This window comes from Diceros bicornis, chromosome 10 (assembly GCF_020826845.1).
Source record: "Diceros bicornis minor isolate mBicDic1 chromosome 10, mDicBic1.mat.cur, whole genome shotgun sequence".
NCBI classification, from domain to species: Eukaryota; Metazoa; Chordata; class Mammalia; order Perissodactyla; family Rhinocerotidae; genus Diceros; species Diceros bicornis.
The window spans coordinates 15,593,124-15,881,481 of record NC_080749.1 but is presented as its reverse complement, the minus strand read 5'-3'; the positions used below and the strand labels follow the sequence as shown (position 1 = coordinate 15,881,481).

Here is a 288,358-nt window from a genome sequence, read left to right as displayed (position 1 = left end):
CTGATTGGGAGTGAAGGGAACCTGAAATATGAATTTAGGAACATCTGGGGTGATGTACTTAAAAATCTTGAGTTTACTTAGCCTTCAATAGTGACCCACTCCTCTCTATTGAAGGCCAGTGCTATCCCCATACTTGAAGGTGATCAGAGACCTCTCTTAATCTGCCTCCAACTACCTTGTGGCCACTACACCATTAAAACAACATAATGAAGCCAGTTAACTGCTGGGTCTTGAAAGAATGAAAAAGACTGTACACTGAATGACCTGCAGAACTAACCAATATGTACAAGCAAGAATTGGGAGTGTATTTATGAGAACAGATTCTGAGGCTTCTAGATCACGGAGCTTAAATATGAAGATGAATAAAGGTGAATTTGTTCATGTGGAATCCCACTTCCAGATTATAGGATTTTACACTCTGAAAAAGACCCTTGGAGATAGCACTAACAAGTGGAAACCAGCAGAACACAGTAAGTGAACTAGAAATACCCAAATCACTGTGACAGATAGAGGAAGAGAATTGGATATACTAGAGTGGATATATTATGCAAGGTTGGGATACCCAGATGACTGTACTCCTGGTGGACACTCTATTTACCAAAACAATAAAGATGGTGTTGGTGGGAGAGGCACCAGCATCCATCCCTGAGAAGCCCTGTGGGAGATGTCCTCTGAAGTCACTAGCTGATAGTAGAAGATGTATTTACAAAGCTAGGCTACAGGATAGCAATGAGAATGATAGGCTCCTGAAAGGATAGAGGCTAAAATAATGCTAAGCACAATTGTTTATTACTGTAAAAAGCAGGTCAGAGAGGAAGTCAGGGATCTGACATACAGTTATGGAGATGATTAATAGTACATAGGTTTCCCTTCAAAGCTAAAGACAAATGATTCCAACTTGTACCTTTCACTACTAAGAAAGCATGGCACATTGTAGATCTCTGGGTCTTGGAGACAGCATATTCTTCACCTGAGAATACTGTTGAACCCATATATTTGGTGACATATAAGCCTCCAGCTTTGAGTAGGGCCCAGAGCAAGTAAGAGCTTTGAAGCAAGTCCAGGTTGAGATGCAAGAGGTCCTGCCATTTCGGCAGTGGACTTCATGCTATTAGAGATATCTGTGTTGGTAAAAGACACCATGCAGAGTTTACAGCAAGGTCCAAAGAAGAATCACAATGTAGATCTCTATTGTTCTGGAGCAAGTCCATTCCATCTGAAGCAGAAAATTATACCCTTTTTAGAAACTGCTCTTGGCATGCTGATTGGCCCTGGTAGAGACAGATTGCATGATGATGGGGCACAAACTGACAGTAAAGACAGAACTACCATGAGCTGGCTTTTGTCAGACCCAACAAATCATAAACTGGGCAGGCCCAGCAGCAATAAGTTGTAAGGAATACAGCATTAGGATCCAGAGACAAAGAAGGAAAAAAATCTAAGATAGTGTATGGATGAACAAGTTCAGTACTTCATTCAAGCTGAAAATGGATGGCATTTGTACTATAGCCCTACTCAAGGATGCCCTGGAAAGGTGGTGGTCAGGGAAAATCCTCCAAAAGTGCAGAATTCGAAGTGGTCCATCTGGTCATCTACTTTTTCTGAAGAGAGTTAGGTCTTGATAGAGTTTATATGAATTCATGGACTGGTTACTCAAGGGGACTAGAAGGAGATATATTGGAAGGCTGGAGAAGAGCATCTGTAGAAGAGACATATGGATTAAACTATGGCAATTGGTAAAAGGTATAAAGATCTTTGTATCACATGTTAATGGAGAGAGCGTATATCAGAGCCAAGGCTCTAAACACCAAATAACAAAATGACTCAGCTAGTGCAGAGCAGACAGTTGGGGCATGAGTGTCAAAATGATACGATGCAAAGATGGGACACTGTCAACACTCTCAAACGATCACCATCATATTACCGTGTCTGCAGTCAGTAGAGTGCATGAATCGAGAAACTAAATGGAACTGACAAAGACCTAATTGGAGGATTTATTTCCTTTCTTGCAACTCTAGGTTCTACGGGTTTAAGTTTTGTTTCTAAGATGACAAAAGTCAATCTCACATATAGATAAATAAAAAAGATATGATTTGCCTATGTGAACATTTCGAAGAATACCCAGCCAAAATGTAGAATAAAATATGAGCATCTATTTAGCTACACTGAATATGCATTAGAGTAATGGATCATTACTTCAAGATGATCCTATCTGATCCTCTGTATTTATCAAAGAAAAGATTAAAGTAAAAGGAAGTCTGGAAATTTCATTAATGTCACATGATTAGCTAGGGATATAAAAGTGAGTATAACCTTATTATCTTAATTCTCTTTAAGTACATATTTTGACTTGGTTGAGGCATTGATTTTGAAAACTCTATGAAACTCTATGAAAACTCTATGAAAATAAAAGAAAGCAATATCCTATATTATTTTTTCCAAATAATTGCTTTTGCTAAGGAAGATAACGTGGATGTGTAAAAAAAACGAATTATCCAGTCTTAATTAAAGAAACTAATAAAAATGGTCATGGACATTATAGCAAGAAAATTTCCATAAATAGTTAATCAATTAAACAGTCAACTAAAAGATCCATCGTCTCTTTCTATTAGGGACTCAAAGTGAAAAATTGTAAAGAATAAATATAATCTCCTAAATAGTACTCTGAAATCAATTTAAATCAAGGAATAATAAAGAAATAGTTATTAAACTCTCCCAAGGGCATATAAACAGAAGAAATGGCAAAGTAAAGAAAATTAATTAAAACTTTTTCATAGAAGATTAAATTAACAAGCCCTTCTAAGTCACAGTAATTTATTACTATAATGTCTAGAGAATAGGGAGAAGGAGAAGAAAGAAAAAATCTCTTCAAGGTGTTAATGCGTATGTGTTGAACTTTTCCAATTCCATATTTATCAGAGTGGAAACAGCAAGGAGTAGAGAAGAAAGGATATAGGTCACAGACAGGCATTTTCCCGACTGTAAGATATCTTAAGCCAGGTTTAAATTTCCCCAGGGAACAAATGACGATATTTTTAATGACCTGAGGGATGACCTGTACTTCTGTGTGTGTTTTAGAGCGAAGCAGAGTTTGAGCAGTCTGCAGCATCTATGTGGCCAGCTCCTTGCCTCAGATGAGCTCATTCAAAGGTGGTGAGAGTATAAATATATCTTACAGACAAGGATACTGTATTGGATGATGATACTGTAAAAAAGTAATATGAAGTGAAATAAGATAAATGCTCTAAGAGAGGTAGCATATTTGTGGTAGTGCATCTCTAAGTTCTGTTCATCAGAACTCTTGTATCTTCAATTTGAGCCTCATGTAAGAATTTAGATAAAATCATGCATAATATCCATACAAAGCTATTAAAAGTTGAATTTAAAAATTTATAAATATAAATTTAAAAATTCTGCTCCTCACTCATAAGCTTTGTCCGTGTAGTGTCAAGTATCCAGATATTTGGAACTATATGATGATCAACTGACATTTTTCATTTTTCAACTAGAAATTCTGGCAGAATGTTGACCCAGCACTTCATCTGAAAAAACCCCTTTTTCTGAACTAGAATCTTATTTTAGAATGATTGGCATATCTTAAAATTACACATTTTTTGAATTGCCATTTTACTGGACTGTGAATTTGAAAGGAAAGAATAAAAGAAACTGTCATAAATCTACACACAAACCATATTAAAGGCTTAATATATAAGTACAAACTTTAACCCTTTTATAATTTCTTAACTTTGAAGGTACTTTCAAATGTCAATATAAAACATTATTATTATTATTATACACTATTTTCAAGGAATCTTATAGTTAACGAAATTTGTTGCACAGGATTTTAATTAGAGATTTAAAAAAAATTTTACCATTAGATTTAGTTCTGTTGTGAATTAGAGAGAAGCAAATGGGCTAATGTCGAGACACATTTTGCTGGAATGTAACGCCGTAGGGTAGGAATTTTGGTCTGTTTACTTCTCATCACAAATATTTCTTAATACCTAGGACTTTCATACAGTAGATGCTCAATAAGTATTGATCAAATGAATTGATTGGATAGGAGGAGTCTTGTAAATCATAACTAATAGAGGTTGTGATATTGCCTCTTCAAGAGATTCTATGACATAGACAATAAGATAGAAGAATGTATTTCACAATATTTCTAAAATTCTACTAATTTTAGAAGAATTTCTAAAAACCAGGTTGCCTGGTTTTCATTTTTGTTTTGTTTTTCACTCTGATGTTGAAAGGACAATGCAAAAGGATTAAAGGATAATTGTTATGTCCTTTGGAGTTGAATCAAGACATGTTGTCAAAGCTTCAAACTTCTTGCTACAGAGGGAGGAGTTTGAACATCTAGTCTTTTCAAAAACCTTAATATTTTCCTTGGATTCTATTAAAGACAGAGAACATGTGACAAATATATTTTTAAAAAGTGGAATAGAAATCTCTTTGCTGTATTGCATGATCAAGCATTCTGATTGTTCAACCACTGACTTGTCACATATCCTGGCGCACTTAGATAAAAATTCTGAAATGTAGAGAAGATTGGACTAATTGGATTGTCTGAGCATATACGTTTACCTTTTCCTCTCTTACAAAGTCTTTTATGATGACTGTGTGTGAGTGCATATATATTTTACCAGCACATGTGTGTGTGCATTTATGCATACATGCAAACAAACATAAGATTAATTTGCATATTCCATGGAAACAAGGATTTCCAAAACATACGAGTAAATAGAGAAGATATAAAGTTGTTAATATTAAGTTGACAAGAACAGAAAAACTATAGCCCAAAATATGCATAATAGAAAACTACTGAAAAAGAAAGTGACTAAGTTCTGAGTAGAGAAATACAAAGAAGGAGGAGGAGTATTGAGGGGTCAACTTTTGGGTAATTAAATAAGAAAGAAATGCTACCCAGCTGGTCAAGTGAGTCCAACTCCTTCTTATTCCAATCCCTAATTCCGAATGGCAATCTAAAAATCAAAAAGTGTACCCTTAATGAAGGGAACTACTTGTGTGGGATCAGCTTGAGCTCACACACAGAGCAATGAGAAAGAAGCATAGATCTTGAGGAAAATCTAAACAGGTTGAGTGCAGTGGGGAAGTAGAGGAGAAGCAATTTTGTTAGTGTAACAAATTTACTTACATCTTAGTGCCAGAGAAAATTACTCCTTATTTTGGCAGCTAGCTGGTGTCCTACTCTTTGCTGCCAGCTTCAAACCTATGGATCCTAAAGAGTGTAATTTTAAGAACTATTCCTGACTTTTTATACAGAGCCTTTGATGAAACTTTCCACTTAAACAAACCCATTTCAGTAATCTAAACCAATCACCAAGAATCACAAGCCACTTGAAGAAAATAAATGGCATGAAAGAAAAGGAACAAAGTAAAGAAAGAAGCCAAACTCTGAGGAGAAGATGAAAAAAAGAAAATGTAGAGAATAGAAGACATTCATAAAAATCAACATATTAATTAAGAGAAATTTGAAAGATTATTGTATCCATAAAACAATGATGGGGATTATGAAAATGAAGCAATCAGAAAGAAAGAATTATAGGTAAATGAAGAAATGTTGCCTAAATTAAATATAATCAATATAAAACTCAATAATGAGGTGGAATAAATAAAACTAAATGAAAAAATTTGATTAACAAGGGATGGAAACTACAAAGACAAAAAAATATTTTTAAACTTGCTAAAAAGTTGGAAGACATGGAAGATTAACCCAAGAGGGCAAATATCTTTTTAATAGAAGTACCAGAGGAGAAAAGAAAGACTTTGAAAGGGGAAGGATCAAATAAATAATAAAAGAGAATTTTTCTGAGCTGAGAAACGACATGAATCTTCAGATTGTAGGAATCCACAAGGCTGAAAGAAGGAATGAAGAAAGTTCCCCACACAGTCACATGCTGGTGAAAAACTTCAGAAACAACAACTGGTAATACACGCTCATCTTTCGCTGTGTGCCAGGCACTCCTCTTGAAGCTTTTTATGAATTTACTCATTTAAACCTAACAAATATGTGCAGAAAATACTGTTTTACTCTGGCTTGTTAATTGATGAGAAAGCTGTTGTAAGAGACCTTTAGTAAATTGCCTAAAGTCACTAGCTAGTAAATAGTAGGGCAGATTTTGAACTCAGGCCTTCTAGCTCCAGAGCTCGGCTTGAAAATAATAAAATGTTTTAAGAGCAGGAATATATCTGAAAACAAAGAAAGGAAAAGCGTGTCAACATCTCATTAGCAAATTGAATGGTGAAAGATAATGGTGCAATATTCTCAAAGTTTTGAAGGAAAATTATGTTAAGTCCAGCCAATCCACTATCTGAAATGTGGACTGGACGTGTCTACTATTAATTTTAAGACATAATGATAACAGTTTAGAACTTACAAAGAATCAGAAATTTAAAATAAGGAATTTAAAACCTACAGACCTTCTCTAAAAGGATATACTACCACAAAAGAAAATAATACAAGAATATGTAAAATTTAAAAAATAGCAATGGTCAAAGAAACCAGTAAAATATACTGTTAATACTGTATAAGTATACATAATGCATATATAATGTATATTATTTCTTATGCAATATACTTATATGAGAATGATGTATAAATAAACATTTATACATGGATAAGAAACAAAAAAAATATTATCATCTGCAACAAGAAATCCCAGCTAAATTCAATGTGGGAGATGTGGGAGGTGGAAGTAAATGATGGTATGCTAAGTTATTTTCAGAAGAAAGAATAGGGCTAAGAGTAAGGGGATGGGGCCCGGCCCCGTGGACAAGAGGTTAAAGTTCTGTATGCTCTGCTTCGGTGGTCCGGGTTTGTGGGTTCCGATCCCAGGCACGGACCTACTCCATTCACCAGCCATGCTATTGAGGTGTCCCATATACAAAAAAATAGAGGAGGATTGGCACAGATGTTAGCTCTGGGTTAATGTTCCTCAAGCAAAAAGGAAAAGAAAAAAGAGGAGGATTGGCAACAGATGTTAGCTCATGGAGAATCTTCCTCAGCAAAAAAAGAGTAAGAGGATGAAGGGATATATTGATTGGTCTTGATGGTTTATAAAAAAATATATGGGTGTTTGAGAAATTAACTATTAGAAACATAGTTGTAGGATATGAAGGAATTAAATTCTCTAAATAAAATTTGTCAGATTATAAAAGACTGAGTAAAAAAACTCAAACCACTCGCAATCTATCTACTTTTAAGAGACTCGCCTAAGATAAAATTTTTTAAAAATACAGGGAAAATAAAAGATACACCAGGCAAGTGTTAATGAAAAGAAAGCCACTGTTATAATAGTGATAAAGCAGAAAACAGAATTCAAGTCCACAGTGAAAACCCATATTAACAAAAGGTAAAGCTCATCAAGAAAATATAGATCATTAACCTTTAAATATGTAATATTAAAGCTCCCAAAAATATAAAGCAAAAACAGAAAGTGGGAAATTGACAATTCCAGAAACACATTGGTAGAGTTCAACACAGAATACTAAGAAATGAGCAGAGCAAAAGAACAAAATAATAAATAAGCCAGTATAGGATTTGAGTGACACAAGATACTGCTACTCAGTTTTCAACAAATGTTTATTGAGCATATACCTACTATTAATTTTAAGAAATAATAATAACAGTTTAGAACTTTCACACCGCATGGCTGTTACTCTTTGGAGTGTTCATGATTATAACAGTTTAAAAAAAAATCCCTGTCCTGAGGATTTTACATGCTTATGAGGGAAGACAGACAACTAAAAAAGTAATTAACTAAATAAAGCACATATTACAAGATAATAAGTATTTAAAGAAAAATAAAACAAGGACTGAGAAGAGTAAGCCTGGATGGGTGGGAAGATTGCAATTTTACCTGGGGTCATTAGTGAAGTCCTTACTAAGAATGAGACATATTGAGTAAATTCTCTAAAGAGGAGTAGGAGTGAAATCCAATGGCGGATTTTGAGTAGAACTGTGACATGATCTAGCTTACATTAAATAGCATTACTGGGTAATTTGTTGGGGAAAAAAAAGACAATAGAAGTAAGAGTGGAAGGAAGGAGACCCAGTGGGAGCCTATAGCAATAATTCAGGTAAGTCTTGATGGTGGCTTGGACTAGACTGCAGCATTAGAAATAGCTAAAAATGACCAAATACTGGATCTACTTTGAAAATAAAATAAAGAGGATATACTGAGAGATAGGGTGGTCAGTGTGCTTGATTTTCAATATCTATATCTTAGTTTATGTCCTTAATTCCTATATCTATATCTGCCCATCAATCTACAGTTTTGTGATTAATAAAGGAAAGAAATGTTGTTGTTGTTTATTTCATCATTTTCTTCTTCAGCAGAAATAAAACATTTCAAATTATTATTATCTTTTTATTTTATGGGTTTTTACAAGTAACCAGCTTTTAGTTGTATCAACAATTATTTTTTGTGTTTGAAAATTTAAACCAAATGTCTGCATTCCTGGTGAAATGTCAGTTAAACTTATTGGTTCAAGAGAAATAGAAAACAAAGAAAAAACACGTAGTAAAGTTAGATACAGTCAAATGTCCTTGTGTTAGGCAAAATAACGGCTTCCCAGGGATGTTTGTCTCCTGATCCCTTGAGTCTGTGAATATGCTATATTACAAGGCAAAGGTGAATGAAGGTATCAGATGAAAATAAGATCTCTAAGTCAGATGACTTTCAAACTAGCAAGATTATCCTGGATTATACAGGTGGGCCCAGAGTAATCACAAGAGTCTTTAAATGTGGAAGAGGAAGACAGAAAAGTCCATTTGTTGGTTTTGAAGATGGAAGAGGGCCATGAGCCAGGGAATTCAGGCAGCCTCAACAAGCTGGGAAATGCAAGGAATCAGATGCTCTCCTAGAGTCCAGAAAGAACATAACCCTTGATTGTAGCACTGTGATGTTTTAAGCCTTCAAGTTTATGGTTAATTGTTACAGCAGCAATAGGAAACCAATGCAACTCTAAACAAAAGCACCATGTCCCTAGGGTTAGGATGTAAAGCCTATCACACTCAAGGGACAACTAAATAACATGTTACATAACTTGTTCCAAAGTCCAGCAAAGGCTAGACAGCACCCTATATTATTATAAACGGACACTTTATAGAGGATAACAGAGGATTCTCTTAATAGAGGATCCACTTAATAGAGGATTGTAACATTAAAAATTGACAAAATTGACAGAATGAAAGACAAAGGGAAAAGAAGGAGAAGCAGAAACAGAGGGAAAGGGAAGAGAAAAGGGAAAAGGAGAAGTAAAGAAGAAAAAAATTGGCCAAGCTCCTAATAAACAAGATTGAAAAGTTAACATGTCCAACATGGTTTACAACAAAAGTGCAAAGATGTTTTGACATTCGTAACTTTGTTAAAGAAATTCATGGCATAAAGAAATTAAAGGATAAAATATTTTCAAATCAACATAAAAATATTAATAACTTAAACACACATTCCTGAGATTGGACAAAAAAAGAGTTAGACCCACAAGAAAATGTTTACATCAAGGAATATACAGAAATAAAAAAGGAAGCTACAACACTCCTTAATTGTAATGGTAATAAAGTAGAACATTTCCACAGAAATCTAGAACTGGAGAAGGTTGACTACTGTTGTTGCGAGTATAAACTATTTTACTGGAGATCCTTGTGAATGATATAAGACAAGATAAATAATTAGAATTTATAAATTTAGAATAAAGACAGAAAACTATTATTATTTGAAAATCATATGACAGTTTACTAGAAAATACCATGGAAGAAAATTCCATATTAAAGTTAGTATAGAGTGTGGTTATTGAACTAATTTATTTATAAATAAATACAAAAATATGTATTCCAAATAATATAATTGAAAATCAAACCAAGGATATGAAATAAAAATAGATGTAAGGAAGTAAATGATCAATAAGCATACAAAAATATTTCGATTTTTGATTTTCTAGTATTTAGATAATTTAATTAAAATGAGAGAGTTTCCACACATCAAATTGGCAAACATTAAAAAATTTAATAGACACGCTCATTTGCAATGGTATGGTATAATGCATACCAATCTTTGCTGGGAATTTATATCCTAAACATCTATTTATATGATAATGTGTAAATTGCAGTATACCCACATTATATCATGATTTAGTAATTTAAAAAATGTAATCAGATTTATAGTTGACATACAGACATTTTGAGGTAAAAAAAAACAAGTTTCAAAGTAATGTGTGTGTATGTAAATATACAGAAATGACTATATATAGATAGAAATATACGGAAAACTATAAATGACTGTAAGTGTATAGAAAACTGCCTTGAAGAATACACAAACATGTTAATAGTACCCCTCAATGAAGAAGGGAATTGAATAGAGAGAATAAAGTGGATTTAGATTTTTTTACTTTATATAAGTCTCTACTGTTTGCGTTTTCTGAAAAGTGATTGACTTCATATATATTTTTTACATAATAGGAAATTAATTTTTAAATAGAGTTAACACTGTACCGAGGTTCATGTTCCAATTAAGAAAACAGAGAGCATTCTAATCATATAATAAAGAGAATTTCATACAGAGATTTGGTTACACAGCTGATGGAATAGCTGGGAAGCCAATAGGAAACGATGAGGAAGGTCAGAGATTTGCAACTATAGAAGGCCACTACATCATTAGGATCCCTAGAAAAAAGAAAAGAGTGGTATTACTAGATCCCAGGGGATGGAGTCACTCTGCAAAAACTGAAATTACCGTAGGAGGTTTTGGTGTTGTAGAGAAGACACCACACTGCCATAGTACTACCTGAAGCATAAAGATTAAAGGATAAATGCCCAGCTTTGTCTTTTATTGTGCCCTCTCTGAAATCACCTGCTATTAGCTGAAACACAGGTGACAGCAGTTGAAGAAGTAACCTGAGAAACAGCTTCCAGAAGTCATCTTTCCTGACACCCATAGCAAAACGTGGAAAAGACAAGGAACAGGTGTGAGGGTAAGCCCTGGACAGAATCAGTTATGATACTCCTAATTACTTTTTATGTAAAATGTCTTTTATAATCTTGCGAACCAGTATTTATATTCAACATCTAGTTGATATTCAGTAAATATGCTGAATTTTTGGTTGGAAAAAATCTAGTACTTAGGATGTCAGAGAACATAGTCTTCCTTGAGAGCTCCACTATACATGCAACAGAGGACTATGGATGTCATATATGTGCCAACAGGTATGATTTTTGCTCTTCTGCTTTTCTAATATGGAGTGAGACTTGGAAATTTACTCTAAAAAAGCCAACTATTAAATATTTAATACCTACTCAGAAGCAGAGAATTCTAACTGTGTAAGAGCCAGTAATGATTTCAGTCAAGTAGACATTTTATATATTCTTGTTTGATTCACACTTCTGACATTCCTGATTTCCCTCATTCCAGGGTTAAATTATTATGTAAATGATTCTGTGAGGCAGCCTCACACAAAGGCCATCAAGCATTTCGAGAGGAAGTAGCAGGTTCTTGAACAGCCATGGAAAGGCTAACGGAATGTGGGGAATGCTCCCTTGTCTAGGCTCTTTTTCTGGATCCTGAAGAACTTGTAAGCACTATAGCTTCATTCAATCAAAATGAATAGAGAGAGAAGAAAGGAAAAAAGTCACTTTGAAGGTACAAATGTAATAATTTGCTCATTAATTCTCAAGAAGCTACAATCAGGAATACCCTTTTGAATATAGAACATTTTAGGCTACTAAGAGACTATTTATATCATGTCTTATGATGCGATCAGTAAAGCCTTTACATGAGATTGTCCAATTAAGGAATGCCTTAAGAATTTCTTATGATGACCGTAACCAGGAGCTATTGTCAGTCTTCACTAATCTCTGCTTCCACCAGCACCACGCAAAATTCAACCTGCAAGGGGCTGTAGGACTAATTTTCATAAATTATCATTTTCATAATGATGTTTCTTTATAGAAGGATTAGTATGAAAATCCTCAGCCTTATATTCAAGACCCATTGTGGTTTGAACCTAGCCACATCTTTATTTCCTGTTGCTAGCCAATAAAGTCACAGTATAAAAACCGTTGTTACTGGATACTTGAGACCACATTTGTATCCTTTTTCACCCTTTCAAAAATTATTATTAAATACTCCAAGTAGAAGATTCGGTGCTAGATTTAAATTAGTCAATTTACACCGTAAAATTCCTTCAAGACCCATCTCAATAGGCTTCTCCAGTAAAAAGCTTATGGATTCATCCTGACTTAGATGAATACCCTTAGTTTTATTCCTACATAACTTGGGCACCTAAGTATGTTCTGCACTATTCTAAGATGTTCTGGAACATGTTTCCTTGAAGTTGTACTCAAGCCACTTAATTTTATCTAGACAGCCATTACTGCCTCAAGTAAAGTGTGTTCCTTAAGAGTAAGGACTCTGTTCTCTTTGTCGCTCCCATTTTTTCAATAGATTATACTATGGTACTACAGTTATTGGCAAAGTATTTCCTAGTTTAACATATTTTCTTATTTCATGAATGTGCCTCTGGAAATGTCTATAAATCAACTTTTGTTTTTCCATTGTCAAAGGACAAGAGTAAGACAATTTAGTAGCAACTTTGATGTCCTTTATTCAAGGTAAGTCAATCTATGGATTGGGGGAATACAGTGCCTCATAAACAATGGAGCACTCTTCCTGAGGGATTTTGGGTAAGAGCGAGTTTTATAGAGTGTTAGAAGAGGCAAGGTGCAAATGTCATGATTGGCTAGGAGGTTAGAGATTTCCTTATAAGACTAGCAGGTCCTATTTTCTAGGGTAAATTAAGCTAGTTTAAGCTGAGTTGGAAGATTGTGATTGGTGTATGTTAGGTTTCCTTGACAGAGGTTTCCTGTAAGTGCAGGCTGATTTAGGTCTAGATTTGTAACTTGGGCCGCTGGGGCTGCCTCAATTTTGTGGGTCCAGATATGTGAATTAATTTTATCACCATTTCTTGGCTTATGTTATAATTGCATGCAGCTATACTCACCACCCAGCTTCAATTGATGATACCACCCACTCTAATTCTTTTCTCTCCCTTACCTATCCGTTTTTAGCCACAAAAGCTGTTAGTTAACTCAGCTTGTGATGTTCAACAATGCTGGACAGCACTATGTAAGCTGGCTGGCTACCTAAGAAATTCTGCAAAGACTGTGTCAGCAATGTAAAGAAATATTTATTTAGTTTTAAAATATAATTATTAACAAAAATTATCAATATTCCCAAACCACCCTTTACTCCAGTTCCCTAGTTCCACAGATAACCAAATAATCCAAATAACCATAAAATCTTTGTAACCTTGGATTTTATACACTGGATTTCGATAACATAGTAATCTCTCACACAAGGAAGAGGAAAACCTGTTTCTCTGTTTTTCTCTCTTTCTTTCTGCAACCATTGTTCTGCAGCTGATGCATACTTAGGAAACCTCCAAAGAGCTGAGTAGTATGACATCATTTAACTGGATGATGAGAAATTCCCTCTCTCTGGTGTGGAAGCAAGAACAAAACGACAGAAGAGTAAGCTAGCTCCTTTATGTGTTTGGAGTAAGATGAATTACACAGTTGCATAAGACAAGTGGTTAGTGACAAATAAAATGCCTTCTGTGTCAAGCACTTCCCATAGTTCATATCATAACAAATCGTAACAACCCTGTGAAGGATAATTTTGATAGTAATAGCCAGCATTTATCAAATTGGACAATAACTGAGCAATTACTCTGTGACTTTGCCTGGAGGGGGCTCTTTACGTACTATCTCATTCAACGCCCACAGAAAATGTGAGATTGGTAGGAGAATAAACTTTTTGTTTGTTTAAATGAGGCTTGGAGAACCAAGAAAGCTGCCTAAGTTATATAGCTAAAAAGTGACTTTTTATGGATTAGAATCCAAGTTCTTAAGACTCCAAATGTAGACTTTTTAACCAATTTTTGTGAAATAGGAGAAGTTGTTTTGACTCTTCCCTCTATGTCCATCAAATACCTCTCTGGACTTTCATAGTATTCAATAATACCATTGGTTCTTAAGACATCTACACCTCTCCTCTCTCTATGACCTCCCCAACAGTTGTTCTTTTAATCATAAAATATTTAGAAAGTCTAATTCACACTGTAATAGGAATGTTAAGAAATAGCTAATGTGTTACTTTTTAAAGATATATTAGTTTTTTTCCAAGTGACCTTATTTTTTGTTTATACTAGTAAAGGTCAAAGTAGAAAGTTAAAAATTACAAAAAAACCCCATACAACAGCCAAAAATTCTTCCTCATGCACAAGCACACCAATTATTATTAACAGCTTGATATATTTGCTCCCAGTTTTCTAGTCTTTTATATGATTGCACCTTCTCATTAATAGTCATATAATGACATGTAATCATACATTTAAAGAGAGAGAATAAGCTCATCCTCCCTCATTAAAATATGAGTAAAGTAAAATAAAAGTGCTGCCTCTGTACAGCCATAGCAAGGATCCTGTGATTTACTCACTTTCACTGTCCAGTTGCCTTTGTTTTCTTGCTTTACTTTCACTATCCCTGCTCTTCATTTCATTAAGAGCCTTAAGATAGTTTGAATAGTTACTGTCTCCAGATTTCTAGTTTCTCATTACTCTATGGGGCTTCTTAGCCCAGGACTTTCTTGGATCTGTTCTGGCCAAAGTCACCGACAATCTCAAACTACATCAATCCAATGTCCCTTCTCTATCTTTGGCCTTCCCTAGACCCCGCCAATACACTTGACTCTGTAGCACCTTTTGAAAAACGCTTTTCTCTTCCCTTTCTTGATATGACTCTCTCTTGATTGTCTCTCTTTCAATTCTACAGATCCTTTTGTTATATGTTACTTGCTTGATTTTAAATGTTGGAGTCGCCCAAGGCTAATTTTTTGAATTTTTATAACATTATTGCATCTAGTCTCATGATTTTAAATACCATCTGTATGCCTTTACTTATCTTGATTGCTAACATGCTAACATCTCTAGTGAGGTCAGTGCCTACCTGACATCTCTATGCAATTTTTCAAACTATATTCCTTTATTTCTATTTGTAAAACTTGTTTCATTTTCCCAAAATCTTCCTAATTCAGTTCTTTCCTGGCAACCTTCATCCAAATCGTTAAACAATCCTTTCACTATTACCTCTGAAATATGTTCTCAACAAGTGTCTCTCTTACCATCTCCATCTTAACTCCTACTATTCAAATCAACCCACTATCATCTCTCACCTAGGTTACTGCCACAGCTTTCTATCTGATCTTTGAATTGTTCCATTCCTGGACCCCTACATCATTCTCTGCACAGCAGCCAGATTGATCGTTTTAAAGCCTATATCAATTCACTTTACTCATGTGCCTAAAACCCTTAAATAGTCTGCTCGCTGTTGTCTCTGCTTGGGAATTAGCTGCTCCCAGGCTTTGCACTGTTTCCTGTCTTCAGGATCTCAGTTCAAATGTTTCCTCTTTAGAAGGATCTTCCTAACTGCTTCAGACATTTTGGCCTCCCTTAGTCACTCTCTTTAATATCACTCAATTTATCGTTTCTTTAGAAGTTCAAATGGCTATCTGAAATTATTTTGTTCATTCATCAGATTTTGTTTATCCTCACCCTAAAAATGTAATCTCACAACAGAGTCATTGCCTGTCAATACATCATCACCAGTGTGATGGTACAGAGTAAGCTTGTATAAACACTAATGAATGAATAGTTTAATATTGACTATTTGAATGAGTCCTATATTTTTCTTTCTCCTTTAGGTAAATATTTTTAGTGTCTACTTCCATGATTCCTTCATTATTTGCTTCTGTCTAATTACTAATCCTACATTGAGAGACTGTGTCAAACTGCTGAGAACAGTGAGTGAAAAATCACCTGTGTCCACATTAGTGATGTGACAAATTTACTCGTAACTCATAACACAAGCAATTCATCTACACAGCCTGGTATTATTCTTTTTTTTCTCATTTTACTTATGTTTTCCTCTTTTATACATCTGTAATTACTTTTATGTTCAATGTAAGATAAAGAACTGTGTTTATTTTTTTAAATATTAGTTCACGATTTTCACAAAATTATTTATTGAAGTAAACACTGGGGTTTGAAAAGACTAGTCTAGGCTGGATAGAGAGATTTGAGGGTTATCAGCATAGTGATATATTTTTAAAGCTGAGGGATTGGATAAGATTGCCAAGGAAAGTGTTCTGAGTATGAAAAGCATATACTCTTCAAAATCTTTTCTACTCAAATTTCTCCTTTATTTTTGGGAGTATTTCAAGAACTTTTCTGGGTTTTCTATATCATTCCATTGATTTGTATATTTTTTCTTATGTATACATTAGAGTATATGAGATTATAGATATGTGGTGTTTTAATTTCCAAACATATTTCTTACTATTTTCAATTATTTATCTATCTTTATAAAATCAAAAATAAAGTGGTTATAATATCTACTTTGGCCCACAAAATTTCTCAGTAGCTCCCATTACTACCTATATTCCAGTTCTTCATATGATCCTTACAGTGAAGGATCAATGAATTTAAACTATATTACTTCTTTTTTTTGTGTGACAATTTTTTTTTATTTTATTTTATTTTTGTTTATTGCAGTAACATTGGTTTATAACATTGTATAAATTTCAGGTGTACATCATTATACTTCTATTTCTGCATAGATTACATCATGCTCACCACCCAAATACTAATTACAACCCATCACAACACACATGCACTGAATCATCCCTTTCCCCCTCCTGCCTCCCCCCATCACCTCTGGTAACCACCAATCCAATCTCTGTCTCTACGTGTTTGTTTATTGTTGTTATTATCTACTACTTAATGAAGGAAATCATACAGTATTTGACCTTCTCCCTTTGACTTATTTCACTTTGCATAATACCCTCATTGTCCATCCATGTTGTCACAAATGCCTGGATTTCATCGTTTCTTATGGCTGAGTAGTATTCCATTGTGTATATATACCACATCTTCTTACTTCTTAAGAGATCTAACATCTGAGAAACGTGGAGAGAGTTCCATAGACATGATTGAATATTTTCTATTCCTGATGAAACCACTAAACTGTTAGCTTTTGTATGTACCATATAAGGAAGAATTTATACATTGACAGAGAGAAACTTCTGAAAGCACTTGCTTTAACATCAGTTGATTGGAGGTTTTGAAGATAATCTAAGTGAAATAGTCCACATAGACCCCGTATTAGTTTGCTAGGGCTGCTATAACAAAGTAACTCAGACTGGGTGGTTTAAACAACAGAAATGTATCTTCTTACAGTTCTGGAGGCTGGAAGTCCAAGATCAAGGTGTCAGCAGGCTTGATTTCTACTAAGGTTTCTCTCCTTGGCTGGCAGACAGCCACTTGCTTGTATGTCCTCACATGGCCTTTTCTCTCTATGTACACATCCCTGGTGTCTGTTTCTCTTCTTCTGAGGACACCAGTTGTATCAGATTAGGGCCTCTCTCAAATGATGTCATTTAACCTTAATTACCTCTTTAAAGTCCCCGTCTCCAAATACAATCACATTGGGGTTAGGGCTTCCACATATGAATTTCAAGGGGACACAATACAGTCCATAATCGATCCCACAGACTTTCTATGCTTTCTTTGCCCCTCTAGATTTTGAGGTTTTGGTGGGATTATGCCAGAATTATTTCTATTTTAACACAAGAAGTTGTTTGCTTTCTCTGGAGATTGAATAAATTCTTGGTGCCATTTTCTGTCCTTTTATGCACTAAATTTTATATCTTAAAGAAATTACTGGTAGTTTTTTCTAAATGGTAACAACTTTCCATATTTTCTAACATTTTGTGAGAAGAATTTTTTGCTTTAGAAGACTTTTCAACAATATTCAGGTAATACAACATATGCAAAAATCAATCATTTAATTCAATAAATCTTTGTAGTACATGAAACATTTTCATATATGTATTTTTATTTGTTCCTCCAAACCCACTTGTAAGTTAGGTTGGCTGGGGGTGGATATGACACTATCCAGAGCAGATTTGATGGGAAGTGGTGTTTTGGAGAAATGCTGAGGAATTATCCTGACAAAACACATCACTGTTATTCCCTTTTCCCTCCCTACTAGGAAAAAGAAATCAAAAGTAAGAGCTAACAATCTCTAATCTTTTTGGTGCCTAAAAGGATTAAAATCCAAGAAAGAAACTAAAATGAAAGAAGAATTTAAAGCAAGAATTTTAGGTGACGGGTTCTCCTCCTGACTGGTAGGGAGAAAATGGTAGAAAGCCCAGACATACATACAAAGGAGTGTACTGTATGTCTTTATTCAGAGCAGTAAAATAAGGTTGGAAAGAGGGAGAAGTGGTAACCTCCTCAGCTTTCACTGCTACAAAGGGAAAAACTGTACATGTTCTAAGCAAAAAAAAAGTAAGAAAATCCATTTCTAACCTGCAGTCCCAACCACCCCATAACCTCCCACTTTTTCATAAGCTTGGCTTTCAGTTAGGAATGATATATTGAGGCCTAAATTTTACCTCATTTCGTGTGAAAGAAAACGTAAAGACACTTTTGCTCTGTGATGATTCTTACACAACTCAGAAATACTTTCCTTTCTAGCCTCTCTTCAGAGAAACACTTCTTTAGTCAGATTCTCCATAAGAATATCTGCATTAGTGTATGCTCAGATGTATAATTTAAAAATAAAATATCAATATTCAGAGTATTTCCAAGGAAAAGAGTTTTCTTCATCGATTTTAGGTGTCTGGAGTCTGTGATCCCAAGTACAGAAGAGAGGGGCCGGCCCGGTGGCTTAGCGGTTAAGTGCACGCGCTCGGCTACTGGTGGCCCGGGTTCGGATCCCGGGCACGCACCGACGCACGGCTTCTCCGGCCATGCTGAGGCCACGTCCCACATACAGCAACTAGAAGGATGTGCAACTATGACATACAACTATCTACTGGGGCTTTGGGGAAAAAAAAGGAGGAGGATTGGCAATAGATGTTAGCTCAGAGCCAGTCTTCCTCAGCAAAAAGAGGAGGATTAGCATGGATGTTAGCTCAGGGCTGATCTTCCCCACAAAAAAAAAAAACAAAAACAAAAACCAAGTACAGAAAAGAAATGCCAAGAAGTCAGGAGAAGGGAGTAAGCTACATGTGCCAGGCGTGAAACAGTTGAAGAACAAAGCCTTCTCCAACACATGAAGCTCAGCCCTATGATCACACAGGCCCTCGGCAATGTGGGTATGTGTAATAATCATCATAAATTAAGCATAAAGGCAACATCTTTAAAATAGCACCTTTGCAATGCTGAGGCCAGAAGACATTTTTTTCTTCCCTTTCTTGTGAAGACGGACTGGTTCAGGAAAAAACAGATTCAAACATCTGATCCCACTGGAAGGGAAACATGCAAGAGAGCTATAGCTCTTTTTTCAATATAATATGTCTTAATCCATTAAATTTATATTAAATGGGGCACTATTCTAGGCACCAGAGGTACAGAAATGAGCAGATTTGTGGAATAGAATTTTGGACACAAATAGCAATAGAAATACACAGACATGAAAATAGAAACAGAAATAAACAACTCCATGCACATAAGGCACAATGTCTATAGTAAAAGGAATAAACTTGGATTAATTGCATAATTGTAGAAAGAGAATTTGACAATACTAGGACCTGAAGTAACTAACAAATCTGGAGCAGCTTGAAGTAACAATGTGGTTCAGTGATACAGAGTAAACATAGCTTAACTAGGCATTGGTTTCTAGCTTTAAAATATATTTCCCTCAGAATTTAGTCTTCTAACCATTGGCAGTGCTTTGGGGAAAGACCAGTGCCATTCATTTTGATTCCCATATTTTTATACTTTCGTTTTTCCCCTCCCTAAAAGAATTTAATATTGTCTCTACATCCCTGTTCTGAAATTTCACAACATGTAGGTCTTCTTTCATTTATTGTATTTGGCATATTTTCTATGGAAAATTAATGTTTTTCACATTTAAGATTTTTTATTTTATAATTTCTGTGAAAATAGGTTCACTTCTCTTTTCTTTGATCATTCTATTAGTCAGTTGTTGAACATCTTGGATGGATTACTTAGTTTCTTTATCTTTTATCTCTTGCTTTATATCATCTTGACATTTTTACCCCATGTCCTCGTAAATATACTCATTTCCAACTGTTCTGTGTAATTTTCTTTTTCTGCTACTGTATTTTAACTTTCAAAAGCTCTTTCTTATTTTATGAACGTCTTTTGAATGACATCCTGTTTCTATTTTATGGTTTTGATATCTTCTTTTATTTCTCTAAGGGTATTAATTCCAGTTTGAAAATACTCTTTCAATCTCTGCACTGTTTCCTCAATGTTGCTTTGTTTTCTGTTTCTAGCAATTTCTGTATAAGGGTTAAAATCCCAAAACAAGTGACAGTACCAATTGCTGGTGAGGATACAGAGCAGCAGGAACTCATTCAATGCTGGTGGGAATGCAAAATGGTACAGTCACTTTTGACGACAGTTTGGCAGTTTCTTACACAGCAAGACATAGCCTTACTATATAATCCAGCAATCTTGTTCCTAGGTTTTTTCCCAACTAATTTTAAGATTCAAATCTTATGCATGAATACTTATAGCAGTCTTCTTCATAATTATTAAAAACTGGAAGAAACCAAGATGTTCTTCAATAGATGAATAGATAAACAATGGCACATCCATACGATGGAATACTATTCAGAGGTAAAAAAAATAATGTGCTAACAAGGAAAGCAAAGACATTGATGAATCTTATTGCTAAGTGAAAGAAGCCAGTGTGAAAAGGCATGATTCCATTAAATGACATTCTGGAAAAGGCCAACCTACTGAGATGATAAACAAATCAGTGCCTGCCAGAAGATTAGAGTGGGGAAGGGCTTAAATAAGTGAAACACAAGAGATTTTTACAACCGTGAAACTAATTTTATATGGTACCGTGATGGTGAACACATGACACTCTACATTTGTAAAAATTATAGAACTTTACACAAGGAACAAACCTCAATGTATTTAAATTAAAAAAAAAGAAAACTCATTTAGAAATTTGAAGAATCTCAGGATGGAATGCAGAATGAGAAAAAAGAATTGAATTACACATGTATGGATTACACATGTATGAAACATCTCACTGAAGAGGAAAAGATACAGATCTCAATATCTTTGGAAATGAGTAGATCCTGTAAGATTAAAGGCAAAAGGAACTGAACATAAATTCTGTATGCTAGCTGATAAAGTTGTTTGCACAGGCATATGGGTTAACAATTCTGAAACCATTATATATATATATAAAGGAATGTAACATTTAATGGTGGATGGTGGAAGCCAGGTTTCTCACTGCTGAGTAGGAGGTTTCAGATAAGCAAGGGGTGAAGGCTAGAATGATCCAGGTTTGCCCTGTCCAGGATTTAAACATCCGTTTTTTCCCATCTTGGTGTCTGGGCCATTCCCAGATCCTGTATCATGGAGGAAAGAATCTCATGTTGCAGCACTACTTTTACATGAACTCTCAATTATCCCTTCTGATTTTAGCCTCACTCTGAACCTTGCTTTCACACATCAAGTGTTTCTAATTTATGAGAATTTGTGACTGAAATAACTTTCTTCTTGTGGTTTCTCTTTGTGTAGGTTTACATATCTGTTCAGAGAAATGCCAAGTCAGTTACTACTCATTCATTTGCTTTTTAGCTTCCAAGTTATTATTATATCCTTTTCCTGTTGTTTTTTATATCTGTTAGTTTTTCTTTACTTGTCTATGGCTTTTCTATTCATTTACTATCATTCAAGGAAGAAAAGAGATAAACTCAACTTTATCATTCATGTTATCATTCAACCCAAATGATTTAACTGTCAGTCCTTAGATTTGTTTTTAAATTTGCAATATGCATTGAGTTTAAGTTAACAGGAAGTTGTGTTTTACTTGGCATGGATTTAGTTTCTTTTGCCAAATAATTTAACTTTTTTCTTTCATAAAGTTATTCAACAAAATATTTTAATTCATTCAACAAATATTTATTTAAGAATTTTCTGTAGACCAAACATCATAGTGTAAATGCCTCCAAGGCTGTATTAAAATATTTGTCTTTTAAGTAAAGCAGAAAACTATTAAAGAATTTCAAGTACAGTTTCAATGTGATAAAGATTTTGCATGAAAAGTATATCATTTCAGCTGCTGTCTATACAATGAACTAGAAGAATATAATCACAGCAGAGAGACCAGATAAGGAGGTAATTTCTATTGTGGGATTAATTGAGGATAGTAGCTTGGACAAGAGTGTTGTTAAAAAAGTGAGATAAAGATGATGGACTTATTTGAGAAATATTTTGAAGCTAAAATTATGGGGCATAGATTGGATATAGGGAGTGGTGAAAATGAAGAAAACAAGTACAAATGCTGATGTTCTGACTTAAACAACTATAGAGGTATCTTTATTGAGAAGAAGACAACTGGTAAATGAATATATTTAAGGGAGCAAGAGTGAGATGGAGGTGCATTGCAAGGGCTACATTTTACATGAGTTACATCCAAGTCTTGACTTGTGGAACTATTTGCAATATTATTAAAGCAAAACACCAGAGCTAGTGGGATTCAGTTGATATTTGCTCTAAGTTTCCCTGGTTCTTAGACTAAAAATAAGACAAGATGTGCAACCTTCTCATATTGATTGGTTGAAAGACCACCTTTGGCCAAATGGAAGGTTAAAGAATCCTCAAAGAAAATTTAGAATCTTAATTTTTAGGGACACCAGTTAAACAACTGAAGTGCTGTTAATTAAGATAAGCTTGAACACGTTATCTGAATTATTGAAAAATAGAATTATGTAACTGAACATATTTCCAGAGAAGTTAGAAAATTGGAAATCAGAAACAATTTTGAAGAACACAGAAACTCTTTGGGTGCATGGTTCTGCTCATAGCCTAAATTATTAGTGAAAAAAATTACACTATAATAGGTGACTGACTGCACAAAGTTCAGTTTTTTATGAAATATTGTTAAGGGTATCAATTGATTAAAAGTACAAATAATTCTAGGCCAGCCCCAATGGCCTAGTGGTTAAGTTCAGCACTCTCCACTTTGGTAGCCCAGGTTTTGTTCCCCAGGTGTGGACCTACACTACTCTGTTAGTGGCCATGCTGTGCTGGCAGCCTACATACTAAAAAATAGAGAAAAATTGGAACAAATGTTAGCTCATGGTGAATCTTCCTCAGCAAAAAATAATAATAATAATAATTATTATTATTATTATTATAATGCAAATAAATTTATTAACAGATTTGTCATTAAGTATGCAAATCTAAAGTGTTCATGAACTCTTCATTCATAATGACATGATGGTTAAGGTTCTTCAACCCTACCATTCAAAGGTCTCCCATGCTGAATGGCAAGCTGGTAGAAAGTGAAGGAGTTTGACTAAATTCTCATACAGTATTTTCTTTACAATTACTCTTAGGGTTCTGAGGATTCATAAATATATACATGAGTACAAGTGTTCTAGTAAAAAAAAGGCTATGTTTTTTCTTCTCAGAGAAGTGCTGAGAACCAAGCACTTCTCATCAGTGCTTGGTTGACTGAGTTAAAACAAATAAAATATTCCACAGTGAACAGTTGAAAGGAATTAATGCTACCTCTAGGCCACACTTACCACTTTGTAATAAAGTAATCTTATAGGTTTAGTTTACTCTAAGTTGATTTATTGATTATCTGCTGAGATAGATGTGGCTGGAAGATGAATAAGATACATTGCCTACCTTCAAAGGGATTCTTACATCACCAAAATCTATTGCAATTATTGAGATTGCTTCTGAAATCTAGCGTAATGGAATTTAGATGGAGAAAGTAGGAAGGCAAAGAGAGTCATTTTGCATCAGCAGCTAACAGTTATTTAACTCCCACAGCTTTTACCAGTTAGTTCTATTTACTTTTCCCATATAGGGGAAATGCCAGGTTGTGGAAGTATATCAAACCTTACACAATAATCCTCCAACACACACACACACACACACTCACACACATTTACTCCCTAAGTCTCCTTGGCAACATAGTGGGAGAAACAATCGGTGCTTCATGTAAAGCTATGAGTGCTCATTCATGACAGCCACCAGGTGTATTTACTGCCTAGAATGGATTTTCAGTGGAAGTTCTGACTATGATTACAGCAATAAGCAAATATTGAGCATAGAAATTTTTCATGAAAATATTTTGCCAATTTTTGACACAGCGTTCTCCAAAAGGTTATATCACTTTTATTTTTAAATTGCAATTGAACAGTCTCAGGATGACACCAAAAACTGAGCTGCAATTCTTCATTGAGCAGCTAATAATTTCTCTGGTGACACTCAGCATAGGGCACTGTCACTGCTCACAAAATCAATGTAACAGACAATAAGCAAATATATCTGTAAACCAAAAAGAAGAAAGAAGTCCAAAGGAGCAAACTAAGGAGTGCCTTTCTATTTATAAAAATTTGTTTTCCATAACAAGCCTCAAATATGAAAACAAACCAGATGACTGCATCTTTTAAAAAATGTAAAAAATATTTTAATCCCTAATGTTTTATCCCTGATTTCGTGTTTGTATTTTATTTCCACTTTTGGTAAAAATGACAAAGTTAAAAGCAAAAGTGTATTGTGTGTATTCAGTGATAACATAGAAGAGTGGAAGTGTGTTACCATAATATCAGCTTCAATAATACAAGGTAGAGGCAGATCCATTTCATTGAACAGAATAGTTTTATTTCAGGTGATGAAATCAATTCAATCACTGTTATCTGGACTTAACTATCTCCTGTTACTGAAGCCAATACCGGAAGGGAGGCTAGGACACTGTAATGAGACACTTAGACATGATGGTCCCTATTAACATAATCACTACTCCTGCAGGAATAGGTCTTCTCTCTTGTTTGTTTACACTGTTAAAATGCCTCTAGTGGGATTTTGGGAGAATCGAGGGCTCTCCAATTAAGCAATGGGGTCTGGAGACAGAGCTGCTCTGAACTTGGTCCCCTGGCTTATCAGCCTGAATTTCCTTGTCTTTTAAACAACAGCCTCCTAGATGCTCGTCTCATCCTCAATTAATATGTGAACTCTACGTGTTCTTGAATATTTCCCTGCTAACCTATTGAAGTTAAAATGAGGGGAATCTAATTGACAAGAAGTCTCAGTAAACATCATTTCTTTGATGTTTACGGGCATACTGAAGCTCATAAAGTGGCAAGAATCACCATAAGAGAATAGTGGGACCACCTAAGACAAAGGTAATATTTGCATTGTACAATCAATAACAGCTCTGAATATTTTCCCTGAAAATGTTGACCACCTGTTTAATTTATTTTTCCCCATTATTTCATAATGGCTGCATAACAAGTGGGGAAGACTTGATCCTAAGAGAAACACATAGATGTTTAACCTATTTCTTTCATCTGAGTGTTGGATAGAACTATAAAATTTCAGGCTTGTAAGGAATATTAACACCAGTTCCCAATATAGAAATGAGGAAACAGGTTCCAGAGCTGTGAAGAGGAAAGAACGAGTCTAGAACTTAAGTAACTAGACAGCATACTACTTCCAACTGCACTCGACATTGCTGTTAAACCCCTGGTCAGCTATGTAAACTGAAACATCTTTTGTATTTTATGCGTAGTTCTTTTGAGACCTACGTACTAAAGACCACCAGAAACCCACTTGCAGTCAAAAAATAAATAAATAAATAAAGTTACATTTGTTTAGTTTGCTGCATATAGGAAGAGAAAATGAAACTTAGGGGAAGTACGAGGATATCTCAGTAAAGGATAATTGGGAGAGAACTTTACTAGGTTTTAGCATTGTTGAGTGGCTTTGAGAAGGCATTAGGGAAGTAAGCCTCTATTTTAGACTGGATGTCTTCCAGAAGTTGGGACAATATAGTAACTGGATTTTTTAATATTTTTAACTAGGAGGTGGAAGTTTTAAGCAGTATTAGAGTTGTCATCGGCAAATAAGAACAAATCTACTAGAAAAGCTATTAGTTAGAAGAAAGGGGATTTAGTCATTTTTGAGGGTTGCCTTATCTTAGTTAGAGGGAATAATACAGTCAGTTATTAACAGGGTGACTTTTACTTTTTCAGTTCTACATAGAAACTCATGAAAGTTTATACTCCACATTTTTAAAATACAGAAAGTAAAAGTGATCTTAGTCATTGGAACAATGATTTCCACATAGGTTGATTAGCATATTTGTAGAAATAATAGGTATAAATCATCTGGTTTACAATTTGTTATAAATAAAATATTTTGCAGTGGCCTTGAATTTTCTCAATTATGTAATGATTGTTAATTCAGTGAAAAACCTTCTGAACTTGATATACTAAATAAAAATACCAACCTTATTTCTTCATTCCCAGAAAAAAATATTGATCCAAATTTCTTATGTTTTTTGGCCATATGAGCCATGGAAACTTTCAGTCATGGACAAACATGGTGCCAAGAAGTCTGTTAAAACATTTTTTCTGGCTATTGAATTTCATATTCTTGCTTACATATAAACACCTTCCAATTAATTCACAGGAAAAAATACAATTTGCCAACTATCCTTCTTTATCAGGTAATCTTCATTGTAGCTCCCAGTCTTGTGGAGGAAAATAGACAAATTAATATGGTAAATATTTGTTAACGTAATCATAGGAAGGACAGAGAGGACGAGAAGAGACAAAACATATAATTCAGACAAAGGGAGCAGAAAGGCTCTAGTGATAAAGGGACACTTGAGCTGACTGTTGAGTGTAAAAGATGAGGACAAGTTAGAGAAGAGTAAGTGGAGGCAGTACATTCCCAGGAGGAGAAACACTATGTGAGAAGACAAAAAAGAAGAAGAATGATCAGATGTTTCATGAGAAAATCTCCCACCCAAATAATGGGCACAAGCCCTGGTAGAAAGTGAGCATGTATTTAAAAACTCATGGATTAATCATTTACATGTGGCAATCAGTTAAATCAACCCTGGAAACCAATGTGTTTAGAAATCCTTTGCATCCAGATTAGCCTTACTACTCAGGTCTATGAGATGACTGCAGTTTAAGAATATAACATCCACTCTGAGTGCAGGGAGGTCCTGGAGTTATTAGCATGCAGTTGCCATAGCATTTGACCTTCTCCAATCACAAGGCATAACTATAATATGTTGTGACACACATATATTTAGCAAAGATTTTCAAACCTGCATTGACATTTTAGGGACCAACCAAATATATGTTAAAAACTAAAATTTTCTTGTCCCTCAACTTTGAAATATTTTCTTAACTTTTTCCTTCATCACAGTGATAGAATGAAAGTTCTAAAAAAGTCATAATAAATCAATCAATAAGCATGTATCCAGAACTATCAGAAAGAGAACTATCAGAACCACATCAGAATTACAAGGAACTATCAGTAAGAGAAAGTAAAACAATCCCATTTTCAACTGCATCAAAAATAATAAAATACTTAGGAATAAATTTAACTAAGGAGGTGAAAGACCTGTACACTGAAAACTATAAGACATTAATGAAAGAAATTGAAGACACAAATACATGGTAAAATATTCTGTGCTCATGGATTAGAAAAATTAATATTGTTAAAATGCCCATACTACCCCAAAAAATCTACAGATTCAATGTAATCCCTATAAAAATTCCAGTGGCATTTTCCACAGAAATAGAACAAAGAATCTTAAAATTTGTTTGGAATCACAAAAGACCCTGAGTAGCCAAAGCAATCTTGAGAAAGAACAAAGCTGGAGGAATCACACTGTCTGAATTCAAACTATATTGCAAAGCTATAGTAATCAAAATAGTATGGCATTGGCATCAAAACAGACACGCAGATCAATGGAATAGAATAGAGAGCCCAGAAACAAGCCCATGTATATGTGTTCAATTAATTTATAAAAGAGGCAAAACTATACAATGAGGAAAGAACAGTCTCTTCAATAAATGATGTTGAGAAAACCCAACAGCCACATGCAAAAGACTGAAACTGGACCACTATCTTACGCTACACACAAAAATTAACTCAAAATGGATTCAAGACTTCAATGTAACACTTGAAACCATAAAACTAAAAGAAAACATAAGCAATAAGCTCCTTGACACTGGTTTTGGCGATGACCTTTTGGATCTGACACCAAAAGCAAAGGCAACAAGAGCAAAAATAAACGAGTGGGACTACATCAAACCCTCTGCAGAGCAAAGGAAAATATTAACAAAATGAAAAGACAATCTACTGAATGGGAGAAAATATTTGCAAGTCATATATCTGACAAGGGGTTAATATTTAAACTATATAAAGAACTCATTGGGCCGGCCCCATGGCTTAGAAGTTAAGTGCGCGCGTTCGCTACTGGCGGCCCGGGTTCGGATCCCGAGTGCGCACTGACGCACCACTTCTCCGGTCATGCTGAGGCCGCATCCCACATACAGCAACTAGAAGGATGTGCAACTATGACATACAACTATCTACTGGGGCTTTGGGGGAAAAAAAAAGGAGGAGGATTGGCAATAGATGTTAGCTCAGAGCCAGTCTTCCTCAGCAAAAAGAGGCGGATTAGCATGGATGTTAGCTCAGGGCTGATCTTCCTCACAAAAAATAAATAAATAAATAAATAAAGAACTCATACAACTCAATAGTGAAAAACAAACAATCCTATTGAAAAAAGGGCAGAAGATCTGAATGGACATTTTTCCAAAGAAGATATACAGATGACCAACAGACACATGAGAAGATGCTCAACACATCACTAACCAGCAAGGAAATGCAAGTCAAAATCACAATGAGGTATCACCCCACACCTGTTAGAATGGTTATTTTCAAAAAGACAAGAGAGAACAAGTGTTGGTGGGGATGTGGAGAAAAGGGAACCCTTGTTCACTGTTGGTTTGAATGTAAATTGGTGTACCAGTATGGAAAACAGTATGGAGGTTCCTCAAAAAGTTAAAAATAGTACTACCATATGATCCAACAATTCCCTTTCTGGGTATTCATCCAAAGAAAATACAAACTTGAAAAGATATATGCACCCACATGTTCACTGCAGCATTATTGACAATAGCCAAGATATGGAAACCACGTAGATGTCCATCAATGGATGAATGGATAAAGAAAATGTGGCACATATATATACATGTGTGTGTATACATATACGTATATACATAATGGAATACTGTTGCCCAAGACAGGAGCTTACGTGGGTGAAATGGATGAAGGAGGTCAAAAGATACAAACCTCTAGTTATAAAATAAATAAGCCATGAGGATCTAATGTACAGCATGGTGACTATAGTTAACAATACTGTATTGTATATTTGAAAGTTGCTAAGAGAGTAGATCTTAAAAGTTCTCATCACAAGAAAAAAAATTTGTAACCATGTGAGGTGACAGATGTCAACTAGACTTGTTGTGGTGATCATTTCACAATCTATACAAATATTGAATCATTATGCTCTACACCTGAAACTAATATAATGTTGTATGTCAGTTACACCTCTTTAAAAAAAAAAGACGCATGCATCCATGACTGTGCTAGTTGCTATGAAGGATTCAAGAGAAATAAAATGTATTCTGTCTAACTTTTACTTTGGAATTTATGGAGGCAAAGGTTACAGACCAACATGAGATAGGAAAAATTAAGTGTTAAAATTTATGATACAGAGAGTAAGAGCTGTCAGACTAAAGTAGAATAGAAGTCATTTTAAGTTAAAAATAATTAAGAATGTTTATAGAAGAGACAGTGTCTTAGTCCCTTCTTACTGTTATAACATAAGTATCATAGACTGGCTAGCTCATAAACAACAAATATTTTTTTTTTTTCACAGTTCTGGAGGCTTAAAATTTCAAGATCAAGGTGCTAGCAGATTTGGTGTCTGGTGGGGACCTGCTTCCTACACTGCCCTTTTTTGTTATAACTTCACATGGCAAAGGGCGAGGCAGCTTTCTCCAGCCTCTTTTATAAGGGCACTAATTCATTTCATGAAAGCTCCATCCTCATGACCCAATCACTTCAAAGTACCATCATATTGGGGATTAGATTTTCAACATATGAATTTTGGGGGGAACACAAACATGCAGACCATAGCAGAGTGGATTTCTTATAAGACCTTTGTTCTACGAGAAAAAAGTACTTATGATCTATTCAGATCAAGCAGAGAGAAATAATCCTGATTTAAACATATGAAGATCTTCAGAAAATATTCAGAAAAATCACATTGTATCGATGACACATCACTAACAGCAATTAAATTCATTTTGCTTTGAATGCTAAGTTGAAATATTGGAACAATTATTGGGAGAGGGATAACTCTGGTTTTCATTTACCTGGGAAGAATTATTTTGCCTCTGATAAGATTAGCATTCCTTAAGGACCCTGTGCTACAAAACAACAACAACAACAAACTCACATGCTATACAGAGTTCACTTTCTTCCAACAATTTACAAATGACACACTCATGCAGAGATGGTAGATACTCCATGGAGAATGATTAAATCACGTGTCATTGGTTCCATGAGAGGCTCTAGTCCTAGCTGCATTTCATCACTCTGTTGAGTGAAAGAAATCCAGATCTCTTTCAACCTTATAAAGGAAAATATGCATGAAATTAAGAGAACTGTAAGGAGAAAATGCTAGCAAGCTGGGCTGCCTCCCACACCCTGAACAGGTTATGTAGTGGAAGGGTGGCCCAGCCAAAAACTCCAGATGGAGATTTTTTTGTCAGTCTTTTGTTAGCCAAGTATTTATTAAATATCTACTTTTTGTCACATACTATTCTACGTACTGGGAACACAGCTGTGAATAAACAAGAGGCCCTGCCCTCAAAACACATACATTTTAATGGAAGAAGCAAACTATAAACAAATTCCGACATTAAAAAAATAAAAATTCAGATTAAAAACTGATAAGCATTGAGAAGACAGATACAGTAATGTTGTAAAAAGTGACCGGAGAGCTGTCTTAACAAGAATGAGTGGAAAAGTTCTCTCTGATAAAATTACATTTGTATTAAGACCTAAATGATGAGAAGGATTCAGCGGTGGTAGGATTTGGGGAAAGTATGTTCCAAGCAGAAGGGGAGCAATTGTTCTCTTTATTTGTTCATTCATAATTCTTTCAAACAAGCAAGCAAGCAAAACAACAACAGCAAAATACGTTTATCAAGCCCTTACTATGGCCGGACATTATTCCAGAATATAAGAAGGCAATTATAAAAAAAGCATCAAAGAAATTGTAATTGAATAGAGGGAAATATGCCCACAAGCAGGATGGAGAAAAGGAGGGGATAAGAAAACATCATTTTTTGTTTCCAAGTGTCAGATAATCAGAGTGTTACAAATTGCAACAAATGAGGTGCCAGGATCTATAGGTTAATGAATTGTAACAAAATTCAACCACTCCTTCCCGCGTCTACTTCCTCTATGGCCCCTGTTTGTCTTTGGAACCTGGGAGAAACTTTCTGCTTTTTAATTTTTTTTTAGTTTGCCTTTTACCAATTTTATTGACATATAGTCTCTGTGCATTAAAATGCACCCATTTTATGTATACATTTTGACAAGTTTTGACAAATTTTTACACCCATGTAATTGCCACTGCAATCAAGACGGTCAACAACAGTACCACCCCCTAAAAGCTTCCTTGTTACCCTTTGCCAGCCTCCAGGCAGCAAATTTTTCTTAAAATTTTTGACATATATTACAATTTTTGGTTGAAAATTATACTCTGTGGATAATAAATAATATCATTATGCTGGATTAAGTTGTATTCTTCTGAGGATTTTTTTATAGCAGTAATTTAACTTGCTTGCACTCAAACAACAAACTCATTCTTTCCTGCATTGATCAGCAGCTAATAACCCTGCTCAGTTCTTTCAGCTTCTAGCTACTGCTCCCCACCGCCTGCCTTCCACCTCTTGCCCTGCTGTGGTTCTCCCTTGAACCTGTGTAGTTTATAATTTTATTTATTTTTTATTTTTTTCCCCAAAACCCCAGTAGATAGTTGTATGTCATAGTTGCACATCCTTCTAGTTGCTGTATGTGGGACGCAGCCTCAGCATGGCCGGAGAAGCGGTGCGTTGGTGGGCGCCCGGGATCCTAACCCGGGCCGTCAGCAGCGGAGCATGTTCACTTAACCACTAAGCCACAGGGCCGGCCCTGAACCTGTGTAGTTTAGTAGTTAGTCAAAGATTTGGGCAGTTGATATTCACCCTTGGGAACTCATCTTCTTTGCAATTCCCTTGTTCTCAAGTCCCCCTCTCTAAATTTCCAGCTGTTCTGGCAGGTCCAAGCTCTGTGCTTTGACACCTCAAGCCAGTAACATTTGAGTTTTCTACCGCCTGAATTGTTTATCCGTAAGGAATCACATGGTGAAAAGTGAGAAACCTCACAAATCTTACCCAGTGCAGTAGTTTCTTTTAAGGGTAATCTCCTTGCTGGTTTCTGCCTGCTTTTTCACGAGGCCACCCTGAGCCCCTCCATGCATGTATAATTAGGAATCATCTGGGGATTGAGGCAGAGATTATGTCCAGATTTGGGATCTAGCCCCTTCTGTGGCTCTCTTGCTTCCAGAACGTAACGTGTAAATTTCCAGCTTCTCTGCCAGTCGTGACCTCTCTTCTCTACGACTCTAGCCAGTTAGACTGCAATTATTTTCAACTGGAGCTGTAAGGATTTGGGTAATGGTCTCAAGAAAATCAGCAACAAACTCATAATTGTTATCTGTTACAACTATAATATTTCAAGGGTAATCTCTCATCTGATGTCTACCTCCTTTGTGACTTTATCCAAGGCCTTGAAATTGTTTTTTCCTTTTTTTTTTCTTAACATTTTTTCCAAATTTTGTAACTATAATTTGCAGGAAGTTTCACTCAAGAAATTTACTGTGCTATTACCAGAATCTAGAACCAGGATACACTCTTAATAAAAGGTTAATAAAGCAAAATCAAAAGGTAGAAAATTAGACCATAAGTTTTTTGAGATGAGAGTTTCTGAGTAGTTTATGTCTATATCTGAAAAATCTTTTATAATACCAGGAGAATATACACTAACTAAACAGTGTGAAATCTACTGTTAGTATTAGAAAGCTACACAGGGCTTATCACCAGGTTCTTTTATGTACTAGTCCAAGGAGGGAGAATGGATGTCAACACTATTTGTCCAAGTCAGTTGATGCTCAGGTAAAGGAGAGAGAAATTGGCAGAGAGACAGTTGACTGAGCTCACGTCAACTGTCCTAAAAAACAATTAGGAATTATTTTTTGCTTTCTACAGATAAGCAAAGTGAGATTGGGCGAAGAGAGATAAGCAACTTTCTAGGAGTCACACCACTAATAATAACAGAGTCAAGACTTGAACCCAGGAATCTCTGATTTCAAAGATTCCATGTTTAGCTACAGTGGTAATTAGGCAAATATTTGCCAAATAAGTTAATACATTGTAGGGAAAGCCCTTAATAAAATGCATAAAGATGCTTATAAGACAGAAGGTTAAAATCTGTACTATGTAAAGAACTCTTCCAAATAATTATGAAAAAAATTTAAAAATTACAATAATAATTCAAGTAAAAACAACTTGCAGAAAAGAATATAGATTGCCAATTGGTGTGTAGAACGATTTCCCAAATTATTATTTGTCCAGATATATACTATTTATTTGAATATAGAATTATTCAAATATATGGAAAACCAAAAATAACAAATTTTTTTTTTCTATCAAATTGGCAAAGATTAATTATATAAATAAATACCCAGCATTGAAAAAAAGTGAAGTAGTGTTCTCTTTCATTGCTAGTGAAGATGTTTATTAGTGATTCTTTCTGAAAGACATTTTGGTAATAATTAGTCTTAAAATATGCATTTACTTTAATTCAGAAATTTCATTTAAAGTTGTTTCAGCTATTGACATTATATAGAACTAAACATTGAAGCAGTGTTTATACAAGAAAAACAAAAATAGAAACTGAAATTAATCTAGGTATACAACACTGAAGAGGAATAAATAAAATAAAATATGGCACATTCATCAGAGAAATGCTAAGCAACCCTGAAAACGATGCTGTAGGTTCTGATGAACATGGGAAAAATAGAGTATTGATTTTTAAAAATAAATTGGACTTGTTTTAAAACTTCAGTGCATAGTTTCAAGGACCTCAGCAGAAAAAAAATTTCAAATTTGTTTTGAATTCGTCTTGGTTGGATCAGATGTCTACACCAAAACCAATCAACTTTGGTTCATCAAATAACATAAACATGGTTCTGAAGACCCACTAGACTCTGATTATTGGAACGTTCCCAGAGTAAGAAAATTTATTGTGCATGTAGATACCAGGAGGTATCTATTACCTGTATGATCTCATTTTTGTAGTATGATATGTATGGGTATGTGTATGTGTGCATCTCACGGTGATGGAATAATGAAGGATGTTCATTTTCAAAAAAAAACTTCAGTTCACATTCTGATTTCTCAGTTTTAAAAAAGAGGCAAGAAAAAGTTGTTTATTTAGGCCCACCCCTAGGATGGGGAATTGAGGTCCAAATATTTGAAAAATTGAAAAACTTATTAAAACTGACAACTTCAAGCACTTTAAAAAAATTTTTCATACAGATAGATAGATAGACAGATAGATAGATGATAGATAGACAGATAGACAGAGAGAGATCCACTGTTGTTTCAGCTTCTCCAAGCCCCGCAAACTTCTAGTGATGGGAGTATCTAGGAACTAAATTCAAGTCATGTTTCCATGAGAGCTTTACCTATCAGAGTCAGGATGACCCAAGGAACTGGATTTGGGGGTTTCCATTAAAAAACGTGGGGCCTTGCCTCACAGATAGAGGCAAATTCCCTTATATTGAAAAGATGTTAAAATAGCGCACAAGCCAAAACAAACAAAAAAACCATCATATATGTCCACTATAGTCTCCAAATACCAGGAAACTCTAAAATCAAGATTCTGCCCCAGATAAAAGAGCTATTTTACCTTTTTGTTCTAGCAGGAAAAAATGTCTTGTTCACAGAGCAAGTCCAAGAATTGGAGATTATGTAGTCTCCACAATAAAGTATTTAAATCATTAGGATGTGACTTGGATAAAAGCAGATATCGACACTTAGATGCAAAGATACGGCTAGCATCCAACTACAAAAGCATGTAAAGGTGACTTGGAATTGGAGTTGAGATATGATTTTCAACTCTTCTTCTATCTTGACTAAATTGGTAAGTGGTAGTCTAGAGCACAGGAAATGGTAAATTGGTAAAGAGTGACACAGAGAAAAGAAGAATTCTGAAGCCCCTCTGGATTCATCTGGAAAGTTCTGAGATCAGTTAGTGATGCCTGCCAGGAGTATTTAGGAAGGAAGTGAGAAATACGCTGTGCATAAAGGTTGACCTGGCAGCAAAATAAAATGCAAGGTGGACAGATAGGAGATAGGAAATTTCAAAGAGTTATTTGGTGATAACTCAGTGTATCGCTTGCCTGTGTACTTCAATAAATACTTACTTTTACAATGGACTCTTACATTTCCTATTCTATTTTACTCTCCTCTGGTCTAGTTTATTCTATTCCATTTCATTTAAAAATGCTGTCCATGACCCACTAAGACAATTCCAGAACATACTGCTAGTTGTAACTTGCAGATAGGAAAAAACCTACCACCTATTTATAAGTCCAGTTGGAATGGTAAATTTAAAATGGAACTACTCCCCATTGATTCAGACTCTTGTTTTTAATTGCTTAAGTAAGACTCCATAACAGCAATGTACCATTTCCATAGGATAAGATTCTAGCAGAGTCTGTCAGTATAATATATTTATTCTTACAATATAATTAGTGAAAATAAAGGGCATTAATGGGAATTTCACCTATAAGCATCATAACTGAAATTCATCTAGTTGATGGATGAACAGATGAATCTGTTTTTTAAAAAGCAAAAATATTTAAAGCAAGGCAGGAGGCATAGCTTGTTAGGTGGGGAAAAGAATATCATAAGATATGGGTTTCAGGATGTGGATTCAAGGTAACTAAACCAAGAAGTGTTCATAAAAGAGACAGGGCAGAGATTTGGGACGTAGGCAAGCTTCAGTTTTAAGCATCTATCTGAGATGTGTTGGCTGTAAGACCTGCAATTTAATGTTAACACTATCTCTTTCACCGTTCAACTGTATATTTTTAATGGTTCTTAGATGTATATGGAGCACTCAATACAGTAAATTCTCTTCCCTTTTCACAGCCCTCAGGAATTTGACATCATCATTACCTACATAAAACAGACACTCAACAAAGAAGAAAAAAATTCATGTTATTTCAAGTCATCAGGTTCACTATTGCTGTACTCAGACTTAATGGGATTTTTTATTCATCTACATTGCATCCCTCTTGTGGTGTAGAGTTAAAGGTGATCATCCTAAAAGTGGCTTGAATAAAAATAATACTAATGTGTTTGCTCATTTATCTAGAAAGAAATCCTGTAAGTAGTTTATCTTTTCATAAAGGGTACTAGTCTTAAAATTGATGTTGCCATGGCAACTCTCCAGTAGGCATATGAGCCAATGTGAGGAAAAAAAAGTTCATTATTTGAAAAGAGAAAGAAAATACAATATAACTAAGACAACTAGCTCTTTTTGATGTCCTCTATCTCAGACATATAGCCAATAGGCTAAATGGATGGCTTTAGAGAAAAAAACCTACTTATTCAAGAGAACTTTGACCTTGGATATAAGATTAGAGAGCATCATTGACAGGGAATTGGGACATCTGAGTGTACAATGTTAACAAGTATCACCACATTTAACAATAGTTGAGATTAACAGATTGAATTTCACAAGATCACAATTTTACAGAGCACATTTGCAAACCTTTGAAGTTCCAACAAAAACAAGTTCAACCAAAGAACTTGCAAAAAGCAGTTTCCAGCTATTGTAGGTAAAGGACTCAGGAATTGCATTCAAGCCAAAATTTCAAGCTAGTAAAAGTAATCGTTAAAGAATATTTCATATATAGCTTCTTTTCTTCCTAATGTGGGTACTGGGGACAGTAGGCTTGCATAAGAATGGTATTATAAAAACTGGAAATATGGTAAAATATATTGGGTCAGTTATTTCTTACTACTTATGAAATGGATAGAAATGTTTGTAAGTTAAATGGCTTGACCAAACTAGGTAGCAGGGTTTTTTTTCCCCCGGCTAGACATAGATTCCTGTACTCTAACATCTGCAGTAGGATCTACATAGTAGTTGATCTGGCAGCAAAATAATATGCAAGCAGGAAAGGTATGAGATAGTAATTTCAAATTCTCCGGTGAAGTCTCAGTATGGCTCTTGTCAACAAGCATGATGTGATCTCTCCTTATTAGGTCCTATAATATGATGTTTGTGTCATTCTTATAAAATGTAGCAACTGCTATCTTGTATCAGTGACATTTTTTCATCTATATTTTTTATTCATTCACTTAACAATCCACCATATAATTCAATCAGTGTGTGCCAGGACAAAATGCATCTTCAAAAATGATTAGATAGTTGAATGTAGAATCAGGCATCAGAAAAAAGGTCTGGGTTAAATATATTGATCTAAAATATTTCCACTGAGATTGCAATATCCTTAAAGTAGTACTATACATAAAAGTAGTACTATATATTATTAATTTGCCGTTCCATATAGTGACTCCTATCATTTGCAGAAGTATCTTGTGTAGTTTCCAACAATTTGGGAATTTTTAACATGTATTTTTGTTATGAACTTTTAATTCCATCATGGTCAAAGAACACATTTTGTATAATTTTAATTATTTTAGATTTGCTGAGACTTACTTTATGGCCCAAAATATACTCTCTTCTACCAGATAATGGTGCACTATATTCCAAGTGCATTTAAAAAGTTAATCATTTTACAATGCATACATATATTAAATTATCACATTGTATGTTTTAAATAAATATAATATTATTTGTCAATGATACCTCAATTAAGCTGGAAAAGGTTAAAAAGGAATATATATTATGCTACTTTTAGGTAACATTTCTAAAAATTTGATTAGGTATCATATCATAATGAAATTAAACTAGAAATTAATAATAGAAAGATAACTAGAAAATCCCAAACCACAGAGACATTAAACAACACACTTTAAATAACATGTGTTATTTAAGAAGCAATCTCAATAAAAGTTTAAGGAATATTTTGAACTAAATGATAATAAAAATACAACTTATCAAAATTTGTAGGATGCAGCAAAAGTAGTGCATAGAGGGAAATTTATATCATTGAATGCATATATTATAAAAGAAGAAAGATCTGAAACTCAATAACCTAAGCTTCCACCTTAGGAAACTAGAAAAAAAGGAGCAAATTAAATCTAAAGTAAGCAGAAAAAAAGGAAATAATAAGGATTAGAGCAGAAATCAATGAAAGTGAAAGTAGGAAATCATTAGAAAAAAATTAACGAAACCAAAAGCTAGACCTTTGAAAGATTAATAAAATAGGTCAGCATCTAGCAAAGTTAACTAAGAAACAAAGAGAGAAGATACACATGTTACTAGTATCAGAAATGAAAGATGGGACTATCAGTGTCAAAAAGATAATCAAGGAATACTATGAACTCTATGCCCACAATATTGATAACCTAGATGAAGTGGACAATTCTTTGAAAGACACAAGCTGTCAAAACTCATACAACAAGAAATAGACAATCTGAATAGACCTACATTTAATAAAGAAATTGAATGAATAATTAATAATCTTTCAAAACAGAAAACACCAGACCCAGATGGGTTCACTGGTGAATTCTACCAAACATTTAAAAGAATAAATTATGCCAATTCTCTACAAGCTCTTTCAGAAGATAGAAGCAGAGGGAATACTTACTAACTCATTCTGAGGTCAGCATTACTCTAATATCAAAACCAGACAAAGATATTATAAGAAAAGAAAATTACAGATCACTATCCCTCATGAATATTAATGCAAAAATTCTCAACAAAATATTAGCAAATCAATTCCAACAATGTATAAAAAGAATGATACACCATGATCAACTGGGAATTATCCTAGGAATGCAAGGCTGGTTGAACAATCAAAAATCAATTAATATAATCCACCACATCAATAGGCTAATAAAGAAAAATCACGTGATCAGATCAATAAATACAGAAACAGCATTTGACAAAATCCAACACCTATTCACAATAAAACTCTCAGTAAACTAGGAGAGAAGAGAACTTCCTCAACTTGATAAAGAATATCTAATAAAACCCTAAAGATAACATCATAGTTAATGGTAAGAAACTTGAAGCTTTCCCACTAAGATCAGGTACATGGCAAGGCCATCACCTCTTTACGTCATACTGGAAGCCCTTGCTACTGCTATAAGTTAAGAAAGGGAAATAAAAGGTATACAGACTGGGAAGGTAGACATAAAAGTCTATTTTTTCACAGATGACGTCATCATTTATGTAGAAAATCCAAAATAATCAACAAAAAGCTCCTGGGACTAATAACTGATTATAGCAAGGTTGTAGAATATAAGGTAAATATATAAAAATCAATCATTTCCTAAATACCAGCAATGAACACATGGAGTTTGAAATTAAAAACACCATATCATTTATATTAGCGTCCAAAAAAATGAAATACTTAGGAATAAATATAACAAAATATGTACAGGATCTACATGTGGGAAACTACAAAACTCTGATGAATGAAATCAAAGAAAAGCTAAATAAATCAAGAGATATTTCACGTTCATGGATAGGAAGACTTAATATTGTCAAGATGTCTGTTCTTCTCAAATTGCTCTATAGATTCATTGGAATTCCAATCAAAGCCTCAGTAAGTTATTTTGTAGACATCAACAAACTGATTCTAATGTTTATATAGAGAGACAAAAGACCGGAAATAGCTGAGACAATATTGAAGAACAAAGTTGGAGGACTAACGCTACCTGCCTCCAAGACTTATTATAAAGCTATAATAATCAAGACAGTGTGGTATTGGCAAAAGAATAGACACATAGATCAATGGAGCAGAATAGAGAGCCCATAAATAGACCCATATAAATAAAGTCAACTAATCTTTGACAAAGGAACAAAGGCAATGCAAAGAAGCAAAGATAGTCTCGTCAACAAATGTGGCAGGAACAACTGGACATCTATATGCAAAATCAAACAAACAAAAAAAGTGAATGTAGACACAGACTTTATACCTTTCACAAAAATTAACTCAAAATGGATTATAGACACAAATGTAAAATGTAAAACTATAAAACTCCTAGAAGGTAACAGAGGAGAAAACTGAGGTGACCTTGGGTATGGTGATAACTTTTTAGATACAACACCAAATGCATGACTCATGAAAGAAATAATTGATAAGCTGGACTTCATTAAAATCGAAACCTTCTACTCTGAGGAAGAGAATGAGAAGACAACTCACAAACTAGGAGAATATAGTTGTAAAAGCCACATCCGATAATGGATTTTTATCCAAAATGTACAAAGAACTCTTAAAACTCAAGAATAAAAAAAAAAACCTGAATATAAAATGGGCCAAAGATCTTAACAGACACCTCACCAAAGAAGATATATAGACGGCAAATACACATATGAGAAGATGCTTTACAACATATGTCATCAAGGAAAAGCACATTAAAACAGCAATGAAATACCACTATACCACATATCTAACAGGATGACCAAAATCAAGAACACTGACAACACCAAATGCTAGCTAAGATGTGGAGCAACAGAAATTCTCACTCACTGCTGTGGGAAATGCAAAATGATACAGCCACTTTGAAAGACAGTTTGGCAGTTTCTTACAAAACTAAACATACTCTTACCACAAAATCCAGCAATTGTACTCCTTAGTATTTACCCATAGTAGTTGAAAACTTATGTCCACACAAAACCTGCACATGAATATTCATAGCAGTCATAATTGCCAAAACTTAGAAGCAACCAAGATTTCCTTCAGTAAGTGAATGGAAAAATAAACTGTGGTACCTTCATAGACAATGGAATATTATTCAGCACTAAAAAGAAAGGAGCTATTAAGCCATGAAACAGCATGGAGGAAACTTTAATGCATATTGCTAAACGAAAGAGGCCAATCTGAGAAGGCTATATATTGTATGATTATAACTATATGATGTTCTGGAAAATGCAAAACTATAGAGACAGTCAAAAGATCAGTGGTTGCCAGCAATTTGGAAGGAGGGTAGGATAAACAGGCAGAGCAGAGAGGATTTTTAGGGCAGTGAAAATACTCTGTATGATGTTATAATGATGGATACATGTCATTATACATTTGTCCAAACACATACATCAAGAATGAATGCTAGATAGTGATGTCAGCATCATGGCAGAGAGAATTGTTCCCTTTGTCTCTCCCCTCTAAGTTGCAACTAAGCAGACAATCATTAACCAACAGAGGATTCCCTACACAGCACAACAGGATTCCTTAAAGATCCACACAGCCATACATGTGAAGGTGGGTGGATTGAGTCCACAGGAAGCAGTGGAACCAAGTGAGTGGACTCCTCCCCTTCCCCAGCGGCAGTGATCTAGGTCACGGGTCCTCACACAGCTGCTGGCATGACTGTAAGAGGAGGCAAGGACAGCCTGGCCCGTGTGTGAATGATTTCAGAGTGATAGCCTGGCCTGTAGGAGCACCCACTGTGCCACAGTGGCCCCCCCAGTGGGAATGCTCCCCACCAAGTGGCAGCAGCTTGGCCTCCATGAAGGAGCCCCACCAAACAAGAGCAGCAGCTCAGCCAAACTGCCCATGTGTGCAGAGCCAGCATGTGTGTAAAAGAAAGTGTCCCTCCCCTCCTACCTAGGCAGAAGCTCAGAAGGTCCCCTGCAAAGTGCAGAGGCCCCACCCACGTGAGAGCAACCTGCCTGCCAAGCACAGAGGCCTTGACTGCATGTGCATTTGTGACCCACCAAGTGGTTGCGGCCAGCCCACACAGACACAGAGCAGCCCTACAGGCACAACTTCCAGCAGATGGGGCTGGATCAGAAAACACAACTCCTGCCCCCCCTGCAGTGGTGGCAGGTGGAATCTGTGACCTCATACTACCACAAATGCACCAGCAAAAGATCAATTCATCAAATATCATGAAGAACAATAGTAACACTTAAGAGCAGAAGGGAAATGAAAAGTCTCCAGAAACCAATCCTGAAGTCACAGAAATTTACAATGTAAATGACAAAGAATTAAAACAGTTGTCATAAAGAAACTCAATGAGTTATAAGAGAACTCAGAAAGATGGTTCAATAAGCCCAGGAATAAACTTAATGAGCGGAAGGAATACTTCACCAAAGAGATCGAAGGTCTAAAAGAAAACCAAACAGAAATGCCAGAGATGAAGAACATAATTAATGAGGTAAAAAATAATCTAGAATCCATAAAAAATAGAGCTGACACTATAGAGAACAGAATTAGTGAATTGGAGGATAGAAACAGAAATGCTTCAGGTGGAGTAGGAGAGAGAACTAAGATTTTTAAAAAATGAAGAAATTCTGTAAGAAATTTCTGACTCAATTAGGAAAAACAACATAAGGATTATAGGTATTCCAGAGGAAAAAGGGTGGGCAAAAGGAGCAGAGAGATTGTTCAAAGAAATAATAGCTGTGAACTTCTCAAACCTGGGGAAGAAAATGGACTTACAAGTACATGAAGCCAATAGAACTCCTAATTACATCAATGCAAAAAGACCTTCTCCAAGGCATATAATATTAAAACTGATGAAAATCAATGAAAAGAAAAAATATTAAGGGTAGCAAGGCAGAAGAAAATAATGTACAAAGGAACCCTGACCAGGATTTTAGCTAGATTTCTCAGCAGAAACCTTGCATGCTAGGCGAGAATGGAATGATTCAAAATACTGAGAGATGAAAACTTTCAGCCAAGTATGCCTTGTCCGGTGAAACTATCCTTCAGACACAACAAAGAAATAAAAGCTTTCCCAGATAAACAAAAACTGACAGAGTTCATCGCTACTATGTGTGACTCACAAGAAACACTGAAAGGAGTCCTCCCATCTGAAACTAAAAAGCAAAGGTTTACTAAATCTTGAGCAAGGAGATAAACAGACAGATAGTATCAAAAAATTGTGGCTCTATATCAGAATAGGTTAGTAAACACTTAATTATACATAAAAGAGAAAGAGAAGGAAAGCATCAAAAATAACTATAAACATTTCAATTTAGTCACAAACTCATAACACAAAAAAGAATAATTTTCAACAATAATAACTCAGATGGGGAAGAGGAGAGGAAAAGGAACCTGCTTCAGCTAATGGAGATAAGATGCTATCAGAAAATGAACTATCTCATCTCTGAGATCTTTTATACAAACATAATGGTAACCACTAAACAAAAAATCAGAACAGAGCCACAAACCATAAATAAAGAGAAAACTGAGAAAACAGTCACAGAAAACTACCAAAGTGAAATGGCAGTCAGAAATACAAGAGAAAATAAACAATGGATATATAGAATAACCAGAAAACAAGAGGTAAAATGGCAGTATTAGGCCTTCATACATCAATAATCACTCTAACTGTAAATAGATTGAGTTCTCCAATCAAAAGACATAGAGTGGGAGCCGGCCCAGTGGCACAGTGGTTAAGTTTGCATGCTCTACTTTGGCAGCCTGGGGTTCACATGTTTGGATCCCCAGCAAGTACCTACACATCGATCATCAAGCCAGGTTGTAGTGGCATCAGCATCCCACGTGAAAAAAGAGGAAGATTGGCAAGGATGTTAGCTCAGGGCTAATCTTCCTCACCAAAAAAAAAAAAAGACAGATTGGTTGGATGCATTAAAAAACAAGACCCAACAATATGCTGCATCCAGGAAACACATGTCAGCTCTAAAGACAACTATAGATTCAGACCGAAGGGATGGAAGACAATATTCCAAGCAATTGACAAACAAAAGAAAGAAAATGTTGCCATACTTATATCAGACAAAGGAGACTTCAAGATAAAAAAGGCAATGAGAGACAAAGAGGGGCACTATATGGTGATAAAAGTGACATTCCACCAAGAGGACATAACACTTATGAGTATATACGCACCTAACACAGGAGCACCAAAGTATATAAAGCAACTATTAACAGACATAAAGGGAGAAACTGACAGCCACACAATAATAGTAGGGGAACTCAACAGCCCACTTACATCAATGGATAGATTATCTAGACAGAAAGGGAACAAGGAAACAATGGCTTTAAATAAAATACTAGACCCGAAGGACTCTCTCTCTATGTATAGAACATTCCATCCAAAAACAGCAGAATACACTTTCTTCTCAAGTGCATATGGAGCATTCTCAAAGATAGACCATATATTGGGACACAAGGCAAGCCTCAATAAGTTTAAGAAGATTGAAACCATATCAAGCATCTTTTCAGACCACAATGCTATGAAACTGGAAATCAACTACAAGATAAAGGCTGGGAAAGTCAAAAATGTATGGAGACTAAACAATATGCTACTGAACAAGCACTGGATCAATGAAGAAATCAAAGGAGTATTCAAAAAATACCTAGAGACAAATTAAAATGAAAACACAACATGCCAACTCTTACGGGATGCAGCAAAAGTGGTACTAAGAGCGTAATTTATAGCAATATAAGCGTACCTCAACAAATGAGAAAAATTTTAAATAAGTAATCTTAACCTACACCTAACAGAACTAGAAAAAGATGAACAAACAAAACCTGAGGTCAGCAGAAGGAGGGAAATAATAAAAATTAGAGAAGAAATAAATGAAATAGAGACTAAAAAAACAGAAGAAAGAATCAATGAAACTAAGAACTGATTCTTTGAGAAGATAAACAAAATGACAAACCCTCAGCCAGACTCACTAAGAAAAGAAGAAATAAGGCTCAAATAAATAAAATTAAAAATGAAAGAGGAGAAACTACAATGGATACCACAGAAATACAAAGGATTATTATTTTTTTTTGTGAGGAAGATCAGCCCTGTGCTAACATCTGCCAATCCTCCTCTTTTTTTTGCTGAGGAAGACTGGCCCTGGGCTAACATCTGGGCCCATCTTCCTCCACTTTATATGGTATGCCGCCACTGTATGGCTTGCCAAGCAGTGCGTCAGTGAGCTCCCGGGATCTAAACTGGCGAACCCCAGGCTGCCGCAGTGGAGCATGTGCACTTAACCACTTGTGCCACCAGGCCAGCCCCAAGAAATACAAAAACTTATAAGGGAATGCTATGAAAAACTATATGCCAAAAAAATTGGATAACCTAGAAGAAACTGATAAATTTTTGGACTCATGCAACCTCCCAAAAGTGAATCAAGAAGAAATGGAGCATCTGAATAGACCAATCACTAGTGAAGAGATGGAAAGAGTGATCAAAAATGTCCCTAAAAACAAAAGTCCAGGACCAGATGGCTTCTCTGGGGAATCCTACCAAACATTTGAAGCAGATTTAATACCCATCTTTCTCAACCTATTCCAAAAAATTGATGAAGATAGAATGTTTCCTAATTCATTCTATGAGGCCAACATTACCCTGATACCAAAACCAGGCAAGGAAACACAAAGAAGGAAAATTACAGGCCAACATCACTGATGAATATAGATGCAAAAATCCTTAACAAAATATTGGCAAATCGAATACAGCAATACATGAAAAAGATCATACACCATAATCAAGTGGAATTTATACCAGGGATGCATGGATGGTTCAACATCTGCAAATCAAGCAATGTGATATACCACATTAACAAAATGAGGAATAAAAACAACACGATCATTTCAATAGATGTAGAGAAAGCATGTGACAAGATTCAACATACACTTATGATAAAAACTCTCAATAAAATGGATACAGAAGGAAAGCACCTCAACATAACAAAGGCGATATATGACAAACCTGCAGCCAACATTATACTTAATGGCGAAAAACTGAAAGCCATCCCTCTGAGAACAGAAACAAGACAAGGGTGCCCACTCTTGCCACTCAACATAGTACTTGAGGTTTTAGCCAGAGCAATTAGGCAAGAAAAAGAAATAAAAGATATCCAAATTGAAAAGATAGAAGTGAAACTCTTGCTGTTTACAGATGACATGATTCTGTATATAGGAAACTCTAAAGAATCCACCAGAAAACTATTATAAATAATCAACAACTACAGCAAAGTTGCAGGGTACAAAATCAACTTACAAAAATCAATTGCATTTCTATACACTAATAACGAACTAGAAGAAGATAAGTCAAGATTATAATCTCATTTACAATCACAACAAAAAGAATAAAATGCCTAGGAATAAATTTAACCAAGGACGTGAAAGACCAATACATTGAAAACTGTAAGACATTATTGGAAGAAATCAAAGAAGACATAAAGAAATGGAAAGATATTCTATGCTCATGGATTGGAGGAATAAACATAGTTAAAATGTCCATACTACCTAAAGCAATCTACAGATTCAATGCAATTCCAGTCAGCATCCCAATGACATTCTTCATGGAAATAGAACAAAGAATCCTAAAATTTACATGGAACAACAAAAGACCCTGAATAGCCAAAACAATCCTGAGAAAAAAGAACAAAGCTGGAGGCATCACAATCCCTGACTTCAAAATATATTACAGAGCTGTAGCAATCAAAACAGTATGGCGTTGGCACAAAAATAGACACACAGATCAATGGAACAGAACTGAAAGCCCAGAAATAAAACCATACATCTTTGGATAGTTAACCTTCAAAAAAGAAGCTGAGAACATACAATGGAGAAAACAAAGTCTCTTCAATAAATGGTGCTGGGAAAACTGGACAGACACATGCAAAAGAATGAAAGTAGACCATTAGCGTGTACCATACAAAAAAATTAACTCAAAATGGATTAAAGACTTGAATGTAAGACCCAAAACCATTAAACTCCTAGAAGAAAACATAGGCAGTACATTTTTTGACATCCGTTTTAGCAGCATCTTTTCAAACACCATGTCTACTTAGGCAAGGGAAACAATAGAAAAAATAAACAAATGCGACTACATAAGGCTAAAAAGCTTCTGCAAGACAGGGGAATGATGAACAAAACGAAAAGATGGCCCACCAACTGGGAGACAATATTTGCAAATCATATATCCAACAAGGATTTAATTTCCAAAATATATAAAGAACTCATACAACTCACAAACAAAAAACAAACAACCTGATCAATAAATGGGCAACAGGGGCCGGCCCAGTGGTGTAGTGGTTAAGTTCGCATGCTCCACTTTGGCAGCCCAGTGTTCGCAGGTTCAGATCCGGGGCGTGGACCTAAGCACCGCTTATCAAGCCATGCTGTGGTGGCATCCCATATAAAGTAGAGGAAGATGGGCATGGAAGTTAGCCCAGAGCCACTCTTTCTCAGCAAAAGGAGGAGGATTGGCATCAGATGTTAGCTCAAAGCTTATCTTCCTCACAAAAAACAACAACAAAAAAATGAGCAGAGGATACTAACAGATGTTTTTCTAAAGAAGATATACAGATGGCCAACAGGCACATGAAAAGATGGTCAACGTCATTAATTATTAGAGAAATGCAAGTCAAAACTACAATAAGATATCACCTTACACCTGTCAGAATGGCTACAATTAACAAGACAAAAAATAACAAATGTTGCAGAGGATGTGGAGAAAAGGTTAACCATCCTGCACTGCTGGTAGTAATGCAAACTGCTGCAGCCACCAAGGAAAATAGTATGGAGATTTCTCAAAAAATTAAAAATAGAAATACCATATGATCCAGCTATCCCACTACTGGCTATTTATCCAAAGAACATGAAATCAACAATACGATGAGATTTATGCACCTCTGTGTTCGTTGCAGCGTTATTCACAATAGCCAAGACTGGGAAGCAACCTAAGTGCCCATCAAGGGACGAATGGATAAAGAAGATGTGGTATATATACACAATGGAATACTACTCAGCCATAAGAAACGATGAAATCCAGCCATTTGTGACAACATGGATGGACATTGAGGGTATTATGCAAAGTGAAATAAGTCAGAGGGAGAAGGTCAAATACCGTATGATTTCCTTCATTAAGTAGTAGATAATAACAACAATAAACAAATATAGAGACAGAGATTGGATTGGTGGTTACCAGAGGGGAAGGGGAGAGGGAGGAGGGCAAAAGGGATAACTCGGCACGTGTGTGGTGATGGGTTGTAATTAGTATTTGGGTGGTGAACATGATGTAATGTATGCAGAAATAGAAGTATAATGATGTACACCTGAAATTTATACAATGTTATAAACCAATGTTACTGCAATAAACAAAAACTTTAAAAAATAAATAAAACAAAAAACAAACAAACAAAAACTACAATGAGATATCACCTCACACCCATCAGAATGGCTATAATTAACAAGACAGGAAACAACATGTGTTGGAGAGGATGTGGAGAGAAGGGAACTCGCATACACTGCTGGTGGGAGTGCAAACTGGTGCAGCCACTATGGAAAACAGTATGGAGATTCCTCAAAAAATCAAGGATAGAACTACCATATGATCCAGCTATCCCACTACTGGGTATTTATACAAAGAACTTGAAAACACCAATGCATAAAGATACATGCACCCCTGTGTTCATTGCAGCATTATTCACAATAGCCAAGACTTGGAAGCAACCTAAGTGCCCATCAAGGGACGAATGGATAAAGAAGATGTGTTATATATACACAATGGAATACTACTCAGCCATATGAAACGATGAAATCCAGCCATTTGTGACAAAATGGATGGACATTGAGGGTATAATGCAAAGTGAAAAAGTCAGAGGGAAAAGGTCAAATACCGTATGATTTCCTTCATTAAGTGGTAGATAACAACAACAATAAACAAATATATAGACAGAGATTGGATTGGTGGTTACCAGAGGGGAAGGGGGGTGGAAGGAGGGCGAAAGGGATAATTTGGCACATGTGTGTGGTGATGGGTTGTAATTAGTATTTGGGTGGTGAACATGATGTAATCGATGCAGAAATAGACATATAATGATGTACACCTGAAATTTATACAACGTTATAAACCAATGTTACTGCAATAAACAAAAAATTAAACAAACAAACAAAAAAGCTCAGTTATTATGTGCATTAACATTTAGGATCATTAGGTCTTGTTGATGAATTCACATTTTATCATTACGAAATGACCTTCTTTACTTCTATTATTATTACCTGATCTGAAAATCTACTTACTCTGATACTAATATAGTCCTCTAGATTTCTCTTATTCAGTGTTAGTATAACATATCTTTCACATATTTTTACCATTTATATAATTGTGTCTATATGCCAAGTGTGTTTTATGTTAAGCAGCATATGTAGAGTCTTGTTGTTTTACCCAAACTCTAGTTTATCAATTTACCAGTTAATCAACCTTTATAGTGCTGCTTATAGGGGAATACCAAGAATAAAACTACTAGTAATATTCACATGCAAGTCTGTTATAGATGTATGTGTTCACTTTTTCTTAGTAATTACTGGGGAATGGAGTTTCTGAGTCTTATAGGAGGAGTATTTCAAAATTTTAAGTAACTTTCAGTTTTCCAAAGTGCTTGTAATATTATACACTCCTTCCAGCAAGACATAAAAGTCTAGTTACTTTCAAGTCTTCTGATATTTGATGTTTTCATTATTTTTATTTTAAGCTACTCCTGTATATATGAAGCAATATCTCGATGTGGTTTTAACTTGCATTTCCCTATGTATGAGCACTTTTCTACGTGCTTACTGTACATTCCCTTTGTTATATATCATATATGTTTAATGTAAATTAAGAAAAGAAATAAAAATTTTCTTTTATCTTTATCCACATGTTTACTACTTTTTTTTTGGTGTAAACAGGAGAAATTTATTTTCTCATAGTTCTGAAGGCTGGAAAGTTTAAGACTAAGGTCTAACAGAGTTCAATTTCTTTTTTATTTATTTCTTTACTTATTTTTTATTGCGGTAACATTGGTTTATAACATTATATAAATTTCAGGTGTACATGATTATATTTCTGTTTCTGCATAGATTACATCATGTTCACCACCCAAAGACTAATTACAATCCATCACCACACACATGTGCCTAATCATCCCTTTCACCCTCCTCCCTCCCCATGTTTACAACTTCTGATGCTCTTTACTCCATCCTGTACATCCTGTTTTCAATCTTTGTTCCTCACCCTGAATATTTTTCTTTTACATTTCTTCTATAGTATTGATCTGCTACAACAAATGCTCTCTGTTTTCGTTAATATGCCTTCATTTTGCTTAAAGTTTCAAGGACATTTTCACTGGGATTAGAATTCCATGTTGAATTTCCTTTTTCTCATTTAGCAAATTTAAAATGATAATTGACTTATACCTTCCATTGTTTCTGAAGAAACCTAAGCCATCATTTCCATTATTGTTCCATCTTCTGTTCTTAATTTTTGAATTTCTGACTCTAGGTGTTTTTATCTTATACATATATTATATATATATAAATATTATTATTTTATTATATATAATATAACATCATTATTATTAATATATATTAAATATATTAATAATACATAATATAATATTATATATTATATTAAATGATTTTAATGATTTTCTTATGCTTTGAAATGGAGAATATTTATTAGTTGAAATATATTGAATAGCGTGTTCTATTCTCTTTTTATGGTGACTTTGTATCGTCTATTCCTTGGCATTTTGCGTACTGTGTTTCTTCAAGGTATCTTCTTCTATCAATCAATATAATGACGACAGCTTTTTTTAGATTAAAAAAAAAACTTGAGGGTCGGTCCCATGGCTTAGCGGTTAAGTGAGTGCACTCCGCTGCTGGCGGCCCGGGGTCGGATCCCGGGCGCGCACCGACGCACCACTTCTCCGGCCATGCTGAGGCTGCGTCCCACATACAGCAACTAGAAGAAGGTGCAGCTATGGCATACAACTATCTACTGGGGCTTTGGGGGAAAATAAATAAATAATTAAAAAAATTAAAACAAAAACAAAAACAAACAAAAAAAAAAACTTGAGAGAGAGGAAGAATTGATTAGTCTTTTTTCTCTTTTGTTTCTGCAGGATCTTCAACTTCCTCCTCTTGGTTCCTTCTTTATTTTCATTGCCATGTGCACCGGATTGTCCTGTGGAAGCCAGAGTCACTGGAAACAATGTTTCTCTGAAGGTGACACGGCTGATCATGCTTACTTTCAAGTCTCTTCATTTTAGCTGATGCTATGAACCACCAAGTCCCAGCAATGTGTGCAGTGTTTCGACACTCTATCTTTGACATTTTTTTTCTAGGGTGAAATTTTGATATACTTTGTCATATACCCCTCTCCTATTTTTCATAAGTACGTTTAATCCTGCTTTACACTTGTACCCACAATCTTGCAACAGTGACAAGATATCTATTGGAATTTACTGTTTGTTAACTTACAAATAATTTGAAGTTTGTAGTGTTCTCCTTTTCAAGTATAACTGAAGGCATTGGTCACGTATGGTATAATTTGCAAAATCTTGCCAATTTCTGGGTAGAGGGAGGGGGAAAACAGATATGTGGAGAGGATAACATCCATAAACTTTGAAATCAAAGCTGGGTTGTTAAAACACACACACTTATACACACAAATATTTACATCAAATTTCTTTAATATGTCACACTGTTGGGTTTGTAAGTGTCTCGAGAGTCCAATTCCAGGTTTAGAAATATTCTTCAGTCAATTTCCAGCAGAAGTAAATCAGTGTCTTTGTCATAAAATTTTTTTCTTTTGAATAAATATCTTATTCTACAACTTAATACACTGTTATTCACCAAGTTTGACTTTCAGCAAATATTAAGTTTAAAAATGTAAACTTAATGTTATTCATGAATATTATTTACCACCCATTATTCAGTATATTTTGATGTGATCATGTGATTAAAGTCCTTCAAATCAAGGGCATTATCAAATTTTGTGTGATAAGGATCACATATTTTAGTGCTTAGCTCTACTAACAATTCATGGCACAAATAGTAATGGAATGAATGAAAAAATGAATAAATACATATTCAAACAATGTAAAGCAAATGCTGAAGATTATTTCCAAATATGTTTGAACAATAGCAGAATTTTTTAAATAGTCTTACAAGTAATTAAGGTAGCACTCAAAGATAAAAATTCTGGTGCCTTTTGAAAAGTAAACAAAATTATATATATTTTTAGGTACAATTTTTATTTTTATCAAATTATCATTGTTATTATTTCATTGATTTGAAAAAAATTACATAAAAAGGATATACACCAATATACTGACTTCAATCCTTATGATAAAAGTAATTTAGGGGCCAGCCTGGTGGTGCAGTGGTTAAGTGCACGTTTCGCTTCGGCGGCCTGGAGTTCGCAGGTTCGGATCCCAGGTGTGCACCGATAGACTGCTTGTCAAGCCATGCTGTGGCGGTGTCCCGTATAAAGTAGAAGAGGATGGGCACAGATGTTAGCCCAGGGCCAATCTTCCTCAACAAAAAAGAGGAGGATTGGCATTTTGGATGTTAGCTCAGGGCTAATCTTCCTCACACACACAAAAAATAATAATAACTTAAACATGGAAAACTTTTGGATTTTAGAAAGAATATTAGTTAAAAGAATGACCAACACAGGATGAATACATAGCAATGAAGAGTATCTTATATCTAATAATGTGTAATTGCATTAACTGAAAACTATGCACACTCTCTAACCAAAGACCCCATGTTTCTTTATATTACTAGTATCAGCAGCAAAGAGAATATTTGAGCAGTCAGAGAACTTGATAAAATCAAATAGGTTTGCAATGGTTAGTCATAGATGAGCTTAAAATTGAAGAGTGAACTGAAAAACAATAAAAACAAGTTGGAAGATACAATCTACAGAGGAAGGGGGACAAAATTTTTTCAAGTATAATTTCCAAGAGATTATTTGAAGGGAATGAAATCGTCATAAACTGTAGTGTCTAAACACTATGTCAAAAAAAGAAAATGCCCACTATGTCAGTCTTAAGTATGCCTGCAAAGAGTTTGACAAACTGGGAATTGAGAAGTTGAGTTGATTCCCTTCCCCTGAATCTGGGATAGCTTCACTATAATAGGCAGCCCCTACAATGGTCCCAAATAATACCTGCCCTGTAGTATTTGTACCCTTTTGTAAACCCTTGACCTTGGTTGTGGACTAGACCTAGTGACTCACTTCTAATGAAAAGAATGCAGTCAAAGTGATGGATATTTCTTCTGAGATTAGGTTACAGAAATACTCTGACTTCTGTCTTGATTGCCCTGTCTGCTTTCTTTTGCATGTCACTCTGATGGAAGCCAGCTGTCATGTTGTAAGCTGCCTGATGGAGAGGTCCATGTGGCAAGGAACTGAGGGAGTCCTCCAGCCAATAGCTAGGGAGGACCTGAGGCCCTCAGGTCAACAGCTGGTGAGCTGAATCCTGACAACACCATGAGTGATCTTGGAAGTGGATCCTCCCCCAGAAGAGCCTTCAGGTGGTATTGTAGCACCAACTGACACCTTAAAGACAGCCTTGTGAGAGACTTTGAAGAATAGGAAACCAGATAAGCTGTTTTCAGGTTTGTGACCGTAAATTGTGGTATAATACACATTTGTTGTTTTAAAGTGCAAAGTTTGGGGGTAATAGAGATTTTGGTACCTGGAAGTAAGATGTTGCTGGAACAAATACCTAAAAAGAGAGACTGGCTTTGGAACTGACCAGGTGATGGAGGCTATAAGGATTTTGAGGATCATGTTAGAGAAAGTCTATATTGCATTGAAGAGATTTTTAGCAGACTTTGACGATGCAGCCAGTTAGGGCTCAAAAGGAAGTGCTGCTGTGGGGCCGTCCCAGTGGTGTAGTGATTAAGTTTGCATGCTCCACTCTGGTGGCCTGAGGTTCACAAGTTCGGATCCTGGGCACAGACTGATGCACTGCGTGTCAAGCCATGCTGTAGTGGCATCCCTTATAAGGTAGAGGAAGATGGGCACAGATGTTAGCCCAGGGCCAATCATCCTCAGCAAAAAGAGGAGGATTGGCAACAGGTGTTAGCTCAGGGCTAATCTTCCTCACCAAAAAAAAAAAAAAAGTGCAGAGCATATTATTGGAAACTGAAGGAAAGATCATCCTTGTAATTTTATGGGTGAAATGATAGCAACGTTCTCATCTGAAGTCATTGCAGAAAGCATAAAATGGGACTAATGAACTTAGCGATCTAGCTAAGGATAATTTGTAGCAAAGTGTTGAAGATGCTTCCCAGTTTTTTCTTTCTGCTTTTACTAAAATGAGATAAGAGAGACTTAAATTGAGGGAAGGATAGTTAAATAAAAAGGAGCCAGGAGTTCATGGTTTAGAAAATTTTCAATCTTTCTAGATGGCAAAGGATGCTAAAATTAAGAAATAACTTTTAAGCAAAGTTCAAATCCAGATCACAGCCAGAAAAATATGATCTAAAGATGAAGCAAAAGGCTTCACTGGAAAAACTTCTCAAACCTCAGAGATGTCAAAGGTGATAGCTCAGACTATGATTTAGTCACACAAATGCCCTCAAAAATGTTTAAGTATGGGGTGTACCTCACAAATCCTCTCAATCAAACAACATTAAGCTGTTTATAGGAAGCTGTTATGGGCTGAATTGTATCCTTTCCAAAATTCATAGCTTGAAGCTCTAACCCCCAGTATATAAGAATGTGACTGCATTTGGAAATAGGGCCATTAAAGAAATGGCTAAGTTGAAATGAGCCCATTTGAATGGGTCCTAATCTAACCTAACTGGTGTTCTTATAAGAAGAGGAGAGTAAGACACGAAGGAATGCATGTGTACAGAGAAAAGATCATGTGAAGACAGGAGAAGACAGCCATCTGCAAGCCAAGAACAGAGGCTTCAGGAGAAATCAAACTTGCTAAAACCTTGATCTTGGACTTCCAGCCTCCAAAACTGTGAGGTAATAAATTTCTGCTTTTAAGCCACCCAGTCTATGGTATTTTGTTATGGCAGCCTGAGAACGCTAATATAGAAGCTTAATGGACTTGTGCCTCAGCTGTCTCTACAGGAGCCAAAAGTACAGAAAGGTTTATGGCAAAAAAATTTGTGGTTTTCTACTTCCATCTAATGGAGTAAACCCCAATGGTATTCACAGAAAGTTTTTGAGTGTAGAATACCAGCAAAATGCTAACATCATGGTGGAATGGAACAGAGATGGAAGAAAATGATGATGCTTTTGGACCTTTAAAAATCTACAGGGAGAAAGCCGACTGAGAACACTACTTAGCTACGAACATATGCTACCAGTCATGAAAAATGAAGTATGAATCAAAGGCACAACAGAAAGCCCATGGGGGATGTTATTAAGAGCCATGGAGAGTTATTCTCAGGTCTTAAGACCTAATCAAGGAGCTGCCCACATTTCACTGGCTGGATTTCAGAATTTGTATCAGTGACTCCTGATATAAAAAATAAGTTTTGCTTCTTATTTCTCCCCTCTTAGAACAGGAATTTCTATAAGAGTTATGCTATACCTGTCCCACTACTGTATGTTGAGTGTTTGAGTGACAGAATTTGTTTCTAGTTTTATAAATCAGCTGAATGAGAGAAACTGTGCTTGAGGAGCTGAATTTATGGCACTATATCAGAGGAGCTTCATCACACCTGGAAATGAATTAGATGGTGAGATTCTGGTCTTTAAGCTGGTGATGTAATGTGATGTGACTTTGGGGGAATTTGAAGGACATAAATTTATATTGAACGTGGAAGGGATATGAATTATTGGGAGTCAGAGGGCAGATTGTAAAAGTCAGCCTCTAAAATGGCCCCAAACAATTCCCACCTCCTGGGATGTTATTCACACCCTTGTATAATCTCGTTCCCTTCGTTTTGGGCTGGCCTAATGATTTGCCTTTAACGAATACAATATGGCAAAAATGTTGGAATGTCCCTTCTAAGATTTGTTTATAAAAAAATTCTGTCTTTTCTCCTCCTTGCCCTCTCTCGCTTTCTATCATTCTCATTCTGATGGCAGCCAGCTGTCATGCTGTGTGTTGCCCAATGGATAGGCCATATGGCAAGCAATGGAGGGAGGTTTCTGGCCAACAGCCATGGAGGAACTGAGATCCTCAGGTCAACAGCAGTGAGGCACTGAATCCTGCTATCAATCACATGAGTGATCTTGGAAGCAAATCCTCCCTTGGTCAAAAATTCAGATGAGACAGCAGCTCTGGCTGATGCCTTGATTACAGCTGTGTGAGAAATCTTGAGGCAGAGTCACCCAGCTAAGCTGTATACAGATTCTTGCCCACAGAAACTGTGAGATAATAAATATATAGATTTTTTGTTTTAAGCCACTAAGTTTCGGATTAATCTGTTACATGGCAACAGAAGACTCATACAATTTGCGGCTTGTTTTTAGCAGATGGATTGCAGCAGCAGCTGTGGGACTATGACTCCCAAGGCTAGATTAAAAGAAGTCATGTAGTTTCTGCCTTCCTCACTGAAAAAATTGCTCTTAGAGTGCTGAGTCACTATGTTAGAATTCTGATTATTCTGAGGCCCTTATGCTGGGAGGAAACCCAAACCACAGGTAGGCAGGTGCTCAAAGATAAACTCAACCTTCAAGCCATCTTAGCCCAGGCACCAGATTTGTGGCTAAAGAAGCCTTCCCCAGACAATCAAGTCATCCCCATTTATTCAAGTTTTCCTAGCTGAAGCAATAGACATAGTGAGGCAGAGAAAAGCCATCTCTGCTCTGTTTGAATTCTTGGCAGGCTGAATTCATTAGTATAATAAAATTGTAGTTCCACTACATTTGGAAGCAACTTTTCACATTCTCTACTCTCTACTAAGCAGCTATGAGTCTGGCAAATGCCTTTTTCTCTCTATCTGTTAATAAAGACCGTCCAAAGCAGTTTGCTTTCCACTGGCAGGGGCCATAATGCATCTTAATCATCTTATCTCATGGCAAAATCAACTCTTTTGCCTTGATCACTTCCTCATAACACAGTATATCACCCTGATCTATTACACTGAGGATATCATGCTAAATGGAACTAGTAAACAAAAAGTGGTCACTACTAGATATTTTGTTCCAACACATATATGGCAGAGTGTGGGAAATAAATCCTATAAGAATTCAGAGATCTGCCTTTCCTATGATCTGGGGAATGTTGAGTTATCCCTTCCAAGGTGAAGGATGGGTTGTTGCATCTGACACTCCCACAACTCAGAAACACACAGTGTCTGGAGGGAAATATTATTTACTGAGTTGTGCTACTGTAAACTATGTACCAAATAACCCCAAAGACTTCTGGTTTTGAGTGGGAGTCTGCTTTGGTCTGAATGTGTGTGTCCCCTCATAATTCATATGTTGAAATCCTAATGCCCACTGTCATGGTGTTAGGAGATGGGATCTTTGGTATGTGCTTAGGTCATGAGAGTGGAGGCCTGAATGGGATTAGTGCTTTTATAAAAGAGACCCTGCAGATCTCCTTAGCCCCCTCTGCCATGTAAGGACACAGCACAAAATCAGCAGTCTATGACCCAGAAGAGGGCCTTCATCAGAACTTGACCATGCCGTCACCCTGATCTTGGACATCTAGCCTCCAGAATTCTGAGAAATAAATTTGCATTGTTTATAAGCCATCCAGTCTGTGGTATTTTTGTTATAGCAGCCCAAATGGACTAAGACTGGCTCAGAAAAGAAAAGGTTCTGGAACAGGTCCAGCATGCTTTGCAGGCTGCTCTGCTATTTGGCCCATGTGGCTGAGTAGATCCAATGGTGATTGAAGTATACACGGCAGATAAAAGACGCTATACGAAACTTTGATAGATGCTTATAGGTAAATCATAGCACAATCCTTTAGAGTTTTGAAATAAAGCTATCTCATCCTTGACATTTAACTATGTACTTAGTTTCTGGTTCGCTGTGGTCCCTAATAGAAGCTGAATTCTTGACCACTGGCCATCTTATTACCATCATTATCTAGGTGTTAACTAACAGACCAAGCTATAAATTTGTTTGGTCACAGGAGGATTTCATCGTCAGATGAAAGTAGTATATAAAATAGAGGGTTCAAACAAATCCTGAAGTAATGAGTGAGTTACATGACCAAGTGGCCCAGATGCCCATGACTCCTACTCCTACCACATTGCCTCCCCTATCTCAGCCCACATCTATGGCCACATGGGGAGTTTCTTGTGATTAGGTGATTAAGGAAGTAATCTGGCAACTTCCATTGCTGAGTACCTAACTTCCTGAAAGCCAAGACCAGAGCCGAGCCCCTAACACTATTTCTCAGCCAGCCACCTGTAGGCAGATTGGTGACACTGGACCACTTCTGTCATGGAAAGGGCAATACCGTTTCTTTACATCTCCAGACTTATCTTTTTCTTTCTTCTCTTCTCATTCCTGCATCATTAATTTCTCTAATCTCTCTCTCTCTCTCTCTCTCTTTCTCTCTGTCTCTGTCTCTATCTCTATCTTTATCTAGCTCTTCTTAGTCATTCTCATTAGGTCACAAACATGAGATAGAATATCACATTCTATATTTTTTCCTTCGGTGCCACATAGACCTCCAGTTTTAATCATGAACTCAATACTCTAGGAAAACTGTGCTTGTCAAGATTTGTGATAACTTTAATAATGTCAAATTTAATTGCTATCTTTTAGCTTTGACTCAGCAACATTGAAGAGAGTGACAAGATCCTTCATCTTGAAACACAGCCCTCCCTTGATTCTCTTGAGCTTCCTAATATAAGGACACTTTCTTTTTTGCAGTCTCTTGTAGGCTCTTCCTCCACTACTTGCTTTTTAAATGGACATCTATAAGGCTAGGTTTGAAACATGCTTTTTCCCCCCCAAAACAGTAGTAATAGTCGTTAAGGTTACAGGTTCTGGATTCAGACCGTAAGAATTTAAAAATATCCTCCCCCCATTTACTAACTGTGTAACTATGGGAAAAGTGCATAACCCTTAAAATCATGGTTTTTGCTTCTTTAAATGGGATATAACAACATTACCTATTTCCCAGAGTTGTTGCAAAGATTAAACAAAATAAGTCATATAAAGTATTTAGCACTTCTCCTGGAATCCAGCTAACAGTGAATAAATGTTAGCTATATTTAGCCATACATTGCTACAGACTCTTTATGGGTAATCTCATCTATTCTAGCAGCATTATAGAAAATCTACATGCTAATGACTTCCAACTTAAAGCTCTCTTTCCAGTTTCTCAAACTAGAAAATTGTGGAGTCATTCTTGGTTTCTCTTTCCCTCTTTTTATATATAACATCAATCAACATTTGGTGCCATTTTTATTTTTTTACTTTCAAAATATGTCTTAAGTCTATCTACTTTCAATTTCTAGGGGACTACTCAATTTCAAGTTATCATTATTTCTTGCCTTAACTGCTGAACTGGTCTCATTACTAGCATTTTTCTTTCATGTTTCTCACATTAGATCTTCTGTCCTCAGAGTAGTCAGGATAAGAAATTTAAAACAAATTGTATTATGATGCTCTACAACTTACAGTCTTCCAGTGATTTCCACTGTGGTTTATATAAAATTCACATGCTTTAAAATGACCATCAAAAGTGTATGTGATTTAGCAGCCCTGCCTACACTTCTAACCTCATCCCCAGTCACATTTTGCTCAATATGTCTTAGCCAAATGGTATTTTGGTTTCTTACAACTCTAAGTGGTTATTTCTGCCTGCCCTCTTCATTACTTTCTCCCCTGTCTACAATGTGTACTTTTCCTTTCTATGAATAATTCCTTCTCATTCTTCCCAAATGCACCCCTCTATATCTAGTGGTTTTACAGATGCCTTCAATCGCGTAGTAAGAATCCTCTTCACAATAAGGTTTAATATTGACAATTAAGAGCTCATTTCTTAAAGGAAAATGAGAAATAAATTCTCAAGTTAATAAATAACTTGCCCAGGTCAGGCCACATGGCTCTTTCTGTTCTTTCTATCATTGTAGGCCTCCGCTTCATCAAGCGTTCATTCCTAACAGAAGAATCATTATTCTTAGCCATCATACATGGGCTGGAAAACCCAGTCTGGGCTCTGGACCCCTTCACAAATGACTCTTTCTTCTAAAATTCCATAGGAAATGAACATCAAATCTTCTTTGCCAGTTTCTGATCCAGGAGTCCAGTGTGTGTGTTTGTTTTTATCACTTGAACCCCTATTCACTACTGTGTATTTACATTTTATTTCTCATCTACAGAGATGTTTGACCTCATTTTTATTTTCAATTTTACTTACAAAATATATATGTAAATATATACACTTATGTAAGGGTATGTATGTGTGTATGGATGATGGATGAATGGATGGATGGATAAATAGATATAGATACATATGTATGTGCATGAGTATGTATATATATACACACATATATACATACGTGTGTTGTATGTTTATATTTTAAAAAACTTTTTATGGCATTATGGTGTTTTGCAAGGGGCTCCAAATCCTTCTCATCATGATTTGAAAGTCCTCAAAGTGTCCATGAACTCAAAAATATTTATTTTGTGAATAAATGGGTAAATAAATGAAGGAATGCATGAGACCTAACTAAGATATCCTGAAAATTGAGAATATAGAAGACTATGATTTCTAGGATTAAGAATAGTTTAATAGTTTAAAGGGTGTAGTAAATTTAGACTATGGACAATGTCTGAATATTAACTTTATGTGGAATCAGTACTATTAGCTTGAGCGATGTCACAAGGGCATATGGGTACGTTTTGAGGAAATGACATATCATAAGCTTTGTTGTACAATGTAGTACAAAGATCTTGATTTAGACACTCAACAGGGCTGGCTTCTAGAACATAAACGTGTATGTTTTTACATAATTTATTTTCTTTTTCTGAGCAATATTTCTGTCTTTCCCTTAAACTTTTTATAATGTGAAATACAGCATACTTTCATAAAAATGTATGAAACTACTAAATAATCAAACTAATAAACTAATCAATAAAATGACAAAAAGAAATTACTTATTTGATCTACATGCAACTCAATAAATAGAACATTGACAGCCTTCTAGGAGCGTCTTTTGTGCCATCTCTCCCAATTACTACTCTCCATCTACCCATAATTTCATAAATTCCAGTCATTGCTTTATTAATTTTGAATTGCTTTCATATCTAAGCACACATATCTAAAAATAAGAGTTAATTTTTTTGTTGATTGTTTTATTTTGATTTTTATGTAAATAGAATCATACAAGGTGTATCATTTTGTCCCTGGTCTCTTTCACTCAAGATTTTGTTGTAAGATTCATATATGTATATGTATATGTGTGCTAATGTAATTTATGCTCAGTATGTATATTTTTTCAATGTATGCATATAGCACAATATATTTACCATTCTACATAGGTTATTTACAGAGTTTGGTTGTAACAATTTACACTCACAAAAACAGTGTATAAGGGCTCTATTTACTCCACATCCTTACCAAATCTTGATATTTTTAGTCTTTTGTGTTTTAGCTATCCTAATAAGGCTGTGCTGACCTAATATTGTGACATAAATCTTCATTTCCTTGATTCCTAATGAGGTTTATACCATTTAGTTCAAAATATTTTATTTCCATTGTAGTTTTTTACTTTGGCTCATGAGATATTTAAATATGTATATATGTACACATATATTTATCTTATTGTTCAAACATTTATTGACATTTATTGAGACTTACTAAATGAGTCTATGTGCAGAAAAGAATTAACGTAGTAGGCCTGAAAATGCTATAGAAAGCACGTTTAAAGGTTTGCCCTGGGCTGGCACATGGGAATTTAGTCATTGAGGGTGTTCCCACCATTCTCAAAATTGATAAGAGCTATTCATTGTGACTAAAATGTTTGTACAAATAATGCTGTTTATGCTGAACATATGCTTTCTTTCTGGGTGTCTGGAATTTTGGTATGTGCAAGGCAGAAGATGTCTACATAATCACCCCTGAATAAAAACTCTGAACACTGAGTCTCTAATGAGCTTCCCTGGTAAACAACATTTTAAATGTGTTGTCATAACTTACTGCTGAAAGAATTAAGTGCGCCCTCTGTGACTTTACTGGGAGAGGACTCAAAAAGGCTTGAACTTTATTTCCTTCAGACTTCACCCCCTCACCTTTTACCCTTGCTGATTTCGTTTGGTATCCTTTTGCTATAATAAATTATAGTCATTAGTAAGTCTATACTCTGATTCCTGTCAGTCCTCCCCTGACATAGCTGGTGTCAGAAGCGGGATGTGCTAGAATGACCCTGATTCACTGAAATATGGCAAAAACATTGTTTGGGAAAAGGAAGACTCAAGGAGCAGAGAAGGATGAGCCCTTATCTCCTGGGTGTTTATAAGTCATCCATGGTATGAAACAGGAGCTGAACTCTGTCTGTTATGAAAGGTAAAAATTATATATGGAATTTAAAAATCATATATCCATTCCAGGAGAGCTGGCTTGCTGGATTCTCCAGCTGTTTTTGGCCATCCTAACTAAATGGAGGAGAAAAGAATGCAGTCTGGGTGATGTCTTTATTTTGTCTCTTCTCCCAGTGGAAGGAGAAAAAAAGAGCACAAACATTCCCAAAGGTAAGCTTTGGATGGGTCAGAAATGTTAGAAGTTTGTATTTCCTCTCCTCCAAGTGGGAGAAAGAAGGTTAAATCAGTTCCCAGGTCTGGAGCAATGCTTCAGGTAAACCAGAGGGGATAAAAGGAAAAACATTCTTGCCATGTCTTCAGCTTAAATGCTTCCATTGCAGCAAATGCCCTGCCCCTGCCTTGTATTCCAGCTGGATCTTCCCTGGCAACTGTAATCTTAAACCTGTAAATGTGGAATTTACTGATTGAAGTTTTAATAAATTTGCAACAGCAAATAAAAATTTAAAAAGAGAGATTTTTAATTGGCTTTGAACTTTGTGGTTATTGCATCTGCATATATAATAAAAACTTTTGTAAATGATGGGATTTCATAAATTCTAAAGCAATCATCACAATCAGGGAAAGCTGCAAAGAAAACTACAGTGGGGAACAGATTCCTTGTATTTTGTCACTGGTAGGTTGGTTGAAATTCAAATTCTTTAAGTATTTAAAACAAAATATGTCTTTGTAACTGACGCTTTTGGCTCTAATTTTTGCCTATTATTAGAGCTTCTGAATAAAGGAAGACACATAAACAGAGAGTCAATCTCCAGAAGGAGATAAACTTGATGTTGTAAAAACAGATTTTAGTTGCTAATAAGCTCTTATGACATCAGATATCTGACCTTTAGAGGAAGACAATTTTCTAACCGCATGTACATATTTTTGAGAAAATCAATTTGGATTACAAGACTTACAAGACAAAAAAAGCTCAGGAAACTCCTGCTTGTCACTTGGACTTGGAACACAGCTGTCTGGCCCTATAGGATCTTAACTTTACTGCTGCTAAAGGAAAGCCATCAGCCTTTTTGAATCTGAATTCAGATATTTATTGCCTGGACTTGACTCCAAGCTGAAACCTAGTATTGTCTGTTATGGGCTGGTTTGGCCTCAGCATGGGCTATGCTGAACTGAAGGCAGGCATGGGCTTAATGAACAGAAGTCAGATTCGAGTGCTGCAGATTTAGGATTCCTCTCTGAAGAGCCATAAACTATGAAAATACCCTTGATGCTGACTAGACCATCTGTGTCACATACAAATGACTACAGGAAGGGCCCATTCTCTGATGGAACTATTTGAAATTGAGTTCCTGATCAACTTTATATTTCTGAGACTGACTGCATTCACAACTTGTTATCTCTGCTGAAGGCTGAAAGTTGGAAGGAGGGCACATCTCGGGGGCAGTGAACCCTCCACCTACTCTCCGCAGATGAGACTCTTGACCCACTGGGGGACATCTCACTGCTGTTGACTTGTTTTTGGCATTCCTGATTATTGTAGTTTGCAGCAGTGAACTGATATCCTGAGTCATGTCTATCCTGGTGCCCACACCTCAGTAAGACAATTTTATTATCAAATGCAGCTGTTTCCAGAAAGTGCTGGGGTTTTTTTGTAGATTGCTCTCTAGGTAAATGATCAGAATAAAATGGATGGGAGGTTGTATAAACTTATTTAAAAATTTTTTGAAAATTCAGGATTTTATCCTAATTCCTAAACATAATATATCTTTCTGATTGAGGTGTATAAAGAGTTTTTTTTTCCCCCTGAGAAAATGCTTGGACCCTCTTGCATACAACCTTTTAGACAAATGATCTGGATGAGAGTAGTGGGTAACTGAAAAAGGGTGAAGTTATGATTGCTGAATGAGACACACTCTTTAAAACAACAGAGAAGAAACAAAACCCTGGCACCTGGGCAAGCATGGGGAATGGAGAGGGGATTAACGATCTTTGTTTTTCAAAACTGCGCCTGGAAGCTCTTCCCTCCTTCCAAAGAAAAGGCAAAATCCGAAGTGTTGACTTTCCAAGCTGCTTAGGCAATTTGAATCAATCTCACTGCTGAGCCTATGGTCACACCTGTCTATGGGACAGCAGGGGTTGGCCCCAGCACTTGCCACACACAACACCTCCAGATGTCATCCACATTTGTGAGGAGGATGAACTGGTGTCAGGGACAAGCAAAGCTATTTGGAACTGACTGCCTCAGGGTGTCCCCTTGAAACTGAGGACTGAACTGAATTAAGTGGACTGGACTTAGAATACTACGGCAATAGGCCCCGTGGTGGGAGGTCACATTAGGGGCCTTGTTAACGTATACTGCCTGATTAATGTAGATTCTGCTTAGGAGGCCCTAACAATGGTAAACTTTATTACAATGTACCGCAAGTGCCCTCTGGGATAATAGTTCTTGTGTGTGTATCCTATGAGGACACTGCCTCAGCCCTGAAAGGTATTCAGGTCAACCGCAATTTACTGGCCAGAGTTCTGCTGTGCCTAAATTGATGCTATGGGATGGATTAAAAAAAGGGTAAAGCAGAAACTTAAGGAGGAAGCCACTTGGTTTTTTTAAGATAAACTTTTATGGTAAATAGGATTTGTTTTAACTGAACAAATACATGACCCCTAAAGTAATACCTGAGATAACACTGCAGTTTGGTGAGTCCTCCTGATAATAATTTTGCTGTAAATATACCTTGGCTAGAGGGCAAGGGGTAGACTGTGCAAAAAAAGACTTGAAATAACAGGACTGAAACTGCTATCTTAGAAAAGCCCGCTTGCAAGATTGGCCTGGGCTGGTGTCTGTTAACTTAGACATCAGAGGGGTTCCAGTCATTCTCAGAACTGATTAGAATGGTTCACTATGCCTAAATTGTTTGCACAAAAAATATAGTTTATGCTGAACACCTGATTTCCTTTTGGGAGCCTGGAATTTTGATATGTGACAGCTAGAAGGTGCCTACATAACCAACTCCTAACAAAACTCTTGGCCACTAAGTCTCTAATGAGACTAGTGACAACATTTTACACATGTTGTCATAACTTGCTGCTGGAGAAATTATGTGTCTTGTGTGACTCCACTGGGAAAGGACTCTTAGAAGCTCATACCTGGTTTCCTCGGTACTTCACTGCATATGCCTTTTCCCTTGGCTGGTTTTCTTGGTATCTGTGTTTCTTTTCTAGAGCTGCCATAACAAAACACCAAGCAGGGTGGCTAAACAACAGAAATTTATTTTCTCACAGTTCTGAATTCTAGAAGTCCAAGATCAATGTGCTGGCAGGGTTGGTTTTTCCTGAGGCCTCTCTCTTTGGATTCCAAATGGCCACTCATTTGCTGCCTCTGTGCATGTGCCCCTGGTGTCAGTGTGTCCAAATTTCCTCTTCTTATAAAGACACCAGTCACATTGGATTAGGACCCACTCCAATGGCCTCATTTTAACTTAATCACCTCTACAGTCACATACTGAGGTACTGGGGGTTAGGGCTTCAGTATATGAATTTGAGGGGGAACACAATTCAATCCAAAGCAGTATCTTTGTGCTGTAATAAATCATAGCCATGACTATGACTATATATTGAGTACTGTGAGTCCTCCTAGTGAATTATTAAATCTGGGGGTGGTGTTGGGGACCCCCAACAAAATCAGTATGTAAATGTCCTATGTGTGCTTGGTGTAAAAAATGTGTTCTCCAAATTTTGGGTGTAGCATTCTATATGTGTAAATTTTGTCAAGTTTGTTAATCATGTTGCTTTCATGGTATTTTTCTTTTCTAGAACCCCTTCTGATTCGTTTATTTTAATTTGTTTCTGTTGATTTTCTTTCCTCTCTGTCTGCCTTATTATTTTTGCATTGTTTATCAGGTGTTTACTTGAAAAATTATTGGTAGCAATTCTTTACAGAAAAGAGAATTTACCTTTTCTTTTGCAAGGTGCTTAAAGACACTAGCAATCTAAATCAGTTAATCCAATTTAAGGATTTGAAATGATTTGAAATTGCTTTGCAGCCACTGAGAGCAAGCCCACTTCCAATTAATACTTAATTCTGGGATGCACCTTTCAACAATCCAATGTACATTTTGTCATCCAAGCTCTATAAGGCTGTCAGTGTCTCCAATGCATCTCTCAGGCATTCAACTTCCTTTACTCAATTGAAAAATCCCCCAGAGAAAAACCTTCTCAGTTTTATTCCTTTGAATTTCCATTTTCTCTTGGATCTTGTTCTAAGAATGCATCATAGTCTTGTAAGCTCTCAGGATATACTTTTACACTTTATCAAGCATCTCTAATCATCCTCAGTAGGTAGGTAATTCCAAACTAATTGGTAAGAAGGTGGAGGTCCTCTCTAGCCTTCATTTCTCATGTATCAAACATTATTATATATCTACTTACTTTGAAGATTTACGATGATGATCTAATTAGATGTTTGAGAAAGACCTTTGAGAATTCTCTTGGCTACAGGTGTACATCTTCACACTCATTTTCTTCATTTGATCTAGCCAGATCAAAGAAGTATAGTTTGGGTGGGAAGCCATTTTTTTTAAATAACTCTCTTATGAGTAAATGATACATTTATTCACCACGTGAACATTGTGCTCTTAGAAAAAGCCATTTTAGCCTGATTTACTAAAAAAAAACTCATTTCATTTGAGATCTACGTTTTCTTGGAAGATTAATTCCAGCTCTTTGTCTTTATGGAAGATGACTATAATCTGCTTCTCTCTTAATAAATATCACCCTAAACCTTCTAATATATTTTATATGAAATACTGCATGTAAACATACCTAAATTCTACCATCTTCTAACAAGAAACCATAGCATTTATAGATAGAAGACTGTAGAAGCTACTATGGGAATGGACATGTTCATACAGACAGCTTTTGCATCCAATGTATTTCAAAATATTCTTAGACGTTTTATAAATGGAAAATTAAAAAAATAAAAAGTTTATTCAGCAGTGCTAGGAAAGTGTTTTGAAGGAAAGGTAAAAGAGACAAGGCACACAATTTTGAAATAATGTATTTCCAAAAGAACCTCACTGGAGAGAAAGAGCTATAGACCTCTCCTTAGCTAGAAAGAGTTGCTTTTATGCTTTATCAACTCTTCTAGATAACCATAGTCTCATTGACAACTTAAGTTTCAGTTGAATTGTATTCAACAAAGTAATAATACTATTGAAGATAGAAAAGATGCTGAAGGTCCCAAGCCCCGTAGAGTTACGCAGTCTTTTCTACACAACTGATGGACACCTAAAACATGTTTGTGAACTCATATTTGTTAATATAATAATATTTTCCTGCAATTGAAAAATTTTTTATTAAAGGAATTGTGCCATAAAGGTTTTGTTAATGGATATTCTTACTGCCCTATGATGTGCAAGTTTGAACTTTTATATAGTGGATATTTTTTTAAAGCAGTTTTGCCCATAGTAATAGAAGGATGTACTTAAGGAAATGGAATTCTGATTGGATATCAATTGCTTTTGACTACTCGTCATATTTGTGTCTCCTCTTCAGTGGTAATGATATCCTGATTTCCCTTTGGAAAACTGTCTTTTGCTCATTGTGCTGTCTTGACTTTCCCTTCTTCTAGTTAAGAGGAATGTGACCCACTTGGCCAACCAGACTCTTCCTGGTGGAAATTTGAATCTCGAGCAGGATGATCAGGATAGCAAAAAGAACTGAGGCTGGTGTATCCCAGTGATAGCGGCCTGGAAAGCCTCATCAGTTCTGCTTCCTTGGTCCCAGAAGATGCCTTAGGTCCTGTCCCTTGCTGTGCCTAGTTATACTGCCTTTCCTTATTTAAGCCATACCACATACTTTGAGGAACCTTTTTCAAGTTAATAGGAATTGTTTTCTGCACAAAAGTACCCAATCATGATTTTCATGGTGATTTTCATACAGAAAACACACGGAGTGATAGGTAATGATTTGACGGTTTGCCCTAGCTAACGTGTAAATCTTTAGTTCATAGTCTGTCTACTCACGCTAAACTTATCACTGCAACAGTTCCAAAAACTGGCTTCATATTGGAATAGCTGTCCTTTAAAACCATGTTAATTGCCAATTAATTCAGACTCTTGGTCATGAGGACTAGGTGCGTTTTATTATTATTGTTGTTGTTTGTTTTGTTTTGTTTAACTCTGCAGTTCCAATAAGCATGCAGGGCTGAGAACCACTAATTTAATGCCAGGATATGAGAAATATCACATTGTTTTTGATACTGCACAGTTTATGGCATTGAGTGATAGGAAATTCCATTGATAAGGAAAATAAAGATGTGGTGAGGGTTGAGTGGAACAATGCCTATGAGAAAAATGGAGAAGGTGACTTTGCCACTTAAAATGAAAATAAACAATCTTCTATAGTGGATGCCAGATCATTCTACAATTTTGAAGCTCCCTGAAAATGTAAGGATAACAAAGATGAGATAATATTTCTGCAGATAAATGATCTATCCAGTAATAATTGTGCTTTCATAGTTTTTTAGAGTTAGGAGGTATCAAAGCTAATCTAGGCAAATTCTTAATTTTAGATCAGGAGACTAAGGCTTAGAGATGGCCTCTGCAAGGCACGTAGTGAGGCAGCATCATTGCCAGGTCTAGAACCCCGTTCTCTCGAAAGAGGCTCGATTAGTTATTTTCTCCAACCACACCTTTACTTACATTCTTCTCCCTATCCCAAATATCCTCATTTCTGTTTTTATTACATACATCAACTTCCTAAGAGGCAGTATAGTGTGGGGATTAACTGTTTGTGTTTTGGAACCAAATGTTTCTCTCTAGGTTCAAATACTAGCTCCATTCATCCTTTATTGCTGTGTGACCTCAGGGAAGCTTCTTGATTTCTGTGTGCCTTTTACTCCATCTGTAAACTTGGGATAATAATAGCACCCACCACATACAATTGTCGTGAGAATTAAATTAGTTAATCATGCAAGGGAGTTTGAAGGGTGCCTCTCACATTTTATGTACTCAGTGCAAGTTACCTATTATTATTTTCATTACAGCTTGTTGTCAGTGCTTCTCATTTTAAATTATTTTTTTCCCTTATGATTTTCTTCTCTTGTTTCAAAGAAGACACATCTTTTATTGTGGGTTCTAAGAAATATTCAATATCTTCCTTCCTCTTCCTAGAGTCATACAGTCTTAATCTATGCTTTACCTCAATTTTCACTGTATCCTTTATCCTGGGTAAGCAATATTTTTATTTGTTTTATTTTCATAGAAATATTTGTAAATAGTTTAAAAGACCAAATAATTTATCAAGATTTATATTGAAAAACATACTCCCCTGACTTATTCATTTCATATCCGAATTCTCCCTCCTCTGGCACAATCACTTTGAACTATCTCAGCTTTTTCTTCTGGTATTTATTTCATATTACTAAATAACTTCTTAACAATTTTTATTTCCTGATTTTTCAGCTTTACATAATAAGTATTACAACCTGTATTAATCAGGTTCTGTGGAGAAACAGTATCAATGGGATATGTTATTATTCATATTCATATTATTATCTTATTATAATATTATCCTATTACAGGATATATGTATAAAATTTTATATATTATATGTGTTATATATACATAAATTTATTATAAGGGATTGGATCATGTGATTACTGAGGCTGAGAAGTCCCAAGATCTGTAGTTGGCAAGCTGGAGACCCAGAAGAGCTGATGGTGTAAGTCCTAGTCCGAGTCCGAGTCCAAAGACAGAAAGACCAAAGTTTCATCTTGAAGACAGTCAGGCAGAGAGAGCGAATTCTTTCTTACTTAGCCTTTTTATTTTAGTTGGGTTTTCAGCAGTTTGGATGAGACCCACCTACATTGGAGTAGGTGATTTGTTTTACTCGGTCTACTGATTTGAATGTTAATCAAGTCTCATTATGCTAAGTAGCGAGCAAATAATAGTGATCTATCTATCCATTATCTATCTATCATCTGTCTATCTATCTGTCTATCTCCTCCTGTCTTTGAACCAGAGTCCCATCCCTTATTCAATGCTGTCACTACTATCATGTCACTCAAATCCAGTTATATTATCCTAACATCCCTCTGGTCTCCTTCACAGAGGCAAGGTTCAGTAAGCAAATGTTTATCTTTCTTCCGGTTATGATTAATAACTCTTGGCTTTGGAGTATATTCACCCAGCAAGCAATACGAAGCCAGATAAAGAAGAACCTCAGTCCCAAAATCAGTTTACTAATTTTGCCAGCTACATCCATTCTTGCTTTTCAGTGTCATGGAAAATACTAGGGATTAATAAAGCTCCATCTAATAACAAGTTAGAATCGCAGTATGTTAAATTGGAAATAGTGATGAAAATAAATAAACAAAAAGAAATAACTTTTGCTATGTTCTCAGTGAAAGACGTCCCATAACAAACTTGGCAAATTTCCTTAACACCAGTGTTCATCTTTTCCTATGATTTTGTTTTCCAATGTGTTCTCTGCTAAAAAATACCTATGCTCCTTGGAACATGGTTGATTCTGTTTTGGCACAGGAAAAATTCAATTTGGACTTAGAATATATTATTATTGCTGGAAGGAAGAGTTCTTTCAAGGATGCCTGGTAGGGGGTGGGTAATGTTAAAAGGACAAAGGAACCATATTAAAAGGGCTCATAATGGCTGATTGTGACCATTTTAAATTAATAATGACCTGAAAAAAACTCTCATAATTAATGGAAACAAATTCAGTTCTTGAAGGGCCATGATTTCATAATGAAATCTGAAAGTGATAAAGTAACATAAAGTGTATTATATTAATTTCATATAAAAGTAGGAAAGTATTAATATATACATAAATTGTTTCTTCTATTAAGTATGCATTTGTTTATAAATTGCAAAGATGTGCTTGCTTCTCTCAGTAATAGAGTAATAGAGAATGATGAAAATGGGAGGTTGTTAATTATGCAAATAATCTTAAAGAGGTTAGTGGCTATCCAAGAATAGGAAGGAAAAATTAGTACCAATGCCACGTGAAATACACAGGCAAAAGAGGGTTCTACGATGTATTTCAGTTTGGTGTATTAGCTAAATGCTCTATAGAGAAGACCTTACCACGTAGACTTGATCCTTCATCTGGTATGGAAAATGTCTTTTGAAGGACCTACTAATTGGAATTAGACATAGATAAAACATCTTTTTGTTTTGCCTGTTTGTTTTTGTTTTTTTCCCCAATATCTTTTATTGTAATAAAATACACATATAAAATTTACCATTGTAACCATTTTTAAATGTACAGTTCAGTGGCATTAGAATACTGTCATGATGAAGTGCTACCATCCCACCATCCATCTCCAAACTCTTTTCATCTTGTACAACTGAAACTCTACACGCATTAAACAATAACCCCCCATTCTCTCATTTTCCCCCAGCCTTTAGCAAGCACCATTCTACTTTCTGTCTCTGATTTTGACTACTCTAAGGACCTCATGTAAGTGGAATCATGCTCTTTCCATCTTTTTGAGACTGTCTTATTTCATTTAGCATAATGTCCTCATTCACTCATCTATGTTGTAGCGTATGTCAGAATTTTCTCATTTTTTGAGACTGAGTAATATCCCATTGTATGCATATAACACAATTTGCTTATTTATTCATCCATCAGTGGACACTTGGATGAACTCCACTTTTTAGCTATTGTGGATAATGCTGCTATGTACATGGGTGTATAGGCATCCATATGTTTTTAATAATATCTAAGAACAGATAAAACATTGGATTATATAATACTCACCAAAAAACTAGAATGTGCATAATTTGTGGAGAAGAACTAGATTAAAAATGGACTTATATGAAAACAATAGATCAAATTATTGATGTAACAAATGAAGTTTCTGTTTGAAAACAAAGCTTGAACTAATGACTGGTGAGTGGCTAGAATTGTCTTTGGAGAATGAACTAGATATAATGACGCAACACTAACATCAACTGATTGGCAACACAGAGCCTATAATCACTTTTGGCTTGAAAATTTATTGTACATGTATTAGGTCTGTAAATATTCTAATCCCAGCAACGTTTCAAAATAAGAACTACTGTAAACATTGGGAATTATCAAACAAGAATAGAAATGATGATGACATGGTGTTGAGATTTTAAAACAGCTTTAAGTATCTGTTTAGTAATATGTTTTGTAATCAACATATTTGTGTATTTGCTGTCTCCTATTTAAAGCAGTTAAAAGGTTCAAAAGAATCTTAATAGTCAACTTGAATTTTAGTTTAAATTATTTATGTAAATTTATTTCATTAAGCTTAAAGGCAGTGTCTAAATGCCTAAGAAAAATAGTATAAAGTTGAGAAACTTTGTTTATGCTTTTCATTAAATTAGTTTTAATGTCCATGACACCTTCCTTCTTCTCTTCCTATGATTTTTTTTTTTTTGTGAGGAAGATCAGCCCTGAGATAACATCCATGCCAATCCTCCTCCTTTTGCTGAGGAAGACTGGCCCTGGGCTAACATCTGTGCCCATCTTCCTCCACTTTATATGGGACACCGCCACAGCATGGCCTGACAAGAGGTGCATCGGTGCATGCCCGGGATCTGAACCCGGGCCGCCAGCAGCGGAGCTCGCGCACTTAACAGCTACACCACGGGGCTGGCCCCCTACGATTTTTTTAAATGTGTCTTCTACTGAAAAATAGCTGTGGTCCTTGGAAGGTTATTGATTCAGTATTCACTTAGCATATTCTATTATTGCTAGAATGTAAAGATTTTTTCAAGGATGCCTGGGAGGGGGGCAGGTAATACTCTTTCTTGGATTTTAAAGAATCTTTACATTGCTGTCTCCTGACTTCTGTCTTTCAATGCACCTGTTGAGATATCCAATGAAAACTAGACCTCTCCTATCATAGCCAGAAGCATCCAAATACTTTACAAATCATCAAGTCAAACCTCGTTATATCAATGAACAGAATGGGTTGGGACCAGCAAAGAAGTGATTTCCAAGCCTTGGCAGAGATGATAGTCATGCCCACATTTTACTGATTCCATGTCAAGAGCTTTTGCTATCACTTTGTAATTTTGTCTTCTTTGTTTGCTTGGCCTATGGTGCATGCTCGAGTTTTCCAGCTCTGTCTGTCACCCAAATATTTGTCCTCCTGTCTGTCTTGCTGTCACACATGCCTTCAAATTTGCATTGATAACAGACTTCACAACATCTTCTAAGAAAGGGACTCATTTATTGAAATAACATAATTAGAAATCATTTCTTTTGCTGTGGAGACTTTAGGGTTCCCTATTCTTCTCTCAGTTTTTTCTTAAGCTGAGACACCCAGATCTAATAGTGGAGAGAATACCTTTAAACACCCAGGCATGGTAGGTACCGACGTGATAAATCTAAAAAGTCTAACATCTTCTTCATGTCACTAGTGCAGGATGCCTTGTAGGCTGTTTGCATTTCATTATTTAATTTTTCAGGATGTTGAAAAGGGAAAAGTCACTTTTAAAAATGGTTATCTCCTTGTCTTCATGTAAAACCGGCAGGTTTTTTCTTCTTTTTTCTTTTAATTTTTCTCTTTAAGAGAATTTTTTTTTATGGTGAATATTTCACTTAAGTAAAAATGTTGGAGTTGTGGAAGAAGCAGGTCATTCTTAAACCACCAATGGAAGTAGAGATGAGTCCTCTCTGCCGTGCTCCCACTCTTCTAGGCTCTTGTTCCCAGCATCCCTTGCCCTTGAAGTTTAATTTTTGAGCGTGTGTCTCTACCTTCATTGTGTGCCCCTTGAATCCACCCTCCACAAAGTGGCCACAGTAACCTATCTCAAATGATCAGTAAATATGCCAATTATCTACTGAAAACTCTGCATAGGTATTTTATCATCTTTGGACAAAAAATTAAATTCCTTAACTCAAAAGATTAGCTCCTCCTTAAAGTATTCCCTGTCTAGGTCTAGCTTCATGTTCATATCACTGTACACCTTACACTTAACATTATACCATATACTGAGCTGTTTGTATTCTTCACACATAACACAGAGTAAAAAATTTTTCCTGTTTCTCAGGATTGTTTCAAAATAATGTTTCTAAAGAACTTAGCACTTGCCTCAAGGAAAGCCCTCAATAAAAATAGTTTTCAAAAATTAATTTTATGGTTTTACTTCCATATATGACTTTCTTCACTCTGTTTCCTCCCCCTGGATACCCTCAACTCCCCTGTCCCTTTCCCTTTTCTTGATTTTGTTAACTCTGACTTGTCCCCCACAAGGCATTTCACAGGTCATCTCCTCCAACGATAGATGCCTCTCCTCAGTATAGTGCCCTAGGCTGCTCTTTATCATCACCATATAAAGTTATCCTTCTGAAATTTTTGCTTTTCTGTCTATCTTTCCCATTGCTCTGGATTTAGCTTGAAGACAAGAATAAGGATTTACTCATTTTGCATTCTTAGCATTTGGTATAATAAATGGCACTTGATAGAAACCCAATGTTTTTTTGTTTAATATAAGATACAAGACTACTAAAGAAGAGATACTTGAAACATGCAAAGTCCACAACAAGAAAAGCTAAAAATTATTGCAAAAAATATGAACTTATTACATACATGTTAATTATTGTGGAGATATGGCAGTCATTGTTTTTTAACAAGTGTCTATTCTGAAGCAGTGCAGAACTGAATGTGACATACAAATGTAGTAGTAGTAGTAGCAGCTCTTATATGGGCATACTTTAAGTTTGGGGTCTTTTGAGGTATTACTTACTGTTAATTAAATAGGAATATCAAGAAGAAATAAATTCAGAATCCCATAGAAAATTTTCTGCTGCTTGAGACTGGGAATGGAAAGAGTCAAAGAAATACAGACAAAATTTTTTAAAAAGCACATAATAAATAAAGGAGTGAAAAGTGTTTTTTATTTCAAGTAAAGGAAAGACTCTGGTTTAATCTCTGAAATGCATTTAAAACCTATAAATAGGAAACTATTGCATATTTCTGACCCAGTCTCATCTGATTGCCTGACTTGCTACTCTAGTAAATTGGATATTGGTTAATTGCATAGTTTATCAATCTGCAAAGTGCGTTGAAGTCCAGATGCTCTTTAAAATGTAATCATCCTAGATAAATACTGTTGCGGTTTTCATTTCAATTTTTGATCACATCACAGTAATACAATATTTTCTCATTACATTTCACCATAGATCATGTCCTGACATTATTTTCTAAACTTGCTTATCAAATGTTTCTTTCATGCCGTATTTCTTACAAAATGTACACTTTGTCAAAGTGGCAACTCTGAGGGCTTTAGATTAGGTGGCATCCTTCCTAATCAGAAGCTCTTTTTAAGTCATCAAAATCAGCTTAGGTCAATGGAACAAAAAACATGCAGAACAACATTCTATAAAGCTGACTTTGAAATGTTTTCATTTCCAAAAGTAATTTTAATAATCAACATCCTAAAATACCCACTTTTATTTTTTCCTCTCATTTTTCAGCAACATAAAATATAGGGCATCTCTTGGAAAATATAGTGTGTCATCTTGTGAATTCAGGTAGCCATTTAAAAAAATTTACATATCATTGTTTTTAAAGATACAGCAATGTGATGAGTTTAAAATGCTGTATCAATTAAATTTGTTTTTCATCATTATAAAAAACTGCAAAATATTCATACTAAGAAACAAATGCATATTTTAGAAAGTAAAAAGAAATTCACCAAGACTCTCATCCTCTTCTCCTTATATACATGTGCTTTTACATATCAGCTTTATTTTTTCTTTACTAGTCACAAGCCATTCATAAATATATGCAACAAACCATAACAATCTATTCTATTCTCAATTGCATCAAAAACAAATTATAGGAGCTCGCCCCGTGACCTGGTGGTTAAGTTTGCGCACTCCACTTCTGCAGCCCAGGTTTCATGGATTCAGATCCCGGGTACGGACTTACACACCACTTACCAAGCCATGCTGTGGCAGGTGTCCGACATATAAAGTGGAGGAAAATGGGCACGCATGTTAGCTCAGGGCCAATCATCCTCACACACACACACAAAAAATTATAAATAATGTACATAAAATTAACAATTTCAAGAAATGTGCATTTTCTTTTGGAAGGAAATATTAAATCAGAAATTATAAAGGATAAAGCTGATAGGTTAGACTATAAAAACTTAAAATATTTGGAAAGCACAAGCACATGTTAAAATATGTATCTCTGGTCAAAGGATAGCTACCTTTGCTGCTTACTTGGCGTCCAGTCCTTCATGCCCACTTTTCCACGGTGTCTTATTTTCATTCAGGTATATTCCCCTCCCCCATGCAGCTCATCTACTTTAAGGGAAGTTAATTTTACCTTCAAATCTAAGAGCGCACCCTGATTTATTGATTTCACTCAATACTTCTAATCATTATGATACCACAGTTAGTTAGGAGAGACCTAAGCCAGTCCAAAGAAAATTCAAATCTTTTGTTTAGAATGCTGAGACAAAGACTCTCCCTTTCTCTGGACAGCATAGAGTTTAACGTGATGCCTGGAACTCCTGAAACCATTTCACAACCATGAGGAAAGCCAGCCGGAACACAAAGTTGACCCATAAAGGAGAGAACATCTGAGAGAATTAAGACAGAGAGCTGATACAACCACAGCTGAAATCTACCCTGCCTCTGGATTTCTTTTGTTTTTTGAACCAGTAAACTTCCAGGATTAATTTACTAGGACTGCCATAACAAACTGGTAGTTTAAACAACAAAAATTGATTGTCTCACAGTTCTGGAGGCTAGAAGTCTAAAATAAGGTGTCCGCATGGTTGGTTCCTTCTGAAGGCTCTGAGGAAGAATCTGTTCCATGCCACTCCCCTCACTTCTGGTGGTTTGCTGGCAATTTTCAGTGGTCCTTGACTTGTAGAATCATCATTCTGATCTCTTCCTTCACAGTGTACCCACCCCATGTGTTTGTGTGTGTGTGTGTGTGTCTAAAATTTCCTCCTTTTATAAGAACAGCAGTCATATTGGATAGGGCGCCTACTCTATTCCAGTATGACCTCATTTTGATATAACTAATTACATCTACAATGACCTTATTTACAAATAGAGTCATAGGTCACATTCTGAGGTACAGGGAGTTAGAACTTCAACATACAAATTTTGACGAGGGGGGCAAGTTCAATTGATAACACTTCCTTTATTGTTTAAGCCAATTTCAGGTTTTGGTTGTTGTTATTGACAATTAAAATCACCCAAAATAAAGCCAAGGGGACCCTTATGCATAACAACTGCTAGTATTTGAAATTCCTAGCCAACTACAAAATAAACTCTTTCGTTCCCAGATTGGATAATTATTCTCTGAACAACAATGTCATTTTGGAATTCATTTACAAAGTGATTTACATATAAAGGAAATCCCATAAAGCTATCAGCTGACTTCTCAGTGGAAACCTTACAGGCTAGAAGAGAGTGGCACGATATATTTAAAGTGCTAAAAGGAAAAAACTTACAGCCATGAATACTCTACCCAGCAAGGTTATCATTCAAAATGAAAGGAGAGATCAAAAATTTCCCAGACAAGCAAAAATTAAAGGAGTCGGTCACCAAGAAACCACTGCTACAAGAAATGTTAAAGGGACTGATTTAAGGGGAAAAAAGAAGACTGCAAATAGGAAAAATTATCTATTTCCATGATAAAAAGGTAATGGATACAAATGCACAAAAAAGAGGTTAGATATGACATCAAAAACATAAAATGAGGGAGGAGGGGAGTTAAAGAGTAGAACTTTCAGACAGAGGTCAAACTAGAGACCATCAATTCTGTATAGAAGGAGAAAGGAACAGAGAAGGACTACTAAAACACTGAGAAAAAAAAGCTAAAAAATGGCAGTAAGTACATACTTATCAATAGCTACTTTAAACGTCAATGGACTAAATGCTCCAATTAAAAGGCATAGGGTGGCTGATTGGATAAAACAACAAGACCCATATATATGCTGCATACAAGAGACACACTTCAGACCTAAAGACACTCACAAACTGAAAGTGAAGGGATGGAAAAAGATACTCCACGCAAATGGTAATGAAAAGAAAGCTGGGGTAGCAATACTCATATCAGACAAAATAGATTTTAAAACAAAAACTGTAAAAAGAGACAAAGAAAGGCGTTACATAATGATCAAGGGAACAATCCAACAAGAGGATATCACACTTGTAAATATCTATGTACCCAATGTAGGTGCACCTAAATATATAAAGCAATTATTAACAGACATAAAAAGAGAAATAGACAATAACACAATAATACTAGGGGACTTTAACACTCTACTTACACCAATGGATAGATCATCCAAAAAGAAGATCAATAAGGAAACATTGGCCTTAAATGACACACTTGAACAGATGGACCTAGTAGATATATACAGAGCATTCCATCCAAAAACCGAAGAATACACGTTCTTTTCAAATGAACATGGAACATTCTCCAGGATTGATCACGTAATAGCCCACAAAACACGTCTCCATAAATTTAAGAATATGAAATAATATCAAGCATCTTTTCTGACCACAATGGTATGAAACTAGAAATCAACTATAGGAAGAAAATCAGAAAAGCCACAAATACCTGGAGATTAAACAAAAGGCTACTGAACAATGATTGGGTCAATGAAGAAATCAAAGGAGAAATCAAAAAATACCTAGAGACAAATGAAAATGAAAATACGACATGCCAGAATTTATGGGATACAGCAAAAGTGGTTCTAAGAGGGAAGTTTATAGCAATACAGGCCAATATCAACAAACAAGAAAAATCTCAAATGAACAATCTAACAATGCACCTAAAGGAACTGGAAAAAGAAGAACAAACAAAGCCCCAAATCAGTCTTAGAAGGGAAATAATAAAAATGAGAACAAAAATAAATGACATAGAGACAAAAAAAAAAATAGAAATAATTAATAAAACCAAGAGCTGGTTCTGTGAAAAGATAAACAAAATTGACAAACCTTTAGCAAGACTCACCAAGAAAAAAAGAGAGAAGGCACAAATAAGTAAAATCAGAAATGAAAGAGGAGAAATTACAACAGACACCTCATAAATACAAAAGATTATAAGAGAATACTATGAAAAGCTATACGCCAAACAATTCAACAATCTGGAAGAAATGGGTAAATTCTTAGAATCATACAACCTTCCAAAACTGGATCAAGAAGATTTAGAGAATTTGAATAGACCAATCACCAGTAAGGAGGTCGAAACAGTAATCAAAAACCTCCCCAAAAATAAAAGTCCAGGACCAGACGGCTTCCCTGGTGAATTCTACCAAACATTCAAAGAAGACTTAATACCTATCCTTCTCAAACTCTTCCAAAAAATTGAGGAGGGGGGAAGATCCCTAACTCATTCTACGAAGCCAACATTACCCTGATACCAAAACCAGACACGGACAAGAAAAGAAAATTACAGGCCAATATCACTGATCAACATCGATGCAAAAATCCTCAATAAAATACTAGCAAATCTCATACAACAATACGTTAAAAAGATTATACACCATGATCAAGCGGGATTTATTCCAGGTATGCAGGGATGGTTCAACATTCGCAAATCAATCAATGTGATACAACACATTAATAAAATGAAGAATAAAAATCACATGATCATCTCAATAGATGCAGAGAAAGCATTTGACAAGATACAGCATCCATTTATGATGAAAACTCTGAATAAAATGGGTATAGAATGAAAGTACCTCAACATAATGAAGCCCATATATGACAAACCCACAGATAATATCATCCTCAATGGTGAAAAACTGAAAACTATCCCTCTAAGAACAAGAACCAGACAAAGATGCCCACTGTCACCACTCCTATTTAACATAGTACTGGAAGTCCCAGCCAGAGCAATCAGGCAAGAAAAAGAAATAAAAAGGATCCAAATTGGAAAGGAAGAAGTGAAACTCTCACTATTTACAGATGACATGATTTTATATATCGAAAACCCTAAAGAATCCACCAAAAAACTTTTAGAAGTAATAAACGAATATGGTAAAGTTGCAGGATCCAAAATCAACATACAAAAATCAGTTGCATATCTATACACTAACAACGAAGTAGCAGAAAAAGAAATTAAGAAGACAATCCCATTTACAATTGCAACAAAAAGAATAAAATACCTAGGAATAAACTTAACCAAAGAGGTGAAAGATCTGTACACCGAAAACTATAAAACATTGCTGAAAGAAATTGAAGAAGACACAAAGAAATGGAAAGATATTCTGTGCTCTTGGATTGGAAGAATTAACATAGTTAAGATGTCCATACTTCCTAAAGCAATCTATAGATTCAATGCAATCCCTATCAAAGTTCCAACAACATTTTTCATAGAAATAGAACAAAGAATCCTAAAATTTATATGGAACAACCAAAGACCCCGAATAGCTAAAGAAATCCTGAGAAAAAAGAACAAAGCTGGAGGTATCACACTCCCTGATTTCAAAATATACTACAAAGCTATAGTAACCAAAACAGCGTGGTACTGGCACAAAAACAGACACACAGATCAATGGAATAGAATCAAAAGCCCAGAAATAAACCCACACATCTATGGACAGCTAATCTTTGACAAAGGAGCCAAGAACATACAATGGAGAAAAGAAAGTCTCTTCAACAAATGGTGTTGGGAAAACTGGATAGCCACATGCAAAAAAATGACAGTAGACCCTCACCTTACACCATACACAAAAATTAACTCCAAATGGTTTAAAGACTTAAATGCAAAACCTGAAACTATGAAACTTCTAGAAGAAAACATAGGCAGTACGCTCTTCAACATCGGTCTTAGCAACATATTTTCAAGCACCACGTCTGACCGGGCAAGAGAAACAATAGAAAAAATAAACAAATGGGACTACATCAAACTAAAAAGCTTCTGCACAGCAAAGGAAACCATCAACAAAACGAAAAGACTACCTAAGAATTGGGAGAAGATATTTGCAAACCATACATCTGATAAGGGCTTAATCTCCAAAATATATAAAGAACTCATGCATCTCAACACCAAAAACCTAACAACCTGATTAAAAAATGGGCAAAAGACCTGAACAGAATACAGATGGCCAACAGACACATGAAAAGATGTTCAAAATCATTAACTATCAGGGAAATGCAAATCAAAACTACAATGAGATATCACCTCACGCCCGTCAGAATGGCTATAATTAACAAGACGGGAAACAACATGTGTTGGAGAGCATGTGGAGAGAAGGGAACTCTCACACACTGCTGGTGGGAGTGCAAACCGGTGCAGCCACTATGGAAAACAATATGGAGATTCCTCAAAAAATTAAGGATAGAACTACCATATGATACAGCTATTCCACTGCTGGATGTTTATCCAAAGAACTTGAAAACACCAATGCATAAAGATACATGCACCCCTGTGTTCATTGCAGTGTTATTCACAATAGCCAAGACTTGGAAGCAACCTAAGTGCCCATCAAGGGACGAATGGATAAAGAAGCTGTGGTATATATACACAATGGAATACTACTCAGCCATAAGAAACGACGAAATCCAGCCATTTGTGGCAACATGGATGGACATTGAGGATATTATGCAAAGTGAAATAAGTCAGAGGGAGAAGGTCAAATACCGTATGATTTCCCTCATTAAGTAGTAGATAATAACAACAATAAACAAACACATAGAGACAGAGATCGGATTGGTGGTTACCAGAGGGGAAGAGGGGAGGGAGGAGGGCAAAAGGGATAATTCGGCACAAGTGTGTGGTGATGGGTTGTAGTTAGTATTTGGGTGGTGAACATGATGTAATCTATTCAGAAATAGAAGTATATATGATTACACCTGAAACTTATACAATGTTATAAACCAATGTTACTGCAATAAACAAAAAATTAAAAAAAAAGAAACAAAGAAAGTGATTCTTCCAAGGCTCTTTGACGCTTAAGAAAAATCAGTTAACTGTTTGTTTCTATGCCCACACAGGGTGGCCAAAAATTTAACTCAGAAATTGACCCTCAACATTTTATTAAAAAAGCATAGGCTGTGACACTTGCACAAGGCTAATAAATGCAATCTTCTCCCAGTTAGTATACCAACTACTGTTTGGAAAAAAAGGAGAAGAAAGAAAAGCGCTCCCAATTTCAGTGGTTAATAATGCTCGTGTTTCTTACTCATGAGTCCGATGAGGAAATTACTGATTAGGTGACTCTTTGGGCATCTCTTCTCTACTCAGTGACTCAGGGGTCCATCCACATCACCAAACTTAACACATAACCTCAAAACTCACTGTATTCGTTTCCTAGGGTTACCATAACAAATTACCACAAACTTGGTAACTTAAAATAGGAGAAATTTATTCTCTCATGGTTCTGGAGACCAGAAGTTCAAAATCAAAGCATTGTTCTGGAGAATTCATTCCATGTCTCTCTCTTAGCTTCTGATTGCTGCTGGAAATCCTTGCGTTTTTTTAACATGTGACTGCATCACTCCAATCTCCGCTTGTCTTCACTGTCTTCTCATGGCCTTTCCCTCTGTGTTCCTCTGTTTCTGTTTCTCCTTCTCTTCTATTATAACTTATCATTGACTTCTCATTGGATTTAGGGCCCATCCTAATCCAGGGTGATCTCATCTGGAGATCCTTACCTTACTTACATGTGCAAAGATCCTTATTCCAAATAAGCTCACGTTCTGAGATTCTGAGTGGATATATCTTTTGGCAGCCACAATTCAACCCACTACAGTCATTATAGAAAGATATGAGATAGTGAACTACACTGGATATATACACTGTTTGCTTACATTCTACTGGCCAGAAATACTCACATATCTCTAGATGCAAGGTGACTGAGGAAGGTATCCTGTGGCTTGACAGCACCTTTCCAGAACAAGCTGTAAGGTAGAGACTAGACTATGTATGAAGAACTTTGGTGGTCAGCTGGGCTTCTCTGCTATACCCCTAAGACTGGAGCATAACCCCTCCTCTTCATAATAGGACAGATATTCTGAAAGTTTCTATTTCTGTAACCAACATAAGCATATGATGAGTTAAAGTAGCATAAAAGGATAAGAGGGAGAGAGAGTAAAGGGAAGTTCCACCATGTATAGTTACGCAGAATACCTGGGTAGAGTTTGGGATGCTCCCAAGGAATATCCAACAGGACAGCACTTTGGAAGGCTTGTTATAGAATTGTCCTTGGAAACGTCCTCTGGCAGATTGTCACACTTGAGACATATCCCCTCAAATGCAACAGCTACAACTTGAAGTTCTGATTGATGTATCAATTTATAGTATTTTTCTTTGAAATTTTCCACATTTTGGACCTCTAGCCAAATCAATATTTCCGTGTTTTTTACTACAGATAACTTATCTGTGTTCTATATTAGTCCTCAGCCATACTCAATATTAAATTCTGTATAATCTGTCATTAGAAAAAGAAAAAATAAAAAAAGTCACACTCTCAGGTTTAGTATGTTACATATTTTTAATGGATGAAAGGCGATGATGGTGTACTCTCTAAAATATGTGTATCTTTCCCATTCTCCCTCTAGTATATGGGGTTACTTTGGCAATGATATTATTAAGATTGTACTCCATAGTAACCCTGGCAGGGTGTTTTGCTTGCAACACCACAAGTTTGTGGCTGAGAATGTTCACAATTCTGTATTCACGGACACCCATTGGGACTATTTACACATGTTGACCAAGAAGAGTCAATATGATTGAATTGTTCCAATTCCTGTTAGCTCTAAATTTGAGTAATTAGCAGATAGCAGAGTAATTCAAACCAGAGGAGATAATCAGAAGATGAATTCCGAAGAACCATGATTGGAAAGAACTCACTTCAGACTTTCCAACCTCTCTCTCAATGTATATAACTCTACATTAATTCTAAGCCAAACACTTTATGTGTAGTAACTCATTTAATTATTTCAGAATTGTTAGCAGGTATGATTCTGATCTCTGCTCTTCAAAGATCTATGTGATAAGCATTTGAAAGAAAATGTCTTTTTAAAAAAATTTAATTATATTTCCCTGTGATTTCATCTACCTATAGAAAAAGGGCCAATTGCTACCACTTTCAAGGTGATCATTCAAGTACAAGATTGGTAAAGATAGCAGAGATGTTTTCTTCTTTTTTATCCCCTTTCTGCATTGTCAGAATACTTTGATTAGAGAGTCCAATGACTTAGCCTTTAATTCCAGATCTTGGACCCAGCATTCACAGGAATATGAACAAGTCACCTTTATTCTATGGTCCTATTTTGTAAATAGGATAGATAGGTCTAGATAAGATGTCAAGAAATACTTCCATCACTTCTAAAAGAAAATGATAAAAAATAATGATGACATAGTAAGTTTTTATTAATAAATTTTATTTGTTTTTAGTTCTGAGGATATAACCTCGGGCCCTGCTTCTACAGAGTGATTATAAAGAGATGACAAATAATATCCTAAAAATATTTTTATTTTGTAAAATAAAAAGTTGCTAAACTTACGTAAATTTTTATTTTTAAATAATAATCTGTAGAATATAAAACCTTGGAACCACTGGACTAAAATATCACTAAGTTTCTTTTCAGCATTAGGGTTCTATGATTCTGTGGGTATAATTCTCAGCAGCTAACATTTACCATGTGATTTATCATTCATAATCTTGAGTAATGGTTGAAGGAAATAAGATTCTCTTTAAATACTGGACAAGTTTGTCTCTTATGACTAAAGATATTCCGTCAAACCCAAAATTGGTTTTTGTCATGGGTGAATATTTAAGTCTTGACAAAAGGAGTGGACAATCAAGAAATATTTAGCTATTGAGGACAAAAGAAAGAATGGATGGAAATGAATAGGAAAACAGAGTTGAATTTGTTTTTTGCCTTTATTGAGTTATAACTGATATTTAATAGACTATACATAATTTAGTGTACAATTTAATGACTTCTGACATATATATATATTCATATGTGATCATCACTACAATCAAAATGAGGAACATATTCATAGCCCACAAAAGTTTCCTCATACTCATTTGCAATACCTCCATCTCCTCTCCCACATTATCCCCAGAAATCTGTGATTTGCTGTTTGCGTTTTCTGCTCATGTAGTGAGGGGATGTTATAAGGAGAGAAACTCTGACGTTCAGATACTTTAATTTTATACCTTGAAATGGGTCAAAAATTTAAATGTAAGACTTAAGTCCATAAAACTCTTAGGAGAAAACATAGGGAAAATATTCTTGGCATTGGTCTACACAATGATTTCTTGGATAAGTCACCAAAAGCACAGGCAATAAAAACTAAAATAAACAAGTGGACTACATTAAACTAAAGAGGTTCTGCATAACAAAGGAAACAATCAATAAATTGAAAGACAACCTACAGAAGGGGAGAAAATATTCACAAACCATATATTTGGTAAGGGAATAATATCTAAAATACATAAAGAATTCATACAACTCAATAGCCTAATAGAAAATAATCCAGTTATAAAATGGGCAAAGTACCTGATTAGACATTTTTCCAAAGAAGTTGTACAGATGGCCCACAGGTATATGAAAAGGTACTCAATATCACTATCATGAGGGAAATGCAAACCAAAACTACAATGAGATATCATCTCACACCAGTTAGGATGGCTTTTATAAAAAAAGTGAGAGATAACAACTGTTGGTGAGGATGTAGAGAAAAGAACCCCTATACTATTGCTGGGAATGTAAGTTGGTACAGTCACTATGGAAAACAGTATGGGAGTTCCTCAAAAATTTAAAAATTGAATTGCCACGTGATCCAGAAATCCCACTTCTGGGTATATATCTAAAGGAATTGAAATCAATACCTCAAAGGGATATCTGAACTCCATGTTCCTTGCAACATTGTTCACACTAGCCAATATATGGTAACAACCTACATGTCCATCAATGGACAAAGAAGATGGGATTGATACACACACACACACACACACACACACACACACATAATGGAATAATATTCAGCCATAAGAAAGAAAAATATCCTGCCATTTGCAACAACGTAGATGAAACTTGAGAGCCTTATGCAAAGTGAGATAAGTCAGACAAAGAAAGACATATACTATATGATATCACTTATATGTGGAATCTAAAAAACCTAACTTGTAAAAACAGAGTAGAATGGTAGTTACCAGGGTCTGGGTGGTGGGGGAATTGAGGAGATGTTGTTTAAGGGTACAAACTTACAACTAGTAGATAAACTAAGTTCTGAAGATCTAAGGCACACCATAGTGATCATAGCCAACAATACTATACTATAAACTTCAAAGTTGCTAAGAGACTAGATCTAACTGTTCTCAACACAAAAAAGAAATGACAAATATGTTACATGATAAAAGTATTAACTAACTTTACTGCAGTAATCATATTGCAATATATAAATGTATCAAACCAACACATTGTACACCTTAAACTTACACAATGTTATATGTCAATTATATCTCAATAAAAAATATATGTAACTGAAAAAATTAAGTTGTGACTACAGTATCTTACCTGTTATGCATTAAAATATTTTATACCCAATTTTTTCCTTTTGGGGCATAACTTTAAAATAATTCAAATTTTATATTTACCTTTATTTTTACTTTTTAAAACATATCAATTTAAAATATTTCTTTTAATTCAAGATACAGATTGCCTAATAGATATTCAAAACCTTTTAATAATGTTTCCCAGCTACCTCTCCCGGAATAATGAAAGTACAGTAGTGCAACACAACAGTTATAGAATAATGAGTGTTCTAATCTTTGTTAATCTTAGCATTTTCCTTTATGAATGGCATGAGGTGAGTATATGAAAAGTGATTAAAATGCTTTTTTCATCAGTTATGTGGTCAGTGGGTTTTATTTTGGCAGAAAGGAATTGTGATGCAACTTGATGAATCTTCAAAAAAAAAGATACTCCAATTTTTTGTAGAAACTTCTGGCAAACCTGCCTATCACTAGAGGACTGACTAGACTCCTGCCCCTTCCATATCTTATGGAAGAAGAGGATGAATACCATCTTTGTATTAAGTTCCTAGTGTCCTTGAACAATTTAAACTCATGGAAGAAACTCATGAAAGGATACTGGTATTCTTAGAAATAAGGAGGGACTTAAAAAGCACAGATCATGCTGTACAGAGAGTTTGTAGATGGAATCCTAACAACCACCTCATGATTGTAAACGGGTGAAAGAGATTTGCTCTTTAAGATATGACTCTGGTAGAAATTGAGAAGGACCGAAAAGAAGTGAGAATTAAAGAAGGTTATAGGGTACGAAACTATTTTTTTACAATAAATTCAAATGTCCTGAATCGGATAGCAAATGTAGAGGGTGAAATTCAAGAGTTATCAGAGTGGTAGAATTCTCATGAATCAGTGTCTGATTAGTCCTAGGTAAGTGGGTAGAAGGTTTTCTAGGTCCCTTATTTGGCTGCAGCGTGGACATTGATTCCATTTCACTGCCCTAGAGAATACAGAAAGAGGAGATTTCCTTTAGTGGAGGGTAGGCCACAGGAACAGACTACACATGTTGACTGCAGTGAATCCATGGAGCACCCAAGTGAACAGTAGATAGATGGCAGGATCTTTTCCAGTTCTAAACAGAGTTGTGGGCTGGTTCTTATGACGTATTTCAGAAGAATTTCTAGTAGTGATCCCACAGTTAGCAGTGACATAATATATTGGCATATAACATTTTATAAGGCTATACAAATAAATGTTACTTTTCGATTTTTATTTTACTTGGGACACAAGTTAAATGTACAGCTTTCTGAAGATCCCTTCTCCAGACCCATCATATAAAAAATGTTTAGACTGTAATCTGGGAACTTCATTCCAATAATCTCCTTAGATGATTCTGACAGGCTGTCAAGTTGGTCAGCCGCCAAGGCAAGGCCACTTTTCCCAAACTTTGATCTGAGAAAGAAAAGTTTGGAAACATATTTAACTGGTGTTCCAAAAACGAAGTGTTCTGTCAGACAAGCTTGTAAGATGCTACACACACAATCTCTTTCTAAGAGATACACAATAAATATTAGCTTGGTAAATAAAAAAGAAATATATTTAATATGTTTAATGGTTAAACTTCTTTTTAAAAGGGACAATTTTTCTTTATACCCATAGTATCTTGTCAACTTTAAATATAAAACAGTCAGTTATTTTACCTGCAAAACAAGATTATTCAAGAAAAACAAAAGAATTGCAATTCGGGACATGCATGCTACTGCAAAATCCAGAGGCAAGTTCATCAATCTAAGGAGATAAGTGTTATTTTATAGGGAAAAAGGAAGAAGTTGGGAAGGGTTGTTTTAAATGAAAGTCCATTGGAGGAAAGTAAGAGTTCAGGATAATGAGGGGTTCTCATTGGTTTAGTTGCTGGAGTAGTTGATTTCCTCCAGGAGATGCAACATACATCTTTCCTGTTGACCTGTAATTGAGGAATCTTCCTGTTGGCAACTTCCTCCTACTGGGGTCAGTAATTTACTAAGTTCCTGTAATTGACCTGGGGTGGTACTGCATGGGAGTTCCCCCCGTTCTGGCTTCCCGACTCCATTTTAAATGAAGTTTCTCTTTATTAGTTTTCACAATCTTTAGAATGTTTGTTTTTTTCCCTTACCCTTAATATAAACTTGGAAAATACTGTTTAGATATAATCTAACTTTTGGTGTATTATTTTTGTTGCAGAAAATTAATTTAATTGGAATAATTAATGGCTATATTTGCCTCCATCAATCACAATTCCAATTATATTAAAATATTAAGTAGTCCACTGGTCACCAGAAAAGTAATTTAATTTATATTTTATAAATTCTTGTAAGTTAAATAAAAAAGCAGCATCTTTTATTTAAATCTACCTTAGAAATCTGTATAAAAATTTTTTGTAAAGATTTATTTAAACTAGATATTATATTCTTTTCATTTCTTATAGAAAATAATGTATTTAATTTATTTTTGTACTTTTAATTTTGAAATAATTTCAAATTCATATTTTTTTGCTCATTCATAGATTACACTTTAATCTAGTTTCAAAATTGCTAACCCATATCACCGGAAAAAAACAACCTATTAACTAAAATTCGATGGTTTTTTTTGTTTGTTTTTTACAGCTCATTTTGTTTTAATACTGATAGTATTGTTAAAGAAAAATAGCTGGCTACTTGTTAAAAGTGACAAGACAAATTCTTTTCAGACTAGTACTGCAGTAGAGGAGAGACACTCCAGTATAAACTGAGCTCAACTCCAACTGCAACAAAGGTGATGGGGGTTTTTGAAAGGAGTAGATAGGGAACAGAAAAGGAACATGGGGAAGTAAAAATGGGGGAACAAAATAGAGGACTAGAAGACTGTGTGGAAACTGAAAATTACACAAGGGGGTAAGTGGAGAATTACTGAAATTGGTTTGGCAAGGTAGGTTGGACAAGGTATATGTTTTCGTTTGGCAGCATTGCATTTTCTTCAGCAGACGTACTGTGGGGCCTGTGGTAACCTTTAGGGACACAGCCCACTGCATGCTGAAGCCAAAATAAAGTCTAGTCAAGTCTCTAAAAGGTTAATAGAATTCAAAAAGTCAAAATTAAATGAAAAGTATACTTAGAGAACTATTACTTCCTCCCACTTCTTCCATTCTACTCTTGCCTATCACTTGGTATTACTAATATTATAGTTATTAGTTTATTTTTTTGTTTGTTTTCCAAAATATAAGAAAATAATATATATATTATCTATACATATAATTATATACATGCACATACATATATACACACACATATACACAAAAGAATATTTTAGATTCTTACTTATTCTTTGATATTATCAATTATAAAATATTATGAAAATCATTCTATATCAGATCATAGATATCTCCATTATTTTTTATAGTTTCATAGTACTCTATTGTAAGAATTTACCACTTTGTTCAATTACTCTATGTATGGGAATTTAGGTTGTTTCCAACATTTTGCAATTATAAAATTGCTACAATGATTAACTTTGCCAAAATATTTTCTATTATTAATGGTATATCTTCAGGATAAATTTTTGGAATTGGATTACTGAGTCAAAAGATAAGCCGATACGTGATTTTGTAAGATATTGCCAAATTCTTCGCTATAGGAGATCTACCAATTAGCATTCCCACTAGCATGAGAGTATGAAAATGTCTGTATGAAAGTACCCACTCTCAGTCTTGTCAACTGAATACAATGCCATGTTCTGTAATATTTGCCGATTTAATATGAAAAATAAAGTATCTCAGTATAGTTTTATATTTGCATTTCTCTTGTTATGAGTGAATTTGAAAAACTTTTTATATTTAAGGGTCATTTTACATATTTTATATGAATTACCATTCCATGGGTTTTGTCCATTTTTATTTTTCTTGTTTGTATTTTTCCTTCAATTTGTAAGACTTTTTTATATATTATGTAGAATAATTCAATGTCTCTGTTATATATGTCGCAAATTGTTTCTCTTTCTTTGTCATTTATATTACAAATTAGCTAATGGTGTATTTTGACATGCTAATTTTAATGTAGTGAAATTTATTAATATTTTCCTTTATTGCATCTGAAATTTGAGTCACATCCAGGTTATAAAGATATTCATTCATTTCTTTGAGTACTGGCATGGTTTCATTTTTTAAATTTAGATCTCAGACCCATTTAGAAATTGTTCTTGTGTATGCTTAAAGAAAGGATCTTATTTACCTTTTTCTAAATGTTTTTTCATTTGTTCCAACTCCATTTTAAAAGTCTGTATTCACTCCAGGATTTTTTGACACCACCTTCATCATATACAATGTCTATATATGCCTGCATCTATTTCTGAACTTTAGATCATGTCCTATTTGTCTATTTAATCTCCAGCATCATACTGACTTAAACATAAAAGTTTATATTATGTTAATGTCTATTAGGTCTAAATCCCTGATAGATTTTCTTTTTAAATTTTCCTAGCTATTTATTTTGGTAAACAGCATATTGAGGCTCAATTGACATACAGTAAAGTGCACATATTTAAAATGTACAATTTGATAAGTTTTGACATATATGTAAACCCTTGAACTATGAACATCTTTAAAATAATGAACATATCCATCATCCTCAAAAGTTTTCTTATGCCCCTCTCTAACCTCTCTCTATTACCTTTTACTGACTTACCCTTTTCATCCCCAGGCAACAACTGTCACAATAAAGTACTTTGCATTTTCTAGAACGTTATATAAATAGAATCACACAGTACGGACTCTTTTCTGCCTGGATTTCACTCGGAATAATTATTTTGAGATTCATCCAAATTGTTGCATGTATTTTATCAACAGTTCATTTTTTTTATTGTTCAGTAGTGTTTCATTGTTTGGATCTAACAGACGGTGTTTATTCACACATTCGTTGTTGAACATTTGAATTAGCACCAGTTTTTCACTATTACAAATGAAGTTGCTATAAACACTGTGGACAGATCATTATATGGACATGCATTTCCTATTCTCTTGGGAAAATACTTAGGAGTAAGCAAGCTGAATCGTATGGTAGATATATGTTTAATTTTTTAACAAAATGCCTGTTTTCCAAAGATATTTACCTTGCTGCATACCTACTAGCAGTATATGAAGAGTTTAAGTTAATCCACACTCTTACTAATATTTGGTAGTACCAGTCTTTTTAATTTTAGCCATTTTAATCAGTAAATAATTACCTTTCATTATAGTTTTAATTTGCAATTTCCTAATGGCCATTTATGCTGAGCATCTTTTCATTCACTTATTTGCCATCCATATATCTTTTTTGGTGAATTGCCTGTTTAAATCTTTTGCCATTTCTTATTAAGTTGTTATTTTTCTTATTATTGAGTTTTGGGAATTTTTTTATACATCCTGCATACAATTCATTTGTCAGATATATGATTTTAAGTATTTTTTTACAATTTGTGACTTATCTTGTTATTCTCTTAAATGTGGCTTCTGAGGATCTAATATTTCTAATTTTTTGAAATCCAATTTATCAATTAGTTATTTTATGGATCAAGTTTACCTATGCCAAGGGCACAAAGAATTTTATTTTTAATATTTTCTTCTAGGAGGAATGACATCAGCAAGATGGTGGAATAGATGGTTCCTGATTTCAGTCTCCCTCGCAGAAAGACCAATTAGGAACCATTCATAGACAAGATACCTACGTGAAAACCCCAGAACCCAGGAGTGTGTCTGAAGCACACCCTTGAACCACAAAAACTGAGAAAAACTGCATTAGAAGGGTAAGAAGAATGGTTTTACTTTAACCACGTCCCCCCTTCCCAGGCCAGCACAGCAATGAACTGAGAGGATCCCCCTGGGCCTAATGTTTCTCCAGTGGGATAAAAAGACTAATGTAAACATTCAGCTTCTCTAACATTATGGGATGCTTCCTGGGAAGCCCACTTAGGTCTCACCTCACAGGGATCACTAAGGGAATCAGCAGGGCTAAACCACCTGGGATCAGCTAGAGATGGAGAAAGGGGGATGGGGCTCATAGCAACCAGCTCACAGATCTTCATGGACTGTGTTTCTACTGGCAGCGGTACCCAAACAGAGATTCCAGCCAGTGGCTCTGCCCATCTGTGAAGCTGAGCCAGTTGCCCCATCTAGCTGGAGTGCTCAGTCAGCAGTTCAGCCCAGTTTGGGTCCCCAGCCAAGAGGCCATCCTGGCCATGGAGCCCATTCTACAGTCCCACCTAGACAGGGAAATGTATCAGCAGCCCTGCTCAATTTCTGAGAATAGCCTCCAGCACTACCTAACTGGAAAGCCAAAACAGTTACCCCAGGAAACTCACAGCGCAGCTTTGGTGCCACTCAGCTGTAAGGCCCAGCTTACAGCCCCGTCCAATTGCTGAACACCGCTTGAGGCCTTACCCAAGCAGGGAACCTAGCCAGTGACTCCACCTAACCACAGAGCATAGCCTCCAGCCCCACACAACTGTGGGATACAGCAGTGGTCCTGATAGAACAGAGAGCCCAGCCAGTGACCCTACCCAACAGCAGAGGACAGCCAGTAGCCTGCCTGATTGCAGAGTCTAGCCTGCAGCCCTGCTTATCTTGGAGGTATAACCCACAGTTTCATTTGATTGCAGGCACAGTGTGAGGTCCTGTCTGATCATGAAGCCCTGTCTGCAGCCCCGCTTGAATGTGGGGTCCAGCCAGTAGCAACATCTGGCCAGAGAGCACAGTCTGGACCCCACCTGACCAGGGTTGATTGTGGAGCCCGGCCTACAGTCCCATCCAATCATAGAGTCCAACCAATGGCATCATCCTTCCATGAAACACAGCCTGCAACCTTGCCTGGCCAAAGGTAATCACAGAGCCCAGCAAGTGGTCCCACTTGGACATTAGCATCTCAGTCCAGTGTATTTTGATGGGGTAATTCTTTCATTATTTTCTTTACTTTTCTATGGATTTTAAAAATTTCTATTCCTAATACGGCTAATTATGGTAAACTGGATTTTCCTAGTAAATACTCTAATTATCTAGATTATCAAATTTATTTTCACAGAGGTCATCAAATTATTCCATCTTGAAATATTTCTTCTATCTTAATAGATGTTTCATGCTTCTCATTCTCTATATTAGATGCACGTGCATTCTTCCTTTTGATTAAGTTATCTAGGGTGTTGTCTACTTTAGTGTTTTTAAAAACACATTATTTGCAGTTACTATCATCTCCTATTTTCTACTGCAATGATTTCTTTTTTACCTTTAATATTTTCTTTCTAATGCCTTGGTTTGGTTTATATTTTTGTAGTTTTTGTAGATTTTTGAGTTGAGAATTTAGTTATTTTTAATGTTTCATTTTTATTGATAGAAGTGTCTAAGGCTATTTTTTATTTTATCACTGTTTTAAATGTACCCACAGTTATATATATAGTGTTTTATTATTTTAATTATTTTTCACATCTGCAATTTCAGTTTGTATTTCCCCTTTCATTTAAAAGTGGTTTAGAGTTGTGTTTTCTGATTTTTTTAAATTTCCAGGTATATAGGTCTTTTGAAAATTTTGCTTTGAGTTTTTTTTTTTTGGTATTGTAATCAGAATGTTCTTTGAAATATTTGCTTCTTATGAAATGTACCAAAGCCTTGTGTGTGTATGTAGTGTATGTGCATGTGTGTGAGACCTAAAATATGGTCCATTTGCGTGAATACCCCCTGTGCTTGAGAAGAGGAGATTCTCTATTATGTTTGTTGATGTGTATTCATTAGGCTTAGCTATATTTTGACTAATGATGATTAGACTAGCTAATCATGTTTTTCAGAGCCTCAATATCTTTACTTATTTTTTGTTCTGTTGATTTGTTTTGTACTGCGAATGGTACGTTAAAATCTCCTGTATGAGCTTCTTTGTATGTCTCCTTACATCCCTAGTAGTTTTTGTTTTATACACATGATTTTTTGTTATTTGATTCAAATATATTTATAACTGTGAATTAAGGCTCCTTAGATTAAAAAGTATCCTTATTTGCTATGTTTACTGTATTTGGCTTAAATTCTATTTTGTCTCATATCAGCTTACTACCTACTGTGGTTTTAATTCTTTCTATTTGACTAACATACATTTACCCATCAGTTAATTTTAGCTTTTTAGATTAACTTTGTTTTAGGTGTTTTTATTCTGTACAGCATATAATGGAATCTCGCATTTTGAGCTAAATTGATTTGTTTTTTGCAGGAGAGTTAAGCCTTTACACAATTATTGCTTGTATTTTAGTTTCTATTTTGTTGTTTTATGTTATGTTACAATTAATACGTAGACTTTGTTTCCTTGGATATAAGTTTAAATACAAGCTCTCTCCCATTGTTGTCCTTTTCAGGAACTCCAATTACATCTACGTGAGATTGTCTTCGCTTGCCATCTTTACACCAACTATTTTCTTACCACTTTCTTGATTTTTTTTTGATCCCATCTTAATTCTCTTGGCCATATTCCCTTTTTTGCCTTTTTACAGTTTTTTTTGTTTTGTGAGGAAGGTCAGCCCTGAGCTAACATCTATGCTAATCCTCCTCTTTTTGCTGAGGAAGACCGGCTCTGAGCTAACATCTATTGCCAAACCTCCTCCTTTTTCTTTTTTTTTCCCCAAAGCCCTAGTAGATAGTTCTATGTCATAGTCGTGCATCCTTCCAGTTGCTGTATGTGGGACTTGACCTCAGCATGGCTAGAGAAGCGGTGTGTCGGTGCGTGCCCGGGATCCGAACCCCGGGCCACCAGTAGCGGAGCACGCACTTAACCGCTAAGCCATGGGGCCGGCCCCTATAGTTTTAAATGTAACTCTATTTCATTATTTTATTCTTATTTTACAGATATTCTAGTAACATGTACATTAAATCTTCCCTTATCTTCCATTTCATCAACTTTCTTTCTGATCTTAATTTTTTCTTCACTCCATTTTCATTCTGTTGGCTTATTTTCAAGTTTTCTATAATCTTCTCTATTTTACTTTAAATCTGTTCTCTCTTTGATACTTTGTAATTTATTCATCTTTATTTTATAAATTTATCCTTTTAGTTATGTCTTTCCTAGGTACAAATCTTTCCTGGGTTCAAACAACTCATTTTATTTTTCCTATCTTTTCTTTATGCCTCTTATTTGTTTTTAAATTTTTGATTTTAAGTTTTTTTAGGTACATATTTTGTGGGCAAGTGAATTTTCATCAACTTTTCTTCTTACAGTAGTTCTGTGTATGCAAAGATTTCTTTTTCTTTACATTTCATAGATATAGTTGATGTTATGAGGTGTTATAGAACAGGGACTGGCAAACAATGGTCTATGGTCCAAATCTGGCTGTCAACTTTCTTTTTAATAGATTGCAGGCTAAGAATGTTTTTCATAATTTTTTTTTTTTTTTTTTTTTTGCTGAGGAGGATTGGCCCTGGGCTAACACCCATGCCCATCTTCCTCCACTTTATATGTGGGACACCTGCCACAGCGTGGCTTGATAAGTGGTGCATAGGTCCATGCCCGGGATCTGAACCCACGAACCCCAGGCAACCGAAGCAGAGTGCGCAAACCTAACCACTACACCACCGGCCTGGCCCTTCGTATTTTTAAATAGTTATCTTCTAAATGGTAATATATAAGCATATGCATAATATCTTCAATTTTGTGCTTTGGCCTGCAAAACCTAAAATATACTGCAGCCGTTTAAGGAAAAGTTTGCCAACACTTTCTGTAAAAGATTTCTAGATCAAAAGTGTACTCTTCTGTCAGTGTATCAAAATGTAGTCTCTTTAACAGATTTTTTTGCAGGGTTGAGGTAAAAACAGAGTGGAGTTGTGTATTAGTTTCCTAGGAGCAAATGCTGCAAACTTGGTGGCATAAAAGAACAGAAACTTACTCTCACAGTTCTGAAGGCTAGAATGAAATCAATGTTTTTACAGGGCCATGCTCCCTCTGAAGACTCTAGGAAAGAACTTTTCCTTGCCTCTCCCTAGCTTCCAGTGGCTCACAGCAATCAACGGCACTCTTTGGCTCACAGCTGTATCACTCCAATATCTGCCTCTATCATCACATGGCCTTCTTCTCTGTGTATCTCATTATCCTCTCCTCTTCTTATAAGGACAGCGACCGTTGGGTTTAGAGCCCACTGAAAATCCAGGATGATTTCATCTCTAGATTCTTCACTATTTACATCCACAAAAAATCTATTTCCAAATAAACTCACAACCTGAGTTTCCAAGCATTTTGAATTTTAGGAGGATAATATCCAACTCCCCACAGGGTCTACTGTGGTCAACCGAAATTCACATACTTCCCACGTGCAAATACATTCATCCCAATCTTAACATCCCCAAAAGTTTTAACCCATTCCAGTATCAACTCTAAGTCAAAAATCTCATCTAACTATTAACTCATAAAGTTCCAAATCTCATCATCTAAATTAGGTATGGGTGAGACTCTGGATATGTTCCATCCTGGGTCAAAAGATCTCTCCATCTGTAAGACCTGTGAAACTAGAAAACAAGCTATCTGCTTCCAAAATACAGTGGTGAGATAGGCATAGGATAGACATTCCTATTGGGAAGAACGAGAAGGAATACAGAGACCACAGGTCCCAAACAAGTCCAAAACTCAGCAGGGAAAACACCATTATGTTTGCAAGCCTGAGAATAACCTTCCGTGGCTTGATGCCACGTTCTCTGTGTCCAAAGTGGCAACAGCCCTGTCCACTCTGTTGTCTGCCTCTGCCACTCTGCCCTCAGAATAATTCTTCCTTTTTCTTGAAGTTAGCACATATTCATGGCTTAGTCACTCCATTAGGCTTCTCCTGCTCGCAGAATCCCTGAAGTCGACAGCTTTTCTTCATTTCATTCTGTCTGTCTTTTTCAATTCTACCTGGAAATGTTTCTGCTGGTATAATATTCTCAAAACCCATGCTGTTCTGCCATGCATGTCAAGGGGATCCACACCATTAAACAAGACGATTCTCCACAGTTCTTTGCTGGATAACCCCTTTTCTATTCCTAACTTCTGCTGAGCTGGTTGATGAGAATCATGAGTCATAGCCTAACCTTTTCAGCAAAAGGTTGTTCAGCCATACCCGTGGCTTTCCCTCTAGAGCATGCTTTCTTGACAATAAATTTCCTAATTTTCGCGTCCCTCACAATCTGACTGGGCTGAGAATATCCCAAATCATCAAGTGCTAGATCTTTTTTGCTTGAGTTCCTTTCTCAATCTATCTCCTCTTTTTTTTTTCGTTTGCATTTTACTATAAGGGAAACCTGTAAGGGAAACCCAGCTGACCTTTGACAATTTGCTTAGAAATGTCCTCAGTCAAATATCCAAGTTTATTGCTTACAAGTTCTACTTTCCACCAAACTTCCAGCCAAGATTTCTGCCATTCTATAACAAGAATTACCTTTTCTCCAGTGTCCAATAACATGTTCCTCATATTCTCCTGAGGCTTCACCAGAGTCATCTTTAATGTTCATGCTCCTACTAACGTTTTGTTCGTGATGATATATGTATTCTCTAAGATGACAGACTCTTTCTTTACAATGTTCCTCACTTCTCTCTGAACCCTCATCGTAATCACCTTTAATGTCCATATTTCCACCAGTCTTCTCTTCAAAGCAATCTAGGCTGTTTCTATCAGGCAAGTAAAAATTCTTCCGGATCTGCCTATTGCCCAATTACAAAGCCACTTTTACATTTTTAGGTATGTGTTACAGCAGCACTCTACTTCCCAGAACCAAAATCTGTATTAATTTCTTAGAGTTACTGTAACAAATTACACAAATTTGGTGACTTAAAATAACAGAAATTTATGGTATCACAGTTGTTAATGGTAGAAGTCTGAAATCAATCAGAAGTAGGGCCATACTACTTCTAAAGGCTCTAGGGAAGAATCCTTCCTTGGCCCTCCCTAGCTTCTGGTAGCTCCTTGTAATCTTTGGTGCTTCTTGACTTGTAGCTGCATTACTCCAAACTCCGCATCCATCATTACATGGCCTCCTTCGCCGTGTCTTTCTGTGTCTTTTCTTCTTGTAGGGACACCAATCATTGGATTTAGGACGTGCTCTAAATCCAGAATTATTTAATCTCAAGATCCTTAACTAATAATATCTGCAAAACTCCAATTTCCAAATAAGGTCCCATTTTGAGTTTCCAGGAGGGTGTGAATTTTGAGGGGGGCACTATTCAACACATTACAGTTTGGGTGTCATAATGTTTTGCTTTCCTTTTATTTTATAGGACATCAAAATTTTTCTTGCATCTTTTTCCTCACCACAGTCTCCGAAGGATGATTGTCCCTCTTATTTATCCTCTTTTCTCCTCAGAAGCATTTTTTTTTTTTTTTGTAGATGTCTCCTTAAGTTCTTTTAAATACATTTAAGATTCTCCCTGTATCTTGTGTTAGGAAATATCAAGGCACATTTTCATTATTACCAATTTTTTTTGTACGAAGAGAATGTTGTCTTTCTGTGAGCGATTTTGATTCTTTCTTATCTTTTCTAGCAACTTTTTTCATACCTATTTCATACTCTCTGCACTTATTTTTGTTGCTGGAGCTTGAGGAATTATTCTGCTAGAGATTTACAATTATTTTTCTATTTACAGGTAATCTGAAGTTTAGTCAACTGCCATTTCCTTTACTACTTTCTCCGAGGTCTGAATTTTAATTAAAAAAATTACAAATTTTCCTTTGTGACCATAGATTATTGGTCACAAGATACTATTTAAAGGTACTATTTAAAAGCTTTCTGGAGTAGACAGCTAGATATAACCTTATTATTATTTTAGATTAAATTATTTGTTAAATTATACTCAGGTAAAATAATAAAATTGGCACATACCAGTTCTTGCTCAATTAATGAATGCGTGCATAGCAAAGGTGTAAACACATGTCTATGGTGTTGGGAACATAAAACACAAATTCTTAAGTAAAAATTGGAAACATGGGGCCAGCCCAGTGGCATAGTGGTTAAGTTTGCTTGCTTCACTTCAGCAGCCTGGGGTTCACAGTTTTGAATCCTGGGCACAGACCTATGCACCACTTATCAAGCCATGCTGTGGCAGGCATCCCACATGAAATAGAGGAAGATGGACATGGATGTTAGCCCAAGGCCAATCTTCCTTAGAAAAAAAGAGGAGGATTGGCAATGGATGTTAGCTCAGGGCTAATCTTCCTCACAAAACAAAGGAAAAAAAAAGTTGGAAACAAAGACTTATTATGCAGATATTTTAAAAATGAACAGAGTTCTCTATTAGCTAGATCATAGAGTTTTGACTGCTGTTTCGTGTGTTTGTTAGTATTTTTTTATTACAGTTAACAAAATCCTAAGGTAGTTTAAGTAAATGATAACAATTACATTAAAAATAATAAATCAGTGGCTCACTTAATTGAAAAATCTAGAATTAAACTTACTTCAGACGTAGTTGAATCTAGGCGGTCAAATGGTGATGTTAGACTTGTCATTCCTTCCTTAGATTTCAGCATTCTCACAGTATACAGTCACAACAGAGAAAGAAAATATCTTTCCAACCAATAGACCTGGAAAAATATATATATGTGGATGATTCAAATTTGTTTATCTCAGTTCATTTGGCCATTTTCAATCAATATCTGACTGTAGAAAGGGAAGGATACCATGACTGATCAAGCCTAGGTAATGTGCCTACTCCTTGGCCCAGGTAGATGACATGGGCTCTACCTGAAACACATTGACTCAGCAAGGTCACTATGGAACTGTGGAGATACTGGTTCTCAAAGAAAGGATTGTCAGGCTATATTACTTCCCTCAACCCCTTAATCCCATGATAAAATGTTAACATTGATTTTCTATTTGAAATTGTCACAAATGAGCATGCATTGCTTTTGAACAATAAGAATATATAAATTGTCACCTGTTTCAAAATGTAGTTTGTTAGATTAAATTAAAATTTATAGTAATCATGTTATTATTTCTTTTTTGGTTACTTTCAGAAGCTTGTTCACTGGAATGACGTACTTCATAATTACTGTGTTATCACACTCTCAATTCCTGGGTATGTGGCTGAGAGAAATGCTGTCTGGTCTTTATTAATCAGGGGGCATATGGGATGATGCGTCTAATCTGAAGACCTCAAAATAGAATCTCTCCAAGAAAAGGTTTATACAGCCCTGCTGATTTTGGCTCTGCCATTCTCACCTTGCCTATTAAGACAGGTGCTACTGTCTTCTCTCTGCATGCAGTCAACTGGAGAGAAATTAGTGAAGTTCGTCATCGACTACACCTGTGTGCAACCTCAGAAATTGGAAAGTCTACTATTATCTCTTCTGATAATCACAGACAGTTCCAGAAGCAAATAAGCTCTAAGAGAAGGAAGGAAGTTGCAGTTGCAAGTTTCAAAATTTCAATTGACTGAGATGTATAAAAGGCAAGAGGAAATAGAGGCTAATTATGAGTTTCATTGCTGGGAGAAAATATCACAGTATGGAAAATAGTTATCAAATATCAGCCTTTTCCCTTTTATATTTATTTCTGAGAGAGGAAGTAAACTAATTTCTCTCACGCAGGGGCTGTATATATTTAGCAGGACAAAATGATTAAGAGATATGTACAATTGTAAACACTAAAAAAATGACAGGGTTACTGACCCATTACTTATCCAATAGGCATAATTAAGACAATACACATAATTGTAATTTTTATCCTACTCTTTCCATTTAACATTTTATCTTGAGTATTTTTCAATATCATTATTACACCTATCAAAATATTTTTACTTATTGCATAATAGTTCATTGAATAGCTTTACCATTATTTACTTAACTACCTTCTTATTTTATGAATGTTTCCAGTTTTCACAAATCCAAAAAGAGTCAAATCTTTTTCTGTACTTTGAAATATTTCTAAAAGTTATATTTCAAGTAATGTAAGGTTGTTAACATTTTGAAGCTCTTGATATATAATTTCAAATTTCTCAAACAATATGATACATAATTATACTATACTAAATATAAAATTATATACTAAACTCATTACTCATAATTATTTGGCAAAATTTTTCTTTAGCTTTTGATTTGTATTCTCACTCAATAATGTTCTTTGCATAATTTTTTTAAAGTTCTTCCTTGAACATAAAGTAGTAAGGCTTATAATGTACATATAGAGGGTAATTATTAAAACATAAAAAAAAGAAAACATCAAAACCTCAAAAGTTAATTTCCTTTGAGAACAAAAAGAGAGTATAATCTAACATCCTGAGATTATTACCTGTAATAGCTGCTAGAAGTCTTCTTTCATATAAGCAAATATTTATTTGGAATATACACTACTGTTTTATTTTTATTTAGTTTCATTTTTGCATAAAATTTTGACCAAAGATAAGGAGAATACTAATCTTTCTGATATGTTTTGACATTAAAATAGTCACTAGTATCTGTTGGAAATGAATTATTTAAAAGAATAAAGATCCTCTAAAATTATAATTCCAAACTGATCTTTAACAATACATATCAAATATGCAAGTAAAGAAGAAAGAAGAAGGAAATAGAAAATGAGATCAGGATTATTCCTCCTATCATCTTGGGGGAAAAAAATAGTTTGAGAAAGCAAAATGATTCAAAAACACAAAGCTTTATACTAGCAGAGTGTAAAAAAGCTCTGGATAGGATATTAGGATATTAGGAAACATCAAGCTGAATAAGCCATTGTGTCCTTACCTAGAGGAAAGAGAGAGGGAAAGAAGAAAAGATGGATTAAAACAAAGCGTGAACTGAATAAAGACTCATTTTCAAGTATTTCACTAAGTTTTCTGGTATTTTAGGGTAACTAAATGTTTACCAAAAAAATGTACATTTCTCCTGAGTGTAAATAGCAAACCAAGTTTTCCAAGCATATTGCATTTCTGGAATTATCTTCTTTTCTACTATCATTCAATACATCCATAGTCCTGAAATTTAAAAAAATAGAAGAAAAGAAAAAATTATCTTTGATAAAAACATCAAGCTTCAAAGGTTGACTCATATTCACTTAAACATCTGTTTTATTATTCTACAATAAGCTTCGCACCATTCTAGGCCAGATGCTTGCAACGTAGCAAAAAATTGGTGACAGGTATCTCATTTGGAATATAAGGAGGAATTGATCAATCAGTACCAAAGGTGGAAATTAATGCTTAATTTCTATACTATTTAAGGACTGACAAGTGTTTCACTTTTCTAACCCATGAAAATGCAGGTTGAACAAGAAAATTAGCAAGTTATTAAGGCTAGAGGAAATTAACATCACTTAAAGTTTGTATGGTATATTAGTTTGCGAGAGTTGCCATAACAAAATACCACCGATCCTCTGGTTTAATCAGAAATTAATTTTCTTATAATTTTGGAGGCTAGAAGTCCAAGGTCAAGATGTCAGTAGGTTTAGTTTCCAGATTTAAACCATGGTGTTTTCTTACAAAACATAAAATTGTCCTTGTTTATTATATAACCTTTGAAAAATATGATAAATTTTAAAGAAAAGCATTCAAATAATCCAGAACCCTACTGCCCAGAAATAAGTGTCATGAAAATGTTGCTACTTTCCTTTCAGAGATTTTATATACTTAAATCCAACAGCACTTTTTAAAACCAAAATTGGAACCAAACTAAATGTAGTGTTTTTTTTTTTTTATTTTTTTATTTTTTTTGTGAGGAGATCAGCCCTGAGCTAACATCCGCCAATCCTCCTCTTTTTTTGCTGAGGAAGATGGCCCTGGGCTAACTTCCGTGCCTATCTTCCTCCACTTTATATGGGACGCCGCCACAGCATGGCTTACCAAGCAGTACTTCGGTGCGCGCCCGGGATCCGAACCAGCGAACCCCGGGCCGCCGCAGCGGAGCGCGCGCACTTAACCGCTTGCGCCACCGGGCCGGCCCCGTGTTTTTTTTTTTTTAATCCTGCTTTTTCCATTCAACACTACCTTGGGCACATTTTCCATGAGAGAAAATATATTTTAAAAACACTATTTATAAGTATTATGTATTTTACTTATATTTCATAATTTATTTTATCTTTTCTCCTTTTTATTAAAGATATGAATTTTTAGATTTTCAATTTCAAGTAACACCATGATGAACAAATTTCTATACAAAGTCCTTACATATCTATGATAATTTCTAGTTAATAAATTCCCACAAATAGAATAACTGCCTAGAATATGAATCACATTGCAAGTTTAAAAGATCTAAATAATAATCCTTGTCAGATAATTCCAAAATTGGATTCATCTCGATATAGTTGACTGTCTTTTAAATTGTGATTTTCCCTGTTCTTGGATATGAAGGGTAAGTTTTTTTTTTTTTTTTTTTGGTGAAGAAGATCAGCCCTGTGCTAACATCTGCCAATCCTCCTCTTTTTTTCCTGAGGAAGACTGGTCCTGGGCTAACATCCGTGCCTATCTTCCTCCACTTTATACGGGACGCTGCCACAGCATGGCTTGCCAAGTGGTGCCTCCGTGCGCACCTGGGATCCGAACTGGCGAACCCCTGCCAAGTGGTGCCTCCGTGCGCACCTGGGATCTGAACTGGCGAACCCCAGGCCGCCACAGCAGAGCGCACGCACTCAACCATTTGCGCCACCAGGCCGGCCCTAACGGGTAAGTTTTGATAGTATTCTGGGCACTTTGTTATGTTAGAAAAGTGAGTCCTATTTAAGTCTCGTATTTTAGCAGGCAGTCACCTGAAGAGGTGGAAGCAGCTTATCCAGGCTGGGTCAACTGGTGCCTCTAGGGGGGAAGGGAGTCTCCAGCCTGCAGGGACAAAGTGCCAGGCCTTGTGGTGACAGGGCCTTACCTGCTGTGCTGCCCAGGTACCTGGGTCTCTAGTAGGGCGAGGAGTCTCACGTCTGGCAGGGGCAGAGGCACTTCCCGGTCAGGTTCTTGTTAGGACGTGATCCTTCTTGCCGTTGCTGCCAGGCCACTCAGTGTCTCTAGTGGAGTAGGGGTTTCAGTCTCCACAGGGAAGGAAAACGCTTCCTCTAGCTTCCAACTGACCCTCCTCACTGGGGCCACCAGCCGGACTCCACATGATCAGGAGTGGGAATAATCCTCCCTGGGCCGCCTTCCATTGGTGGTTGGCAGTCAGGAAACACTGGGCTTTAGTTAGTCTTTCTGTTTGGGGGGGTGATACAAGTCACCCTGCTGCCTATGTTGTCACTCTAGTCCTGGGTCACTAACCAACCTGCCTTCCACTTTCCCTCTTTAAGGATTCTTGGTTGCCTCGTGATTTTTTTCCTAGAGTTTAAGGTTCCATTTAGCAGGAAAGAACAGGGGAAATGAGTTCACCTCACCTTGTAACAGACCAGAAGTCTCTCTGTGATATCTTTTAACTAATTATTCCTGAACTTACACGTATGCTGTATTTGTTCTTGTGTTCACCTTGAATATCAGCACATCATCACACACACACGACTGTATATGTCATATCAACAGTGGCTTCATTATAGATGAAATCAACTTCCCAAGGCATAAGATTCTGCTTCTTTGAATTTATTTTTAAGAAATACGGACATAGACAAAGACTTTTTCTCCAGAACATAGCATGGAACTATGATGTTTTAAGTAATCTGACAGTACTTTGAAAATGTTTTACAGAGAGGGCATATTCTATCAAATAGCAAGGGCTTATTAACTCTAAATGGAATAAAATCCTTTCTACTTTTTTCTGTTTATCTTGCCTCCTATGGCTGTTGCAGCTCTTTGAAGTTTCAAGTTTGAAATATCTCTGTACAATGAGTAAATGAATAAAATGTTCAGACTTTGTCTCTTGCCTGCTCCTTTTCTGGCTTTTAGGTGAGGTTTCCAGTCGTTCTCTGCACTTCCCTTGACTAGAGTCAGTGAGTGACCAGCTGTGCGTAATATGAAGATGTCTGGAAACAGCATTTATGATGCTATATGCCCAAGGTTGCAAGTGTCTAGCACATTCTATTTAGGGGGAGAATGATGTAAAGTACATGAGTTTTGCAGGTAAAAACAACCTGGTTTTCTAAGGTCTCCTTCCTACTAGCTATGTGACATTTTGCAAGATTCTTGAGCTCAGTTTCTCCATCTGTAAAATGGGGATTAATATAAGAAAAAGTCATATACACAATATGGATTTAATAAACACAGCTATTAACGGTTATCAGCAAAACCACAAGAAAGGCAGATAGTCAGAATAGCCTCCCAGAGTTGCTGATGTGCCTTCCTAACTCCCTTCTATCTGGCTCTGTTGAGTGCTTGACACTTCTCATTTGCCTCAGCACAACAGAACATGAATAATAATGCTGCCCTATACTCAGTCAATGGTCCATTAACTAGTATTTGTTTATTCATGCCAACCACATTTTTCTTCTCCCTTAGTATGTTGTCAGATGAAATTTCCAGAGAAAATTGTATAAATCTGACATTCACAACTTCTCTTCCCTGTACTCCTAAAACCTACAGGTGTCTCACTACCCTTATCCCAACCCAAGTTATTCACATGGTCCTTATGATGTATATTATTTTGTCTTAGCTGACCTTGAAGTTGGAAGGACACAACCTGCTTTGTATTTGGTCTCTGAACTGAGCCTCACTCTCAACCTTTCCTCACCAGTCCTCACTCCTCATGTTGTTATTAATTCCAGGAAATTTTCCCTCCCTTTCCCTACTTAGTGGTCTCCTCTTTGATATCCAGCATGCTGTGCTTTCAGTAAGTAGTGGTGCATTCTGGGAATGCGCACTGACAATAGCAGGGCCAGTAAATGGCCCCTCTAGACACCAGCAACATGCGCAACAGCTATAGGAGTAGCCTTTAAAGATAGGAGATACATCTCAAAACAAACTTCACTTTCTGTGTAAGTTTTCCTTGGGATGGTATGACCATTATGCGAGTTTGAGAACTCAATGGATTTTACACAATTCCAGAGCAAAATAAATACTGGCAATTGATGGATTTTTAAAAATAATTATTTGATTAAGATGGATCTAATTCCTCCATATCCACTTCTGGGTTAGAGATCACCAAAAGAGACATTTGCATGCGTTTTGGAAGATAGAATTGAAGAGGAAGACATTACTCTCCAAAGGTTAAATTCTGTGAGAAACTGTGAAGATGCTGGTGAGTTCTAGCTTGTTCTGGCTCACCCCACTTCATGTCCAACTCTTCTTTGTGACTTCTGGCTCTGTTGACCAACAATAATCAGAAGTGCACCACCAGATATAGAGGCAACAGCCTTCTAAAGACCTCTCCATCAGCTCCGCTCCATGGTTACACCCTGGCAGCTGGACACACCTGGCTTACCAGACTTCACTGCAAGCTTTGACTTTCCCACCCACACTGGTGTTTGGGAGGGCTGGTTAGGGAATTTTCTCTGATCCTCCAGCTCCCCTTGTGGCCCTTACTTCCCAAACTCCTCTCTCACTTGTGTATGTCTAGTTCCTATCATAAGTCCTTATTCTTTAATAGTCATAATTGTTGTGCTTCCCCGATCAAATCCTGATTGACATAGAAATGTTCTATTTTTCTTTATTTCCTACTTAAAATTATAGCTAATAGCTGTTATTTGTTTTATTTCTGATTATAAGTATTATGGCTTATGTAATATCTTATGGACACATAAAAAGGATATTTTATTGGTATTAGTAGAATGTTAAGCATTAGGTTGTTACCAGTATTCCAAATATTTTACATTAAAATCATAAATTCAATAGAGGGGTCAAAAGTATGCCTTTGAAATCAAATAGACCTGGTTCGAATCCTATCTTCCTCATTAACTGGTGATTTTGTATAATTATTTAATCTCTGGAAATGTCAATTTCTTCACATGGAAAATTGATATAAAATTTATTTAATGGAGTTGTTAGAATTCTTTAGTACATTTAACAGAATGTCTGGCGCAGGTTGGCAATATTATTATTATAAGGTGACTACCGTTTGCTAACTCTCTGCACTAAGCATGACACATACATCCCCTTTAAAAGAACTGTACTCAGTGTGGCAGTTGTTATAATCCTGATTTTCTGGATAGGAAAATTGAGGCTTGGGCCCTCTTCCCTACAGACTGAATGTCTATACTAACATATAAATGTTTGCCATAAGAAAATCTTCTTTTCTTCTTATGGAATAATAATCAGGAATAATAATGTTGATTCACCAAAATAACTGAAGAGGGTAGAGACATGAATAAGCCAAAGAAGTGGGTAACTCAAGATTGTAATTACCTAACGTTCAAGCATCAATCACGTACAGTTTCTCCAGCAGATTTGTTTCCCGATTCAAGACAGTGAACTCGTTTTGCACCTTCTCAGTAAATGTGAGCAGTGCAGGAAACTGAGCTATTTCTGAAAGGTAATTGAAAAACAAAAGCAAATTGACCTCATATTCAAAACTTTCCACTGATACTCCTCAATGCACATAATTTCCCTAAAGGCAACCAGAAATTGATAGACTTCTAGATCTTAGACAAACACATTAGCTTCTGTGGAACTAGTATAGCAGCAGTGACTATCAGGAGTTTTGTAATCAGACAAGCCTGTTCTTTCATTCCAGCTCTGACAGCTAACATCTGTGCATCTTGGTACACATTTTTAAGCCACCCTGAGACTCAGTTTTGTCATCTGTAATAGGAGAATGATATATTTTGCTATTGGAATAGCATGAACATTAAAATGAAGTAATATAAAGATAGATAGTTTTGTGATATATGGGCAAAAGATGTTAAAAGGTACTTCACCAAAAACAATATAAGGATGGCAAGTAAGCCATGAACATATTCTTAACATTAGTCATTAGGGAAATGCAAATTAAAATCACAATGAACCACCACTACACGCCTATTATAATGGCCCAAACCAAACTAAAACAAACATCCAACAATACCAAGTGCTGGTGAGCATGCAGAGCAGCTGGGACTCTCACACACTGATGAGTGGAATGAAATATTATACAGTCACTTTGGAAAAGAGCTTGTACAAGGTAAAATATAGACTTACCATATGACCCAGTCATCCCACTCCCAAGTGTTCACCCAAGAGAAGTTAAAAACTATATTCACACAATAATGTGTATGTGTACATTTATAGCAGACATTCATAATCACCAAAGGAGAAAAGACCCAAATGTTCTTCAACTAGTCAATGTATAAACAAACTGTCATAAACCCATACAATGGAAGGCTATCCAACAGTAAAAGGGAATAGACTACTGATGCAACAGCGTGGATGATCACGGTGTGTTATGCTAAGGGAAAGAAGATAGACTCAAGGCAAAACTATGGGGATGATGGAATTGTTCTAGATCTTGATTGTGGTGATAGTAACATTAAAGTATGATTGCGTCAACATTCAAGAACTGCACACTGAAAAGAGTGGATTTTACTCTATACAAATCATACCCCAATAAGAAGACAATCTCATATTTGTTCAGGCTTTATGATTTACAATGCACATTTCATACATCATCTATTTGACCTTCAGACAATTTAGTTGGCAGATATCATTCATCTCCTTATTTCATCTTGAAATATTTAATCCAAAAAACCCAGGACCAATTCCAGGTTTCCTGATGCCTGACCAAGTGTTCTCTGGCAGACATCAAGATGCTGAGGAGCGTTTCTCTGAGCCTAAGTTGCTTGATACTTCAAGAACACCCCACGGTATTTTTTCCATTAAATAGCTTTGCAATGAAAAATATCCCAAGGTGTCACATTTTTCGTGTTATTTTCTTTTTCATTCTTAAAAAAAAGGTGCAAACTTTCCTGGGATAATTGACTATCCATTGAAGTTTCATATTTTATATCTTTATCCTATTGCTATTTTTCCCTGAAAAAATAAATGTTTAAAAAATACATCAACAAATCTCCTGCCAAGCTACCACAAGGGAGCTGCTCGTGGAGAATCTAAGAATAGATTAGTTTTGTTTCTTCCTATAAACTTTCTCCGCAGGAATGGTAGATTAGTCAAGCTAGCAGGTCAGCTTTGAAGACACTCAAAGCAGACATGTGGCACCACGCAGATCACTTTTCTTTAGTGAGATGGACATTTATCCTGCCTCTTTTCTCCTATAGAGAAAGAAAGCAACACAAAGAAATTTAAACCTCATGCAACAAGCAGAACAACCATTCACTTCCAACGCAAAGACACTCCCTGCAGAGCAATAGCAGAACTCGTCTCCCCCAAGATTTAACCATCAGCTGGAATCGAGAGGCAAACTAGAACACTAACACTTTTCCCAGCTACTCAGACTGGTGACTCAAACTGTCCTTCCCCCTACCCCTACCATAATTAGAGAACAATCTCATCTTCTACCTTGCTAAAGAAATTTGAGCTGATTCTAAGTGAGAACTAGATGGCTATCCTCACAGGACCTGAGATAGAATTTGCTTTGGTTCCTTAAGATTGATAAGCCACATTAACAAAAGGGAATGGATTAGTGGAGGGCAGGTACAAAGAGCCTGTGGTTATTTGGCTTCAAATTAAGACATGTAGGAAAGGGCCTAAGGGCGAAACGATGCTGAATTTGGAGTCACTTCCATGTCTGCTACTTATTACTGGTGGCTTTAGGCAAGGCCTGGGGCTTTTGTTTGGTGGTTAGTCAGAACTCTTAGATCATGAGACAGAAAATCAACTAAAATAGCTTAGAGAAAATGATGGATTTGGTATAATAATGCCAGATGTTTTTTGGAGCCTAAAACAGAGAAAAAGCTGGATTAGTGCAAGAGCTAAAATGAGAGACTGGAGTTCTATCAAAACTCTGTTCCCAGGTCAACTTCTTTATCAAATTTGTGTCAGCTTTCCCTGTCTAGACCACTAAATTCTAATCAGGGGGATGAGCAGCTAGATTGACTAGTGTTGAGCAGGTACTATTAGGTAGATAAACTATGTGTGGGGGTAGGAATGATTTCTAATATAACTTCTCCATCTGCCACCCTGTAGACAGAGGAAAAGGAAATTTCTAGTCAAGTAGTGATATATTCTGGTTACTCTCTAGTCTCTTGTTTCTGAAAGTGTGGTGCCCAAACACTTTGTAACGACGTTGTCAGAGATGCTTGATAAAATGTGGATTCTTGGACTCTACCAAAGATTTCTCAGGTTGGAATGCAGAAATTGGCATTTTCATACTATTCGCTAGAAAATTTTTATGCACACTACAGATTGAGACTCAGTGCTCCATGCATTGATTTATAGATTGAAAATAATGAGTTTAATGCTTGCTAAGGTCCTTTTAACCCTAGAAATGGTCTCCTTTTAGTTAAGTGTAAAATCCAGAAACTGTAATCTGTCTGAATGGGACTATTTGAGTGAAGGCCAGATGTGGAATTTGCAGGGATACAATCTTTGTCAAATTTGTCCACTAATGTATCACCAGCACTTAGAGCAGTGACTGGCATATAGTAGGCACCCAATAAATATTAGCTGCATTTGTTAAATCTTTTAATGGTCTTATATACATTATTATTTGGTAGCAAAATAATATAAAAGAAAACAGTACAAATGAAGAACAATGACTTTGTTGTCTAAAAATAGACTCATGGTGATGCTAGACAGTAAACAGGGGCAGTACATTGTTAATCCATATTTATCTCTTTATATACTCTTCTCCTTAACCTTTGTCACTTATAACGAGCCGGGCCACCAGCTTCCACCCCAAATTCATGTTCTTTTCACTGCAAGACATTCTTTCCTCATGGACTTATTTTGTTTTTAGTTTGTAAGTCTTGGTAACTTACATAAATTTGTTCAGTAAAATAATACTTATCTAAGTTTACCTTCTCTAGTCAGGCAAAGAATAATAGCAAATCTCTGTTGGCATGAGACAGAACTTTGGAAAGGTAGCTGCTACCCTGATGACATATATGAGATATTGAGGATCTTGGCTATCTTGTTCAAACCCCTCCATTGTTTTCTTTTTTTTAAATGTTAAATACACATTTAAATATTAAGTTGTACGTGATCAGTAAAACCAATGAAATCAAACTGAAAAATATAACTAATTCCACCCATCACTTCTCCATCTCCTAAAAAAGAAAAAAAAGAGCTTGCAGCCTGATATGTAGTACGTATACACGCGTAGAAGTTTTTTGTTTGTTTGGTTTTGTTGTTGTTGTTGTTTTTAAAGGAAAGTTATTATACATGTTTCGTTGCAACTTGCTTTTCTTAATTAATATCACCTATGGATATCATTCCAGGTTATCAGACTAGCCAATACAATTTTATCTCATTCTTTTTAATATTTTAGAATTTGGATTTAACATAACTTTTTTTGATCTTTTACTGTAAATAGATATTCAGATTGTCTCCAGTGCTTGCCAATATAAACCATGCTACAGTGAAATTATTTTCATGTATATTTTTAAAGACTAATCTTTAATTTTCTATAGATTAGTTTTTCTAAACTGTGGGCCAAAGGGCATATAAGTTTTCAACTTTAATGGGCTCTTCCAAATTAGTTTTTAAATAAAAGTTTTCTCTCTAGCAATAAGCACTTATTTCATAATATCTTCACTCATATTATATGTTGCTTTATTATTTTTTCCCTAATTTTATAAGGCAATATTGTGCCCCACTATAGCTTTAACTTTTATTTCCTAAATTCTGATAAGATTGAGCAACTATTCAGATGTTCATTAGCTATTTTGCTCCAATTAAATTTCAAGGAACTTGGAACACTAATTTAAGTTACCCCTTCAGGAAACTTCTGAAACACTCCTTTTAACTTGAAAAATGCACCCTGGGCCGCTGTTGGTCTGAGTGAAAAAAAAAAAACAAAAAGAGAGAAAAATGCAAATAGATTACTTGGTGTCAAGTATATAGATACTAATGTTATGCGAGTGGACCATGGGGAAGGAATGGGGCTCAGTCTTTATCAGGGAAAGGTGTGAAGAACACCATGTGGGCGTTTGAGCCACTGGTAAAAGCCCTGACCATTTAGCACCATAGACAAACTAGACCCAGTGTCCTTCTGGAAGGACTCTGGACATTTGCAAGGAGCAAGGCTGTATTGTGACAGTCTGGAGAAAGCAGAATCTAAGAAAGGTGGAGGGATACCATAGGCAACCTTTGTTTTCTCAACCACATGCCAGGCTGGACGTAAATAAGGAAGAAACCTGTCCGTAGAGCACAAATGAACGTATTAAGTAATGATTACAGAGCCAAGTTTTCATAAGTAAATCAAATGTAGAAACACGAGGCAACAAGTAATTTGTAGTCTTGTGTCAATTCTGGCCCTATTTGGCAGGCTATGTTTTCTTCTGAGAAAAACAGAATAACGAACTGAAGCTCCGGAGCAGCATCCAAATGGCCACAGGTATGCTGACCCAGCGAAGCCCCGGTGATTTCCTCAGAGAACTCTTTCGTTGCTTCCTCGCTATGTGCCATCCTGAGGAATGTCAGGCCCCTGCAAGTTTTTGATGACAGAAGTGTAAATCCTACTGGACAAAATGACCTGGAAGCCTCTTCCATTCCTTGAAGCCATTCCTTACCCCAAACCCTAGACCTCCATCTATTCCTTTGTAAGCCTGATGCATTTGGAATTCTCAAACCTATTGATTTTGCCATTGATTGCAGTGCGCCTCGACTTGAGCAGCAATCTCATTCTAAGCCTCTGAGAAAGCAGCCACCGTTACTCTCCAGGGCCTCTCTGGACAGAGCTGTCACTTCCTGGGGACGGTGGGCTGAGTATTGCAATTCCCTCAGCATGGAGATAGGTCAGCTTAGACATGTCTGGGGTCTCCCTGAACGACCTGATTCAAGGCAGGCTAACCTTTCAACAGAGAGGTCCACATTGCTGCAGAGAAGAGCAAGGTCTCTGTAGAAAAATCAAACAAAAAGAATGACTGTGCTGCCCTTTGGAGAAAGGAAAGTCTGCCCAAGATACCTGTTGTTTTTTCTATTCCAAAAGAAATACATTGACAGAATGGACACGTTCCAATTGAGTTTATTTGACTAGCTTAATTCCTAAGAAGGTAAGCAAAGAAAAAAAGACTACTGGAATATAATGTCACTTCTGATTTTTCCCCCTTCAAAACGGATATTCTGTTATCCAGATGAGTCACTTTGTCACATTGCATTACCTAATGGAGCAGACCAATGCTCCTAATTCAGAAAATTCTGTCTCCCCTTTAAAACCAATTGTGACATAAACCCATTTATAATATAAGTCAGTGGCTGCCAGTTTCCAAAGTGGTTATCGTTGAGTATAATGAGATAGAGCAAAAATGGCACAAGATGCAGGTCAAGAGACCTGCCAATTATCAAGCAGGAGATGTTGCCAGTGGAGCAAGTTATTGTTAAAACAGGTTGTTGGAAGCAAATTATAAATTATAGCAGCCTCACTGGGAAAGCTATAGCCTCTGAAATGATGGAGATACAATATTGGATAGTAATCCTTTGGTACCTTGATCTGATTGTCTTTAACGATATTTCATGCTTCATAATGCTATAATGATATTTTGTATCTACTGTTCCATAAAAAGAATGCCATGTGAGCATATGTTGTGTGCACTCATGTGTAACAAGTGGGAAGAGAGAAGACTTAATTGTATGTGTGGGAGGTAATGTCAAAATACTTTTACAAGTTAGGCTACATTTTATTACACATGTGGTAGGAGATAACATTCTGTGTCTAGTTGATAACTTAAGGTCAAATTTAGCAGATCAACATTACATTAATAGTGTTTTTATGAAATGAAATTCAAGTAAACACTTCAGAAAATTTAAAGAATGAGATGATCCTTGTATTTAACTCTTACTAATCTTCCATTTTGCAAATTAATTGACAAGTATAGTATCAATTATTCAATTGAACCACTAGCTATTGGATTTTTCTATAAAACTGTGGGCTTTTGACTATCTCCTCATTTATGTGCCTATTCATTTAAAACTAGTGAGTGGCTGCTATGTGCCAGACCTGTGCAAGAGAGTGAAGATGCAGATTTAAAGAGATGCAGCCCCTGCATGTAAGATTTTTACATTCTAATGGAAGCCAGACCTGCAAATAATAAAAAATACATGAGATGCATGCAGTAATCGAAGCATAAACGAAGTGCAATAGGTGCACAGGAAAAAGAACACATAAATTAACTTAGAGGAATAAGGTGAGTCTTCAAAGATAAAGTGAATTGGATTTCTAGGAAGTCTAGAAGTTTGCAATTCTAAATCTTAGAAGGGCATTCTAGGCATCCGTGAGAAATAATTGTGTATTAGGGTAAAAACAAATGATGTGGCTTTTCAAAACAAGAACTGAGTCATACAAAAAGATGCTGTATGTAGACAAGTAGAAGGGGTTATATAATGATAGAACTTTTCAAATAAATGAGTGGGAGAAATTCAAAAATATGGAGCAGAGTTATATGATCAGCTTTAGAAAGTAAAGAGATTTTGGCTGTGGCAATCATATACTGAAAAGTGGTGGGGGTCCGGTCAAACTAGAGTTATAGTGCCCAATAAGAAAATTATTGAAATTGTCAAGACTTATTTGACAAGAACCTGTACGAGGGCTGTAGCATTTCATCTAAGTTGTCACACTGAGGTGTGTAGAGTTGTTTATAGTGTCCCCTTATTATCCTTTCAATATCTGTGAGGTTGGCAGTGATTATCCTGCCCGTCCTTCCTAATATTGGCAATTTCTCTTATTTTGTTAGTCTTTCTAGAGTTTTATCAATTTTGCTCATCCTTCCAAAAAACCTGCTGTTTATTTAGCATTATCATTAGACAAAAGTTTTTCTGTTTTCAGTTTTGTTGATTTCTGCTTTTATCTTTGGTATTTCCATCCCTCTGCTTAATGTGAGTTTATTTTCCTCTTCTCTTTCTAGTTTCTTTAAGTTGAAGCTTAGATTAATCTTTTAAAACTTTTCTTTGCTAATACAAGCATGTAAAGCTATAAATTTCCCTCTAAGCACTGTGTTAGCTGCATCGCCCCAATTTTTCATTTTCATTCAGTTCAAAGTATTTTATAAATTATATCAAGACTTCCTCTTTGACTATAAATTATTTACATGTGTGTTGTTTCATTCTCCAGTATTTGGAGATTTTCTTCTTATCCTTCTGTTATTAATTTCTAGTTTAATTCCATATAGTCTGAAAACATACTTTGTATGATTTCAAATCTTTAGATTTTTTAAGGTTGGATTTATGGCATAGGATGTACTCCATCTTGACTAGTTTTCCAAGTGAATTTGGGTGAAGTGGCCTATAAATATCAATTAGATCTAGTTGGTCTACGGTATTCTTTGGTTCTATATTCTTGCTGATTTTCTATCCACTAGTTCCATATGTCACTGAAAAAGGAGTGTTGAAAACTCCAACTATAATTTTGGATTTATCTATACCTACTTTCAATTCTGTTAGTTTTTGCTCCTTGTATTTTGAAGCTCTACTGTTAGGTACATACACATCCTGAGTTTTTAAGTCCTCTTGGTGAATAATTGCTTTTATCAATATGTAACATCTCTGGTTTCCCTGGTAATTTTTTTGTTTGATATTAATATAACCACTTTAGCTTTCTTTTGTTTTATCTTTACATGACATATATTTTTCTATGCTTTTATTTTTATCCTACTTATATTATTTTTGAAGTGAATTTCTTATAGACTTCATAGAGTTTGATCATGTTTTGTATACAATCTGAAAATCTCTGTCTTTCAATTACTATGTTTAGACTATTAATATTTATTGTAATTATTTATATGTTTATAATTAGGTATGATATTTATTCATATTTAACTTTTCCCATATATATGTTAGCAATACAGTTTCCCTTGTTCTAATCCCTTCATGCTATAGTAGTTGTCTTGTATATTATATCTAAATATATTGAAAACCTCATCTGACAATGTTATACTCTCTGATTTCAACTGCCAAATATATTTTTCATAACTCAAGAAAAGAGTAGAACAATATTTACCAGATATTTACCAATTCTGTTGTTCTTCCTTTAGTCCTAATGTTCCAAGTTTCTTTCATTTTGTTTGTACTCAACCAATTCTCTTAGTTTTCCTGTAGTTAAGCATCTTTCTTTTACCTTTATTCCTAAAAAATATGATTGTTGGACATAGAATTTAATATTCTTTTCTTTCAGCACTTTAAAAAATATTGTGCCATCTCCTTCTGAACCCAATGATTAATCTGAGAATTTCACAGTCTTTTGCATACTTGTTTTTCTATAGGCAATGCACAATTTTCTCCAGCTGCTTCCAAGATTTTTTTTTGTTTGTTTTTTGTTTTTTGTTTTTTGTTTTTTTTTTTGTGAGGAGATCAGCCCTGAGCTAACATCCGCCAATTCTCCTCTTTTTTTGCTGAGGAAGACGGCCCTGGGCCAACATCTGTGCCCATCTTCCTCCACTCCACATGGGACGCCGCCACAGCATGGCCCACCAAGCAGTGCGTCGGTGCGCGCCCGGGATCCGAACCAGCGAACCCCGGGCCGCCGCAGCGGAGCGCGCGCACCCAACCGCTTGCGCCACCGGGCCGGCCCCAAGATTTTTTTGTCTTTAAAAAAAGTTACTGCTTTGTTATAATGTGTCTGACTATGGATTCCTGCACAGAGTTTGCTCAATTTCTTGAATTTGTAAGTTCATTTCTTGTGCCAAATGTGGGAAGTTTCAGCCATCATTTCTTCAAATATATTTTTCAGCTTCATTCTCTTTGTCCTCTCTTTCTGGAACTTTGATGACACAAATGTTAGACCTTTTGTTGCTTTCCCACAGGTCCCTTAGCCTGTTCGATATTTTTTTATGTCTTGTTCAGATTGCATAATTTCTACTCATCTACCTGTAAATTTACTGACTCTTTTCTTTGTCATCTCCATTCTGCTATTATGTTCATCCAGTGAGCTTTTTATTATGGTAAGTGTATTTTTAATTCATGATTTTCTTTGGGTTCTTCTTCATAAACTTTTTTTTTTCCCTGAGATTTTCTATTTTAACACTTTTTTTCAAGAGTAAATATAATTTATAGTTAGAGGATTTTTACAATAGCTGCTTTAAAGTCTTTATCAGATAATCCAATACTTGTGTCATCTTAGTGTTAACATTTATTGATTATCTTTTTTCCATGCAAGTTACATGGAAAAATGTTAATTTTTTTGTAGACTGAGTAATTTTGGATTATACCTTGTACATTTTAATTCTTCTCATGTGATTCTGGGTCTTGCTTAAATCCTATGGAAGTATTAACATTTTTGTTTTAGCAAATAACTGAATTGATGAGATTCAGTCACTAGTTCCAACATGCCTTCTGAGGACTGTGGTTCCAACGTCGTATTTATTTTCAAGCCTTTGTCATTGTCTTTAGATTTGTCCCAGGTGTGTGCCATCTAATGGGCATCCCAAGATCTGGGTGATGATCTATCATTGAATTCATTTCTCAAAGTCTTTGGCATACTTATTAGGATCAGTCCTCATAGTCAGAGTTTGGAGGTAAACTCTGGAGTGCATAAACAACTTTATTAGCTGTCTTTTCTTAGTCTTTTCCACTACGTGTCGTCTTTGGGTATTTATGGTTTCCTGAGGCTTCCCTTTTCAGTCCTGGGGACAGAAACTTGGATCTTTAGCTCACCTGCTCTGCCGTGCATTACTACAGTTGGGCTTGCAATTCAGCCACTTTTAAATTGGGTGCACCCAGATAATCTAGGATAATTTCTCCATCTTGAGGTCTTTAACCTAAATCGCAACAGCAAAGATCCTTTACCATGTAAGGAAACAGATTCCAGTGATTCAGTCATGGGCATCTTTGGGTGACAATTATTCTGCCTACCACAATCCGCCTTCTGGCTCTAAAGTTCCCACATCACATACAAAAGACTTTCACTCTATCCCAAGATCCCCAAAAGTCTCAACACATTAAGCATCAACTCTAAATCCAAAATCTCATTTATATCTTATCAGATCAAAAGTCCCAAATATCATATAAATTGGATATGGGTGAGACTTTAAGTATAATTCATTCTGGGGCACAATTCCTCTTCATTTGTGGACATGTAAAAGTTAAGAAACAAGTTATTGGCTCCCAAAATATATTGGTGAGACAGGCATAGGAAAAGAGATATAGACATTCTGGTTCTAAAATGGAGAAAAGGTAAAGGAAAAAGGAGTTACCCATACCAAGTAACTTGCAAATCCAGCCAAGTGAACTCCCTTTGCTTTCAAAGCCTGGGGATAATCCTCTTTGGCTCCTGGCTGGACTCACGAGCTCTGTCCTTTGGACTTGAGACTCTGCTCTCAGAGTCATCCTTCCTTTTTCAGGAAATGTATCACATATGTGTTTATAGTTCATAGTTTTATCAATCTGTTTTCTGCCAGGAGAATTTTTAGGGTTTTTCATTTTGCCCTCTTTCTGCCTCTTTCAGTCCAAGCTGGCAGAGGTTCTTTATCTAAAATTCTGAAGAACCATATGGGTTTTCTATGTATGTTAGTGAGATTCACTCCTTTAAGCAAGAAGCTCATTTACCTATCTTTTCTAGATAATCTTCTCTCTATTTTCGATTTTTACTGAGGTGGCTGAAAAAACATGCCATTATGTTTCTTGGATGCTCTCTGGTAAGACTGGTCAGAACTGTGAATTACACTCTTAATCTCTTCAAAGAGTTTTTGCATGACTGAATTCTCTGAACTTTTCATCTTTCTAAGCTATTAGCAAAAGTTGTATGGCCACATTCTCAGTCTTTTCTCTAGAGTATGCTTTTCTGATGGGATATCTCTTATTTTTAGTGTCTTTTGCCATCTAGATAGGCTGAGAATTTCCAAAACCATCAAAACCTAGTTCCTTTTTGTTTAGTAGTTCTCCTCCTAATTTACCTCTCTCCTCTCTTATTTTACTATGAGTAGTAAGAGGAAACCAGACTACATGTCTAACACTGTACTTGGAAATCACCTTAGGTAAATGTCCAATTTCATCATTTACAAGTTCTGCTTTCCACCTCACTGCAGGACACAAATGAACCAAGCTGACTGCCACTATATAACAAAGCTTCCCTTTTCTTCACTTTCCAATAACATTTTCTTCATTTCCTTCACAGCTCTCAACAGCAGGGACTTAAAGGCTCGTGTTTCTGTTAACAGTCTGCACAATAATTTAGGAGTTCTCTAAGATGACAGATTTTTCTACCATGCTTTTGACTTTCTCTGAGCTTACTGGCAGAATCTTGAACATCCACATTTCTGTTAACAGTCTGTTCAAGGCTTTCTAGACATTTTCTAACATGCTTCTCAAAATTCTTCCAGGCTCTGCCCAATGTCCAATTCCCAAGCCACTTCTGCACTTTTAGATATTTATTACAGCAACACTCCACTTTCAGGTATCAAAATCTTGGTTAGTTTTCTATTGCCGCTGTAACATAGTTTTACAAACTTAGTGTTTTAAAATAACACAATAGATAAGATGTCCAACATGGGTCTCACTAGGGTAAAATTAAGATTCTAAGGGCTACATTTGTTTCTGGAGGCTCTAGGAGAGAAGCCATTACCTTGCCTTTTCCAGCTTTTCCATGCTGCTGACATTCCTTGACTCATGGCCCCCTTTCCCCACCATTTGCAAGCCCGGAAACATTGCAGTCTCTAACTCTTCTGCAGTCCTCATATCTTTGACTGACTACAACTGAGAAAGTGTCTCCACTTTTAAGAATTCATATGATTAGGTTGGGCCCACCTGGATAATACACAATAATTTCCCCATCCCAAGGTCCATAATCTTAATCACATCTGCAGAGTCCCTTTTGCCATGTAAAGTAAAAAATTAGAGGGATTAGGACATAGACACCTTTTTCTTTTGGGGGGAGAAGGTGGGGTAGGCATTATTTTGACAAGCACACTATGGAATTCATTGTACCACAATAAAGCTAGAGGTTAATCAATTAAGTGGAGAAAACATTCTGTTTATGATGAATCAAGTAAGAAAGAAAGCTGAGAATACAGCATTTCTTTACTTAGTGGGTTAAGAAACATGATAAATCTAGAAAGAGCTTGGTTGAAGGAATGAATGATTAAATTCATTTACAGTAAACAGACTTACATAAATTCCCTACTGTGGCATTTCCTGGTTAGTTGACAATTTCAGGTGCCGGAGAAGACTGAATAAAGTTTTAAGGCCAATTTTACAAAGCTATTTCCAAAGGCAAAATAGATCTGAACCTCAGTGCCTATCCAATCTATTCTCCATGTGTAGATGTGTTTCAAGAGTGTTCGAGCTGAGAGGTCAATTAAAAAAAGATTTTTTTTTTTTTTTTTTACCTCTGTGCAAACTCAAGCTAACAACATTAAGACTAAAATCAATCAGGAAATTGGAAGAAGGAAATGAGATTTGTTCAAAGGCTGTAAGGAAAATATGGAAAGTAAAAAAATTATTTCATCAAAATCTCTGGACACTCGAATGAGTTCTTAAGTATTGAAAGAAAAATTTTGGTATAAAAAAAAACGAAGTCATATTCCAAACTGCTGCTGTGATTAGCTTCACCAAAGCCATTTCCAACCCATTTTCCCCTGCTGCCTTTAATTACAGAGGTTTGAAATCTAACGCTGTATTTTCTAGTCCACCATATAGCTCTGCAGAATCAGGACATTCAGTTTGAACCTATAACAAAATGTTTAAGTCATAGGTAAGATTCAACAGGATAACACTGCTTTCTTGATTATAACTTTACCATCTGCCACTTCTTCCTGCATTGGAAGAGAAAATGATGCTTCTACTGAGGCAGTCATCATTACCATAATGTCATGGCAAGGAGAATTGCAGAGGTGTTGGCCCTGACATCATGAAGCCAACAGAAATTGCCTATCATTTAAACCACTATAAACTGAATCTTCTTTGAGTCTAATCTAAACACGTTTCTAATTAATAAAGTCAGTTAAAGATTTGTAGTAATTTTAGTTTCATAAAAATATTTAGGATACTGAGTAAATGCTGGAGACCTGAATTGAGGGGAGGGAGGGCAATTGATTCTTAATCATTGAGTACTTGAATCATTGAATATCATTCTTATGCACTGATGCGGGACCTCTGTCAGATCCAGAGAGCTGGGCTGAGCAAAGGATTATGTGGCAGGCCCAATTCATGCTGTTGGAAGAAGGATATAATTATCAATGTGAATAGAAAAAAAAATGAATAGAAAAAAAGGGAATGAGGAAAAAACAAAAAAAACTGTATAATCAGAGAGTAGAAGGCATAGTCTTAGACAATCGTGATCTTAGAGACAAATAATTAATTTTATCTTATTTTCATCAAGCATACCTGAATTTCATTCTGTCAATTTTATGGATTTATATTTTACAAACATTAATATTTTCAGCAACTTCCCTTTCATTGAGGACATCAAATTCATGAAAAGAATTTTGAAAGCCACCCTATTTTCATGGCAACTGTGTCTGTACTCTGAATGGGTCAACAGCCTGCCTAGCTATAATGGGGTCTTATTTATGTTGAGACTACAAGAGAAATAGCAGAGACAAGGACAAATGCCAGGTTTCACATTCTTTATTTGGAAAAAGTATGAACAATAAAACTGCATATTCTACAAAATAAGATGTTTCCCACTTGTGGAATCTTATAAATCTTAAAATATCTCTGCAATGATCCAGATTTTGCTCTCAGATGTCCTCCAACTACTTTGCATGCAGCTGAGGGAATAATTGACACTATTCTAGTTTATAGGGAAGGAATAGATTCTGGTTATACTGGACCATTAATTTGTTAAATAGTTGTGAACAGCTTCCACTCTTCCTTAAGAACCATCACCACGGGCCGGCCCCATGGCTTAACGGTTAAGTGGGCACGCTCCGCTGCTGGCGGCCTGGGTTCGGATCCTGGGCGCACACCAACGCACCGCTTGCCAGGCCATGCTGAGGCCGCATCCCACATACAGCAACTAGAAGGATGTGCAACTATGACATACAACTATCTACTGGGGCTTTGGAGAAAAAAAAGGAGGCGGATTGGCAATAGATGTTAGCTCAGAGCCCGTCTTCCTCAGCAAAAAGAGGAGGATTAGCATGGATGTTAGCTCAGGGCTGATCTTCCTCACAAAAAAAAAAAGAAAAGAACCGTCACCACTAAAACTCTACTGCCTCCATTCGGATATTTGATTTCGGCAATTCCACGTGCTCCATAAGAAATAATTTAGTATGTCTGAGAGAGAGATAATGGGGTTTGGATCTTTTCACCTGGGAGATTTAATCTGGAAATTCTTTTCAATGCTAATGGCAGTTATTCATGTCAAAACTGGCATATTGATGGAGGAATACACTCCTAAATCTGTTTTTACAGTTTGTGTATACTTTGAAGGATTTTACCACCATATGGCCCTTAAAGATTTCTTGTCAGTCAATCCACAGTGGTTACAAAGTCACATGTATGTTGTTATATTGTTCTTACAGTACGCCACACCTCCATTCTGGGAAAAGAAACCTAAAATAAATAGGTTAACTGCTGGAGGAAAGGTAAGAGATGTAACCAGTGTGATAAGATAGATTCTCACTTATCTTTACACTCCCCATTCAACAGCAACCTGGAAAGATATAGATGGCCACTGAATGAGTGACATATATATTTTCCTTCATTAGATGTCTACAAAGTAATAAAAGAAATAAAGGAAGGGTGATGCCAGAAACTGTTGCTCTCTAGAATGAAAATCTGACTAACAACTGATGAAGAGATCAGACATCCAAGGCTCAAATTCCAGCCATGCCTCCTTCTAGTTGCATCATATTAGGAAAGTTGTTTAATATTTCTTTGCCTCAGGCCCCTCATACATAAAGCGGGTAAGTAGTAATAACCTACTTCTAAATTAAAATCAGTTCATGTACTTAAAGCTCTTAAAGTGGGACCTGGCATATGGTAAGCACTGAATAATTTTAGCTCTTATTACTAGTAAGTGTCTGATAAATTATCATGGGGGAAGGTTTCATCATATCTGCACAACTTGGATTGGACTTTATAATAGGGGGTATGGTAAGCAGAATAACGGCCCCAGAAAAATGTCACACCCTAACCCACAAAGTCTATGAATATGTTACTTTACATAGAAAAGGGGACTTTTAAGATGTGATTAAAGTTACAGACTTGATGGGGAGATTATCATGGATTTTCCAGATAGGCCTAATGTAATTACACAAACACTTAAAAACAGAAACTCTTTCCCAGCTGTGGTCAGAGAAATGGGAGAATGGAAGAACAGGCAGGAAAGACCCAAAGTGAGAAAAGGATTCAATCCACCACTGCTGACTTTAAGTTGGAGGAAGAGGGCCATGGACTAAGGAATGTGGGCAGTCTCTAGAAACTGGGAACATCCCTTAGCTGACAGCCAGCAAAGAAATGGAGACTTCACTCCTATAGTCACAGGAAGTAAATTCTGCCAATAACAAGAGTGAGTAAGGAAATAGATTCTTTCCTAAAGCTTCGGGAAAGGACCTCAGTCTTGCCAACCCATTTTGGACATCTGCCCTACACAACTATAATATGATAAACTTATAATGTTTTAAGCCTCTAAATTCATGACAATTTATTACAGCAACAATATAAAAGTAATACAGTAGACGTATAGTTGACAAACAATTTGGGAATTACTCTGGAACAAGAGAGTATTCTGGGGATGTGGGTAACTTCATTGCCTAGCCAAAGACAACTGTGAGCCAACTTAGAGAAGGCCATGAAGACTGTTTCTTTTAGAAAACTCTACAGGGTTCTCAAAATTTGGATTTCTTGAGAAATCTGGTGCCTTGAAGAAGTTAATCAATTACAAAGTTGGAGTTAGAGAGCTCAGCAAGAATAGTCATTCCCAACTGCTTTTTGGTCCACAACATTTAAATTGGTCCCTGAAACACCACTTCAGTAATCTCTGAAGGTTTCATATTGAGCAAGCAGGGATGTGATGTGCTCAGGAAACTAGGAATTGGCACTTCCGAGGTACTAGTGAGGGCCTTTCTGGTCACCCTATCTAAATTGCAACCTCATCAAAACTACTGATTATCCTGCCTTACTACATTTTTCTCCTTAGCACGTGCCGCAACATAACATAAATGTAATGAAGAGTCTGATTTCATTTTTCGATGTTTGACTGCTGACAGCTTTTAAATCTCATGCCTCCCTTTTTCTCTTGTGCCCCACATCTAGACAAGCTGATCAGAAAGACTGGGTGCTCCCTGTTGGCACTGGCAGAAGATTCAATCCATGGAAGCCCCTGTCCACATGTGGAAACTCTCACCCTGCCCTAACCCATAACCACAACAAAAGCCCACTCCAGCCTCCTTTCCTTGCTCTCTCCAGACATTACAGACCTTCTTGAGAGTCCTGCTCTGGTCTCCTCAGAGGCCTCAATCATGTAATAGACCTTTTCATATCCTCTTTATGTGTGCGTATGGCATCATCAGTCTCAACATCTCAACCAAATTTTGGGTGGAATTTCTTCTGGATTTTGCAGCATGACTATAAAATAAAATATATTTACTAATTTATCTTCTTATTTTTCTGTATTTACAGTAGAACATAAACTCCAAGAGGGAAGATATTCTGTCTGTGTTTTTCACAAGTACCCAGAACAGCATACAGCATAGAAAAGAAATTCAATCATTTGGGATTATGTGTGCAAGTGTGTTTTCATGAATTATTTCTTTCTTAGTAAAGTAGATATTCAAGCAGCAAAAATAATTACCTTAACCATTCACCTATTTCTTTTTTTGCAATGAAAAAAAGTAAAAAAAATTAAAATAACTTCATAAAATCAACCCCCTCCCCCAAATATTGAAAGTCGACTATAAGGATTAGAGTGTAATGCCAAATAAGAGAAACTTGGTGGTATATATTCATCCATTTAGGAAATACTTATTGAGTATCATGTACCAGGCAGTATTATTATCCTGTGATGAATAAGACAGATAAGATTATTGATCTCATGGAGCAGATATTATATCAGTAATTGCCCTGAGGAACTCAAGGGAGGTTTCAGAAGTATTTGACTGTCTCTCCAAATCTGTTTTTCTTTTCTTTTTTTTGTGTGTTATGGTAAGGGATACAATAACCAACCATCCTGAACCAGACCAAGCCCCACCACAAAAGCAGCCCCTCTGCAGATTTGGAAGCGTGTTTTCCAACTGAGTCTGCGCAAGCGAATACCCCCCCTCCCTTTTGAATATTCATTCCCCATCTGAAATAAAAAGCACCTGCTGTCCCATGCTCTGAGACAGCCAGGACTTGAAAATGATTCTGCACAGCCTCCTATTTGTTGCAAATAAGTTCTACTTTGTGTGACAACTACTTCTGGTGGACAGTCTGATTTTAACTTACCAGGAAGCAAAACCATTTTGGTTCTAATTTCTAGCTATCCTTCTAATATATTTCTGTTTGTTCAGAACTGAAAATATTAGATTCTGAACTCTACCAGACTGACAGCTGATGTTTAAATGTTAAAAATTAATACCATGCCTAGCTTCCTCAAAAATATTATTTGTTTTTATTCAATTATCCAATATCTCATTAGTTGGTGAGGCAGAGACAACGTTATATTCACCCCAACTTCCCTCTTCTTAAGCATGCAAGGAGATTACAGTCCCTACACTTAGGTGGAGGGACATATGACTGAGTTCTGCCCAATAATAGATGGAAGAAGTTAATTGTAAGCTACTCCCACTCCTGGAGTTAAAAATTACCCGTGTAATACTCTTCCCTTCCTATCATGACTTTAGAAGTCATGTGTTTCTGGAGAGAAGTCAAGATGGCAGTGGAGGCAGACTCTGAACTCACCTCCTCCCGTGGACACAGCCGATGTACAACTTCTCGTGGAAAAAGTACCCCTGAGACAGAACTGAAAACTGGGTAAGAGGAACTCCTGCAACAACGGACAATCCTAATTGAGGTGGGAGAGGCAGAGACTACCTTCTGGAGAGAAAAACACTGACTTCGCAAGCCTCCAGCTTCACGGCCGGCCAGGAGCAGCCCACAGGTCAGCAGCCTCCCTGGAGGAGCAGGGGGCGCTCCTGGCTCAGGAGCACCCCCACTGTGGGCATTCTGTGGACCCAGCACAATCGAGACGAGTGACATAATATCTGACAATGCCTGCTACTAAAACATTGAGGAGTACCCCCAGAAAACCCAGTTCACAAAGAAACTAAAACCGGCCCTTAAAGGGCCCACGCACAAACTCACCAGATGCAGAAAGCAACCTAAATCAGCAGAAAGAAAGGTGCACAGTGCTTGGGTGAAAATAGACTCACCTGATAGGCTCTGAGTGCATCTCGGTGAGAGGTGAGACATCTCCAGGGACTGGGACATTGGCAGCAGCCGTGGTTGTGGCCTGGTGTGGGCGTGTTGACACAGACACCATTGGAGTTCTCGCTGGGGCCTGCTAGCCCAGGGTCTGCCCCACCCACTAGAGTACCGATTTAATCCAGCTCAGCCAGGGCAGGCAGCCCTCCCTAGGGACTGACCCCACCCAACAACAAGCCCTCAGGCAACTTGTGGGCCTGCATAGATTGGTGACTGGATTCTCTGCAGCCTGGCAACTGAGCCCACTTCAGTGGGGCAGGACGTGCACAAGGAGTGGGTGGAGAGTGTGGGGGGGTGGTGGAGAGTGTGAGGCTCCCACCGTGGAGAGACTGGGTCCACTTCAGGAGGTCGTAGTGGGCACATGGGGCAGGACTGTGTTGACTGTGTGTGTGGACTTCTGGGTGGTGGGGCTTGTCAGCTGCAGAAGAGTTGTGCTTCTCAAAGACCCACATAGGGGGTTTGACCCACCTTCCAAAGCCTGAAACAATTGAGTGCTCCCATGCCTGAGGCCAGCCCCACTCAGCTGCAAACCTCAGAGAGCTGACAAGAGACCTAAAGGCTGGAGGCTTATAGCAATTGTAAGCCCCTGAGCCTAACAACCTGACATGCTGGGGGCCTACTCACTTAAAAGAAATACTGCAAGACAAATGTGCTATTAGATCTTGCAGACTTGAGCTGGCCCCGTGGCTAGGTGGTTAAGTGTGCATGCTCCGCTACTGGCATCTCAGGTTCAGATCCCTGGTGTGCACCGACGTACTGCTTCTCCGGCCATGCTGAGGCCGTGTCCCACATATAGCAACTAGAAGGAAGTGCAACTATGACATACAACTATCTATTGGGGCTTTGGGGGAAAAAAAAAGGAGGAGGATTGGCAATAGATGTTAGCTCAGAGCTGGTCTTCCTCAGCAAAAAGAGGAGGATTAGCACAGATGTTACCTCAGGGCTGATCTTCCTAGAAAGAAAGAAAGAAAGAAAGAAAGAAAGAAAGAAAGAAAGAAAGAAAGAGCTTGCAGCCAACTGTGCTGGGGCTTCCCACACCCCATAAAGAGACTGAAGGGCCCACAACAACTACAAGCAGCTGATCATTACAACAGCTGGCCAGGAGCATAACTCAGCCTCCCGGGGCACCTACAGGGAGAGCAAATATGCCACAAGAGAAGGACACCCGTAGCCCACATAGTGGTCACTCCTGCAACATTGAGAACTGAGGGAAGCACACTGCAGACCTCCTAAGGCATCACTTATATAAGGTCACCTATTCAAGAGCAGGAGACATAGCTGACCTACCTAATACACAGACACAAGCACAGGGAAAGAGGCAAAATGAGGAGGCAAAGGAATACATTCCAAACAAGGGAACAGGGCAAAACTCTGGAAAAGGAACTAAGTGAAACAGAAATCAGCAACCTACCTGACAGAGAGGTAAAACAAAGAGTGTTAAGGATGCTCACTGATCTGAGGAGAAGAATGGATGAACTCAGTGAGAACATCAATAAAGAAATGGAAGATATAAAAAAGAACCAATCAGAAATGAAGAATACAATACTGGAAATGAAAAATTCACTAGAGGGTCTCAAAAGCAGAGTAGAGGATACAGAAGAATGGATCTGCATGCTGGACGAAAGATTAGATGAAATTACCCAAGCTGAGCAAGTAAAAGAAAAAAGAGTTAAAAAGAGTGAGGACAGTCTAAGGGACCTCTGGGACAACATCATGTGCACTAACATCCATGTTATAGGTGTCCCAGAAGAAGAAAAGCAAGACAAAGGGGCAGAGAATCTATTTGATGAAATAATAGATGAAAACTTCCCTAACCTAAGGAAGTAAAAAGACATCCAGGTACAGGAAGCAGAGAGAGCACAAGATAAGCCCAAAGAGACCCAGACCAAGACACATCATAATCAAAATGTGCAGAATTAAAGATAAAGAGAGAATCCTAAAAGCCGCAAGAGAAAGTCAAGTTGCATACAAAGGAAATACAATAAGGCTCTCAGCTGACTTATCAGCAGAAACCTTACAGGCTAGAAGAGAGAGGCACGATATATTTAAACTGATAAAAGGAAAAACCTTACAGCCGAGAATACTTTACCCAGCAAGGTTATCATTCAAAATGGAAGGAGAGATAAAAAGTTTCCCGGACAAGCAAAAATTAAAGGAGTTTGTCACTAAGAAACCAGTGCTACAAGAAATGTTAAAGGGACTGATTTAAGAGGAAAAGAAAAGACCACAAATAGGAAAATTTATCTATTTCCATGATAAGAGGGTAATGGATACAAATGCGCAAAAAAGAGGTTAGATATGATATTAAAAACATAAAAATGTGGGAGGAAGAGAGTTGAGAGCATAGCTTTGAGACAGAGGTCAAACTAAAGAGACCATCAATTCTGTATAGAGGACTACTAAAACACTGACCTAAAAAAGGTTAAAAAATGGCAGTAAGTACATATTTATCAATAGCTACTTTAAACATCAATGGACTAAATGCTCCAATTTAAAGGCATAGGATGGCTGATTGGATAAAAAAACAAGATCCATATATATGCTGCACACAAGAGACACTTCAGACCTAAAGACACTCACAAACTGAAAGTGAAGGGATGGAAAAAGATACTCCACGCAAATGGCAATGAAAAGAAAGCTGGGGAACCAATACTCATATCAGACAAAACAAACTTTAAAACAAAAACTGTAAAAAGAGACAAAGAAGGGCATTACATAATGATCAAGGGAACAATCAAGCAAGAGGATATAACACTTGTAAATATCTACACACCCAACATAGGAGCACCTAAATATATAAAGCAGTTATTGACAGACATAAAAAGAGAAATAGACAGTAACACAATAATAATAGTGGACTTTAACACTCCACTTACACCAATGGATAGATCATCCAAAAAGAAGATCAATAAGGAAACATTGGCCTTAAGTGACACACTTGAACACATGAACCTAGTAGATATATACAGAACATTCCATCCAAAAACCAAAGAATACACATTCTTTTCAAATGCACGTGGAACATTCTCCGGGATTATCGCATGTTAGGCCACAAAACAAGTCTACATAGATTTAAGAAGATTGAAATAATACCAAGCATCTTTTCTGATGACAATGGTCTGAAACTAGAAATCAACAATAGGAAGAAAATCATAAAAGCCACAAATACGTGGAGATTAAACAAAATGCTACTGAACAACGATTGGGTCAACGAAGAAATCAAAGGAGAAATCAAAAAATACACGGAGACAACTGAAAATGAAAATACGACATGCCAGAATTGATGGGATACAGCAAAAGTGGTTCTAAGAGGGAAGTTTATAGCAATACAGGCCAATCTCAACAAACAAGAAAAGTCTCAAATAAACAATCTAACAATGCACCTCAAGGAACTAGAAAAAGAAGAACAAACAAAGCCCAAAATCAGTAAAAGAAGGGAAATAATAAAAATGAGAGCAGAAATAAATGAAATAGACACTAAAAAAAATAATAGAAAAAATTAATAAAACCAAGAGCTGGTTCTTTGAAAAGATAAACAAAATTGACAAACCTTTAGCTAGACTCACCAAGAAAAAAAGAGAGAAGGCTCAAATAAGTAAAATCAGAAATGAAAGAGGAGAAATTACAACAGACATCTCATAAATACAAAAGATTATACGAGAATACTATGAAAAGCTATATGCCAAACAATTTGACAATCTGGAAGAAATGGATAAATTCTTAGAATCATACAACCTTCCAAAACTGGATCAAGAAGAAGTAGAGAATTTGAATAGACCAATCACCAGTAAGGAGATTGAAACAGTAATCAAAAACCCTCCCCAAAAATAAAAGTGCAGGACCAGACGGCTTCCCTCGTGAATTGTACCAAACATTCAAAAAAGACTTAATACCTATCCTTCTCAAACTCTTCCAAAAAATTAAGGAGGGGGGAAGCTCCCTAACTCATTCTACAAAGCTGACATTACCCTAATACCAAAACCAGAGAAGGACAACACAAGAAAAGAAAATTACAGACCAATATCATTGATGAACATTGATGCAAAAAGCCTCAACAAAATACTAGCACATCGCATACAACAATACATTAAAAAGATTACACACCATGAACAAGTGGGATTTATTCCAGGCATGCAGGGATGGTTCAACATTCGCAAGTCAATCAACGTGAGGCACCACATTAATAAAATGAAGAATAAAAATCACATGATCATCTCAATAGATGTAGAGAAAGCATTTGACAAGGTACAGCATACATTTATGATAAAAACTCTGAATAAAATAGGTATAGAAGGAAAGTACCTCAACATAATGAAGGCCGTATATGACAAACCCACAGCTAATATCATCCTCAATGGTGAAAAACTGAAAGCTATCCCTCTAAGAACAGGAACCAGGCAAGGATGTCCCCTCTCACCACTCCTACTTAACATAGTACTGGAAGTCCTAGCCAGAGCAATCAGGCAAGAAAAAGAAATAATAGGGATCTAAACGGGAAAGGAAGAAGTGAAACTGTCACTATTTGCAGATGACATGATTTTCTATATCGAAAACCCTAAAGAATCCACCAAAAAACTTTTAGAAATAATAAATGAATATGGCAAAGTTGCAGGATACAAAATCAACATACAAAAATCAGTTGCATATCTATACATTAACAACGAAGTAGCAGAAAGAGAAATTAAGAATACAATCCCATTTACAATTGCAACAAAACGAATAAAATACCTAGGAATAAACTTAACCAAAGAGGTAGAAGATCTGTACACCAAAAACTAGAAAACATTGCTGAAAGAAATTGAAGAAGACACAAAGAAATGGAAAGATATTCCGTGCTCTTGGATTGGGAGAATTAACATAGTTAAGATGTCCATACTTCCTAAAGCAATCTATAGATTCAATGCAATCCCTATCAAATTTCCAACAACACTTTTCACAGAAATAGAACAAAGAATCCTAAAATTTATATAGAACAACAAAAGACCCCGAATAGCTAAAGGAATCCTGAGAAAAAAGAACAAAGCTGGAGGTATCATACTCCCTGGTTTCAAAATATACTACAAAGCTATAGTAACGAAAACAGCATGGTACTGGCACAAAAACAGACACACAGATCAACGGAATAGAATCGAAAGCCCAGAAATAAACCCACACATCTATGGACAGCTAATCTTCGACAAAGGAGCCAAGAACATACAATGGAGAAAAGAAAGTCTCTTCAACAAATGGTGTTGGGAAAACTGGATAGCCACATGCAAAAAAATGAAAGTAGACCCTTACCTTACACCATACACAAAAATTAACTCCAAATGGATTAAAGACTTGAATGTAAGACCTGAAACTATGAAACTTCTAGAAGAAAACATAGGCAGTATGCTCTTCGACATCAGTCTTAGCAACATATTTTCAAGCACCATGTCTGACTGGGCAAGAGAAACATTAGAAAAAATAAACAAATGGGATTACATCACACCAAAAAGCTTCTGTACAGCAAAGGAAACCATCAGCAAAACAAACAGAGAACCTAAGAATTGGGAGAAAATATTTGCAAACCATACATCTGATAAGGGGTTAATCTCCAAAATATATAAAGAACTGATGCATCTCAGCAACAAAAGAACTAACAACCCAGTTAAAAAATGGGCAAAAGACCTGAACAGACATTTCTCCAAAGAAGATATACGGATGGCCAACAGACACATGAAAAGATGTTCAAAATCATTAACTATCAGGGAAATGCAAATCAAAACTACAATGAGATATCACCTCACGCCCGTCAGAATGGCTATAATTAACAAGACAGGAAACAACAAGTGTTGGAGAGGATGTGGAGAGAAGGAAACTCTCATACACTGCTGGTGGGAGTGCAAACTGGTGCAGCCACTACGAAAGGCGGTATAGAGATTCCTCAAAAAATTAAGGGTAGAACTACCATATGATCCTGCTATTCCACTGCTGGGTATTTATCCAAAGAACTTGAAAACACCAATGCGTAAAGATACATGCACCCCTGTGTTCATTGCAGCGTCATTCACAGTAGCCAAGACTTGGAAGCAACCTAGGTGCCCATCAAGGGACGAATAGATAAAGAAGATGTGGTATATACACAAAGGACTACTACTCAGCCATAAGAAACGATGAAATCCAACCATTTGTGACAACGTGGATGGACATTGAGGGTATTATGCAAAGTGAAATAAGTCAGAGGGAAAAGGTCAAATACCGTATGATCTCACTCATTAAGTAGTAGATAATAACAACAACAAACAAACACATAGAGACAGAGATTGGATTGGTCGTTACCAGAGGGGAAGGGGGGAGGGAAGAGGGCGAAAGGGATAACTCGGCACATGTGTGTGGTGATGGGTTATAGTTAGTATTTGGGTGGTGAACATGATGTAATCTGAAATAGAAGCATAATGATGTACACCTGAAATTTATACAATGTTATAAACCAATGTTACTGCATTAAACAAAAAATTAAAAAAAAAAAGAAGTCATGTGTTTCAAATGATTTCATGATAAAGTACAAACTATCTGGGCCAATGGGTCACCTTTTGGAGAAGAACCATTGAGGACAGTTCCCTCATGAATGACTGTCACATGAGCAAGAAATAAAAAATTCCTTAATATGGGTTTGAGGTTTAGGAGTTGATTGTTATTGCACCAGAGCCTGGCTAGCCTGACAGGTTAGGAAAATGGGATTTTTATTTACCTAACACGATTGTTGGTCATATTGTCTCCAGGGGTGATATATCTTGACCTCAGCAATTATACTGACCAATTACAACTTATAAGAATATTAAGAATAATTAGTGCAGACATAAGTGGAATTTTTCAATGTTTGCTCACTTTTTTGACTGTGACATTAACACGTCCATTCTTTATTGACTGGTTGGCTATTTAATTTGAGTAAATCAAATGTTGACTATTTAAAAGAAGACAAAAATCTGTCACTTTGTATTTCACTACTGTGACAGAGAAGTGAAAATAAAGGTATTGCCTTAAATATTTCTATTGCTTGGTTGGCTCCCTTCTCATTTTTCATTAGCTGCAGGGAATTGCCCTCTAAATGACTAATTAAGACTGGTGTCCTGAGGTATCCAGCACTACCAACTGATAATTACTTGAGATTAAAAGCCAAAGACCAACGGCTTTAAAGTGTTTAATGAGGCAAAATAACAAAGCTGATATATGTGTTTCCCTGGGCTTCTAGCAGAGATGGCCTAGGAAGCACGGATGAATCTAGCTTACTAGGAAGGCTGCCACTCACGCTGCTCAAATATCAAGAATCTCAGGAAGTCAGTGAATCAACATTTCTATTACAGAAGCAGCACTTGAAGAAATGTGAGAAGCACTTGAAGTGGTAGCTCTTAGAGATGTGTCATTGAAAGTTTTTTCGTTAATTTTAACTTTAAATCCATAACATTTTCATGATTTCAGGAGGATATCTTCAAGGTTACATGTGTTGTTATTACACGCCTTTAGAATAAGTGCTGGCAGCAATGTTGGGGCTTCAGTCCTTTGATTTCCTAGTGACAGGCTGATGGGACCATTTGATTTTTCGAAGAGAGTCTGTCTTCATAGTTTGAGCTGAGATATTTGTGAAGTTTTGATGGGCATCTTCTACCACATGTCTAGAGAAGAAAGACCACTGATTTACATGCAGAGAACATTGAAGAGACATCAGGGGAGGAGTAGAAATGGTAGACTACACAATCCCAAGAAAGAGACACTATCTCTTTTTGTTTCACTTTCTACTAATAGCTAGATCTCTCTGACCCTGAATGTGGAGTGTACAATTTTACAATATGGTCTATTTTTGGTCTAAGGTGTTGCAGCAGGCTTTTGTTACCACCACCACCAAGAACAACAACAAAACATTAAGACATGAGCACATTTGAAAAGGGCTTAAACACAATGTCTAAGATTACGTCATATCTTTTTTCTGACATTAAAATGACCACTCAGTTTCACCTACTATCTGCCATGGATAATTAGGTGCTGGGGTATAAAATGAATAATACCTGATCCTAGACACCAAAGTAACACCCAGTCAGTGGTAAATTCCATGAAAAAGTATCATGACTATTCACAATAGATTCTTCTGGCTATATGTGTGACTTGGATGAATTAGGGTCACCAGGAACTGGAAACTGAGAGATTCATGATAGTTCTTTTTCCTAGTTCTTACTCTTCTATTTAGTTCTTTGCAGTGGATCTCCCTGGCAAGGGGGAAAGCAGCCATGGATGTTACCATTTGGGAAGCTGCTTTCTAATTTCAATGTTCAACAACCACAGCCCTTGCTGAGATTTATTTGCAGCAAGGAAATTGTTTGGGGAACATAATTTTACAGGACATAACAGTGCTATGTGCTTTTCATAGCTTCCACTGATAACATTTGTGACACCTCAGGGGAAAGTGCAAACTTTTATAAAGCTACAAAACAGGTCTCTAAGGAGATTCATTTTAGCTGAGTTAATAAAAGGTCTCAGAGTATTTCAAGTTTAAAAAATGGCAAAGCATGGAGACCAAGACAGCATGACAATCCTTCTTTCAAAATAAATTACCCTGGATCCCAGAAAAGGGGAGTTGAAAAGTGGCATACTATGTAAGGAACTAATGTAGGACTTGTGGCATAGTTTCTCCAACCTACTTTCTATTTCATTTTATGTTAGAGTGATAGAGAGAAACTTGGAATGATTTTTTCAGGTTTATTGTTCTTTAACTTTAGGTTGGTGTAATATGGAAGAAAAAATAAAAGAAGGAAAGCAAAAGAAAAGGAGACGTTTGGGAACAGGTTTTGGAAATTAAATGGCACTTAAACATTTCTTAGAAGGAGGGGGTTACAATGAAAACTCATGAAAAAAATAAAGTGCTACGCATTTTCACTTTTGCCATGTGGGGCATTATAGTTCATAAATGTAATTTTGTAATTGAAGAAGAAGGACATTAAACTGGAAATCAGATAAGTTGATGTGAAAAATTTGGCAAGTTAAATAACTTGCTTGTGCCTTAGTTTCATACTTGTCAATTGGAAAATGCAAGATTCAAACTAACTGTTTCACTTGAATTTTATCTTAATTATATTCAACAAAAATATTGCATGCCTATTTTACTGTGGTAGATACTCCAAGATAGTTTATATAACCTTAAAAAATATTCTAGATTAGATAATAACAGGATTAGAGTATTTTTGAGAACAAAATAGGTATTTGGAGGCATGTAACATAGTCCTAGGGTTAGGAACAGAATTTGAAATTATTAGATCTATTCTAAATATGACTCAAGTGAAGAGTTAATTTAAATTGTACTATTTCTCTCCAACATAAAATTAAAAGTGAATAGGTTTAAAATATATCCTTGCAATAGAGAAGTTTATGGGCGTGTTCAAGGCTTCACAGATAGTTAGAGGGAAAGTGAAAATTCAAGCCTAATATCTTTAACTATATGTTTAGTACTGTCTCCACTTTACCAATTTTCTCATAATATAATAAAATAATGTATGTTAAAACGTTTTATTAAGAGAAAAATAGTACAAAATGTATATATATGTTTGTATATATACTCATTCAAGAATGATTCAATTATTCATTCTTTCAACCAATTATTATTCTACATGTACTCACATGCCAAGCACTATAGGAGGATATGGGACACACAAATTCAAAAGACCAAATGCCTTCATTCAGGTGACTCATTTTCCAGCATAACACATTGGCAGGCAAATAAACAAACAAACAAATATTCCAAAATGATATGAGCTAGAATAAAGGCGTATTCTAGGTGCTGTAGAAATAAAGAGACATGGAATTGCCTAGGCCTTTTGGTGGGAATAAAGGTGGAAGAGGATGTATCGAAAGCTCTCAAATATAATTGGTGACTTTTTTTCCAACTTTTTGAGGTATAATTGACAAAAAAAATTATATATATTAAGTGTATACAACATGATGATTTGATACATGTATACATTGTGAAATGATTACCATAGTCAAGTTAATTAACACATCCATCATCTCACATATTTACCTTTGTGTGTGTGTCTGTGGTGAGAACATTTAAGATCTACTCCCGTAGCAAATTTCAAGTATCTAATACAGTATTATTAACTATAGTCATCATGCTGTATGATAGATCCTCAGAACTTACTTATCTCATAGCAAAGTTTGTACCCTTTGAACAACAACTCCCCATTTCCCCTACCTCCCACCCCCTAGCAAACTGCATGATGCTAGATGGAATAAGCTAGACAGAGAAAGACAAATACTGTGTGGTATCATTTATATATGGAATCTAAAAAAAGTCAAACTCATAGAAACAGAAGGTAGATGGTTATTGACTTTACTCTTTTAGAGTAAATGTGCCTTCCAGAATGCAAGAGAGGAGGGAATATTAGGCAGAAAGACATTGAAGCAGCAATGCGTGATTATTTGAGGAGTAACTGTTATATTTTGAAACAGCTGTCAGAGTAGCAAGACATCAATCTTGAGTAGTTTGCAGGGTCCAAATTGTGACATTGTTATTACAGTTATGAAGTGACCAAATGTAGAGCACAAAGTCATCGAGAGCTTTATCCGGGGGATTCACACATAACCATCGGTGACATAGAAGAAAATATAGCTGTCATGTGTACCTCTTGAGGGCTTCAGACATAGATGAGATTGAAGGAGTAAAGAGTGAACAGGTATAAAGAAGTGCTTAGTTAAGAGATACTTATCCTTTAAAAAGATGAAAATCATTCAATTTCCAGTGATTATAAAATAAACTATGAGACAAAAAATAAACACAAAAGAAGAAAAGATACCCTAAGATACTGTTAATATTTGTGTAATATACTTCCAGTTGTTTTCCATGTACATTTGTAATTTATTTGTCTTACAAAAAGACATGATAATTTGTATACTATTTTTTTTTTAGTTGCAGCACCTACTTAATTTGCTTGTACAATCAGGTTTGATATTTCTTTTTTTAAGAACAAACAACTATAAAAACTTCACTCTGGTAAAAATTTAATGAACCATGCAAAATAATAAATTGACTAAATATAAAGGTAAACAAATTTTATATTAAGCACAATACAAAGAAGTGTATGATATTATATAAACAAAATAATTTAGATATTATTAATAGTTAAATTAATTAGACAGGTATAGGTAGAAGATAGTAAGATAGATAGATAGATAGACAGATAGATAGAGAGATAGAGAGATAGAGAGATAGATCGATCAATCACCGTGGTCATCCATAAGGTACTAGTACCCATAGAGTACACACTATGCTGCATAGTAGTCCTGAAAAAGCATTGGACAAATTTTAATCAATTTAGTTATGACTATAGCAAGAATGAGAGTCTTTGAAATCACTGAACATGTGGAAGTATAATATCACACATTACTCAATGACAATCATTCCTATAAGAGACCATAGCTCCTTTCTTACTTCTTCATCTTTCTTGCAAGCTTAAAGATGAAGAGAAGCATCTCACGATTTCTGCTCTCACAACTTCCTAGGCAAAAGGACAGTATTTCCTCTTTTTCATATAGACAATGATTTTTTGAAGCAAATTCTCACAGCCAATACAACGTTTTCACTTCTCGGGTGAATTTCTTCCACTCCCAACTGCTGTATCAAACAGGTTTCTAGGTCATCCAGCTGCTGATGAAGGCCACTGGGAATTTGTCCTGGAGAGTCTTATCCTAAGCAGTAGAAGACGTCAAGAAAACCCAATGACAGAAAGGAAGTACTAAGGAATAAGATTTTATTGGGTAGAGTTGATCTTTGGAGAGCTACAAACCTTTATAATATCTAAGATTTGTGTGCACTCTTCTCATTCCCTGATAACCAATTTTCAACCCCTTGGAGGTGACTATTTTTTCCACTAGTTTTTCACTTACCAATTTGTCCCTGTTTCCCATTAGTACTGCTATGGACTGAATTGCGTCTCCTGCCCCCAAATTCATAAGTTGAAGCCCAATATGACTGTCTTTGGAGATAAGGTTTGTAGGTGGTAATTAAAATTAAATCAGGCCATAAGTGTGAGGTCCTAATCATATAGGACTAATGGCCTTATAAGAAGAGAAAGAGAGAGCGATCTCTCTCTATATGTGTGCTCACCAAGGAAAGGCAGTTTGAGGATGCAGTGAGAAAGTGATCATCCACAAGCCAAGAAGAGAACTCTCACCAGGCACCAAATTGGTCAGCACTTTCATCTTGGACTTCCCATCCTTCAGAACTGTGAGAAACAAATTTCTATTGTTTAAGCCACCCAGTCTGTGGTGTTTTGTTATGACAGCCCAAACTGACTGAGGAAAGCACATTGTAGTTCATTGTATGGGGATACCATAGCTTATATGACTAGTATCACATATCAGGACACGTAAAACCTATCTACCTTTACACTGTTAAAAATGCTTATGTACAGATTTCGTGCATATATTGAGTTCTTTAGGATAAATTCATACAAGTGGAATCATTATGTCATGTTTACAGATTTTTAAGAGTTTTGACACTGCCTGTCAAAAGATTTTGTAAATTTTAACACTACAGTAGTTTATAAGAGTGTTTATTTCTCTATATCCCCATTAATAACGGATATTATTATTTAAAACTCTTTGAGTTTAATAGTCAAACACTGACATCCTTGTTTACTTTCCATTGTTTTTAATACTAGTGAGATCTTTAAAAAAGTTTTCAAATGGGCCATTTGTATTTATTCCTTTGTTAATTGCTTTTTTTGTTACTATTTCTTGTCTGTTTGCAAGGAAAGTTACTACGGACACATCTTCAAAGTCCAAAGAAGAAGTAGTGATTATTTAAGCAGAGTGAGTGACATGACATCTATTCAAGCTTACTCAGGGCTGAAGCCCATGCTCCCTGATTAATTTAGGGAAAATGCTTGGCAAACAAAAGTCCATTGCATGAGTTTGTTTGCTTGCCTCAGGAGCTGTCAGGGAATCTCTGTTGGTCATACTTTTATGGGTAATGCCAGCTTTTCCAAAATGATTCCTTCAAGTTCAGTCCCAACAAGGCCTTTCCAAAAAGATGGGAAGATGAGATTCTTTCCATCTGCTCTATTATAAAATTTCTGAGTTATAAGAAAAGAGGGACAGGGAGAGATGCTTGGCCCATGGGAAGGAGCACAGCCACAGGAACATGCTCAGCACTGGGATTTTAGAGGCCTTGATGACTGAAATAAACTGTGGTCTTTTCTCCCAGTGATCTTCCGTTATAAAATCAGTGCTCTATCATGTAATGGTAGCGGAGAGGAAAGAAAGCCGAAACTCTTTGATTATATGTTGAAGACAGATGGTATAAACGACGTCTGAGGAGACAAGGGGATGTGGGGTGGGAAATAAATTGTGCTTTTGGTTTTACAACTAGAAAGAAAATAGATTGAGATCTCAGGCAGGTTCTGGAAGCTTTGATAGCTAGCAGTCATTTCTTCTCTTACTTCCTCTTCTCTTGCCTGACTGCCTCCTCAAATTTTAAAAAATAGCATGACTTACTTTTCATAAGTGTTGACCTAACAGAAAAAAATGTCTATTAATTCCTTTCATGGCCAAAAATCTTTGCATTGAGTCTGATAATAACATTAAAGCTTCTTATCATAGAGTGAATGATGAAACACACTTTTCCAATTTACTCACTTTTATTATGAGAAACTCAGGATTGTCCTTGAGCTGATTTTTAAATGTGAATAATATATCATGGGGGATATTCCAAATATGTTCCTATCCCATTTTCTAGACTGAAGTTGGATGTAATGTACAGTCATGCTCCACATAACAACGTTTCAGTCAACAAAGGACTGTATATATGATGGTGGTCCCATAATATTAGTACCATATAGCTTAGGTGCGTAGTAGTCTATACCATCTAGACTTGTGTAGTACACTCTATGATGTTCACGCAATGATGAAATAGCCTAATGATGCAGTTCTTGGAACATATCCCTATTGTTGAGAAGCATGACGGTATAGGGATGTACAGTTTCTCTGCATTGTGATACCCTTTACAGATAAGCACAAGAGAAAAGAGAGTAGATTGATATAAGGAACCACTGTGAGCTGAACAGTGTTGGGAAAACTTTATACTTGGAAAAAAATAAAGAGATTGAATGGGATTTGAGGTACCCTTATGATGCTGAATGGACGCTAGAAAACTAATATTCATTAACTTTTTTCTCCCCACTCTTTGCTTTTTCATTACTGTTTTTTGAAGAATGGGAAGATCTGCTCCTTTTACTTATGTTTTTACTTCTGCCAATGGAGGAAAGAAATTTCTGTCCAAATTCCTACTCTTTTGGCCTTCTGGACTAGGGCCTCTCTAAAGATGGAGGAATTGCCAACCAGATTTTTCAAAGCCCCAAGATATTATGTAAGTGGCCAGTGACTAAGGTCAGGTTCCAGGTGTGGGGAATCCCCTTCAACCTCTTGTCTTCTCTTAGCTGGGTATATCCGGGCATACCCAGGCTTGTTCTTCCCCTTATAATTCTCCCCTTCATTGGAAAGGAGACTAAGCCATCATCTCCTAGCAGTAGAGTCTAGGCATTGTTTTGTTCTGTTCTGTGTGTTCACTTTTCTCTGGGTGGATACATCAAAGCAGAGACATCACCAAAGCCCCAGGCATCTCAGAAGTAGGATGCAAGAGGCTGCCCCAGGTCTTGTAGACTAAGCTACTTTCTATAATCCATTTGTTACAAAAGCTATACATTTAGTATAGATATTTACCTATTTATTATTAAAATTATACTTTGTTTCTTATATCAATTAAGACAGCAGTCAACTGGAAATAAGCTGTAAATACAACAAACAGTGGGTCAAGCATGATTTCTTGGTTGGTGATATTATTTTCTATTTTTATTGTTTTCTTATGTAACAAGAAGACTAGAGCGACAGCTCAGCAGGCCAAGGCCAGTGAGGATGCTCAATAATCATATCAGGAACAAGAGACAGCAGTTAGTGGTGCAGCAGTCTGAAGAATCATCTAACTTTAGAGGCTATAACATGGACTGTGTTTTAGAAGCACCAGCATTAGTAAACATTTATGTTTTTTAACAAGAATTTACTAAACGCTTTACATGCATTAAATCTAGTATTCTCAACAACAATAATAACAACTCTAAGAAAAAAGCATTATTATTATGATCCTCATTTATAAGTGAGGAAATATTCCTAAGCGGAAGCTTTGAAGTCTGCAATAGATATTAATATATCAGAGAGACGTGAGACAAGTAGCAGATATAGAGTCAGGTATAATCTCTTGTAGAGTCAGGACACATACATTGGACAATGTATAATCAGAGTCCTAAGCAGAAGTCACAGAAAAGTAGCAGCCAAGCCAAAGCAACAAAGGATTCTGAAAGCAGAGTCGTAACAGAGGAACTGCCAATGAACTATTGAGGGCCTTAGACTCTAGCTTCCTCCCAAAGGCTGCCTTAACTGATATCTAGGAAGAGTCTGGAAGTAGGAGTCAATCAGCAGGATTTTTCTCCCACAATGTAAACTGTGTCTGGGCAGGATGTGGGGGAGGCAATGACAATGGCCCATTTCGCCTGAAGTATGGCCTGGTGTGCTAAAATTAAGGGGAAGTGCCCAAACTCCTCCGTGGATATTGTTTGACAATAGTATTATGAAATGAAACTGTTTATCTACATTATCAAGACAATTTTTAAAAAATAATTTGATTTCTGCATCAAAAGACACAATCCACAGAATGAAAAGGCAACCCACAGAATGAGAGAAAATGTTCGCATATCATACATATGATAAAGAGTTAATAGCCAGAATATATAAAGAACTCCTACAACTCAACAAAATATCAAATAAAAAGTGGGCAAAGGATTTGGATAGACATTTCTTCAAGGAAGATATACGTGAAATGTGCTCAAAACAAATAAAATCCAATGTAAATAAAAATCACAATGAGATACTAGCTCATACATATTACGATAGCTACCAGAAAAAAAACCAAAAACAGAAAATAAGAAGTGTTGGCATGGATGTGGAGAAATTAGAACTCTTGCGTATGGTTGGAAGGAATGTAAAATGGCGCTGCCCCTGTGAAAAACAGTATGACCGTTGCTCAAAAAATTAAAAATAGAATTACCGTATGGTCTAGCAATTCTATGTCTAGATATTATTGGGGAGGAAAAACTTTTCTTCTACCCCTATAGGTTTAGTATCTGGGGACCTGAGAGTGAATTAACAAAAGAAAGATTAACAGGAAAAAAAGGCATATGATTTTTATTAATATTTCATGTGCATAGACATTTACAGAAAAGAAGTGAAGCTCAATGAAATAGACTTGGGGGCTTATATATCATTTTAACAAAGGAAAGAGGGTTTGGGCCTCAAGGCAGGGTAAATCACGGGAAAAGGATTAGGAAATACATGGGAGAAACTAAGAGAAGATAACAGATTATTTTAGTAAGATTTATTCATGCAGACTCATCTTGCTGCTGATTCTCTATCACTGGTGATAAGAGTAACTCTCCTCTTCCTGTTATAGAAGAGGGAGACGCCTTCACAGGGAAATTTATGCCACCTTCACAAAGGGAAACATATGCCCTGCATTAGGCAAATAACAGGAAGATAGAGAAGTCTTCCTGCGTCTGCTGATTTTCAATTGCTTTAATCTAAAAATAATCCTTATGCCAAAGTGTCATGTTTTAAAGTGGCATATTCTGATCCCTTTTGGTATATATTCAAAGTAATTTAAAGCAAGGTTTCTATTGGATATTTGCATACCCATGATCATAGCATCATTAATTCACAATAGCCAAAAGGTAAAAGCAACACAAGTGTCCACTGACAGATGAATGAATAATACAAAATATATTTATATATATACACAATGGAATATTATTCAGCCTTAAAAAATGAAGGAAATTCTGACACATGCTACAACGTAGATAGACCTTGGGGACATTTTGCTCAGTGAAATAAGCCAGTCATGAGAAGACAAATACTGTATGAGTCCACTTTTATGAGGTACATAAAGTAGTCAAATTAATAGAGACAGAAAGCAGAAAGGTGATTGCTGAGGACTGGAGGCAGGGATGGGGAAGCTGTTGTTTAATTGGCATAGAGTTTTAGTTTTGCAAGATGAAAAGTGTTCTGGAAATTGGTTGCACAACATTGTGAATATACGTAACACCGCGGAGCTGTACACTTAAAAATGGTTAAGATGATAAAAATGAAAGAACTTGGTCTGCAATGTCAAGGAAATTAGACTTCTTCCTGTAGGCAGTGGACAGCTCCATAAACAGATTTGTCATTTGGAAATATACTCTTACTAACATGTGGAGGATGCATAGGGGTTGGGAAGGGTAAGCAGATTGAAAGTAACTAAGAATCTATCCAACACAGAGGAACCTTAAAATATTATGCTTAGTGAAATAAGCCAGTCACAAAAGACCACATATTATATGAGTCTATCTATACAAAATGTCCAGATTAGGCAAATCTAAACTTAAAAAAAGTATATTAGTATTTGCCTAGGGCTAGGGAGATGGAGGGGATGAGAGGAGACAGCTAAAAGGTATGGGGTTACTTTTTGCGGTGATTCTGGTGATAAGCTGCATAACTGTGAATACACTAAAAATTATTGAATTGGATACCTTAAATGGGTGAATTGTATGTTATGCAAACTTTATCTCAATAAAGCTGTCATCTGTCATATATGTATAAATATACATACACACATATATTTATATATATGTATATATATTTGAGCTCTTAAAATTCTTTCACAGAGTTCAATATATTTAATAGCATAGAGTGCTGATCAGGAAGGTCTTATAGCAAAGCTCCCACCAACAGGCGTGCTTGAGTCACAAGAACCTGTAATCAAGACAGTAAGAGGCTGAACTGCCATCTTCATTTTCATCCTACCGAACATAAATTGAGATGTCTCACATTTGCAAACTGTCTTCAGTCCTGGTTTGTCAAGTCACGGAGAGTTCAAACATTCACAGGATGGTTTGAAGACTGGGTTATGTAGGCAAAAGATTTGGGGCAGGACACAATAGAAGTGGCGATATTTGCTTTTGGAAAAGCAAATTACTCACATAATTACTGAGAATAAAGGAATCTTAGGTGAAAACTACAGGATAGAGAGATGACTTGAATCTCTCATCTTACCTACCACTTTCCATGTTGGGAGACTGTGGAGCTGGGGAGCACAGAGGACAAGAGGAGAGAATGCAGAAAAAAGAAGAAGACTGTAGAGCACCACAGCAATTTGCATTCAGTCAAAGCTTATGGAGAATGAACTTTAATAAAATAAGATATCAATGCTTCCTCTTATAGCAGGAGCCAAGGAAAATAAAGCATTATTGAGCCTATAAATCTGGGCTAGAGAAAACTTCAACATTACTGGGGTGGGATTTTGGCCAGAATCCCTTTCATATAAGAACTATCTTTCAGGGGCACACTTGAGAAAGCTCAGGATTTAGGAATTGTACACTACCTTGACTTTCTAACCTGTTGTTTGCATCATGATCTCACAACTTGTAACATATTCTTTTGTAAAAATATGCATCTTCCAAGTTACTGATATGTTGGAAAGATAGTAAGCATAGCTAAACATTGACATTATCAGGTCAATCCAGGAATAAAAAAATCATGGCTGACAGGCATGTAGACTATTGCTTTCAATAAATTAATGAAGAAGAAAAAAACTAATTCAGTAGCCTTCTCTAAGCTAATAATTCAGTTGACAAAAGCAGGCCTAAAGGAGTTTGGCAGTAGAATTTTCCTCTCAGCATTCATTACCGTCCCTTCAAATCAAGATTGAGGTCTCAGAGGTAAAGTGATGAGAAAAATGTGACGTGTTTAGGGTTTGGTTGGCATTTGCTTTTGCAAGAAAAAAGATTATAGCTACTATTACAAATAAAAAAGAAAATGATCTCTACTACAACAAACAGTGGTTTTAAAACAGACGTTTTTGGAACGTATTCCATTCCTCTCCTTGCTAATCTGAATTCTTTATTTGTAAAAAAAACCCCAGCTGAAGACGCTATTTCCTGTGGAGTCTATCAGAACTGACCAACTGATCTTCACTTTCTCCCAACAACTTAATCTTTGCACCAAATTACCCAGCATTTGATGGACATCCTTTCTAATGATGCCTCCTCCATAAGCCTTTCTATTTGTCTATTGTAAGAGAATTTCCCTTTTATTTTTAAGTCTAGCTCACCAATGTACAAATCAAAGTGCTAGAATCCTATGAGAAGAAAATGTGTCCCCATTAATGTGTAGGGAAAAAGAATGATGTTCTATTGTTCATTATTCCTGTTGCACGTTATTTCCCTCTCAATGTCTCTATTAACCAGGTTTTGAACTTTTAGCTTAATCACATATTCCAGGTCCCTGGAATCAACTCTTAAACTCAATAATATAGTTGGCTTTCCAGTTTTATTTTTACTCTGACTACACTCACAGAATTTTTCCGGAAGTCTTTCTCTAATCTGATTTTTCTTGGCTACCATCTAACTTATCAGACCCTGACCTCTAGATGCTAGGGTCAAGTTGGGTTAACTGTCTAGTCTTGTTTGCCAAAAACACCTTGATCTGTGGCAGAAAGGCTTTCTTCTATTATGTGTGTAAGCTTCATGCTGCCAGCCATAATTTGGGGCATATAAAGGCAATTAAAAAATATTTTCATTTAGTTAAGTGATTAAAATTCAGTGAAGCGAACAGGAAAGCCAAACAAATAGTTTTTAAGAGGCTCCAAAAGCCGTTTCAACGGATTCTTGTTTTCTTCTGTTGAGTTGAATAAATTGATTCTTGTGTGGCCCTGGCTTTGTGTAGACACAACCTAAACGAACCCTGGTGCTTAGTGGATCATTGCCATGGAAAAGCCTTCTTTGTCTCTTGATTATACACAAAGAACAAGAAAACAACAGTAGAATACTTGTAGATAATATTGCATCTACTGCTGTAATTACATGTTGTCATGACTGCTGCTAGTTTTCCAAGCTTCTGAGAGATAAAGTGAAAAGAATAAGCATTTCTTCAAACTTAATGCGTGGCAAGAAGCAAGGTCTCCCTTCTCCAGAGATCATCTATTTTTTCTTTCTGTCACTTTCTAGAGAGCATTTTGTATTTCTTTGAGGTAGCAATTGTCATTGTTTGTTTTACACTTACTGACTTAATAATAAAACAAGTGCCCAGCCAGGTATCCTAGCAACGCAGTGTTTTTTTTATTCCTCTCTGGTGCTTATTTATTAGATGCTCTGGAGCCTTTTCTCAAGCTATTAAGGGACACATACGGCTAATCTAGATCAACACACTTCATCTTGGTCTAACTAACTGGAAATCAATATTCATTGTCATGGATTATTCACCTCAAAAAGGGTTACTCTTGGCCTTGAAAGATATCAAGAGGCTGGGAATAACTCCAAAATGGTGTTAAAGTAGACACTTCAAGGAAAACAGGGCCACTGATTGGAAAGGGGTGACAGAAGGAGCGACGTCTCATTCTCCCACAGGGCTCTGGTTCTCATCACCCTAGTGGCAGGCTGCAATCCCAGGCCTGAGGATTTGGAGTCAGATGGATTAAATGTGGCCCGAACTCTGGCACTAATAAGTTGTGTGATTTTCAACAGGTCACTTACGCTTAGGTTTATTCATGACTAATCCCAGAGAATGGGCTGTCAGAGATCTGGAGAGACTGACTGGACCCTCTGGCACTCTGTGTATCCTCGGAGTGTTGACTGAAATCCTAAAACATAAAGCATTAGTGACAGAGGACACTCATATACAGGGCAAGTCAAAATGCAAATGGGAAGACCATAGATTTGCTTGGGGAAACAGGCTTGGGAAAGAAGCTTCTAGAAAGGCAGAGAGCTCAGACTCAAGATAGAAAGTTTCTTTGACCAATACCAGAGAAAAACAGAGGCAGTCCTAGTCTTCTGGAAGGGTTTGGGGTGGGGCTGCTGCTACTGTAAGTGCATTAGAGTCCATTATTAAATTGTCAGGAATTTTGCTAACTGGATGTTAAATCTGCCATTATTAAAAATTAAGTTGTATAAATTTACAATCAAAGATACATTATAACACAGCAGCAAATGCTGGTGAGGATGTGGAACAATAGGAACTCTCTCTTTGTTGGTGGGAATGCAAAATGGTACAGCTACTTTGGAAGACATTTTGGTGGTTTCTTACAAAGCTAAACCTACTCTTACCATAAAATCTAGCAATCACCCTCCTTCATATTTACCCAATGAGGCTGAAAACTTATTTCCACACAAAAATCTATACATGGATGTTTATAGCAGCTTTGTTAATAATTGCCAAAACTTGGAAGCAACAAAGATGTCCTTCAGTAGCTGAATGGATTAATAAACTGTGGGACAATTAGACAATGGATTATTATTCAGCACTAACAAAAAGAGCTATCAAGCCATGAAAAGACATAGAGGAAAATTAAATGCATATTACTAAGTGAAAGAAGCCCATCTGAAAAGGCTATACATACTGTATGATTCCAACTATAGTGTCATATACAATACTCTGGAAAAGAAAAAACTATAGAGACAGTAAAAAGATTGGGGTTGGGGGGAGACAGAGGTGACTAGGCAGAGCACAGAGAAATTTTAGAGCAGAGAAAGTACTGCTATAGATATCATAATGAGGATATCTGTCATTATACATTTGTTCAAACCCGTAGAATGTACAACACCAAGAGTGAACCCTAAGATACTATGGACTTTGGGTGATTATGATGTCTTAATGTAGACTCATCCTGGGCAACAAATATACCATTCCAGTGAGTGATTTTGATAATAGGGGAGGCTATGCACATGTGTGGGAGCAGGGAGTATAGGGGAATCTCTGTACCTTCTTCTCAATTTTGTCATAAACCTAAAACTGCTCCCAAACAAATTGTTTTTTAAAAGAATACATTAAAACAAAGGTAATAAACACTCAACACTCATTACTCTCTTATTATTTTATTATATTTAACTAGTATCCATGAATTGGTGTTATTTTAGCTATGGGAAATGGGAAATGCTACAAATCAGGGTTTTGTTGGGGGGAAGTGAGGATGGGATAACTGTTTTGGTTTTCAGAGCACTTTTCACATATCCTGTGAGGCACTCAGTGTAATCACCATCATCATCTTACTACAGATGTAGAAATTAGAAAGTTAAGTGACTTGTTTGAGTCACATCATAAATGGCTTCATAGAGATGGGATCCTAAGTCTCCTGATTCCTAGTCCACAAATATAATTTTCCCTTTTCTTACTCCATTTATTTTTCTTTTCATAGGAGGCCAAAAAGCAAATCTTCAGTGATTTCACATAGCCCACTGAGCTTGCTTAGAAGAACATTGTGTTACGTCTGAGACACACCTAATTCCCTGTTCCTTTCAGAGCCATGTATACCACTTTCCTCAAGGGTAACAACACCTCCCCTGCCTTACAAGTTTATTGTGAGAGAGAAATGAGAAATGGACAGGAAAGTGCTTTGAAGTGAATATAGGGCTGTTAAAATTTTATGGAGTATTTTTTATTAAATGCTCTTAATTTTTATTATCTCTCAATTATAATAATTACCTTATGAGTAAAAACACACAAACTGTGTTTGTTGCTAGGAGTTAAAAAGAGACAAGTAAATTGAGACATGAATTTTCGGCCACATTCTCTCTTTATTCAACTGATTAGATTCATTTTATAGGTATGGTGAGATTGTGGCTCAAGTTGAAGGAAGTGGTAAAGGTAAAAAAAAGTGGGTGATTTAGTAGTTTTTACTGTATTTAAATAAGTAATTTACTGATAGTTATGACAGTAAGAGACAGAAGAAATGAAAAGGAAACTAAACTATGGCCAATACAGAAGAAAAATATTTCTTGGCAATATTCTTTGGTGGTGCGAGGAATGGGCGGAGGATTCCAGAAGGATCATGGTGTGTGGTTAAGTTATCTAGGGTTTGTAAACTCAAAATTGACCTCCATTAATCTGGAATTCTGTAATAAGCTGCAAAATGTACCTAGAAGACAGAATTATGCTAGGTGTCTGGATTATCAGATAAGGGTATCACAGGTGCAGGGGAGGAAAACATTTTTCTTTGACTCTCTGAGGGTCCCTGGCTGGGTCTGAAAATTAAACTGACAAAGACAAATTAACAAGAGAAAAATACACAAATTTATTTATGTTTTACAAGACACAGGAGCCTTCAGAAATATGAAGACCAGAAAAAACAATTAGAGCCAAGTATTTTTATGCTAGTTTGATGAAGTGTGATAGTCATGGAGGAATATGATACGTTAAGGAGTAAGAGGTAAGTGTAGTCAACTGGGGGAAATTTAGCAAGGACTGTTTGTTCAGATACTTCCTGGCATCCTTTTGTCTTCAGAGACAAGGATGCTCCTTTCCTCCTGGTACAGGGATAGCACCTCTGACACTAGGGTTTTATGACCTGTTTCAGGGCAGAAGGATAGAGGTGAAGTTCAGAGTGACCTTCTTGCCCCTATTGTGCTCTCAAACTCCTTTAGCTTAAAATATTCAAAATGCCAAGGTGCCATATTTCAGGGTAGTATGTCCTGAAGCCCATCACAGGCAAAAGTTGAAAAATGTAAATTTAGGCAGAAAAAATAAGCCTTAGGTCTGACTACCTTCACAAAATTATGGATTTGGAATTAAAAAGAAAAAAAATATTTGTTGATTTTTTTCAGTATCAAGAGAGTATTCTTTACATTTTTTATTGACTTTTAATTTTTCTTTTCTCCCTAATTTTGTGTACTTTGTACATGTATTTTTATTAATATCTGTAGCTTCATTTAGATTTTAGACACTAACAAAGATTTGGGACCCATGAATTAATTTATATTCTCATACATGGGGCAGAAGAAATACTTGAAGATACAATGGCTAAGAATTTTCCAAAATTAATAGAAGTCAACAAAATACATATCCAAGAAGGTCAAAGAGTGCACCAGAGTAAATACAAAAGCACACTGAAACATACACACACATACCTAGAAACATCATAGTCAAACGACAAAAACCAAGATAAAGAGAAAATCTTCAATGTAGCCCTGAGTGGAAAAAAAAGAGAAAGATTGCATATAGAAGAACAAAATGAAGAGTTGCAGAAGACTTCTTGTCAGAAGAAAATGGAGTTACTTTTTAAAATTCTGAATGAAAAAAAAAAGCTATCAACTCCTTATTCTAAACTGAGCAAAAATATCTTTCATAAATGAAAATGAAATAACTTTTTCAGGAAAACAAAAGCTGAGAGAATTCAGTCTTATCAGAACATTCTTCATGCAGAAGGACTGTGATACTAAATGGAAATTTGGCTATACACAAAGAAACGAAGAGCACCAGACATTGTAAAAAATAAAGGTTAATATGTAAAATTTGTTTTTTTTTATTATTATGTTTAATGGTTTTAAAGACTTTACAAAACAGATATAGTAACAATATATTGGGGATCTCTAATGTACGTAGAAGTAATATGTATGACAACAATAGCAAACAAGAGGGAAGGGAGGAAATAGAAGTCTACTGTCTTAAGGTTCTTACGCAACCCTGGTAGTGTAGGAAATAAAACCAATGTTATTTGAAGGTGGGATGTTATAACTGAAAGAGATATATTGTAAGCATAGAGCAACAACTAAAAATAATTACAAAACAGGTAAAACTCATAAGCCAATAGTGGAGATAAAATGAAGTCAATAACATATTCTCAGTATAGAAGAAGGCCAGAAAATAAAGGGAAAAGAAAACAGAACAGATGAGACAGAAAGAACTATCATGAGGGTAGCTTTGAATCTAAATATATCAATAACTCACTGGACATAAGTGATCTAAATACTTCAAATAAAATCAGAGATTGTCATATCTGACAAAGAAATTTAGACCATGTTATATCCTTCTCATATAAAACTCATTTTAAATATAAAGACAGGTTAAAAGTGAAAGAAAGGAAATCCATATACCCAGCAAATGCTACTCAAAATAAAGCTGCATTGGTTATTATCACATAAAATAGACTTCAATACAAGAAAAATTACCAAAGTTAAAGATGGTCATAACATACCAAAAAAAGGGTTAATTCATCCATGAGATATAACAATTCTAAAGACGTATATACCTAACAATAGAGCTTTGAAATACATGAAACAAAAAATGATTGATAGGAAGGAGAAATGGACAAATCCACAAATGGTTAGAGACACCAACATTGTTTTCTTGGCAAACAGTAGCACAAGTAGACAGCAAATTAGTAAGAATACATAAAAGACACAAACAGCACTTTCAGCCAATTGAGATAACAGACATTGAAAGGACACTTCACCTAATATTTATACAGAAATACAAGGACCTGTAGAAGCCAAAGCAAATTTTTGTTGTAAGGTTAGCATATAGGTCAGAGGAACAGAATAGAAAATGAAATAGTTCCACACACATTTTGTCGATTGAGTTTTGACAAAGGTGCCAAGGTAATTCAATAGAGAAAGATAGTTATTTAACAAAATATGTTGGAGCATTTGGGCTTCCATATACAAAGAAAAATAAAACAAAACAAAACCTCAATCGATATCTCATCCACATACAAAAATCAAAGCAAAATGGATCTTAGACTTAAATTTAAAACTAAATTTGTAAAACTTCTAGAAAAAAACATGTAAGGAAAATTTTTGTAACTTTGATTTAGGCATGGATTTCATAGGACAGTGAAAAATATAAACAATAAAGTATATAATTCATAAGTTGTTCTTTATTAAAATTAAAAACAACAGTTCTTTGAAAGACATTTGTTAAAATATTTTCTTAAACTGTGAAATGGAAGAAAATGTTTGCAAAACATATAGCTTATAAAGGACAGGTATCCAAAATATATAAGAAACCCTTCCAATCCTATAATTCTAAAACAACCCATTAAACATTTTGACAAAGTTTTGAGCAGACACCACACAAAAGAAAAGCTATAGATGGTAGATATGCTCAACGTCTTTAGTCATTAGGGAAAGGCAAATTAAAAACACAATAATGTAACACTACACATCCATTAGAATGGCAAATACAAACAAACAAAACCAAAATAAATTAATAAGAGCAAATACAAGGTACTGTGGAGGAAGCAGAACAACTGGAATTCTCACATATTGCTGATGAGAATGAAAATTATATGGCCTCTTTGAAAACAGTGTGTCAGTTTCTTATAAAAGCAGCACACCCTTACCTTACAACTCATTAATCACACTTCTAGATACATATCTAAGAGATATGAAGACATATGCCACACAAAGACCTACGTGCAAATGTTTAGGGTAGCTTTATTCCTAATAGTGACAACTAGGAAACACTCAAATGTCCATCAGCTGGTGGATAGATAAACAAACAGTAGTATGCCCATATAAAAGGATTAAACGCAGCAATAAAAAGGAAAGAACTGTTGTTACATGCAACAACGTGGAAGAATCTCAAAATCATTCTGCTAAGTAAAAAAGTAAAAGAGGCAGAATGCAAAAGTCTATGTAGACTATATGATTCTATTTTTATGATGTTCTAGAAAAGGCAAGACTGTAGGGGAAGAAATCAAATTAGTGGTTTCCAGGGGCTGGGGGTAAGAACAGGGAATTGATGACAAAGGGAAAGGAGAGAACGTTTGGAGGATGGGATGATGGAAATATTTTCTATTTTGATTGTGATTGTGGTTACATGACTGTATACATTTATCAAAACTCATTGAAGTGTACACCTATAAAGGAAAATTTTTATTGTATTTATTTATATCTCTATTTATTTATTTATATCTCAATTATATTAAAAATGACAAAAGATGATTGAGAACAGAAATAAGCCGGATCTTGAAAGAATCCTGGCCTCCTTTATAAACTCTCTTAGAGGTTACAAACAGCCCTATAACTTCAGTTTTGCAAATTAATCTAGGATGGTGGTTCTTAACCTGTCTACACATTAGAATCACCTGGGGAATTTTTAAAACTCAATGTTGCCTAGTTTCAATCCTATAACAATTAAATCATATTCATGGGTGACAATTGCATTTTTAAAAAGCTTTCCCACAGATTTTAATATAAAAGCAGAGTTTGGAGCTATTGATCAAGGTGTGATTCTCAAAATGTTGAATGCATCAGAATCACCAGGCAGGCTGTTAAAACCCAGTGGTGCTGCTGATCCAGAACCACAGCTTGAGAACCACTGATTTAGTCAAACTATGGCTACAGAGGTTTTTATATGTTCAAGGCAGCTGTGTGAGAACTAGAATTTATTCCTAATGAAGTCTTTAAAACAGATTAATAAGATAAACTCACTTTAAAGGTACCATTGAGATCTCTCTGGATCTATGTTAAATTTTGTCAGTTGATTTGCAAAGGTGCTATATCCTGAATAAAGTCACTCATTTTGTAAGAACACGTGTCCAAGGACATCAGCAATCTTAGAATGAGTGATGTACATAATTAAAGCGATGGGTAAAGCCAGCTTACTTACTGAAAACAAATGAAACAGCAGCATATCTAAACACATCTCCTTTGCTGTCTATTTTTCAAAATCATTCCAATGATTCAATGGTTTAAAAAAAGTAGACATTAGAATATTAACAAATACAGTGATGCTTGGTTAGCTATCAACCACGATAATCATTGTGATTATTTTGTTTTAGGGTATGTAAATGAGCTACTTGTTTTTATAAAACAAGTTAGGCTCAATTCTATTCAACAAGCGTTTACTGGGAGCTTGCAATGGACTGAATTGTGTCCCCTTTCAAAATTCATAACTTTAAGCCCTAATCTGCAAGGTGACTATATTAGGAAATAAGGCCTTTGGGGAGGTGATTAAGGTTAAAAGAAGTCAAAGGGATGGGGCCCTAATCTGCTAGACTGGTGCTCCTGTAAGACAAGGAAATGACACCAGAGATCTCTCTCTCTCTTTCCCGCCTTCTCTCTTCATAGAGAAAAGGCCACCTGAGGGCAGAGCAAGAAGGCAGCCATCTGTAAGCCGGGAAGAAAGCCCTCACAAGGAACCAACCCTGCTGACACTTTTGTCTTGGACTTAGAGCTTCCAGAACTGTGAAAAGATACATTTCTGTTGTTTAAACCCCCCAATCTGTGGTATTGTGTTATGGCAGACTAAACAAACGAATACGAAGTCCCACCTACGCTAGGTAATGTGGAGTTTAAAAACAAAGAAAATCAAACCATAGCCTTTTACTTCAAGGAGCTTACAATTAAATGGAACAATAAGACCTGCATTTAGGAACCAATTTAAAGACAACAAAATGCATGGTGCAATTTAGACGTCAACCATACAACATAATACGTAGTGCCAGAGTTCACAGAAGAGGGAGATCAAAATGAGCAGAAATCACTAGGGAAATAGCACTAATAGTTGCCATCAGATAGGGTTCAATTTCTAAAGAAGGCTCCCAGGAATCAAAATAACATTGCTTACAAACATGCGTTTTTGCAGGAAAAGGATACAACATAGCAACAGTGCTAAAGTAAGGATATGCATCACAGTCAAAGGCTGCCTCACAGCAAGATGTCAGAGAGGCCAGGCTGGAGCACCAGTTGTCCTCCTCCACGAGGGCCATATCAGACACACCTTCTCTCTGGATCAGGGACCACCAATACGTGAGTAGAACACTCACACCCAAGAAGTGCAAAATTAGATCTTGATCCCTGTTCATACCCTGCCGGTCCTGCAGGCATGTTCTTGCTATGTAACCAGCCCCAGAAGCAGACCCTTCTGGGGCTCTCATCAAGACCAGATGCAAATCATCAGTCTCACTGTCATAGGTATACGATGCTGATAAGCTAGTATAAAAAATTCCCAGAAAATTCTCAGACCCCTGGTTACAAAGCATCACTATTAATTAATATGTTTCATGCCTTGATCAAGTAGATATTTCAGCAAAGTAGGCCAGGTCAATTTCAGGCCTGCTGCTCACAAAGTCTTCACAAAAAAGGCAGATCTTGATAAAGAGATCAAGCACCAGTAGAATCTGGGTCAAGAGAATACAAAGTTCCTTTGTAGCCCACATTATCTGTCATTATCCAGTCCAGCATCTCTCAAAATGTTGTCTGAGAATCTCTGATGGTCCCCAAGACCCTTCCAGGGAATCTGTGAGGTCAGTACTGTTGACAAAATGATATTAAGTCATTAGTTATTTTTTCATTCTCATTCTTTCTTAGTTGTCACAGTAGCTTTTCCAGAAATCTGTCACAGCAGATTGGCTACAGAAACAGATATAAGAATCTGTCCATTAAATATCTAAATATTGTAGAACAAGAACTCCACTCCTCTCACTTCTTTTTGGAAAAAGTTATCTTTCATAAAAATATTTTATGGTAATTTGTTGTGGGTTTATTATTATTTTTAAAAACTAATAAACAAATACTACTACTAATAATATTAATAAATATTTTACATTTAATATTTTATAGTAAATATGATAGATATAGTGCACTTGAATGGAAACTCTTTTTTTGTTTAATTGAGATATTATTGACATATATAACATTGTATTAGTTTTAGGTGTACAACAGAATGATTTTATGTATGTATATATTGAGAAATGATTACCACAATAAGTTTAATTAACACCCATCACTACACAGAGTTACAAATTTTTTTTCTTCTGATGAGAACTTTTAAGATCTATTCTCTTAGCAACTTTCAAATATACAATACAGTATTGTTAACTGTTCTGCTACAGTTAACAGGATGTAATGCTGTATATCATTTCCTCAGGACTTATTTATCTTATAACTGAAAGATTCTACCTTTTAACCATTTTCACCTCTCTCACCCACCCCTCCACCCCCTGCCTCTGGCAACCACCAATCTCGAGCAGAAACTCTTTGGAGTCCTCAATTTTTAAGGATGTAAAGGGATTCTGAGAAAAAAAAAAAACAGCTAATTTATTCTAAATATATATATATTAATTAGGTTGGGAAGGAAATGAAGACTTTTTTGTATTGGATTTCTGTAATTTTAATATACTGTCCATAACAAAGTAAAAATAAAAGATTTAATATAATTCCATGTTCTACAGTTAATCTTGGGATTGAAAAGGGGGAAATATTAATGGCGCTTATATTAAGTGCCTGTTATCCATCCATCCTAGAAGAGCACATGTTCAGCTTTTAATAATCTAGCCAAAGGGAAGGTAAAGCCGCTTCTTTCATATATGTTGATCCACATGTATTTTTGGACAACATACTGATGAACACTGTTCTGGCAGAGAATACACAGACACCAAAGTCAGTACATGTGCATTGACATAAAATTAGCTGGAGTAATCCTTTTAATTATGATTGTATAGCGATAACTGTACTGGAAAGGACCTTAACTCTTAGAATCAAGTGTCCGTTGCCCAGAGAACATTCAGTCAGGCAAGCTGTTTCCACTATAGAGTTTTTAAGTTTCTTTTGACCTGAGTGTCCTATGTTTTATACAACGTTCTCAGTGGATAAGCAGAATGGGAAAAGGCACAAAACTAAGACCAGATGTGGAGCACGGAGGAGACCTGAGTAGAATGAAAAGGGTTCAAGTTGGGGAGTAGCAGCAAAGAAAGTTGGATGGGTGAAGTGCATCAAATTAGGGATGGCCAGTTGTAACAGATGCATTCTGCACTTCAAATGCACTTCAAATAGCAAGTGATGAGAGGAAGGGAGGAAGAGTAAAGTTTAATTTGGTGACCATAACAGATAAAATCAGAAAGACTATTCTAGAGATACGGATACCATGAGAGGAAAATGTTTAGTTCATTTGTCTGTTAACGTTTCTATTCACTGAATCTAGGAAATGAGCTAGGTTCTACTCTAGATTCCAGAAGTACAAAATTAATACAACATAGAACTTGTCCTTGAGATTCAGGAATGAGACTACCATGCTTGCATATTTATCACAATTGATTAAAATAAAAGATATCATTAAATCTACAGTGATTAAGCTCCAAATAAGATTGCCTGCCCAAGATATTTTCATCAAGAGTCTAGCTTGATGTTGTTGAAAGATTTTTTTCCTATGAATTCTGTTATACATTTAGATTTTGACATCTGACTCCTTCTTTCTGTAGCAGATCTTGGAAGAAAGTTCTTTGGCTTCAAATAAGGCTAATAGAAGTAGCCTGCAGAATAATTGTTGCCCCAAGGTTGACTTTATTACAAAGAAGAAAACCGATGATCCTACCCCCATTCTCTATTAGTAGGAACAATCCTGATAAAACCACTCCTTCCTCCTGCCCCCCCATAAGAGTTAGCGTGAAATTTCCAGTTAGAAGTCAAATTACATTTTATTGAGATACTGCAAAATGTAAAACATTTCCCCAAAAGTATGTTAAAAATCCATTCTTTTAAACAAATGGGAAGAGATTCTTTCTCAACTGGATTGAATTAAGTGCCAGAAAATTTCAATTAATAAGTCATGTTTGGGGCTGGCCTGGTGGTGTAGTGGTTGAGTTTGTGCACTCCACTTCAGTGGCCTGGGCTTCGAAGGTTTCGATCCCGGGCGCGGACATATGCACCACTCGTCACACCATGCTGTGACAGTGTCCCACATCCAAAATAGAGAAAGATTGGTACAGATGTTAGCTCAGGGACAAACTTCTTCACCAAACAAAAAAAAAAAGTAATGTTCAATATTTAAGATGAAAAATGAGGACTGGCCCTAGGAAACTAACGTCAGCAAATGGAGACCTTGTAAAACATGCTGTAGTTTGCATGGTGGGATAATCACAAACAAGGATCTTCCTACCACTGACTCGCATTCTGATCCTGGTTATACATTTCCCTCAAGCCTTCATGTGAAGTAGGCCAACAACGCTTTCAAAATTATTTACACACACTCACACAACAGGGGGAAGAGCCTGAAAACGTACGCAGCAGATAAATTGCCAAGAAAATTCATTATCAAGGAAAGCTCACATATAAATGAAGAATCTCATTTACTCACACCAAGAAGAAGCTCACTAAAATTACAGAAAAATATGAATTCAGTCCTATTCTTTTTTTGTCAACACTCACACATATTCTTCATCCAATTTCTGCTACTCCAAATGTCCCTGTGCTTATGTGCTACTCAGACGATCAGCAGCCCCTGCGACGATTCCTTCCTAAACAGGCTCCTCACTAAAAAATGACCTGTTCTCCCCTTCTCTACTGAAACTCCCATAACGTAGTGAAACACATTCCATCTGGAAAGAAGAACAGTGGAGTCAATGGGCAGACCATTGTAAATGACTGATATTTATTACAGTGTCTGACCAATTTCCATGTTTAAAAGGGAGATCTTAAATCCAAAGCCATCAATTTATTTTTTTTATTGGGATGAAATTTACATAACATAACAATATCCATTTTAACATTGTTAAAGGCATGTTGTTAAAGGCATGTTATTAAAGGCAGAGGCATTTCATGCATTCACAACGTTGTGTAACCACAACCTGAATCTAGTTCCAAACATTTCTTTCACCACAGAAGGAAACTCAATACCTGTTAAGCTGTTGATCTGTATTCTCCCCTCCCCTCAACTCCTGGCAACCACTGATCTGCATTCTGTCTCCATGGATTTATGTATTTGGAATATTTCATATAAATAGAATCTTATAATATATGATATTTTGTGTCTGGCTTCACTCACTTAACATAATGTTTTCGAGGTTCACCCATGTTGTAGCATGTGTCAATATTTCATTCCTTTTTATGGTTGAATAATATTCCATTATATGTGTATTCCACAATTTATTTATCCATTCATCCACTGATGGACTTTTGTGCTATTTCTACCATATAGTTCTTGTGAATAGTGCTGCAATGAACATGTGTGTACATGTATTTTTTTAAGTACCAGTTTTCAACTCTTTGGGATATATACTTAGGAGTGTAATTGCTGAATCATATAGTAATTCTAGGTTTAACTTTTGAGAAACTGCCAAACTGTTTTTCACAGAAAATAAACCATTTTACATTCCTACCATCAATGTACCAGGGTTCCAATCAATTTCTCCCTAATCTTTGCCAACACTTGTTAGTTTCCTTTTTTTTTAATGATAGCCATCTCACTGGGTGTGAAGTGCTACCTTATTGTGGTTTTAATTTGCTTTCCTAATAACTAATGATGTTGAAGATCTTTTTATGTGCTTGTTGGTCATTGTATATCCTCTTTGGAGAAATATCTATGCAAGTCTTGTGTCCATTTTTTGATCGAGAACAATCAATTTTTAATGACAGAAATTCAGTGAAATATTTATAAACAAAGCAGAAGAAAGTTAGCAAGGAATAGAATTCCTCCTGCTGCCTTGCTGCCGCTTCCTCTGAAACCCTTACATTAAACTTTTTTTTAACATCCCGGGTAGCTTAAAAGAGATGAGGCTTATGTCCAACCTGATATGAAGTAATACTTCTAATCCTTTGAAATAATTACCACCTACCTACTTCTCATAAACAAACAAAAAACAACCTTGCCCCTTAAAGTTCATCATTGAAAGTATGCTGATGGTCTTGTAGTCCTGCCTTGTAAGAATGGTTACACTGCAGTCAGCCTGTCCAGGTTCAAATTCTGGCTCCTCCACTTTCAAGCTGTGTGATTTGGGAAAAGTTATCTTGGTTTCCTCTCTATACAATGGAAATATTCAAAAATGCCTGCTTTACAAAAATATTGTGGATATAAGGAAGAGTCCAGATAAAGTGTCCAACATAGTCTATTCACAAAAATACTGTGTACATGTGACTTGTCATGGTTTTAGGCTGTACCACACCATCTCTCCTACTCCTACTCTCCTGTCACATCTTGTCTCCTACTGTCATCCAACAAGTTCCAGAATACTCTCTTCATTAATTGAATGGGTTGATACTGGGTTCACATATCCCTCTCAATTCAAAGTCCAGCTGGTCTTTAATTCTGTGTTTCTTTCCCATCTCTCTTTCTTGGCCAAATATTTTGAAAATTAAAATTTTTAAATGCTGTCCATAAGCACTGTATAAATATATTCAACTGACATTCACATCTTAATACACTCTAATATAGACTTTTTATCCACCCAGATTTCTCCTTTTTCATTCATTATATATACATAATATATTTCAGCCATCATCTCACTCAACCATCCCTCAGCACATTCAACACTATTGTCCACACTCTTTCTGAAATAGTCACTTTGCTTGCTTCCATAAGAAGTACTCTCTGGGTATTTTTTCCTTTTTAAAGGCTGCTCCTTCCCAATTTCTTTGAAGATTTATGCCCTCTACCAAGACACTAAATTTTGGCATTTCTTAAATCTTGTTTCTAGAGCCACTTCACTCTATTCTCTCTATCTAGCCAATAATAAATTTTGTTGGATGAATGAATGTATGAATGAGCATGTAAATGCCAGTTAGTTCTAAATCTGCCAGAGAATAAATCAACATGATTTTCCTTGGGCACTTTTAATTTATAAATATGTTTGCTCCGTTCTTTGGTAAGATTTTCATTGCTTTGCCTTACTTCATGCTGAAAGTTGATATCAAATCTATTGCCCACAGATATTTATCTTCCATGAACTGCTAATGGACCCTGCATAATAGTTTAATAGCTCCCATTTATCTTTCCATGAGTTGTGCTGGACACTTTATATATTTCTCATTTAATTCTCACCATAACTGTGTTAGATAGGTATTAACAACCCCAAATTGAAGATGAAGATACAAGTTTCTGAGGTTAAGTCAGCTGCACAAAGTGAACCCATCTAGTTGATGTTGGAGCTGGTGTTAATAGAAGGTTGGTGATATTCTAAAATTACTATTCTTTCCAACGTTTCACATTTTCCCTTCACAAAATTAGATCAATCACGTTTGTGTCTCTACATAAAAACTTATTTTGAGTAAAAAGATGATTAAATCAAATACCTGATTGTTTTGAAAGTAAGAAAAAATCACCAAATGTTGTCAAAGCATGTTTATGTGTGCCCATGTAGCTAGCAACCTAAAATAGACTCAGTTTAGGACACCCTCAGAAGTTGATAAATGGTAAAAGGGCAATGCAGAAACTAAAAATTCCATTTGACATCTAAATATTATTGAGAAATTGCCACATACACTGAACCACTTTAAAATATATTACATCAGAACATCCAATATAAGGTATGCATGCAGTATAGGGGAAGAAGAAATTTTCCTCTACCCTTCTAGGTACTTCTGGTTGGTCTAAGAATTAAATTGATAGAAGACAGATGAACAGGAGAAAATCACACAGAGTTTAGTAACATTTGTAAATGAGAGCGATCCAGGAAAACTGAGTAACTCACCAAAATGGCCAAAGCCACCACCTTAAATACCATCTTTGGCTAAAGACAAAAGAGAATGTTGGGGCTAGTGGCTTGAGACTTCAAAGGGGAGGAAGGCAACTCATATGGAGACGGAAAAGCAAATGTTGGGTAAATAAATGTTTGCCATGCTTTGAAGAGACAATGGGACATGGAGAGGACTTTGATCTCTAGGCCTCCTAATTAGCCCATATTCCTTGTTGATATTTCTGGTGATAGCTCTCTTCTTGTTACAGGCCATTTATCTAAATCTTTTTAGGCAGTTAGAGGGAGCTAACAAGAAAAACTTTGAGTCTTTTGTTTTTTAAAAATAATCAGCCTAAAATAATCCTTATGTTAAAGAGACACATTTTGGGGTAGCAAATTTTGTTCTCCTTCAGCAAGAATCTGTATTTTAGAAACATCTGTAGATGTTTTTGGAATCAAAGAATATTGAAGACTCTCTTCAGAACCTCTCCTATAATTTGTGACAGTAACTGTAGCAGTACCAACCTGTTGAACAGAGGGCATATCACTCAATAAAAGAACTAACAATATAGAAACAGAATGCTTATTTTTATTAGTCTGTATACACTTGGAATATTAAAAAATGCTTTATGCAAGTGATAAAATTGTTTGAATTTTGTTACATTTTTTCTATTAGTATATGTAATTGTTTGTGGACAAAAAGGTAGTCTTGCCTTCATTGAGAGACAAAAAATGAGTTTGTATTATTTTCAGACTTGATAGTACGTGGAGAGTTTTGAACACAAACACTTTAGATTATGATTTCTTCCCCTGTTCTATGTAAAATAAAAGTCCTACCTTTTGTTCCGCATATGTATGGATATATATTCAAGGTAATGTACCCAAAAAGGGGTATTCAAATTGATTTCAAATGATATGAGTTTGGTCAATTTGGTTAGAAAGTAGTGCTTTCATGAAATATTTGGATGAAATTTGGAAGAGTGAAATTTAATAATTGAGCTTTTGTCTTAGTTATATTCCACCTAGATTTCTTCAATAACCAAGGAACATATTTTCAATAGTTTGTTTATAGTTCATATAATACAAAGGTGGTCCTCAGAGTTAGCTGATTATGGTCAGGTGAGGCTGGACTATCACGGTAGCAAGAGGGGTAGGCAATAGCCTGAGATACAGAAATGTATTTGTTGCAGTTCCCTGATTAAAAAAACACCGCCATCCTTGCCTAAAGAATGTTCCCATAGAGGAAAGAGGCAAAGCAAACAGTAACATAAATTGCGAAATTGATAGCAGGTAGAAAATAGTAGACTCGAGTCTAGAACATTAGATAGCCCTTTTAAGGGGGTTGGTTTGAGTTTGGGAAAATTATCTAGTTATGTGGCATTGAAACACACCCCTCCTGTGTGTTTCTCCTTTACTCACACTACTGCCACACGTCACTTCACTTCTGAAGCCAGATATACGGGTTTTGCACACATTAAGCAATTCTCCAACACACCAGTTGCGTATCCTGTAATTCCATTTAATTGGCACTATCTACCTGGAGTTAGCATCAGATCTCACAAACTAAGAACTCAGTCCCACAAAACTATCCCCCCACCCTCACTTCAGATGTCAATTGCAAATTGCATGTTGTCACCTGTACTTCTGGCAGACTGTCTATAGTCAGGGTTCCCATAACCCCTTCTTTGGGTTTGATAATTTGCTAGAATGGCTCACAGAGCTTAGGGAAATATATACTTTTGTTTTCCAGTTTATTATAAGAGGATATAGTAAGGGATACAGATTAGCATCCAGATGGAAGCAATACATAGTGCAAGGTATGTGGAAATGGGTGCAGAGTTTCCATGCCTTCTCCAGGCAGTGCCACTGTCCCAGAACCTTCACATGTTCAGCAAGCTTGGAAACTCTCTGATCCCCATACTATTGGAATTTTTATGGAGGCTTCATCATGTAGGTATCACTGATTGTTAACTCCATTACCACCCCCTCTCCCCTTCCTGGAGGATTGGGAAAGGGCGGGTGGAGAGTTTCAATCTTCTAATTCTAGTTTGTTCTTTCTGGTGACCAGTCCCCATCCAGGGGCCCACCAAGAGTCACCTCATTAGAACAAAAGATGCTCCTATTACCTAGGAAATTTAAAGGGATTTAGGAGTTCAGTGTCAGTTGGTCTTATCACTCCTAAAACTAGGGTTTTAGGAGCTCTATGTTAGGGACTAGGGTGAAAGACTAAATGTTAGAACAAAAGATTCTGCTAGCACCGCTCTTTACTAGGGCTTTAGGAGCTCTGTGTCAGGAATTGGGATCAGAGACCAATATACACATTTCTTATTATTTCACAGTCATCATCAAGATTTAAAACAATGCTAACGTCATCACTGTTCATAAGTAAGATAACAGAGTATGGATAGTTTTGCACATGGGAATGGGAGAGTGAGAACAGTATAGTACATAGAATAGAAGAGTGAGAAGAGAACTTGAGGAGTACTAGGTCCAATCTATTCATTAAATATACAGTTCACATGGAAACTGGCAGAAGTCAACACTTACCTGGTGACAGGACATTTATTCCATTAAGGCAGTGGTATCTAAACATGGGAAATCACTTGGTAAGATTTTGAAACTGGCAAACAGTTAGCCATTGATGATTAAGTAGTTTTATTTTTCCTTTTTGTAACTACTGATAATAGCTTTTAAGTTGTTTCCTAACCCGTTGTTAACTGCGCTGTTTAGGCAACATGCTACCTGACTCCCACTAGGTTCCTGTAGATAACATCTCCCTGGAGCCTGGGTCACCATGGTAATGGGTGTTTGAGCTGTTTTTGGGGAATTAGAACCCCTTGTCCACTTCAGGCAGGTTGAGACCACCAATCCATCAACTGGGCCTGTGCAGATGTCCAATAAGGGACCTTTTGATGTCAAGAGGCTAAAAACTCCACCCTCAGGTCATGCTAATACCATCACCTTGTGAACATGCATCCTATGAAGAGGCATGAAGTCTGACTATGCTTGCACAGATCATCAATTACCTCACCTCTCCTCACCTCCAATCACCAATCTCCACATTTCAGACCACCTTGCCCCCCTTCCCCATAATATCCCTGAGTCCCTATTTTTTTTTTTTTTGTGAGGAAGATCAGCCCTGAGCTAACATCCATGCTAATCCTCCTCTTTTTGCTGAGGAAGATCAGCTGTGAGCTAACATATGTTGCCAATCTTCCTCCTTTTTTTTCCCCAAAGCCCCAGTAGATAGTTGTATGTCATAGTTGCACATCCTTCTAGTTGCTGTACGTGGATCACGGCCTCAGCGTGGTCTGAGAAGCAGTTCATCGGTGCGCGCCCGGATCCGAACCTGGGCCGCCAGGAGTGGAGTGCGCACACTTAACCACTAAGTCATGGGGCCGGCCCCCCTATTTTTGAGGAAGCAGATTTAAGACTCATTCTCCCATTTCCTCACTTGCCTGCCTTGTGATTAAAACCCTCTCTCTGCCATAATCTCGTCGTCTTGGTGTTTGGCTTTCCAGGTGACAGGCAAAAACAAACCTGGTTTGCTAACATTTTTTTTAAGTAAAATCTTCTAAGTACCTCCCCAGACTGACAGTGTTGGAATTTCTGTAAAAAAGACTTGAAAACCTGTATTTTAAATAGCACTCCAGTTAATGCTGACACGCTACATCTAGGAACTCCTAAAATTGAGTATTAAAACTCCCTACAATCTGATTGGCCCTTATACTCTTGCTGAGTTAACATTTCTGTTAGAATAAAGGAATTTCTACCTCTCTCTTTTAATTCTTCTAACTAGTAAATTACAAAATTGATTACTTATTTAATAATCATAACCACAACAGCCTAATCTGTATTAAGTACCTACCAACACAAGCCTATGCAAAATACTTTACTTAAATACTTTAATTTTATTCTCACAACAACCAAAAAGCTATGTACTATTATTAACTTTTTTATTGTACAGAAGAAGAAATAAAATTCGAGAGATTGAGTATCTGCTGAAGGTCAAAACTGATAAATTCTAGAGCCTTAATTCATTGGCTGATGTGACAGATATAGAGACACCCTTCTCAAACCCTCCTTCAAAGAAAGATTTGCTTCCCCAAGCACTGGGAGCGCCGTCAGCAGACAGCTTCCAGCTTCCAGCTTCTTCAGGGATTGTCTCAGCTGCTGAGCTGCCTTGCCCAAAGCACACTCCTTCTGGAGCCACCCACATCCAATGACTAATTGATGCGAGCATATAAGAGACTGACCCCTCCAGCAAAAGTTAGACAAATCTCCAGACATTCCAGTTGGATTGGCCAAGGTGTTGATCTTTAATAGACACCAGGCATGTTAAATTCTGTCTCGGCATCTGCTCTGGAGATAATAATTGACAACACCAGACAGGTCTGACTCCTGAACCCATTGTTTCAAGCATTATGTTCCTCTTACTCTCTTTCTTCACCCTTTTCCTATTTTTCATTGAGCCACTTGCAGGTTGTTCAAAAATAAACTCTGAGATACAGATTCGTACATAAGAGATTTATTGGAAAGTACTCTCAAGATCAACACCTGTGTTCTCAAAGGGAAACAGGATTGAGTAGAGAGTAGAGTAGTGATTTACAATGTAGTCACAAAAAAGACTTCAACTGATCCCACAGAGCTCTGGAGCTGGGAGGACTATTCAGTCATCCTGCATGGAGGCAAAGGGGCTAAGCCATTATGCCACTGCATTATCATCAGTTTCAAGCTGGTTCATCAGTTCCTGCTTAGGAAGAGAGAAGAAGTGGCTCAATTTAGCTCAGGGTAATTTCCAGAGAAGGGGTAAGCTGAGAGTTGTCAAATCACTGACAATGCCAGCTGTGAGTATCATGCAAGCTTCAGTTCTGTAAAGGGGAAAGATCTGAGAGGTCTACCAAAAGCATCCTATAATCCACCCCTTACTCTTCCTGGATTCACTAGCCTTCTTAATATATTTTAAGAACAACTCTTTCAGGAGACTAATGGCCTCTTTCATAGGAAAATTTACAAGAGCAAGGCTAATGGATGAACTATAGCCCCCTCTCACTGCAATATTTTTCTTTTTTTACTATTTTGTCTGAGGGGAGGGGGACAGTTTCAGAACTTTTTAGTTCTTGGCTGATACTCTACGTATGTTCTTTTCTACCAATTTTTTACGGCCCTCACCATCAGCTAGAAATTGTAATGAGGAGATCCAGACTCTGTTCCATTAGAAGTCTAAATCCTTGGTTACTATGGCTTTCTCAGGCCATGGCTGCCAAATTTGTCTATTTACCATCACAACTGGGCTAGGGAGGACCAAGACACACTAAAGTATATCATCTGGGTGCCAAACATATTCTTCCCTGACCTATCAAGTAATAATTTACTGCCTCCTCCTGATGATCAGGGCTAATTAGACCTGCCAGAGTGGTGATTCCTTTCCGTGCACAATAGTCTTTTGGTATGAGGAGACCAAAGTGACGGAGTGGGAGTTATGACTTCAAGTCTAATGCTATTCCCTTGTCGTACGAAATTCTTTTCTGGAAACTAGGATCTCTAAACTCACAGTGCTCAGAATTGCAGGAAAATGCACAGATTCCCCAAGAGGGTCACTGGAAGTGATGGTAAAGAGAGACACTCTTATTTTCACTCTATGGTTCCCTGCCTCATCTTATTTTGCCTATTGAGGACACAGTATCATATAACGATTATTCGTTTAGAGTATAGGCTGAGCTCTGGAGGTTGGCAACACATCTACACAAGGTATCATATCTAAGTTGAGTTCTCAGCTATGATTCCAGCTATACTATATATCTATCTAGCTGGCAGCTTCTGAATAATATAATATGTTATAAGACCAATGGACCCCATAGCCATGAGCCTACTGCCACACCTCCTTGCTATAAAGCAAGTCACTTGGTTTGAAGCAATGCCATTCAGAATCCTGTGTTAATGGATCAAATATCTGCCAGACTTCAGGTATTGGTGCTGATGGAAGATGTGCAAGTAGGAAAGGAAAACTTATGCTTGGAACACATGGTGATCAGTCAAGATAAATCATTGCCCCTCTTCAAGAGTGGAAGGAATCTACTGTAATCAACTTGATTCCAAATAATTGGTTGGTGTCCCTGGGGATCTCAAATGCTGGTGGTTGGACACTTGGCAGTAACCTTGGTGAATGGAGCTTTTTCTATTGAGCCCATGCATGGCCTCCATTTCTGCCACCATGTTATTTTTCCTTATGAACTCATTTCCAGCACTGGGGTGGCTAGTTGCGAGACAGATATCAATTGGCAAAGTTGTTCTATTTACTTTGTTCTTTAGCCTTCATCTATAGGTGATATTCTTTGGTATGTATTAATATATGATACACATATCATACCCAATCCCCATGGCTCCAGCCAATTATGTGCTCTTCTCCAAAATTCTTTGACCCTGATTTTTCAGGCTTTCTCCTTACCTCTTTACAGGCCCATGACTAACCAGCCAAGCCATTCACCACTGCTGATAATCCTGCGTGTGTGTGAGTGTGTAGAGGTATATACATGCATAGGTATATAGGTATATATGTCTGTGAGGAACCTCAGGTGACTTCCTTTTACACAAAAAGTGTACCAGAGTACACAGACTAAATTCTTTCCAATTTCCCCTTAATTCTGTCTTTCCACAACCCCGAATGAGTCTTCAGTGCATCTGCAGTGCACCTTTGTCTTCACCCAAAATTCAAGCTGCCTCATCAATGAAACTAGCCTGTTATTTCTCCTCCTCCATCAGCTTGCAACAGGGATGACCCCTGCAGCCATAGGTGTCAGCTGAGGGAGAGTTGTTGGGGCAAAAGTGGCAGATGGCATGTGGTCTGGGCCTTCAGGTTCAGTGATTTACTTGTGACCTTCTACTCTGCTCTTATTTGATCCGAGATGTAACATTTTCATCTTAGGTCATGTTAATCTACTCTAACAAAGATATCATATTTTTCATAACAGCTGCAAATGGGACTACTACTGGTTGAGTTTTCAGCAATTCACTGTCAACCTCCACGATCATTTAAGTTTTATAGGAGCCAGACTGGCAATGTAAATGGAAATATAAGGAACACTATCTCTGCATCTTTTATGTTGTCAACGCTGACACTAATTTCTGCTGTTCCACTTGGAATGTCATGTATATATATGTTTAATTTATTATCCAGGCTAAAGGACAGTCAGTTTCAGAGGAAGGCTTCTACTTGGCCTTCTCCATGATAATTACACTACCCTCACTCTTACCACACCTTAATCAGTCAGGATTCAAGAGAAACAGAACTAGGAGATTTTATATACACAAACACACACACACACACACACACACACACACACACAAGGTATATACATTCTGTATTCCTATGAAGATCTAAATTTTCTGAATCTCAAAATCCACCTTCATTTCCCTGTTACCTAGAATAAAGGAGGAAAATTGAATGGTTTTAAATAAATAAATAAGTATATTTTTAATATCATACCATATCTGCATATTGTCTTATTTAATTTTGGTATTTTTAAAATTTTATCTTCAGGTCCTTAAATCTGGCATTGAAAACAGCTACTATTGTTTACAGTGAAAGGTAATTGTACCACTGGACTTTGGAATGCTCAGAACACAGCTGATCTATTAAATTATTGAAGACTTTTTCTTTGAAAGAAGCACTAAAAAGGTAGAGTTAATTATGAAGATGTTGGCAAAAATTGTACTACTTCAAATATTATAATAAGAGGAAAGCAATAGGGGCTCTTTAGCCTGAAAATATTACATGTTATTGGGCATGGGACAACATGAAAGAAAGATAGGTTGACATCTTTAAAGAGATTCCTTCATGTGTTTCTGAGAGAGCAAAACCAGGCCCAAGGTGAAGATGTTGAAAGAAAGCTTAAAGTTTAGTAGGGGACAAATATCCTAAGAAACAGAGTTGTGCATAAAATAGGATGGCTGGCTCATGTCTCATTTTCTCATTCATTTATTCTTTAAATATTTGTATTAATTGCAACTTTGTACTAAGCCTTGGCTCCACAGCTATGATACAAAAATGAACCAGGTTTGGCGGATTTCTCCTTAAAGGACATCATAGTCTTTGGGAGCGAAAAATATGCAGACAAATGACTGCAATCAAGTGCTATATATTTAATGATAGAGAATATTAGAATCCAAAATTGGGCAAGGCCTATGATACTTGGGCAAGGAATGTGAGTTAGGGGTGATTTGCCCACTGAGGAAAAGTTACAGGGAGTAGAAGGTGGGTAAGTACAGGAAAAATGATCACCCTTCAGCAGTGTTATTGAATCAAAGTCAGAAGTAGCCACTGTTCCATAGTTCTCTTTATCCCACCAATAATTTTCATTTTCTTCATAGAATTGATAACTGAAATGATCTCATCCATCTGTTTCTCAATATACATATTACCTTTCCCACTCCCTACTGGAAATGAGGGCTGGGAGCCTCTCTTGTTCACAGTTCTCTCCCCAGTGCTTGGATCACTGCCTGGCACAGAGCAGGTACTCAATAAATGTCTGTTGAATTAAAGAATAAAAGTCATTTCAGATTTCTCTATGACTCTGGTAGCCTATAATTCTGTGGTCCTTTAGATAAGATGTATCTATGAATTTTCTTACAATACATGTCGCAGCAGTCAAGGAGGCAAATATAAAAATTACATTTTGAAGAACAGTCACATTCAGGTGTTATTTTACATTGAAATGTGCCATGTGTTTTAACTCAATGGCATTTAGACTTAAATACTGACCATATTGATCAAAGAACAACAAACTGCAGCTCCTGGTCGTAGTTATTATGCATTCAAGCCAAGTGCTTGTGATTAATTGGGAAACAGCATGTAGGCCAATGTGTCCCCAGGCTCAACTACACAGATATGAACGCGGATTTTCATGGGAAAGCAAGCTTTTTCCATCTTCTTAACTTTCAATGCCTAACATTTTGTTTTTATACCAAGAGAATATACTACAAAATTAGGTCTTTCCAGATCCACAAATAATAGATCTTTCAGCCTAAACCACCTTACATAAAGGTATCAAACAAGTATGCAAGTCAACCAATAAGCAACTTGTGGATTTGGGAAAACTGGTGTTATGGCGTAGGAATCAAATACCATCTATGTCTCCTTGAATTCTCTGGCAGATCTAGAAGCACCCCAGAAAGATGGTTCATTCACTTTCTTTTTTAAAATTTTTATTTCTTTTCTTTTTGACAAGTAATTAGGAGGTCGGGATGGGAGGATCTGATGTATTTATGTTTTGTGTCTGTCTTGTATGTCTTAATTTACAATTGTTCAACTACAAGACCTTAGAAATCAGTATTTCCAAGCATACAACAAAGACCGAATGCCCTCCTCTGGCTTGATTCCGTGCTGCTAATTATTGGGCTCCCAGAAGCAGCACGCAGCAGCCCCAAAATGAGGCTGATGCCAGAGGAGGGTGTGTTTGAAGACATTACCCACACAGTAGGAGGCACGGTCTAATTGCTATTCTCCCACAGGTCTGGGAGGGAAAAATACCTGCCAATGATTAAAACTTGAATATTTACTTCTTTCTAAAAAGGTATTTGCTCAGGGCCAGAAATATATCTGAACATAGGCAGCAGTATGTGCCTGATTCAGTGAAGCAGACGTGTTTCACAGATCTATGATTTCTGTGGTGGTCTTCTTCTTCTGCAACTGAGAGTAAGTTACAGGATTTCCTCTTCTATAATTTCTATCATTCTTTGTGGTCATTCTTTTTTTTCAAAAAGACAAAATACTTTTGGATACCTCTTCTCTATTTACTCATGTACTGTTTAATTCATTCATCCATAGCTTTCTACTGATGTGATAATTCAAGTCAGTTATCTTTCTAATGCATTCCCAGATAAGTATATCAGATCTACATAGTCTATCGGTAAGATGCCTAGGCAAGACAATTTTAATTATCCATATGTTTTTAGTATATGTTTTTGGCAGCAACACATTTTAGTGAAAATATCATGGGCTTGAGTGTCCAAAATACTTTGCGTTTAAGTCCTAATTCTGCCTTTTACTAATATTACAATTTTTGGTAATTTACTTAACCACTTGAGATTCATTTAACTTTTTTACATAAATTACTATATTGCATGGAGGGCACTAGATACACAAACATGAATCAGTTATGGTCCTTGCTTTCAAAAGGTCCATGATGCAATGAAAGAGAAAGATACATAAATAGATTATTTTAGCATAATGAAATTCTGAGATATGTATAGGTATTATGATATCGTAGAAGCACAGAGGATGGAAAGAATTTTCTCTTAAGTAAAGTAAGACATTTTTAGAAAATTGCAGTTCTTAATTCACAGAATAATGATTTTTCTCTACATATACTTTCTTTCAACAATGTCTGACATTCAACTTTTCAAGATTACCATATGTGTGTTTCTTTCTTCAAAATACAGACACAGTTCAACCTTCACCATGAAATCTACATGGTTACTTCTTTCCATGTTGCTAACTCTTTTCTTCCAAAACCATTAACACCACACCTTCAGTAGCTCATGTGAATTTTATCTCTTATTCTTATGCTGCATTTGAATTTATGTTAACCGCTTCATCTGCCTTTTCTCCAAAATGAGATTAAAAGTTTCTAGAAAGCATAAGTACACATGGAATTTGTTTTATCTCCTTCTACCGTACCACATATAATGGACCTAGGAAATGTTCAATAGTGGATGAATACACTTTAATGGGATATCATCTGTCTCTCATGGTCCTGTTTATGAGAGGAATACTAGGAGGAATACTAGTGAATGTTCTTGACTCAATTACTTATTCCTCCATTTCTTTGAGGGCTTCTTTCATTGATAATATCCAAGTGAACTTTAACAAAACTATATATTTCCAAATTTATATGTATCTCAGTTCTTATGTCCCCATTAAATGGTAACAGGAATATAAAAGTTCAGGCCTTATTAGAATTATATTCTTCCATACTATAGAGTGAAGTATATGATTAAGGGCTGTCGGAGAAATGTTCTGGTAGACCTCTTATGTTGTAATTATTCCGAGAGAAAGGTAAGTAGTTATAATATACAAAATTATTATCAAAGTCTTTTCTCTTTGAAAGAATGTTTGAAATGTGCAAAACTCTGGTATTTTCCAGAAGTGAGCTAGCACTTTTCCTAAAATCAAAGCATTAGTGTTCACATAAGTTCGTAATGGATGTGGTCACTTTAAAGGCGTTTTTCTTTTCAGCATAATCAACCTGCTCATATAAAAGAATGTGTCAGAAATGTTTCCATGGGAATTAGTTTTATGGAAATATGAATCATTTGGTATATGAAACCTATTTTTAAAAAAGACAAAGTTACAGCATGCTAGCCGTTTGGTGGGGGCATGGATGAAATTCAACATAGGTAGGACTTAAGTTTCTTATTTGCTAAATGGGCATGAATCTCAGCAATCCATGTAGGATTAATTTGAGCAAAACTCCCTGGGCAGGATGGAGGAGGGCCTAACATTGTTGAGTACTTGTTATTTGCTAGAACTGTGCCAGATACCTTGTACTCATTTTCTGACTTAACTCTAGAACTCTATGAGATGATGTTCTTATTTCTAGCCTACCACTCCAGTTATCTCTTGCTGAATAACAAGCCACCCAAATTTAGTAGCATAAAGTAACCACCATTTTATTTTGCTTACTGATTCTGCAGATCAGAAATTTGGACAGTAGACACAGCTTGCCTCTCTTCCCATGCCTTAGTTGAGAGGACTCAAATGTCAGAGGACTGGAATCATCTGAATGCTTCTTCACTCAAATGTCTGGGGCAGGTACAGGATACTCAATGTCTGGGCACAGCTGAGATTGTCAACCAAAGTACCCATATGTGACATCTCCGTGTAGCTTGGGTTTCTTATAGCATAAAGAACAAAGCAGAAGGTGTGTGGACTCTACCCCATACCCCTCCCAAAAAAACTGTGGGGCAACTCTTATGCCAGCAGCACCTTTTCAAGGCTTTCTTTTTCTTTTGTCCTACTATCATCATAAGTAAGAGGTAGTATCCTACTGTTATATCCTTAGAGTAAATCAGGAGGCATTGTACCATAAGTATGCTTATATATTTTGATATGTTTATGAAAGAAAAACTCTAACATTGTGTAGCAAGAAGGTAAGGAAATATTTTTCTCTGAAATGTTGAGAAGTATTTTCCAAGATGAGAAAGGTCTCTTCATAAACATAAGGAATCAACAGATATTTTACCTTGCCTCAGACCTTAAAAACGAATCCAATTAAACTGCTTAAAATCTCCTTTGAAATATATACAGAGAAGAATAAGTTCTTTGAGTCTGCAAGACTGAGAGAGAGAAAAGTATCAAGATCAGTTAAATGGACCTCTGTTATCTTTTTAATAGGGGGAAAGTGAGTGAATCCAGTGAAAAAGGTAGCTCCAATGACCTGTTCTTCCACAAAAACACTGAAAAATCAAGCAAAACTGTCAGAATTAACTGGGTCAGAACTCCAGAAAAGTTAAAGCAACCATGTAAACACTGATCAAGAAAAAAACAACTTAAAAATGTTTGGAAAACTTTGTAGCAGTTTTATTTACCCTTGCCCCACCCCTGCTCTCTGTACAGTGGTGGTCTTGAAGACGCAGCCCACATTCCCAGAGTGGCACACTAGAGGAGACCAGACCTTACTCACTAAGAATTGTGTTTGTCCCTTCTAACCTGTCTGAGGGCTACCTGAAATACTGATACAAGATGCTTGTCTTTTTTTTGTGTGTGTGAGGAAGATTGGCCCTGAGTTAACATCTGTGCCCATCTTCCTCCATTTTATATGTGGGACTCTGCCACAGTATGGCTTGATGAGCAGTGCATTGGTCCGTGCCCCGGATTTGAAACTACAAACTCTGGGCCACCAAAGCGGAGCATGCAAACTTAACCACTACACCACTGGGCTGGCCCAAAGGTGCTTCTCTTTTTTCACCTAAGAATGCAGAGTAGAAAAGTGGTGAGCATTCCTGAAAAATGTTGTAAGGTAAATAAACAGCCCACAGCCAATGGGGGACAAAAATTAAAATTCAAGCAACAATAGAGCCCTGAAACCATGAAAGGAAAAATGAGAGAGAGTTTTATTTGGAAATTAGGTAATTAAAAATTCATGTGTATACTGGGAATTTTGGAAAGTCATAGACATGCTCAGAGCTGGATGCATGCTCAGAAAAGACTTGAGAATAGTCTTTGCCCTGTGGTTCATCATGAGGCTCAGTATAAGCAGAAAGTGACAGATAAGATAGAATTGTAAACAGCCTGGCTAAGCACTGAAGAAGTGCCTCAACACAGAGCCAATCTGCAAAGACTGAAAGAGGGCTCTTTCTTTCTTGCTTTCGTTCCCTTCCTTCCTTCCTTCCTACCTTCCTTCCTTCCTTCCTTCTCTCCTTCTTCTTCTTTGTCTATTTTTACTCATGGTGTTCAAGAAAATCTAAGTCAAAACACTAGGTAAACACAAGCTAAAGGAACAGAGACCCCAGAGAACACAAAAGAAAAAGAATATAGAATTTATAAAATAGTTTAGGAAAGTCACTAAAGAGTAAGCTAAGAAACAACAACAGCAAAACTCTGAGGAAAAGGAAGAAACTTATCTCCAGAGTTACCACATTAGAATGTTCAAAATGTCCAGTTTTATTAAAAAAAATTATGATGCATGCAAAGAATCATGAATATATGGCTCATTCACAAAAGAAATTAACAGAAACTGTGCCTAAGGAAACATAGACATTGGAATTACTAGAAAAAGACTTTAAAGAAGCTGTCTTAAATATGCCCAAAATGCTAAAGAAAACCATGGAAAACATCTAAAGAAAACCAAAAGAATCATCTATGACCAATAGAGAATATCAATAAACAGATAGAAACTTTAAAAAGGAAAAAAGCAGACAATTTTGGAGCTAAAAAGTATAATAACTAAAATAAAAAAATTCAATACACTGTTTATATAGTAGATTTGAGCAGACAGAAGACAGAATCAGCAAACTTGAAAATAGATCCATTGAAATTATCCAATCAGAGGAACAGAAAGAAAGAAGAATGAAAAAAAATGAATACAGCTTCAGAGACTTTGGGGGCACCATCAAGCAGATCACCATATACATTATGAGAATCCCAAAAGGAGAAGAAAGATAGAAAGAAGGGAACAGAAAGAATATTTGGAAAAAAATAATAGCCAAAAACTTCTCAAACTTGATTAAAAAAGACACTAATCTACACATTTAAGAAGTGTAATTATTTCCAAGAAATATTTTTTAGAAAACACCTTTACACCGAGATAAACTATAATCAAATTGTTGAAATACATAAGCAAAGAGAAAATCTTGAAAAAAAGTAAGAGAAAAATGACTTGTCACTTATAAAGGATCTTCAATAAGATTAAAAGTATAATTCTTATCAGAAATTGTGGAGCCAGAAGAGAATGAAATGGCCCTTTAAAGTGTTGAAAGAAAAAAAACCTGACAACCAAAAATTCTGTCTGGAAAAACTATCCTTCAAAAATGAAGGGGGGGGCCGGCCCGGTGGCGCAAGCGGTTAAGTGCGCGTGCTCCGCTGCGGCGGCCCGGGGTTCGCTGGTTCGGATCCCGGGCGCGCACCAACGCACTGCGTGGCAAGCCATGCTGTGGCGGCGTCCCATATAAAGTAGAGGAAGATGGGCACAGATGTTAGCCCAGGGCCGTCTTCCTCAGCAAAAAAAGAGGAGGATTGGCGGATGTTAGCACAGGGCTGATCTCCTCAGAAAAAAAAAAAAAAAAAAAATGAAGGGGAAATTAAGACATTCCAAGATACATAAAAGCCAAGAGAATGTGTTGCTACTAGACCTGCTCTAAAAGATATGCTAAAGGGAGTCCTCCAGGCTGAAATGAAAGGACACTAGATGATAAGGTAAAGTCATATGAAGAAATAAAGAACTCTGCTAAAGGTAACTACATAGGTAAATATAAAAGCTATTATGATTGTACTTTTGGCTTGTAATTCCTCTATTTATTTCCTATGCCATTTAAAAGTCAAAAGCATAAAGATAATTATAAATATATATTAATGGGCATGCAATATATAAATATATAACTTCTGAAAATAACAATATAAAAGGGGATGGAGCTATACAGAAACAGAGCTTTTGAATGTTATTAAAGTGAAATTTCTATCAATTCAGACTAGAGTATTGTAAATTTAGGATGTTAATTTTAATCCCCATGGTAACCACTAAGAATATATCCAAAAAATGTGTATAGAAAATTATATGAGGAGGAAATCAAAATAGCACACTGCAAATAATCGGTTAAAAACAAAAGAAGGCAGTAATTAAGAAGTGAATAACAAACACACAGAAAACATATAACAAAATATTAGAAGTAAGTCCTTTCTTACTAGTAATTACTTTAAATATAAATGAATTAAACTTTCCAAGAAGGAGAGATTGGCAGAATGAATTAGAAAAAAACAACTTGATGCCACTATGTACTATCTAAAGGAGAATTCACTTTAGATCTAAAGACACAAGCAGGTTGAATGTGAAAGAAAGAAAAAGTAGATATTGTATGCAAATAGTAACAGAAACAAAACAAACACATAGACTTAAAGTCAAAAACTGTTACAAAAGAAAAAGAAGGATGTCATAGATTGATAAAAGGGTCAATTCATCAAGAAGATATAACAATTAGAAACATATGCTTCAAATAACAGAGTTCCAAAACATATGAAGCAAACATTGATAGAAGTGAAAGGATAAATAGACAATTCTACACTAATAGCTGAGGAGTTTAATACCCCACTTTCAATAATGTCTAAACAAGACAGAAACTTGATAAAATAGACAGCTTGAAAAACACTATAAACTAACTAGATCTAACAAACAAGATATAGTGAACACTACCAAATGACAGCAAAATACACAGTCTGCTTTAGTGTACATGGAACATCTTCCAGGATAGACCATACGTTAGGCCACAAAACAAGTCTCAATAAATTTTTAAAAGTTGAAATGATACAAAGTGACATCTCAGATGACAATTGAATGAAGGTAGAAATCAATAACAAGTACAACTGGAAAATTTTAAATTTTCCATTTGCATACCTCTTTTTTGCACTTCATTTCATTGCACTTCACAGATATTGGGTTTTTTTACAAGACTCTCCACCAACAAAAAGATTATGACTTGCTGAAGTCTCAGATGATGGTTAGCAATTTTTAGCAATAAAGTATTTTTTTTTTTTTTTTTTTTTGTGAGGAGGACCAGCCCTGAACTAACATCCAATGCCAATCCTCCTCTTTTTTGCTGAGGAAGACTGGCCCTGGGCTAACATCCATGCCCATCTTCCTCTATTTTATATGGGACGCCGCCACAGCATGGCTTAACAAGCGGTGTGTCGGTGTGCACCCGGGATCCGAACCGGCGAACCCCGGGCCACCACAGCGGAACGTGCGCACTTAACCGCTTGCGCCACCAGGCCGGCCCCAACAAAGTATTTTTTAATTAACATATGTACATTATTTCTTTATACACAATGCTATATCACACTTAATAGACTACAGTATAGTATAAATATAACTTTTATATGCACTAGGAAACAAAAAAATTTGTGTGATTCATTTTATTGAGATATTTTCCTTATTGTGGTAGTCTGGAACTGAACACACATCTCTGAGGTATGCTTGTATATAGAAATTAACCAACACATTCTTAAACAACCAATGAGTCAAAGAAGATATTACAAGGAAAATTAGAAAAAAATTAGAGAGCAATGAAAATGAAAACATCATATATCAAGAATTATGAGATGCAGTGAAATTAATGCTGAGGGAAGTTTATAGCTGTAAAACCTACATTAAAAAAGAATAAAGATCTCAAATCAATAATATAACTTTACATCTAAAGAAATAAAAAAGAAGAGCAAACAAAACCCAAAACTATCAGAAGAAAGGAAATAATAAAGATTAGGGCAGAGGTAGCCAAAAGAGACAATATAAAAACAATAGAAAGAATAAAAAAATAGTAAATTTGTTATTTGAAAAAATTAACATACTTGACAAACATTTGACTAGACTGACTAAGAAAAATGAAAGGAGATACCAAATAATTTGTCAGAAATGAAAGTGAGTACATTACTACCAACATTATAGCAAGAAAAAGAATTGTAAGAGAATACTATGAATAATTATACATCAACAAATCAGATAAGCTAGATGAAATGGGTAAATTCTTGTATAAATACACACTTCCAAAACTGATTCAAGAAGAAATAGAAAATCTGAACAGAGCTAGAACAAGTAAAGAGTTGGAAATAGTAATCAACAACCTCTCAACAAATAAAAGTCCAGGACCAGTTGGCTTCACTGATGAATTCTATCAAACGTTTAAAAAGGAATTAACACTAATTCTTCTCAAATTCTTCTCAAAAAAAAGAATAAGAGAGAACCCTTCCTAACTCATTCTATAAGACCAATATCACCCTGACACAAAAGTAGAAAATGAAGGCACAAGAAAACTACAGACCAATATCACTTATGAATGTACATGCAAAAATCTCAATAAAATATTAGCAAACTGAATCCAGCAATAAATTAAAGGATTATACACCATGGAAGCACTTATGCCAGGAAAAGAGTGTTTCAGTAAAAGAAAGTCAATCAATGAAATGAAGGGGGAGAAAAAAGTACATGATTAATTTAGTTGATGCGTAAAAAGTATTTGACAAAATCCAACACCACTTCATGATAAAACACATACATACACATACAGAAACTCTGAAAACCAGGAATAGAAGAGAACTTCCTCAACATGATAAAGGATGTTTATGAAGAACTCACATCTAAAATCTCACTCAGTGGTGAAAGACTAAGAGCTTTCTCTCCAAGATCAGGAAGAAAACAAAGGTGGCTGTTTTCTTTACTGCTATTAACATTGCTATTTAACATTGTATGGAAGTTCTAGCCAGAACAATTAGGCAAGAAAAAAAAGGCAACCAATTAGAAAGCCTAAAGTTAAACTATTTTTATTCATAGACAACATAAACTTGCAAACAGAGAATCCCAAAGAATCACACACACACATAACCTACTAGAGCTAATAAATAAATACATTCAGCAAAGTTACAGTGTATAAGATCAGTCTGCAAAAATCAGTTGTGTTTCTATCCACCCAAAATGAACAATCCAAAAAGGAATTAGAAAAACAATCCCTTTACAACAGCATCAAAATAAATAAATAAATAAACTACCTAGGAATAAATTTAACCAAGGAGGTAAAAACCTTGTACACTGAAAACTTCAAAACATTGCTGAAAGAAACAAAAGACATAAATAATTGAAAGACATTGCATGCTCTTGGATTGGAAGACTTACTATTGTTAAGATGTTAGTGCAATCCTCATTAGAATTCCGACAGCCTGTGTACAGAAATGGCAAAAGTGATCCTCACATCCATACAGAATTGCAAAAGGGATCTGAATTGCCAAAACAATCTTGAAAAAGAAAACTAAAGGCAGAGGATTCACATTTCTTGATTTCAAAATTTACTACAAAGCAACAGTTTGAAAACAGTGGGGTACTGGCATAATGAAAGACATATAGACCAATGGAGTAGAATTGAATATTTAGAAATAAAACCCATGAACCTATGGCCAATTGACTTTTGACAAGGGTGTAAAGACTATTCAATGGTGAAAGAATAGTCTTTTCAACAAATGGTGCTGGAACTTCTGCATAACCACAGGCAAAAAATGAATTTGGACCACTACTTCATGTATATACAAAAATTAACTCAAAATGGATCAGCAACTTAAATATAGTAGCTAAAACTATAAAACTAATAGAAGAAAACATAAGGGTAAATCTTCACAACCATTGGATTTAGCAATGGATTCTTACATATGACACCAAAAGCATGGGCAACAAAAGAAAAAAGTAGACAAATTGGACTTCATCAAAATTAAAAATTGTGTGCATCAAAGAACACTATGAGTAAAGTAAAAAGACAAACTATAGAATGGGCAAAAATATTTGCAATTCCTATATTATAAGGCTCTAGAATTAAGAATGAATAAAGAATGCTTATAACTCAACCACAAAAAGATAAACAACACAATTTAAAAAGGGGCAGAAGACTTGAGTACATATTTCTCCAAAGAAGATATACAAATGACCAATAAGCACATGAAAAGATGCTCAACATCATTAGTCATTAGGGAAAAGCAGATCAAAACCATGATGAGTTTTACTTCACACCCAATATGATGGTTATAATTTAAAAAATATAAAGGAAAATAACAAGTGTTATTGAGGGTTTGAAGAAATTGGAATGCTTATACATTGGATAGGGGAATGTAAAGTGGTTCAGTCACTTGGAAAATTGTTTGGTGGTTCCTCAAAAAATTAACCATAGAATTATTATATAACTCCACAATTTCACTCCTAGGCACATACTCCTCAGAATTGAAAAAGGGACTCAAACAAGTTCATGTACACACACACAAATAGCAACACTGTTCACAATTGCCAAAAGGTGGAAAAACAGAAAATATCCATCAGTGGCTGAATGTGATATACACATACAATGAAATATTATTCAGCTGTAAAAAGTACTGATACATGCTACAACATGGATAAACCTTGAAAACACTGTTAAGGGAATGAAACCAGACAGAAAATGTCACATATTGTATGATTCCATTTATATGAAATATCCAGTATAGATAAACAAGAGAGATAGAAGGAAGATTGGTGGTTGCCAGAGACTGGAGGAAGGGGAAATGGAGAATAACTACATATGAATTTTGAGTTTCTTTTTGGAGTGATGAAAATGTATTGGAACTAGATAGAGGTGGTAGTTGTACAACATTGTGAATGTACTAAATGCCACAGAATATATTAACTTAAAATAATTAATTTCATATTATGTGAATTTTACCTGAAAAACACTTTTTAAAAAGTGAAGAGTTTAGGGGAAAAACCCAAAGACTGAGATTGTCATGACCCATACAGTGATCTAGATTATGTCTGTGACGTTAACCTCATACACACATATATTTCATTTATTTGAGAACAGCTCATGAACATCAAGTCTTCTGGAACATATTTAACCTGTAATGTATAACTATTCATTGAATTCATTGATTTTTTGTGGAAAAAATAACATAACTTACATCCTTAAGAATTATAATATCTGTCTCTCAGGTCTGTCTGCACTCCTTAGCCCTTTCTTTATTGCATTTGTGCTTAATATTTAATAAAATTTTGATAATAAAAATTAAAGCTACATAAGAAAGTATTACTGCTTAGCATTTGCTGATGCTGTTTATTACTTACATATCATCAGAATGAGGATTTTCCTTTATGTATAGTTATGTCATTTAACAACAGGGATACATTCCGAGAAATGTGTCATTAAGCTGTTTTGTCATTGTACAAACATTATAGAGTGTACCTACAAAACCTGGATGATATAGCATACCACACACCTAGGCTATAAATACTAACCTTATGGGATTGCCATTGTATATGTGGTGCCTCATTGATGAAAATGCAATTGTGTGGCGCATGAAGGTATCGATTATCTGTAGAGCCTTAACAAGCTGGCTGAAATTTGCCAGTCAGTTTACCTACTGATATATGCTAGACTGTTATTACATAACCTTTTTAAGTCAGTGCAATCTCCAGTACTTGCAGAAAGCACAAACAGCACTACAATGAAAAAAAAGAAAGACCATTTTCGATATCCTTAAGTCTGAAGAAACAATACTCATTATATTTCCCATGTGTGTAGTTAGCCCATGTAGATATATGCATTTTTCTCACCAGAAGAGTTCTAAGGCAAAGGATATTTAAGTAGATATAGTCACATTGCTAAGAAAATAAATATTCCGTTAAATTCTAACACCTAATGTCTCTCACAAACAAATCATTCAGCTACTCATTCATTTGTTTATTTAATAAATATTTAACAAGCATTTGGGCACTTGCTAAATACCCACAGAGTTAAAAAAATACAGCATATTCTGAACACATCCATTAAATCGACATGGCAGAAGCCTAGTATATAATCAAGAAATCCGAGCCTCTCAGTATGTAGATCTAGGGAAAGTCACTTCCTTGCTTTGATCCCTGGTTTCCTCAACTAAAGAATAGAAATGTCAATTGGGTCCTTTAAAATATACTTTCAAATGCAATAGTCCATGATGGATAGCTTCTCTTTCCTTTTTTTTTTTGTTGAGGAAGATTCGCCACGACCTAACATCTGTTGCCAATCTTCCTCTTTTTGCTTGAGGAAGAATGTCCCTGAGCTAACACCTGTGTCAACCCTCCTCTACTTTGTATGTGGGATGCCACCACAGCATAGCTTGATGGTGCATAGGTCCACACCCAGGATCCAAACCCGCAAACCCCAGGCTGCCAAAGCAGAGCTCACAAACTTAACCACTATGCCACCAGGTGGGCCCCAGCTTCTCTCTCCTTTAAAACATTAAGAGATGCAGTACAGTACAAGTAAATATTTTCAATTTAAATGCAATCACTTCAAAACTAAAAGGAATCACAACAAAATTATTATTTTTAGAATTCTGACACTAAAGTTTAAATATCTTTATCTTTGATCCCTAGAGTTGAGAGGAGACTTGCATCCACTATGTACAATACGCATTTGCTACAAGAGCAAAGATAAAGATCTAAAAAAGTTACATGGCTTTGCTCTAGTAATATAGATTATTAGTGACAGAAGCAGGAATAGAACTGGAATTGCCTGACTTTTTTCAAAACACTAAAAAACTACTTGTGATGTTTAATTTTATGTGTCAACTTCACTGGCCAGAGCGCCCAGATAAGCATTATTTCTAGGTGTGTCTGTGGGGGTGTTTCTAGATGAGATTAACATTTGAATTGGTGGACTCAATAAAGTAGATTGCCCTCCCTAATATGGTTGGACATCATCCAATCCATTGAAAGCCTGCATAGAACAAAAGATGGAGGAAGGAGGAATTTCCCCTTTTTCCTGCTTGAGCTTGGACATCTCATCTTATCTTCGCCTGCCCTTGCTTTGGACTAAATTACATATCCAGCTTTCTTGGGTCTCCAGTTTGCAGATGGCTATATATTAGATATATATCCAATTGGTTCTGTTTCTCTGTAGAATGCTGACTAACACAGATTTTAGTACCAAGAATGCTTCTAGAATTAAAGAATTTTAAGAATGAGTTTTCTGAATTGGTTCTGGAGTCTCTGGAATTTGCTCTGATCTGATTATATTTAAAGATGCTAATGACTCTATTTCTAGTAGTAAAGAGAGCACTGATCATCCATAGCATGAACCGTTTATAAAGATATTCAAAACATCTGCATTGGATACTCCTGATTAACCACTTATAAGAAGCAAAAAGCTAGGTGACTCTGTATGTGATAATTTCAAAAATTTTTAGAAAACTAAGGACTATAATGACGTTGTTTGGTTGCTCTTAATGTCACTGGACAAAGTGCTGAAAAAATGGATGAGCTCAGAGATTTGAATTCTCAGCTCAGGTCAAGTATAAATAACCTAAAGGCTTCTATGTGTGCCTTGAAAGAGAGTCTTATCTCCTATAGCCACAGGGCTAAAATTGCTGAAAATCAAGTGCAGAACCTCCTCCTGTGATTGGCTGAATTACAACACAAGTTGAACTCCCATTATTGCAAGGTGTGTGCTATTAAACTGAGGGCACTGATTGAGAAAGAATGGGATCTTGTAATTTGGGGTGAGACTGTATGGGGGAGATCCCGATGAAGCTGAGAACATTCAGCCCCTAATTTTTGATGAGTCTTCTTTACCAGTGGAAGAAATCTCCTCACTCCCAGTGGAATTGACCTCCTCAACCCCAGTAGAAGCAGGCTTTCTACCTCCAATGGCAGCAGCATCCTTACCCCCAGAGGATTGGCCTCTTCACTCACTAATGGTGTAGGCCTTTCCACTTCTCACTGAGGGAATTAACTCTGCATTGCCTGAGGAAATGGTAATGGCCTCCCTTCAGGTAGTTGCCCTGTAAGACAATACTTATTTTCCTCAGGACCCACCACCACTACTCCTCTTTACTTCTGGATGTATAACTAGACTCAAATTCCAGTAGACGTCTAAAGATAGGGTATAATGATTTATGATAGGGTGTGTTACACTCCAAAAGTGTTCCTTAAGTTTTCTAATTTATACAAACAGAAATCTGGGGAACACCTGTGGAAGTGGAAACTATGGGCGTAGGATAATGACGGAAGGAACGTGAATTTGGATCAGGCAGAATGTACTGACCAAGTTCTCACTAAGCAGAGATTCTGCATTTAATGTTGCAGCTCAGGGAGTTAGAAAGGGCTTTAATGGTTTGGTTGGTTGGCTGAAACATGAAGCAAAGTGTGGCCCACTGTGAGTGATTTGCTAATGCTTTGGTTTAATGTAGAAGGGATTCCAAGCCTCAGGGGCATTGAAATGTTAGAGTAGATTTGTCATTTAAGACCTACTCACCCACAGTGAGAATGTCCTGAAGACGTATCTTTCACCAATACTGTGAGAAATAAATTTGTGAGGGAAGCCCCAGCACCAGTGAAGAGCTCTGTGATCACTCTCCTCTGTAAACTAGACCTCAAAATGGGAACTGCAGTCACTGAATTGGGAAATCTAAATGTAGGGGCAGTAATTGAATCCTGGGGTGCCAGGGGCCAAGTATCAGCACATAACTGCCAAAGGCAAGGTGGGTGTGTTTACCGTAATGGACAGCAGAATCAAAGCAGCCATCAGAATATTCTGACTCACATAGACCTATGACATTGGCTAGTTGATCATGGTATTCCTAGAAGTGAAGTAGATAGGAAGCCTATAAAATTCTTAGTTGATCTGTATGAACAGAAAAGTTCTAGTTCAAGTGAACAAAAGTCTAACCTGAATCATGAGAAGAGAGTCATGGCCCCTCAATCAATTCTCAAACTGGAGCAAGTTTATGGATCCAGAGCCCCTTGAGTGGTGAGGAGGCCAGTTCCCCTTGAGGAAAAACTCTAGCATATACCAAAAATTTATACTATCGATCTTTCTCCTAGCCTTCCCCAAAAGGATCTGGCTTTTTACCAAGGTAATCATACCTTGGGGAAAAGGAAATGATCAGACTTTTCAGAGACTACTGAATAGCTCTGAACTGATACAATTCCAGGAGACACAAAACATCATTGTGGCCCATGAGTCAGAGTGAGGGCTTATGGAGGTCAGGTAATCAATGGAGTTTAACTCAGGTCCATCTTGCAGTGGATATAGTGAGTGCCTGAACCCATATCATGGTTATTTCCCCAGTTCCAGAATGTATAATTAGAATAGGCATACTTAGCAGCTGGCAGAATCCCCACATTGGTTCCCTGATCTGTGGAGTAAGGACTTTTATGGTGGGAAAGACCAAGTGAAAGCCATTAGAACTGCATTTACCTAGTAAAATAGTCAACCAAAAGCAGTGCCACATTCCTGGAGGGGTTGCAGAGATTAGTGCCACTGTTAAGGACTTGAAAGATGCAGAGTAGTGATTCCCACCACATCCCCACTCACCTTTCCCCCTTGGCCTCTGTAGAAGTCGGATGGATCTTGGAGAATGACAGTGAATTATCGTAAACTTAACTAGGTGGTGACTCCAATTGTAGCTGCTGTACCAGATGTGGTTTTATTGCTTGAGCAAATTAACACATTCCTTGGTATCTAGTATGCAGCTATTGATCTGACAAATGCCTTTTTCTCCATATCTGTCCATAGGCCCACCAGAAGTAGTTAGCTTTCAGCTCCCAAGGCCAGCAACACACCTTCATTGTCCTATCTCAGGGACATATCAACTCACCAGCACTATGTCATAATTTACTTTGCAGGGATCTTGATATTCTTTTCACTTCCATAAGATATCACACTGGTCCGTTACATTGATGACATTATGCTGGTTGGACCTAGTGAACAAGAAGTAGCGACTGCTCTAGACTTACTGGTCAGACATTTGCATCTCAAATGGTAGAAAATAAGTCCTACTAAAATTGAGAGGCCTTCTACCTCAGTGCAATTTCTTGGGGCCCAGTGGTGTGGGGCACGCTGAGATATCCCTCCTAAAGTGAAGTGTAAGGTGTTGCATCTGGTCCTTCCTACGGCCAAGAAAAAGGCACAAAGCCTAGGGGGCCTCTGGATTTTAGAGGTAACATATTCTTCATTTAGGTGTGTTACCTCAGACCCTTTACCAAGTGACCCCAAAATCTGCTAGTTTTGATTGGGGTCCAGAACAAGAGAAGGCTGTTCAATAGGTCCAGGGTGCTGCGCAAGCTGCTCTGCCACTTGGGCCATATGATCCAGCAGATCCTATGCCACTGACGTATCAGCGGCAGATAAGGATGCTGCTTGGAATCTTTGGCAGTCTCCTAAGGGTGTTTTGCAGTGCAGACCTTTAAGATTTTGAAACAAGGCCCTGCCATCCTCTGCAAATAACTACTTTCCTTTTGAGAAACACCTCTTGGCCTGCTACTAAGCCACAGTAGAGACTGAAGACTTAACCATGGGCCACCAAGTTACCAGGTAGTCTGAATTGTCCATCATAAACTGAGTATTATTTGACAGACCAAGTCATAAAGCTGGATGGGCACAGCTATACTCTATCACTGAATAGAATTGGTAAATATGTGATCAGGCCAGAGCAGGCTCTGCAGGTCCAAGTAAGTCACATGAAGAAGTAGTCCAAATGCCCATGGTCCCCACTCCTGTCACCCTACCTTCTCTCTCCCAGCCTGAACCTAAGGCCTCATGGGGAGTTCTCTACAATCGGTTGATAGAGGAAGAGAAGAGTCGGGTCTGGTTTAAAGATGGTTCTGCATGATATGCAGAAACCACCTAAAAGTGGCCAGCTACAGTACTACAGCCCCTCTCTGGGACATCTGTGAAGGACAGTGGTAAAAGGAAATCTTCTCAATGGGCAGGACTTTGGGCAGTGCACTTGGTTTTTCTCTTTGCTTGGAAGGAGAGAGGACTAGACTTGCAATTATATACTGATTCATGACCTGTGGCCAATGGTTTGGCTGATGGTCAGGGATTTGGGAGGAACAGGATTAGAAAATTAACGATAAAGAAATTTGGTGAAGAGGTATGTGGATAGAGAGCTGAGTGGAAAAAAACCTGAAGGTATTGTGTCCCATGTGTATGCTCACCAAGGAGTGACCTCAGTAAAGTAGGATTTCAATAATCAAGTGGACTGGATGATGTGTTCTGTGGATACCAGTCACCATCTTTCCCCAGCCACCCCTGCAATCACCCAATGGGCTCATGAGCAAAGTAGTTATGGTGGTAAAGATGGAGATTATGCTTGGGCTCAACAATATGGACTTCCACTCAGCAAGGCAAACCTTGGCTTAGGCCACTGTTGAGTGCTCAATCTGCCACTAACGGAGACCAACACTGAGCTCCAATATGGCACCATTCCCTGAGATGCTCAGCCAGCTACCTGGTGGCAGATTGATTACATTGGACCACATCCATGGTGGAAGGGGCAGTATTTTGTTCTTACTGGAATAGACACTTATTCTGGATATGAACTTGCCTTTCCTAAACTCAACGCTTCCACCAAAATTACTATCCACGGACTTACAGTAGGTATTATCTCCCAGCATGGTGTTGTACAAAGCATTGCTTTGGATCAAGGAACTCACTTTACAGCAAAGGAACTGCAGCAATGGGCCCATGTTCATGAAATTCACAAATTTTACCACGTTCTCTCCCATCCTGAAGTAGCTGGCTTGATAGAACAATAAAATGGCCTTTTGAAGACTCACTTACAGTGTCACCTAGGTGGTAATATCTTGCAGGGCTGGTGCAAGGTTCTCCAGAAAGCTGTATATTCTCTGAATCAGGACTCTCTATATGGTGTCATTTCTCTCAAAATCAATATTCATGGGTCCAGGAATAAAGAGGTGGAAATGAAAGTGACACTACTCATTATTACTCCTAGTGACCCACTAGCAAAATTTTTGCCTCCTGTTCCTGTGACTTTATGCTCCTCTGGCCTAGAGGTCTTAGTTCCAGAGGAAGGAATGCTTCTACCAGGAGACAACAATGACTCCATTGACTGTCACCTGGCCCCTTTGGACTCCTCGTGCCTCTCAATCAACAGGCAAATAAAGGAGTTACTCAGCTGGCTGGGGTGATTGATCCTAACTACCATGGGGAAATTGGACTACCACTCCACATTGGAGATAAGGAAGTGTATGCCTGGAATTCAAGAGATTTCTTAGGACACTTCTCAGAATTATCATGCCCTGTGATTAAGGTCAATGGAAAATTATAATAATCCAATCCAGGCAGGACTACTAATGACCCAGATCCTTCAGGAATGAAGATTTGGGTCACCCCACAAGGTAAAGAACCATGACCAGCTGAGGTGCTTGCTGGGAGCAAAGGGAATAGAGAATGGGTAGTGGAAGAAGTAACTGTCCCAGCTACGGAAGAAGTAACAAATACCAGCTATGTCCTCATGACCAGTTACAGTAAGGAGGACTGTAATTGTTAAGTATTTCCTCTGTATTTTACTGTGAATATGTTTGTGTGTGTGTGTGTACACATATATAGTGTGTGTGTATGTGTATATATAAAGATTATCTATCTATCTATCTATCTATCTATCTATCTATCTATCTATCTATCTAGTATTTAAGTTATAGGATATCAAGAAAAAGAGTAAACATCACTCAAGACTTTGCTTCCTCTTCTGGGAAAAGAGTTAGTGCATTTTTGGTTGCATGCAGATAATTGTATCATGGTAGACACCATTATGATCTTGTTATTGTCTTTATTTGGAGTGTAGGTATGGTTTAAGGAGATGCATATGGATGCAAAGTAGACAAGGGTTGGACCTGTGATGGTTAATTTTGTGTGTCAGCTTGACTGGCCACAGTGTGTCCAGATTAAACATTATTTCTGGATGTGTCTGTGAAGGTGTTTCCAGATGAGATTAACATTTGAATCAGTGGACACAGTCAAGTAGATTGCCCTCCTCAATTTGAGTGAGAATCATCCAATCCATTCAGGACCTGAATAGAACAAAAGGTTGAGGAAGGAGGAATTCACCATTTTTTCTTGCTTCATTGTTGAGCTGGGACCTCTCATCTTCTCCTGCCCTTGGACTTGGACTGAATTATACCATCTGCTTTCCTGGGTACATATATATATATACTTGGTTCTGTTTCTCTAGAGAACGTTGACTAGTTTTTTGTTGTTGTTAGTACTGTTGAGTCGATTCCAACTCCTAGTGATCTTGTGTACAGCAGAGCAGGACCTACTTGGTCTTTCTGTGCCATCTTCTCACCTTCTGGTGCTATATCAGCCAATGCTCTGCTGCTATTCATAGGGTTTTCATGGTCAATTTTTTCAGAAGTGGGTGACCAGGTCCTTCCTCCTAGTCTGTCTTAGTCTAGAAGCTCTGCTGAAATCCCTCCACCATGGGTGACCCTGCTGGTATTTGAAATACTGGTGGCATAGCTTTCAGCATCACAGCAACATGCAGCCACCACAGTATAACAACCGACAGACGGGTGGTGTGGTTCCCTGACCGGGAAATGAGCCTGGGCCAAGGCGGTGATACTTTGCTGTTAACCGGTTTCAGTCTAAAATAATTATCACCGTCTTTGCAATCCTGCAGAGAATATTTAAATAGTGTGAGCAAGGTTATACACATTATTGGGAGGTATCATAACCAACATATAGGTTCTCAGAATACAAATGTAATTGATATTAAACTGCTATTATTTGTAGACATTTTAAGTCTAAAGAAGTCATCAAATAAAACGTGTAGAAAGCCAATGAAATTATGATATATAGTAGTGTTCTTTCCTCCAATTGTGGAAGAAACAGAGAGAAAACGTAACTTACAGAAGACGCTATTCTAGTATTAAGAAATGCAAAGGGAGTTATCTTCTAATAATATGAGGTAAAAATATTTCCACATTCAACTGAGGAGCTGAAGGGCAAATAACTCCATTTGTGGAATTTGATGAGCCCTAAAATGTGAGTAATTTTGCTTTAACTGTGAAGAGGGCTGTGAAAGTCTCAACATGAGTCTAGTTTCCATTTGGTGCTCTTGTCAATATGATTAACTGGGGTCTCTAGTAGTTATTATGAGTTCTAATAAGGAGTCTGTGAGTGAGTTTTTACAATCTTTTAGAGTAAACTTCTGCTTACTGAGCTCTGAAGCAAACATTACAAGGCAACATTAAGACTGCCAGTGAAAGACAGTGCAGTTTTCTAAGATATTACAATCCACTCCTTGGACCTAGATATGTTCCTGAGCGAGGGCTATGATGCCTTCCATTTGTGGGCATTTTCTACCAGTTCAGGAGATATGCGTAAGCAGTTGAAATCTCCAAGATTCCTATGTCCACTTGGACTATCACAATCCTCCAAGTCCCACATGAGGCTTCCAGAAACTAATTCCCAAGGCCTGCATTGTATCTTTCTGAGTCTACATCCTCCAAACATTATTAAAAATAACTGAAAAATGTCAAGCAACTAATGAAAAATCCCAAATTTAATTTGGCCAGCCATTGGAAGCCTTCTGTGTTTTTCACTTTCTGAATGTGAATTCCTTATTTATTTTAAAACAATAAAATTTCAATTTGTCATCTTTAAGTTTTTCAAACTACTTTAGCTAAAACCAATGGTTCTATTTATTTGTTTCAAAAAAAAGTATAACTATGTATAGCCTTACAAAGTATAAAATTCCATTTTTATCCTCTTCTTTTCTTACATTAATCTTTCTTTCTTTATCAAATGTATGAGTTTTAAGCAGAAAAAATAACACTATTAAAAAAATATATACACACATATACACATGCACACATACATTCTGTGATTTCCCAAAGTAGAAGTCATATTATGAAATGAAAAGCCTTCCATTATGTAATTATGTCTGTTTATCAATGTAACTGCTGAAATAAAATCATTGCTTTCTAAGTGAGGTAGAACCCCCCCCATGGCAGGCAAATCACTTCACTAGCTCCACACCACATCACATAGATTTCTCAGACTATGCCACAGTGCATAAATGGCATGAGGGTCTGATCTGCTTTAGAAATATATTAAACAACCCAACCCATGAGTATATTCACACATATACACCAGTTTGAAAGATTGGAGATGGTAAATGAGAAAAAATTGAATTGAATTAAGAAAATTTGTTTATGCTCTCTAAGGGTCTTGTAATATCTGGACTATGATTCTAAGACTCTTGCTTAGAAAACATCTGGCTGAATGTAATTGGCTAAATACATTTATTCTACTCAAATTGATAGATAACATAGATGTGAATCCTGGACTGGAGAATTGATAAAGTTTATTGTGTGTGTGTGTTTTCTTTTCCAGACAGACAATGAAAGAGTTAATCATTAAAAGCTATTTGAAAATGGAGGTTATGGGATTAAGATATTCTAACTATACTGCCTAAATCACATTTTTTAATGCATTATTAACATTAAACTTTCCCTCCTTGCCCTCTCATATGATTTTATTAGCCCAAACCTGACGTGTATAGAATCCTTCTAGTTTTCTCAATTATGATAAGTTTTAAAAGGAACATCAGAAGAAAAGTCTTTAATATGTAAAGACTTTGTATACATCCCATATTTAATGGTAAAACATTAATAATACATGTTTTATATCTAACATCTCTCAGTTTTGTCTGATATTTTTAATGTATTTTAAACATCTTTTACCCTTAAATTCTTCTTTCATTGTTTTTTTCCCCTCAAGCAACATATTTGTAGAAGATACCATGTAATTTATCCAGTATGGTTTCCTACAATCTGGATATATTAATTTCTACTAAGAAATCAACCAAAATACTATGGTTTATAATGCTATACATTTGGCATGTATACTTCACTTGATATTTTTTCCAAAATTCTTTTACAGGATCTGATTTGATCTGTTTTGGCCCTTACATCACAAGCAAAATCCTAAATGGGAACGGCACTTCTAGGGGACTGTAATGAGATACGGGGTTATAGAAGACAGTCACAGGGGTCATATGTTTACCCTGAGTTGCATAAGGTCAAGTGCTAAAGGAAATAGCTCACCATTAAGGCGAGAGGCAGGAAATTATTATCAAACTTCAGTGCCAATAAGCAAGGCAAAATTATTTTAAAAGGAAATAAATATTGAATTTTAAAGCTATGGAAGATCCAGAGACAACAGGATGCTGATCAAGGGAAGATTTGAACAAGCAATTTAGGAGAAACTATAGCTAGTACCAATGTGTTAGAAACAATTTTATGTGATACTTTCTCCAGTGTCAGGTTTTAAGGTTTATATGGGCACATGTTAGGTTACATTGGAAATCCAAGTATTACTTTTCTCATTTTATAGAGAAAGTATTAAGCTCAGAATGCTTTCTTACCCCATAATCTTTTAACTTTAGCATACTGCTTTCAAATGGTCTTAAGGGGTTTTTGTTCTAACATCCTATGGTGCATAGACCATGGGAAATATTAGTTTCAGCAAACTATTTAGCATTCTCCATTAAAAAAATCTGATACCCACAAAATCAACCAAAAGAAAAAATTTTTTGAGGTTCCCGATCTTGATGATCAACCAAATTTGGAATCCACTACTTAGATCACACCAAAACTCAGGTTTCTACTTCTTTTTATTTTATTGCTTGTTTGTTGATGTATATAAACAATGGAGACCTGAAGTAACAAGATGTACTGGAAAGTTTTCTCATTTTGGAATCGACAGTCTTGTTTTGTGACCTTGGGCAACTTACCTTCTAAGAGTCTCTCTTTCCTCTTCTTTAAAATGAAAATGAAAATGAAAACACCCACCTTAAAGATGAATATTAAATAAAATAATGTAAGTTAAGAGGCTAGATGATAGCAAGTACGTAATAAATAAAATGCTAGTTCGTTTTCTCCTTTTAATCAATGATGAATTATCTTTAAAAAAAAAGATGCACTCATGGCTATGTTAAATTCAAGCATAATTTTGTAAAAATAAAAGGAGCGATGAGTAGATTTAATTTATTTTTAATATATAGATCTTGCCTTTGAGCTTCTTAATTCACGTATTTAACGTTTAGGACAAATATATGTACTCTAGGGAATCAGGGGATATTGCTTTTCCCCAATAACAAATAGTCTTTAAAGGGAACATTAGAAAGCATTTGCAAACTTTGAATATTCAAAAATTTGCTGGTGTAAACATGAAAAAAATACATATAATAAAAGTGGCCCGATCTCGTCAAAGAAACTAGAAATGCTCCTGGCAGTAAAACAACCATGAGAGGCATGTTTCAACAAATAAGTAAGGAAAGTCTTCCAAGACCCTCTTTTTCCTGTCTCTCCCAGTTTCAACTAGTGGATTAATCCTCCAGACAATGACACACACACTGAACAGCTGGCCTGAATATCCTATGAAGTCCTGGAATTTTCTTCATTGGTGTTGGTTTGCAGCACTAGCCCGGTGAAATTCAGGATGGCTACAGTGAATGTGGAGGTGCAAAGCATTTCTCATTTGTCTGACTCTCTGGGCAATTATTACTTTGGAGCCTGGAACAAACTGAGCTTTTCTGTTACCCAAGTGGTGTTTGAGTTATCAAACTAAGCTCAGCATAGGTTTCACTTGCCAGGGAAAATCTCTGCTTCAAATTCTAGGATTCGCTCTTATACTTAAATTTCACATCAGGTTGCAGATTAGAAGCTTTTCAACTCACACACAATTTTCACTTTTTCTGAAAATGGGGACTATTAACCACCTAATTCAACTAATATTATCACTTTTTACAGAATTAATGAGATGCTATAATTGCCGACACTGTTTACCCGCTAGTCTGGGAGTGTGTTTCAAAGGCACATGAATTCACCATTGCTGGCTTTATAATTAGCGTGTGACAAGTTTAATTCCAACGGCATGTTTAATCAACAGCTACAGACGGAAGCGCGCCTGGTGGTAAGTCATCCCCTTCACAGCTCCTGATGGCAGGTTTGCCCTACTGGCTCTGCGTTATAAGCTATTTAGCAGAGTAAGTGCTAAATTACTGGTAATAACCTCAGTCTTTTTTTGACTGTCAGAGTTTCAATATATGAAAATAATTATAATTACTGACATATATTGAGTACTTGCTACATACTAAATGCTACTCGTGTTTTAACTTAACGAAGGCTTCAAACAGCCCCTCAAATTAGGTAATTTTAGTATTCCCATTTTACAGGTGAGGGAATTGAGCCTAGAAAACCAAAGTGACTTGACAAGAGTTCCACAGCTCATAAGCAGTAGGGCCGAAATTTGGACCAGAGCTCTTTGGCTCCCAGCATCCACGTTGGTGGCCACTACAGTTAGGCTATAACAAAAGCCCTTTGGCGTTCTTTAGTTCTATGTGGCTATTTACTGTGGTGGTTTTGGCTTCTGCTAACAAAATTATGTTATTTCGTGCATCTCATGATTAAAGTTTTTCTAACTTTCCTCCTCACCAGGGTCAGTCACATACGCAGGAGACAGAAGCTGTCTGCTTGTTCTTTTCCTTTATTCCACAAACGTGTTAACTTAGAATCAGTCACTATGCAAAGTTTGGACTCACCGTTATCTATCTGAAATGGCAGCTTCTGGAAACTTTCAGGGAACCTTCTCGATGATATTCTTTTTATTTCCCACAGGTTCTCTGGATGTACCTTCATCAAGGCTCCCATACATACAGTACCTTGTGACTTTATCCCTAACTCCCATAAACCATCCCCTTCTAGGGTTTTGCCACTGTACTGATCCAGCAGGCTCCCATCTCCACCTCTAAAGTTCCCAGACCTAAGATATTAAACTACACACAGGGAAGGGATGCCAAGGTTAGGAGTTTGGAGCTCTTCGATCTTTCCCTATCAAAGTACAATTTCTCCTACTCTCTATCTTAATGGACATACTAAATTAAACACATCTAGACCCAGAACCAGTGATTTTCAAAACTACCCTAAACATTGACATTATTTGAAGAACTTAAACCATAATTTCAGCAAATGTGCCCAAAGCCATATTAGTTATTTAAAATTCCAGCAGTGGGGCCCCCATCTGTCCCTGTTAAGACTCCCCTGTGTAGTTCTCATGTATAGCTGGGGTTGAGATGTATGACTTTAGACTTTCAAACAGAGAGGCTTCTTTAATGTTTTTCTGAAGAAAACCATTGCATGTTTATATTAAATCCTAAAACCCATGGGTAAATTGCCTGTAACATTCATTTCTTGGGCACAGAACGGCTAATCTGACAGGCTCTGGCCCTACAATAATTCTGAGGTGTTCCATCTCCTCTAATTTACAATGTGTTGTTGGTAGAGAAATGACAAGTGTGACATGATCAGAACAGATACCACTTTCATTTCTTTGTAATTAACCCCAGGGAAGACCTTTATTCATTTTGGAAATATATAAGTATCTAGCTGCCAAACGTGGTTTAATAGCCTTAGAATTAGTAAAAAGTAAATTAGATTTTCTTTTTCCTTTTTGTTCTTCAATGATCATTGGCTATTTCTCCTTCACTTGGTTAACAAATAGTATTTCTAAGAGCATTAGGCCCGTTGCCTGATCTTTTCTCTGGAGAAATTCTTTAAAACATAGGTGCACATGCACAAATATATACACATTATATCAATGTTAGTGTCAAAGTGACCTTAGAGACCCTTGACTTATAAATAGGGAAACATACATTATCTTTCAAATAGCTTGATTCACTTACAGCCATATACATAACATTAATTTCACAATTTAGACTTAAATAATTTAATTGATCCACTGACAGTCACGTATATGTTAGTAATACAACCCAAATGTGATTTTTAATGTACCATGCAATCTCCCTGAATTTGAATAATAAAACTATCCTTTTCATTACTATTTGGCCTATGGACTAAATTAGACTACAAGCTAAGGTTATAAAATAATTCATCTAAGATAAAGTAAAATGCATCATGAAATCACTATTTTGCACTGTGCAGTCAATAATTAAGTAAAAATAATGAGACATAAAGATGAATTCTACTTGATCAAGTGAGATAATGTTGTCTGTGCATTTTCTTGCTACAGAACACTGAAACTTTATAAAGCTACAGGGGGAAAATCACTTAAATACAACAATAATGTAAATAACATGATCTCTATAGTTAAGGATGAAAGAATGCTTTAAGCAGATCCTTTGACTTGGTCCTCCTCCCCCCAGGCCACCCTTACGTGTGTTTGACTACACAGCGCCCTGCACACAGAAAGGTCCTTGCATGGTTTAATACTTTTCTGTTGCAGTCTTCAAATTCTTAATAGTTATAAGTAAGGGGCCCCATATTTTCATTTTGCACGAGGCCCTACAAATTATGTAGCCATCCCTCCTCCATCCCTGCTCTTTACTTTGGTAACTATCAAGTTTATGCCCCTGATGTCTCTAACATTTCCTGGCTTATGCTCAAAGCTTAATGGCAGAACTTGACCCTTGACTCTCCTGGGATAAGGTTGATGCTTACTTCCTCTTGCTCTGTGCTGCTCACCACTTCTGGTGTTCTCAACACCTTATCCACCTCAGGAAACCTGAGCATGCGTTCCAAGATCGGGACTCTAACCTGTGATACCCTGATGGGTTTGCTCACACTTCCCCTTATCACCCACCCTAGCAACTGATAAGAATCAAGCCATCAATTAAAAACTGGAAATTATTTTGCCTACTTGGTACACTCCATTCCTTGCAAAATGCAGAAAACAAAGTGACATATACATATTTGTTGCCTCTCTGCCTCCTTTTCCCACACTATTCTTTTATAACATTATACATCACATTTAATCTTTACAGTTAGTATTCTTGTTTTTTTGACAGCACGCTAAGAAGCCGTCTATGCCTGAGAATGGCTATTCTGCTCCCTTTTATACAGGTTTTATCGGCTTCAGCTTCAAAAGATGACATGTTTTTGCTATTTCTTCAACTTCTAGTCAGATACTCCATTTCCAATCTCACTATCTACAGATGGCACACATATGCCAAGTCATTCTAATGGTTAAACTGCTTTTTTTCCTGCTATGAAAAGAGGCATATTTTCTCTTGTTAAAAAAGTTATATCTTAAAAGCCAACCAGCTCATTGGATTTGGGTGATTGAAGTATCTTCACCCTAACAAAATGACTTAATCAACACACACACACAAATTCCCCAACTGGGAAATTAATGTAGCTTACATTCAAGATGTTTAGCATTTTCAGCCATTCTGGCAAATTGAGCTATCAGGGCAAGAGTTGCAAACAAGAAAATCATACCACAGCCATTTTATTAATATAAAAGAACACTTCAATATGTGAATACTCTCAAGTTCAAAAACAGTTTGTAAATATTTTCTCAAGGAAATCATTTGAATTCCATGGAAATACATGTAAGAAATAAGAACAAATGGCAGAGGATACAGACATTCTGGGAATAATACCCAGTGAGCAAGTCTGTTTCTATATCATTGATGCTGCATTCAAAATAAAATTTACTGTCCTCAAAACGATTGGCATTAATTTTTTCTTAGACTATTCATCTTATTTTCGTACTCACCAAACTAAATATGTCATAAGATAATTATATAAAACATCCTTTCTAGTCTTATTAAACTTTAAAAAAAATAATCTTTATGCGAACATAATTGTGTGTGTGTGTGTGCATGTTTGTGTGTGTTGGAAGTTACAACATTGTTTCTATGTTATAATGGGATTCTATGATTAAAAAAATCTGAAATTACACATTTTCTGGAACTTTTACTTACGTGTGTGTGTGTATTTCCTACCTGCTCATCTACTCATACATTCTGACACATTATGAAAGTATTTATTGCTAAGATGGCCTTATTAAATGATTCAGACAAGTCAAAGTCAATTTAAATACAACCTTTGAGCATTTCACATTGGTGTGATCAGAATACATAGAACAATTCTCTGGGAAAAGACATTCACTTATCCCACTGCTATAGTTGCTGTCTGTATCTCTCAAGTTCATAGTTGCCAGCCAGACTCTGATTACAGAGGTAGCAAATAACATGACTCCAAGCACTATTTTAACGGCAAGCTTTGGTTAATTTTCAATATGTTCCTTTTACATGGGCACACAATCAAAGATGTACCACTCTGGCTAACTTACCTAACTGTCATTTAGCAAATTGGTTAAAAGCTATGTTTGAATATTGAAACTTCAGTAGAGGGCTAGTTTAATAAGCCACGTAAGGTGAGGTGTGGAAGAGTGTACCAGAAATGACAGCACAAAATATTTATTTTTATAAACTATTTTGTTGATAGATACATATGTGTTTGTTTACATTTTAAGACCTCAGTGAAAACAAGGTCAACTTAACTGTGTGACTTTACTTTTCCTCTAAATGAATTTGAGAAAGCAAAACAATAACAGGTAACCAAGAATAAAATAAAATCACTAGTTGCATCTCACTGAGCAACTAATTTATCAGTCTACCCTTGATTACATAAAAATGCCATCTTACCAAATATACCATCTTTGCTCACTCAGGATTATTTTTGTCCGTGGAAATAAATAGGACTACCATTAAGACTAAGCAGCTTTCCAAGTGTCATTATTTGTGACACTGGTACCTCCCTCTTTTTAAGAATAACATCACCATTACCTAGCAGTAAACTAATAAAGCTTAACTCCTTTATAACTTGGAGACTTGGGAATTTCAAAAAGCAATTAATTAAAATTAAATTTCCAAGAGAAAAGGGTCATACTCCTGCTACCTTGCTTAGTATGTGACACATTCTTTAGGTTATCCTCAGCAGTAGCACATTGTCATTCTTTAGAGCAGATTTGCGTTAAAGAGGTAGTTTAAATTTGCACACCAGTGTGATGAATATGAAAATGATCAAGCAATGAAATTCCATTCTCATCTTTAAAATATATATGTACACATTTACATAGCATGTACTCTGCATTTATTATTTTTATTTTAGTCACTAAATTCCATAAGTTTCAAAAAAAGCTCACAAAAAAACAAAACAAACAGGGCATCAGAATTCATTAGGCAGGTTCTACTTATTCTATATGATCACCTATTACATGCATTTACAAAAAAATGGAAAGAATTACCCTGGAGTAATTTCTAGACTCATTTGTTTACTATGCATCTTGCTTGATTTTATTGTTATCCTCATAACATGTAATAAAATAATCCAACACATGTCACATAATGTTAGTGAATAATTATAAAACAGCATGACAACTCTATAATTTCTTGGTGATGAAGAACAAAAACAAGGAAAACAGAGTAGAAGGAATTTGAAAATATTCTCTTTCTGATAAAACATGGGCATTTTACAATTTTATACACATTTAAATTCACCGCATTTATTGATTTCCTGTTAGTTCCAGGTACTGGGGATATTCAAAGTTGAATATTCCTTGATGAGTTTACAATCAATTAAATTGTATTAAATCAATTAAAATTAGTTAAAAGGTTGGCATTATAAGTACAGCGTAAACCACCAGACTGTGGGGACTTTGGAGTAGGGCCAAGGAAAGTTCCTTGGAAGGAGGTGATGTTTTAGTTTCTCTTGCAATGCAAGTGGAATAAAATAGCTTCAGGATGCACAGGTGTCAATGAATCACAATATAATTATTTAATATTGGTCTTCTCAGCTATATTCTAAGGTCTTTGAGCTCAGGACAAATATCAGTCTTACCCCCTCCTGTTTTCTTTGTGTCCGGCAAAGAGTAGGTATTTAATAATACCTGTCTCATGGATAAATAAAATAGAACAGACTGGATTTCTGTGTCAAAAGTCAAGGCAGAGATTCGGTAAAGAATTATTCTGGGAGTAGCAAAATTTGACCTAAGTCCTACTATTTGTGGAATAGAAAGTTTAGTGTGTTTAGTGGCTGGAGATTGAATTAAGCGTGACTCCAAGAATTGAGATTGGTGCTACCATTAGTATAAATAGGGAGTCAGGAGAAAAGTTTGTCTTGAGTCCACAGTAGAAAAATTTAAGCTCAGGACATGTTGAATTTAGAGATCCAGAACATCTTACGTGACAAACCATCAGGTGAGTAGCGCAAAATGCAGTGCTGGATGCCAGGAGAGACATCTAAGCTTCAATCTACAGATTTCTGTAATTCCACCTACATAGACAGATGGTAGATAGATAGACAGATGCTAGATAGAGATGTAGATATTATAGACTAAGATTTAGAAGTTGGTTTAGGTGTAAATATAGATTTACATATAGTTAGATAAATATATCCCATAAGGTTTAGAAATCATATGGAAAGAGGTTATAATTAGAACTGAAGGCATGAATAAAATTTCTAAATAATAGAAATTATTTAGAATAAGATTTATAATAATTTAAAATAAAATTAGAACAAAGTAAAAATTAGAATAAAATTTATAAATTATTTTAATATATGCATTAATTTTAGTAATCAATTTTTTAATATACGTAAATAAAAATATTATGAAGAATATATAAATATCTTATAATCCTGTAGAATTAAACACATTTTGGCTATTTTTTTAACTGATGTTTTTTCTGCTTGAGTCTAGACTGAAAAGCTAATATGGGAGAGAAAAGCAGAAACTAATTTTTTCCTAACAGTAGCAGTTGATATTTTAAATCACCATTCATTTGGATTATTGATTCAGCTTCATTCAAATTGTTTTTGGCCTGTCGTATTGGCAAAGTATGTGATATTTTAATTACTTTTTTTCCTTTTTTTTCAGTAATTATCCTCATCAAATGATCTCTTACATAAGGAAGTCTCCGGCAAGTCAGAGAATAATATTGCTTTCGATAATAAATCTGTTCGTATATTATAAAATGCCACCTCATGGCATAAAAGAAGATGTTAGAAATAGTAAACACTCTCCTCTTCTGGACTAGAATATTTGCTATTTAAAATTGTCACGTTCACACCAAATTAATCGGTGAATAAAATTCAACTGAAACTAAATTCCCAAAAGTGTTTTCCTACTTTTGTAACTAGTCAAAATAGTCCTGAAGTTTGTAGAATAAAAATATTAATGCCCCAAGGTGAAATACAAAGGAGAGAGGGCCTTGCCCTGTCATAGAGTATGTACTTACTAAATTATTGTTGAGCGAATGAATGAAAGAAAAAGCTGGGAGAGTTACAGGAGGGTGGAGAAGACCCCTCTGAGACACAGTGCAGAAGGAAGATGTAAAAATCAAGGTGGAGCAGACATTGAGAAAAATCCTCTGGCAATATAGCTCCCACACTGAACATGAAGTGTACTTGGATAAATCTGAAGGTGTGGGGCCCTGAAGTCAACCACAGCAACACTGAAATAAATTAAACCAAGCCCTCATAACAAAGGCAAAGCAGATAGAAAGGCATGCCCATTATCAGGCATCAAATCTATTTGCCTCTATCACTACTGTCCCACACGAGAGATCTGGATTTAAAGAATAAAGATTATAAGGCATATGGAAAGACAAGAAAAAACAACGTACTGCCAAGAGACAAAGCAATCAACTAAATAAGACTCACGTAATATACAGATATTGAGACTAACAAGAAATTTAAAATAAATGGTTAATAGTTTAAAGGCACTAATGGAAAGGTAGACAAGAGATAAGATCAGATGAGAAATCTCAGCAGAGATATCAGAACTATGTGAAAGAATTGAATGGAAATGAGAAAAAAGTAATGAAGATACAGAATGCCTTCAATGGGTTCAGTTCAGATAAGGAAAGAACAAGTCAACTTGTAGAGGGGTCAACAGAACTAAGCAGACAGAAACACAGAGAAAATACAGGACAAGAGAGAATGCAAGAGCTGTAGTACAATATCAAATAGTCTAATACCTTCATAATTGGAATACCAGAAATGACAAGACAGAGAAATTAACAGAAGAAATATTTCAAGAAACGAAGGGGAAGCAAGTTTTAAAAATATAGCTAGACACCAAATCACAGATCCAAGAAGCTTCGAGATGAGCAAGCAAACTAACTGTTATATGATTTCTGTAAGTTTTATCACTTTGACAGAAAATATCCCAGTTAGAAACCTTTTTTTTTCCAGCCCCACATGCAACTTTTGCACTATAATGCTGTGGCTAAGAATATGCAGATTACATTTCCCAGGATCCCTCGACAGCTGGCTCCTCGTTAGTTTCTGCTAATAAGAGGCGCTGACGGGAGATCAGAAGGCATGAGAGCAGGAGAAGCCACTTTCTTCCTCTCTTTTTGTGTCTGGCAGCACTTCTGGATGTGTGCATCTATTAAGAATTTCTAATTTTAACCTCAGGACTCAACTTGCTTTGTTCCAGCAAAGTAGTAGTTCCACCCTTGTAATTCTCCTACTGGCCGTGTGTCACCTCCTCAGTCTTTGAAGGCTCTGACATTTCCTCATTTTAATTCACCCAGCTGGGTCGTAGGGGTAGGTGGCTGCTGCTTATTACAGATACTAACATCTGAGTTAATTTGCTGCCCCCTTTCCTCTCTCTGCATTTCCAACACATGCAACTAGTTTTCTTTACAGTTGCTTCAGTTCTCCTGACAGGACACTGACTAATAAAGAAAAAAACGTGCAAGAGTAACAGTAGCTCCTGCACTTGCTTGCTCAATTCTATGCTGTAAAACCAAATCCAAATATATGTAATTTTACAAATAGATCTCTGAGCAAGAGGCAAATACTAAAATTAATCAGAAGTTGTAATATAAAGACGTGCTTCTATCTACAAAAGAAATAGTGGGCAAAATACTTAGCACACTACAAAAAGTATATATTACCATTAATATGTGTTTGCAAAAAAGCATGTAACTATCCACATCCCTATTTGAGAAGGACTCTCAAACTGAGTGGTCGGAAATGCTCTGTGACAAACCTCTAGATACTTGCACTAGGGGAAATTTGAGGAAACTAATTCTGATTGATTTCTTTATTTTTGCTGGAGTTTACATGCATATTTTGTTTGATTTAACTCCACAACTCCACATGTTTATAGAAGAATGTATTCTAATCCTGTTTCATAGAGACTCAGAGAGTTTAAGTGGCTTTCTTCAATGTAAACCAAATTCTCTACGACTCTGTTGGGGGAAGAGAGAGAATCTCCCTCTGCCCTTTTCCTTAAGGTTCTTATGGCTGGCCAAATAATTAACAAGACAGGTTAGCAGGAGAAAATAATACCAAGTTTAATAATATGTATACATGGGAGAAAGCAGGGACACTGCGTTTCTCAACACAATAGCAGAAATTCTCGTCTTAAATACCATGTTCAGCCAACGACAAAGGAGGATGTTGGGGGTGGGGGGAGTCAGTTACAAGAGATTACCACTAAAGCACAGTAAACAAGAGTAAGGTTATTATGCAGATTTAAGGCCTCACCTTTCACATTGATAAGCCCCTAGAAATGAGGCCATTCCCCCCTCTTCCCAAAACAGAGAGGAGGATACTTTTACAAATGGAGATTTCCCTTATAAATGTAAATGATTGTCTGGCAACTCCTCGCAGGGCCATCCAGAGAATGTGGCCAGAGAGACAGAACTTCCAATAAGATGGGCTTGTTGGTGCCTTTCCTATTGTAACATTTATCCTACATTATCTTTACAGCTATCATGATAGATCTGTTCCAGGAAGGAGCCACCATGTCAAATTCTTTAGGCAGTTAGTGGGGGAGGTCAAATGTCCCTAGAGAAAACCACCAAGGTAAAGAGATAGATTTCAGGGTGGCCAAATCTTGATTTCCCACAACTCCAAATTCGATGTTGCTTCCATTATACCATTGATGTTTTATTAGTTTTCTGTAACTCTTCTGGCTTTGGATGAACCATTCTCCGGATAAGTAGTGTCAAAAGATTGTACAAAGCACAGATAACAATCTATAAGATCTAGAACTGTCCTTTTAATATGGAAAATATTAGCCCTATGTGGCTCTATTTAGATTTAAATTTAAGTTAGTTAAAATTAGTAAAATAGAAAATTTAGTTTCTGGTTAGCACTAGCCACATTTCAAATGCTCAGTAGCTGCATGTGACTACAATATTGGCCAGCATAGTTATAAAATATTTCTATCATCATAGAAAATGTTCTTGAACAACACTGACTTGGAATATAAGATATTCACAAAGGGAAAGTAAGCACATCCTGCATGTTCTCTAGAATTAATTCTATGTCATTCCCAATGTTACTTTTTAATATGTTTCAAGGGCACGTCCAGGGGAGGAGTTCCACTGCATGGAGAATAGCAAAGAACATAACAATGCCTACACCCAGGCAGACCGGCAGCCCCAGGATGTCAACCCACTGCTTGGCTTGCAGGTTCAAGGGTCGCCAAGAAAGACACAACTCACACAGGCTCTGAATGAAACAATGCTTTACTCAAAGAATAGACAGAGCAAGATTAGCTTCTATAGTGAGCACTGATCCTTCATTGCCAGAGGGTTCCACCCTGCAGCCAACACAGGGAGATGATCTGCACACACCCATCCTGCACTGCAGGCAAAGGACTAAGTTCACCCCCCACCAGGAACAGACAGAACAATGAGGCTGGCCAGGTGCCATATAAGACACACTTAAGCAGAACAAAGACGCACACTTCAAATCCGGAACAGGGAAGATACTCCCAAACAAGGCAGTATGGTCAGCACAGGCTGTGAGGGCTCTTTATCTCCATGACAAGAAAATATTCCAGACCTAAGGCACACTCTTATGCGACCACGAAAGCGGGACAGGCTCTGCATGACTGCCTTTCCCACACACGGTCTCATAGGTTGACTCCTCTTCATCTCTTTCTTAGTTTTTCTCTATGTGTTATAGGATGATAATACTGTAGGTCTTTTTTTTTTTTTTTTCCAAGTAACACAAAGAGTTATGAGGAGAACTAATGAAATACCAGCTCCAAGAAAACTTGAAATTTTCAAATCAGTTGGTGCTCTTTAAATATAAGCTGTTGTTATGTGAGTCCAGCATTTGACTTTGACAATTTCTCTCTCCTTTTTTTTTAAACCACATCACGTCAACACCTGCCACTGGCCTCCTTGATGCTTTGTTTTGTTTTTTTTTTCTTGCCTTTTTTTGAGGAAGATTGGCCCTGTGCTAACATCTGCTGCCAATATTCCTCTTTTTCTTTTTTTTCTCCCCAAAGTCCCAGTACACAGTTGTGTATCATAGTTGTAGAGTTGTATCTCTTCTATGTTGGACGCCTCCTCAGTGTGGCTTGACGAGCGGTGAGTAGGTCCACCACCACGATCGAACCGTCAAACCCACGGCCGCAGAAGCAGACTGCGTGAACTTAAGGCTACGCCACCAGGCCAGCCCCCGGCAATTTCTTGTTAAGAACACGCATGTATAGAAAGCATGGTGGCAGAATTGGACCTAGTCATTGTTGACTAGTATGTTTGCTTTCCTGATTCTTATCATACCACTGGGAACTTCCATCCCAATAGCAGGTTGCATGATGAGGCAGCTGGAAGGATAAGTGCATTGATTATAAGCAGTCATTCTCAGGAAATACAGGGAGATTCCCATGAAAAAACACAGACAACCGGTAAAATATTTAATATCTCTTTTTCTTCCCTATCTCTTGCCTCTAAAAGTGGAAAACTAGCAAGGTTATCTCACAGACTACAAAATAAAAGCTCCAAGGCATGGCCAGCTCTCTGCCTGCTTGATTATAGTAGATATCCTTTAGACTTTCATTTGCTCTGCTTCAGAGACATTAGCTAACAATAGTACAGCTAATAATAAACATTAGCTACCATTTATAAGGTTTGTCTATGGGCCTCACTGTTTGCTTCTTATACATCCCTCAAGATTGGTATTACTATCTCCATCATACAATAAAGGGAATCTTGGCTTCACAAAAGTTAAGTGATTTTTTTTTTCGTGTCACACCACAAATATATGGCAGACTGTGACATCTTACACATCTCATTCCTAATTCCAAGCTCTTTCCAAACCAGTACTGACTCAATGGAATTGAATAAATGAAGTAGACTTGAGTGCTTATAACTCTCTCTTCAAGTATTACCACATTGAGTAATATTCATAATGCTGGAAAAAAATGTAAAGGGAAAGTTAATTAGCATGTTTATTTGAGAGAAACCAAAATCAAAACCAAAACGAAACCACGGGGAAAAAAGATATGAAGCAAATAGATAATAGTATCAATAGTAGACTGAAGAGAAAAAAATACAACAAATCTAGATCAATAAGGAGTTCTATTGGATGGGAGAGGAAATTTTTAAAATGAAATAAATAAAAGCTTACTTTTTTCAATCAAAACAAATCATAAAAAGTAAATATATGCACTGGTAATTGAGTACATGAATAACTGGGCAATAGCACTATTTAGACCAATAATAAAAGGGGCCGCTTGCAACTTGTATCTTCAGAATCTATAAAATGAAATTGAAAAGGTTTCAAGCTATAAATAACCCATTTTACTTTTATAATGTTCACTGCAACTTATATTGGAGGGAAAACAGTCCAGATTCTGTTACCTGACCAAGTTTGAGTTATAGTCACTGTACAAGTGGTTCCAGGAGAAAAAAAAAAAATTATATATATATATATGTATACACACACACACATATATATATGTATAAATATATCACTTTTCCTGGTTACAGGGTGAGATGCCTTCCTATTAAATGATATGGCATTTCAACACAAATTACCTCATATACACACACACACATATATATATGTATAAATATATCACTTTTCCTGGTTACAGGGTGAGATGCCTTCCTATTAAATGATATGGCATTTCAACACAAATTACCTCTTTACTTTACGACTTGTTACCAAGGCAAGCCACAGGAGCTCAGTCTTATACATTAAAGGAGGAAATAGATTTAGAGAGAAATTAAATTCTTAGTAATTTTGGCAGGAAAATATAGGTTTATCCACCAAGGAAAGTCAGTGTCACCTTGTATTTTGAAAAATTAAAGCAAAACGACTATTCCTTGGAAGAAGCTCAAAATGAAATAAAACATTTTGTAATCTGGAGACATCAACTTCTGAAACCACCTCGCAAGCTCTGTAGCTTTGGGCAAATAACCTCTCTAATTCTTATAGTCTTTACTCTAACAGTGATACCTCAGGGGATTTTGTGAAGATTGCATGATACATGATCAAAAGAAAACAAACAAAAAAACCTTGGTAAATTCTAAATCATTTTGAATGTATATGATTGTTATTATCATTGTCAATAATAAGTTTTGAGGAACTGGTAAAATTCACCAGCCAAAGACCCAAGGAACACATCTAGAGTCAATACAAGGTAAGTTTCTGTAGCTTGGTGAGACAAGGGAGTGAGAAAAGGTATGGACAGTACACACCAGAGGAACATTGGGGCATTTGGATAAGAGAATTGGGAGAGACTAAATGATTTTTTGAAATAACATCTTAATTGAGATATAATTCACACACCATCAAATTCACCCTTTTAAAGCATACAGTTTAGTGGTTTTTAGCATATTTAACAATTTGTGCAATCATCACCACTATCTAAGTTCACAGTATCTTCATTACTCCAAAATGAAACACTATAACCATTAGTAGTCACTCCCCACTTCCCTCGACACCTAACCCTTGTCAACCACAAATTTGCTTCTGTCTCTGTGGACCTGCCTATTCTGTTCATTCCATAAAAATGGAATCATACAATATGCAGATATTTTTGTAACTAGCTTCTTTCATTTAATAATAATTTCAAGGTGTATATTTTGGATGGTTTTCACTTTTTGACTATTACAAATAATGTTGCTAAGAGCATTCATGTACAGAGTTTCTGTGTGGGCATATGTTTTTAACTCTCTTGAATAAATATCTAGGAGTATAATTGCTGGGTCATATGATAACTCCACGTTGAACATTTTGAGGATTTGCCAAACTGTTTTCCACAATGGCTACAATCCCACCAGCAATGTTGGAGAATTCCAATTTCTCCACCTACTCAACAACATTTGTTATTATCTGTCTTTTTTCTTTTAGTCATCCTACTCTGTGTGAAATGTTATCTCATTGTGGTTTTGATTTACATTCCCCTTAAAACTAGTGACATTGGAAAACTTTTCGTGTGCACACTGGCCATTTGTATAGTTTCTTTGGACTAATGTCTATTCATATCTTTTGCCCATATTATTGGATTATTTATCTTTTTATTGTTGAGTTTTAAGAGTTCTTTATATATTCTAAATAAAAGTTTCTTAATAGATGTATGATTTTCAATGTTTTTTCCCATTCCATGAAGATTTTTTTTTCAGCTTTATTGAGGAATAATAGCTTTATAAGAACTGCACATATTTAATGTATAAAACTTGATGAGTTTGGACATATGCATACACCTGTGATATCATCACCACAATCGAAATAATAAACATAACTACCACCTCCAAAATCTTCCTGTGACCTTTTTTTTGGTGTGTGTGTGTGTGTGTGTGTGTGTGTGTAAGAGCACTTAACATGAGATCTATCTTCTTAACAAATTTTTAAATGTGCAATACTGTATTGTTATCTTTTTACTTTCTTGATGCAGTCCTTTAAACCAAAAAGGTTTTAATTTGATAAAGCTTAAATTATTTACTTTCTTCTTTTGTTGCTTGTGCTTTGGTTACCATACATAAGAAACCATTTTCTAATCCAAGGTCATTAAGATTTCCCTCTATTGTTTCTTACTAGTTTTATTATTACTTTATTACTTTTAATAGTTTTGCTTGTGTGTATGTGTATTCCTGAGCATTTTCTATATACAAGGTTATGTTATTTGAGAATATAGAGAGTTTTACTACTTCATTTCCAATGTGGATGCCTTTTATTTAATTTTCTTGCCTAATTGCACTAGCTGGAACCTACAATATAATTTTGAATAGAAATAATGAAAGTGGACATACTTGTTCCCAATCTTAGAAGTAAAGTTTCATTCTTTCATCATTAAATATAATGTTAGTTGTGGATTTTTTGTAGGTGCCCTTGCCTTCTATTCCTAGTTTGTTGGGTGTTTTTTTTGGGGGGGGTGGAGTGAGGAAGACTGGCCTTGAGCCAACATCTGTGCCCATTTGCCTCCACTTTGTATGTGGGATGCCTCCACAGCATGGCCTGATGAGCGGTGTGTTGGTCTGCACCCGAGATTTGAACCAGTGAACCCCAGGCCACTGAAGAGGAGTATGCAAACTTAACCACTATGCCACTGGGCTGGCCCCCCTTATACTTTTTTTTGTTTATATTTCTGTAAGATTGTTAATAATATCCCTCTTTCCAGTCATGATTTCAGTAGCTTGAATCTTCTCTACTCAATTTTTGTTAGTATGACTAAAGATTTGTCAATTTTGTTGGTTTTTACCAAAAAACCAGCTTTTGGTTTCATTGATTTTCTCTATTTTTTATTACATTTATTGCCATTCAAACATTTATTATTTCCTTGCTCTGCTTGCTTTGAGTTTAGATTGCTTTTCTTTCTCTAGTTTCTTAAGATAGAAGGTTAGGTTGTTTATTTGAGATCTTTTTGTTTTTTAATATAGGCATTTATAGTCATAAATTTCCCTCTAAGCACTGCTCTGGCTGTATCCCATAGTTTTGGTGTTATGTGTTTTTGTTGTCATTCATATCAAAGTAGTTTGTAATTTCCCCTTTGATTTCATCTTTGATTCTGTTGGTTATTTACGAGTGTGCTGTTTACTTTTCACATATTTGTGAATTCCCAAATTTCCTTTTGTTATTGATTTCTAATTTCATTTTATTGTGGTCAAAAAACATATTTCATATGATTTTTCAATTCTTTCAAATTATTTTTTTCTTGAAGCTTCAGTGCATAGTTGTGTAGCCTATTGTTAGTTTAATTTTCTATGTGAGCCGCTGCCATAGTATGAAAACTGACAGACAAATGATGTGGTTCCATGACTGGGAAATGAACTTGGACTGTGGCAGTGACAGCGCCGAATCTTAACCACTAGATCATCAGGCCTGGCTCTCTTTGAAATGTCTTAAGGCTTGTTTTATGGCTTAACATATGACCTATCTTAGAGAATATTTCCTGTGAACTTGAGAAAAATGTGTATTCTGCTCTTTTTGGGTACAGCATTCTATAGATTTATAATATCATTCAGTTGGTTTATAATATTTTTTAAGTCTTCTATTTCCTTCCTGATATTAAGGTTAATTGTTCTATCCATTATTGAAAGTGGGATATTCAAGCCTCTATTACTGTTTAATTGCCTGTTTCTCCTTTCTATTCTGTGAGTTTTTACTTCATATTTTGCAGCTCTGTTTTTAGGTGCATATGTGTTCATAGATTTTATGTCTTCCTGATTGATTATTCTTATTATCATTATAAATTATCCTTCAATGTCACTAGTAAAAATTTTTGTCACTTTAAGTCTATTTGTCTGCTATTAGCATAGCTACTCCAGCATTCTTTGGTTACTGTGTGCATGCTAAATATTTTCCCATTCTCTTACTTTCAACTTACTTGTGTCTTTAAATATGAAGTGTGTTCCCAGTACAAAGCATATAGTTGGATCATGTTCTCTTAATCCATTTTGCCAGTCTTTGCCTTTTGATTGGAGTGTTCAGTCTATTTACATTTAATGTAATTACTGATAAAGGAGGATTTACTTCTGTGATTTTTTTTTTATTTCTTTTCCACAGATTTTGTTGTTATTGTTGTTGTTGTTCCTCTATCCTTCCATTTTACTGGCTTCTTTTGTGTTCAATAGATATTTTCTAGTGTACCATTTATATTCTTTTCTCTTTTCTATATTTTTGAGTTAGTTCCATCACTTTCTTAGTGATTGCCCTGGGGATTACAATTAATGTTTTAACTTATAACAATCTAAGTTGGACTAATACAAACATATTCTATAATAAAGAGCAACTGTGTTTCTGTAGAGCTCTGATTCCCCTTTTTTCCTTTGTTTTGTGCTATTATTGTCACGTAAAATATCTTTATAACTTTATCAACAAAATTTTATGAGTATTGTTTATGTAGTTGAACTTTAAAACATATAGGACAGAAAAAAGTGACAAATAATAAAATGCGTTTATAACACCTTTTATTTTTACCTATGTAGTTACTTTTAGCAGTGCTCTTTATTTCTTCATGTGAATTTGAATTATTTTCTAGTGTTCTTTCATTTCAGCTTGAAGGACCCCTATTAGCGTTTCTTGTAGGGCAAGTCTGCTAACAACAAATTCTCTCAGTTTTTGTTTGTCTGGGAATGTCTTAATTATGCCATAATCTTTGAAGTGTAGTTTTGTTGAATTGGAATTCCTGGTCAATGTTTCTTTTTTTCATTCAGTTCTGCAAGTATATCATCACACTGCCTTTCACACTCTCTAATTTCTTACGGGAAGTCAGATGTTAATCTTAGTGAATATTCTTTGTATGTGATGAGTCACTTGTCTCTTGCTTCTTTCAAAATTTTTTCTTTGTCTTTGTCTTTTGACTGGTTAGAATGAGTCTATATGTGGATCTCTTTAATTTTATTATACGTAGAGTTTTTATGCTTGTTAAATGTGTAGATTAATGTTTTTCATAAAATTTTCGAAGATTTCTAAAAAGACTTTTTCTGCCCTTTTCTCTCTTTCCTCTCTTTCTGGAGATTTTGTTATATATATGTTGCTATATTTGATGGTATCCATAGGTTTCTGAGGTTCTCTTCATTTTTATTCATACTTTTTATTTCCATTACTCAAACTGGATAATTTCAATTAATCTATCTCCGTTATTGCTATTTCTCCTTTCTGCTGGTTCAAATCTTCTATTACACCATTCTAGTGAAATTTTTATTTTGATTATCTCATATATTCCAACTCCAGAAATTTTATTTGGTTCATTGCTTTATTTCTATGTCTCTGTTGATATTATCTATCCTATGGGACATTTTCCTCTTATGTCCTTTAGTTCTTTAGGCGTAGTTTTCTTTCCTTCTTTGAGCATATTAATAATAGCTGATTTTAACTCTTTTTCTCTAAGTCCAACATCTAGACTTCCTTAAGGACAGTTCCTATAGATTCTTTTTTTCCTTTATAATGTCCATACTTTTCTGTTTCTTTATATGTCTCATAAACTTTGGTTAAAAATTAGATATTTAAAATAATATAGTGTGGCAATTCTGAAAATCAGATCACCTCCTCCCAGGTTTGTTGCTGTTGCTGTTATTTGTTTATTTAGTGAAGTTCCTGAATTACTTCTGTAAAGTCTGTATTCTTTGTCATTTGTGGCCACTAAAACCTCTATTTAGTTTTCTTTGTGATCAGATAATAATTAGACAGAGAATTTCTTAAAGACCTTGAACCATTTAGTCTCCCAGCCTTTGCTTAGGGACACTGCGTGTGTGTGTGTGTGTGGGTGTGTGGGTGTGTGTATACGTTCAACACTCTAACAGCTTACAACTCTGCCTTAGCCTTCATTTCCTGCTGGTGCAGTGCTTCGAAGTCTTCCACAGGTAAGATATTACAGCCTTATCAAATCTTTTCTGGCCATGCCCACAGCCCTTCACATGTGCACGAACTTCCAGATTCTCAGGTATATGTTATGGCATTTCAAAACCCTCTATAGACATATTATTCTCAGCCTCCCTTTTTAAGTTTTTTGATCTCCCTCTTGTTTGCCACAACTGTTATCACTGCTTCAGACAGGTTTTGATGTTAAATAACCCTTTTTTTGACAAATGCACCAGAGAAATGTCTGTTTATACTGAGTAAGCTCCAAGACAAGTGATATAAAGACAAACACTGTGAGTGGGGTTTCCAAGGAGCTTCCATACAGGTCACATAATGCCTATTCTCTAAGTTTTGAGCTTTTGGTGAGTTACAAACCCATCCTGCTGCCTCCAATGGCTGCAAGGCTGCTGGTTTTCATAGCTGCTATGATTCTGAAGCTACTGATTTTCAAGGCTATCTAAGACTAGGAAAAGGGGAATGGAATAGAGCAACTTAGAATGTCACAAAGCTCTCTGTTTTAACTGACATTCAGCCAATTTTCTTGTTCCTTGGAATGTTGCATAGTTTTGGTAAATTCACAGGTCTCTGAAAAAGCTAAATTTTGATAAATTTTTCCAGTGTGCTTATTTCTTTTATGGAGGAATATATTTTAAGAGTTCTTTACTCCACCATTCACAGGACATTTCTCTCTTCTTGGTGTTAGGAAGCAGAGGCCATTTTTTGCTGTTGTTGAGTGCTGTCAGGAAGCTGAGGCAATTAGACGATTCAGCATCTGGATAATTATAGTGAGGAGGCAGAAAGATGAATACGGGCTTGGAATTGCCATCGACAAAGAAACAGTGGTGACTCATGTTAGATATAAAAAGGAGATTATTTAGTTATTTTTGTGGTTGTAAATTGTCCTCTCTATATTGTTTCAGATAATAATCATAGAGTGGTCCTCTATATTGCTAAATTATGAACAAAGAGAGGCTTTTTCTGGGTATTACTTATGTTGCAAGAAAGTTATTTATGTTCATTTGAGCACATGTTGGCCCAGTTGACAGCATTAGCTAAAAAACAACAAAGCTGTCTACTTCTTTATAAGCTGTGAGAGTGCCCTTTCTCATTGCATTGGTGCACAGTGGTCACTGTTGCTTCTCCTTCCTCCCTACTGTTTTTGAGAGTTTCTGCTATAATTTTCTCATGAAAGTTAGCAATATTATTTCCTCTCTTAGTTATTCAGGGTTCTCTCTTCCATCAATGAATAGAGAGTTTGGAATTTTAGAAATTTTCTTCAGATTGACAGAAATATTCTATGATACTATGCTTATTAGAAGCCATGCAGTTTCTGTTTATTTTATTGGAGAATTAGAAATAAGAAAAAAAAGAACTTTTCCATTTTCCTTTCACTCCTTTCCCCAAAAGGAATAAAATTGCCCAAATTGCCCTCTACTCTATTCCCAAGAATTTGAAGAAGGAATATTAATTTTTGTTACCATATTAAATAACTAGCCACTGGTAAAACAAATAAACAGGTTATATTACCTTGATTGAAGGCAGAAGTACATGGCTTTCTACTCTAAGACTTTGAGTTTACTGGGGTTAGAAAGGAGAAAACTTAACATTCAATCTGTAAACTTCTTTGGTTCTACAGTTTACCTTATGATTTTAACTTCTACAAAATAAAAATATGTTTGAAATACCACTTCAGGAAAAATGAGGTTTATTTATGCAGAATCAGTAGTAATTTAGTCAATAAGTCTTTTGAGAACAAAGTTCCTTTGAATCACACCTTCTTATATTTAGAGAAATATTCTTCTCTTTAGGGATGAGTTAGTGTTGGTAGAAGATAAGGGGACTATAATTGTAGTATGTATTTTCCTAAAAATGAGATCTACTTTAAGTCCCACTTAATGGGTAAGATCACATTCTTCAAGAGCTTACAAGGAATGGGATATTGGATTCTTAGGTTATAGTTAGTTGCTGCTCTGTTCTTTAGTAAGGAGTGATGTGCAAAGAGGTGTTACTGCAGTGTAGTGTTAAAAAAAAACCTAATCATCTCCTCAAAAACAACAACAACAACACGATTCAGTGTTGAGAGTTTCTAGATTTGTTCTATCATTTGTTTAGCAAATACTATGGACCAGACACAATATGAGGCACTTAGCGTACGCTATCTTATTCAATCATTGCTGCAACTCTTTGAAACAAATTGAAATATCAATTTTATATGAAGCAACTTATAGGGATTTTAAGTAAGATATTCAAAAATTTTGATCTGGCAAATAGAGCTGTGATTCAAACTGAAAGCTCATTCCAAATTCATTATATCAAAATATTCTGGCAATTTCCATCAAGAGCCACAGTCTTCTCCTGCAACTATAGAAAGAGCAAATAGCTCACATGGGGATGAAGAAGCAAAGTCAGCCACACTGGCTGGCTTGACATCGTAATTGTTTCCAGCTAGGGGACAGAGCATTAAAGACTAAAATAAGTCCATGAACAAATGGTGCAGAAGCGGTAATGAGGGTCAAAATAAAGAAAACAAAACTTCTTGCTGGTTGAGGGATAAAACATAGGGCTCAGAAGTCGTAGATGAGGAGGTGGCTAGCCCCAAAGATGATGAAGCAGAAGAGCAATGGGTAAAAGCAGAAATAAACTGAAAGAATACAAGATTTATTAAGATCCACAGACTTGTCTACAGAAGAATGCTTTGGGGATCATTGCATGTGTGTTGTGATGTTGGATTGATGCGTGGAAAAATATCATGCTTGGAAGAACACAATTAATAACTAAATAAACATTGAGAGAAATTGTCTTCCAGCTTCAATTAATTGAATGGATTTAGGTTATCATTCATATTAAATTTCTGTTTCAAAATTAGCATGCCTTTTGTGTGTGTGTGTGTGTGTGAGGAAGATTGTCCCTGAGCTAATATCTGTTACCAATCTTCCTCTTTTTGCTGAGAAAGATTGGCCCTGAGTTAACATTTGTGCCTATCCTCCTCTATTTTGTATGTGGGATGCTGCCACAGCATGGCTTGAGGAGCAGTGCATAGGTCCGTGCCTAGGATCCAAACCTGCGAACCCCGGGCTGCAGAAGCAGAGAGCATGAACTTAACCACTAAACCACCAGGCTGGCCCCTAGCATGTTTTTTTAAAGAGCTAGAGAGAGAACCATTTCATAGACTTCTTTTGCAAAGTGGCCATATTTTTCAAACTAAGCAAATTTCTCTCTCTCTCTCAGTTATCTAAGAAAATCTGATCTATTAATTTATTTAAATAGTTTTTGAGTTACAAAATAAATGAGTTTCCTGAAATGAACAACTCTAATACCTGAAATTGAGAGGGTGCCATGAAAAATTTGTGACATGTAGCCTTTCAAAATTATAGACAATCAAAATATTCCTGAAATTTGCAGCTACATGCTATCTCCTTGATAAGCAATATGACTTAACAATCCATGCCAATGTTAGCAGAAGGCTTGTAACAGGGATTTCAAAAACTCACTGAAACTTTTTACTGGTGAAAAATAATATAACATGGAGTGTTTTTCAGCCGTCATCATAGTAAGTCCAAATTTATTTTCTCAGAAGGAAGCAGTTCATGATCTGATGGATTTATAACGTTGGAAAGACTGAAATGACTAGAACAGACATTTGGCAACTCACCCAATGCATCCTAAATCATCACTTCTGTTTGGAAGTTAACAACTGATCTTTCCTAATGTCCAGATTAATATCCAGCTGTCTTCACTTTAAGAAGAATTGGGAGGTTGGCATTACAACTGAGTGGAATGTATAGGGAGCAAAACTGACTCAACAAGACATAGATCTGAGATTATTCTGACCAGCAGAGGTTATTGAAAGTTGTTTTCCGAGACAATTTCTTTCTATATAAAACTATTTTTTAAACCTATGGGCCAATGTGCCTCGGTATATGTATAATTTAGGTTCATTTTGAGAGCACTTCTTGATAGTTTTAAGTTATATTTATGTCCAAGTGGTACAGATAATTGAAATGAGTACTTACTAAGTACTTAGTGAACACTTACTTAACAAAAACTATTATTTGTCATGGCGTCGATTAGTCAAATATAGTCCATATAAGACGATGTCGCTAGGGTAGAAAGAGAGAATTTGAGATAAATAAAAATGGCTTGCCTATTTTGTCTAGGGAAAGCATAGACATCCACCCATGTGGAATGATTTAAGAGCTGATAAATAGATTCCTCCAGCTCTCTTCAGTTCACCAAGTGACTAAAATTCTAAGCATTCATAGAATCATGGATTCATAGAATTGTATATTTTCGATAACCTTAGAGGTCTGTTAATCCACCTCCTTCATTTTAACAATGAGAAAATGGAGACTCAGAAAAGTGAAGTGAATTTTTATAGGTCATATAGCCAATCTGTAGCACAACAAAGCCATCAAATAAGTATCACCAATGCCTGTTATTGGATTCTGTAAGTATATGGCAACAACAAAGCAGTTATTTGGTAAACAAGATCTGTTACACTCATTTCCCTCCCAAATGGCCAACATTACAGATGCTGTTCTCCACTCTTTGTCATTGAACCTTTTGTTACAATTTAATTCACTTTAAGTATATCCTACTTATACCACAAGATCTAACTAAAGTTCATCCTGGTTCATTGTTCTATTAGGCATTCCAGCTCTCTCAAGTACTCTTTTTCTTCCAAATATCTATATATATTTGGTGATGTCTCTCACTTCCTATTTACCAAATATTGCCAGATGACATTTCTTGAACCATCATCTTACAATTTTGTGTAACTACACTTATAAATCAGCCTTGGCTTTACAACAAAATTATAAGATACAAGGAGTTAAAGTATGTGTTTATTACTTCTTCATGATCCCATGCTAAACATGAGAAAATGGAGGTCTAGAGATATGAAATTACTCTGGTTGTGATGTTGAGTTTGGATTGAAAGGGAGCAAAGGTGAGTGTAGGGGAGACCAAGTAGAAGATTCAATTTGTCCACTTAATATATTTTATATCAACAGGTGATACATCCAACATAAATCAATATAAATTCTGGAGAGATTAAGGAATTAAATGTAAATGAAACCATAAGGGACACATATAAGACTATACTCAAGCTAGGGAGTCTTGCTAAGTATAAATGAAGAATACAATACTGGAAATGAAAAATTCACTAAAGGGACTCAAAAGCAGAGTAGAGGATACAGAAGAACGGGTCTGTGAGTGGGATGAAAGACTAGAAGAAATCACCCAAGATGAACAGACAAAAGAAAAAAGAGTTAAAAAGAGTGAGGACAGTCTAAGGGACCTCTGGGACAACATCAAGTGCACTAACATCTGTGTTATAGGTGTCCCAGAAGGAGAAGAGCAAGACAAAGGAGCAGAGAATCTATTTCATGAAATAGTAGCTGAAAACTTCCCTAACCTGAGGAAGGAAACAGACATCCAGGTACAGGAAGCACAGAGAGCACCAAACAAGATAAATCCAAAGAGGCCCACATCAAGACACATCATAATTAAAATGTCCAAAATTAAAGCTAAAGAGAGAATCCTAAAAGCTGTAAGAGAAAGACAAGTTACATACAAAGGAAACCCTATAATGCGTTCAGCTGACTTCTCAACAGAAACCTTACTGGCTAGAAGAGAGTGGCATGATATATTTAAAGTGCTAAAAGGAAAAAACCTACAGCCAAGAATACTCTACCTGGCAAGGATATCATTCAGAATGGAAGGAGAGATAAAGAGTTTCAGACAAGCAAAAATTAAAAGAGTTTATCACCAAGAAACCAGTCCTACAAGAAAAGCTAAAGGGACTTATTTAAGGGGGAAAAAGAAGACCACAAATAGGTAAAAATTACCTATTTCCCTGATAAGAAGGTAACAGATACAAATGTAAAAAAAAAGAGGTTGGATGTGATATAAAAACATAACATGTGGGAGGAGGGGAGTAAAAGAGTAAAGCATTGAGAAAGAGGTCAAACTAAAGAGACTATCAACTTAATATAGATAGCTATATATGTAGGTTATTAAATATATTATATATTATATACTGTATATATATTATATACCATTGTATTATATACTATGAATCTCATGGTAATCACAAACCAGAAACCTACAAAATAAACACAGAAAATTAAGACAAAGAAACCCAAACATAATACTAAAGAAAGCCATCAAACCACAAGGGAAGAGAGCAAGAGAAGAAGAAAGAAACAGAGAAGAACTACTAAAACACCCAGAAAAAAAGTAAAAAAATGGCAGTAAGTACATACTTATCAATAGCTACTTTAAATGTCAATGGACTAAGTGCTCCAATCAAAAGGCATAGGGTGGCTGATTGAATAAAAAAACAAGACCCATATATATGCTGCATACAAGAGACACACTTCAGACCTAAAGACACTCACAAACTGAAAGTGAAGGATAGAAAAAGATACTCCATGCAAATAGCAATGAAAAGAAAGCTGGAGTAGCAATATTTTTACCAGACAAAATAGACTTTAAAACAAAAACTTAAAAAGAGACAAAGAAGGGCACTACATAAAGATCAAGGGAACAATCCAACAAGAGTATATAACACTTGTAAATGTCTATGCACCCAACATAGGTGCACCTAAATATATGAAGCAACCATCAACAGACATAAAAGGAGAAATAGACAGTAACACAATAATAGTAGGGGACTTGAACACTCCACTAACACCAATGGATAGATCATCCAAATGGAAGATCAATAAGGAAATATTGGCCTTACATGACAAACTAGACCAGATGGACTTAGAAGATATATACAGAACATTCCATCCAAAAACAGAAGAATACACATTTTTTTCAAATGCACGTGGAGCATTCTCCAGGATTGATCACATATTAGGCCACAAAACAAGTCACCATAAATTTAAGAAAATTGAAATAATACCAAGCAACTTTTCTGACCACAATGGTATGAAACTAGAAATCAACCATAGGAAGAAAATCAGAAAAGCCACAAACAGGTGGAGATTAAACAAAATGCTACTGAACAATGATTGGGTCAATGGAAAAATCAAAGGAGAAATCAAAAAATACCTGGAGACAAATGAAAATAAAAATACAACATGCCGTTATTTATGGGATACACCAAAAGCAGTTCTAAGAGGGAAGTTTATAGCAATACAGGCCTACCTCAACAAACAAGAAAAGTCTCAAATAAACAATCTAATGGTACAACTAAAGAAACTGTAAAAAAAAGAACAAAAAAAGCCAAAAATCAGTAGAAGGAAGAAAATAATAAAAATCAGAGCAGAAATAAATGAAATAGAGACCAAAAAAAAAAAAAATATATCAATGAAACCAAGAGCTGGTTCTTTAAAAACAAAAACAAGATTGACAAACCTTTAGTTACACTCACCAAAAAAAAAAAGAAGTCTCAAATAAATAAAATCAGAAATGAAAGAGGAGAAATTACAACGGACACCTCAGAAATACAAAAGATTATACAAGAATACTATGAAAGGCTATACACCAACAAATTGGATAATCTGGAAGAAATGGATAAATTCTTAGAAATATACAACCTTCCAAAGCTGAATCAAGAAGAAATAGAGAATTTGAATAGACAAATTATCAGAAAGGTTATTGAAACAGCAATAAAAAACCTCCCCCAAAAATAAAAGTCTGGGGTCAGGCAGCTTCCCTGGCGAATTCCACCAAACATTCAAAGAAGACTTAATATCTCACCTTCTCAAACTCCTCTAAAAAATTGAAGAGGAGAGGAAGCTTCCTAACTCATCCTATGAAGCCAAAATTACCCTGATACCAAAACCAAATAAGGACAACACAAAAAAAGAAAATTACAGGCCACTATCTCTGATGAACACAGATGCAAAAATCCTCAACGAAATACTAGCACATCACATATAACAATACGTTAAAAAGATTATACACCATGATCAAGTGGGATTTATTCCGGGTATGCAAGGATGGTTCAACATCCACAAATCAACCAATGTGATGCACCACATTAATAAAATGAAGAATAAAAATCACACGATCATTTCAATAGATGTAAAGAAAGCATTTGACAAGATATAGCATCCAGTTATGATAAAAACTCTGAATAAAATAGATATAGAAGGAAAGTACCCCAACATAATAAAGGCCGTATATGACAAATCGACTGCTAGTATCATTCTCAATGGTGAAAAACTGAAAGCTATCCCTCTAAGAACAGGAACCAGACAAGGATGCCCACTGTCACCACTCCTATTTAACATAGCATTGGACGTCCTGGCCAGAGCAATTAGGCAAGAAAAAGAAATCAAGGGATCCAAATAGGAAAGGAAGAAGTGAAACTGTCACTATTTGCAGATAATATGATTTTATATATAGAAAACCCTAAAGAATCCACCAAAAAACTTTTAGAAATAATAAATGAATATGGCAAAGTTGCAGGATACAAAATCAACATACAAAAATCAGTTGCATTTCTATACACTAACAACGAAGTAGCGGAAAGAGAAATTAAGAATACTATCCTGTTTACAATTGCAACAAAAAGAATAAAACACCTAGAAATAAACTTAACCAAAGAGGTGAAAGATCTGTATGCTGAAAATTATAAAACATTGTTGAAAGAAGTTGAAGAAGACACAAAGAAATGGAAAGATATTCCGTGCTCTTGGATTGGAAGAATTAACATAGTTAAAATGTCTATACTTCATAAAGCAATCTGTAGATTCAACACAATCCCTATCAAAGTCCCAACAATATTTTTCACAGAAATAGAACAAAGAATCCTAAAATTTATATGTAACAACAAAAGACCCCAAATAGCCAAAGGAATCCTGAGAAAAAACAACAAAGCTGGAGGTATCACACTCTCTCATTTCAAAATATACTACAAAACTATAGTAACCAAAACAGCATGGTACTGGCACAAAAACAGACACACAGATCAACGGAACAGAATCCAAAGCCTTGAAATAAACCTACACATCTATGGACAGCTGATTTTTGACAAGAGAGCGAAGAACATACAATGGAGAAAAGAAGGTCTCTTCCACAAATGGTGTTGGAAAACTGGACAGCTACATGCAAAAGAATGAAAGTAGACAATTACCTTACACCATACACAAAAATTAAATCAAAATGGATTAAATACTTGAATGTAGGACCTAAAACCATGAAACTTCTAGAAGAAAACAGTACACTCTTCAACATTGGTCTTAGCAACACATTTTCAATCACCATGTCTGATAAGGCAAGAAAAACAATAGAAAAAATATACAAATGGGACTAGATAAAACTGAAAAGCTTCTGCACAACAAAGGAAACCATCAATAAAACGAAAAGAGAACCTAACAATTGGAAGAATATATTTGCAAACCATATATCTGATAAGGTGTTAATCTCCAAAATATATAAAGAACACGTACATCTCAACAACAAAAAAAACTAACAACCCAATTAAAAAGTGGGCAAAAGACCTGAACAGACATTTCTCCAAAGAAGATATATAGATGGCCAGCAGGCACATGAAAAGATGCTCAACATCATTACCTGTCAGAGAAACGCAATCAAAACTACAATGAGATATCACCTCACTCCTGTCAGAATGGCTATAATTAACAAGACAGGAAACAACAAGTGTTGGACAAGATGTGGAGAGAAGGGAACTCTCATACACTGCTGGTGGGAGTGCAAACTGGTGCAGTCACTATGGAAAACAGTATGGAGATTCCTCAAAAAATTAAGAATAGAACTACCATATGATCCAGCTATTCTACTGCTTGATATTTATCCAAAAAACATGAACACATGCATGCTAAAGATACATGCACCCCTGTGTTCATTGCAGCGTTATTCACAATAGCTAAGACTTGGAAGCAACCTAAGTGCACATCAAGGGACGAATGGATGAAGAAGATGTGGTATATATACACAATGGAATACTACTCAGCCATAAGAAACGATGAAATCCAGCCACTTGTGACAACATGGATGCACATTGAGGGTATCATTCTAAGTGAAATAAGTCAGTGGGAGAAGGTCAAATACCGTATGATGTCACTCATAAGTAGAAGATAAAAGCAACAAACAAACACATAGAGACAGAGATTGCGCTGTTGGTTACCAGAAGAGAAGGGGGGAGGGAGGAGTGTGAAAGGGATGATTAGGCACATGTGTGTGGTGATGGAATGTAATTGGTCTTTAGGTGGCGAACATGATGTAATCTATGCAGAAGTCGACATATAATGATGTACACCTGAAATTTATATAATGTTCTAAACCAATGTTACCACAATAAAAAAAAAAAGAAAAAAAGACAATTGGATGATTTTATGAGATAAATGCTTTCATTCTTCTTTGACTTCCCAATTTCTGGACTCCATAAAGACCACTCTGGTTTGAATGAGTTCTTCATTTAGGCAATAACACAATTTATTTTGTCACAACCATCTTTAGCTACATTTCACATATCCTAATGACCTGGATTAGAATTTATATTTACTGTATTCTCATCACTTATTCATTTGCAAACCATCTTAGGTTGAGTTTCTTTCCTGGGTGATGAATAATGCTGTTATATTGCTGAATTTTTGCTATGTTGTTGCTAAGAGAGCAATTTTTCATCATATTGAGAACGGTTTACTAATTAGATACCAACCCCTACTCCTCTTCCTAACACGCTAACTTATCCTCCACCTGGAGCAAGGATAAATCTGAGACTCAAGCAAGAGTGAGTCTCCTGGATATTGTCAAATGGATTAAGTATGTGGAAATGATCCTTTAAGATACTAACAATGAACCTCACGTGTGAAAGGCAATATATATTAGACAAAATGTTAAGAGCTTCAAGTTAAATATTTCCTTTACCTACTATTTGGTAGCTATACAACCTTAAGTAGCTTAATTAAACTTTCTAAGTCTCAGTTGACTCATCCACAAAGTAGGAGTAATAATACCTCCCTCAAGGGGCTGTTATAAAGGTTAAATCACATAAAAACTATAAAGCATCTAACACAGATACCTGCTGCATCGCATCATCATCATTTTGAATTCTTAAACCTGTTATAACTGTATAATTAAATAGACAAATTGGTCAAAACTGGTATGAGTAATTGAAAATTTAATTTTGGGCTATTTGAAAACATGATATTTAGATGAATATGGATATCGCTTTACACTATATATTGTATAGAAATTCCCAGTAGGTTAATAAAAAGTTTCATCATTTGTTTTCTGGAGGGAAAAAAGTGAGCATTGAAAAATGTGTGCTTAAGGAAGTCAGATATTAGATAAACAGGTCTCTTGAGCAACTTTCACAAAATGGTGTCACATTCTGACAGAGAAAAACATGCTTCCCTGTAGTCTGGACGTGTATGTCAGACAATCTTAGCTGCTGCATTGGTATATTTTCTTATCTCTCCATGCCATTTTTAATCACGTGAAGTCTGCTACAATATTGAGTTATACTTTGGATCACAAAGTACAAAATGGAACATATAAAATACAGACAGCCCAGAAAAAGTGGAACTACAGTATTCCACAGTGATATTCGTCTTTTTTATAGGTTTCTGGAAAGCATGCTGTAAATTTTCCCAGTAACTAGCCACTGGAGTCATATCTCCAAGCAGTATTTACAGAGTAAAAGGTAATGCATGGCAGTTAGAGTCTCCATGAAGGATAACTATTCTGTTATCTCCACACATAGAGTGTTTGCACTATGAGGGTAATCAAATTGCTACTACATTTGGGAGGCAATGGCGAGCAAGAGCATTAGAACATCAGACAGAATATCAACGATGCCATAATATGTTTCACAGTGGAGGAAGTGTGATAAGATCATACAAGGAGATAGCTAATTTGCCATGGCAATGGGAGCTGTCAGTCGATGAGGGAATGAGTGGAAGGAGGATGATTTAGGGTCAAATCAACAAAGGTTGTATTGCATTCCAATGTGATTTGTTCATACCAAAGAAACTTGGTTCCTCTCATGTTCCTGATGCAAAACAAGTTACAGTTCAAAGCCAGACACAAAAGAAAAACCTGCCTTGAATAAAATTTTAACTTTTCTAAAAAATGCCAAAATGCATCTTACTATAAGGGGAAGTAAGAAGACATTTCATATTTCAAAATATAGGTAATGTACAGATCTACCAAATAATTAGTATCTGTGGACTCAATAATCTATTAAGTTACTGGAATGTTGTGATGTAATCAGAACCACATTGATGAGGCCATTTGATGCAGTAATTATAATTCTTACAGTGGATTCTCTGGCATGTCTTCAGCCTGCAAAGATAGTAATCTAACGTTGCCATATAACTTGCCATCCTTTTACCTTTTTCCTACACTGCTCTACTGCCTGGTAAATGTTAACCATTCTTCAAGACCCAGTCCATGTGTCATCTCCTCCATGACACCTCAGGATGCACTAATCACCTCCTCTGTGCTTCTGTAACACCCACCCACACATGTCCATGTCTATATCTCTCATGATACTGTAAATCTTTAAGGACCAGAATGACCATATTCATCAGTGCCAGCTCAATGCCCACATGATCTTTAACAAATGCTATGCTAATAATTAAAAGCTATTTGGTATTAAAAATTGTATAAGTTTCAAACGGCTGTCTAATGACTGAGTGAAATTTTAAAAATCTGAATCAGAATGATAGAGCCCTCCAAGATCTGTTCAGGATCTAGGCATCACTCACTTTGACTTCCATCCTTTCTGCCCAGCCACCCAGGGAGGGAGTTCTGGCTCCAGGCCCTGTGCCATCCCAGGTAGTCTTGGAAAGCTGTAGGTGATGATGAGTATGTCAGAAAGCACACAGGACAGGAGAAAGGGATGGCCTAGGAAAGATAAACAAGACAAACAACGGGAGGAGAAGGTGACAGGAAGGAAAAACTTTTGGATGAGAAGTCCAAGTGAATCTGTAACAGTAGCTGAAGTAAATTTAAATAAAACACAGTCAAATCCTGTTAAAATGTTAAAATATACAGTGTAGGAGACAAGTAAAGACAATGGAAATAAATAATTGCTATTTTTAAAATTAGGATGACATGGTATGTACCAGCTCTTGCTTGTTCTTTCAGGAAATGCCTCCTGGCCTAGTACGTAGTACAAACATAATGAATGATGGTTTACATGTTTTCTTCTCATGTGGAAGAACCAGTGAGTCGTGGAAAGTCTGTGAGTTTTGGAGTCAAATGAGAATTTGATTTCTAGTTCTAGTAGCAAAATGACTATAGGAAATTTGCCTATCTTCTCTCATCTTCACTTGAAAAGTCTTCAAATTGAGAATTTGTTAATATCTAGCTCCGGAAGCTGTGTAAGGACTCAATGAGATGTTATGTGAAAGTAGCCTAGCACAATGCTGGCATGTGTCCTAGACTCAACATTTTCTGCCTTCATCACTCACTTTTTTCTTTTCTTTTTTCTTCACTTCATCTATTGAAATATGTATTTATTTATTTATTTTACTAACTTGGTATTTGAACATGGTTCAGGAAAATTAATGATTAAAATTGTTGTCTACCTAAGTAGATGTGCTAGATCTTAAAGCTTTCTGAAATAAACTTGTTTGTATTAAATTATGAAAAAAAAATTAGTGGCTCACGAAGTTGAGCCTACAGGAGGATTTCAGTAAATGTGTGTTGACTGGTTTATTGATATGGGTTGGTTTAAACAAAACATCAGACATTTGAGGTACGTAAAATATGTGATTATTGGTACTCATATAACTTCTATATTGAAGCAGTCCCTTAATAGTCACTTTGTTATTTCCATACATCTTTTATACACTTCACTTGGAAGCCTCAAGTCTTAAGAAAATCCTTTAAAGATTTCCAAGGCTAAACACATAATCTCCTCAAAACAGTGCCAGTTTCCAAGTTATCTACAAAAGCTTTACAAATTGTTCCATTTTCCCATGTTTGACATTGTGGCATCATCTTTATCTCCTTCCTCCTTTTTTCCCAGTTCTGATTTACTTTGTCTCCTTAATAACTTTCTCTAATTCACCTTTTCTTCTCCAATCAATGATCACTAGTAGCTCAGTCCTTAGCACTCTTTTTTTTTTATATTTTTCTATCATTTCTTAATTCACACCACTTACCAAATATTTGTTTACTGTTTCTTATGTGTCAGACACTCTTCTGGCTGTTGAGGAAACAACAAAAAATAAGATAGACATGATTCCTGCAGTCATGGAATTATACTGAAAAGTAAGATTGTAGTGGGAGGAGAAGGACATAAGATAATGCCAAATTCTGATACAAGCTATAAAAAAAATAAAATAGAGAGTAGTGGAGGTGAGGGAGATAGCGGAGCTATGCAATACAGATGGAACAAGGAAAAGTCTTTGAGGAGATGAGTTTTGAGCTGAGACCTGAAGAGAAAGGGCCAAGAGGAAATCACTAGGCTAGATGAGGTTGGAGTTAAGGGATTTATCCTTCTGGTTCTTTCTAACTGAGGTAACCCCAGGCTGGCTAGAAATCCCTGTCTCCCTTTACATCCTCATGGCTAATGGTGACAGCTCAGCTGCTGCTACCACCTCCAGATTCTTGAATTACCTCTTGTGGTTTCCCCACTCCTCACCCATACCTTTGTAATTAGTCACTTTGTAAATAAAAGCTCTTCAAATTATCCTAATTTGAGTGTACCATCTGTTTCCTTCTGGCTCCCTGACTGATACAGTAATTTGTACTGAAATGGCCTCAGGAAAAAGGCCCACCAAATTGGAGTCTGGTGTTGTGTTAATGATATACTTGAGTAATGCAGGAAACCTTCTGGCTGGGTGAGGGAGGAGGTAAATGGGACACAGGTGGGACACAGGTAATCCATGATATGTGACGACATTGTCACTGGTGACAGCATGAGATGAAATGCAGATGGAGAGGAAAGCCTGGGGAAATCAAAGATCTGAGTCACTTAGCTGCTATCACAACAATAGTGATTATGGAATCACCTGGATTCTCCTATTATACCTTAAGAATGTACATTAGGAAAAAAGAATATAAGAGCTATGAATACAAATTAAGAACACAGAAAAACACAAAGTCATTATGGCAGCTTCAAATCATTTTCTGTAATTGCAAAACAAATATGGCTGAGGCCCAGGCTCTGGATCTGTTTAGAAGGTGTGCTAACTTGCACTGCCGTTTCAATACTCAACTACACCATGTTTCTCAGGCTAAAGTGGGAAGACCAGTGACTAAGGGATGGGACATTGACCCATGAGATAAGATCACTTAGGCATACATGGACAGGGATGAAACCTTATATCGCAGAATATCCTTTTTCTATAGAGGTAGCCCTCTTCTGCCTAAAAGCCTTTAAATGACACATGTTTTTTGCTGATTCTCCTCAGGACTTAGCACCACTCATTGCCTCCAGACCTACATGAAACTTACAGAGAAGTAAGCCAAATAGTTTACAATCCAAAGAGTTAAAAAAAAATCTTGCTAATCAGTATTGGCAGGAACCTGGGGGATATGGGGGAAGTGGATCCTGTAGGTGTTATATCAAGAGAGAAAATATAAAACTCAGTGAGGTCAAATCCATTCATATTGATGGAAGTACCCAATATTTGAGAAGTAACGGGTTGACTTAAGGGCCTGAGAATGGCACTAAGTTGGTGGTACAGACTGAATGTTTGTGTCCCCCCCAAAATACATGTTGAAACCCTACCCTTCAATGTGATAATATTAGGAGGTGGGGCTTTGGGAAAATAATTAGGATTAGGTGATTAGGTCATGAGGGTGGAGCCCTCATGAATGGGATTAGTGCCCTTATAAAATAGATCACAGAGGGGCTGGCCTGGTGTCATAGCAGTTAAGTGAGCAGGCTCTGCTTTAGCAGCTGGGGCTTCACGGGTTTGGATCCTGGGCATGCACCAACACACCGCTTGTCAAGCCATGCTGTGGTGGCATCCCATATAAAGTAGAGGAAGATGGGCACGATGTTAGCCCAGGGCCAATCTTCCTCACAAAATAAATAAATAAATAAAAGAGATCACAGAGTTCCCTTGCCCTTTACACCATATGAGGACACAGCGAAAAGTTAGCAGTCTGCAACCTGGAATCAGGTTGCAGATTCACCAGAATCTGACAATACTGGCACCCTGATATTGGACTTCTCAACTTCCAGATTTGTGAGAAAAAAATGTTTGATATTTAAGACACCCAGTCTATGATATTTTTGTTATACCAGCCCAAATGGGCTAAAATATTTGGATATTAGTTGGCCTACAGTTAATGGGGTCAATATGCTAGAATTTACTTGGTATACTATATGGGATGAATTCCAAAGTTTCACATAAATGGGAATGTTGGAATTGATTTATTGTGTGAAAGGCTCAGAAAAAACAGGCCTTGCAACAAGACATTAAGGCTCAAAGAAATCAGTGGTGTGGGGGCAAACCAGAGGAATGGAATGGTATAAAGACTGTTTTAATTTATAAGGATTTGTTGTGATGACGTTTATCAGGAAGAGTCCAGAAATGAAATAGATGGGCAACCTTATAAGGTGTTGCTTGTAATATATGGGGGAGGCGAGGGAAAAAAAATCAACATCAACTGAGAAATAGCTTAACCTGAATTTCCCAAGTGGAGAGTTATCGTCTTTTACCTATTCTCAAAACTAAGCTAGTTCTCGGTTCTGAAGTCTCTTTACTAAGAGAATGGTCAGGGTCCTTTGAGGAAGGCACTGTAAGATATATATATCTCAGACAACAGGTAATGGCAGAGACATATATATCTCTCTCTCTGACTGTTGAGGTCAAAAACATGAAAGCCGAGGACTTACTACTGTGTTAAGCTGTCACTTCCCAAGAAAGAGAAGTGGGAATAAAGTGATACTTTATGTAATTATTGTCATTATTGTCACAACTCCCTCCATCTTGGGAGTTTTGATTGGTTGACATAACATGGATATACATATAAATATCCTTCACCATAATTCTTTAAATAGACAAAGATGTCAATTCTTTCTACAGTCATCATACAGAGATTATAAAACATAAAATAATCCAAAATGCAACAAAAGTAGTTTTGCTCCCAGCAATGATGGACTAGCTTGTTTTAGACCATCCTTCCATCTGAAAATAAGTAGATAGGTAACATAAAATACTAAAATACTTTTGAAGCCACTGAAAATCTTTCAGTTAGGACTTTTGCTTCTGAGGGCTAAGAGTCCAGAGAAGTGAGCTAGACATTTGCAGCCACTCATCTCTCAAGGCATCTACCAATTTGAAAGGAGTGGCTGAGAGACTAGAAGCTATGCAGAGTTTAGAGAATTATAGGGCTGGAAGAACAAAAGCTGGATTCAGGGCTGGCAAAGGAAGAACGGCCCTAGAAAGTACACCAGAATTTTAGTGGTGACCCCAAAGGACTGTTTCCTAAAAGTAAGATAACAGAAATTGACAAGCCCTTAAAGAAACTGAGGCCCAGCTTTCAAACACTTCAATTCCTGATTAGATTAAGACTAATATATTAGAGAACATAGATACAGACCCGTGTATGTATGAACAAATGATTTATGAAAAAGATGGCACTGGACAGCAGTCAGCAAAGCATGATATTTTTAATAAATGACAATGGTTTCATTGAATATTCATGAGAAAAAAATGATATTGACTCCTAACTATACCATACACTAAAATTAATTCCAGATAGAGTGTACATCTAAATGTGAAAAATAAAACAAGAAAATTTCTAAAAGATAATTTAGGAAAATATGTCTATAATCTTGAGTTAGGAAAAGATTTCTTCAACAAGACAAAAAAAACTATAAATGAAAAGATTAATAAATTGGACAATATTAAAATAAAGAAGTCCTTTCTATTTATAAACACTAAGAGAGTAAAAATATAAGGTACAAGGTTGAAGTATTTGTAATATATGTGACAAATATATTATTTGCATAATCAATTAAAGACTCCTATAAATCAATAAGAAAATAAAATCAGACAACCCAATAGAAAAAAGGCAAGAAGCATAAACAGGCATATATAATGGCCAATAAACTTATAATAAAGAGTTACACCTTATTAATAACAGAGAAATGAAAATTAAAACCACAACGAGATACCTCTACTTACCCATCAGAATGGCTAAAAAAAAAAAAAAAAAAGATGGAGATTCCAAGTCTGGGAAAGGATACGAGAATTAGACTCCTCATGTGCTGTTGATAACAATATAAATTGGTGCAAACATCTGGCAGTATCTACTCAAGTTGGATATGTTTATATCCTTTGATTCAGCAACTCTACTCTGGCATACGCCCAACAGAAATTCATTCATGTGTACATGAAATGACATGCATGAGAATGTTCATAGTGGTTTTATTCATAATAGCCCTAGTACAGGTTGAATTGTGTCCCCCCAAAAAATGTGTTGAAGTCCTACGCCACAGTATCTCAGAATATTACCTTGTTTGAAAATTGGGTTGTTGAATGTATAAGTAGCTAAATTAAGATGGAGTCATACTGGGGTAGGGTGGGTCCTTAATTCAATATGGCTGATGTCCTTATGAGAAGAGGCACACAGGGAGAAAATGGCCATGTTGATAGAAGCAGAGGTTGGAGAAATGCATTTACAAGCCAAGGAAAGCCAAGGATTGCTGGCAAACATCAGAAGCTACAAGAAGCAAGGAAGACTTTTCTTCTACAGGTTTCAGAGGGAATGTGGCCCTGCCAGCACCTTGATTTCAGACTTCTAGACTCTTGAACTGAGGGCAATAAATTTCTATTGTTTTAAACCACTCAGTTTGTGGTTATTTGTTACAGAAGCCCCAGGAATCTAATTTAAGCTGTGAAGTGGAAACAATCCAAATATCCATCAAGAAAAAAATAGATAAATACATCATGTCATATTCACAAAATGGAACAGTATCCAAAAGCAAAAATAAATGAAACACTGCTACATGCAAAAACAACCATAAATTTGAGTGAAAAAGCCAAATACAAGATAGTATATACTGTATAATTCCATTTATTTAAATTTCCATAAGAGCCAAATAAATCAATAGTGTTAAATGTCCAGATATAATGATTACATTAGGAGATGAAAGAGGGTATAATGTTTAAGAAAGGGCACAAGGGTGACTGACATCTGATGTTTCATTTTTTAACCTGGATAATGATTATATACATATACGCTCACTTTGTGATAATTCACTGTACACTTTTTTTATACATTTGTATATTTGTTATAATTCAGTAATAGATTAGTAAATAAACTCATAGAATCTTTGAAATGTCATTCACTAAAGAAAATAAATAAAAAGCTTGACAAGAAGAAAGATAAATGGATTAAATTATCTAATTCCTGAGAATTTTTCCCTTGTGATGCTGCAACTGATATTAAACAGTCATACTATTGAAGTAACAGAGAATAATCAGTTTAGGGTCAGAAACAAAGTCTTTGCTGGCTAGTCCATCCCCTGTTCATACCACACACAATTCCTACTCCTCCGTCTAAATGAAGTACTGCCCTCAGAGGTTATGGTTCTTTCGACGTGTGGTATATCCTGCTGAGCTACATTCTGGCCTATTACTTACCCAAGAAAAGCAGAGGTTACAACAATTTAAACTTGAACTATTGAAATCATTCATGAGTTTGGTAAAAATTGTCTCTAAATAAAATATTTTGTAGATACAACTCAAAAAGCCCTGAAAGGATTAAGAAGTCCTCTCAAAGACCGTGAGGCAGTAAGTTCTGAGCACGTTGAGGGCGTCAGTTATTGGCTTGTGGTTAAGAGAACGGAATGTACAGCCCATTTTCTTTAGGTTCGGATTCCTGCTTCACCACTCAATACCTGTGTGAATTCAGGTAAGCTACTTAATCTTAGAGTGTCTTAATATGAAAAATCCTCCTGACAAAACTATGAACTAGGTAATTTTATCCTCATCTTACAAAGGAGAAGATTTAGGCTAAGGCAGCTTAAGTAAGGCTGATTAGTTCACATAGCAAATTGTGTTGATACAGTTGAGATTTAATCCCAGAGCAATTTGAATCTGAAATGTGACCTTTCTACATTGTCATGATGGGTACAGCTCAGATATTACCTCCTACTATATGCTTTCCCTTGACCACCCAAATCTAAACCCCCTAAGTACTGTGCACACTTCTGTATGGTACTTGTCATGATATTTTGTTATTTATCTGTGACCATTTGTGACAGATGTCAACATTATTCTGTAAACCCCAGTAAACCAGGAAATCCTGCAGGGTAGAGAATTTTTATATCTACATCTCCAATGTCCAGCAGTGTGCCTGCACAAAACTATGAAAAAAGATGGAAAAATTGAATATACTCAAATAAGTTATCAGATGTTTAGAAATCAAAACATATATTTTATGAATCTGAAACATATTACTCTTGTCATTATGCTATGTTTCTAGGAGGTCTATGAACTAGCCCCTGATATGTGAAAATATTTTTGTCTCTGGTGAGAATTTGATTTTATGGTACCTTCTGTTTCAGACTGATGACTCATTGGAAGAAATGATTGGCCAAAATTGTCACAAATGCCCAGCAAATCCCAAGAACAAAATAATCTATGGAGAACTACATGGTACACTTGCATATTTAAAAAAAAAATCTTTAAGAAATAGGGAAAATATGAAATGTATATTTTTTAAGCTGTTGTGGAAAGGAGTTTGGCTTCTAATCTAGTCTGTTTATGAAGTAATCAAAGATACTTTTTTGATGTCAATAGTGTTGGAATTGTAAAGAATTTCAAATATGAGGGAAAGGTGTTTGTATATTCAAAAGAAATGAAGGGGCTAATCCTGGAATGCCATTTAGTTCTGCCTTGTTAGTGGTTCCTAATCAATGCATTCACTTAGTTTTTAATCTATAATTTGGTTTCTTTACAACAGATTCTAATTTCCAAAATAATGAAAAAATCCTTGATAATGTTTTCCACCTTTCAGCTCTCATCACTACAATACAGAATATTCCTCCAAATTTTCTGTAACTGTACACTTTGAAAATACCTAGGTATTTTAGCCACTTAGTTGACTATGTATGTTTGTGTTTGGAATCAGTTGTAATGCTAGTAATTATGGTATAATAATTAGTAGGATTAAAAAAAAAATTGGTCATCTCTACTTAGTGTTGACTTAATTGAGAAAACTTCTAGGAGGATATCCATTAATCCACCAAAAATCATTTCGAGGAAAATAAAATTAAATAAAAAGATTCTAAGATCACGTTAGTTATTATCATAAAAGTACGTAAATCCCAAACCTTCTCTTTTAACATAGAAGTGTACGTCTTGGTTCAAGATGAATACGCTGTTAATACTTAATATTTAATAACAATAAAAGACATAGCAAGGAGGAAATTTATAACTTTCTTTTTAATTAAGCAAAAGTTGCTAGAATCACTACTTTAATTAAGAAATCCAGATGGCTCCAGATTTCAGGCATAAAACGTGCTGCCACCTTGAGAGGTGTCATCTTGGGTAAGTTTCCTCTTTTAAAACCATCACAGATGTTCTCTAATAGAGAAATACCCTAGGGGAACACAAACAATGACTTATGGGAAATTCAGTTTCTGATAGGACATTCTTTTAAGTTCCAGGACACAATCTTAATATTATTATCTGGTGTGTGGTTTAATTATTCAGGAACAATGATTTCTGATCACCCAAATATCTCAGTTTATTGATCTATTTTTTCAAGTGTATTTCAACACTACGGAGAATTGTCCTCTTGAAACAGTAACAATATTCTTACAAGGACAATGATCCATTTCCTCCTCACAGTGTTTTGGAATGTAAAATTTGTCAATCACATTTCTGCAGGATTTATGTTGCATATTACAAAAGAAAAATCTTTGAATTGTGCAGTCTTTCAGAATGACATCTGCAGACCCTGAGTTGTACTGATGCCCACAACCTACAGACTAAGTTATAAAACACTAGGAGAAAACCAAATAAAATGATCTCTAGGTTTCTAGCTGCTGGGTTTATTGTCGTTGTCATTTTTGCTTTGATGGTTTTGTTTTGTCTTTGTTATAACCATGGGTGATAATTCTCAGAGTGCTAAAAGTGTCCCCGAGTTATCATGAGTACGGCAGTGTTTCAAAAATGAAACTCCTGCCTTTGCTTTTCACTCAGTCTCATTTTGAGCTTCTGGATCTCCTGGCTTTGTCTTCTCTTTTGCTTCCACATTTATCCTTAGACATGATGACATAGCTCAGTTTCCCTGGTTTTCTCCCCAGCGCTCCCAAAGACGTGTTTTGCACTTCCCTGGTGTTTCTACCTGCAAGCTGCACCAGCTTCAGCTACAGACATGCCACTTTACCGTTGGGCGATGTAGCCTACCCTCCCTCTACTGCTTCATGGGGGATGGGGAGGTAGGGGTCGGACCTCAGAAGATGTTCGGATGAAAATTTTCTTTTCCTATCACTTCAGTATTTTTCATTATTATATTTTCCCATCACAAAAGGTGAACTGAACTGATTGTTTTCCTGATACATCTAACTTTTTACATATCCAAATTATTATGGCTCGTTTGGAAAATATCTTCTCAATAGCATCTTCTATAGATTTAAAACATTTAATTTTTAAAATAAAAAAACTCCCTAAAAATACTTAAATATATCAAGTTATTTGCAATGATTTGAGAAGAAATAAAAATATGAACAAGAAAAATGGCATCCAGTGATAATGGATACCATGTAGATAGTGAATATTTTAATAAAACAGATTGAGATGCGGAATAGAATAATTGATTTATTATATGGTTCTAGGCATTCAAGTCCTAGTCCTTCCTCTGCTACTAAATAGCTATGGAACCTTGAGCAAATTATTTTATCATCTCTGGGCATTAATTTTTCTCATTTATAAAATGAAGAATTGAAGTAAATTATCTCCAAAGTGTTTTATATCTTGGTTTTTACATTCTGTAATACTCAAGAAACATTGTCTTAGAGTCATGAGCATGTATTAGTGTGACCCTTGTGATAAAGTAAGAAGCACCGTCTGTTAGCTGAAGTTAGGTAAATGAGATTGGTTTCTAGATCTACAGAGGAACAACTGTAACCAATAAGCATTCACTGGAAAATTTAGTGATTTCTGGATATATTTACATATTAAAATATAAGAAAGTTATTGTAGCTACCAGCTCAGGCAAAAATGAATCCAGAGCATGATGAATCATAAAATACATAACACTAGCTTTAGAGAGTCCAGTCACCCTGTGTCCTTTTCTTCATTCTACATCCCTCTTCATTCCCTGTCCCTGAGGTAACCAGGTCTCTGATACACCTACAAATTTCCACCCAATTAAATCCTAGGTGCAAAAAAAAAGACGTGATAAAATCAATCACATTATTATTCAAATATTAGTCACATATTCAAATATTATATGCTTAGCTAAAACCTCTTAAACTCTTTTGAGGTTTTTGAATTTTAAAGATGTCAAATACATATTATGACCCAAGAATTCCACTCCTATTTATATACCTTGAAGAAATTCTTACAAACACATATGCAATAGAAGTCGTATATTAAAATGTTCAAGTAGCTATTGTAACAGCCAAAAATTGGAAGCAACCTGGTTGGTAGCAATGAACAGGTGAAAGGATAATTGCAATATATCATAAAATGGAATGCCAGGCAGAGGTGAAATAACTGAAATAAAGCTCATATGTCAATATAGATGACTCACAAATATAATATTGAGTGAACCAAAACAAGCAAGTTAGAGGCTGGCCCGGTGGCGCAAGCGGTTAAGTGCACGCGCTCAGCTGTGGCAGCCCGGGATTCGCTGGTTCAGATCCTGGGCGCGCACCAATGCACTGCTTGGCAAGCCATGCCATGGCGGTATCCCATATAAAGTGGAGGAAGGTGGGCACAGATGTTAGCCCAGGGCCAGTCTTCCTCAGCAAAAAAAGAGGAGGATTGACAGATGTTAGCACAGGGCTGATCTCCTCACACACACACAAAAAAAAGTTAAAAAAGTTTTACAGATTATTCTATTTCTGTAAAGTATAAAAACATGTAAAACAATGTAATATGATACAAACTACACATTTTATCACATACATAAATGCAGACTTTAATCAAATATTACGTTGTTTATATGTATATATATAGAGAGAGAAAGAAAGAGAGAGCAATATGATGATAGATAGATAGGTAGAGAGATGATTGATAGATAGACACATAGATGGACAGAAGTAAAACTACGGAGAAATGCATAGGTTAATGCTTCCTCTGGAGAAAGGACAAAGAATGGGAAACCAACACAGTTCTGGTACATAGACATCTTAAAATTATTTTCTTTTTTTATGGTGAATGGTGGGCTCATGGTGGTTTATCATATTTTATCTCTTTCAATATGTCTGAAATTTTCTCAAAATATATAAATTATCAAGATCATGAAACAATTTTATTTTTTATTTATTTATTTTTTTTGTGAGGAAGATCAGCCCTGAGCTAACATCCATGCTAATCCTCCTCTTTTTGCTGAGGAAGACCGGCTCTGAGCTAACATCTATTGCCAATTCTCCTCCTTTTTTTTTCCCCCCAAAGCCCCAGTAGATAGTTGTATGTCATAGTTGCACATCCTTCTAGTTGCTGTATGTGGGACGAGACCTCAGCATGGCCAGAGAAGCGGTGTGTCCGTCTGCGCCCGGGATCTGAACCTGGGCCGCCAGTAGTGGAGCGCGCACACTTAACTGCTAAGCCACGGGGCCTGCCCGAAGCAATTTTATATTTTAAGCAATTCCCACAGAGGAGTTGAGATGAGGGTGGTACATCTGAATTCATGTGTAGTTTGATATAAAGATCGTCACATCTGAACACGTGGCCAGCTCTGTTACTTAGGGTTTTGTACTGGGTATATGGTAGATCAAACATTTACAAATGAATAAAAAACATCATAAATAAGCTTTTCAAGTTGAAAACTTACTTTAAGGCTGATATTAAACAAAAGTAATGCTGATATCCTTCCAAACGTATTGAACGATTTTTTTCCTATTAAATACATATCATGTTTAGTTGAAAAAGTGTAAGGTGGCAATAAAGACATCACTGAATGAATATTTTATGTCAGTTTATAAGTATCCAACATTACTAAATAGTTTTAAAGCATATTGTTACATCTTGATTTCTCTGGTTTTTTTCACATCATCCATTATGTAGATAATGTTTCTTATTGATATTTGGGGATTTTAATTCATACAAACAATAATTATTATATTATCTCCTGAGTTGTGATTTTTTTATTCAACTTTAGAATTTACCTAGCTCTGTGCACTAAATTTAATATCACTATATATAGTCAATGAATTTCTATATCCTTATCAATACACCTATATATTCTCAATGTATATAATGAATAGAACATGTAGCACAGTTCTGTTCTAATAGTAGATTTCAATAAATAATCATGGGTTGGTTATAAATTTGTGTTTTTATACTCTAATCAAGTAAAATCTACTGCAATATAAATTATATAATATGTTTTAAAATGGAATTGGTGTCAGGATGAAAGAAAACTGGAGTTTAAATAATAAATGTAACTTTCATAACATATCAAAAGGAAAAAGTTCAGCTGATTTTATTAGAGTGAAATGATTCAAACTCTAGATCGTAGAGAGCAGGAGTGAAGCATGAATAGGTTAAGATGTTTCATCATCTTACAGTGTGATAAAAAGAAAATGCCTTTGGAATGAAATACAAAGGAAGGCTTTCCTTATTATTCACACCATTCTATTTTCCTTTCCCTTGTTTTCTGAGTGTGATCACAAAAATCACAACATGAAATTCAACAGAGGTAAAAACAGTACCAACCTGTCAAATAAGGCTTGAAAGAAGCTTGTTTTGGGAGCAGATCTTATAAAAAAGGTTTGTGGTTTTCAATGAACATAAGATCAATCTGATCAAATAATACCATCATATGAGGGCTTTTAAATAGCTAACGATATCCTTAGCTGCATTAGAGTAACTAGAGTTCTAGACCATCCACATTAACTGAACGTATCTGTTCAATAGCGGGGTAACTAACATATTAAGAGCAAACCTGGCAAACTAGACTATATTTACAATTCCAGAAGAGGCTGTTCATGATGATGAGGGGATCTAGTCACTACAGCAGGGAACACACAAAGAAAAAAGTAAAACTTAAGAAAGAGCTTGTGATATCTATCTTAGAAAAGACTTGAGGTAATTATAATAACTATCTTCTAATATTTGAATGGCTGTCAGTGTATTTGTCCAGTTTTGTTTCATAAATAAGAACCTCAAAAGTTGGGTGGAAGTAATAGCTTTTAGCTCAATATGTGTGATAGATTGCACTTTTGTTACAATTCTTCATTCCTCAATATATCCACACTCTCTGTCATGTGATCTGGCAGCTCCTGTCACTAAATAGAGGCAGAGTATGTTTCCCTGTCTCATTGATTTTCATCTTGCTGGACAATGGAATTTGGATAAACAATGAGCTAGTTAAGAACCTACGCTTTACGTGGCATTGCATGTTTCTGTTCAGTCTTCTTGTTCTATGAGAAGTTGCCCACTTATCCAAGGAGGATGTAACCTGGGGGTACCCTAGACCCAGTCTTAGAACTTGGAGCTCGGCCCAGGGATTCAGGCTAGTCTCCAAGTTGACTAACTCTAATAGTTCTTAGATTAATTTATGTCTTCAGTGAAGCTTTTCTGAACTGTTTCAAGCACACAATTTTGCCTGATCTACACAGTCGTTACTGATTCACTATAATGATTAGTATAATGGGCTATTTGGGTATTATCATTTTAAACAATGGGCAACTGATTTTGTTTTTAATTGCATCCTCAACATGGTTATTATAAGACATTTGTCAAGACACACCCAAACTCTTTCCTTGATTCTCACCTTATCTTTTATTCCTTTCCCAACGAAATTATTGGCCCTTACTCCATGCTTAACTTCCACATTCAAATGTGTTTTCAGTGCCAATAATATTACTGTCAATTAGCTATTATCAAAAAACCACTATAGACCAATATTGATTTAAATTTAGCACTAGATTGATATAGATGCTTAGATTCAGGACTTTACTTACTTATTTTTGTTGTTATTCATGTTGATTGACAGTACCTTGCTTAATTGCAATCAACTTGAACTAAATCCTAATAAAACAGAGTTCAGTTCAGATTAGGAAATCCCTGTATTGCACTAGCAGAAGTTCTGCCATGCTATACAGAAATATATTGTATAAAGTAAGTAATTACACATGAGATAATACATATAAAGAATTTAAGGCTTATAGCAATATAATACATACTATTTTCAACATTTTATAGATGAAGAAACTAAGATACTTTAAGATTAAATGATTTGCCTGAATTCACATAATTTGTAATGGGAGAACCAGGATTCAAATCCTGCCAGGCCAACACCAAAATTTTGCTCTTAGCTAACAAATTCTATTGCTTCCATAGGTGAGATTTGAGAACATGGCATACTCTTTTATTCTATAACAATCTCAAGGCACATTAATGCCAATTAATTAGAACAAAACTCAAATCCACAACTAGTTCTAAAAGATGGGATTGCCAGGAATGAAATAAAGCTCAGGGATGGTTATCTCTTGAGAACAGGATGAGGGTGCTTTTGTGTCCACTGTATTTTCAAAATGGCAAACAACTAATTATTCATATAGGGTCATGAAATAAGTAATAATGTCAAAATATTTTTCAGGGATCAACAATAACAACAAGAAGGAAAAGCATGTACCCATTCTCAAGATTTCTCTTTCTTGATGATGTTGGAATTTAGTTTATGTTTAGGTAATATGTTGATTTTAATAAGACTACCTCCATCAATTATATCATTTGATCTTCACAAAGATCTTATGAGGAAAACAATATTATTCATCTTTGTTACAATTAGAGGAGAGAAGTTTAGAAACATCAGGTAACTTATCCCAGACAATACGTTCTATAGGTGTCAGCTAGTTAGTATTCTAACCAAGGCTATAACCTGTTCCTTTAACCAATGTCGTTCAATCTCTGGCCATAATATCAACTGTAGTTTAGAGTAACACAGAGAAAGAGTGTTTGTACAAGATCCTGTGTGAATGCCATCCACTTGAGAGGTGCTGAGAGTGGCCTTCACATAGTATAAAATGTGTATGGTGCCTCCTAGAGTTGTCTTGTGCAACAAGATGACACTGCATGACCTTGAAATTTCCACCAGATATTCTTATGTATCTAAAAATGACATTCATTCAATTAGTACATTTCTACCTCATTAACAAATAAAAATATTTTTATTAGAATCAGAATGAATAACAATAGTAAGTATGACCTACTATTACGTTTCTCTTCCTTCCTGTGCAGTATTGAATAAGAGGGAAACACAAGGCATTCTTTGCCAGTGGTTTCTATCCCACAAACACCAAGAAGAAAGAAATGTAGTCTAATGAGCAAACAAAGAAAAATCTTGTGGACATAGTTTGGTTAAAATCTTTCACAGGTAATTGTAGACTACTTATATGCCTGTTATTCTTCACCAGAAAGAAAAAAGAAAGAAAAATGATCATAATAGGAAGCTGTAGACTTTTATTGAATTAGCCCCCGGGGAAGCTGATCTAAGGCGGGAGCAGACATCAGCTTCACATGAAGGCAGTACTCAGATCAGCTCAGTGGGAGAGACCCAGGAAAGGCAAGAGCCAGGAGTGAGGCAACTGACAATCCCTAAGGAGAAAGCACAGCAGTGGTTTTATAAATATGTATAGAACGAAGAGAGGAGTCACCATAGAAAACTTTGTTGCTTTATCACAAATAAAGATATTACACAGAACCATATTTTTGTTTTCCCAAAACTGAGATTTCAAGTGGGACTAGCCCACCTGAAAGCCAGGAGTCAGACAAGCATAGCTTCAGCTTTTCCTCACCTCACCTAATCTGTAATCACTTTCAGTCTCATCAGGGACCTTCATGTTGCCTGGTGAGGCATCTGTTCTCAGGTCTATCCTCTTCCTCCCACCTCCCATGAGATCTCCTTTTGTGAGTTGTTTTCTTTTTAATTCCCTAACTTTAATATAAAAGTTTTGGTTATTAATAAATGTTCACTTATAGTGGAGGTGAGAAGAGAGACACTGTACCAAATCCTAAGAGACTCAAACTTCAGTTTAGGACAGTGGACATTTGATCTAAATCATCAAAAGTCAAAGCTGTATTTGAAATGTTCAAAAATAACTCTGTGCTCAAGCTCATCAGATTTAACAGCTGCTTTCAAACCAAATATTTAAGAATCCAAGCTCTAAAATTAAATGAAAGCAATCACTAGCTTCTCCCACATGGGGAGGGAATAGACTTGAGTTATGTTTCACTAGAGGGCACACCCGAGGCCAGTTCTGAAAGCCAAAGGGAGATTACAAAGTTTGGGTAGAGGGAAGGCGATCTGGGAGACTGGAAGTCTTTGAGCTCTGGCTGAGAAACTACCTGAGGTGGATCTTGCAAAAGGATTTCTACTTAAAGAAACAAGTTGGCCCGGAAGACTTTAAGATTTATATGGTCTATCTGTATGAAAACAGTTACATTTAAATACATTTAATCCGGAAAGTATATATGCTTTTGGAAAATTACAAAAAGAAATAAGTGCTTAGGAATGCTTGGATACATGCCTTTTTGGCCTGCTAAAATCCAAATTATATTTGCCAATCAGATCTTCCCTGGCCTTTCATCATAATTTATATAATCACACAATAAATATTCATGGAGGAAATGAAGACAGTGCTCAGCCAGTATGAGTTTGGCTTTGCAGGCTGGTGACTAAAAGAACAAGAGACCCTGACCTGAGACAGCAAATTCAGTAGGAAGGATGGAGGTTCCCGCCCCGAGGTGTGGCTGGTAATGCACAGATAACCAGCCATTTAGTTAGAGTAGGAAGTATCTGAGCACTAAGACCCAGATCCTATGAATGTGAAGCCTTAGAAACCTTTGAAAGTATTGTAAAGGGTGTAGTCAACATGGACCTGGCAATCTGAGTTCAAAACTTTGGAATAAGGCTAAAGCGACTATGGGTCCAGGCATGGTGGAAAAATCCAGCGTCATAAATCTACCAAAAGCCTGGAACAAAAATGGATAAATAACAAGGTTATGACCTTTGATGCTGAATCTTTGGTTTGTATTCCTCGTGGTACGTTGGGGGGTCAATGGCTTTGTTGTAGGCAGGGAGAAGCAGGGCCCTGCCCAGATTGCCCATGACTTCTGGAAGTTTCTTATTTAAACATGCCCTCAAATGTAAATGTCCTCTCCCTTACTGTACCTTGGGCTTCTTTTTCTCTCTCTATTGCAGCCAAAGTAAATACTACAGAAAAAGTCCACATGATCATTCCCAAACTGATGAGAAGAAAGAGACCTATTTCCTTTTTACAGTGTTTTCTAAGCACTTGCAGTCTCTGAGAGGGAAATAAAGAAATGCACCACCATTTATTTATGGCATTTTGTTATTGAGATGTTAAGAGTTATACTTTCTTTTCTCTCAACACGCTCTTTTCTTGTCTCAGTCTGTCAATTTGTTCTTGGCGTTCTGCAGCTAGACTTTAACTTGAATAGCCATAGAGTACCTGGTTTATTTTTTCCTCTACCTGCCTATTACCTGAATAAATGATGGCTTTAAATGCAAAGACCCAGACAAGGGGGACAGATACCCTCTCCATATCTAGCAATTTGAATTTCAAGGGAAGCCTCTGACTGGGGCACATGATCATGCACAAAAGGTCCCCTATCTTCCATGTTTGCCTCAAATGAAGAAAACTGAACTTGAACATCAAATTTATAAGATATATCCATGTAACTATCAAATCATACTTAACTGTATGAAACAGACACTTAAGAAGATGCAAGTCAATTTCAAAAAGATTAAAACCCATTGTGTATCCAAATGAGTTCTCAGAATTTAACCTCCGTGTTGCCTCCAGGGTAAATACTGACCCATGTACACCTGATCAGAGCCAGTGCCTAAAAGTAAAGTAAATTAAACACAAAAGAAAACACATATAGACACACATACACACACACCTTTCTCCAAAGGTAAACTTTCAACATAATCTTATTTTCTAGTGTATTCCTTCATGATTTTCCTGAGAACATTTTAGAACATCTTCCTCAGACTTACTAATGACCTGTTAATGAACTGACACAGACTGTACTTATGTAAATTATGCAGTTTCTGAACCTAGAGTTAAAGTTTGGTACATTTCAAGGATAAGAAATCAATCATCTTGATATTAATAACTGCCACCTATATGTCCTTCACATCTGTGCTGTTTCATAGTCCCTACACCTTGATGAGTGTCATAGGTGACTTTGAAAGCCTGCACATTCCTACATTTGATTAAACTATTTTTCTCTACGTGCTAGTTTCCAAGTTCAGGTTTTTCGAGGGCAGTTATTTGTGGCTAAAATGCCCAGGTGTGCAGACCATCACAGTCAGTGAAAACTGAGCTTGGAAGTGAGGAGAAAAAGGAGCTGGTCCTGAATAGGCAATAGCTTCTGAAAATGAAGACGGTAGCAGTATAGCCTGCCAGAGAGAAGGTATGAGATAAAGAGTTTGCAGGGTAGAATGTAAGGAGGACCTAAAGTTCCAGAGTCTACTCCTAGTCAGTCACTCAACCAGTATCCCTTGAGCACACACAGCTGACAGGCTCGAGGCTTGAGGCAAATTGTATGTCATATGCTCAGTCCTCTGACCTTGAGAAAGTCTGAAAGGTAAAAGTTAGTATTTCCCAAAGTGTCCTTTTGGAAAATTTAAGTTAATATTAAAATTAATATGACATGCAAAGTCATATTTCTTTTTTCTCTGTTCTGCATTAGTCAAACCTCTATAATTATAATTAAGAAAATAAGACTAGAAGTCATAAGAAGAAAAATTTCTAAGATAAAAGAATTAGACTATCTGAGCAGGAAGAAAAGAATTTATAAGTGACATATTTATTTTCTTCAAGTAGTGTCTGAACCAACTTACCAGGGAGTCTTAATGAGCTGGAATAAATCCAAAATTTAGTTTATATTACAGTTCTGTATTTTTCAGTTAGCCTGATCCAGCCGCACTCCACCCTTTGGCTGACAGCCTATAAAGACAGCCAAAGGCATTCCAGAACTTGTTAAAATCTGACTAGCCATCTTTATCTTTCCGTTCCTCACAGACTCTAACTTTTCCTCCTCTCTCTCTCTTTCTCTCTCTTTTAGTCTCTGCTACCCTCCCTGACCTTTCAGAATTGCATGTAAATAACATTTCTAATAAGTAGAGATTAGGAGACAATAAAAGTGAGACAGAGAAACTTGCAAAGAAATAGTAAAAAGGAATGCTCTTTAAATTTTCTGATTCTCTATCAATCAGCAGTAGAGCCACCTTCCCTCCCCACACCCCCACCCCGCATCCTGCCCGTCTCCACCCATCCCTCTGGGTTCACTCCCTTTATCTTTTTTATCTATAGAATCAGACTTCTCTATCACTCCTAGAATTTATCTTTACTAGTCATCTCTACACAGCCTTTCATTCTCTTCATAAGGCCTTGAACTAAGGATCCATTTAAGAATTTTATGTGAAACTTACTAAATAGAGTGTAGCCCATCTGCCTACGAAAGTAAAGAAAGATGTTGGTGCCCAGAGAACACACAGCTTCCATACCAGGACTCTTTGTTGTATGTCACATGTTACACATTCACCAAAGCCAGTGAAAGGCCCAGTCACAGCTTTCCAGGCCTTGCTACCCAGATTTTCTCCTGGCACACAAGCACACTGACAAATCAGAAGCCATAAACAATGAGAGAAAGTGAGGTTTTTACATGAAAGATGGCAAAGTAAGAGCCAGCCGATGGTGTGCCGAGGAAAGCAGACAAAGGCAACATTGCCGAATTATTAAAGTATTGATTCCAGCACCATAATACCCTTTGTTTGATCCTTGTTCTGCCATTTACTAGCTGCATGACTTTGGGCAAACCACTTAATAACATTATGCTTCAGTTTCCTAATCTGTGAAATGGGATTAACAGGATCAACTTTATCCTTGTGTTGTAAAGATTAAATGAGAAAAAGTGCTTAAAACTTTGGTATATACTTAGGTCTATATCAATGCTATCAATTATTATTTTACCATGTAAAACTATTAAACATGAAAACATATTCAAAGTCTCTGAAGGTTTCATTTTATTTCAACTCAGTGAAATAGCTTATGCTCATAATAAAGGCCCCGAGTGTCAAGAGTATGTTAAACAATGATTAGTATCCTTTGTTTAATACAGTAAGACAGATATAATTATCTTATGAATAGTTTCTCAAAAGACAAACATAAACAGGAATACTTTTTGCATTCACGAGATATACTGACTCGCTTGCCAAAAAAAAAACAACTTATAAAGTGTAGCTCATACCTAATGTTGCTAGAACAAGCAGTACTATGTATGAAGATATAAATGAGAGAAGTAGAAACGTCGTTACTGCTAAAATTATAATTCACTAAAAAAATGTGGTTACATTTTGACAGGACATGTTGGAGTAGCTGTAAGGAACAATGATCCTCAGGAAGGGTGAAAGTGCATTATGGACTCTCTTCTAGACGTCTTCAAGAACTTGATTGCAATCAATTAAACATTTATTTGGCACCAACTGTGAACTAGACTCTGTGCAGGGTGCTAGGGGTATAAAGATAAACAATACGTGTATTTGTATCCAAGGAACTATCAAACTGATAGAAAGAAAAGATAAAAAAAGTTGTGGTACAGCATAATAATTGCAAAATGAGATTTATACTAAGCACCACTGTGAAGCAAAGGAAAGAGTAAGTAATTCTTCGATGGAAGTAGGCAAGCTTTGATAATAAAATGTGCTGGGTTGAATAGTGTCCCTTCCAAATTCATGTCTACACAGAACCTGTGAATGTGACATTATTTGAAAATAGGGTCTATGCTTCTGTAATTAAGATGTAAGTTAAGATAAGGTCATGCTGGATTAGAGTGGGCTCTAACTCTAATCACTAGCGTCTTTATAAGAGGGAACATAGAGACACAGAGGCACAGATCCACACAGAGAGGAGAATGTCATGAGAAGACAGAGGTGGAGATTAGAGTTATGCTGCCACGAGCAAAGGAACTCAAGAAGCCGCCAGAAACTGGGAGAAACAAGGAAGGTTCTCCCCTAGGACCTCTGGAGGGAGAGTGGCCCTGCAAATACCTTGATTTTAGACTTCTGGCCTCTGGAACTGCTAGGGAAATAAATTTCTGTTGTTTTACGTCAGCCAGTTTGTGCTAATTTATTACGGCATCCACAGGAAACTAATACAGAGGGCTTGACAGAGTAGAAAGGATTTGAGCTGCATATTGAGGACTTTTATATAGAACTTTGTCATATGATTGAGGAGAGAAAGATCATTGCAGGCAACAGGATGTGCAAAGCATGGAGGTGAAAGCAATGTGGTCCGTTTAAGAAATGACAGTGGCTTGGCATAGGTCACACCCACAGTTCCTACATGTAGGTGTGTGGTAGAGAGATCTGCTTCACACTCCGCTCTTTACAAGGGGGCAAACTGCACTGAGATTTGCTTCAAAGTGCAAATGAAAGACCAGTCAAGGGTAAGAGCTACCTCTTGTATTGTCTAATTGCCCAGGCAACTTTCTATTCACCCATATTAACCATATTGATTCTCTAGCGGTGTTTTTTTTTGTTTTTGTATAGGTAATTGGTTTTTGCTTGAATTCCCCCTGGGTCTCCAATATCTTGGATCCCTACTCAGCTCTTGAATGACTTTAGGGCCTCCTTTCAAGACATCCTTCTCCTGTTTACTGTCTTCCCCACTATATTCTGAGCTAGTACACACATATTTACATGTGTAACTAAGAGATCGTTATGTCCCATATTCTAGTTCCATGGATATCATACCAACTAGCTCAAGTTCGTCCTAGAAGGATATTAGGCAGGTGAAAAATGGAGCTGTATAGGTCAGAAAACATATGATGGGGGCCTTGTATTTAGAGACATCAAGAGGCAATCATATTCATCCAGGAAGTGGTTTAAACCAAGCAAAATAAAAAGCAATAATATTCACCCAGGAAGTGGTTTAAACAAAGCTAAATAAAGTTGAATTCTGTAACTTAGCAAAGCCATCCTTCAGAACGAACAGAATTCCTCTAGGGACTCAAGGAACAGAAGTCATGAATGTCAGTTCCATCTTCCCACCTTCAGTTCCCGTTTATGTTTTTTATCTCTTCTTGGATAAGATTCGATGGAAAGAAAGATAAGCCTCAAGGAATCTTAAAAGTGAGAAAATGAATAATGATATTTTAGCATTTGAATTATATAATCCATGGAGATGTCTTCTTGACTTATAGTCTGGGAAAATTTGGAGACTATAATTTGTAGCGTGAGACAGGGCTCCATCCCGAAAAATTTTATACCATCATGAGAGCAGAGTCTGAGCTCTCCCCATGGAGGGGGCATCCATGCTGTGCCTTTGGCAGAAGGGTTTTTATGTGAGTCACCATGAGGTTAGATCATGTAAGCTCATCACCTACTGAGCTCATTTCACAGTTCCGTGTTCAAGAAAACATGGCTAAAAATATTCAGGAGAGTAAAAATAAATAACCACCAAAGTAAGCCTCCAAAGCCAGCTTCACATGTTCTTCCTCATAGCTCTTCCTGGCGTTATATTGACTTCTTTGAAAGCTTGATGGAATTTGGCAAGCTTATACCTTCTTCAGGTGTATATATTGAAAAAAAAAAAAAGATATAGTGTATTTGGAAGCAAAAAAAATAGCAGAATATTTTTCTGTCTGAGCAAAATAGGAAGTTTCTGTTGAAAATGAAACTATAGGCAGCTGGCAATAATCCTATCACTGGCAAGTTCCAGTAGATACCTGGCCTATTGACAATCAAAAAATTAAAACAAAGTTGGAGGACACTTTGTCAAAAACTTCCATTGGCTCGTTTTTTTACTTTTTACTACTATTTAAATACTTGTCATCAATACATTTTCTCTCTTTGACTCTTTGACGGGTGACAGTTAAGAAGGAATGGATTATGAAAAAACTTTATTTGATGGCCAATTGCATCTTGCCATTTAATCACATAGGCTACTCACAGTAATGTTAATAATAATTGTCTCAAATTTTGCTTATATCATTAGTTTACTATCTTTACAAGTTAATGGAACATCAGTTCATTCCTTTCAAAAATATTCTTATAATCTGAGCCTGTGCTTTAGACTTCCTTATGTATTTGGAAATAATAAAACTTCAGGTGTCAGGGGAGGGTTGAGGTGAGATAAAAAGTCAGAAGAGCCATACCAAAGAATTCAAGTTAATCAAGTAATAACAATAACAAAAAAACTAATTTCAAATGTTCTGCTGTTTCTTTGTGTTGCTGAGAACAGCAGACCAGGGAGACAGATCTTTACAATTCATCTTGCTCTGACAGTGCTGTGCTCTCCATCCACCCTCTCCAAACCTTCTTTGAAATGACCACTTGCAACAGAGCTTTGTTAGAGTTGTGTTGGGGAATGGAGCAGGGGTTAGAGGACGTACATGAGAGAATGCAGAGAGGGAAAAAGACTAACAACTACAGGAAAGAACATATAGTGAGAACATAGTGAAAGGAGGAATCCAAATGGAAAGTGAACACAAGCACGTCTAGAAATGTTTAGACATCTTGGGAAGGGCACCAGATTGAAAGTAGGATGGGACATTTCAGTCATTTTAATTAAAAATTAAAGTTTTGGATGAGTACATAACAAGCATTAACGTTATATATGTGTAATATAAAAGTACAGAATCATGCAAGACAAAATTATTAGGAAACTCATAAAACTATTGTATTTTGGAGAGAAATACATAAAACATTTCATTTTCCTTCTAATTTTCCAAAATTTTATGCAACAAGAAAAATTAATTTTATAATGAAAGAATATAAAAGAGATCAGTTACATCTTTAGGGTTCCCTTGAATTGTGCTGTGATGCAATTAAAGTATAATTATCCCTATACTTTGCAACACAAGAAAACATCTTCATTTATATAAATTCACAAAGGAAAAAACCAGAAAGTTAATGCACATAAGTCTTAGCATACAAGAGATCACCAGACTTTCCTCGCTTTAGCAAGCTGACCCAAAAGTTCCATAGCTTCCCCTATTCTCTGGGTAAGTATCTTGTTCTCAGTTTGAAGAAGAAATGAAACAATAATGAAAGCCCCGTGAGCATCCCTTCCAAGGCCAGCTCCCTGGAGGAGATGAGCTCACAATATCTAAGTGGATGATTCTATTTTTCTGTTGTTATTTCTCAAGTGTTTTGACATTAAAATATCTAAATATCTGTGAGCAAGAATTGTGATATTTATATTATCTGAGAATTGGAAGGATGAGAGAGAGAATGTGCAATGCACAAGAGTAAAGACAGAAATAGAACACCACAAAATAAACGAATACAAATGATAATTGAAGGCATATGAGAAATCTATTAATAAACTAAACACATTGAAAAAGCTTAGTGGAAGGTGGAAATAAATGCGATTTGAGAGTGGTGTTGGTATTGTGTAGTTTTTGCTGAGCTAAATCTGATTTACGAACACACCTCTTCTTATTTTGTAAGAACATGCAGTGAAGCCTATTTGCCCCTAACTTCCACAGAAGTAAGTTGAACCTCTAGGTATTGTCTCTCCATTTAGCTGCAAAAATAATCCTGAGCATCTTTGTAGCCATCCTTGAGGGATACCCAGGAGTACGTAGAGACTCCAAGCTCTGCCCAGGAATTAAAATACATCCCTGTGATTGTAAGTGAGCATACGTGAGGCCATCTTGTTACGCTAAACGGCCCCAGCCCTTCCTCTGTGTGACCACTTGCTTCTCTGCACGTAATCAAAAAAATTCACACGCTCTCCTGATTTATGGCCTCCGCTTATGTATGTGCTCCTCAATAGCTTGATAAATTAAAAACTTTGTTCTATGAGTTTCCTTCCAGGAACAGGCTGCCCACAGGTGGGAAACACACCTACAAGGTATCCATCGCAGTTGACAAAAAGAACAATGTGATGCCAGAGCCCGTCATGTCTGGAGACCAAGATCCTTGGACTCCCTCCTTACTGCCCATGTTCTCTATATAACTGACTCAAGATTCTGTAATCTTTGAGGATGGGTTTTTGAGACATTGGTCACCTGTCTTCCAATTTGTCGGCTAATCTAATTAAACTTCGTTTTTCGATCTTTAACTCGTGATTAATTGGCTCATATTGCAGCGAGCAGAGCGAGCCCGTTGCTGGGTATGATGATTTCCTGGACACAAGAGCTGTTCTTCCTCTCTCTCACAACTCCAAAACTGCCTTCCCAGATCTTTTAACCTGCCTGACTCTGTCTGAGGAGCTTCCCTCATATCTAACCTCATCCCTCCTGGATCTTTCGCTCTCAACACTACATTTAGACCTGTTTGGACTCTGGAACTCTGTTCTAAACTATTGTTTCCAAGTTTTATCCTGTCCTGCTGCTAAATAAGTCTTAGTAAGATCTGGAGGAAGGAAAAAACATTTGCATTCCTTTGGAAAGTTGATGTAGCCTACAAGGAAAGAGTAAGGTAGAGTACAGAAATGAGAAAAATAAAATAAGAGATATAAAGGAAAACAATCATATTTTGGAAGGAGGTACTCTGGCTGGCTCTTTCTTTTTTTTTTTCCCCAATGAATTCCATACAGTTTCTTTTTTAAAGTACTATATTTTAAATCTAAAATGCAATCTAAATAATTGAGTATTCATTGTCCTAGAATTTTACAAAAAGCCTTCAAGAAACAAATGTAATCTAATTCTAGATTAGGGACAGCTTTATTCATTCCTTTTTATCTGCTTTAGGGGTGACTATATGAAGCTAAAAATATTAAAATAAAAAAATGAAATCTTCAGGAATTTTTATCCACATTGTCAAGAAATCCATCTAAGTACTTACTTTAAGTAAAATTAGTCAAATCCACTAACAAATAGAAACTCCAAACCTGAGACCATCATGGTAAGAACTATCCAAAATCCAAAGGAATCCAAAATGACAAGGTAGGTATTGGGAGGCTAAAGAGTTGACACCCATATGCTGAGTCTCTGTACTTCTAAGAAAGAGGAGGGACTGTAGAAATCATCTAAGTCGAGATTTCCCTGGGTTTAATACAATGCTAGAAAAGATCCAAAATCATATCCCTCAACACACACTCCATGGAAGAATTCTTAGTATTAGCAACTCTGGATAATATTCTATCTAGACCCTTAATGAATATTTTAGAGTTGGGCAAGATGCCTAAAACCAAATCTTTCTTAGTTTTCTTTTTTTTCATCTCTTTCTCAAGATCTCCCTCTCCATCTTTCCCTCTAACTTCATTCTGTCAAACCTAACTTCAAGAGTAAAGAGATAGGAAAGACTGATGCATTTTTTATGTTTTCATATCAAATTCTGGTTATCTTTATTTCTCAAATGACGTGTGTGTGTGTGTGTGTGTGTATGTGTGTGTGTGGGTGTATAGACATGACCATTGTGCCATGCATTGAGGAATTGATTGGCGCTAAGAACTGACAGTTTATTTTTCCCCATTTAAAAAATAGTGAGAAGAAATGAAGTCTGTCTTAAAAATTTATCTCTCTTACCAAGAAATGGGAATTTTACTTTTTTTTTTTTTTACCATTCTAGTATTACCACATAGTTATCATCCTTCCAACATTTTGTGTATGTGTGTGTGGAAGATTAGCCCTGAGCTAACATCCATTGCCAATCTTCTTCTTTTTGCTGAAGAAGATTGGCCCTGGGCTAACATCCGTGCCCATCTTCCTCTACTTTACATGGAACACCACCACAGCATGGCTTGACAAGCGGTGCATAGGTCTGCACTCGGTATCCGAACCTGCTAACCCTGGGCGGCCAAAGCAGGGCACACGAACTTAACCACTACGCCACTGTGCCGACCCCCCAGCACTTTTTTAAATGAGTGTATGATCTATGAATAATACAAACTGTCTGAAGTTAAAAAATCACATTATTCTGAACACTGCAGAATGATTGCTAGCAAATATTTTCCAGTATGTTGTCACTGAAATATCACACACAAGTTCGATGTTGTGTAATGCATATGCCAGGATAGAATCTTATGTTCACAGGTTTTGAAAATATAATTTGTAACGTCAACAGAATAGAAACAAGATGCCTATTTTCAGAGTGTGAATTCATTCTGGAACACTGACAGAGTGACAGTTATTAAAATGGGCCCTGTATTCCAGAGTGACAGCCTAGGCTAACATGAAATGTTTCAAGTCAGGACAAATCACTAGGAGATACTGCCCATTTGCCTTTTTTTTTTTTCATTATTTCTTTCAATACGTTTTGCATGATATTGCCTTTCTGCAGAGTTGACATGTTATAAACGAAAGCACAATAAAATTATGTTCCAATGTGTAACTGTTTTTATTTCAGAAAGAAAATGACTTTTATTTTCCTTTCTGCTTTCAAAGAAGCAAAGTGCTAAACAAATTAGCTAGATTAATGGCTGCCAATTGTTGACCTCCTTCAATTTTTCAGATCTGTTTCACCATGCGTGCATGCATTTTCTCTCATCTCAGAAAATCTCCTGAATAGACTCTGACTCCACATTTTACAGATGAGGAACCTCTACTCATAGGTACTATGTGTTCTTGGCCTTGCCACACAGCTGGGAAGCGATGGCACCAAAATTCTAACCCAAATCTGCCTGACACCAAAGCACATCATTTTTCTGCTATTATTTTCATTGCCAATCTCAGTAAATGTAATAACTCAACAATTAAAGATTCTTATTGGGCCTTGAATTATGCAGACAAATTCGAAAATCCTGTCATTAAAGAGCTTAACAAACTGTTCTCATCTATTCAGCATACTCACTGTATGTTTTAAAATTTTTAAATGTTTATTTTTAAATTTCAAAAGATTAATAGCCCTTATTTACTATTATTCTGAAGCTAGTAATTTACATATTATCCTACAATAGGAATTAATAATATCCAGTTATTCCAACACATTTTGAATTTAGATATCTTTTTTAACATCAAAAATATGTAGAGCCCACATCACAAACGAATATAATTTCTCATTTATTCAGAGTTTTTAAGCAAAAATTATTCAGAATTCCTTTCCCAGGATATTATTTCTAGGCAAATGTCTTCCATCACTTTGCTATCCAAGGCTATGCTAATAATTATTTATGATCTCTCTGTAGCAAAGTAATATCTTTAATTAAAATTTTTTTAAATGTGATTTGCAGGTAAAATGGCTCATGTTTATAGACATTTGGATGCTTCTATTTACTCTAGCACATTTATTAAATCAACATATATATTAATTAATACATATTAACATATACTTAGGAATATATACATATTTTAAAACTTGAATTAGCATCAAAATCGATGCATGAAAATCAACCAAATAGCAAATTCTGGAAGCATTTCTGCTATTGGCCATTACAATAGCATGAGACTGATAGAAAAACAATCACAATATAAACTCTGTTTGGACGCCTTCCAATTTTCCTTATTCCTCTAGAGCAAAAACAAGAGATATTCAGAACCTAGATTTGTGACCCACTGTGAAGTACTTCAGAAAGAAAACAAAATAACATTTTACTAAATCCAAGTCCACTCCTACAGCATTGTAAGTCAATTCTAAACAGATATTTCTTTCAGTGAGTATGAATAGACTATGGAAAATGTATCAACACAGGGAAAGACCACCGAATCTATGAAGAATTATTCTAATTCTCTCCTTAAAAAGGTATTTGCATGAGAATTCAGAAGAAAACATTAGAAAATATCTGATTTGTGCCCTCAAAGAGAATCAAGAGGATATAGCTTCCATGAAATTAGTTCAAATAGACAAGAGAAAGGGAGAGTCACAGGAAAGGAAGAAATTCATAGACAAAAAACACAAAACTAAATTTTTAAAAAGATAGTAGAAAAGCTAAATCCTAAAGAATGTCCAAATGATTAAGTAAAGGACAAAGTTGAAATTTTTATGCAACCCGTGAAATGACAGAGTTCAAAATATCAAGGAAGAATATAATATATATGGAGGACAGATGTTAGAGTTCAGAACAGTGAATACTAACTGCTCCTTATAAGGCATTTCAAAATAATAAATGCTCACTGAGTCTTAGATAAAACTAATAAAAGGGATGCCCATCTAGTCATATTAAGGTAGAAATGCAGGACATTTATATATCAATGACTTACTAGCCTGTAAAAGAGAAATTATGCTGCTCTTAACCTTGTCTATGGTAGATTACAAAGAAATATTAGCTACAGAGATTTGAAGGTAAAACAGTGATATATTTTAAGAGTTAAGACTCAATCAAACTTTAGTTATTACAGAAAGGTAAACAAAAAAAACTCATAAATACAAGTTCTCAAAAATAAACCAAAAAATACAATCCTTGAATACCATTCTTGTTTTAAGTAAGAGCATAACAAGAGGGCATTTAGTTAACAAAAGAAATAATTAGAAATTTTTAAAATAGCCAAAAAACAAAGAAATATAAAAATATTTTTAAAGTAATAGTTACGGTCTAAATTTTTATTTGTTCAGACTTTTAAATTCCTTTATTAAAAAGGCCTATTCAGGGGCCGGCCCGGTGGCGCAAGCGGTTAAGTGCGCGCGCTCCGCTGCGGCGGCCCGGGGTTCGCTGGTTCGGATCCCGGGCGCGCACCGACGCACTGCTTGGTAAGCCATGCTGTGGCGGCGTCCCATATAAAGTAGAGGAAGATAGGCACAGATGTGAGCCCAGGGCCGTCTTCCTCAGCAAAAAAAGAGGAGGATTGGCGGATGTTAGCTCAGGGCTGATCTCCTCACAAAAAAAAAAAAAAAAAAAAAAAAAGGCCTATTCAATAAGACAAACTTAAAAAAGAGAGAGAAAGAGAAAAGGAAAGGTCAATGGCAACCTGCTTCTAAGAAAACGTAGTTACATGTTTGTAATGGTGATGTTGGCATGTCATAAAGGAGTCAACTATCGCTCCAAGCTAAAAATAGCAAGAAGGCTTCCAGTTCAGGGCACAAGTATTTTTCTCTTCTCCCTGGTAAAATTCCATTAGAATTATATTAAATGACTAATTGTATATTTTTAATGAAAAGATCTAAAGGAGGTGGACCATGGGTGCGCAAGGTATATCAGTAAATTTATCGCAGAACAAAAGATAGCAGAAGCCTTGTGAAATGACATGGAAATGCAGCAGTAGTCTAACAAGAACCAAAATTCCCTGCAGAATCCCTGGAGGCTCGGGCAGGCCTAGTGGAGGGCTGGAGTGAGAAGACGGGGTAGGAGTTCATTCAAAGTCGGTCTGTTTAGTCACTATGCTGGTTGTCTCCCTACACTAACCTACAACTTCTCTGCTCACCTCTTCCTGGACTTCTAAGCACATTTTATTCTGGGTAAAACCCAGAGGATTGTTTTCCAGAAAAGCAGAAGCACCCACACTGAAGAGAATTTGATAGTTTAGATGTATGAATATTGTCACCAAGAGGTAGATATTCAATCAGATTTCACTCAGTAAAAAGTATTTTTATATAGAAAAAATAACTAAAGAAACATATCACTCAGTTATTAATAATAAATAACGCTTTTCAAAGAAGTTTTCAAGTCAACACAAGGTTAAAACATAATTAAAAATCCCAAATTGAAGTAACCATAGTGCAAGAGGATGGCTGATGAGCACTGAAACCTCTAAATGACATACTTAATTTTAAGTAATAGTTGTAATAAATCAGAACAGGCTACTTTTGGGTTAGCGATGGCTTAATACAATATAAGTTTGTTTCTGGCTCACAAACGGTTGAGTGCAGGCAATTGATGAGTGACCTTCCGTCTTGTGACTCCATCTATTAGGATCTTAGAATTTTCTGTTGCATCCTCTGTGATCTGCTGGACGATGAGAAAAGACCAAGATTGGTGAATCACGTGGAGCTTTTGTTGGCCGTACCTGGAACACACCTGTCATATCCACCTGCATTCTGTTAGCCGTAACTCTATTACACCTTTCTTGGAAATGAAACCTCCTTCCGTGAGCAGCAGGTAACTGAAAAAGGTTTGGTGAAAAATAGGCCAGTTTCTGCCACTGTTACAAAAAAAAAGATTATAAATATCATCAGTAATTATTGATTATAAAAATTAATAATAATTTGAGGTAAAAAGTAGGGCATAAAACTGCAGCATAAACCAGCATATATTAGTGATGAGAATTAGTACATTATTATCATTTCCTTATATCATGTAAAGAAAGGTCTTAAAATTAATATCTTTCCATTTTCAACATTGATAATTAGAAAAAATAGACCTAAATGACAGATCACAGAATTCTAAAAATATGTCTACTTTCCAAGACACTATAGGAAAAATCCATGTAAAACTGTACAAATGAGAGACGACAATAAAATACAAACTAACTTAAAAAAACTCAGAATGCTAAAACTTAAAATGCATAACACAAGAAATCCAAAGAAAAACACATCAAATAAATTCAAATTTTATTTACCCTTAGAATTAAAAAAAAAAAAAAAAACTAGAACAATGGTAAATATCAAGCATGGTGAGCTTGAAGCCTGAAAAGAAAAACAATCACATTGCCTGCTTCATTTACCAAAACTCAAAAACAGGCAAATGATAGTGTTAGAAATCAGAATACTGGTAACATGTTGGAGGGCAGTCACTAGAGGGACCACATGTGTGGATGCTTCCCTTTCCTGGGAATATTCTATTTCTTTATCTGGATACTTGGTTACATAGGTATGTACACTTCATTAATGTTCATTGATTCTTATGATTCTTATGGTGACAAAATCACTTGTATCTCTGTATGTCATAGAACATTTTTTAAAAGGCAAATATATTTTTTATGGAAACAGAAATTTATTATAGAAAATATATTTATTATAGAATTATAGAGTATTCATGAATTAACAAAAAGATCATTAAAACTGTTTAGGACCTAGGAATAAAACTACAAAACTTTGCTAAAAGATATAAATGAAGATTTGAATAGTTGAGAAGACAGTTATGCCCTGGCCGTGGTGATTGGATTGGGTTCATCAAATCAGAGTGAAATATGACATTTTCTTTCAATGGATGTGGGGAGGAGACCAGACTCCCTCCAGTGTGTGTGTGAACAGATGTGAAGCCCTTTTACCAATATTAGTGGAACACAAAGGAGATTAAAGCTAAGACAATGGCTGAGAAATAGAGGCCAGAGCCCTGATCAGATCATGCTAGCCAAACTGTCCTTTGGATCGTTTCTGTCATATAAATTAACAATCATCCTTATTGAAACACTTTTCTCCCCCAATCTCAGTCTAATAGCAATGGGATACCAAGAACCTGTGGTAAAGTAGACTTAGTTCCTTACTGATGATGCCCTCAGTCATCTATATTCTACCAACTGTTACAGACTGAATACATGTATCCCCTCAAATTCATATGTTAAAACCATGCCACCCCCACTCTCACACCCCCAATGAGATGGTTATAGGAGATGGAGCCCCTGCAAGGTAATTAAAATTAGATGAGGTCATGAGGGTGGACCTTCATGAATGGGATTAGTGCCTTTATAAGAGTCATGAGAGAGCTTGCTTCCTTTTTCTGCTCTCTGCCATGCAGAAGGTCCTGCCTGAAATGTGAATGACCTCGAAATTTTTACAAATGAATTAAGTCTCCAAAATAAGTAATGAAGAAATGGCAATTAAGATCATGATTCTTATTTTGAAACATCCTTTCCTTGAGATCCATAATTCTTGGCCTCCATTCAGATTACGAAGAAGGGCTCAATAGTTTTAGTCAGTTTCTTTGTTTCACATAATAATAGCCTGACTGTAAAATTCTCTTCTTTGAAAAAAAAAGGATCTCCCTTTGGGCAGCTAAGAAACAATACTTGAAGGATAATGTTTGATCATGAAACAATAGAGCTAAGGTCAAAGCCAATAATTCCCTGACACCAATATTTAAACGTAGAGTGTAAATTGTCAGACCTTTTTCTTTTCATCCTTTTCAACAGGGGTGAGCATGCAGGTGTCAGAGTATTGAAACAAAGCTATAGGATTTTAAAGGGGACAAAATTAGCAGTTGAAATAACAAGAGAAAGCCAATCAACTGAGTGCTGCTACTATAAATAAATGGAGAGGGTCATTTTTGTTTAATGAATTTAATTCACAAAGTTACAAAAACATAGAATCTCAGAAGTATCCCTAGGCACTAACCTAACGCTTTCTTAGCTGATAGCCACATCTCTTCTATAAGTGGTCAGCTAGTTTATGTTCAAATACCTCCACGAGGAGACACTTGAGACATTGCATTCTCTTTTTGGCCAAATCTAATTACAAGAAAATTCTTTGAAATTTATAACAAAATTCTTTTATCCCATAAGATTCAAACATTCATCTGATCTTTATCCCTTTGAATCACAAAAAGAAAAACTAATGACCTTCTGTACGTGGCTCCCAAAAATAATTGTCAAAACAATCTTCCAAGATGAGCATTATTCTTACTTCATATTTAAGTACACAAAGCCTTATAGAACTTAAAAAACTTATACAAGTCTATACACCTAGGAATTGTCATGCGATACCAGGGCCTAGAACAATCAGCAGTGTTAGCTGAGTGCATTCTAACTGTGATGCAAAAGGTAGTAAATTTAAAATGCTTTGATTTCTCTTTGGTCATTCTATCTTGGTTATATTAAGAACATGTGTTCTTTGCCAGGCCCTGCGGCAGTGGTGGGAATGATACTGGCTCAACACGTTTGGCATAAGGGAAGCCATACTGTAGGAAGGAAGCCATATTGTAACAATGGATAACCTCTAAGTAACTAACCCAGCTGGACATACTCTGACTAGATAATAAATAACTGAAACATAAAGAAAACTGCATGCATAGTGATTTATGACCCCTGCTTAGCTGTATACTTCACAGCTGTGACGAGATGATAACTTTTTTGAGTTCCTTAGGAATGTGATAACCCCTGGACAGAAATTCTATATTGGCATCCATCATCAATGATAGCTAAAAGGTCTGGTGTGGCGATCCCCAGTCTATAGCGCCAGATGGTCAACATTCCTGACCCCCTCCTGTCTAGCCCACTGGCCCTATATAACTGCTTCAAGATTCTGTATTCACCTTAAGATGGTTCTTTGGCATGTTAGTCCACTATCTTCTGATTAGCTAGCTCGTTGCTTAATAGAAGTCCATTCTCTACCACCATCTTGCCTCTTGACAGATTGGCTTTTGTCTTGTGGTGAGCAGATCATGCCCTTTCCACAGTAACAGGAACTCTCATGGAGACTCTAACGTGGAGATAGAGGAAGATAAATATAATTACATGGATAAATATATAAACTGTTGTGAGAGACATTTAAGAAAAATAAGGTGTTCCGGAGGGCATAAACATGATGAAGTAATCAATCTGAGGAGCTCAGTCTCTAATGTGGGAGGTAGATCTTGTTTAAGGGAAAGTAAATTCATAGTCTTTGGTAATAAGAGGTGAAGGCAGAGTGATGCAAACTGGGTGGAAACACAAGGTTCTCATAAGCCTTGTTGATAAAGACGTTGGTCTTTAAAACAATAAAAATCCACTGAATTATTTGAATGGAGTTGGATAATAATGATATTGGTCTTTAGAACAAGAAGAATCTATTGAGTTATTTGAATGGGGTTGGGTGACATGATTATATTTACATATCTAAAGGATCATTATTTTTGGCAGACCATTTTAATGTTTTTTTGTTTCATTTTTGTTTTGTTTGGCTTGCACCCTGGAGGCGGGGCTCAATTATCTGTATATTAACAAGCCCTACAGGTGATTCTGATGCCTGTTAACATTTGGGAACAGCTGAAGGACGCTTTTATTTAGAACATTTGGTTCTCAATCCCGGCTGCACATCAGAATCATGTGGGAACTTGCTGATCTCACTTTAAAAAAAAAATACTCCTTGAAACCTATTTAATTGGTCTGGGGTAGAACCTGGGCATCAGTAGATTTTAAAACTGATTTTAAAGTGTAGACAGTTTGAAAACCACTGGATTAGCCCATAAAGGAATTAAACTCTAGTTAACCCCAAGAGAGAAGGATTTCCCAAGCCTGGGAAGACAAAGAGGTGATAAATTGGGGAACTGCTTCCGGTTCCTGCTCAGATTCTTGGGACATGGCTGGACCTTAGAAGAGGATATTGATACCTGCGTACTCATTGAAAGTACTACAGCCTTGGCAGTAGCCGAGAATATTCCTAATGTCTGATGCTATAGAACTGGGCCTTTTGAGATTTTCTGTACTGGCACACTGGGAGCCCTGTAGGGTGTGAAGATTAAGGAAGGGGTAATATCCAATAGCTGTAGGAGCAGCAAAGGTGAGTCTAGCCACAGGTGTGGACTAAAGACCAAGTCCTTTCCCTATTCTGACACCATACACTTTGGGATGCTCATAGAGTCTCATTAGGGCAAGGGAAGCCCCAATCACAGTTGGAATTAGATAGCCCATAAGCCAAGAGTCTACTTCTCTAGTTTCTAAAATCAAGATCCAGAAAATCAATTATATGGCGTAATAGGCTCTGTTTGCAAACTTACAGAGAATGAGAATAAATCCAAACTATTGATTAAGAAGTGATCTTAAGCCAGCCCTGATGGCCTAGTGGTTGAAGTTGGGTGCTCTCACGGCTTTGGCAGCCTGGGTTTGCCTCCTGGTTGCAGATCCACACTACTCGTCTGTCAGTAGCCATGCTGTGGCAGCGGCTCACATAGAATAACCAGAAAGACTTACAACTAGGATATACAACCATGCACTGGGGCTTTGCAGAGGTAAGGAAAAAAAAGAGGAAGATTGGAAATAGATGACAGCTCAGGGCAAATCTTGCCCTGCAAAAAAAAAAAAAAAAAAGTGATCTTCAATATGCAGCAACATGATTAAGAAATAGCTAGTTGCTTAATTTTAAGACCTAAAACCATAAAACTCCTAGAAGAAAACATAAGTGGTAAGCTCCTTGACATCAGTCTTGGCAATGTTTTTTGGAAATAACAACAAAAGTAAAAGAAACAAAAGCACAAATAAGCAAATGAGACTACATCAAACTAAAAAGCTTCTGTTTAGCAAAGGAAACCATCAGCAAAATGAAAAGGCAACCTGCTGAATGGGAGAAAATACTTGTAAATCACGTATCTGATAAGAGGTTAATATCCAAAATATATAAAGAACTGATACAACTCAATAGCAAAAAAACAAACAATCCAATTAAAAAATGAGCAGAGGATCTGAATTGACATCTGTTCAAAGACATACAGACGGCCAATAGGTATATGAAAACCTACATGCTCAACATTGCTAATCATCGGGGTAATACAAATCAAAACCATGATGACATATAACCTCTCACCTGCTGGAATGGCTGTTATCAAAAAGGCAAGAGATAACAAATACTGGTGAGAATGTGGATAAAAAGGAACACTTGTCCACTGTTGGTAGGAATGTAAATTGGTGTAGTCACTATGGAAAATGGCATGGAAGTTCCTCAAAAAATTAAAAGTAGAACTACTATATGATCCAGCATTCCAACTCTGGGTATTTATCCAAAGAAAGCGAAAACACTAACTCGAAAGGATATATGCACCCTCAAGTTCATTGCGGCATTATTTACAATAGCCAAGATATGCAAACAACCTAAATGTCCATCAATGGATGAATGGATAAAAAAAAATGTGTATGTATATATGGAATTTTACTCAGCCATAAAAAAAGAATGAATTCTTACCATTTGTGACAACATGGATAGACCTTGAAGGCATTATGCTAAGTAAAATGAATTAGACAGAGAAAGACAAATACCATATGATCTGACTTATATATGAAATCTAATAAAACCTAAGAACTGGGGCCGGCCCGGTGGCATAGTGGTTAAGTTTGCGTGCTCTGCTTTGGCAGCCCAGGGTTCACAGGTTCAGATCCTGGATGTGGACCTATGCACTGCTCATCAAGCCATGCTGTGGTGGCATCTCACATACAAAATAGAGGAAGATTGGCACAGATATTACTTCAGGAACAATCTTCCTTAAGCAAAAGGAGGAAGATTGGCAACTGATGTTAACTCAGGGCCAAAAAAAAAAAAAAAACCCAACAACAACAAGCCCATAGATACAGAGAACAGATTGATAGTTGCCAGAGGCTGGGGGATTGGGGGAGAGTGGGCAAAATGGTAAAAGGAGCAAAAAGGTACAAACTAAAAATAACAAAAACAAAAAACTGGTTGCTGAATTACAGTATTTTAAAGTTAATATTTAAGCATTTTTGGTTTGTTTATGCAAATTATGCATAAATTAATTTGACTAGTATTTTAGAAACAAACTATCAAAACCATTTTTAGCATCATAGCCTAGAAAATTAACAACAAAACAACAAGAATATTTACATTTTACCTAGTGCTTATTTTCCTTCAGGCAATGTTCTAAATACTTTGAAACTATCATCTCATGGCAATTCTACCATTATGATTCTTATTTTAAAAACAGATTTCCAAGGAAAAGGGGAGATAAAACTTGCCTGAGATGTATGGCTTAAACAGCAATTGAGACAGAATTTTAATCCAAGCAGGATAACAACTAAATTATCATTATTGAGTCATGTAATGCTCTAGATGGATAGATAGATGGATGATAGAGATATGTGTGTGAGATACTCTTCATTTTATCACCAAGAAAGGAGAAATATAAAATCATAATTCAAAATACATATCTTTATTATGAAAGTAATCCTCACATTTAACTTAAGTAAAATAACGTTAACAGAGCTAATTCAAAAGTCTATATTTACTGAATAAATAATATCTTTTAAAGGAGTATGTGTGCAGGCTTGAGCACTGGCAAATGCAGTCTTTATCAGAAACTAACACAGTTAAAAATATATATTGAAATATGGATAAAATGTCAAGTGAGTTTTTTTAACATAATAGATATTTTTTAATTGTCATTTAATATTTTTAATATGAAAGTATTAGTCTCTCACCTGCAAGCTCATACTTTGAAACACTGCAATAAAGAGCAACATATAAGAAAGAAATCTAAAATCTTAGCTAAGCTCAACAACGAGATACATATTTCTCTGGACAAGGAGTGAAAGACAAATGTAAAATGGTGAGCAGTGACTGCTCACCAGAGCCTCCTAGTCCAGAAGCAGGCAGTCCTGAGGTCAGGAGTTGGGCTCCTGCATGGTAATGAGGAGAAAAGGTGCACTCCCCTAGAATGGGGTCAGAGCCAAGCCCACTGTTTGTCGGGCCCTTTGAGGGTGAGCCACCCATGAAAGGAGTTAGAAAACAACTGAAGAAACAAACACACATACACAAACCAACTAATAAGCTGCTGCTGCTTGGGGCATGGTTCTATAGAACACTGTGGACACGTGGAATTGGGATAAATGTAGAGTCTCACCATGTGAAACTAAGCAAGGTGTCCAGTCTGGCCGCTCTGCGCCAGGGTCTGCCCAAGCCCCAAATCCTCACATGGCAATAGCTCTGAAACACTTTTATAAGAACGTGCTTTGGGTTATTGTAATAAGCTGGATGGAGAAAAGAGCAAAAGTAAGGGATCAAGGATGGAGGTGGTGGTGGGAAAAAACAGAGAGAAACACATACACAGACAAAGAGATACCCATTCAAAGAAAACCTTCGAGTCAAAATATCGAAACTCATTGACAAAGATTCAAACTGTACTAGGCAGGCTCCTAAACCTTCCCCTAGACCCATCTGTGCACTTCCTTATAAAACTCAGCTACAGCAAGAACCCTGCTAAGTGAGTTTAACCAGAACACCCCACCCCTAATACCTGATCACCAGCCCCGTATCTGATCCAGTTCCTCATCCACCACTACCCCCCAGGTAATGTCTGATCACCCTGGTCTGATTCTTCAGCAAAGAATCCTGTTAGGTCAGTTTAGCCAGAATCTCCCTTACCTCTGATGTTTCCTCTTAGTAATTTTCTATCCTCTGACCTGCTCTTTCGCTGTAAATCTCCACTTGCCCATGCTGTATTCAGAGTTGGGCACAGTCTCTCTCCCCTACCGTCAAATCCCATTGCAATGGTCCCTACTTCTATGACCTAACAAGTGTCGTTTATTATTTTTTTCTTTAATTCCAGGAAAAACAGACAGCCAACAAAACAACAAAATCAACAATCAGACAAGGAATCTACTGCACCTGAAATTAATTACTACAATAGGCTGATACTATCGAAAATAAATACGTTGAGAATGTTCAAGGAATTAAGTGAAGACATCCACTAAGAATAATAGTAAATTATTTTTGAAAAACAGACAGAAATAAAACAAGATAAGGTGGACAGAAAATAACTAATTAGAAATATTGGAAATGAATAATGTAACCATTGAAATAAAAAATAGAACAGAAGATATAATCTCTTAATTGGACAGAGTTGAAAAAAATATTATGCAATTGTGAGATCTCACCCAGGGCATAGCATTCAGAGAAAAAGAGATAAAAATATAAAATATCAATTAAGAGACAAGGATAGATTGAGAGATTCCAACCTTAATGTTACAGGATTTTGAAAAGAAGAAAATGGAGGGAATAGAGGAGAAAAAATATCTGAACAGCTAATTGTTGAGAAATTTCTAGAACTGAACAGAAAGTGAAATCTGAGAAATAAGCAAGATATATATAAAAAACTGACCCATCAGAGTGAAACTACCAAAGGTGATGAATAAAGACAGAGTCTTAATTCTTTCAGAGAAAAGAAACGAGATTATTTACTAAGCAGTAACTGTAAGGGCAATGATACATTTTCATCAGCAGCAGTAGAAGCCTGACGATATTAGAGTGATGCCTTAAAAAGTCGAAGGGAACCATATACTCAACGACATCATCATTCAAGAATAAATAAAAAAAATCATCATTTTTACATGCAAAAGACTAATACTTTACCACAGATTTGATTTAAAAGTATCATGAACTGTTGCACTTCAAAAAGAAAAAAAGTGATTTCAGATGAAAGAGATGGGATACTAGAAACATGTGCATAGAAATTGACAAAACACGATGGATTTTTAAAAGTCATAAATAATTTTGTATATTTTTTAAAAGGGATAAAATAAAAACTCTATAAAACAATAATAAGATGCAAGGCAGAGAGTAAAGCCTTTCTACGAGTAAACTGCTAAGATCATCATTATCAGTTGAAGAATAGACATAACAATGGACTTGTTTGAACAAACTTATTACATATGAATCTTAAAAATAAATGTAACCACAGAAACCAAAGAAATGCAACTAATAACCTGGAAAATCAGGAGAAGGAGAGAAAGGGAATAGAGAAAAATGTCTCAATAAAACAGAAGGCAGAGAAAACATTAAAAAGCAAAGAAAACAGATGATAAACAGAGAATACAAAATAAATGAGAAAAAAATTTACTTCTGTATTAGTAAACATTAAGTGTACACAGATTATTGAGTTAGATAAAAATAATATAATGTAAAATAATTTAACTTTATGTTGCTTACCATATTCTCATGTAAATGAGAACCACACAGAAACATACATAAATAAGAAGATGAAAAAAGATATTTTAAGAGCCAACCCTGGTGGCCTAGTGATTGTTTGGCACGCTCTGCTTCAGCAGCCCGGGTTCAGTTCCTGAATGTGGACCTACACCACTCGTCTGTCAGTGGCCATGCTGTGGTGGCAGCTCGTATACAAAAAGAGGAAGATTGGCAGCAGATGTTAGCTCAGAGTGAATCCTCCTCAGTGAAAAAAAAAAGATATTTTAGCTAAATCCAATTACAAAAAAATTGAAGATAGTAATATTAATGTCAGAAAGAATGTAAATTAAGGCAAAAGCACTTACTTAAGACAATCTCTATAAAAAATTAAGAGAACAATTTATCAAAAGGATAAACTCATACTGATATGATATATAAGGTCTTGAACTATATACAATGACAGTATTTCAAGGAGAATTTAAAAATTCCATAATTGTAAGAGAGGATTTTAATATATTTTTACAATAAACATACAGATCAAGCAACAAAATTTAGGATAAAAAATTGTTGAGCAATAATGACCTAGCATGATCTAAAAAATGGAGAAGTCTTTGTACAAGATACAGAGAATATATTATTTTGCTCCATGTTTTGTCCAAGATTTCACTGTAATAAGTGTTTGCTAAATGTAAAAGAATTCTCTCAAATATATTGGAAATGTTTTGTTTTGTGCAATTTTTCTTTATTGGTTTTGACTGCATGTACTCCTTGAGAATTAATTCAACTTTATCTTACTGTTTGATTTACCTTTTAACTACCAGTATTCATTGAACTACAACAAAGACAATTCCCATGTAACACAAGCAATCTGTTCTTGACGAAATTACTAACCAGGAACCTATTTGCCATTATACTAAATGGAGAAATCCATAACGCATTAGAAGTTAACCTCCCAAACTCCCAACAATTTCTAAAATAGCACTAAAACACAGAAAATATATGTGTGTGTGTAATCTCATTTTTTAAAAACTTACTTTACTTCTGTCTTTATAATTTTCTTTAACACATTTTGGGGATTCATTTAACACTGGGCATTTAGCAAAGGCTGATAAAAAAAACAAAGCGCCACGGAAAGGAGATCAGGACAAACACCATGACAGAGTACTTCTCACAAAAACTGATGCTATCATCCCTCTCGTGGTAGCATTAACATCCAAATACAACTTCCCCTCACTGACATTCAATTCAAGATCCTTAGAGGCGATTCTGATATTCTTGCCCCTCATTGTATTTGAAATATTCCTCAAATCTTTTCCAAGTACTTCGCTCTCTTATAATGTTCTATGGAAAATATCGGGCATAAATATACTTTCCTGTATAAAACGTGTAAGTTCTATAAAGTTCAGATATTAACAACCAGAAGGTATTCTATAGTTAAACACTAAACAGATATTCTAAGTGTTAGGCCTCTAATGGTGCTTGCAAATACAGTACAACTTGTATCATATTATATATAATTTACTAAAAAATATGTTTCAATATTAACTGCTGCTAATATGTTTTTCAGTTTACGATTACATACTTTGCTAAGGGATCAAGACTAATGTAGCATACTCACATTTTCTATATTTAACGTACATGCGGAACTTATATGTGATCCTAATTTAGAGAAATGGTTTTCACATCAACCAAATGCGTTTCCCATAAAATCACTTTAAAATCATTATTGGATGACTGGTGAAAACAACATAAATTTTAAAAAAATTCCTAATAAAATTTATTTATACGCTTGCAAAACATTTTCTTTCAGTTTTTTCAACTCATTTCAAATATGTATGTATCCGAAGCATTAATATAGTCTTTATATTTAAATATGATAGATTAAATATGCACGTGTTTCTCTACTCCCTCCATTAATTCCCAATGAAAAAACAGCAGAGGAATTAAATCAGCAAGGGCTTGAGAACTGAGGAGGAGGGGATGGATGGCAGGTGAAAAATGTCAAAAAAGTTTTAGAAGATTAAAAATGGATAAATAAGTAGCAGCCAACTTATGTTTTAGCTTTTCAGCTTAGTTAAGTGCCTGTGGCAGGATTAACAGCTAATTTCTAGTCTTTCCTCTAGCTGTAGAGATGCCTGAGGATTTGACCCTTAGAGAAATCCTTCTCAAAAGACCCAGTAAGGAAAATATAGAGTATTCTGTCTTCAAGATAAATGAACGTCCTGCTGAGTTTGCTTTGTACAAGATTAAGCTCCTGTAGCTGGTTGTTGAGATTATTTATTAAGTAACATATTATTGACGAGTAACCGGAAATTGATAAATAAGCTGTAATTGAGGAGTAATGTGCAAATGATGACATGCAGTTTCACCAGGGAATGAGAGCCAGTCAACTACCCCTGAGAGTGCTGCATGACTTACGAGGTATAAATAAAGACACCACTGAGTATGGCTTTCCTCAGCCTCATCTCACATGACTCCTTGGATCCAAAGGGGAATGACAGGGACATTTGGAATCTGCCTCTGGGAATCATGAGACATCTGCTAGCTATTTCTATGCATGGTCTTCTCCCTGTCCAATATTCTTTCTTAAACTAAGTAAACTTGGTACTGGGTGAACTTCATCGTGTCTCCTGAATTTGATTACTAATCTCAACCTAAAACCATTGTGGCTTGTCAAGCAGAGATGGTGTTAAAGGCTGAAAGAAGGAAGGGGAAGCAGGGAGGCTAATTTGTGTCACAGAACACCAGAAAGTCCAACTAATTGGAAACACTGCATTTGGCAGTAATAAAGAGAGGAGGCTTGCCTCAGAAACTTTTAAGGAGAACATATATCCCCATACTTAATAACTTTACTACTTTATACCAGGCAACTATCCTTTTCTTACCCCTAGAGAAGGCCTTATGGGTTTACTTTCTGGAGACAATGCATTTTGTTTATATAAAAACAATGTCTGTCCCTTGGAATCCAGAAAGAAAGCTGAGACAGAGAAGTTTCAAGAGGGCTGAGACTCTGGGACACCAGGAATAACCAAAGGGAAGAAGGAGGCACCATATTGAAAACAGGGAGTTTGTGTAAAAACCTACACCCAGCTGTATACTCTAATTTTCCTTAGCTCCTGAAATGTAGGTTTCGAGATTACACTGGAGATTGCACGATAGATAAGGCACCTATGTTTTTTGATATTTGGAGTTTTCCCAACAAAATAACCACATCTCATGAGTTCATCTCACTCTGTGGCCCAAGAGCTGGCAAGCTGCCCATGCAAACAGAGTTTCTAGTCACTCTTGCATTAGAACTGATAAAATTTGTCAGCTGTGTGAAAAATGCCTTAATAAGAACAGAGACAAAAAAACCTAAAAAGAGGATGCTGATCAATGGAATGAAGGAGTAAACTGAAGAAGAGGAAGTCATGAGGTCAAGGAAATAGAGTGGGTGCCAACAAGGGAGAGAGGAGAAGGAAATCCCCAGGTGGTTGGGAAGGGATTTACTGGGATAAATGTTCTGCACCTGGCATAGAGAACATATGGTACCCAATGGAGGAGGAGAAGAGAAGAGATAACCTAAGGAGAGAAGATTTCAATAAAAAAAAGAAAAATGGTGCAGATAATTTACCTGATGTGCTAAGTAATATTAGGATGAACAGTTGAGAGTCTGGAGATAAATTAGTGATAATTAAAAAGAAAAAGAGGGGCCAGCCTGGTGGTGTAGTGGTTAAGTTCACACCCTCCGCCTCAGCGGCCCGTGGTTCACAGGTTCAGATCCCGGGCATGGACCTACATGCTGCTGATCAAGACATGCTGTGGTGGCATCCCATATACAAAAATAGAGGAAGATGGGCACAGATGTTAGCTCAGGGCCAATCTTCCTCAGCAAAAAGAGCAAGATTGGCAATGGATGTTAGCTCACGGCCAATCTCCTTCACCAAAAGAAAAAAAAAAAAAGAAAAGGAAGCCAAAGATATAATTACTTAATTATTAACTTGAGAAAAAACACAAAGTTAATCAAAGTAAATTTCAGCTGTAATATTAACATAGTTGTATGATGAAGACAGTAATATTGATTTAATGAAAACTGTAAGATAACTATAGTAGATGGCCAAGAGATGGGTATTTATTATTTGTGGTGGGTACATGGAGCTCCTAATATTTCTATAGTTGAAAGTTATAGTCATATCAATCCTAATATTCTATAGTAGAAAGTCCATAGATAAAGCTATGATCTTATTATCTGAGAATATGGAAGTAAATACAATAGAAATAGCTAAACTAGTGAAAAACAGTTGCTTCTAGAGGTGAAGTATAGAGATGGGAGGAGTGAGGAGTAAGAAAAAGGATCGCCTTATTACATTAGATGCCATATAGCATCACCTTATTTTTAAAAATATGTTCACTTGATAAACTAATAAAAAATTAACAAAGTAAATTAACTTTTTAAAAATTAACAAATTTCTAAAAAGTGAATGTTCTCTCTAATTCTTCTTTCAGAGGTAACACTTTTTAGCCATTTGCTGTAAATTCTTCACCCTGTCTGGATCTAAGTCCAGTTCTTCACTTAATGTCCTTAGGTCAGTTTTTAAACAGTTTCCCATGTGACATTAATTAGTAAACATACTGTTGGAGGAGGTAATTGAGAGGATGTAACCACTAGTTGACCTGCCAGCTGGACCTGGGCAATTGGAGGCTCCTCACCCCCTCCCCTGTCCGTGGAATGTACGTCCTGCCTACTATTCCCATACCAGCAGCCGTTTCAAGGATACAGCCTTGAGAGAGCAATGTGTTGTTGAGACCATCTGGACTGAATACATGACTGAATCCAGTTAAGGCCTCTCTATAAACTTTTAAGATTCTGGCAGGCCAGTGGGGAGATCTATTCGTCTTACGACTGCCTAAGACAAGCCTCGTATGTAAGTTCCCTTGCTTATTAAAGCTGCCACGTACCAAGCTGGAGCGGTCTACCTCTTTCTTTGGTCTCTCTTTGCCTTCTGTATATGGGGGCCAGGTTGCAAGCTGACACATACCTCAAAGAGTTGTTAGGAGGATCTAATAAAATCATACATATAAAATGCTTGCATAGTGCCTAGAAAGTCTCAATTGTATCCTCACAAAGATTATAGGTTTGTTGTGATTATATAACTTCTAATATGGAATCTTATAAAATATACTGGTTTTCTCTTTGCTTTTATTTAACTAAATATATAAGGTGCACATTTTCTCCTACAGTATAGATGTAGGTCAAGATTTTTCAACCTTTGTGCCATTGGCATTTTGGGTGGGATAATTCTTTGTTGCTGAAGGCCGTCCTGTGCATTGTAGGATGTCTAACAGCATCTCTGGGCTCTACCCATTATATGCCAGTAGCAGGAGCTCCATTCCCCAGCGGTGACAGCCAACAATGTCTCCAGACTTTACCAAATGTCCTCCGGGAGACAAAAATCGCCAATGTTGAGAAACACTTATATCTATATATACTTCATCTTCCCTAATGGCTAGACTGTCTTCCTACGGAGGTACCAAGATTTATTTAACTACTCCATGATCAGTGGTTATTTGATTTATTTCTTATTTTTAGTATTACAAAAAGTGCTGAATGAAGATCCTAGTTTAAAATTACAATCAAAATCCTGTGGTGTACATTATTGTACACAAATATTTGGTTATGTCTCATATAATATCCTGGACATAAGACAATAAGATGTCTCACAAACTCAGAAGCAAGTACTTTACTTGGGAAGGTACTGTCTGCTGATTTTCAAGCATCATAACTGAATCATGAAAATGCTCTTGAGAGCATTTTTCTCCAGAAAGATAAGTTTAGGACATACGTTTCTGCAGCAGTAGAAAGCTGACAAATCTCTCCCTTTTCAAAGATAAATATCTTAGAGGACCATTAAAATATATTTACTATTTATGAGAGGTTCAAATATTAGTTTGGAAAATACAGGCTTTAGGATTGCCATTTACTTTCTTTCTATAGGCAAATAGATGTGCTGACTTACTTTATAAAATTAAATTTTTGAGGTGTTTTATTTATAGGAGCAGATAGACTATGTGTTACTATCAACTTGCTTATTCCAGATGCATGATTAACAAGCTTTTCAAAACAAATTAATATCAATAAAGGAATATAATAATACAAGCAGATGGACGGAAACAGCCCAAAGAGGAAAAGTCACTGAAAGCATTTCTTTTCTATTCCTTTGGCAATCAGAAAGATCAGATATTTCCTTCCCATTAACAGAAAGCTGTCCAGATGCACAGAGTCATAAAAACCAACATAAAGCGTTAATGAGATTGAGAGGGTACTGGTAAGATGTCTCCATCCTGAATGTTTCATGATCTGTCACCATTCAGAGGGTGTCAGGATTTACCTTCCTTGCAGCTCAGTCTTGAAAGACACGATAAAAGCATGCAAACAAACCTCTGGCACTTGATGGCATCTTCAGCAAAAATGTCCCAGGAACTCTAATGCTTTAAGTATCCACAAGAAAGCTTTAGTTGCAGCCAGCTGTAGGTGCATTGCTTTTTGCTTTCATTTTTGTTTTTTGCTTTCATTTTTGTTTTTTGCTTTCATTTTTGTTTTTTGCTATTTGTGAACTGTGATTTCACACATGTCCAAATGCCCGCTTTGTATCCTCTCAAAATAATGTTCACACAGCTTTCCATGGCATCTACTTAGCCCACCATTAGTCCCCACCTTGGATAATTGAAACCGCCTCATAATAGGCTAATGCATCATACAGGAATGATAATATTTCGTATTTAATAAAATATTTTATTACAAAAATAAGTTCTGCTTTGTATAAACTTTGAGAACACAGACCATAACAAATAAGAAAAACACCATATTTCCGTTATCAAAGGACTACTGCTTTTCTTACCTTTTGGTATATTCTCCCAGACACTCTTTATGCTTATATATGCATATGTATTTTTTTTTATTTTACCAAATGAAATTAGACTATATATGCTGTTTTATAACATCCTTTCTTTGGTTAATGATCTCTACTTTTTCTTGGCCATGTATTTTTGTCCTATTTTACACTCAGTTCTACAAACAAATTTCCCCAAATATCCCCAACTGTCATTTACAACTCGTGTGTTCTTAAGAGAATCCATTCCAGAGGTACATATTCCATCTGATATTCATGCTCCCTCAGCTGCTTTTACCTAGCAAGTCACTTCTAATGGCACTCATCTGTTGATAAGACCTGGCCTAATGTCCTACAGAAGGTCGATCCTTCTGCATTTCTGTGGTGCTTCCTCTTGGTGTCATTTAAGTTGTTTGTCTTTTGTGGATCCTGTAATCTGAAAGTTAGATCTAAAGAGGATGTAAGTTAAGCAAGTTTGCTAAAATACATCCTAGGTGATGTTGGGTAGTTCATATTCCATCTCATCAAGAAATACATAACATCCAGTTAGTCCCAACATTAATACTGAAAAGACTCACTGCTTGATTGGAGTGATGACAGGCTGGGCCCTCAGTTGCCCCCAGACATTTTCCTCCTCGCAACAAGAAGCTAAAATGTGGTATAACTTTGGCATAACGATATGAATTTCCAGTTTTCTCATCAACCATATGCCGAATGGTTTTGACATCCATTCAGAACCCTTGTCTGAGTTAATATTTTTGTTAGAGGGGACTGTAGAATGATACTTTTTTTTTGTTCTGTCATTTATTAGCTGTCATTCTTCTCTAAAGGATAGCTTTCTCTCATCAACAGGGTTTATTTGGTTATAGTTCTTTATTCAAAATTAGGAAATATGTTTTATCTTGTCCTTTCAGTTACCAATTTTCAAAGGAGTGGATTGGTTTTATTGCCACCTCAAATGGCAATTTCTAGCTTTTTCTCTGTTTTTTTTAACATTTCAGAATCACGGATTTTCATTAGTTTAATGTTTCAAGTGGCTAATTTTTTATTCCTAAATTTTTACAATTTGTACAGTATGATACAAAGTTGATAGGTCTCTTCATGTTGGTTGTTGTGTCCTTTTAACTTAATTCAGTTATTATTTCTTAATTTCTGATTTTGAATATTTTAAACATATAGAAAATAGGGAGAATAGAATAATAAATCCCGCACTACTCTGCACCAAACTTCGACAATTATCAACACATGTTCAAACTTGTTCTTTCTACAGTCCCAACCACTCCCCTCCCCAAAGTCTCCCCTCCAAAGCAAATTCCAGACACATAGTTTCATTTCATCCATAAATATTTTAGTATACTTCTCAAAGACAAAAATTCTTAGGACAGCTACCAAACCATTACATACCTAAAAATCCAGTAACATTGATTTCTTAAATATCACTAAATATTTTGTCAGTGTTTACATTTCTAATTGTTTTTCAAATGTGTGTGTGTTTAGGCTTTGCTTGTTTGAATCAGGATCCAAACAAAGGCCATGCATAGTGAGTGATCGATATGCATCCTACATCTCTTTAAATCTATAAATTTCCTCCTCATAGTTTTTTCCCCCTTAAATTTTTTTTGTTGTTGAAGAAATTAGGTCACTTGTCCTGTAGAATTTCCCATGGTCTGTATTTTGTTGATTTCGCCCCCATGTGTTAATTGATCGATTCAGGTTCACTATGATTGGCAACATTACATCATAGGTGCTGTGATGTTTTCTTTAGGATGCCTGTGAAATGAAGATTGCAGAAACCCTTTCGAGTTTAGTAATCATTCTCATTATTAGCTTGCCATGTTTTCCAGTGAGCACACACTGGTGATTTTAGGTCTATCAGACACCACTTTCCTTTTTCCTACCTCTCCCATCAAAGCTTAGACTAAATGAGTCTTATCCTCCCATAAAGACTTATGCTCCATCTGCTTAAATCTTGGGATAATGAAGACACTTTGTTATATAGTCTTGTTGGAGATGTCCAATGTTTTGCTATCCTGCTTGTTCTATTTTGATTGGTGCATGCAAGGAGATTAAAAACTTACATTGTCACTATTACCATCTTCCCTGAGTTTCTCCATTAGCTTTTAAAATTCCCTTGCTGTCCAGCACATTTAGATGTCTCAGTCTCATTTTGTAACTTTTCAAACCTGGGATCGGCCATTTATCGAGAAGCGTCTTTTTTTCTAGTGAGGACTCACATTAAAGACCAAATCTGGGCACTAGTGGTGATCATTGATACCATGGTGTCTCTGCTTGGGCCATATCAGTGGACAAAGCTAGAAGTTATAACTTTTCCTTTAAAACAATCATCAATTCATAATAATATTTTCAATTAAATTTTAACATTGTGGTGATTTCACTTAACTCTTTTGACCTTGTATTTATATTTATTTTCTCTTATATTGAAAAATCTTGAATCTTAGTATCATTAACATAAATCACTTCTAATCAGACAGCATAAAGAAAATAGTTTGAAAATAGCTTAAAAATAGCACATCAATATTACAAAAATAAAACTTTTAAGGGAAGCTTAAAATGTCTTATTTCTTTTTATGCTTAGAACACTTTCCATTAAGGCAGCAGAGTCAAAATTTATGTTATAAAGTCATTGAGAACAATACTTTCTGTGTACAATTATGTGAGCAGTTTGGGACCAACTCTTAGAAGGCGGCTATGGAGGGAGACGATGGCTTAGGACATCTTCCCACTTTCTCTCTTCAAGGGCTATCTCTGCTATTGCTACAGTGGAATGAAATTTCTTTGAGCTATAATGCTATCAACACTGTTTTTCTCCTCTTTTTTCTTCACCTTTTCTAGCATCCATGCACTATCCCTTTTATACTTAGATATGCCCACAATATTGCCCACCCAAGAGAGACCATCTCCTTCTTTGCTGTGTTCTCTAAATCCTGCTTTCTCCAGGCTCCCTCGTCTATTCTGGATTGTCCCTATTGGATCTGCCACTCCACCACTAGCTCACGGTATTGTTGTGGTTTCCTGCCCCAATTCTACTGGTTTTGGGGAAATTTTCCCCAATTCATCTATTATTTGGTTTCTGTAACTTCTGTGATTTCTCACCCCCCTGGTATCAGTGAAAATGTAAGTTGTTGAGCTCTCCTTTAGTCCTCTGGTTATTTCAAGATTTGGGAAGGAGAAGTGAGGAGATCTGTGCTTGGGCTGCTGCCATGTTTCTACTAGAACCCAGAGTGTTTAGGTTGCTGCTGCTGAACCAAAATTCATTAACTGGATTACTAGATTTGTTGGATTATAAAAGGCCCTGAGGTTATATTTGAGGGTGATAATTGAACATATAAAGGAGGGAGGAAGACCCTGAGTGTGGCTTGCAAGTGTGTGCCACAGACCTCAGGGGCTCTGGGGTGTTACTAAGAGCAGTCTAAATTTCTATAGGCCCATGAAATATTATCTCTCAGTTGAAAAATTAATAAATTTCAGTACATTTAAAGTATGCAAATATATACAGTCCTATGGGACCACAAGCATATGACCCGCTGGCCTGCAAAATTTCTGCTGAAAAATCTGCTGCTAGTCTTATGGCAGTTCCCTTGTATGTAAGAAGTTGTTGTTCTCCTGCTGCTTTTAACATTCTCTCCTTGTCTTTAACTTTTGACATTTTAATTATAATATATCTTGGTATAGGTCTCTTTGGGTTCCTCTTATTTGGAACTCTCCTGGCTTCTTGGATCTGGATGTCTGTTTCTTTCCCCAGGTTAGAGAAGTTTTCAGCTATTATTTCTTCAAATAAGATTTCTGCCCCTTTCTCTCTCTCATCTCCTTCTGAGACCCTTGTAATGAAAATGTTAATTCGTTTGATATTATTCCATAAGCTCCTTAAGCTAACTTCAGCTAACCTTAAGCTAACTTAAGCCAATATTTTTTTTTTTTTTTTTTTGGTGAGGAAGATTGACCCTGAGCTAACAACTGTTTCCAATCCTCCTCTTTTTACTGAGGAAGATTGGCCCTGGGCTAACATCCATGCCCATCTTCCTCTACTTTAATGTGGGATGCCTGCCACAACATGGCTTGATTAGTGGTGCATAGGTCCATGCCCAGGATCCAAACTTGCAAACCCCGGGCCACAGAAGTGGAGCATGGGAACTTAACCACTGCAGTACCAGGCCAGGCCCAAGCCAAATTTTTTTTATTCTTTTTTCTTTTTGCTGCTCTGATTGGGTGAGTTCCACTGCCCTATCTTCAAGGTCACTGATCCTTTCTTCTGCTTCATCTAGTCTGTGTTAAACCCCTTTGTATATTTTTCAGTTCAGTTATTATATTCTTTAGCTCTGTGACTTCCATTTGGTAGTTTCTTATATTTCCTATCTCTTTGTTGAAGTTCTCACTGTGATCATCCATTCTTCTCCCCAGCTCAGTGAACCTCTTTATGACCATTAGTTTGAACTCTTGATCAGGTAAATTACTTATCTCCACTTCATTAAGGGTTTTTTTTTTTTTTTCCTGATGTTTTTCTCTGACGTTTTATCTTGTTCTCTCATTTGGACCATATTCCTTTGTTTCTTCATTTGACTTGACTCTCTGTGTTAGTTTCTATACAGCAGATGAAATAACCATTTCTCCCAGTCTTGAAGTAGTAGCATCATGTAGGAGTTGAACATTGTTATTCAACCCTGCCTCAGCTCCTGGTTGTCTTTCAAACCTCTATGCTTGTCCAAGCAACCCACTATATTTTTAATAGCTTACAGTATTTTAGGATGTGCCAAGACCTATCAGTGTCCCAAAGAGGAGGATCTCAGCACTTAGATTCAGGCTGACTGGAAGACAGACCCTCAGGTATCAGCTTTGAAAAGTATGCAAATATATACAGTCTTGTGCGACCATGAGTGTAAGCCCCACTGGACACCAGGGTCAGGCAATCTGGAGGCGTCCCCTGAGCAGCAGTCGCAGAAATTGGGGCTCCAGATGATTATATAAGCTCTTTTCTGGGCGATATCGGTAAGCTGGAGCAAGGCAGAGGGAGAGTGCCAAGATGACATCCACAGCCTTTGTTCCTTGAGAACAGCTACATAGGCCACTAAATGTGTGCCGAACCTGAAGCCTTTCCCTCCGGACAAAGCTCCAGGATGAGCAAAGAGGCATTCTTCACAAAAAGACTGGGGAGTGTGCCTCAGTCCACTATCTGTGCAGTGCCCTGGGGGAGGTAGCCTGCCAAGGACCATCCCTCTGATTGCCACACTCCAATGGGACTCAGGAATGCAAGCCCACCCAGCCACCAGAGCCAAGCAATCAAGGGACATCCCCTGGGCAGCAGCCACAAAACCTGGGGCACTAGACCAAAAACCCAGGGCACCAGAGGTGTGTAAAGCTTCCCTCCAGAAGACACTGCAGAGTGTGAGCACAAAGATAGCACCTGCCCTCCGACATTTCTGGAAAGGATTACAGTCAGCCCCAAGATGCACGCTTAATCAGAAGCCCACCCCTCAGGCTGCAGTCATGATGATCAGCTAATAAGCCGCCTTTACAGAAAGACTGAGCTCCTGGGCCTTAAGCTTTTTGCTGTGCCCTGGGGGTGGTACTGTTTAAGAACTCTTTCTCCACTGGTTACAGTCCTGTGGGACCCATAAATATAAGCCCCACTGGCCACCAAAGACAGGCGATGTTGAGGTGTGACCATTGACAACAGTCACAAAAATTGGGGTGCCAAACAGGGGTATGAGCTCCTTCTGGATGACACTGATTATTACAGTCCCATGGGACCAGGAACACAGGCTCCCCTGTCCTCTAGAGCCAGGTGATCAAGAGGTGTCCCCTAGGCATCAGCCACAAAAATTGGGGCGCCAGATGCTGTAAAAGCCCCCCTGCAGGAGACACTGAGGCTCTGGAGCACAGCAAAGGGAGAGCACAAAGATGGAGCCCACAAGTTTCTGTCCCAGGTGAGTGTTCCAGCAGGCTCCCAGATGTGTGTGTTATATTAGATGCCTGCTCCTCAGGTCAATGCTTTAATATAAGCAGGTGAGGCTCCTTCACTTTAAATCTCGGCACGGTCAGCTGCCTCTGAGCTGGGCCCTGGGGCAGGCGAGTCCAAGCCAGTGGGCTCTTTAAGAATGGCTTCTCAGATCTGGAGTCTTGTGGGTCTCCGGACCAGAGTCCTGTTGGTTTTCAAAGCCGATGTTTTGGGGGTTCATCTCGCAAATGTACATCCCAAAATCTGGGGTGCCTGATGTGGCACCTGAACCCCTTACTCCTCAGGGAGAAGCTCCAGGTTCTGAGTTCCCCCTGGTTGTGGGACACCAAGCCAGGGCTGAGATTTATGGGGAGATTATGTCCCAGCCTCTCCTACCTGCCTCACTGTGGCTTTCTTCTTGTTTGCCCAATGTGTAGTTGTCATTCAGCTAGCCTTTAGGATCTTTAAGAGGAAATTGTTCCATATGCAGCTGTAGACTCAATGTGTCCATTGGAGGAGGTTAGTGCAAGATCTTCCCACCTCACTATCTTGAACTAGAGCCTGGGGTATTCACTCTTGTACCTTCTTTTCTTTTTTTTAATTAAGGATAGTAATAGGCAGGACATGGGAGGCAATTTTATTAACAAACATTTGATTCAAGCACTCTGGTTAAGTCTCTGCCAGTGAGAGAAAAGATAGGCGGGCATTATGCCCGTGGTTCTCGTAAGCAAACAGACTTGACACATTTTATTTTATCCTCATCACATTTTTATCTACAAAAATCTCAATAATTGTCCCTTGAAGAAATTTCTTCCAGAAACACCCCAGGAATGTTAAAATCACTTCCCATCTTTGTTTGTGTTGTTACTGAGTCTCATATTATCTTCCAGAACAAGGCAGTCTTCTTGTTGAGCAAGACGCGCTCTATAAATTCTAATGCCTTCGTATTTATATTTTTGAAAAAAATATAAAATATTTCTAAATGTAATTTGAAAAATTCTTATAAGGTATATTCTATACATATATTAATCTATTTCCCTATATTTAAATAAAATAAAAATTTATCTTAATCATCACTATTATCACTCCATCATTTATTTTTTTATTCAAAAAATTCACTTCTGCATTTTGATAGAATCTTCCCATCTTACAACTTTGCCATATATTTTTATCATTTTCAAATATATTTAGATTTTGTAATTGATAAAGTGCAATTTCACGTTAAAGTATATTTTTTTAATTCATGGATTTTTCAACAATTTTGTATTTTGTCTACCACAAATAATTAAAATATAGCTACTTCGTGCTGTGTTAAATATAATTATTTTACAATGGAAAATCAAATCAAACATAAAATGTTTGATATTTGGAAGTTGCAGTGCTAAAGCAAGGACCATTTGTCTGAGAGGGCAGAACTGATCCTGTCACTAGAGGACACTGTGTAACTAGGGAAGAGAATAATAGTTTGTCATGAAGATGAGAGGGATGATATTTAAAGATTTTGATAAGTCTTCTCAAATATGTCACCACAAAAAATGGCCAATTTACATTTTCACCCTTGTCTGAGAATTCCCATGAAACTGTACCTGCTACAAAGATTGACTTTTTTTCATTAGAAATATAGTTATTGGAGCTAGCGTAGTGGTTAAGTTTGCATGCTCCACTTTGGCAGCCCAGGGTTTGCAGGTTCGGATCCTGGGCACAGACCTACGCACCGCTTATCAAGCCATGCTGTGGCAGGTGTCCCACATATAAAGTAGAGGAAGAGGGGCATGGATGTAAGCTCAGAGCTAATCTTCCTCACCAAAAAAAAAGAAAAAAATATATAATTATGATATATTTTTGAATATTTGGAAAACACAAATAAGAAAAGATAAATAAAAATTGCTGCAATCTCACAAACAAGTAATAAGCACTGTTAAATATTTTTTATGAGGCATTTAGTATATGTGTAAATATCTGTAGATAGACAGAGATCTAAGGGTTTTTTGCACAATATTATACACTTTTACTGTTAACATTATGTGCTGAAACATTTGTAAACCTTCCTTTAGTATATGAATAATATGGGTACAACATTGTTAAATTAACCATTCCACTATTATTGAACAATTTCATTGTTTCAGGTATTTCACTATTGTAACTACTGTTTTGATAAACATAGTGGTAGAAGCTTTTTTTTTCAAACATGTATCTGGGAGTTCTTTAAAATTAATTCTGATAAGTGATATTGAGATACCAATGGGTTGGGTATGTATGAACATTTGAGACTACAGCAAAGACTGCTAATTGTCTACCCAATTTGGTTCTCTCTTGTAAAATATCCTTACTAGTACATGGCTGGCCATATGCCATTGCCTGCAGACTGTCATGTGACACAGCTCTGGCAGTAAGACCTAATTGAAGTTGAACCTCTGGAAAAATTCTTTTAAAGGAAAGCTGACCTTGTTGGCATTGTTCCTTTTTGCCTTTAATGTTGGAATGTGATAACTAGAATATCATCACAGGGCTGGAGTTTTAGCAACTGCGCTGGGAAAATAAACACGATCTGAATAAACAGAATTGCTGGATGTGCACGCACAAAACGGAAGTGTGGGGGAGAGAGACAGAGAGAATGAGAATGAGAGTTATGTCTTTATGGAGCTGCCATTCTCTCCCTGGATTTTCCATCTCCAGTTTTCTCATTATGTGAGAAAATAAAACACCTAAATTAAGTCACTACCACTTCAGCTTTTGCTATGGACAATTTAATTCCTAATTGACACAATAGGCAAATGCCTTCCGGAAAGGTATATTCCCACCAGCAGCATATTAAATAGCCTATTTCACTGTGCTCTTACTATCACTGGATATCTTGTGCTTCAACTATTTTTTTTCCCAATGTAATACACTACAATATATTTTTATTTAAAATTGCCTTTATTTGATTACTACAGAGATTACATTTTTTAAACATGATTATTAACCATTTGCATTTCTTCTTTTGAAAATTATGTGTCCTTTGCATATTTTTCTACCAGGATATTTGTTTTACTTCATTTACAAAGGTTCTTTGTAAATTGAGATTATTGACCTTTGATCTTCCATATATGCTATAAATATGATTTTTCTATTTTATCATTTATTACATATTGGTTATTGCAATTTTTTATCTTGGACTTTTTATTTTTTTGCAAATTTATTATTTTTTTCCTTGTGGCTTCTGTTAGTACTTCAATGCATAGGAAATCCTTGAAGTCTTCATGTGTTCCCCAAAATCAAATATTGATCTTTCTTTATGTTTGTATTTTAGTGCCATAGTCTTATATTTAAATCTTTAATACAGCTAAAATCCATTTTTGTATGAGGAAAATATCCAACTCGATATTTTTCTATGATGAACTATTTATCCCATATCATTTATCAAAGAGTAATTTATTTTCTCACTTGTCTTTTTAATCATTTTGTGTGCTATTTTCTGTTTCTTGGTTAGTAAAATAATGACATTGTTGATGTCTACCATGTACCGGAACTCTAGACATAGAGTGATGAGACAAACATTCTGCCGCCAAGGAATTAGCAGTTTATTTTGGAAATAGCAAATACTTTATTTCAGTAAGATGTGATCAGGACTTGTAAAAGGGATAATCTCTGGTACTCTACCCCTTTTCTTCCTATTCATATATGAGATCACATGTTAAAACAATCTTTCACACACTTCGTTGGCTAGATTATTCCAAAAAGTATGTACATATTAGCTTACCAGGCACTGGGGCACACCATGCTTTGTATGTGTGATATTACTGGTTGAATTATGAGGACAGTACCCTCTACTATGACCTAAATTCATGGGATTTAGTATTGCTTTTGAATGTTACCTAGCTCTGCTCATGTTTCCAGAATGCAGGATATCCTACTGCCCTCTAGAGCCCTCTGTAGAATTCACCCATATGGCACTAGTTTAGCTCAGTTACTCCGTAGAAACACGTATAATAAGGAAACACCTATATTAGGTCACCATCAGGAGCTGCCTTGAAAGGAATGATGTTCCCCAGAGGAAGAATGTGACTATGCCATCAAAAGGATCTCTACAGGCTCAAATTTTCAAGCAAGATGCAGAATCTGTCAAACTGTCAGAAACTCAGCATGAAATGAGTCTGTATGAAACCAAATCACAGTGCCACTGTCAGAGGGGAACTCTGCCGCCCTTCTTCTTTTACTTGAAAATAAAAAATAAAAGTTTCGATTCTACTGCCTTATTGCCTGACTCCAACGGCAACAATTTTCCCTCTTATGATCAAATGAAGTTAAAATTATATTTTAAAAGGAAGTTCTCTGTTTATTTGGTTTTATCTCACCTCTGGAACCAAGTGGACCATCACAAATTGGAAGACAGAGTTATGTCATCATAGTTATTCCTTGTAAAAAGTAGTCTCAAGCAATGATTGCAGGATCAGGGTAAGGTGGAAAAGTTTTCCATGTTGAGTCTCAGAGAAAAAAAGGTTAAAAATAAAGAGTATAAAGTATTGACAGTTACTTTCAAGGATGTCTCAGGTTCTGTGGAAACAATGATTTCAGTAAACCCCTGAAATCCTCAACTTTTCTGCCGCAAGTTTCAGAGGAATACGTATTTCTCATAGAACCACAATGAAGTTTACCTGGTGTTTGGCCCTGAACGCCTAGAATTTTGCTGTTCTGATGCACCGAGTTGGACCCCTCATAGGCCAAGAGCATTCTCTTCTGCTTTTCCACATTCTAGTCTGATCATGTGTGTGGTACACACGGCTGTGCTTTCCTGAGCCTAAGCTGATTGCGGCCCTCGAGACCTCAAACATTCAAAGCTAGAGAGAGAACAGGAAAAAAAAAGTCAAGGAGAGTGGGAGTATTTGCCAATAATTCTAATTCACTTATATGCCTCCCACCAGAAAGGGAATCCCCTAACACAGTGGTCAAGATGTCTACTGGAGGTGCCACTTAATGGTTCCAACAAAGGTGTGCACACACTTGAGCATCTGAGAGGCAATGACTCGGGAAGCCTCAGGCTCCCACTGTGTGTTAGTGGGGTTGAGACTGATCAGAACCCAGAAAATAAAGATGAGATAGAAAGAGATTATTCCAGGACTTGAGACTTAATACAACTGGTCTATGAGTCTTGTACCCGAATTTTTGTATTGTATGAAAGCTGAAAGGGAACAGAGATTCAGTGAAAAAATTTTTAAGTGATTTCTTTTTTTTTAAGATTTTTTTGTGTGTGTGTGTGATAGCCAGTTTCCTTTTGGTGGATATGTTGAATGGTTAATATTTAGATGTAATAATAGACACTTTTCTGAAAGGTTTCTGAGGTAGACAGGATTTGACATTTTCTAAGTGTGTCTGTAGACACTTATCACCACCTTTTGGAAGATAATAAATATTGCACAATGAATCGATATCACAGATGTTACCTCTGTCCTCCATGCTAACATTATATAGAGATTATAGTGGTGCTCCCGTGATGGGAAAGTCACTTATGTTTTTTCTTAACTTTTCTTTTTTTAATTTAGTAGTTAAAATCATCTGAGGTGTTAGCTATTAAGAGACTCTTTGCACGGACGAGAGATTTTAGGATTTCACATATACGTGACAGTGTACGTTTATTGGGTAAGTAACATCTAATTCAGTATAACCCCTTAATGAGAAAAAAAGTTTAAATAAGTACTTCTACCAGAATTCAGATAAGCACCATGGTTATTTGTTTCCAAGTCCTGGGCTCTTCCCATTAGACAAGGGGTTTCTCTTCACTTCCTCTCTTTCCCTACTTGGTTCATTCATTCATTCAACAAATGTACAGGAAGCTGGAAAGACACTCTCTCCCACTCTTCCCACCCCATGTCTGGCTCATGCACCCCTTTCTCTGTTGTCCAAATGTGCTTTGTCCTAAGCACTATAGAGGAAGCAGATGCCTTAACAGAGTTCCACGGTTCGTGGGGACAGTGACTACACCAAGAGCAGACACCAAGATGAGGTGGCAGGAAGAGTACAGCCTGAGTCAATCTCACAGGTGGTGCTGAAATAATATTTCTTTTCTCTTGCCTCATTGTGAACCCAGCTCAGGTCTTTAACTTTGTATTGGTTTCCCTAATTCCTTCCCCTACTAACACTGGAATGTGTAACAATTGTGTCTCAACTGTAAGTCTCAGTCCTTGTTTCTGGCTTTGGTCACCAAGAGTATAAAAAGGCAATCTTCCATAGCATTCTGCCTCTTCAATGTGCAAGACTTGCTGTTACTTATGCCATTTGGTGTCTGCCTTTGTTCCTGGTGTGCAAGAGAGGCATGACCTCATTCTTGCTCCTAATTCTGGAGATTCTGATCCCCTGGGAGAGTCTCTGTTTGGAATTTGTCATCAGCTCTTTCCTTCCTTGAATGTCAGGAACTCAATCCCCACTAATGCCCACAACATCATTTTGATCAGATTTTTCACATCCTTTGATTTTTTTTTTTTTTCGCTTCTGTGCTTGGGTATTTTCAACTACATTCTGTCTCCAATTTTGTTCTTACCCTTTAGGAATGTTCAGTTCCTGTCATCTCCATCTCCCCCTCGGTTCTATTCTGGATTTCTGCCCCAAATTGCTACTAGAAGCTGGGAAGTTGGAGTGTGATAAATAATCCTCACCTGGGGACAAGTCATTTCCTGAATATTCTTCTGTAGCTCCACAGTTGTCCTTTGCCCTTTCTTGGATTTATTCCCTGGATCTCTGCTTTGACTTCCTGTTTTTTGGTAATTCCTTCCCTTGAATTTGTATCCCAGCAATAGCCTATTTTTCCCATGACCACGCTACCATCTCTAATCACCAGGTAACATTTACTGAGTCCTTACCAACAAATAGGCATGATGTTAAGCACCTAATATTCATCACCTCACTTAGCCCTTCTAAAATCAATGTAAAGTAGCTATTAGTTTCAGTCAATGCCCCACATAAAGGTGGATCCATATTAGGCTCTTAAATATTTCTAGAATGAATGACAAATGAATCTTCATTTTACAATGGAAGAACCTGGGGTTTAGGAACACTTTCTTCCTTGCCCCAAATAAGGCAACTGATAACAATAATAGTTAATCTTTATTAGGTGCTAAGTGCCAGATGATATTCCAAGTGCTTTGACAAGTATTAGTCATTTGGTGTGTGTTTTTTCCTTGCCTTGTCATCCAATGAAAGAAAAAACAAAATGCTTCTGTGTTCTTAGAAGAATGGAATTAAGACTGTAGGGAAGGAAAAACTTTACCTTCCTAGGTTTGATAGCTAAGCCTATGAAATAAACTGAAAACAGATAAACAGGAGTAAATGTATAAAAATTTATTAATTTTAATATTATGTGCATGGAGTCATCATAGGGGGGAAAAAAAGTGAATACCCAAAAAAGCAGTGAGATTTGGGAGCTTATATATAGCCTTAATAGTGGAAGGGGAGGGGGAATGTAGACAACTTAGGGGAGAGTGAAGGATTTTTAGGAAAGATGACTGGGCCATTAGAAGAACAGATGGGAGATGAGATAGGTTGTGACATTTTGTCTGGGTGTGTTGTTGACTTCTAGTCTCTTCTTCTGTGGTAAGAGTCAATCTTCTCTAGTTGGTGAAATTCCCAGGGAAAGATTGATGACCACTGAGTTTCCTTTAGGAGGATCTGTCTTTAGGTAGATAAGGAGAGTTCAGAGAAAGCCTCTCCCTGCATTTGCTGTTTTTCAAATGCCTTCAGCTCAAAATAATCGATCTGCCAAAGCAGCATATTTTAGGGTGGCATGTCCTGAGCTCCATTAGGACAGAAATTTCAGAGAGGCAGTATATTCAATAAAAGCAAAACTCAGTATGGACCACTTCTTGACTAATGATATTCTTCTGCAGAGTGTATTCAAACAAAGGCTGTGCAACCAGTCCCCAAAGGTGCTGTGGAGGGAATTCCAGCCATGTTGGGAGTGAAAAAAGTGATATCTGTATTATCTTTAGCTTTAAAGCTTCTATGGCAAGACATCTTGGGCAAGATAAACCTAAACAAGGAGATGATTGGGCATTTGGCTGGTTTTTATTACATAAGAAAGCATCACACAGAAAATTCTGATGGGAGAAACTTTGAGTAAGTAGGAATTCAGGGGTAGTATGGAGGCACAATGATTATTTCCATCAACTACTGTTTACTGTAACCAAAAATTCTGCCATCCTAATTGCAGACATATTCACAGAAATTATTTTTTCCACTCGATTTCCTCAAGTGTCTTGCATTAGGGCAACTAGAGACACTGCTCTTCTATGTTGGTTACTTC

General features: G+C 36.2%; 1 long non-coding RNA gene across 4 annotated transcripts; it reads right to left on the bottom strand.

The window, feature by feature from the left end:
• Window positions 1-100,305: 100,305 nt before the first annotated feature.
• LOC131410667 (uncharacterized) lies at window positions 100,306-242,976 on the bottom strand. Of its 4 annotated transcripts, none has more exons than XR_009221380.1 (5): window positions 242,398-242,976; window positions 227,880-227,919; window positions 226,476-226,614; window positions 102,699-102,807; window positions 100,306-100,423 (listed from the first exon to the last, which is right to left on the bottom strand). It is a non-coding gene; the product is annotated as an uncharacterized LOC131410667 (long non-coding RNA). The 4 variants fall into 4 exon arrangements; XR_009221382.1 differs by lacking the exons at window positions 100,306-100,423; window positions 102,699-102,807 and adding an exon at window positions 206,381-206,797 and having other exon boundaries at window positions 242,398-242,462; window positions 242,663-242,976; XR_009221381.1 differs by lacking the exons at window positions 100,306-100,423; window positions 102,699-102,807 and adding an exon at window positions 206,381-206,797 and having other exon boundaries at window positions 227,880-227,923; window positions 240,827-242,976.
• Between the last annotated feature and the right edge of the window lie 45,382 nt (window positions 242,977-288,358).